This window comes from Equus przewalskii, chromosome 21 (assembly GCF_037783145.1).
Source record: "Equus przewalskii isolate Varuska chromosome 21, EquPr2, whole genome shotgun sequence".
Lineage (NCBI taxonomy): Eukaryota > Metazoa > Chordata > Mammalia > Perissodactyla > Equidae > Equus > Equus przewalskii.
Genome location: NC_091851.1, coordinates 10933732 through 11222089, shown reverse-complemented (window position 1 = coordinate 11222089; position 288358 = coordinate 10933732). Strand labels below are relative to the sequence as shown.

The following is a 288358-nucleotide window of genomic DNA, read 5'->3' as shown; positions in this document are numbered from 1 at the left end:
CCCAAATCCTCCTGACTTTAGTCATTTGATTACTACCCCAGTCAACTGAAGCCCTTCTTTGATCCCATTCACTCTTCCAACGTACAATGATGGCTTACCTGCTATGTGTCAGGAACTCTGCTGAACCCTGGGAATAAAGTTGTGAATGAGAAAAATGTGGCCCCTTCCTTCTTGGAGCTCATGAACAAGTAGACAAGATAGATATTGACAAAGCAGCTTCAGTGTGATAGGAGTTAAGAAACAGAATGGCACAGGAGTCTTCAGAGCCCTGTAAGCTGCTGTAAGGACTCCCACTTTATCCCAATGGCAGTGGGGAGCCCTGTAAGGGGCCGTGCTGTACGGCCCATGCGGTGGCTGCCGTGTTTCTCCCCCGAAAGCTGCCAGGTAACAGGGCAATGCTTCAAATTCTACATCCTTCCGTGAGCTTCATCCTGCTCTGTGGGGTTTCGAATGAAAAGCATTCGAAAGCACTTAAATTTTTACAAATGCAGTAAGTGGGAAAGTTGAAGGTGGGTGCAGTATCTCTGCCCACAGCCCACGGAGAACAGAAATAGCTCTGGGGCTATCAGGGGCTCTCAGGGGCATCGACGGACGCGACCAGTGATCCCAGAGACTACACACCCCTCCTACATTCTCCTTCCTCCATCTGTACTTTCCCAAGACTGAGTGAAAAGAAAAAAAAGTCCTTGCACTGTGATAAAGCACCTTGGCTGCCAGGCCACTCGGTTAGCCAAGCATTGCCATGGCAATTTTGAGAATCACCGGAGGAGACGAAGTGGGGATTCTTGGTTAACACACAGCCTCTGCACCCAGCCCTCTGCATGGACTTAGGAAAGTGACTCAAGTCCCCATCTGCTTTGCAGTTTTCCATTAGTCAAATGAATAGAGCAGACCCAAGAGTCTAAAGTCTAAGCTGGCATTCATACTGTGGGAGCCCTCACCATGAGGAAAATACAAGTCCCACGGAAAATATAACTGGAAAAATATCTTCTAGTTTCAATCATTCATTCCTCAGAAGGCTTTTCCATGTAACAGCTTAGAGCCAGGACCAAAAAAGTTCAGCAGCAATGTTTTTTTAGGGAGAGGGGATTAGGGTTTTCCCCCATCGAGAACATTATATTTAGAAGAAACTATCTTTTGCTAAAATTTGGCATTTGGATGGCACAGCTTTCTGTTTATAAATAAACACACAGCTTAGGCAGGTACCACTTAGCTTCCTAAACATGAATAGAATCCATCCAGATCGGGTTTGGAGGGTGATTCATGGCGGCGTGTGCAGAACCAGAAGGATGGGAGGGGGGCGCGGGAGCCTCAGAGGAGCTTAGGAGCTTGATACCAGAATGCATGGAATTGATTGAGGTAGATTTTCTTTCTTCCGACTGTGTGTGAACTCTAGCAAGAGAGGGCATTTGCAGGAATGATTCTCATAATTTGTTCCCAGACTACCCAGGATCATAGCTTTGCCCTGCAGCTGAAACTCAGCCACTCAGGAAACACCAGCCCTTAGGGGAGCGGCCCATCACACCACCAAGACGGTGTCAGCATTTTCCTCCCAGCAGCCTCTGCTCCGCCTGAGGCTAGGAGGGGGACCTGCACCAAAGTGCAGGACAGGTCAGGGGCTGGGGCCCCCCGCCTCCCCCTTCCTGCCCTTAGTGCTCTGCATGTCAGCAGTGTGGGAGAAGCATAAGAGGAGATTGATTACGTCTGCTAAGGGTTGACCTGAAATGAATGACAGTGCCCCTCATTTCTGCTTCAAGACTCCGGGCCAGCCTCGCCTCTTGGTTTATGTATAGTGTGTACTATGATGTCACAGGAGCTGACTGAGAGTACACCCATACACACACGTGCACATACACACACACACGTGCACAGGGATCCATTATTATCTGCATCCTCCTCCCTTCCTTCTTCCAGCAAATATTTGGGGAACTCCTGCTTGTGTCGGGCACTTGATGTAGGAGACAAGTTGTCGGCTTGCAGCTGGTGGTCAAAATGGGCGCAAACATGCTCCCGGGAGAAAGTGACTTGGACAAGGAAAAGAAGGCATAAGCGGTTCGAACTGCTCTCAGCGATGTGGGAATCAGTGTAGGAGTCCTGTGGGACCTTTAGTGGGTCTCATCACTCCAAAGGTCTGGGATCAAAGACTCAGAGCCTTTTATTTTTCCTCATCTGACTTTGTTTTTAAACTAAGTAGAGAGAGCTAGGACAACTTATTCTGTGAAAAAAAAAAGAAAATATTTTTCTGTAGAAGGTACTTGTCCTTCCTTGGCTAGTCAGTGTCTATGTCCCTTTCCCGACAGTCCGCTTCTGCCCCTGGACAAAGGCTGATCAGCCTGAGGCTCCCCTGTGTGATGGGGTGAATAACCATCCCTCAAAGATGGCTGCATCCTAATCCCTGGACCCTGTGGATATGTGAGCTTACCTAGGTGGATGGGACTTTGCAGATGTGATTAAGTTAACGACCTGGAGATGGGAAGATTCTCTTGACTCATCCTGGTGGGCCCAACATAATCACAAAGGACCTTGTAAGAGGGAGAGTCAGAGACAGAAGAGGAGAAGACCACTGACTAGGGAATTAGAGAGAGGCAGACTCAGAGGGAGACAATGCTACTCTGCTGGCTTTGAAGATGGAGGAAGGGGTTACGAGCCAAGGATATAAGCGGATGAAAAACGTACAAGCCGAGGCCAGCCCCAGTGGCCTAGTGGTTAAATTCACTGTGCTCCACTTCGGCAGCCCGGGCTCAGTTCCCAGGTGTGAACCTACACCACTCGCCTGTCAGTGGCCATGCTGTAGCAGCAGCTCACATATAAAAAGAGGAAGATTGGCAACAAATGTTAGCTCAGGGTGAATCTTCCTCATCAAAAAAAAGAGAGAAAATGTAGAAGCCGGAAAAGGCAAGGAAATGGATTTTCCCCTGAAGCCTCCAAAAAGAATTCAGCCCTTCATCACCTTGATTTTAGACTTCTGACCTCCAGTATATAAATTTGTATCTTTGGTTGCTAAGTTTGTGGTCTTCAAGAAATTACCAGGAAAATAATAGAAATTAGTCAGAAACTAATACACCATGTTAGTGCAAGACTGCTTGGCTTCCAGCTACCAGCCTCTGCTTCCATTTCCAGAGTCCACTTGATCCCTACCTGTGACATTCTAGAAGTGCCTGAGAATGGACCCCCATTACCTCCCCCCAACAGCTATCAAGCAATCACTGAGGATAGCCAGTGGACGTAAATCCCAGCTCCCTTGCCCTGTGGTGTGGGTTCCACATAGGTTCCCTAAGTTCCTCTGAGTTCCTCTGCAGGATTAAGCTCCAGCTACCCAGTGTGGCAGGTGGCTTGGGTAGGCACCTGACTGCCTTCCTTTCTCTGTCTCACTTTCCCGCTGCCCTCCAGGTGCCTCCTGGGATCACTTCCCAAATATACTACTTGCATTTCAATCCTTGTCTCATGGTCTGCTTTTCAGGGAGTTCAAACTAAGACGAGGTATGATAGTCCTGCTTTTCTGCATTAGAATCATGCGCTTGGGTCAAGTGGCTCAAGTCAGATCTGCCAGACAGTCTCAGTCTAGAGTATGAACTTTAAACAGAGAAATGAGAAGCCTTACACCAAGGAGTACTCAGCCCTGGGGCAGCCCCTGACCACATTGCTCCAGCCAGCATCTCACAGTCGCCACCTACCTTAGGTTCTGAGAGCCTGCCAAAGACTCACTTCCTCTTGAACTAGCCAAAGTTGGTTCCTGTAACCAACTTTGCCATCAAAGAAGCTTAATAGGCAGAGAACTGGAGAAGGAGTGAAGGGAGGAGGTACACTGTTTGAAAAACAAGAAGGAAACTATGCCCTGAAAGTAGAGTGGCAAAAAAGCAGGCTTGACTCCTGGGAGTCTTAGTGAAACAGGGACATTCAGTGTTTTTCAAACGGGAAGCACTAGCGTATCCATTTTGCTCGTTCTCTGCCAGTATGGGCCCCTCCCCTAGGACAGGCAATGTCTAAGTGTGACCAAGTGTTTATGCTGTGAGGGTTGACTAAGCTGGAATTTAGCCATTTTGAGCTCGAGAAAATTCTTTTTTTTTTTAATTTTTAATTTTTTTATTGAAGTATAATTGACCTAGAATATTGTATTAGTTTCAGGTGTACAAGATAGTGATTCAACGTTTACATACATTACTAAATGATCATCCTGATAAGACTAGCAACTTCTGTCACCATACAAAGTTATTACAACATTGTTGATTATATTCCTTATGCTGCATACTATATCCCCACAACTTATTTATTTTATGATTGGAAGTTTATACCTCTATTCCTCTTGCCTCTTTTGTCCATCCCCCCTCTTTCCTCCCCTCTGGAAACCACCAATTTGTTCTCTGTATCTATATCTGTTTCTGTTTTGTTTTATTTGTACGTTTGTTTTGTTTTTTAGATTCCACGTATAAATGAAATCGTTTGGTATACTTATTTCTCTCTCTGTCTTATTTCAATTAGCATAGTACCCTCTAGATCTATCCATGTTGTCACAAATGGCAAGATTTCAGTCTTTTTTATGGCTGAGTAATATTCCATTGCATGTATATACCAACCTTCTTTATCCATTCATCTACTGATGGAGCCCTTTAAGAGCGAATTTTCCTTTCCCTGTAGGTCTAGAGTTTTCCTAGTTATATTTCCTGTTGGTTTTCAAAGCCAGTTGTTTTGGCGTCTCATCTCTCCTGTGCTTGATCTCAGGGCTGGGGTGCCTGGCATAGAGCTTGAATCCCTTGCTTCTCTGGGAAAAGCTCTGAACCTTTGCAATTTCTCCTGATAATGAAATGCCGAGGGTAGGGTGGTTTTTTCCTTAGTGGGACCATATCTCTGCCTCTTCCACCCTCTCAGTGTTGTCCCTTGTTGTGGAGGCTCTTTTCATCCAGTTTTTGTATCTCCCTTGGAGGAAATTATTCCACACGTAGTTGTAGATCTGTTTTGTCCATGGGAGAGGTGAGCTCAGGATTCTTCTTGCTTCCATCTTCCAAACTCTCCTCGGGAGAATTCTTCAAGAATCAAAAAAGCAGGTGCTCAGGACACCTGCTCTTTCTACTATGCAATGCTTGGAGGTGATAGAGACCCCTCTTCTGTTGCTCTGGGTAGACCTGTGATGAATTGAGCCCAGGATATGTAGAGCTTGATCCTTGATATCAGAAAAATAGTAGGGGAGAGAAGCACAGTCATTAACTCCAAGAAGTCTGTAGTAAACTCATTCAGTGGTTTATGGACAATAATACAATGTGTTAAAATAGTGAGAATGACACGTAGAGTCTAGAGAACTGATTTCTAGTGTTAACTCTGCCAGTAACTGTGTAAGCATAGGCAAGAAACTTCACTGCCTTGGGTCTCCGTTTCCCTCAATTGTCAAATGAGAGGATTGAACAACGTGATCACTCCCTTGCCTTCTGGCTATAGAATAGCATCATTCTTGCATGATCTAGTGGCAGCCAACTTATCAAGACCAACTGTTATGGCAATGAAGTTGAGTAAACATATTCCCCCCTGGCCCACATGGCTGTCTCCTCATCACGCTCAGCCTCCAGCAATCTGGGACTCTGAACATGAGAAGTGAAAGTCTTTTCTTTCAACAAGAAATAGAGGATAGAAGAATAGGATACAGCTCTAAGCCTAATTCCACTTCCAAATAACTGGTAGACCAGTGTTTTAGGTGAATGCATTGGCTTTAAAAGGGGAAAAAGTCAAAAGAACATCTTATTCCTCGTTACGTATAAAATGAAAATATCTCTGTTCCCTCCAGAATGCAAAAGTGTTTAGTTCTTATAGCTGTTTTAAAAGAAATATGTTCATTATGGGGATACTTAAGCTTACTGCTTTCCATAAAACTGCTACTTCTTAGGACTCTAGCTAAAACCTCTAATCTACTGAACCAGTTCATTTAGCAAACATTTTGAGCACTTGCTGTGCACCAGACACAGTTAAACAATGGGAGTACAAAGCCATATAGCACATAATCCCTTTTGTTTAAAAGCTCATCTTTATTCATTTAGTCTACAACTAAGTTTTGGGCACCTATTATGTGCTAGAAATGGAACTAGTCACTAGAGAAGCAAGAGCGAATAAGACACAGTCTCTACCTTCAGGAAGCTCCTAGACTAGTGGTAGAGAAGGTCAACAAAAATGGGCTATTCTGTTATTGTATAGATATAGACATACGCAGGGAACTGAAAGTAAGGAGTGGTCAATCTTATGTGGAGGAGTCCAGAAAAGCTCTCAGAGGTGTTGACTCTTCAATAAAGGTGTGAAGGAACCAGGCAGATGGAGAGTTGGTAGGAATAAAGTTGGTAAGGAGAATTCTACGTAAGGAGACAGAAATATGAAAAGGCAATCTGTTTCCTTGTCAAGGATTACAAAGACCAAACTTGTCAGAAACATGAGAAAAGGAAGAAATTATCTGCCTAAAATTTCTTTCTTTCCCTCTCCCCATGGATGTAAAAACCATTCAAGCAGCCTCCAAGTGGATGAGAACACTCAATTTATAATCATGAAATGCTGGTGCAGTCAACTGGCTTTTACCACTAGGAAGGAGAAGGCAAGGACTATGCTCAGGCTTTGGCGTCTCTCCGGTCTGGATTTAAACACAGCTCGGCCACTTCCTTGCCCAGGACCTTGGGCAACCTACTTAACCTCATCTAGAAAATGAGATCAGTAAGAGGATTCTCCTAAAATTGTTGAGAGAATTAAGTGAGAAAATAACTATAAAAGGATCTACTACGTGATCAATAAATATTACAATTATTTTAAATTTTCTTTTGATCTCTTACAATGAGTAACTTTTTGGTACCAATGACAAATGTTTGTAGTTGTTAAGTGTGTTGAGTAATAATTTCCGAATTTCACAGGCATGTTGAATATGGAACCAGTCTTATTCATTCAAAGTACACAAACACTCATTTGTAAAACAGATCCTGGTCTAAATTCCTGGGTAGTTTCATTTTTATTTTATTTAAAGTGTCACCAAAATGAGGAACACTGATGTCAATTTCTCTTTTTCCAAGCTCAGCACTCGTAAGCAGACATTCTTGTATACGAATCCCATTTTTATTATAAGGTCCTGGCAGGGTTCAAGAAATGATTCTGTATGACTTTGTGTGATTTTAGACTTGATGGAGTAATGTATGTACTTGATTTTTTAACTCCTCATCTACCTCTTATTAGCTGTGTGACATCAAGCAAATTACTTCACTTCTCTATGCTTCCTTTTACACATGTTTAACATTAAGATTCTGGCGTTGCTGTGACAACTGAGTTAATACATGCAGTGCACTTAGGACAGTGCTTGACGCATGTCAAGTTCACAATAAAAGTTAGAAAAATTATTACAAAAATCTTCGACATTCAACCAAAATAGGTTGTACACTAATTAGTAAAGAGCGTAATAATTATTGACTATGAAACTTTCTGTATTAGTCATCAATTGCTGTATAATAAGTCACCCCAAAACTTTGTGGCTCAAAACAAAAATAATCATTGATTATCTCTTGTGATTTCTGTGGGCCAGGAATTCAGGAACACCTCAGCTGAGCAGTTCTGTCTCAGGGTCTCTCATGAAGCTGTAGTCAGCTGGTGGCTGACTCTGGGGTCATCTTAAACAGATGTGGGCTGGAGCAGTGGGGCTGCCTGGACAACTCTCTCCGTCTCTATGTGGTCTCTCCACAAGGTCTCACGAGCTTAGCGGTTTCAGGTGGCCAGACTTCTTAACACAATGGTTCAGGATTCCCAAGTCTCCTATTGAGAGAGACAGAGACAGACAGCAAGAATGAGCCAGGCAAAAGTCCTATCACCTTTTCTGACCCAGCCTCAGAAGTCATGTAGCATCACTTCCACCACATCCATTATGATGACAAGCCCCTCAAATCAAGGGGAGGGAACATGGTGCCAGCTTTCAGTGGGAAGAGTGGTGATCACATTATAATAAGAGCATGTGGAATAGGAGATAAACAGATAGATGGATGATAGATAGATAGATAGATAGATAGATGAATTGATCAATCAATCTTTGAAATTACCAACCTGCCACCTTTTTCTCATTGACACTCCAGACCCCTGTCCCGGCACCACCACAATTTCATTCAATGACTTGGAAAAGACACAGACGCTTTTGAGTTTGGGAGCTTGCAATTCCTTGAAATGAGAGACAGCATTGTCTAGAGACAGTCTGCCTACAATTAAATCCCAGTTCTGTGACTTATAACTGAGTGACCTTGGACAAGTTACTGAATCTCTTTGTGCCTCAGTTTTCTCCCATGTCAAATGAGGATAATAATGGTAGGTCATCTCAAAGAGTAGCTATGAGGATGAAAGATGCCAATACATGCCATTGCTGAGAACAGTACCTGGCAGGCTGTAAGCCCTCAAATAGGTAATGCCAGCCATGATTATTATTATAGTTGTTATTATTATCAATTATTATCATCACCATCACTCCTTAGGTTGCCTTCAAATGAGTCTCCTTGAGAAGACAGGTGACAGAGGGGTCTTTGTCTGAGTTCTCACAGAAGCAGCGTCTGAGACGGGCTTGGGTGCAGTTTATTTGTTAGGCAATTCCGTGAAGCAGGAGCAAGGGAGCAGAGAGCACAAGACAGGGAGAGAGAAAAGTCAATAAAATGTGCATTATTGAGCTGTTACTGTGATGGCAACTGCAAACCAGGGACATAGAACAAGCCTCTGAAGTTTCCCTCTGCTGGAAGCTGGAGCATTTATCCACCAACTCCTATTGGTGATTGAGGGTTGGCTGAGTGTTGGCTGAGGGTCATTGACTCCAAGTCCACACTGTGCCTAAGGGCAGGCTGAACAATCTTTCCTGACTTCAGAAAAAACGCGGCAGCAGAAAAATAAAGAGGATGAGGTATAACTCTGGCATCAGGCATCAAACTTCTCTCCATAAATGTTCCACAGGGGCGTGAACACATAAAGTGTCTGCCACAAGAGGTGTCCCAGCATGGCCCAACACCTGGGCACAGGCGCTGCCATCCACACAGCCTTGAGGGGCTGTGGGCTGCTGGAGAAGCCAGCAGTGTGCCATGCTCAGCATAAGTGGATCCTGGACTTAGAACAAGGCTGATATGGGCCTGCCTTGTAAAGCCCTAAGGATGTGAAGGTGGCAGTGGTCAGTATTCCCGTCTGAATGTGAATTAATACACCTACGGGCCAAATGTAGGCACCAGGCGGGCAGGATCTTTGCTTTGTTCACTGCTAAATACCACTGTGTGCCTAGAAGAGTTCCTGACACACAGTATGCCCTCAATAAATATTTGTTAAATGAATCAAGGAATGAAGGAATGAACCTTCAAAGGCCCAATATAAATCTCTGGGACTTACATGGGGCGTCCCTATTCCTCGCTCCATACTTGAGGAAATAAGGATCTACCTTCACAGCCTGAATGAAAATAAGAACCATTTCAAGAGTGCCTGGAAAATAACTCATCGAAAAAAACAGTAACTCAAAAAAAAAAAAAAATTTCCAAGGCTCAAATGGCAATCTGTCCTTCTGAGCAGAGCAATCAGGACTGAGGCTGCCTTTGTGGCCACAGAGGGACTGCCTCCACTCCAGAGGCCGTGGGAAAGGCGCAGGGATAATCGAATGCCTGGCCCAGGCTTAATCGTTGGGTTCTTTCTTGAGCCACCGAGGAGAGCTCTGAAGGCCAATTTGCAGGCTGCTGCTTGGGGCCAGATGTGAGACTTTTCTGCCAGGAGCAAAGCTCAGAAAGAATTTGGATCCCAATCGTCTGATCCCATCCTGCATCTCCATCTACCACGATGTCTGCCCTGCGCAGAGGGGCCTGAGGACAAGCCTGCTAATGAGCCCAGTTCCACTTTGGGGGGCACTGTGCTGTCTCCACTAAGCTGTCAGCTGGTGGTTCTCTGAGGCTGAGAGGAGCAGGGCCACAGCACCATTAAAAGGAGGCCAGCATAAAGGTCACTGGTTACTGTGTGCATGTGCAGGAGGAGCAGAAAGAGCCCCGAGTCTCCAAATGTGGGACACGAATGAAATGAATCCTGCCATCAGTGGCACGTGTAGCCGGACCTGATATTGGCAGATTATAGGCAAGTCACGCACAATGTAATGTCAACCAAATGCTTCCAGCACTTGGGAGAGATCAAACGCATAGGGAGACCCAGGTACAGAGTAAAAACACCCACACACAGAGAGGGGAACATTCTACTCTCTGGAAGCTGAAGTCTGTGTCAGCCCTAGAGCAAATGATGTTGAGGGGAGCTAAGGACAAACCACGGGGACACTCCCAGGTGTTTTTGAAACCCCTTCCCCTTTTTTAAAAGAGAGCAGAAGACATTTGCTAAGTGGGAAAAACAAAGGCGGAGTAAGAACTGGAGACCTAATGTGACGATCTTAGCCACAGAAAAACTCGATTTTACAAATTGAATTAGAAATTTTCAGAAAAACAGAAAATCCAGGAAGACCTATACAACATCTCTGACACCTCCCAGAAATGAGAGTGCAAACTGAGTGTACCACAGAACGTTAATCCTCCATAATTTACCGCAAAAATCCCACACCTAAATTATTTGAGGAAAACGACCTTTGTAGGATTTTTTTTTTCTTCTCTCCGAAGCCCCCCAGTACATAATTGTATATTCTAGTTGCAAGTGCTGGTTGTGCTATGTGGGACGCTGCCTCAGCGTGGCCTGACAAGCAGTGCCATGTCCGTGCCCAGGATCTGAACCAGCGAAACCCAGGGCCGCTGAAGCAGAGTGTGAGAACTTAACCACTGCGCCACAGGGCTGGGCCCTAGGGTTTGTTTTTGTGGACAAAGTCACCTGGAGATAATCCAAAATGGGAGATTTATTCAAGCAATGTATATTTTATTGGGGCACAACTTTTGAATTGATAAGTGAATATGATATGTTGGATGCTGAGAATTCATCCCTTGGGGGAAAAATAAAACAAACTGAAGCCCAAGAGTGAAAAGGTCAGAAGGTGCAGCCTAACCTACCCCTTCAAGCCATCCATGACCAGGAACAATTGCCCTCTCCCAAGCCTTCTCTTCCTCAGCGGCTTCCAAACTCATATGAGCAGTGGAATCCTTTTTTCAAGTGAAAGTTGACATAGAGCCCCGAATACCAATCAGGTTCAAGCAGGGTGGCCCTGGGGAAGCAGGAAGGGACCGTGAGCCTGTGGGTACCCCCAGCTCTCCTCCTGCCAGCACCTTCTGGGAGCTGCTCACACATGGCCTGGGTATGCCATGGAACACAGTTTGAGTGTCTCTGCACAAACACACGAAAGCAGGCTCTGTGGTGGGAAAAATAGTAAGAAGCTTGTTTTACACTTCTTTTCTCAAAACTATTTTTATAAAAATAACAATGTGTCTTTCTCAAGATAAAAATCATGAGTGGCTGTTAGGATATAAAAGTCTTTAAATTTTAAAAGTGTGTGTGAATTTTGCAGAGAATTGGACTTAGCTAATATTCTCAAAAACCGACATCTCTGAAGAAAGCATAAGCCATGGTGATATACACGTTTGAGTATCCGTAATGAGCCCTCAAGACAGGGGTAGTAATCATTCTTCCTACTGAGGACACTAACGTGTATTAGGCCTTCAGCCCTGAGTAAGTGGGTTGGTGGGCAAATCTATAGAGTCATTGAAGTGTGAAAGAAGAGACTTAAAGCTGCAACTTGACTGTTTGGCATTAGTAGATAAGAAGATGAAAGTGAGGGAGATTAGGAGATGAGTCAGGGGTGAGGCACTAGTTAGAGTTACCAGAAAAGACTGATCAAACCAGACCCATGGGGTAACTAATTGGGACCCCTTCTGACTCTGCAACCCTGCAAGTGGAGACTGAGCCTCACTCGTTCTTGAATCCCCAAGAATCAGTGCAGGTGATTGCATTTCTTGCATGATCAGCAATCCTGACTTGCTTCACTTAAAACTTACATAAGAATAACCCTGACACACTGCAGGTGGATTTTTCTCTGGAAGGGGTGCCATCACTTTGTGCATATTTTTGAATCTCTTATATGAATTCAGAATGCTTTATTCATTTATTGATAGAGGAAAGAGATGTCAATCTAGTTACCTATAAGTAATTAATCAACCTGAAGGACAATTCGTAGTCTATCAATCAACTATTGTGTGTGAACTTAAGAGAAAGATTTAACAGAATGGGCAAGAAGAGTACTAGGATTGGAGTCCTGGGGGCCTGAGCTCAAATTTCAGCTCTGTCACTCACTCTGTATTGCACCATGGCTCCCAGCAAGACACATTAACTGCTCTGAGCCTCAATTTCCTCGTCTATAAAATTCAAGGCTGGGAGAATATCTTTCTCACAGGTTTATGGAAGTTTTATGAAGAATAAATTTAAAATATATGTAAAGCCCCCTTGCATAGAGCCCAGAACATATGAGGAATTCAACAAATTGTACCTCTCATGACTAATAAGAATGAACATTCTTTTTCCTGTAACCAGCAGCAGGGAAAAATGATTTCTAAGAGTAAAGAAGAGACAAGACCAAGAAAGACCTAGTAAAACAGGGCAGTAAGTTAAGATCCTTTAGAGAAGATGCTGCCCTGTCCAAAATAGGCCTCAGTATGTGCTCCTACATGATTCCATGGCCGTGGTGGATACCAAGTGTGTGGCTACCTAGCATATGTTAAGCAGCCTATCTATGTTTGGAGACTTTCTCACTGTTGGGGAGGAAGAAATTTCCCTCTCTACCCTTCTTGAGTTCTCATGTCTGGACTAATAATAAAATTGACACAAGACTAGATTAACAGGCGAAAAAACTATTTAATATGTGCACACAAAAGAACATAAAAATTGATGCCCAGAGAGTAAACAAAGCAGGCAGTTTATATATCTTTTTACACAAAGCAACAATAAATTTGTGACTAGGACAAGGAAACAGGTTTGTGGTATGTAATTAGTGAGGAATTGAGCAGAATTTAGGTTTGAGGTAGTAAATTAGTAAAAGTAACAAGGTTTGTTTACACAGCCTTCTCAGCCCTGACTTCCCTAGATCTGGAGATGAGGATGTATCTATCTCCTGGTGTGGGGAGGGCAACTTTTACATGAGAGTTTTATTTCCTGATTTCAGAAAGAATACAGAGAGAAGGGTCAAAAATTCAAGTTGAACAAGTAACTTTGATTCAAAATAATCGATATGCCATTGTGAGATATTTGGGCGTGGCCTGCCCTGGGTCCCAACACTACATTACAAGTCTGCCTCCCTCAAGAAGAAGACAGAATTCACTTATTTACTTTTCCACACTTCCTTGTAACTAAGACATGGACATGTGACCTCAACTCCACCAGTCACATATTCCCAACTTGGATTTGGAAGAGAAAGTAGTTGCCGTGTGAAATCTATTCTCTGATGAGGGTGACAAAGTGTAGAAGAGAAAATTTCTATTTCAGATGCAGCAGTAGCTGAGGCCATGGAACTAGCACCCTGCACAGAGCATCTGCAGTGAAATCTGTAGAACTGGTGCCTGATGGCAGCAACACTTGTGTCTCTCCTAGAGTGATCAGTGGTACCATTTAAGCACCATTCCGGCTGTATAGGCTCCATATCTAATTCTCTTGTCCTATCTAATGCTATGAACTCTCTAATGTCTTGGAATGATTTTATTTCATTATTTAACTAGTAGAGTGGATTCTATTATTTACAACTAAGAATGCTGTTAATTGCCTGACCTCAAGACCACCAATGCATCCCAGCCTGGAAATGTGCACTCAGTAAATACTTGCAAGGTAAATGAATGCTCATGAAAATAAATCACCAAAAAAAAAAAAAAAAGAGTTTAATACGTTCATAAAGTTGGGGTTTAAAAGTTATGATGCAAGTTTTTCATTTTAGAAAATAGTTAATGCAAAATTTTTGGAAAGAAAAGAATAAACATTGGTCATGACAGACTTTCTGCTTTGCATTTAATGTGCATTATCTCATTAAATTGACTTCAGTACGTGGAATTTGACAAATCAAGTACCACCTACTCGTTGGTCTTAGTCGTGACACATGCGTTAGGTGCCACCATCACAAACTGGAAGGTGTTGGCGACCATCTATAGCCTATACTATAACTCACAAGAGAAAGACACAAATAGCGTGGGAGTGAGAAAGAGTCTCTGATTGTCTCAACCATGACCCTGACACTTACTAGCTGTCAGGAATAATTAACAGTTAACAATATATCACTTGCCACTGGTTTTATTAAATTTAACTCTTTGGGTGTTCTCTCTGAAACTGCTTAATGGACATGCAACCTGGGTGTCAACTAAAATCTTCCAGCCCCTTAAGATCTCAGTAAGATTGACTCAAACCATCTTTGCATGCTCTGGAAAGTTCCAAATTCCTCCGCCCTCCAAAAAGATACATAAATATCTGAAGTTAAATTTTTATACTTCCTTCTGGCTACTACTTCCTACCTCCCGTGAATGATACACATTCCATTATATACCTGGTGACTTTTTTTAATTTTAACCAAGTATGGAACTCATTTTCTTAACATGACCTCCAACTCTATTAGCTAAGAATCTCATTTACACCAGACTTTTATGTGCATAGAAGATTTGGAGTGAGAGATGTTTATATCATAGCAATGCAAACAACTTCAGATGAATATTTGCCATCTGAGCTTTAAAGTCCTTCTGGTCCCTTTCGGTAGGGCTCAGCCACTCCATCACCTCTATTCCTATTTTCCTTCTTTTTGTCCCTGTGTCTCCTAATTCCTCTGTATTCCTATGTAACAAAATTGTTAAGAAATGGGGCTTTGGACCCAGGCCTCTGAGGAGTGCATCCCATCTCTACCCCTTATAACTCACACAAAGTTGGAAAACTTACTTCATCTTTGTGGACCACAGTTTGCTCATCTATAAAATGGAAATCACCTAGTTCACAGTGTTGTTATAAGCGTTAATAAGTTAATACACATGTGGCCCCTAGTGCATAATGAGTGTGTACACGTGTTAAGACTTCACTGTTGTTAGGGCAGGGCCGCTCAATTACTCTCACCATTTGTTCCGTCTCCTGGACTAACCCATGTCTCATATTCTGGTCTGAGAAATGTTTGAAACTAATTTTTCTTCCTTAAGAGGAATTCTATTTCCATTCACTAAGAAATTGGCCTAATTGTAAGGGCTCATGGGGCAGTGTAGCATAGTGGTTGAGCTCTCTGTTTTGAAGATAGAAGGCCTGGATGGAAGCCTGGTAGCACTCCTCCTGATTTTTTTTATCGCCTCTTGGGCAATTACCACTCCCAATGCCTCAGTTTCTTCATGGATTAAATGGGATAATAATACTACCTACATCATAGGAATGTTGTGAGGATTCGATGAGTTAATACCTTGAGAAAAGTAAAAATTAGTTTGGACTGAGAAAGCAAAACTCTGTCTGGCCTTTCATCAGGCTTGGAAAACAGACCAGATAAAACCAGCTGCAAAGTGAACAGCAAACAGTATTCCTCTAAGGACACGCTACTGTTGAAAAGTCTCATAAAACACTCTCCGTTGGGTGACAACTGCTTTCTTACTCACTGAGAATCTTTTCTCTAGAATCATGGACTATGAGAAAGCTTGCTGTTTGAAATCATATCCATTTGAATGAAACGTCCCATTCTGTTTGTTGGTTTGGTTTGGTTTGGCTTGGTTTGTCTTTCTCTTGTTTAATACACATTTATTACCTCCCAGTTTCTGTAGATAAGTCCAGGAGGGCTCACCTAGTTCCTCTGCTAAGTCTCACAAGGCTGAAATCAAAGCGATGACAGGGCTGTGCTCCCTACTCGAGGCTCTGGGTAGAGTGTTTCCGAGCTCATTCAGGTTGTTGGCTGAATTTGGTTCCCTCTGGTTGTCGCACTGAGGCCCTGGTTCCTTGCTAGCAGTCAGCCAGGCCAGTCTCTGCTCCTGGAGGCCTCCCACAAAAGCATTCTACTTTTACCTAGAGAATCTAAGTCACTTTGGCACAGAAATACAGCCAGGACTTACAACTCATGTGTGGACCTTCAGATAAGGGACTTCTGGCCCCAATATTTCACATCTACCTTATCTTTACTATTTCAAACCACTTTGTGTCCAGACCTAATGGTGACCCCTTGTACACAGCCCTGCTTTGCTGGAGCCCATCAAAATGCTGCCTCAGTTAAATTTCACCTAAACTCCATCCTTCTTCAAAATCCTATACTTACTACATGTTTTCCTTTCTTTGGAAAGATGCACCACCCTTCCTCTAGTGCCTGCTCTCTGTCAGGGGAATGAGTCAATAACCCGACTTAGTAGGACTAAAGGCTTGTCCTGGCTGATCTTCAGCTGATTGAGCAAAAATAAGTTGAAGTGCTTAAAATCGAGACAGACACATGACAATACTTGATTTAATCTTATATGTTATAACAAATATAATGATAATAATTATTATTATTGTCATAAATTCTGTGGGTAAATGCAAATAAAAGGGCAAGATGCTGTGCCAGGGCTAGAAGCTGTGAATAAAGCCAATTGGAAAAACAACAGCATGCATCATGTCTGCAGAAATCCCTGTAATCGCAGAGATCTTCTGAAGGCAAATTTCCACTTCAGCAACCTTGCTTGCTATCGTGTGGCAGCACCCTTGGTCCTGGCAGGGGCTGTTCAGTCATTTGAAATACTTCTCAACCTGCAGCAGGGCCCCAGTTTACTCCTCTGGACTGTGAGTTAGAAGAATTAAGCCACAGCACGTAAGACTTTAAGATTCTTTTCAGTCAGCCCTATCGCTGATGCTAAGTGGAAAAATAAGTTGCTCTCAGAAATGTTTCTCACTTTTTCCTCTTAAAAATGTAAAATTTTTATATTTTTATAATAATTATGGGTAGCCCTAGCATAATTTAAAAGGCTTTAGGGCTTTGGGTGATCTTTTAGAAATATGCCAGGCACCAATGTGGGGTTCAAGGAGGGTCTGGTGAGGATAGAGGACACCAAGCATTAGAAAGAGGTCCCTCAGAGCATCCCGTCTTTCTGGCCCACCTAGGTGACAGCTCTCATTTGGATAACACATGCTCAAAAAAAATAGATTCAAAAGCCATTCATCAAACACTCAAGTTAAAAGAGTTGAGTCAGTATCTAACAATGTCTGGCACATCGTAGACCCTCATCAAATATCTGTTGGCATGCTTCAGACAGAACACCTCACTGTAGAAATGCAAAAGTGAGAAATGCTGACGTGGGCACGATAAAGGGCATCCAGCAGTGTAAAAATAGTTCAGATATAAATGGGCAAAACCTGTCCTCGGGCCACAGAATGAAATGGTTTGTAAAATCCGAGATAGACAAAGCAATTCAGGTCCCTTTGACTGGCAAAACTAATCACTTATTGATCCTCAGGTCAACCGCCCTGCCTTCGGTAACTCTCTGGGTGTTCACTGGTGAATGGTGGATGCACGAGTTTCCACAGTGTATGGTTTTCTTCTAATCCTAGCAGACACTCAAGCTCTAGCCAGACATGTTTGCACAAACTCCTCTGATATTCAATTTGCAGGGTTTACTAAATTAACAAATTATTATTCACTGAAATTACATACGCATCTTGTTTACTAATATGTCATTTGTTCTTTTCTGTTGCTATTTGTTAATTATTTTAAGGACAACGTTTAAGATATAGCAAAAGACATAAAGAAGAATACAGTGGACACCCACCTTAAGAAATAAAACAACCATCCAACCAAAATCTCAGCTCAAATTATAAACTCTTCCCTCCCCACCAGATATCTATGATCCTGAACTCGGGGATTATTCTTTCCATATCTTCTTTATACTTTTAAAACATTTATAAATATCTCTTTTAAAGTATATGCAGTAGTGTTTGCATATTTTAACCTAACTGGTATCACAGTTTATTTTTCTGAAAGTTGCCTTTTTTTTATTGAGGAAGATTAGCCCTGAGCTAACATCCACTGCCAATCCTCCTCTTTTTGCTGAGGGAGACTGGCCCTGAGCTAACATCCACGCCCATCTTCCTCCACTTTATACATGAGATGCCTACCACAGCATGGCATGCCAAGCAATGCCATGTCTGCACCTGGGATCCGAACCAGTGAACCCCAAGCCACTGAAGTGGAACGTGCGCACTTAACCACTGTGCCACTGGGCCGGCCCCAGAAAATTGTCTTTTTAATTTTTTATTTATTTTTGAGATTCACCCCTGTTGACACATGTACTGCCTGTATAGTATTCCATTACACGAACACACCACAATTTATTTATCCACTCTCTTTTCAATGAGTAAGTTGCTTCACATTTTTTGCTGTTATAAACAATGATGTTATGAGCATTCTTGTGCAAATCTCCTTGGGGATATGTGCAAGTCTTCCATGGTGCATAATTAACAAGAAAAATAGATGTAGTCTTATCATTACTACAACTACTACTAATAATAATGAGATAACTTTTAATAGTCTATTTGTTTTATATTTGTTAATTCCTTTAATCCTAAGAATCCTGTGAAGTAGATACGTTATTAACTCCATTTTGCCAATAAGGAAAACATTGGAGGGGAATTATTAAGTTGTAGAACGCAAATTTTCTACCTTGTAAAATATTACCAATTGTTCTTCAGGTTGCTTGTCCGAGTGTCTATTTCCATCAGGGGGATATAAAAGCTCCTGTTGAGTCACCTTCTCACCAAAACTTGATATCTTCAGACTTAAAATCTGTCTTCAGATTCGTAAACAGAGACAAATAATGTAAAGAGATATATTCATTGACTGTTCAGAATGTAGATCAAGAAAGACTGAGAGAGAGCGAAATCAGAGTACAGGCAAGTCTATTTTAGGAACTAGGAACGGTAAGTCAAAGACGTTAGGAGTTGAAAACTCAGTAAAAACGCCCTAACTGGAACTATAAACCTAATTGGTAGTCTTTCACACACTCACCCAAGCAATAGAGCCGTGCGTGCACTTGCTAAATCTTCTACCCAGTGTTCGTTTGGCTGTCAAAGACTACAGGGGGATATCTGAATTAAAGATCAGAGAATGGAAAATTCCTTTATCTCTGACTCCCAATTCTTCCCTACTTTCAACACTGTGACTTTTCAATACATGTTGTATCCCTAAGAACCTCTGCTTTCTCCTTTTTGTTATGAATAATTCAAATAGCACAGAGCAAATCAATAACACTCTTTTAAACTTAAAGTTATCACTTTTCACCAGCATTCATTCATTTTTGTTTCTCTTCTCTAGGAGGAACAAACGTTTATTATGTATGCTTGATCGACAGGAAAACACACATAAACTATGAATGCAGGAAGATGAAAAGTCTTTAGGACAAATAAGACTGCCTCCCTCCCCCCAAAAAAATCCAGAAAAATGTTAATAATTTACCAAGATAAACCAATTTTCACTTCATTAGCATTAACCCTTTAAGCCCATTGGGACTTAAAGTGGCACCAACTAGAAAATCCCCACGATGTGGAAAGTGGGCTTCTGACCACGCCTATTATAGATTGCTTCCTCATAAAAGGGGTTTCTGTGCTGAGCAGATGGCAGAAATGTGGGTGTTTTGTAAGGGAGCTATGAAAACACGCTTGATTAGATAAAAGGATAAACCTTGTTTTACTAAAAGACAAATGCAGGCTATAAAAAGTTGAGATAAGCTCTAACAACGAAATAAATTATATTTTAGTAACACATCCTAAGTTTTTATGGCAAACTCCTTTCTCCACAGAAAATCTTCACGGTATTATCACCTCCATAAAACATTACACCCTAATTCTCAAAAGGAGAATTTCAGAACTCTGAAAATTCTGAGTCCCTATTAAATTTAATTAAAGAATTTTTACTGGCCATGATCTTGCAACTCCAGGAAAAACATCAACAGTAACCAAAATACCGCCCATCTTTTGTCTTTCAAGTCCATCTATTTTGAAACAACCTGAGTTTTTAAAATACCAACCTGGAATATCCAATGGGAAACACTGAAAGAAATTAATATTTCTTCCTGGCATTCCAGTTTCAAAGAGAAGCTCAGGTTCAATGTCACTGTTACAGGCAAAACCACTTAGGCTCAGGGATGGAGAGGATGTGTTGTCCCTCTCTCTTTCCTGAAGCAAAGCAAACATGTTTCCCGCTAGATCACTGGTTATTGAAACAGTTTTCAAGCTATTTAGCTATTATACGCCAGTTTTTATTCTTACATGAAACCACTTGAAGGTAGATGGAATCCGCCATGATTTTCAAACCAAAAAAGAAGAACACTCGTCATTTTAAAAGATCTCTCTCCATCTGTTTCTTGATCAAGTTAGGTTGTATCTATTCTCCATTAGGGAATTTACGTCTGAAAGTTTACATCCTAAGTTACTCAAGACTTAGAACTATGACTCATGATTCCAAGAACACTCAACAACTTCTAAACAATATTGAAAACTAGCAGTTCTTGAACTGTTTCTTTAGAAGTTCAACTGTTTCTTTAGAAGACAATATCTTTTAAAATAATTTAGCAAGAGGTAAAAAGATCAGGAGGTATGTTGTTATGCAGAAATGCCTTATCCCTGGGACAGATACCTGGAGAGCCATCTAAAGCTTGTCTTTTTTAAAAACTGTATGCGAGGGGTGGGAGACGCCCAGAAAAGATCAACTGTGGGAAAGGAATGTGGAGTGACAAAAGGAAGAGAAGGAGCAAAGAGGAGTAGGAACCCTGGGGAGAGCAGGACAAATAATTAAGTAGAATACATTTCATCTCTCACAAATCATAGTTCTGCCTGATAAATGAATATAGTAAGAAATCTGATAATTTTCCTTAGGGAAACATAGTTTTTCTTCCTTTAATAAACTTTAGGTTTATTTCTTTGGGGCTACACTAAACTCCAGATTATCAGTATGGATATATCAATATTCAGAATATCAGTAATGGAAAGCTGTCTCCAAAATGCTGAATAAATATTTAATTTTGGATCATGAACTGGATATGCATACACATACACACAAACACATCTACCAAAATAAACGAAGACTCCTCTTCCTCCTCAGCTTTCTTGTGGGTGACCCATTGGCTGTGGGACATTGTGGATGTGAAGACAAGATGCTAGATCTCAGGGACAAAGAAATGAGATAACACATGCACATTATCGTGAAAGATGACATGAGTGGAGCCATATTAAAACAGAACTGGAGCATTTCAGAGGAATTGCCTCGCACATCTTGTTTTCCTTATCTTCCCAACTGGACCAAACCGCTGAATTCCAAGCATCAGTAAGGAGAAGAATATTCTGTTTGTTAAGGACTGATAAATCCAGACTTTACTGATGACCAGTGCTAGCCAATCAATGAAGTACTAGTCTAGCCTTTTGCCTGACGATCGAATCTCAAGCCAATCTATGAAGTGCAAATCTAGCTTTGTCTCCTCTAGCACCAATGAACTCTTCCTTAATACAACTTACCTCATCTTCCTCCCTCTTTCATGTAAAAATCCTAAACCTCTCTCTTATAATCACAACACGTTTTGGTTTTCTACCTGAATCTGTGTCTCTGAAATTGCAATTCCAATTGCCCAAATAAATAGCTGCTGTTTGAATTGTAGTGAATTTTTCCTCAGTAGACATTATTAAGAGCCAATAACGGGGAACTAACATTATTGGTCATTGTTTCAGTGCAGATTTACCCAGAAACAGACCCTGAGTCAAGAATTATAATCACTTTGGGGGGCAATAAAGGAAATACCAGGAAGAGGAATAGGGAAGGGAGACAGGAAAGAAACACTACCAATAAAGGATGCATTGTCATCAACAAAACAAAAAGACGACCTATCGATTGAGAGAAGATATTTGCAAATCATATGTCTGATAAGCAGTTAATATCCAAAATAAATACAGAACTCATACAACTCAATGCCAAAAAACCAAACAACTCGATTAAAAAATGGGCAGAGGATCTGAACAGACATTTTTCCAAAGAAGATATACAGATGGCCAACAGGCACATGAAAAGATGTTCAACATCACTAACTATTAGAGAAATGCAAATCAAAGTCACAATGAGATATCACCTCACAACCTTCAGAAATGCTATTATTAAAAAGATAAGAAATGAGTGTCGGAGAAGATGTAGAGAAAAAGGAATCCTTGTACACTGTTAATGGGAATGTAAATTGGTACAGCCACTATGGAAAACAGTATGGCGATTTCTCCAAAAATTATAACTAGAACTACCATATGATCCAGCTATTCCACTTCTGGGTATTTATCCAAAGAACTTGAAAACACTAATTGAAAAAGATATATGCACCCTTATGCTCATTGCAGCATTACTCACAATAGCCAAGACATGGAAACAACCTAAGTGTTCATCAAAGGATGAATGGATAAAGAAGGTGTGGTATATATACACAATGGAATACTATTCAGCCATAAAAAGATGAAATCTTGCCATTTGCAACAACATGGATGGATCTTGAGGGTATTATGCTAAACAAAATAAGTCAGCTGGGAAAGTCAAATATTGCATGATTTCACTCAAATGTGGAAGATAAAACAACAACAATGACAAACAAACTCATAGCTGCAGAGAATAGACTGGTAGTTACCAGAGTGGAAGGGAGGTGGGGAAGGGTAAAAGGGGTAAAGGGGTGCATTTCTGTGGTCACAGATGCAACTAGACTTTCGGTGGTGAACACAATGTAATCTATACAGAAGTGAAAATATAATGATGGACACCTGAAGTTTATATAACGTTATAAACCAAACCATTTTTTTACCTCAATAAAGAATAAAGAATGTATTGTCAAGCCGGCTGTCACCAGAGTGACTAGGGGAAACCTGAGACCAGTACTGAACACAGTTCCTCAGAATTAACCTGTCTGACAGGAGAGGGAGCTGGAAAATGTATCCACCAGGCCACGAGGATGAGTGGAGGGGTGTGTTAATTCCTAGGTACTTCCAGGTACAAACAGGCACTGACACTACCTGCTCACAGTCATGCAGGAACTCAACATTACTGAGCATAAAGAAAGGATTATCTTGTGCTCACATTCCACAGGGTACCAGACTGAAACATTGTAGAGATCATCTCCTTTCAAGGCAGGCTATTTAACTCCAGTAGTCAAAGGACAATTCAATTTTATGTGACTAACTCACCTTCTTTTTTCTTTTTCTTTTTTGGTGAGGAAGATGGCCCTGAGCTAACATCGTGGCCAATCCTCCTCTTTTTGCTTGAGGAAAATTGTCCCTGAGCTAACATCTGTATCAATCTTCCTCTGTTTTGTATGTGGAACGCTACCACAGCCTGGCTTAATGAGCAGTGTGTAAGTCCATGCCCAGGATCCGAACCCACAAACCCCAGGCCACTGAAGTGGAGCGTGCATACTTAGCTACCACACCACTGGCCCAGCCCCCCAACTCTGCTTCCTTTTGACATTCTAGCAAGATGCCCAAACAGAACCTGATGAAGCTCGACCCAGGTTACAGAGCTCAGACATGGTGTCTTTTCATTTCTCAAGATGAATCTAGAATCATGAAAAGATGTCCTGTGTTCTGCAATTCCTCATCTCATAGAATCCTCACATCAACACTATGGGGGCAAACAGCTATTACACAATACAGAATTTGGTTAGTCTTTGCCTCTGGTTCCCAGGAAGGAGCCTCTAAACCCCAGGAATTTCCTGAGTAACAGGAATGTCTTTGTTGTTCATGGTGGGCCCATTGGGCCACGCCTGAGTTTATGCTGGCGAGGTGACTCATGGTGGAGGCCCAAATAGTTTCAGGATGGGGGCTGTCCATGCTAGAAGAACCAATCATGTAATTAGAGGGTCACATGATATCAGCTCAACTCTTAGAAGGGGAGGGGGGGCTGGATTGAGTTAAACCCTCTGGCCAATGATTCAATCAATCATTCCTACATAATGAAATCCCAATAAAAAATCTGGACACTCGAATCTCAAGTGAGCTTCACTGGTTAGTGATCATACATCAATGTGCCAGGAGGGTGATGTGTCTTAAGGACATGCAGGTTTCTCATTTGGGACCCTCTCAAATATCACACTGTGCATCTCTTCATTTGGCTGCTCCTCATTTGCTCTTCCCAAAACTGTAATTAATCATAAGTATAGCCCTTTCCTGAGTTCTGTGAGACATTCTAGAAAATTATAGAATCTTACAGGATAGTAGGAACCCCTGAATTTGTAGCCAGTTGATCAGAAGTGCAGGTGGCCTGGGAACCCCCAAGCTATGGCTGGTGTCTGAAGTGAGAGCAGTCTTGTATAGGACTTAGCCTTCAACCTCTAAAATTTGACCTAACTTCAGGTAATTAGAATCAGAATTACACTGCACAGCCCAAGAAGTTAAACAATTCATCTAAGGTCCTCTGAATCCCAAGTGGGGGGCCAACTCAACATAGGTCCTCCTTGCTTTCCACTCCACCCTGCTGAATTTTAGCCCATTAGGAAAGTTTCGGGCTAGGTTCAGGAAAGATTGTAGTTAAAGCTGACTTAAGATCTCCAAAAATATTATAAAGTATCTGATGTTTCCAAAAATATACCAAAATAGCTATAAAAATACACGAAAGTTTTTTCAACAAATAATCCATCCATAAATGCAGACACAATGATGCCTAAATCTGTTCTTAAAGTGCTATCACCTGAAATTTAATCTAGAAAACTTTGTTTGTTACTGCTCTAAAATTAAATAGTAAGCCAGCTTGAGTTTTCCCTTCTGGTAGCCCTGTCATAGTATTTTGGGAGTTTTCCAGGTCCACTGAATTTTGTTCCACTTTCTTTAGCAAAAGTGCATGAAGTAAAGTCACACTTTTGCTCACACTAATCTTAAATGTGCAGACAAAATGGTGCATTTTTAAATTTTTCTATAAGTGACTTTATGTTTCTCACGACTTGTTGATATGGGTATGTGTATGTGTGTGTGTGTGTGTGGTATTTCATTCTGTGGGATAAAGTGTAGATGACATATAGCTTTTTGAGTCATCTGCTTTTGAAGTATAATATACAGACAGAAATGTGTACAAATCACAAGTGTACATCTGGGTGAATTTTCTCAAATTGAACACACCTATATAACCTGCATCCAGATCAAGAAACAGAATATGACCAAAACCCCAGAAGCCCTCCTGGTGCTCCTTCTTGACCAAGATATTAGGGAGGTGATAGAGAATTTCATAACTGCATTCAGTCCTTGGTAATGGTCTCTTGGACAGAGGTTATCCTGCTGTCATCAGCTGCTGACACCTGTGGCCAGCATAACTGAGAGGTACCTGTTAGTTATCCCTGAGGACTGGGCCCTGCGTCAGCTCTGGATGGTGCTGTGGACCCCGCCTTCCCCAGGAATAGTGTCGTGACTCCCATGTGATTCTGGCTGGCGTGCTTGCCTTGCAGCCCTCCAGCACAGAACCTCTTTGCCCCACCACAGTGACCACAGGATCCTCTGGCAGGATCCTCTACCATCCTACCAACTATTTCTCTTTCCACTCTTTGGGGAGGTGAGTAAGGGGGATGGGAGCACTTGGGTCCCATCCATGCTATACTCAACTCAAGCTCTTCCTCTTTCTGTCTAACAAGACTGCACCATGAAAATTTCTTAGATGGGACTACTCCAGGCTAGGGCAAGAGCATTCTGAGAAACAGCTGCTGATCTAAGAACGGAGATCAGCTACACCTATCTCCCCACTCTGCTCTTCTGCCCTTGCAGCAGCACTGTTACCTAATGCCATGTTAGCAATGGCCATACACAGAAGTAGAGGCCTGCAGACCCCATCTAGTGTGTCCTCAGAAGCCTGCCCAGCCCCCATGTTCCTGGGATGCTGCGTACCCAACTGGGTGAGCTTAAGAAAAGTTGGTCCAACCACTAGATCCAACCTCAGTTCAGGAAGAGAACTCAAGCACCTAACCTATTATATCCTCTCCATCTCCTTTCCTTCCTTTTACCACCGTTTTTGGGCCCAGAAGCAGCAGTCTTCAAAATTTCCCTTCTTCCCGTCATATCCTTCTACTCTGCTGCCGAGACCAGCTAGGCAGCCAGCCGAAGGGGCAGACAGAATTAATAGACAGAACACAATCTGTATTATTCAGTGGGACAAGGGACTATCAACCTCAAGGACTGAGGGGAGGTCCCTCAGATCGCCACATATTTATTTGCAGGTAAAGAATCTCAAGCAAGTACAACAGCCGGAACTCATGCCTGCAGGGACACCCAAGCCAAAGTCCAAAGGTTCTATTCTTCATCTGCCCGAAGCACACCAGTCCATCGCAGGTCATTCACTTGGAGAGCATCTTAAGGACAATCAGCAAGGTATGCAGACAGTGTTCCGTCCCTGCAAGGGCTCAGCGTTCCTAAGCCCCTTGCCTTCATGCTCAACAAGATATTCCCTTCCGGCCTTTGATTCCAGGGCATAAACATTGTGGTATCAGATCACATATCTCCCAGTCACCCATTTGGAATTTGTTTTCCCTAGGCTTAAAGCCTAGCAAGAATGCTGCCATGATCTCCTGCAGCACTACTCTACGGCCTTAACTCCCAGCTGAGCTTTTCTTTTCTTCACTGTGGATTATCTACCTCCTATCCTAGTGTCCATAGCAAAAGGCCTATCTTCTCTACTATGGAAAAAAATAGATGATCAGAGTCCTCCAAAGTTAGAAAATACTTTCTGGAGAACGAATCTTGATTTTCAAGATCCTTGCCTGGTGGGAAGGGTGAGGGGACCCTGTATTTCATGTTGAGAGCTGAATATTATTCTTTTCTCTTTAAATATCTGCTATAATAATCCTAATCTTAATCTGTTTTCCCCTACCTCCCCAGCACTCCATTCATCTCTCTGGTCTGAAGGAAAAAAAAACGAAAAAAAACAAGTCTCTCAAGAAGAGAAGGGAGAAGTCATATACCCAAAACAGAATCAAAAAGCATATTCATATATTTTAAAAATTAATCCCAAGAGATAAAATATACAGAGTAATTTAACATATTTATGCCCCAATAACATATTATGCCCCAATATGCCTGCATGTAGCAGAACCACACTTGGTAACTAATTAACTCTTCGTCTCCAGAAGCATGGAATCAAGTAACTGAAAACAAAAGGGAGACAATAGTAGCTTACATTTATATAGTGTTTTATAGTTTGCAAGACGCTTTTGAATGCTTACATTATTTTAACCTCACAAGCTTTACTATCTTCATTTGGAGGCCTGGAGCAGTCCAACTTTTGCCATCGACATAATTTGAGAACCAAAAAACCCCATATTTTAAGTATGCCCCTTTCTTGCAGTTTTAAAGGTAGAAATGAAGTGCATGCTTGGGGGCACCTGCCTTGCTGTTTGGAGGAGACACTTTTAGCAAGCCATTCAGGTGGTAATCAAACACAAACCCACCGCGGGGAGAAACACTCAGCAGGTAAAGTATCTAAATGCAGACTGCGTGCTGGGAAAGAAGTGTCTTGTTGAGAAACATCAAAGGCCTCCATCTTTGCAGAAGAGTGCACCCCTTGCAGGCTATTGTGACGGGAATGAACGTTTTGTTTCCTGGATGGGGATCAGAGGCTGGAGTTGTGGTTCTTGCACTCTGCAGGATCTTGAAAACTTGGACTCTTGAAGTAGAAGGCAGGGAGGGTCCCAGAGAAGAAGCAAGCTGCTAAGTCCTAGAAAAAGGGTATCTGGTGATGAGGATTTTAGGCTGGTTAATTTTAAAACTGCAGATGAGAAGCAGGCTCCGAGGAGTGGCATTTGCTTGCGCTTTGATCAGAGACAGTTGCATTTGTGAAGGAAATCTCCATGCCTCCCTCTCTGCTCCAGAAGGAAGGGGGGATGGCCTTATCTCTGGAAACCCTTAATGGTGAAGGCAAGAACTTAAGTTGTTTACTGTCTGGCAACCTCATGTAACTGACCCCCCAACCCAAAATCCTCCTTTGTCTTTAGCTGAAGATAATATTTGAGCGGGGACTGCTGCCATTTACTCAATCCGGTTTGATTCTTATCTAAAAGTTGTGGGACCGCCCAATGGCCGGACCCTACCGGTACTGGTACCATTTTAACTTTTTTTTTCTTTGTCTCGTGAACAGATAACTCACATACCTATGCCTTAAATTTAGCTCTAACCCTCAACTTGGGGCAGCAGAAGCGGCAGCAGCAACATGCCGGCAGCAGCAACATGCCGGCAGCAGCTCCTCCTGCCCATGGGCCCTGTCCCCACGCAGCAGCCTGACTCCCATGGGTCCTGTCCCCATGCTATTCTATTCTCTAAATAAAAGAGCACTACTGCCAAATCTTAAGAGTCTAAGAAATCTTTCTTTCGACTCCTCGGCTCACCGACCCCGCGTCATCTGGTATTTTATTTTGTTTCCCTTTCCTGCACTGTAATTCCCGTATAGTCCCTTCAAGTGTCACAGTGAGGTCTGTTGAACTCAAAAGCCATGTGTTATTTGTTCACTGGGGAGTCATTGTTGTCCACATTCTTTGGCAAATGGACAAGAGAGAATAACTACGAGGAAAAGGGGGTCACAGACCTGCAGGAGCAGAAAGAGGGCAAAGACAGAGCCTAAGTATGGAATACAAGGTACTGAGGCAGAGGGGACCCTCGAAACATTCCGGCACTCCCCAGATTCTCAGAAATACCTGCTGGCACACAAAGAGGGCTCTGACTTGGGGTCAATGGACAGTAAAGGAAAGAGGGCCTCCCACAATGCAGCAAAGCTAGGTACAACTACAATTAGCAAAAGGGACTAGAGTGCCTGCTCTGGGCCCCTGTCCACCCTTCTTTCCCACATAACACTGAAGACGGAGGATAATTTTTAAAACAAAGAACCTAGAGTCGATTTTTCATTTCACCACCAAAATATCAGGTTAATACTATGGATATGTAAAAGCTCAGATCCCGCTCTGTCTCCACCAGTTGTGCAACCTCAGACAGACCACCAGTCAAATCTCTCATCTGTAAAATGGAGATATCCATATACCTTGTAGGTGTTTTGCGAGGATTAAATGAGGTAATTTAGAAAAAGCACTTAGCATGGGGTCTGGTTGCCTGGCTGTGATATTGTGATTTATAATAAGAAATGCATATTTGGTCTTCAGCCTGTTGTTTCTGGAACAGATCTCCTAAAACCCTTAGTCTTTCCTGAGCAATAGAGTGATAAAGCTGTCTTGATAGCCATAACAAACCTCTTTCAACCACACCTGAGTTTATGTTAATGACGTGACTTTTGGAAAGCACTTAGGCATGGGACTTGTTGCCAAGGGAACCTACAGAGTGACTAGACAGTTGGAACTTTCAGTCTCATCCTCTGATTTCTAGAGTCTGGAGATTGAGTTCAATCACCAATGGCCGATGATTTAATCAACCGTCTCTATGTAATTAACCATCCATAAAAACCCCAAAGAATCGGGTGTGGAGAGCTTTCAGATTGGTGAACACATGGAGATTTGGGAGAGTGGCATGCTCAGAGACAGCGTGGAAGCTCTGTGCCCTTACCCCATAGCTTGCCCCTATGCGTCTCTTCTGTATGGCTGTTGATTTATATCCTTTAATACCCTTTGTAATAAACTGGCAATCTAGTCAGTAACTGGTTTCCTGAGTACTGTGAGCCACTCTAGCAAATTAATAGAATCCAAGGAGGGGGTGATGGGAATCTCTCATTTGTAGCTGGTCTGTCAGAAGCACAGGTAACAAACCAGACTTGTGATTGCCATCTGAAGTGGGGGCAATCTTGTGGGACTAAGCACTTAATCTGTGGAATCTGATTCTCTAAGTACATAGCATCAGAATTCAGTTGAATTGCAGGACATCCAGTTGGTACTGGAGAATTGCTTGCTGTGGAGAAAAAGACCCACCACATTAGAATTGGGTACAGAATCTCACTGGCCCTTATTAAGTGTTCCATGAGTGTCATTCTCTGCCAAGGACAAATATTGTACAGCAGCTCATTAGCCATTGTTCTTCAAATTTATTTTAGAAAAAAAGAAAACTACAAGTTAATTGGAATTAAAATGTTCCGACCCATTGCATTTTGGAATTATAAAGATGTTGTTTTTCAAAGTGATGGGGAAAATAAAAACCCTTTGTTTGCTTTAGGGGGCTCTTCTGAGGTAGCATCTGCATTGGGCTGGTGGTAAAGCTGTCCAGAATGCCAAGTAAACAACTGCTTGCCTCCAGGTGGATTTTCAATTACACCAGATATGTAATCTGACATCTGGGAGCCCCAGGCTGCTGAGGACAGGACTGTCTTTGCAAGTTATTTAAAGGAGATCTTTGTTTATCCGGCCCCCAGATATCCTCGCCTCATGTATTTCTTGTAGTCGGAAATGCTCTCTTTTCATCCCAAAGGCTTTCTGTGTGCAAGAGCTCCTTATCTACTGCAATGCAAATGTCCCTGGGAAGAAATAGTAATTCTTTATCAACTAATATTTCAAGGAGAACCATAGCAACAAAAGCTAACAATTTCTTGGCAGCCCAGTATATAGGAGAGGCATATGTAAAATAGGGAGGAAGGCATGGCGAGAAGGACAATTAGAGGGTGGATTATCTCAAAAAGTGGAGGCAGATGGTAAGGTGGACTTGGGAAGTAAATAGGCCGAGGTTCAGATTCCCACAAGCCAACTTCCATGACTCAATTTCTGCTTCCTCATTGGTAAAGCAAGTATAACAATAGGTACCTTTCAGGGTGGTTTTAAAGGTAAAATGGGACAATGTGGAGACCTTGCTTGTCCTACACATTAGAAGGCAGTGATGACCAGGAGCGCCACCTCTGAATTCTAGTCTGGATCTACCCCTTGGTGACTGTGTGCTCTTAGGCATGACTTGGCCTCCATCTAGGTAAAATGGGGACATGTCTGCTGTCCTACCCATAAAGAAGGTAATGTGTGAGGCACACCTTTTAACTTCTAGTTAGAAAATCACATGAATCACTCAAGTCTACTGTACTAAGTTAAGCACTAAAAAAATGAGTCATCAATTGATATTAGATGAATGGCTTATTCATCTGAAGCAGAATTAGTCAAAATAATAATTTTTTATTAGCCAGAAATGTGTCTGTAGTCATTATAGTTAAAAAATTATTTTTCTCATAGCCGTACTGAAACAGACTATTGAAGAAATTTGACATATAATAAAAGACGGGAATGAAGAAAAAGTGAGGGTGAAATTTAAAAGGTTCAAGTTTCTTGTTCTCAGACCCCATGCCTTCCCCTCCCACAGATGCCCCACTTGCTCAATTTCTCAGTGAAATGCCTTTTTTGGGCTCAGCCACAAGATGTCAGCCTAAGCTTAGCCATGTCTGCATTTTTCCATGACTCCTACCAATTTCTACCTTCCCTGCCCTTCCTCTGTTTTATTGACTCTGAGCGGATAAATAATCTTTTGATTGCCAGCACAACATAAATAACAATCGATTACCTTGAACTCTAAGTAATTTCAAAAGGGCCTCTGCTAACAGTAGGTTGCACAGTCTCCGGAAAAGCCGCCTTTCCTTCCCTCTGCGCCCCTCAAGCCTAGGAGGGCTCTGGCCTCTCTGCCAAGTGTACCAGCTGGTACGTCCTGCACAAGGACAGGAAAGCCAGCATCCTGACCCAGCACAGAGAGGGCACCATGTACCTGCCTCCCATGGGGTGCATGAAGGCAGCCCTGGGGCTGAGGCTGGGGCTGGCTCAGCAGCCCGGTGATGCCTTTGAGGCTGAAAACGGTGTTCTCACTTGCAGCCTGTCCTCCCCAAAGTGTGGGCAGAACTTCCCTCCAGAAATGCCTGTGTTTGCTTCAAGAATCATATTCTTGCCACACAACAGAGAAGGCAAAAACAAACAAAAATGCCGCTTTTATTTCCCCTGGGTCTGGGGAGGGTCTACCTTCCTTGAACACATCGCTTTTGTGGGAGATCAATAATCTTGGGCTGAATTCTAGTGCCTGGTGTGATGAGCCTGAACTTAGGACGCTGCCCTTCTCCCAGAGGCAGGTGAATACAGACCAGTGGTGACTGCCCAGAGAAGCCTGCAGTTAGAGCTTCTGTGAAGCAGAGCAAGGAAACCACCAATAAACTACTGCCCTTTCCTGGAGGAAAAGGAAAAAGAAACAAATGCTGCTGTGACCTGCCTAAGCCCAACATCAAAAGGGTCTGAGGTCAGTGCAGGGAGTACTGGGCTAGGTGTCAGGAGCCAGAAGTTCTGGGACATGTTTTGCTTGGAGCATGTGAGAACTTGAGAGAGTGCCTCTGCTCTCGGGCCTGTTTCCTTCAGCAAAATGCGTCCTGTTACAGCACATGCAGTGTTACACACAATCAGCCTGGGCTGCGGCCCCTCCCAGGAAGCAGGCAGCCTCAGGCCCAGGCTTATCTCTCACTGCGCCCTTGAGCCACCAGAGTCATGGCCATCAGTAATTTCCAACCAAATGAACTCTATGCTTATGTAAATATCGGGGACCACAATCCAAAGGAAGCTTTCTCTACCGTTTCCTGGACCTGATCTGTGGGGATAAAATACCCAGACACAAAAGTAGGACATCCTGAGGAAGTGGACCTGGAGAGGACATAACTGTGAGGCCATTGAGATACAGGCCTATAAAATGGGAGACAAGTTGTTACACTGTTCATTGAACAGAGTTTTTAAACAGGGTTGTTTAAAAAAGTATTCAAATACCGTGCCGTGGTCCTCACCACCTTCGAGATCATAATCAACTCGGGGGGAAGGAAGGAGGAGATGGGAATGGAGATTAGATTTTTGTTATACGTGCTATGCTTTTTCTCTTAAAAAGCACTTTTTGCAGAGAAAAATATGTTGTCAGGATGCTGATGGCACATGAATAGTCACTGCATCCTCAGTGCATCCTCCACTGGGGGCTCAGGGTCTCAGAAACTTGAAAAAACACTGGGGACCAGGCTTCCTGCTGACATACTACAGGAATCAGCCCCATGCAACTTCATGGGAGGAGAAGAAATGAAACAGGTAAGGCTTGAGCCAGGAGCCATCCAGCTTCCCCTGGGGGCAGGTAGATAAGCAGGTGAGAAACTGGGTTACACACAGAGCAACTTCAGGCAACAACAGGGAACAAGTCGGGCCTGTAAGGCACCCTTGGCTTCAGCCTTGCTCTTATCACACAACTTTGTGCCAAAAAGAACTTGGCATCAAGGAGAAATGTCACATTTTCGAGAAGCCTCTACCATGGCTGGACGTGGCAGTTTCCTTTGCCATTTACTGCCCTCGCCTTGCCTTGCTTCTTCCCAAGAGAAGAATTCAAGAAGAGGAGGGGTGTGTAAGCCAGGCTGAAAGCTCTGTACTTGGAAGGAGCGGGAAGAGCCAGGTTCTCACTGACACCCAGACCGTAATGTGAAAGAGCGTGGACCCTGGACCAGAAGGCCTGGTTCGAGGCTCCGTACCCTCTCCTAGCTCAGCGACCTGCGACAGGTTTCCTGGGTGTCTCTGTAGCTCAGTCTTCCCCTTGGTAAACAATGCTAGTGATAGTACCTGCCTCTGGGTTGTCGTGAGGTTAAAATCACAAAGGGTTCAGAATAGTGCTCAGCATAGTGAGTGCTCAGAACAGGTTAGTTCTTATAATTTTTGCTACGATGTACCACCCACTCTGATTTTGAGCAGATGATCTCTCTGAGCCTTAGGGGTCCCACCTAACCCTAAAGCACTACCCTAGGGTCCAAGAAGATAACGGGTGAAGATTTTACAAGGTCCACCTGCTGCCAAGTTGTAATGAAATCCAGATCCTCACCTCAGTCCCACAGGCAGGGCCAAGGGGTTCCCTACCTGATCTCTGCATCAGAATCACATGAGGCTTCTATAAATAAAAACATTTTAGTTGCAGGATGAGTTGTTGCATCATCTGACATGGCAATGGTTGCCCAATACCATTTAAAACTCTGGATGGGATATATCAGTCAACTGCACTGCAGGCAGTTCAGAAACAAAAATGGTTATCAGTCCTTGTAACAGGCTTGCAGACAGGGACCTAAATCACCAAACCGAGGCAAGAAAACACATCTTAGAAGGCAGTAGGGTCAATGGTGGAGAGCTGGGTTCCTCTCTTTTTTGAGTCTAGTAACAGGCTGTTTTACTTGCTTGGTGTATGTAGGCTCAGCAAGAAGTGTTTGCTATTGTACAAACTCCCCCTTGGCTCATTAAGAGAAAATTAACATCTTTCTGATTATCCATGACTCTGCCTAATAAATTTAACTGGTTTGTTGGGCTTACAGAGAAGAAATTGTGCAATTCATGACATCTGATAGGGTCAGAGATAAGTTCTGGATCTATTGCAACTTTTCCACTTGCATTATCTCTACCATAGGAGTTGCCTCTCACATAGTGTGCATGCAAGTGTCAGCTATCCCTCTTGGAATTCTCCCAAGTAGACTCTGCTTGCCTCTCTCTGGAGGTTTCTGCATATTTTTTGTTCAGAAAAATATGATACACTGGAAGGGTAGTGGTTTTAAATATCTGAAAGTCTCTAATAATTATCCTGCATATGCAGGATTAGTATGTGGCCAATGCCACACACTAAGTTATCCTTGTATTCAAGATAAGCCTGATGGCCACGTAAGCAGCAGATCCTAGCGAAGCATGAACTGTATTGGGATTGTAAGTATTATTTTGCAATAATATTGACCTGATATTTTATCCCTCAAGGAATTAAACAGTTCCTGCAAAGCAGCCTGGAGTGTATCTGACTTTTAGAACAAACAGAGTCCAGCATTAGTCCCCACAGGGCTAGGATTCTCTGAGATGGTTGTAATGGTTTCAGCAGAAGCATTTTTTTGACATGGGTTAAGGTTCAATTTTTATAAGACTAAATTTTGGATCTGTTACATGAGAGAAACTTATGTGCCAGAAAGATCTGCAGAAGAAAATTTACCTTGAGTGTTTAAAGGAAGTTATTAAATGTGTGTCCAGAAGCTATGGTCTGAGAAAGATAAGCCAGAAAGCTTTGTTTTTTTCTTACGTGGCAGAAGATCATGGCAGGAGGGAGAAGTGGTCGAAAGGAAAAGGAGAAAGATGAGTAAGATCACATTGAGAGGGTGTCGGTGGACAACACCGGCATGATTTGATTAGTAGTAGAGAAGGAAAAGGAAAAGGGTGCTGAAGAATCAGAAAATTTTATCTTATTCTGACATCTTGGGTGAAACCCATCTGTTTCTGTACTCAACCACATCTGGAGAATTCCTAAGAACCATCAGTTTCAGGTCTCTTGATACAGAGGAAGTCCAGTAGACAGGAGGAAGTGACTTACGTCTTTTAAGTCAAGCAACATAAGCCTAAAGACCAACACCTTGGAGTTTGACTGTGTTAATCATTGACAATACTTGATAGAGTCTTTTCTCCTTGAGAGTCAAGGGCAGTTTTTCTCTGATGCCTTTTTCAGAGGACCATATCTCCAGGTCTTAGACCAGGCAGCAACTGCTTTGGTGGCTGTTTTAGAAATCGCACCTATTGGTGATAAAATCAGAGGTATTGTATGAGTCCCCTGCAATAATTACTCATATCAGCTTATAACAGAGTAGAATTTAGAATTGGAAGTAATTCATAAACTTATGAGGCAGCCTGTTAATAACGCAGAAGGAGATAATTTCTGCACCCTGAAAGTGATTGAGCTTATTGCCATCAAGGCTAATGGGAATAAGGCCTTGGAAGTTTGAGGGTTTTTGACAGCTATGATCATTATTTATTTATTTTCCCTGAGATTTGTGGATGATAAAATGGAGTTTCTGAATAAAAGATAAAGCTTATAAAGTTCTTGATAATAGTACCAGTGAAATATGTGTCCCCATTACTGCAAAGATAAGTTAGGATTCCTCAAGTCAGGAATGCAAAATAAAACAGTATTTTCCCCCTGGCATTACTGCCATAGTGTCCAGAGGGAAAAACCTCAACTGCGTCCATGTCCCACCTCCATGGTCTTGTTGGGGCTGTCATCAGCGGGTGGGACAAGATCAGAAACATCCTTGGTAATACCCTCATGCTCTTGTGGATGATATCATGCAGCATTTTTACAAAACTCCTTTTATGGCTTCTTATAACTTCAGGTAAGAGCAAAGAACCTCGATGTCTTTAATTCACCACCCTGTACTGGTCAGGACATCTGTTTGTTCATAAAGCATTTCAAAGTCATGAACTAACCTAAAATCATACCTACTATCACTATAAATATTTACTTCTTTATCTTTGTCAGCTAATAGGTCTTGGTGAAGGCAATTAATTTAGCCATCTGGAAATATTTAATTTGTGGATGAAGCTTATATTTCAAGGGCAAATTCAAATTTCTTAGAGCATACCCAGCTTCGTAATTTTTAGCTTTTCTTTTTAAGTATGAACCATATAAAACCAGAGTTAGCTCATCTAGAAGATCCATACTAGTCATAGATAGTTCCCAAAATGGTGTAAGTAATTACTGGGTTCTCTTTCTTTAGGTGAAAATGGAGGGTGGTTAGATTTAGAGTGACACGATAATGGATGGAGACCTTTGAAGGGGAAAGCAGGTGGCCACGGCTACTGGACAGGTGTTGTTCCAGTTGTCCTTTTATACCAAGTCCTTTATAAAGCATTCCATAGAGCATGTGTTACTGGCCTGTGTTCCCCTGGACTCCAAAATAGAAGAAGCTAGAAGCAGATACAGGATGACATCAACAGGTTTCGTTGCCTTCGATACCTGAGGGAGAAAAGGGAACTTGTGCCTCTACCATTGGATCAAGATTATGTTAACTTAAAGAACCAAATTATAAAGGTAGAGAGAAAAGTTCTCAAAGAGCTGAGTTTCTGCATCCACATGAAGCACCCTCACGAGATAATATTTATGTATCTTCAGGTGTTAGAGTATGAGCAGTAACCAACACCTGGTCCAGACCTCATGGGTAGCCTTTGAAGGTAAGTAACTAAGATTTCTCCTCTGCTGTCCAAGCACTTTGGGGCAGGGACAGGAGCCATCTTCAACCAATCCAGTGCAGGCTCCCCACTGAAGGCTGGCTCGAGTCTAGGTTGGTGGTACGCAAGTGATAGTATAGTGATGGCCTGCTTCTACTTGTGCTCCTCTAATGATTGTGCTTCTTATTATCTTCTGTGGTGCTTAGGTGATTACATTGATTAGAATTCATCTGTCTTGACTCAAATTTTGTCCCTTTAAAACTGCTGTACCTATACAATAAAGATGCAATGTCTTTCCTTTGAACAAATTTCTACGGAAAGCTGTAAGAACTGGCTGATGGGAATTCAGATGGTCAGTAAGGAATTATTTCACTGTTTCTGGAAGTCCTAATGTTGCTCTTTCCATCAACAAGCATGGACACATTCTAGTAAAAAGCATGAGTCTTGGCTGAGTGGTTAAGTTCGCGCACTCCGCTTGGGCAGCCCAGTGTTTCGCTGGTTTGGATCCTGGGCGCAGACATGGCACCGCTCGTTAGGTCACGTTGAGGCAGCGTCCCACATACCACAACTAGAAGGACCCACAACTAAAATATACAACTATGTACTGGGGGATTTGGGGAGAAAAAGCAGACAAAAAAGAAATTTAAAAAAGTAAAAACAAAAAGATATTTAAAAACAAAAAATGTGTGCCTTTAAATTATTCCATGGACCCATGGATGCTTTTTTATATTGTAGCACCTCAAATACAGCAATAAGTTTAAATATATATTTTGAAGATTTCATTCATTTTGTTTTTCGGACTTAAAAGTTAAGAGATTAACGTTATCATCACCATTTGAGTACTGAACATCTTTTAGAACCAAAAAAGTTACTACTGATGGTTATGTGAACTGTTCGCTTGTAACTGCCCCAAGGATGTACGGCTGTGGCACCACCAGACAGGTTTTTGCTTCATTACCCCTTGATGCCTGAAGCAAGAGCTTCCGGAGACAGGTGCCACTAGTCGGCATCCATAGGCTCTATCATTGAGAGATCTCTGGGTGGGCTGGTATGTTACCTTCTCCAGGGTTTAGTGCAAAGATACAGGGGTGGGTGATGGAGCAGTCAAATAGCAGCATAACTTGGCTCACCTGTGGATGCCTGACTCCAAGGTTTGACATAACCGGGCGTGTTAGGAGCGGTAAATATACAGCCTATCCAACTGTTTTCTCACAGAATTAATCGTTTGTTTTTGCAATATTGATAAATCTGGTATGAGGTCTGATTCCAGTCTATTAAATCTTGGAGAAATATATCTAAAGGAAAATGTTGAAAATGCAACCAGTTTTAAAACTCTCCAACTTTTTTTTAAAATGCAAATGTTTTATATTTTTATGTCTTCTAAAGTGTGATAAAGTTTTTAAAGTGTAATAAAAAACGAGTCTGTATAGGATAAGAAACCATTAAGTGTAGTGGAGACACTAGAACTAAATCAATGCAAGTTTTCATGCATTTTGCTATTGTTGTGCATTTTAAATAAGGTGGATATGTCTTGGTTACTGGATCTAACAAAACACTGAAACAAGCATGAGGCTTCCAAAGATTCTCACACAATTGAGTCGGTAATCCTACCACTTGTTCAGAATTTTCATGTGCAAAAAGTGAGAGGGATTTGTGAATCTAGAATCCTGGAGAAAAAATGTTTGATAGAAGGTTATCTTAAACATGAGCATGCTTAAACATTTGATAGACCGTATGCTTAAACATGAGCATGCTTCTTTTAACTTGAAAATTAAACGATCATTAAAAGATATTTCTACTGAGGCCAGCCCGGTGGCATAGTGGTTGAGTTTGCGTGCTCCACTTCGGTGGCCTGGGGCTCGCAGGTTCAGAGCCTGGGCACAGACCTACACGCCTCACATCAAGCCATGCTATGGCAGCGTCCCACATATAAAATGGACGAGGATTGGCACAGATGTTAGCTCAGGGGCAATCTTCCTCAAGCAAAAAAAATAATAATAAAGATATTTCCACTAATACATTCTACTTATGTACAATTCACCTAGGGAGATCAAAGCTGTTTTGGATTTCTCAGGTTGTGTAGGGTTTCTTTTTTAAAAAATACCAAGGTTGGAGGACAAAGCCTCTCATAGTTTTGAATTAATTAAAACCTGAAGAATTTTAGCAAACATAATTTTTCCTATTTCCCTTTATTTTGTAGGGTAAAAGAAAAAATTATTATTTTGAATTTTAGAAGGGCACAATAAAGACTGATAACTACAGAAGACAAGATATAAATCATAATTACCTAAAGTCAGACATAATTTTAGAGAACATTGTAAAAACACAATAAATAACAACTGTGATCAAGAATTACATCAAGAAAAAAACAAGGAATTAAAAAAACTGATTAGTGTGTAAAAAAAGCACTAAGATTTTAACAGAATAATTAAGTTACAAAAGTAAACTCTACAATCTAAGCATAAAATATCCCAGGCATTTATTTTAATTTTGTTTTACATTATTTATGTAATAATTTGGAGTAGAGGATTTGTTATTGTACTTTTATTTGTATATATTTAAGCATAAACAGATATTAAATAGGTAGTAATTTAACTTTTACCTATAGCTTTAAAATATAATTAACTTATCAGTCTTTTAAACAATGTATATATCACATTAAATTTGTCCTATGAATAAAATGTTAGAAATTTCTTAAGCAGAAAATCATATATATTTTCTTTTATATATATTTGTATTTTTCTATTATATCTTATATAATTAACCACTTATATTAAAATCATCTTTAATCAAAATAACCAACTTCATTTTCCAGACACAAAAAAGAACTAGAGGACAAAAAAAATCAAGAAGTTTTTTGCTATATTTTCTCCATAAACATATCTTTTTAACAAATGAAGTGGAAGGATACACATACATATATATACATACATATTTATTTCTATTTGTATAATTTGAATGAGATAGATATCATCCAAAAACAATTACATATTTTGTTGTTAATCTATTGCAATTTAAAACAGTAAGAGTAGAAATTATGCTTCTTAGTAAGTTTTTTCTGTCCTTGTTTTACTTGGAAATTTTCCAAGCTTTCAAAACTTAGTAACTGAATCATTTCTCTAAGGTCTTTAAGTTAGATAAGGATTGAGAAATTAGAATTTAGTTAATACATTAAATCTTTATAATCGTAGCTTTGTAAGAGTTTAATGAAATGAAAACCTTTAAAAAGACATCCATTACTATCATTTCATTTAGTTATCATATTGTTTCATTATGCATATATATAAACTTAAGTTTATACATACAATTTTTTATTTTAAACCCATTATGTAAACAGAGGTAACTTACATAACTCATAAATCCAATATAGGAAATTCAGGAAGTTTAAATCATGGGAAATTTCATCCTGATCTTAAGCAAACAAAAAGACTGTCCTGACATTTTATTCATATGGTAAACAGATTTTTAAGCACTGAATCATACCAAAATCACTCCTTTTACCTTCAACCGAATGCCATTGCTTCTTAGCTCATAACTGTAATAAAAAAGCCTTATTATGTAAATATGCTTAAGTGTTCCTAAAAGAAATACCACTTAACTTTTTTCTTCTTCTCACGTTAACAGCTCTTTTGAGGCATAATTTGCAGACCACGAAATTCGCTCATTGTAAGTATACAATTCAAGTGGATTTAAGACCTTGATTCTTTCCTGGTGTAGGTGTTTAAAACTATCCCTCCAATCCCTGCATAGCTGCATCCCATAATTTTTTCTTTTTTGATGAAGATTAGCCCTGAGCTAACATCTGCTGCCAATCCTCCTCTTTTTGCTGAGGAAGACTGGCCCTGAGCTAACATCCGTGCCCATCTTCCTCTACTTTATATGTGTGATGCCTACCACCGCATGGCGTGCCAAGCGATGCCATGTCCGCACCCGGGATCTGAACCAGCGAACCCTGAGCTGCTGAAGCAGAATGTGTGCACTTAACCGCTGCGCCACCAGGCTGGCCTCTTCATCCCATAAATTTTGATATTGTTTTCATTTTTGCTGAGTTGAAAATATTTCCTAACTTCCCTTGTGACTTCTCGTTTTCACCTGAGAGTTATTTAGAAATGTGTTGTTAATTTCTAAATATTTGGAGATTTCCTAGATTTCTTTCTGTTCCAATTGTTTTAGTTGGATAATACACTTTGTATGATGTAGATCATTTTAAATTTAGTCTTATTTTATGACTTAACATATGACATATCCTGTAAGCACTTGAAAAGAATTTGTATCCTGCTGTCGTTGAGTGTTCCATATATCTTAGTAAAGTCAGGTTGGTTGATAGTGTTGTTTACGTCGTCTATATCTTTGTTAATTTTCTGTCTAGTTGTCCTACCAATTATTCAGAATGGGGTACTGAGTTCTCCAACTATGGCTACTGAATTTTGTATCACTCCTTTCAATTCTATCAGTGACCCTGTTATTAGGTATGTATACATTTATAATTGTTAAATCTTCCTGATGTGTTAAATTTTTATCACTGAGATGTCCCTCTTTGTCTCCAGTAATATTCTCATCTTAAGATCTATTGTAGGAGGCTGGCCCTGTGGTCAAGTGGTTAAAGTTCTGCGCACTCTAATTCAGCAGCCCAGGGATCTTGGGTTTGGGTCCCAGGTGCAGACCTACTCCACTCATTGGCCATGCTGTCGAGGCATCCCACATACAAAGTAGAGGAAGATTGGCACAGATGTTAGCTCAGGGTGAATCTTCCTCACACATACAGAAAAAAATCTATTGTATCTGATATAGCCATTCCACCTCTCTTATGGTTAGTATTTGTGTATTTTCCTTTCATTTTCAACCTTTTAGTATCTTTAAATTTAAGGTGTGTCTGATCATCCTTACTTATCCAGACTGACAATCTTTGCCTCATGATTGGGGTGTTTAGACCATTTATATTTAATGTGATACGAAATGTGATATGATTGAATTTCTGTCTGTCATTTTTTCATCTGTTTTCTACATGTCCTTTGTAATTTTTATTCTTCATACTTATTGACAGCTTTCTTTTTTGTCAAATATCTTTCATTGAACATTTTAATTCCTGTGTTGATTTTTTTTACCTTTTTGTTTTCTTTTTAAATGGCTGCTCTAGGGTTTAAAATGTGACTCATAATAATCTACTTAAGATTAATACTACCTTAATTCCATTAAAATATAAAACTTTGCTCCAGTGTAGCTTGTTTCTTCCCTTTGTGCTATTATTGTCATTGATATTGCATTGATATATATTATAATCACAATAATGAAATGTATTATTGCTTTTAAAGACATTAAGAAACAAGAAATATACCTGTCTATCCATGCATCTGTCCACATGTTAACCATTTCTGATGCTCTTCATTTCTTCTTTTGACTTTGAGTACTGTCTGATATCATTTGCTTTCAGCCTGAAAGAATTTCTTTTGAATTTCTTATCAGGTAAGTCTGGTAGCAATGATTTCAGTCCTTGTTTATTTGAGAATTTCTTTATTTTGCCTGCATGATTTGAATGATAGTTTTGCTGGGTATAAAGTTATTGGTTGGCAAGACTTTTGTTTCTTTCAGCACTTAAAATATGTCATTCCATTGCCTTTTGGATTCCATGGTTTCTGATGAGAAGTCAGCCACTAAGGCATTGCTGCTCTCTTGTATGTGATGAGTTATTTTTTTCCTGCTGCTTTCAAGAGTTTCCAGTTTTGGCTTTCAACAGTTTGACTACAATGTGTCTAGGTATGTATTCTTTGTATTTATCCTACTTGTAGTTTGTTGAGCTTTTTGAGTGTGTAGGTTAATGTTTTTTTTAATTACATTTTGGAAGTTCTCAGCCATTATGTCTTCAAATAGTTTTTTCCTCTTTCTCTCTCCTTTTCATTCCCACTACACATGTGTAGATTCACTTGATGTTGTCCCACAGGTGTCTGAACCTCAGTTCATTTTCCTTCTCCGGCCTATACAAGTCTATTTCCTAAAGAAACTTCTTCTTATAAACACACAAACACTAGACAAGCAGAGGGACCATAGAAGCTGGTGTTAGGCCAGAAAAATTCAATGAGGAACAATACAAATCTGATCAGATCAAGAAAAAGTACCAGAGCACCTTAAAATTAGGAAAAATAAACCAAACACAAAGAAGCTTCATTGAATATTGGAGCTCATTGTACATTAACTTTCCACTCAGCCATGGGCAAGTTGGCACCTAAACAGATAGACACACAAAAGGTCTCAGATACGCACATTCTCACTGACTCAAGGATCCTGCTCTGAGGCAAAAAGGTTTCACCTGGTTTTAGCTGAATCTTGGCAAACTTCAATTTCTGTCAATGCCTTACAGGCAAAGACCCTAAGGAAAACAACTGTGGCTTAACAAGTTTGGCTTACTGATTAATTAAAAGAACTAAAATACACATTATAGGGAACTATGAGCTATCACAATAATCAGATATTAAAAAAGACTTAGGAGTTGGACTTATGTGAGGTATTTCTGGAGAGGATTCAAGGAAGCAGGGCTTTGCTCGGCATTGGATGCTACAAGAAAGTGGGGACAACCGCACAACTGGTATCTTAATAAATCTTATCCAGAAGGTGATAGGAGAGTGATGCCAAAGCTCTGATGGGTTAAAAAAAAAAAAAAAAAAAAACAGCAGTTATTCATGTTCCAACTAGGAGAGGAAAATGCCATTTATGTGGTTTGAACGATTATCAAGGTTTTTGTCTGCATTCAATATAATAACACACTGCTCACATTTTCTCTTGATCCATCATGATTACAGTGTGGTATCTGATGCCCATATTCTGTTTATGTTCAATAAGAGCATACCACTGCCCAGCTGTGAATACTCCTGGCAATACCACAGGATAAATAATAGTACCAGTCCAGTTCCCAGATATCCAGGGCTGCTTTTCCCTTTCTCAATGTGAAAATCCATTAATGACTTTTTTTTCTTTTTGCCCTGAGCTAACATCCATTGCCAATCTTCCTCTTTTTTTGGTTGAGGAATATTAGCCCTGAGATATCATCTGTGCCAATCTCCCTCTATTTTTTTGTATGTGGGACACTGCCACAGCATGGCTGGTGAGTGGAGTATGTCTGCACCCAGGATCTGAACCTGTGAACCTGGGCCACCAAAGCGAAGTGTGCAGAACTTTAGCCACTCGGCCATGGGGCCAGTCCCCAGGAATGATACTTTTAAGGATATGGCTTAGCAGAACTCTGAGGTGGGCTGGAAGGCCATCAGGTTCCCACGGATGAGGACACGTTCTAAATGTACTACTTAGGGATGGGTGTCCTCCAATTGGTGAGATCATGCTGGCATTTGTAGGAAAAGCTGATGTCAGGGGCACCAGTGTGAAAAACATCACTCCTCATCCTAGAAGAATCCAGTCTGCTTAGGGCTATAGATGTGGCCACAAGAGGGCCCAACTCTGAGCACATTAATTTACTGAGTACTTTTGATGACTCACTAGGACTAGTTGTAGATTCTTTCTCAGATAAAAGCCCAAACCTTCCATCTCCAGCAGAGGAAGACCTCACAAGTTGGGACATCTTTGATGGATGGTAGAAAACTTCCCCAATTTCAATGTGAGAGCCAAAGAGTCCCCTTGGCTTTCATGCCCTTTTTGTGAAAATATTTGGTGAATGTATGTGTCTGGCGTTGGCCATCAAAGCCAAGCTATCTAATGGCTTATTTTCTAAGGACCTTTCGGAGGTGGCCACTTCCATTCTCTCTGTGTGAAGATCTCTTTCTGTAGCCCAGGCTATAATTAAAACTTCATGAACTTTCTTATTAAGAGTACTGATGTGGAATTTGTAGAATTTGTGGAATTTGTAGTTTTGTGTAATTTCTCTTCAAATTCTTGAATTTTGTCATTATACTTTTGATATCTTCTGATACTTTGGTTATTTCACTTTGTTTTCTTTTTTCTCCATAATTATTTTTGAAGCACTATGCAAGATTTTTATAAAAATATAATCTGGTAGTGTTAAAAATTATCTGAATTTCTCTTCAGATATTTGTTTATCTTCTCAGTCTGTTTTTAAGCAACTTCTTATGATCTCTTTATAAAGAGCAGATGTCAGGAATAAAATAGCGGTAATTATGTGTGTCTAGAACTCTTCCACTGTAAGACGTATGTGTGCATGTTCCAGTGGCTGCTGTTTTCCTCCTATGAGCAATGTCCCTTATCTATATTGGGCTCTGCTGTCTTCAGAAATGTTCCTCTTGTGTAGTCAGTTTCTGACTTTTCGAAGTTTCATGGCATTGTTTTCTCTTCGCGGTTGAGGAGTGACCTGCAAGACACCTTCTTCCCTTAAAGGCTCTTCACCATCGTGGGAGCGGGGGGCTTTGCCAGAGTAAACTGCACCAGGACACAGGCCATGTTTTTGAGGCCTTTTTTCATAGCAGCCTCTGCAACCTCTGCAGGAATTTACAAATAGCAGAGTCTTGTGATACCCTCACCTACCGGTCCTGGGTGACCTATGCTTCCTCAGCCCCATCTTCAAAATGATGTTGCTATTAAGCCTCAACAGTTTCCTCTGATAGGACATATTTCTCATTTGTATAGTGATCCAGAAAACTCAAATGGTCATACCATCATAGTCATTTAGACTTCAAAGCTGCTTTGGGGACCCCAGTTGGACAGGACACACAGGAAAGGATCAGCTAGTAAGCCAAAGACACTGGATGGAGGGGCTGGCACCAGACACAGTTTTGGGAAAATTGTAGTATAGAACCATAGCAGCAGAAAACCAAGAGTAGAAGCTGGGGGAAAGGATGCAAGGGAAGCTGTAGACCTCAGATCACAGACTGAGCCTGAGACCTATGAGATGATGCAAGTGTGAGGGGTTCCTTGAGAGAGTACCATGTGAAAGAAGTCATGGTGAAAGAAGCCAGGAGGAGGAGCAGAAGCCCGAGTGCCATCCTTTCATGTCCAGCCTCTCTCTGTTGGGCTCAGACCCCGGCAACTAACCTTTTATCAACCCCCTTTACCTGCCTGGCCAATCCCTGACCCTCCCCTGGGTAGTTCACAATGAGATCCTTGTGACTTCACCCCCCTCACCCAGGATTCCATCCCAGGAAATCCCCTCCAGCTGCCTCTGCTCATGAGAGACTCGCCCAGTCTCCTTGTCTCTTCCAGCTCTAACTTTCCTCTTATTCATCTCAATTAGGTGGAGCTAAATGTTCCAAGTTTTCAGGAACCAGTAGTGAGGACTTGTTCCCAAGGATGCAAGGGTGAGCTGGGTCTGAGAAACCAAGCAGAAGGGTTGCCCAGAAGCACTGGGTATGGATCAGAGACTTGGTCACCCCAGCAGCTCTGACTTGGCCTCCAGTGTTTGACCCCGCCCCTTTGAAGCACCATCCAGCACACTCTGCTGGGGTTTTATGATGACATTAAACAAACCTCAACTGCCTTGGCCACCCTCCAGTGTCCACCCTACTCCCTATCTTGTTAGCTGTCCAAGAGTTGACAGTCCAGATGTGCAGATGTGATGAGCAGGACAGGGAGAAACAGCCTCAAGGTGAGCTGCCTGGCCTTGGGAAGAAAGAGTGGAGGTAGGCTTGGACATGGGGAGGCAAGGCTCTGAGGTCTGGGGCTCTGAACCTGGGGATCAGGGCAGCAACAATGTGGAAACAGGAGATGGTATTCTAAGGAGCTTAAATGGGAGTACACAGACAGAGGCAGGTAGAAGGAGCCTCCATGTTCCTGTGTCCCCAGGGTCCAGCACTAGGACGAGCCGAGGAAAGACACAGAAGAGGAACCAGGAGGGGCTCCATCTATTTAATGAGTTATCCTTGGTGGAGTTGTCTTAGAACGGAGGAGACAGCCTAAGAGGAGGGGTCTTCCAGGCCAGAGGGCCATGTGAGCAGAGGCCCTGGCCTCCCACAATGACCATCTATGCAGCTCACGCGTTATGTAATGGTCAGGAAAGAGGCTACTTAATAGTTTTTTTCCTTTTAGAATAGTTAATATTCATGGAGACTCAGCAATCATCTTTAAGGCCTTCTTTTGGAATACAGCAATTCTCTCTTCCTGTCCCCAGGAACTTATCCTTCAGAAAGCCACTTTCTCATTGGTTTTCTTCTACATTGATCTCCCCACTGCCCCATGCCCCACCCCTGCCAACGCCCATTTAAACTGTTGCTGGTGTCCCGCTCCCCACCTTCTTCTGTGAGTGGTTAGAGCTCCGCATGGCTGCTGCACATATGATGTATGCAGGAGTTCTGTTCACGCTTGTCATTATTTGCTCTGAGGAGATGAGTTCTGGATGAGTGCTCGCAGTGAGTCTTTCTCTGTATTTTCTTTTCTGTGTTTTTGTGGTATCTTTGTACAGCTCTCTAGCTGGTTGTTTTTCTTAACTCATCTTGGAACGAGGTGAGCTTTTCCTGAATCACTTTTGTGTGTGTGTGAGGAAGATTGACCCTGAGCTAACATCTGTTGCCAATCTTCCTCTTTTTGCTTGAGGAAGATGGTCTCTGAGCTAAGATACGTGCCAATCTTCCTTTACTTTGTATATATGATGCCACCACAGCATGGGTTGATGAGCCAGGATCTCTGCACCCAGGATCTGAACCTGCGAACCATGGGCTGCCAAAGTGGAGCATGCAAACTTAACAACTACACCACCAGGCCAGCCTCCTGAATCACTTTTTAGTAGAAAGTTCTTATAGGGGAGGGCCCAGCACTGTGGTCGAGGCTCTCAAAATTCATCAATACAAGTCAAGGTTTTTGCATCTGTTACTTTTCCCATTTTAATAAAATAAGACATCTGACTTCCTTGAGAGAATCTATAAAATGTATGTTGGAGCCAGGAAGAGAATTAGTTAAATAATCCCAGTGTAGCTGTCACTCAGCTTAAGAAAGAGAGTCTTCTGTGTGCCCCCTCCCACCATCCTCTCCGTAGCCACCATTCTGAATTTTATTCTTATTCATCAGTTGCCTTTCTTTGTAGTTTGAAATCAATTCTTTGTCCTCTTAAAGGCTATATGAGATAGTTTTGCATGTCTTTAATGTCATGGTTTTATATTGTATTATTTTTCTGTGCCTTGCTTTTGTTGCTCCATATCTTGCTCCTGCTGGCTCATCTCCTGAAAAGCTTTCAAGTTCACCTGTGTCTCTCCCTTTCCATCTCTTCTAATCTGATGCAAGCTGTTGTCATCACTTACCTCATCTATCTTAGAAGTCAAAAATATAATTAATGGATTCAACAAATATAATCAGCACAAATATATAGAAAAAGAAAAGAATCATAGAAACTAGACATGCTATTTGTTGAATGTGTATATGATGGTTAGTACAGAAAATTATTGTTATGCTTGTTACCTTTTGTCCTTCAACAACTATTTAAATAAAGTTATGAATGAAATAGCAATTTTCCATGTCAAACACATATACCACATTCTGAACAAACACTGTATTTACTGATATTTGAGGGTTTTAATGTGACAAATAGGCTTGATTCTTGTTAGCTTAATTGATCTAGGTTGGGTTAATAATGACAGTACTAGCAGGGATAATTTTACCCAAATTCTTGCTTGGTTCTATTTAACTCCCATGCAGGTATGTTGGCAAGAATAGAATAAGAATTTTTGAACATGATACTAATTTTTTAACTTTTATCCGAAATGAAACAGGTGATGCAGTGTTTCAAAATTTATCTTCAATCCTTCAGTAACAAGCAGTTACTTGACTTCCCTGTAAAATTATAACTAAATGTAAATTATCTTTTACTGAAAGGAATGAGATCTGGATAAATGAATGTCAAGCATGGATATTCTTTTGATAGAAAAAAATCTTAATGTTCTATCAATTGCTAAGGCTTTGGGTGACAACCTTTGGCAGATGTGCGACATTAAGATCACCAACTACTTCATTGATCATTGTTGTTAAGTCATCGAACTATCTGCAGAAACCCTATTCTGCCAAGCTTCTGACTTGGGCTTTTGCCCTTCAACTTTATTTGCTATGGAAAGACATGTTGAATTTTTTCCTTGCAAGGAAGTAGTACTAAGATCATTAAAATGCCCAGAGTATTAGACAGTAAGCACGACTATCCAATTCCATCCTTAAAGTCAGAATCAAGCTGGTTGCTTACCTTGCAGAAACAGAGTTCATTCCACAGTGCAAACATCCTCCACCCAATTTTTGCCCTCAATCACCATGTACCTACACATATATTAACAGTTGTTTATGATCAGCTTCTACATTATTATCTGCAAAAGAAAATAGTCTTGAATTTAACTTAAAAGACTTTATAGAATGCATATATTTTCTTATTTAACTACAGAGTTTAGTTCAACTAGATTTTTCTTTTTTTATAACAAGACTCTTTAAATAAACAGTACTTGATTTAGAATGTCACAAACTTCTTAATCTAGATAATTATTCCAGAACATGGCCCTACTGTGTTCAGCAATTATGCAGCTCCTGCCATTTGTGACTCGTAACATGAGTTTGACAACACTGTCCCTGGTCTATACCTGGTTCAGTAAGACAAGTCCATTTAGATGCTGTGACACAAATCTCTATGAAAGTTCCTAAACGCTTGCTCTCAACTGCCGTACTTGTTTCATCCTAGATCTGTAGTAAAAATTCACTGGTCAGTAGTGGTCCACAGACCACACTTTGAATAACACTTCTTTAGGTATCATTTTCTCCCAACAGAAAGAAGTGACGTTTAGTTCATCTTCATAATTTGTACAAATCAAACTACAGAATACTGCACCGCACTTAGATTGCATTCAATAATTATTAAATAGACCTAAATGGTAAGGCTTTGTCATATTATATTCATGATAAGTCGTGATCTTCTACATCCAAGAAATCTTTTTACGTGGCTGCCTTTCGGTTCAAATCAAGAGGAAAGTTTATGCTGTCGTATTATCTTGAGTGTGCCTGTTCTTGATGAGCCCTCAACTCCTTGGTGGAGTCCATCAGAAGCTCCATTCAAAGCACAGTACAACCATTGATCCCTTGAAATCTATTCTCTTGTTTAATTTATCTATTCCAATTTCCCATTCCCTTGTTCCCTAACCTCCCCCAAAGGAAATAATTACATGTTTAATATGCCTTTTATTTCGTATGAGCTCATACAAAATGTATAGCGTTATAATGTGTGCGTATGTTTTAATTTCCATTAATGCTACTGTGTGCTGTCATTTTGTTACTTGATCTTTTAGTATTAAATCTTGCTCTAGACCACGCCAAGAGCACCAGGCTTGTTGGCACATTAGTGGGTTTTTGTTTTTTTTTTTTTAAAAAAGGAATCTAACTAGATTAGTGGTCAGCAACTACTGCTGGCAGGCCAGATCTGGCCCTGTGCTTTTTTAGGAAAACAAACCTTTGCTGGAACACAGTCATGCCCATTTGTTTGTGTACTATCTAGGAATGTTTTCAGACTACAATGGCCAAGTCCAGTAGTTGCCACAGAAACCATATGACCTAAAACACTAATTATATTTATTATCTGACCCTTTACAAAAAGTTCACAGACCCTTGTACTGGATGATCCATTACAATTCTCATACTCTCATTTTCCAAAATCTTCCTTTTCTATCGCCATTCTTGCTGAGAGGGATTCAAGCTAATGGAGGAAGACAAAGAAGCGAGCATTTGCCAGGTCTTCAGAGATTTTCCGAGGGCCACTTTCCACTTCAGGAACTCCACTTGTGGTTATACGACAAGGCCTAAGCACTGGCAGAGCCAGCCACACGTTTGAAGCGCTCCCTCAACAAGTTCTGTGTTAACTTTTCTGGATTTTATGGGCTTGAACAATGAAGTCGTGATGTCTAAGACTGCTTTTTAAATCAGTCCCTTAACTAACACTGAGTGGAAAAAGAAGCTGATCTCAGTGAGAACTGTTTCTCACTCTTTGTTACTGACAGTGTGCCCTTATATTTTTTAATACTAATTATGGATGGCAATTGTTATCTATATTATAGATTATTGTAAAAGGCTCCAGGCTTTGGGGAAAGCATTTAAAAATGCAGAAGGCAAAAAAATACTTGGGGATTAAAGTAGGACTAGTGAGGACAGAGGACCTAAAGCTTTTAGCATCAAACAAGATCTTCAAGAGCACCATTACCTTCTCAGAGCATTATTACTCTGTCTTTCTATCCTGGTCTAGGTAGCATCTCTTATTGGGGTAGTATATTAAAGACTTGCTTGACAGGGGTGACGTCGTTGTGTAGTAAAGCGCTAGGCACACAGGAGGCACTCACTAAACGTCTGTTGGATGAATGAGTAGGCTGTGATGGGTGCTTTCAACTGAATCCCAGCTCTCTGGAAACTTTAAATGTGAAAGAAAATACTACCACGAGCATTCAATGACGGACATCCAGACCACAGCGTACAAAGAGTCCAGACATAAATGGACAACGAATTACCTCATCTAAAGATCTGCACAGTGGTCTTGGGGGGCCATCTGCACATGACAGTTTTGGGGGGACAAACAAAAACTCAATGACTAGATTAACCGGAGTCTTTTTTACACTCAGTTGGTATAATTAGCTTCAGGTAAATAGTCTTGTTGTCATTAACCCTATGAGGGTCCATTTGTAAGTACCTGCTACACAAATTTTCACAGTGCATCTGGATTCCACTTGTCTTCAATTCCTTAGCAAGGATTCAAATTGAATTAAGACATCATTATATAAAACTTCTCACATTCAAGTCAAGGGGCCATCTTACCAATAAATATGAAAACCTAATTCATGAATATGCTACTGTTTATTCTTACTATTTGTTGCTTTTTTATTTTGTTGTGTAATATTTAATATTTACTGAAAGACATAAAGAATGATACAATGAACACTCCTTTACACACTACTCAACTTGACAAATGAAACATTTTCACTCCAACTGAAGCCCTTAGTGGTCTCATGCCCAATCACAGAATGACTCAAACAGCACAAAGAAAATCAGTACCTTTTTTAAAACTTAAAATGTTTCACTTTCTCCCAGATTTGATTAATTTTCCTTATATCTGCTACAGAAGGAAAGAATGTTTATTATGTGTGTTTGACTGATGGCGAGATATACTCGAATCAAGAACACTAGGAGATTAAGGATCTTTACAACTGTAGTCAAAGCAGATAAAAATGAAACTTTCCAGCACATAGAGGTTGTGGGAAATGCCATCTTCCATGAACACAGTTTTATTAACACTTTAAGTGCACAGAGACCTTAAAAATCCCACCAAGTGGAAAATTCCTACAGTGTAGAAAGTGGCCTTCTCACCACAGGGACCACTAATTCCCTCCTCATCGAAAGACCCCTCTGTATTCAGCAGATTTCAGAAACTCTGGCATTTTTGTAAGGGAGCTGTGAAAACACACTTGACTAAGTAAAAGTATAAGACTTATTTTGCAAAGAAATAAAAATTCAGGCCATAAAAAGTTAAGATATGCTCACAACAATGAAACAAACTATATTTTAGTCACACAGTCTATGTTTTTATGGCAAACAACTTTCCCCACAAAAACTTAGACGTGCTATCACTTCCATAAGGTGGTACCCCCAATCCTCAAAGGGAGCATCTCAGAACTCTGAAAATCCTGATTCTTTATTGAATTTACCAGGAAAAGCTTTTACCACCCCTTCTGATTCTGCAACTTCAGGGAAAACATCAACAGTACCAACGGAAGCTTCCTTCTTTTGTTTCTCAATCCCAACCATTTGAAAAGGTCTCTGAACTCTTCGAACATCAACCTGGGTTACCTAGAAGAAAAAACGAGAGGAATAAATACCTCTTCCTGGCATTCCTGTTAGAAAAAGAAGTCTGGTTTTAGTGTCACTGTTATTGGCCAAATGTCCTCAGTTTGACTCTTGGTTATAGAGGGTTTGGTTTCTGAGTGATTCACTGATTATAAGTCAGTCCTTATTCTCCCATGAAACTACTTGAAGGTAGGTGGAGTCTGCCATGGTATTTAAATTAAGAAAAAAAAGAGGAGTTCATTTTTAAAAGATACTCTTCTTTGTCCATGTATTGATTACGCCATAGTGTGTCTTTTCTCCAATAAGAGATCTGTGTCTGACTCTCCTAAGTTATCTGAGATCTCAGACTATAATACGTGATGCCAGGAGAGCCCATCCCACTAAAGAATAATTGGCAAGACTTCAGCTCATGAAGTACTCAGAAGCCGATGTTTTTTTAAATTAACTTAGTATCAAGAGAAGAGATCTTGCAAGGCATGCTGTTATGCGAGAATTAGTGTGTTCATCCTATGACAGATTTCTGGAGGAGTCATCTAATGTTTTTTCTTTTAAAGTGAGCTGGGAAGTTGAGGTTCATGGGAAGACAAAAGATTAGAGAAGGAACGTGAGGGATAAAAAGAAGAGAAAGAAGGGGGGGATCACTGGGAGAGACAGACAAATTGCACAGTAGAATCACTCTCCTCTATTAAAATATCTGATTCTTCCCTGATAAATCAGCACATTCAGAAATCTGTTTGCCTTAAGGAAACAGACGTTGTTATCTTTAACACATTCTAATATTATTTCTTTGGGGTTTTACTGAACTCCAAAGAATCAGTATTTTGGAGGAGAAGCAACCCAGATGATATTAAACAATAAATGCTTAATTTTAGAAAGTATGCTAGTGAATACATGCAGGTATCTACCAAAATAAACCAATAACCCATTCCCAACTCAGTTTTATAACCTTTGGTCTATGGTCTGCAGCATGCACAGTGGAGGAAAAAAGATAGAATGAGGCAATAAATTTAACCTCAAGAGTCAAAAATTAGAGGTAGTATTGTTGGTCATTGTCTTAGTTTGGGATCCCCCAGAAGTAGACACTAAGACAGGGATTTGAAGTAATTAGTGTGTCTACGAGATGAAGGAAACAAAGGTAGGACAGGGTGCAAGTGAGACAGAGAGGGAAGTCACCCCATAATGATAGCAGACCAGTTACCACTGGAGTAACTGGAGCTCAATCCCATTGGAGAGTTCTGGGAACCAGCATAGAACATGTCTCAGTGTTCTCTCCGTGGGTAAGGGAGCTGGGATATTGATTGAGTGCTGCTTTTAGGGGCATTAATTCTCTGACACTTCCAGTATCTTCCATGAGCAGGCAGCTCCAGCTCTCTCATCAGAGAAAGCCCCCCTGCCACAGTGACATAGGAGCTGGTAGTTGGAATCTATGGGCATGCACTGAAGCAGTGGGAGATGGGGAATTGGCCACCAACAGTGACAGCTACAGTGCAGGGCTGAATATAAAGAAAGATTCTCTTACTCCCACTTTGTATCATACCCACAGAGTAGTAGACATCCACGTAACACAAGCTCTTTTATAGATGCATCACTTTGTGGGGCAGATTATTAAGCATCATTAATCAGGGATCAATTGAATTTTAACATTGCCAATGCTGCTTCCTTCAGACCTTCTAGCAAGGTACCAAAGCACGGGACATATGAAGCTACCATGGGTGTTATAGAGCATGGACATGTTCTATCCTTCATTTCTCAAGACAGAGCTCCAATCACCAAGAAGTATCCTGTGATTGCAGTTTGCAGGAGACTTCAACATGCAGCATCTCCTTTACTCTCACAAGATTGTGGGGTGGTCCATGTGAGGATTTTCTCACTGGCAAGGAAGCAGCCTGAGAAATGACGTAGTTCACCTTATGACTGCTAGGAAGTGTAGACTTGACCCACTTCTTTCCTTTTTTTCCTTTCTGCCATATCTTGCTGTATTATAAGGCTAATGTCAATTTGGGGAAGATTTTAGCTAAAATTTATTTAAATCCTCCAAGGACATTGGGAAGTATGTGATATTTCCAAAAATATATCGAAATAACCATAAAATATAGGAAATGAGTTTTAACTACTAACACAGCGAGTGTGAGAGTATGCAGATATGATGATGACTAAATCTCTTCTTCAATTTCTGTCATTGAAATTGATTCTATTTAACTTACTACCCTAGAGAATAGTAAAGATGGAACTACCCTGATTTTTCCTTACGACCTCACTGCCACTATATTTGGGGAGTCTTCCAGGTTTGTGGATTTTTGACCCACTTTCATTAGGAAAAGCACATGAAGTAAATTCACACATTTATTCACATTGCATTCAAATGCATGGAGAAAGGTGGCATCTTTATTTCTCTAAAATTGACTTTTTGCTTCTCACATGTGCCACCTGCTGGGTTGTTATGTGCCTGTCCTTGTGAAAGTACACAGAAGTTCAGGGGTGTTAGAATTTTCAAGCAAACTTTTTTGTTGAAGAATAACATACATAACAAAATGTGCAAATATTTTAAGTACAGATGCATGGATTTTCACAAAGTAAGCACACCCATGGAGTGAGCACCCAGATCAAGAAACAGAACATTATCAGCACCCCAAGACCACCTCCCATGTCACTTCCCTGTTGCTAAACCTGGAGTGGAGGGTAGTTGATATAATCCAATCTGCCAACCTCAGTCTGATTCAGTATTTTAAACTGTGCATAAAATTGTTCTTTGTGTAAAATGCTTAATCTGTTAGAGTGTACCTCTTTCTCCCTTCTCTGTCCCCAGCAAGAGAGCATCTGAATATAGAGGGTGTTGGGCAGAAGTGTCCTCATGATTTGAAGGCAGGAGGGTCTCAGATCACCATTCAGAGTCCACACTAGTTCTGGGACAAGAGTCAATGCTCATCCTGCTGTCATCAGCTGCTGGTATCTGTGTCATTCAGGTAGTACATAGCTCAGCAGTGCCCAGTTACTGTCCCTGCTGACTGGGCCCCCATCAGCACATCAGCTCTGGATGGTGCTATGAATTCTTCCTAGTATATGGGCATGATCCTGGCCCAGAGAGTTCCAAGATGGCTCTTTTTCCTCCACTACACTGACCTTCAGGCAAGATCCTTGACCATGCTCCCAATTATCTCTATTTATCCTTTTAAGGGGCATGTGGGAGCTTCTGGGTCCCATCCATGTCACATAGGAACTGATGATAGCTTGGGGACACCCAATTTCAAGCCCCTTCCTTGTGCCTGAGTGCATTTCACTGCTTTCATCACTGTGAAGTTTTCTTCTCCCAGGGTCATAATAAGAACAAGGTCTTGAAAGGGATATCAGACACATGTCTCATCACCCGTCTCCCCATGTGTCAGTCTTTGGCCTCTGCAGGAACACCATGACCCATTGCCAGGCTGGAAGTGGCCACATGCAGTGCTTTTCTTAGAGGCCTGCAGATTCTATCCAGTGTCCCAGGCAAGCAGGCTCCAGCCCCAGCATTCCCGGGCTACCCTAGACCTATGGTATGAACTTAAGAAAAGCTGGCCATATCAGTAGAGATAAGAACTTCAGCGACTGATACATTCCTTCCCCCTGCATCTCCTTTCCTCCCTCTCCTTAAAGCAAACTTTGAGTATTTAAAGCAATAGTCTTCAGACTTCACTTTCTTCGATATTATATCCTGCCCAGGACAGTAACCCTTCCACTGGGCTTTTCTTTCCTCCAGTGTACACCATTCAACCCTCTCCTAGTGGTCAGAGATGATGGGGACGTGAACAAACTACAGTCCAAGTCTCCAGGTCCACTCTTGATCTGTTCAATGGGACTTACAGAAGGTTTAGAAGATTCTTTCTCTCATAATAAAACCTGACTCTCAAGACTCTTGTTTAAAAACAACAGCAACAATAATTTTACATATCAGAAGATTATCTTCTGTTCTCTTTGAATTTCTGCTATAACAAATCTCATCTCTCCCTACCCTCCCAACCCCCGCCTTCATCCATCTGCCGGAGGTGATAGGGTGCTTCTGTAAGGAGAAGGCCGTATGCACAGAAACACAAACTAGTAAAGCATATTCATATATTCCAAAATGTTAATCCCAACATACACAAATAAATTCATGTGAAATACATCAGGAGTTATTTTGGCATTTCCCCTAGCAGCCCTGCATTAACACGGAACCTTGCATTGTAACTAAAGAACTCTAATTTATCAGCTTCAGAAGTACTGACTAAAGAAGACCCAAGATAAAATTAACCAGACATTCATATTTATGTAATCCTTTATAGTTTCAAGATGCTTTCACATAAATAATCTCATTTTACCCTCATTCAATTAAGTATGTATTACTGTCCTCATTTGGAGGCATACAGATGTTAGACTCTTTGCCATCAGCAAATAGTGATATAGTGAGATCAAAAAAGAACCTTCTGTTTTAAAACATGTCTTTCATGTAGCTCTGAAGGTAAAAGTTAAAATTAGGGATCAGGATAGACTTACATGGTTTTGAGAAAAATCATCTTTGTTGAGCCACTTTTGTCATGAAATGCACATCAAACAGGAGCCCATTATTCTTCAGAAGACTCTGAACATTGGCAACATAATCTAAATTCAAATACTTAAAAATGGTATGATAAATGTCCTGTTTAGAAATACGACCAGCGTGGCTGTGGGTAAGTGGTCACTGCAGAGCTTAATAAAATGTGGACTCAAGCCTGGCTTCCTCAGACAGGGACCAGAGGCAGGACGGCAATCAGTCACTCTAGAAGATTTTAAAAACGTGGACTCTTCTTGGGGCAAAGCCAGGCCCCAGTAACATGGCATTGTGCTAGGAGCTATGACGAGCAGAAAAATCAGAGAAAGGGGATGAGCCTGAGCCTAGAGCATGAAGGGTCTGCCCAGGGGCACAGGTGGGCCTATGGAACATTCTAGCACTCCTTGGGGTTATCAGAAATACCCACTGGTACCCATAGGGGGCTCAAATTAGAGACCACTGAACAATAAAAGAAAGGGAACCTCCCATATACAGGAAATTAATTGGACACAGAATTAGTCATATTTTTGGATAACTTTTACCTGTGCCTTTTGGATTAGCCAAAAAGAAATTATTATAGTTAAATATTATATTTCTCATAGACATCCTTTAAAATGCAATTAAATAATATCATCATAGAATCTGAAAAAATTAAGTAGTTATTATTATTTTCTTTTCTCAGGGTACCACCCTTCCCACCCCTTGGTCAGTCTTCAAGAGTAATTTCTTAGTGAAGCGCCTATTTCATGCCCAACCACAAGATGTCAGCCCAAGCTTAGTCATCTTGGCATTTTCCTGGACCACAGAATACTATTCTTTTCTCTCTCGGACCAGGACGAGAAACTTTGAGATCCTGAAGACCCTCAGGGTCAGGTATAGAAACCACAAAGTCCTCTTGCCCTGGAAGCTCTTCATGGATGAGACCCATGGCCTTCTTGATCTGAGCAGATGAATAATCTTTGGATTCCAGGCACTGAACAAATAACAGTTGATCACCTTGAGCTCTAAGTAACTTCAAAAGGGCCTCTGCTAACAGCAGGTTGCACAGTCTCCGGAAAAGCCGCCTTTCCTTCCCACTGTGGTCCCCAAGCCTGGGAGGGCACTGGCCTCCCGGCCAAGTGTACCAACTGGTGCGTCCTGCACAAGTACCAGAAACCCTGTGTCCTTACCCCGGCAGAGAGGACACTGAGTACCTGCCTTCCACTGGGTGCATGAAGGTGGCCCCGGGGCTGGGGCTGGCTCAGCAGCTCAGTGATGCCTTCGTGGATGAAAATGGCCTTCTACTTGCAGCCTCCCCTATGTGTGGGCAGAACCTTCTCTCCCGGGTGTGAAAAGCCTATGGTTGCCCAAAAATCACATTCTTGCCACACAACAGAGAAGGCAAAAATGAGTGGCTTTTTCTTTCCTTGTGGATTTTTGTGACGGTGGAAAAAACCTCTTCCAGACACCTTCATAGCAGATGTAGGCTTACAACTCACTGGCCAGCCTGAAGTGGTCACCAGCAAGAGGAGGTGAGATGCCAGGATCTGTTTAGATTGGTTAGACCCATTTCCCAGGGCCTGACACTGCCCCAGACTGAACGAAATGGGGCTCCATGATAAGGCCTGCTGGGGAGGCAGGTAGCAGAATCTGCTTCACAAGATAAAAAACTGATGACAAAGAAAAGACCTTCTAAAAATCCATCTGAAATCTATTCTCAGGAAATCAACAATAAAAATGTATACTGTGCAGATAACTTAGTAGTGGAAGCTTTTAAAAAATATAACTTAAATTTTGTGTCTCTCTATTGACTACTTGCAAGAGTAATTTGAGAAAATTTGATTATTTTGAATGCATTCTTGGCCAATTCATTAAGTCTCAATACAGTGGGGTAAAAACAAGAAAAGTTCTAAAAAAAAAAAAAGCAAGAAAAGTTTTCTATTTCCCACATTATTACCCTCCTTGGCTATTTGCTGCATCCCCCGTCCAGTCCTTTAGGCACGTCTTGGGCAGATTCCACGATGTTCTAGTCACTTTCAATTACCAAGATTCTGCTCATTTTAAAATTTTAATCTCAATAGCTATTTATCTAATTTTTTGAGGAAGATTAGACCTGAGCTAACATCTGCCATCAATCCTCCTCTTTTTGCTGACGAAGACTGGCCCTCAGCTAACATCCATGCCCATCTTCCTCTACTTTATATGTGGGACACCTGCCACAGCATGGCTTGACAAGCCATGCGTAGGTCCCAGGATCTGAGCCAGTGAACCCTGGGCCACCGAATTGGAACGTGCGAACTTAACCGCGGTGCCACTGGACCGGCCACAAAAGTAGCTATTTAAAAATCTCACCTCTCTCCCTCTCCAAGCAAAGGCCCCACCTGTAGAATGGATGAGATTGTGATCTGCACTTTTCTTTCTTTACTCTGGCACCTTGGAGCTGGTGAATGAGAAGACACAGTCCATCTCTGAACTCTCTCTTGGTCCTCTTTCTTCTCACCTCCAGCTACTCTGATGTTAGGTGAGGAAGAAGGGATCAGAGAAAATAGTAAAAGCCTTTTTCCCAGGTAAGTTTGTCATCGTTTTTCTCTGGTGGTCACTGCTTCTGAACTACAATGTTCTGGCCGCCAACACACTCCAAGGGAAAGAGACTTTCAAATGCTGGCTGTCTCGAAGGTTGCATGCACGAAATCTTTCAAAGACCTTATTGGGGTAGCCCTGCTAGATAATTTGCTAACATATTGGCTCACTTCAATCCCTTCCCACTTTCCCTTATCTTCCTTTCCTGGTGGAAAACCCCTCACGCTTGTTCCTGGTAGGCAGCCTTGGCCTTTTAAGCAGCTGTTTTCAGTGGAGAACTGACAAGATGACACAAAACTGGCTCTTTTCTGTAATGCCACCATAGGAAACTCTTTGTATTCCAATTGTGGGTGTGAACACCCACTCACCATCCATCCTTGCTCTCTGTCCTGCCCCCTCGTCTTTTCTCTCCCTCTTCAGTTAGGCTGTGGGGCAGATGGGGAGGCCTGTTTGCCTTGGGAGATGTCCATCTAGGAAAGAGATCCAGCCTTTCCCCTTTGCAGGCATCTCCAGTCTTGATATGTGATTCTCTTAGAAATCCCATCACTTGGCTTTGGAGATGAGCAAGCATCTTTATCTTGAACACTTGCTTCACCAGGCTGACACCTACACTTCTTATGAATCCTCCACTTCTCTCAGTTCTTCTTTAATAGGCTGGGAAGGGGCGCTGGCTGACTTTCATGGACAGTAGGGATGACACATCTCCTCTTGATAAGTCTGGGGCAGGGCCTGAGCCCAGCAGTTTTTTAGAAGGTGGGTATGTAACTCACTTTGTCCTTAGGTTTGGTTCATTGTTGCCAACATAGGCCCACGGTGAATGTCCTCCTTAACATCTTTTAAATTTTACATAGAAAACAATTATTAAAGAGAATTTAAATTTTGATTTGTGGATCAGTATGCTGTATTAAAGAAAAGAAGATAACTCTAACATGTTTTGAGTATTTACTTCATTTCTTCTAATTGTCACAAGACAATGAAGTAATATCATCTGCATTTGATAAATGAGAAAAACTTAAGATCAAAGTACTTAGAGACTTGTTCATGCTCTTAGAGTTAGTAAACGGAGCAGAAATACAGGTCCGTCTGATTCCAAAGCCCATACTTTCACCATGTCTGCTGTTTTTTATACACATATTACCTGGTAAGTGGATCTGATAACCTCTCTGAATAACTAGTTTTAAATAAGCTGACACCAAGATAAAATTCAATTAAAAAGGAGTGGCCACCCCTGGTCATAAACAGCATTCAGTATTTCCATTTACAATTTACTCAGCTTATTCATTCCTTCAGTGATGAGTTATTGAGGGCCCACTGTGAACAGAGAACAAATGCAACGTGTCCTTCCCTTCACACCAGCTTGCAACCTGGAAGAGACCTAAAAGTATAGGGAAAATGAACTATAATAAAAGGTGAAAGTGAAACATCCTAGAACAAAAACAAAAATCAAATTTTAAAGGGATTCTGAAATTCAATTTCATGTTTGGGGGAGTGGATGGCATAACAAGTTACAATCTGAACTCAGTCCTGGGGATTGATCCAACTGTGGAGATGGGGCACATCAGGGAAGAACTTGAGGGTGAAGAAAAGCAGAGAGGCAAGACATCTAGCAGGTTTGGGGAAGAGCCAGCCACAGCTAGTTTGGCTAGAACATAAAGTGTGTGGAACTTATGTATTAGAGACTGGGAGGTAAAATTAGAAATTTAAGTAAAGGTCAGATAACGGAGAACCTTCACTGGTTGTGACTGGGACTCTGAAAGAATTTGAGCTGAGTATTATTTCACTGGAATTGAGCCTGAGGACGGTGAGCCTTGGAGAACCCTGTAGGATCAATTAGAGTGAGAGACTGAAAAAGTAAAAATAAAAGGTAGGACAATCAGGCATCTTTACAATTATCATGGGATGCATAATAAGAGTAAATACTGGCCAAAATGTGGAACAACCAGAGCCTCTGTACACTGCTGGTTTGAGTATAAAGTGGAACAATCACCTTCCGAGTAGTTTGGCAATTTCTTACAAAGTTTAGCTTTACCTTATGACCCAGCGCTTTCACTTCCAGGTACTTATCCAAGAGAAATGAAAACATATGTCCACAAAAACGCATACGTGATAATATTTCCAGCAACCTTCCTCAAAATATTGAAAAGCTAGAAATAACCCAATGTCCATTAACAAAAAATTAGATAAATTGCAGTATATTCATATAATGTAATGCTATTTAGCAGTAAAAAAGAATGAACTACTAATATACACAACGACATGGTTGAATCTCAAAACCATGTTAGGGAAGCCAGAACAGAGTATGCGCCCTGTGATTTCTTTTATTTGAAATGCAAATTCAGGGAAAGTTAATCTACGGCAACAGAAATCAAATAGTGGTGTTGGGGGAAGGAAGCAAAGGGCAGGATGGAGAAGGTGCATGAGGGAACTTCCTGGAGGGGTGTGCATATTCTGCATATTATTATTGGGGGTGGCTGCACATATTACACGATTGCCAAAAACTCATCAATCTGAACATGTGACACTTCTGCATTTTGTGTTAATCATATCTCAGTTAAAAAAAAAATTCTAGGAAGCTGAAAATGTAGCATCCACTTAACCTACCTGAAAAAAAGCCAAACAAATCAAAACACTCAAATACATTACCTGAGAAATCAATCAAAATAAAATGGCAGAGGGGCGGGCCTGGTGGCACAGTCGTTAAGTTCGCACATTCTGCTTTGGCAGCCCAGGGTTCACCAGTTCCCATCCCGGGTGTGAATCTATGCACCACTTGTCAAGCCATGCTTTGGCAGGCATCCCAGATACAAAATAGAGGAAGATGGGCATGGATGATAGCTCAGGGCCAGTCTTCCTCAGCACAAAGAGGATTGGCAGCAGATGTTAGCTCAGGGCTAATCTTCCTCAAAAAATAAAAAATAAATAAAATGGCAGAAACGATTGTTTAAAAAGTCCTAATGGTGAGCAATAAAACCAATAAAAACCAATAGTAGAGATAAACAGTATGCTTAAATTTTAAAAATTAACTTAATGATTTTTGTGAGTGATAATGTTATAAAATTAATACTTTAATAATAGCCTGTATCTCAAATGCTAAATTATGGCCAAAAATTCTGAAAAGTCAGTGGGAAAAGATAAAGCAGTGACGTGTTAACGGAATCTATAATTAAAAGGACTAAAGTCCTGCTGCAGAAAAAGCCAGTATTATGCTCAAGCACCATTTTATATATTTAACAGTATTCATTGTAGACTTTTTAAAGAATATTTTTTCAATTAAGTTCATGGTTCATAAATTTGCTTTGGAAATAAAATTGATTTGACTGCATTTATTTCTCACACTGAGAAATAATATAGTGCTTACTGAAGTGTGTCCTTCTATCTGTTGGGTGGATAGAGGTCATGTAAAAAAACGCAGCAAATAACTTTATGCAATTAGCTTAAGAAGCAAAATCAAGTTGCTGTTCATCATTTCTCACCCAGATACGCTCTAAAAAGTGTATGCTTACGGTTACCTGTTTTGGGAGTTAGAAATTATATTTCCTTTTCAAAAGCAAGATAGAAATCTATAGAATCTGTCATTCTGATGACCTGCCTAGGGAGCAAAAATGACTTAAGTGTAGCTAAAAGTCCTTTTGAGAAGGAAAATACAGCCTTGCACCCTGCAACTCATGTACCCCTCTCTAGAAGGAATCTAAGCTGCTGCCTGGAGATGTATTTCCCAGTGATAAGCAGATGATAGTTTTGTATAGATATCAGATACTGTGTAGAAAGTTGATAGAGTGAAGAGTGACACAGAGAATGCAAATTCTTGAAATACGTTATGACAATTAGGGTCTCCCAGCTCCACACTCTGGACACTTGTTAATTCTCTGGGTTTCTATTACTCAAGAGGCTAGAACCTGGCTATTGTAAATAAATGGAATGACTCTTAATGGGCAAGTGGTTGAATAAATTGTGGTAAATGTGTACAAGGAAATATTAGACAGGTAATAACTACAGTTAATTGATCCATATTCACATTATGTGCTGTTTATATGCTAAATGAGAAAAAACAAGTTTCAGAATAATGTGTATATTAAGTACTCATTTTGGTAAAAACAAATCGCAAGGGAAAAAAATAAGATATGAAAAAAGATCAGCAAATGACATGCTAGAAGGGTTAATATTGTTCAGATTTAAGAGTAAAGACTTGACTGATCTGTTTATAATGCACATGGCAACTGCTATAAGGAAACAGCTTAGGAAATTTATCGAGTATAAAAGAAAATTCAGGAAAGACGAGTTAACTTTAATGGATGGATGGATGCATGAGTGGAGGAGTGGATGGACTGAAAGATGGAGATAAGGAAAGAGAAAAGAAGGAAGGGAAATTATTTTTCTTCAGAAATCTAAAGGCATTTTTCCATTATTTTTCTAGTATTTGATGATTCCAAAGGTAATTCTGTTGCCAGGATGTCTTTTGTTCTCTTTATCCTTTGTGTTCTGACATTTCATAATCAGGATTTAGAGGTGAATCTTTTCTGTTTAAAGAATTCTGTTCCCCTTCAGCTCTGAAAAATATCCTCTTTGTTTCTTAAATCATTTTGCCCCTTCTATTTCCTCTGTTCTATCTTTCTCGCACTACTACTTACTGACTGTTGGACCTCCTGGATAGATCTCTATGTCTCTTACTACTTCTCTAAAATGTTCCATATTGTTTTCTTGTTGCTCCACATTTTGAGAATATTTTTGCATTTTTCCCCTTTTTAAATTAAAAAGATACTTTCATACACTTTGTTCCTTTTCGCAGCATTCTGTTCTTGCTTTATGGTTACAATGTCTTCTCAAATTGGAATGTTATTTTTAAATTCTCTTCTGTGCCCCGAATTATCTCTGTATCCTCTAGGGTCAGTTTGTGTGTATGTGTGTGTGTGATTGTAATATCCTAAAACAAGAAAAAGAATAGGGAGTGAGATTATTGTTACAGGACAAGACATGTCCACAGATTTCTGGAAGATACAGAACATATGAACAATTATTGATGACTGAGGACAAGGTGAGGAGGGAAGGCTGCTTCTTAGAGTACGTGCTGAGGAACGCATGTGCAAGAAGCCGCCAACTGACCTGGTGGAAACTGGTTACAGTTCCAGCACTGTCGATGATTACCTAGATGATCCTAGATATTTTACTTAATTCAGAACTTTCACTATTATTTAATAGATCAAATATGCAAGAGGATATGAGATATCTATGTATACATACTTTAAAGCACACTCGTCTTTCCATCACCCAATTTAAGACATCGAAGACATAGCATTTTAGAAGCTCCCCTGTGTGGCTCTTTCAAATCACATCCCTTTCTCGTTCCTGATCTTCAGTTGTATGTTAATCGTGCTTTTCTTTCAGTTTTTGTTTTCTTAAGAATTATCATCTATGTTAGTATTTGTAATAAATGTATATTAGATGTATATCAATTATATACAAGTTGTATATGTATGTAACTTCATTTTGCTTGGTTACATAAATAATTAAATAAATAGAACTTATATAAATAGAATTATGCTATAAATATTATAAGACTTGCTTCTTTCACTCAACATTATGTTTTTGAGTTCATCCACGTTGAGGCATGTAGCTGTCATTCATTCATTTTCACTGCTCAATCTTATTCCATTGCATTTCTGTATTACAATTTATTGATTGTCTACTATGAAAATTAGGTGATCTTCCGTTTTTGGCTATTATAAATCATGCTGCTATGAACATTCTTATACACATGTTCTGTTATATAAGTGTACAGTCTCTTGAAGTGGATTATTGTATTATTACAGAAACACATAGGTTCAACATCATATCTGATGCTAAACTGGTTTCCAAAGTTGTACCATTACACCCAAACCAACAGTGGATAAAAGTTCTGGTTCCTCTACATCTTGGTGATCACTTGATATATCAAATGTTTTAAAATTTATCAAATTGATAGTGTGCAATGGTGTCTCATTTTGGATTTAATTTGTATTTACATTATTACAAATGAATTTGAGCATCATTTCCTTGTGCATTGTGATTTTTTTGACTGTGGATTGCTCATTTTTGTCCAAAATTTTCCTGAAGAGTTTCTAAATATGAGTTTGAACTAATAGTTTTACAGAAAGGATATGCATTTTCAGCTGCCAGGTGCCTAAGAGCATTATCCAAATGGTGTCACTTAAGTTAAATTATCTAATTGCAATTTTTCAGACCACAAAGGCAGTGTGAATACGGACTGAAATTCATATGAGAGCTGGCTTATGGTGACATATTATTAGAAGAGATGTCCTCTCCTGAGGGTGAGGTTTCTTTCTAGCTCACCTTACCTCAAAGGGCATAGCCCTTAAGAATCCCAGCACTATAAGGAAACGTCCTAACAGACTTCTACCTTCTCAGAGGTGCCAGAACCACATTCCGGAGACTCCGGAATCACCTGCTGGGCATGCCGGAACCACCTCTCAGACGTGCCAGAACCATGTGCCGGACACGCCGGAACCACCTGCCGAGTATGCCGGAACCACCTTCTCCACTCCCCAGAACCACCTGCTGGACACGCCGGGACCACCTACTTGACTCGCCAGAACCACCTGCCGGACACGCCAGAATCGCCAGCCGGCTACGCCACAACCACTTGTCGGACACTCCAGAATCACCTGCCGGGCATGAAGCACAACCTCTCAGAACTTGGGTCCTAAGATTTACCTCCTGTGCCCTCTTCTATCCCATAAAACCAAATTAGAAGCTCAAGTTCACTAAGTTTCTTAGAAACTCTTGGCGAAGTTCCAGCTGTTTCACTTAACTCACAGGATTCCTGTTTTCAATTCAGTTTGGAGATTACACGTAACTTTTTTTTTTTTGCCAGCTCAATGAGGAACTTAAAAAAAAAATTTTAAAATATTCCATACAACATTATCATTGTTTCGATCAGGAGTGGCATTCAGCATACCTAATATAATCTGGCAAGTTATACAGCCCCACTTCTTTAATCTTTAGCAAATAGCCCAGCGCTGCTCAAGAGAACTTTCCCTGAAGGTGGAAATGTTCCATACCTCCACTGGCCAGTATGGACTCCACTAGCGACATGTGGCTGTTGAGCATGTGAAATATGACTCCTTAGATTAAAGAAGTGAATTTTTATTTTCATTTAATTCTAATCATTTTAAATCTAAATAACCAGTTGTGGTTAATGGCTACCGTATCTGATAGCTGAGAGACAGACCTTTATTCACCCAAACATAAGTGCTCTTCTGACGTATAAGTATTAGAATTATATATAAACCATGGGATGGGATTCTTGAGTACATGATTCAGAACGCCATAGCCAAAAAAAAAGATAGTATGAAAGGAAGTTTAAAAGAGAGACAGTCTTCCTCCTGAAAGTAGTAAGCTTCTGGTCTCATTTTCTTTCTCTTTTTTTTCTGAAGAAGAATTCTGGATATGGGTATCTACCTGGCTATGTCATAGCAAAGGATTTAGCATAGTTTGTGGAATTGCACAAGTCAAAGCACAAAGAGCACAGGAAATGGCATGAGGCAGTCCCTGGAAGGTTTCATTATGATAAATTTTATCTCAGCGGCAGTGGCCTTGCCTACCAGCCCTAAAGAGCGAGCTCTGACTCAGGCTGGCTTCTTGAATTCATGCCAAAGCCTGTGAAGGTTCACAGTTGGGCTCTCACCATGCAGGCTCTTGCCTGTGTTATTTGTGGCATGCGACCTCTCCTTCAAACTTCAGGGAATCAGCCATTCAGCACTAGACCATCCATAGAGGGACTTCTCCCAAAGTTATTGCTCTAGACACACAAAATTTATATTCTGTTTTAAGAATATGGATGAATATTTAATCATTCCTCTTTACAGAGTTACATTCTGCACAGGATAGGCATAATCTTGGGAAAAGGGCACTGGAATTAGGGTCAGGAGAAATGTGTTCTTACCCAGCTCTGCTGTTAGCCAGTTGTGCTCTTCCTGTGCAAATCACACAATTGTTCTGGGCTTCAGTTTCCCCAACTGCAAAAAGAGAGGGTTCTGCTACATCAACATTAAGATCCCTCACTGCAGTCTGTTTGGGAAAGTTGAGTTACCCAGAACTGACTCATGTTAACAAATAGGAGATGGGTCAGATTGAGAGTTCTGTTTCCATGTTGCTGGATCCCCATAGTAGGTCATCCCAGTAGATGAAAACCAACCTGGTAACTGATGACTTCATGATGTTAGAGACTTTCAGGACACAGTGCTGTGTCTAGATCACACAATTTGTCACAGTGCCTCCCTAGACTCTTCAGTGACAGGTAGAGATAGGTAGCAGTGACCTGGCAGGCATGACGGGGATTCAGCAGGTAAAGAGCTCCTTCTCCCTTGGCAACATCTGGAGCTTTCCAATCTGGCCATGATGGATGGTAGTTTTGAGCTCTCGGTGTCATTATAGGCATCTTCCTTCCACACCAATAATTCTTAATCCTTTTTATCTTTGGTTATTTGCACTTTATCTTCAATATATTGCTTTCTAGTTTAAGGAAGATTAAATACTCATAATTCTAGAAGCGTTTCTGGGTCACTTTCTGGGGTTTGTGTCCGTTCTTTAAAGACAGTATTTTATTTCCATTAACATGCATTTCAGTTTCATAAATGGAAACCCCTTGCATTTACAGAATCTATGAAAAGGTGTAAACCATGGGATAAACTTATTTTAACACAGCATGTCAGTTTTATTTTCAAATAATAGGCATTAAGTTTAAAACAATGTTAATGTTTAATTGTTAGTTGGAAAAAAGTACAATAAATATACCACAGAGTGTCCAAAAGTCTGGAAACATAAGAGAAAATGTATTTGTTGTACATTATACAGATGGGGAAATTGAGTCTCAGAATGGCTAAGAGCTCAGGTTGGTAAGGAGCAGATCAGATCCAGAATTCAAGCCCATATTCTTCTGCCTCCATAGCTGTGTACTTGTCCCATATTAGATATAAGCATCTCAAATCAGAACCAGCTCCTTAAAGCATGTGTATAATTTTTCTCATTAAAAGCTTATAAACAGCAGTCTAAGATACCAGCCAACCCACCTGAAAGGTGATTGGATGAAATGGTCTAGATGCTTTTAATGTATGATAGAAGAATCTAATTGAGCTTTAGTCACACCAAGACTTAAAAAAATATATTATCTTTTTGTTATTTTTCCTAAGGAATTCTCTGAAAATACCTGTATACTTTTCAAAAGAAAAGTTTTTATCCTGAAGCTCATTCTGTATAATGAACTTGTCTTCATTCTCTGACACTAAATATATACGTATATCAATGTCTTCTGCTTAAAATAGAAAGCTAATTGCAGGGTGTTGTCGTGTCTAAATTGTTTACACAACATATGGCAATGATTCGGACTCAAAGAATCTTCAAATATTTGGACTGGACAAGAGCTTACAATAGGCTACTCCAACCTACTCACTTCACAGATAAATAAACTGAGGCTCATTCATTCATTCGGCACACCTTTGCTGAAAATCTATTGTGTGCCTTCCATAGGATTCAGTGCAATAGGTGAGAAAAAGATGAATCAGCTCAGAGAAGTGAAATGATTGCCCAAGAACACTCGCCTATGCCACATCTAGGGTGCTGAGAGTTGAGGCCATGATGATCAGCACACTTAAGATTCAAACGATGTGCACACGGCTGACGTTATGAAGGTGCTACTGAATGGTAAGAGGCCCAATGAATGCCAACTCAGTGAGTGTCAAGGGAAGGAAGTCCGGGGAATGTTTTCAAATAGTGAGATCTGTGGACTTCAAAGAAATATTTCAAAGCTTCTATAGCAATGCCACTTAGGTAGGAGGGACATGACCTGATGGAACAGTTAAGCATTTAACAGAATCAGAAAAAGACAGGCTTTAGGACGGTATGGTGTCAAAAAGTACAAGGTGGAGCCCATGAGGTTCTCCAGCCTTCAGACATCAGAACGTCAGTTTTGGTCTGTATGGACACAGTTGCTCCAGGCACATCTTTCTATCCTCCACTCTAATCTGCAGGTGAAATCTCAGGGCATTCCTGCCTAAACAGGTGTTGAATTACAAATGAAATCAAGCCTCCTTAGGAAAACCAGAAGGTTAAGGGGAAAAAAATAAAAGCAAACCCTCTTCTATATCACCGTCCTGACAAGGCAGCAAGCCCACAAATAAGAACAGAGAACGTTGAAGGTTGTAATGAAAACCTCCTACACCTGTTCTAGAAAAGACTAGGACAGGCACTCCAGGCCACTGTGGCCCCCAGGACATCCCTGATTTCTCCTTAAGACCCTTGGCCTCTGTGAAGATCCAGTTTACTCTTCAAGAAGAATGAGATAATAAAGAGACTAAATCGCCACTGTTTATGCCTCCAAGGTCTACTTGCTATTAATTCTGGAGGAGACGGACTCTACCTGGGCAATTTTTCCTTTGGATTATATCAGGCCTCAAGAAGGTTGCCTTTGGAACTAGAATGCTTCCAATGACTGGGAATCTAGCCCATGTAAAAGGGGCTCAGTTTGAGTCTAAACTGTATGTGTTCTTAGGACTCCAGCATATCTGGACATGTTTGGAGGGCTTTTCAGTTCACATCACTAAGACGTATTTTCCTGGGGATCTGAGAAGGTCTAAACCACAATTTTGGTTCAAGAATAATGGAACAATATCAAAGGATAGTGACAGTATGGTGGTGGCATTTCATTGTAGCCCCTAAGAATGCTGGAGGCCTGAGGATAGACAGAGACTCTCACAGAAGAGTGAGTGAAAAAGCAAAATCTGTGTCATGTACTGTCCATGAGACGGAAGGAACAACAACCTCAGGGCCCCTAAGACCAGGAACTGGTACACTCAGTGTAATGTCGGCATCCTTGATATCATGGATCAGCTGCCTCCGTGAGGACATTGCCGGGCAGTGGGGCAGTGGCAATGCCCTAGGACAGATGGGGATTGATTGCCACAAGGCCTCAAAGCATTGCAGGAGGAAATGGCAAGTCTGTGTCGTCACACATCTCCCTCAAGACAAGAGGATTTATTTGCAGAATGCATGCAAGAAACCTGCGGGGGCATAGCAAAAACATTCAGGAGGAATTTGAGAGAAGTTGTTATTCTTGCAGAGACATTGGGAGGCGGAGACAGAAAAATACTGTTGAATGATCATTGTCAGGATCGTTATGTAGTCCCCCCTTATCTGCAGGGGATATGTTCAAAGACCCCCAGCAGATGCCTGAAACTGTTTCTAGTACCAAACCCTGTAGATACTGTGATTTTTCCTGTGCATACATACCTGCAATAAACTTTAATTTATAAGGTAGACACAGCAAGAGAATATCCAAATTTCCAGCACCATTGCTCTTGCACTTTGTGGCCATTATTAAGTAAAATAAGTGTTACTTAACACAAGCACTGCGATGATGCTGCAACAGTTGATCTGATAACTGAGTGACCAATGGTGGCTAGCATATAGCAGCGTGGATACTTGGGACAAAGGGATGAGTTATGTCCCCTGAGGGGTGTAGCTGGACCCTGGGAGATTTCATCACCTTTCTCAGAATGGTGCTCAATTTAAAACCTATAAACTGTTTATTTCTGGAATTTTCCACTTAATACTTTCAACTGCAGTTGACTGCAGGTAACTGAAACCACAGAAAGCAAAACCGCGGATAAACAAGGATTACAGTGTTTATTCCTGTGCTGTTGTAGCCTCTAAAACACAGATTAAGTAACAAAAATCTGTGCTTTTTTTTTCCAGTAAAACGTGCTTGTGGAATTCTATAGTTGGACAAATTACAAAAATATCGTTTCCATCCTTCTAATCTTCTTGTGGTTCCTCCTGCATCTTCTCTGTGTATTGCCATGTGAATTCCCTCACAAAAAGAACCAGTCTAGATGAGAACAATAATTTCTTTGAGTAGAGCAATGTTAGTGAATTCCACAAAGAGGGGTACAGCATTTCTGCTGCATTAAAGCCATCACCAAAGAAGCCACATAATTTATTTTGTCTGTTAGTGTCTAAACATATCTGCTGCCCTTTAAGAAAGTGTACTTAAAAACTACCTCTATGAATGTTGCCTTTACGGCATCCATGATTAAAGTTAGCTTCTATGTGACTATAAACGTATATATGTTTCAGGAAATATATGCCACATATATAGTTTTCCCATTTATCTTTTTTCCCTTGGTGAGGGTGTTTATTCAAGCAGTTTCCAACACAAACTTCACTACAAATAACCCATACATATGAACAAGAAACAGGGACATTTAGGTGTGGAATGCCACACCTTCTTGCTCCAATTCAGGACACCAATGGTATTACTAAATTAGGTAGGTTTGGGGTCTTAGGCAGATAGAAAGAATTCACAACTTATCATGTTCAGAAATACCATCCCTTTCCCCACGTGGTATTGAGTAGGGGAGATTGTTTCTCATAGTCCCAGACGAAACTGAGTGTGCACCTTCATTCACAGGGAAAACTTGGGCAAACAGCTTAACTTCTCTGGATGAACTTTTCTGATTCATCAAATATCTACCTTTCTCTCTCTCACAGTATTATTATAAATTATCATCACCCAAAGTAGAAAATTACAATACAAATATATTTCAACTTTCTTGCAATTAGTCTCTTTAAAAAAATGAATTATTACTGAAAAGTTAAATGGACTCTGGAAACATCTTGGGGAGTGACATCAGTAAGATGACAGAATAGGAATTCTCAGTCCTTTATCCCTCACAGAGACAGATTTCACTATGATATATGGCCAAAATACCTTTATAAGAGGTCCAGATAACAGTGAAATATTACAGTACCGAAGATGAGCACATCTGCTAGAATGAGCATCATGAAAACAAAAAAAGTGGTGTTGGTGAGGAGGTGGAGAAACTGGAATCCTTGTACACTGTTGGTGTACTATATGATCCAACAATCTCACTTCTGGGTATTTATCCAAAAGAATTAAAATCAGGATCTTGAAGAAGTTTATGCTTCCCCATATTCATTGTGGCATTATTCACAATAGCCAAGATGTGAAAATAACCTAAACATCCATCAATGGATGAACGGATAAAGAAAATGTGCTATATACATATAACGGAATATTAATCAGCCATAAAAAAGAAGGAAATCCTGCCATATGCAACAACGTGGATGACCCTTGAGAACATTATGCTAAGTGAAATAAGTCAATTGCAGAAGAATAAATACTCCAAGATTCCACTTATATGAGAAGTCTAAGATAGGCAAACTTACAGATGCAGAATGTAGAATGGTGGTTGCAGGAGCTGAGGGGGGAGGTGGGAAATGCGGAGCTGCTGTTCAGTGGGTGGAAAGTTTCAGTTATATGAGATGAACAAGTTCTAGAGATCTGCTGTACAACATAGTGTTTATAGTTAACAATACCGTACTATACACTGAAAAATTCGTCAGAGAGTAGATCTCCTGTTATCTGTTCTTATCACAATAAAAAAAAAAGCTAAGTATGGCCCTTTTAGGATGACTCCCTCTCATAACCTAAAATATCATAACGCTGAATTCCAAAGTAATTTATAAATAAACTCTGGGAACAGAACCTTATGATTAGTTAAGGACAGTCTGTGCAGGATATTTGGTGGGACAGGAGGAGGTTTAGGTCAAATGTTCCGTGAGCTCTGAGACAGTAACTCCTCTTTTCCTATAATTTGGGCACTTTATAATTCAGCGTAGTAAACAGTGTAAGTTCGTGCCCTATGGTTTCGAGGATAAAGAGGTGGAAATCTCCTGTCAGAGATTTCTTAACTGAACAGTAAACACTGAAAAAGAAATATAGATTAAGAAAAAATTAACAAAGTTTGTGACCAGAGGTAATAATTTCTCTGATGCATCAACAATGCTCCGTCAGCCCCCTTGGCTGACTGCACAAGGTCGTTGGTCAGATGATCTCTTGGCAAGAGGACCATTGCCTGTGATAGACCCTGGGGGCCAGATATCCAATTTCTATGCATCCAAGAAGTGTTTCCTCTGCTCTCTTTATCACTCCAATACAATGTTTGCTGGAGAACTAAGAGCTCCTGTCCCACCCGTCACCACAAAATATGTGGTTGCTGGAGACAAGGCTGATGAGAGTCCTGCCCCTCCAATAAAGCCAGTTTGGTGGATGTAAACAGGGTTGAGAATTGGGGAATGTCAACGGCCAGGTCTGGATGCTGATCCAAGTTTCTCCCCCACCCCATTCTAAGTAAACAAAGGAAGGAGTGGCAGCATTTTACCAACTGAAAGTGAGGCTAAGATATTTGTAGATGTCAGACATCAAGAGAGGCTTATCTTTCACTCTGCCCCATGAAGTTGTTCTTGGACAATATTTAGGAAAACTTATATTTAGTGGAAATGTTAAGGATGCCATAAATTCTACTTTTAAAAAAAATCGAACATTACAAATTAGTCCCCCATAAGCACCAAACATGAGCATTCTACAAAATGAATATTCATAATTGGTTTTACATTTATTTTATACATGTTCGGATTCTTCAGGAAACTGCACAGGAGGAATCATTTGTAGATTCTTTCACCATTTGGTATTTGATGAAACAGCCTCATTGGTAATAGTTCTATACTTAGTTTGTTAAGTCAGAAAAACTATTGATTGGTATTTAAGTGTTGTATAAGTGCTTTGGGCAAATCATTAACTTTAAAAAAATCTTTTTATTAAATTCCTTTTCATAAATTACACAATAAACACCTACTCAAACTCACTTATGTAAAGATACATTAAGAAAAAGCTAATATTCATCCCCTCAATTTCTCAGATAACCAGAGAATAATTTCACATATTTCTTTATGCCCCACAAGTGTATATGATATTTTGTAACATTATTACAAAATGAGTTGTATTATCCAGATTAGTCTTCAGTCTGTTTTTCTCACTTAGTAATTATTCACGAGTGTTCCTCCAAGTCAAGCTTAGAGGCTTAACTCATTCCTTATCATAGCTGCAAAATGCTTCATTCTATGCATCTACCAAAATTTGCCCAGTCATTGTACAACAAAAGGACATTCGGGTTGTGTCCAGGTTTGTTTATTTGCTTGTGGCTGTTTTTCTACTACAAATAATGCTGTGAACAATTTGACACACATATCTTTGAGTCCTAGTACTTTTATTTACATAGGATAGATTCATACAGGCAAGATTTCTGGGTCAAAGGACACATGCATTTTTATTTTACCAGTTAATGCTTGTTTGCTTTCCAAAGCTTGTAGCAATTTTATACCCACCATCAATGTGCGGAAGGACCCATTTCCTTGAATCATTGCCAATATTGGAGATGGCTGTACTTCAGCATTTTGACATTCTCATAGCTGTCGGTTGACTTTTAGATTAAAAAAAAATAGGTTTGTAATTTCTTGTTCCTTTGTACTCTAAAAGTCCTGGCTGTACTGTTATAAAATTTTCATTTTAAATAGAAAAGGTTGTATGTTTTTATTTTGCCTATCAGGTTTTTATTACAGTAACAATTTTACAACATAACACAGAAAGCAACCAACATCCTTCCATAAATATTTTCTGGTTCTTGTCCATGTGCATTTGAGTTTTATAAAGATATGGTTCTAGAATAGTGCACTTTTGCACTTTCAATTTTTATTAGACAATAAAAGTACATTCCCTGTTGTTATGGAGTCTTCCCTTTAAACAGCTACTTAATGTTTTATGGTTTCTAACTATAAACTAACTAATGATTCACCTATTATTGAGTGCCTGAGTTACTTTCTGGTTTAATAATTACAGATAACTGTGAAGTGAAAATATTCATGACTATAAATTCGTCATTTTTAAAGCAGATTTTTCTTGGATAAATTTCCAAGAACAGAATAGAATAAACGTGTTCCCAGATCTTGAGACATAGTTCCAAATGATTTCCCAAAAGTGTGCTATCTATTCATCCAGGCAGAAGAAAATTTAGATCTCTGAATGACATTTAAATATCTCTAAATAAAGATTCAACAATCTTTATTTGCAATGAGCTTTTTTTTTTTTTTAACATTTTTAAACTACTCTATGGTATTAGAGACAATGGTTATCCCTTGGGGAAGGAATGACTGAGGAGGGAGCAAGTGGGGTTCTGTGGCCCTGGTTATGTTCTGATTCTTGAATTGGGAACTGACTGGTTAAATATGCTACGTTTGTGAAAACTAGGAGAGTAGGACACTTAGCATTTGAGCACTTTTCTCTGTGTATGTTATATATCAGTAAATGTTCAAGAAATGCATTGTGGGAATGTCATGGGAATGCCTGTCACATTGCAGAAAGACACGTGAACAATCTGAAACATTTCACCCAGCACCACTTTGGACTGGAATTGGTTATCTATGTATGCTCGCATGTTTTGCTACAACCCATTAAAGATGTTCTAAAACACCAAGACTGTGGGTGTTAGAAAATTGCCCTGAGTCCCAGATGATCAAAGTCTTTGTTTTCTGATCTTCGGCAGCAGTCTGACAGGGGCACCACTAGGAAGACCAGATCTATCATCTTGAAGCTTACTGTTTCTCAAAATAAACTTGGAGGAACTTACCTGGTGGTAAGCCCCAGGGAGGTTAAATGACTGGTCTGAAACACCCAACTAACTAGTGGCAGAGCTAAAACTAACCATAACAGGGTTTTTTCCAATGTGGCAGGTTGCCTTTTCTCAAGCCTGAAATAAGCATCAGACAAAATAATTGTTGATTAAAGTCCTTCAGTGACCTCCCATTGGGCCCAGGTGAAGTTACCTGATTCGGTTTTTAGCCCTTCCCCATTGTATTCTCAGTCCTATGTTTTCGTTACTTCCCAACACATACTCTCATCCTGGGAGAACCATGTACTTTTATGCTTTGCACCTGTTGCCTCCTTCACCTAAAAGATCCTCCTGTGTTCAGTCCTTTGTATATATTTACTCACTTAAAATAGTCCACCCAACAGTCTCATGAAGTAGGTTTTACAGATAAGGACTCATCCAAAAGCAGACAGATGCTAAATTTTCAGTCTGTTCTGTGTAACTCCAAACTCCATGTCTGCACCAGTCCTCCCTGCTGCCTCTGTTCCTGCATTCAGAGAAGTTGTGAGTCCTGATAGTTACATGCACACTTGCACAGCCAGCGTCTCATTTGCTGTTCCTTACAACTCTTTGAGGTGCCATTATTATTGTCCCCACTTAGAGATGAATAAACGGAAGCTCAGAAAGGTGAAATGTCTTGCCCAAGATCACACCATGATTATAGTCTATGCTGCAGAATTTAGTCCCTGATTCTATATTATCTTTTAGTTAATTACATAACTATTTAATGAGGACTGACTTGAAGAGCCTTAAGCTGGATAGCCAGGGAATTAGAAAGATTGTTCATAAATTGCTTCCTGTGTATTAGCTATATCTCTTCCATCTAGTTTATAAGATCCTAATCAGAAAAGGGCTCATCCTGCTTGTTAGCCTCCCACAATGCTTAGCTCAGCCTGGGGCCCAGAATCAGTAAGTACCCATTACTAGACTGCTTACCTTCAGCTATTCACATCTCGGCTGCCAAGATAACCAGATGCCAGTCAGCCATCAAATACGCTTATCCTGTGATTGATTCCAAGATTATTCATCTCCTAGTCACTCTTTTTTCCCTTGTTAGAAAAAAAATTCCATTTTATTTTAAGATTTTTTACTCAAACCAGCAGCAGCAAGTGGGAATTTCAGCCTCCTAAAAACGTGTAAAACATCATTGACTGGTTTCCCATTAGAAGTCTCCCCTAAAATGACAGTAAACATATCAAGTTTCAGGAAAAAATAACAATGAATTTTTAAGTATTAACTATTCAAAAATGCTTTGAAATCGTATTTAAGAATAAAGTTCCATGGAACCAACAGCTCAAGTGAAAAGGAAAACAGATAAACTAGACTTTATCGAAATTAAAAACGTTTGTACTTCAAAGGATACCATCAAGAAAGTAAAAAGACAACCTAAAAATGGGAGAAAATATTTGCAAATCATATATATGATAAGAGACTTCCATCTATAATATATAAAGATTTCCTAGAACTTAATAATAAAAAGACAACCCAATTTAAAAATGGGCAGAGGATTTGAATATACCTTTCTCCAAAGAAGACATACACATAATCAATAAGCACATGAAAAGATACTCAATATAATTAGCCATAAGGAAAATGAAAATCAAAACCATAAGGAGATACCACCTCATACCTGCCAAAACGGCTATAATAAAAAAGATAGACTATTACCCGTGTTAACGAAAATGTGAGTAAATTGGAATCCTCATACACTGCTGGTTGTGATGTAAAATGGTGCAGCCACTTTGGAAAACAGTCTGGCAGTTCCTCAAATGTTAAACAATTTCTATGTATGTACCTAAGAGAAACAGAAAAGTCTTTCCACTTAAAAACCTGTACACAAATGTTCAGAGCAGCATGATTCATAATAACCAAAAAATTGCAAACAATCCAGATATCTATCAACTGATGATTGGATAAACAAAATATCATGTATCTATACAATGGAATATTATTTAGCCATAAAAAGGAATGAAGTAGTGAAAGAAGCCATTCACAAAAGAACACATATTGTATGATTCCATTTATACAAAATGTCCAGAAATGGTAAAACCATAGAGACAAAAGGCAGATTAGTAGTTGTCTAGCTAGGGCAAATGGTGGGTAGGCATGGTGGGGAGAAATTGAGGGAAAATGAGGAGTGACTGTTAATGGATATGAAGTTTCCCTTTAGAGTAATGAAAGTGTACTAAAATTGATTGTGGTGATGACTTCACAATTCTGTGAGTAAAGTGAACACCATTGAACTGCATCTTTTATATGAGTAAATTGTATGGTATGTGAATTACACATTAATAACACTGTTAAATAAAAATAATAAAGTGCAGTCTTGGAAATTTCAAAAACATTAGGAAAAAACATTTGATGACATATTCCTGCACTCAAAACAAGCTGAGGTTCAATTGATGCACACGCTATTTGTGTTCTGTTTCTGTGAATTTTTTCCATATGTCATTATGTACATGTGATTTCTTCATGACCATCATTATGGCAAGAATTTGCCATGCCCACATGGCAAGAATAAGAAATCAACTACTTGGAAATAGAATGAGGGAAAGTTGTTAGGTTCCCATACTGGAAAAAAAGGTTGAATGTGGATTTATTGTGTCACCAGCTAAAGTTTCCTGCCCTAGTTCACTCAGAGGAAGAAAAAAAGTAGCCATCACGTGTGGGTATACCAGTGCACGTCAGAGGAAAGATCTGGGAGATGAGGGCAAGGAAAACTTACTCCGATACTAGTCGTAATAATTTTAAAAGTCTACAAAGGAATGTTATCCAGCAACAAGAATAAACAAGTTGCAATTACATGTCACAATATGGGAAAATCTCACAATAATAATGTTGAGCAAAAGAATTCAGACACAGAAAAGTATGTTCTGCACGGTTTCATTCGTATAACGTCAAAAATAGGCCAACTTAATGTGTGCTGTTAGAAGTCGGGATAATGGGTACCCTTGGGAAAGTTAATGAGAGGAGGAGGAGTGAGGGAGATTCTAGCGTGCTAACATTCTGTTTCTTCTTTGAACAAAAGGTCCATATGTTCCTTTTGTACTGGGCCTGCAAATTAGGTAGTTAGTACTGCCCTTAGGTCTACTCATTCAACATACTTCCTCTCTCTGGAAATTCAAGAAGAATGTTTACAGCAGCTAGGCAAAATGTCACGAACCATGAGTTCAGATCAGGAAAAAAAGCAGTGAAGACAAGCCAGTCTGAAAAAAGCAAGAATTCTTGTATACATTATGAGAAGTACCGCACTACTGATACCATTCAACTTTGAATCACACTTTCCTTGTGACTTGAAGAGAAAGGAAAAGGAAAATAATTAAGATGGACTGACCAATTTTGAACCTGAATAACGCAAGCTGATATAAAACATTACCTATTATGATTTTCTCTTTCCAACAAGAATAATTCACTTGATCACCAATTACTAATTAATTGTGATGTCTCACCTATTTCTTTTCTGAAAAATGTTGTTTAGATCTTTTAATCTTAGGGATAGATTTTATTTTACATGTCCATGCCATGCCTTCAAAACTAGACTGTTGATTGTTAGCTTCTTCAATATTATATATTCCTTGATGCGACTGACATACATTATCCAACGTCCTACAGGTCACCCTCTATGAAGTAGAGACGCAAAAGTGACTGGCTCACCAGTTTTGATTTCTTACGAAATGTTCATTTGACTTTAAACCTCCAAAGTCAACAGTTTGGTTTTTCTTGAAAAGGCTTAAAATGACGACCATAAGGTCTTCCAACACTTTTAATTTTACAGGAGGACTGTGCATACCTAAGCAATTTTGACTTTAAAATAGTTCAGGGTAACACTGGGTATAGGGGTTTGAGGCAAGCTAGATAATTATTGAAAACTCGGCTGTATTACATACTTTTTAACTATCTGGGACCTACAATTAACCAAACCATTCTCTGAGACTCAGTTGTTAATGCGTAAAATGGAAATTTTATTGCCTATTTATTGTGAAGATTATTTTGAAGACTAAATGAAATGTGGAAAACCCCTGAGCTATTCTTTGGAATATTGTTGGTGGAGCAAGGAGAGGAGAAGTGTGGCAGTTAGATACCAAAAACAGCTTATGCTACAAATGGCTCAAACATAATTTTCAAAAAGTAAAAAATTTAACTTTCAAATAAAGTGTACACATCAAAGATTTTATTCCACTTATTAAGTAATTAATCAATGGTAACACGTTAAGACTGGGTCAGAGGAGAATACGAAAAACTGACGAATATAGATAGGTATAGATAGATATATAGAGAGGGAAAGGAATGCAGAAATGAATTTTCTAATAAATAAAAACTAATAATGTCCTCTAAGGTAATGCAATGTAATGTTTGGGCTTACCTTTTCAAATTGGCAGAAATCAGTTGTATCTCTACCAGTCAAAATTCATTTGCATTGCCATCCACAAGAATCATCACTAGCATTGCTATCAGTTTTCTACACATTACCTTCTATCCCTGCAGAATTGTAAAACAGTCAACAGAAAATCAATCAAAAGCCTCACATGCTTGTAGAATCAGATGATCTCCTGAGAGGTCACTACACTATGTGCTGCACTCCACTGAAAAGACACTTTGTAATTTCCCTTGCCCATTTCCAAGTCTTGGACAATCTTTTCTTACAAAATTATCTACAGTATAACTCAGTGTATGTGCATATGTAGCTGAATGGAAACAATTTGACGTGCCTAAGCTCACAGACATCCATTTCAAATGCCCTACTGGGGCATGTTTTTGCTTGCTTTTTTTGTATGTATGTGTTTATATGTTGTAAGGTGGATAGGTAGGTAGTGAATTGTTGTTGGGGAATATTATTCTAATATATTAACTGAGAGGCTTTATCACTCTCCTCTTCAGCCCTCATCCTAGCTGTTATGATGCTCTATTATCATTGAACCAGGAAGGGGAAGTTATAGAATAGAATATAGAGGAATAAAAAAATTGCCTGTTCTGGACTTCAGTGTTCCAAAAGAAAAGGCCTTGGGGGAACACAAAAGACTTGCATAAGTGACAGCAGCAGGTTTGAGGAGAGAGGAATGTTCTGGGAAACTAGATGAGAGATACTTTTAGGTTGGGAAAAGGGCAATTAGAAGCGAAGGAATGAGAGCAGAGGCAGAGGTGGGTGGCAGTGGAGGGGCTTGTCCTGTTCCCCAGGCAGTGTACCTTAGAGGAGGGAAGTCCCTGGAGAGAGAACAGCCGCAGAGAGAGTCCTGATTCCTAGCCTGGCAGGGAGGAAGCAGAATGACTCATTTGCTTTCTCATGTGGCACAGAGGAAGCAGAGAGAAATCCGCTAGAGCTGAAAGGGGCAGGAGGGCAGCACGAGAAGATGCTCAATAGTATATGTCAATGACAAAAGACATTGTCATTCTCAAGCCTGTTGTCCCCCTTGCAACCTGATGTCATGAAAATTCCCCATAACGACCAATAGATTGAGATTATCTCAATCACCTGATGGAATGGAGGGACGTGCTCAAAATTAAAATTAAGCTCTAAGAAAAAGTTTTCTCGTTTGCACAGCTGAGTTGTGGGCTATAATTTATGTCTGCTATGTTTATGATTGCTGGGCTTAGAGAGATTCAGCCCTCTAGCAGGCCCAATGCTTGTCATCTCCTAGGACCCGCAACTCTGAATCTCTTGTTGTCAATCTCAGACAAGCTCAGCCACAAGCTCCTTGGAAATTTAGAAAATTTCTCCATCTGAAGGTACCAGAGTCACATCAGGATTTACCGCCAGGGTCAGGCCACCCCAGGATAGGTTTGCCCTTCAAGTTTCTGGAACGAGGAGGGCTTCTTAAACCAGACCATGCCCAGCAGGGGTTAAAAAATGACTCAGTTACACTTAGGAATCCAAATGAACTGCCCAGCAAAGTGAAAGAAAGGCTGCATAGATGCCTCCCACTGAGTCTTTGCATTCCAGAAGTCTAAAAATAGGTTTGAAGGAACAGAACTAAAAGTACTGTATGAACAATTCTCGAGAGCCTCTAATTATTACCCAAATGCCAGCACAGTGATGTGGCTATGACTCTATTTCCGTGAACATGGAAAATGTTACCCTGGGTCAGGCTATTCGCCATTTGTGGCTAAGATGGCTAATGGTCGTTAAAATCTACAGTCTTCTCAGACACACAGCCAGATGGCATTTCCCAGTCTCCCTTGCCGTTAAGTGTGGCCAGGTGATCGAGTTGCAGCCGATGGGGTGAGGATGAAGTGATATGTGCCACTTCGAGGCTTGGCCATAAAACCCTCCCACAGGCATTGCTATATGCCCTTTCTCCTTTGGCCAAGGAAAGGGGATGACCATAATGGCCCTGGAAGCCATAGTTAGAGATGGCAGAGCCTGGGTCATTTCAGTGTGGACAGCACGCTTGAAGTGGGTAATGTAGTCCCTGCCAATGCCTAAGCTCCTTCTCAGTTTCTTGGGTAGGAGTTCTGAGAGGATCAGGATGATTTGGAGTCAGTCCCTCCTGTTAAGCCTTCTTGATGGATGACACTGCATCAGTCAGACTTAGCTTGTGGTCTTTGAACATTTGTTCTTAGCTCCAGGAATGTCATTACATCATTACTAACAGTATTCATGGATAAAGGAAGAAGAGAGACTCAAAACTTTTATACTGTAGGCTTTCCAATGTTCTCTCATATAATCCTTATAAAAGCTCTAGGAGGCTTTTGTCATCTTTTACAGAAGGAAATAAAGAAGATTCAGAGAAATTAACTTGCCTAATCCCAACACAGCCAGTTTTCCTCACCACCCAGCTTCCATCAGACACATGTAACTGAAATAAAAGTTGAGGCTGTTTCAATTGACAGAGAACATCCAGGCCACCATCTTTTCACAAGCCAGCTGTTTATTCCACCTTCTTTACTTGCAGGCAAATTAAAACTACATGGTACATTTCCTGTAGCAAAGCTAAATGTAAAGAATCAGGACCTATGTGTCAGGGGCACAGAGGAGAACATATTTTAACCAAGACATAAATGCCTAGCTATACATGAATCATACAGGAATATGACAAGAGCCAAAAAAATTTAAAAAGAAAGAGACTATTTTGAAGTCTGAATGCTCTTGGGTTAATTTTTATCATGTACTTATGGTTTGGCACCATCAGCAAAAGCTTGGAGCCAAACATGCTAACTCTCATGCTGCCAGGCTACTATATAATGCTTCTGAGACCCACAGGCTCTGTCTTTCCCTTTCCTGGACAAGTGTCCCACAGGTCAGTAGGTAAATGGCCTCTGAGGTGGGTAACACATGCTAACTCAGTCAATCCAATGGTTCACAGACTTGATTGCCTGCCTGTGCCTGTTTATTACCCCTGGCCTTGGAAGGAGTGAGTTAACAGCATGACATAAATACAGTTTTCCCTCTTCAATCACAAGAGATTTAATTCCCCCAAAACCCTCTTGATAGTAAAACTCACAATTAAACAACTTGGAAACTTAAAGTTCAAATAAGCTTAGAGTTTGACAAAATTCATTGAATTGTACTCTTAGGACTTGCACATTTCATTAAATGTAAATTCTACCTTTTTCAAAAAAGGAAACAGCAATAAATAAATAAGCCACAGTGAGATATCACTATACACTCACTAGAATGTTTAAAATGTTTAAAAGACTGACCACATGGACTATTGGTAAGGATATAGAACAACTGAAACGCTTGTGGTACAAACACTTGGAAAACTTGTCGGTATCTTCTGAAGTTGAATATATGCACAATTTATGTCCCAGTGATTCCACGCCTGGTTACATACCCAACATTAGTATATATATATGGTTACCAAAAGGTATACTAGAAAATTCACTGTAGCAATAATTTTAATAGTTAAAAACTAGAAACAACCCAAATGTCCACAATAGAATGGAAAAATAAATTGTGGTATGTTCATAAAATGAAATACTACGTACCAGTGAGAATGCACAAGTTATTGCCACATAGAACAACGTGTAAAACTCTCTCAAACCCAACAATTGAGTGAAAGAAGCCAGACACAAAAGTACATATGGTGTTTAACTCTGTTGATATAAGATTAAGAAGTAGAACTAACGTACGGTGATAGAAATTAACATAGTGGTTTCTTTTGGGGAGAAAAGAGTAATGAGTGGGGTAGGGCCTGAGAAGGGTTCTATACACTAGACACGTAGACAGTGTTCTTTTGTCTATGTAAATTAAAGTGCAATACAAATTGCTAAAAAGAAAAGGTTTGGGATGCTCAACTGGAGAGTGAACCTATGAAAGCCTTTAAAAATACACATTTACAGGGCCAGCCCCATGGCATAATGGTTAAGCTCAGTGCATTCCACTTCAGTGGCCTAGGTCTGCAGGCCCAGATCCCCGGCACAGACCTACACCACTCATCAGTCATGCTGTGGTGGCCACCTGCATATAAAGTAGAGGAAGATGGGCACAGATGTTAGTTCAAGGCTAATCTAACTCAGAAAAAAAAGAAATTTACTATATTCCTTAAAAGAAATAAGAACAATAAACCAAATAAGATACCCTCTGTGATTCTCTATATATTTTGAGTTAGCACCTATTACTATAGACACTGTGGTAGGCAGAATAATACCTAACCCCCCAAAGATGTCCACACCCTAATCCCTGGGACCTGTGAAGAGATTACCTTACACAGCAAAAGGGACTTTGCAGATGTGATTGAGGTTCTTCTGAGATTATCTTGGATTGTTCTGATGCTCACAATCTAATCACATGATTTCTTGAAAGCAGAGAACTTTCCCAGTTGTAGTCAGTCAAAAATGTACAACTGCAGAAAGGTTGGAGAGATGTGACACTGCTGCCTTTGAAGACGGAGGAAGGGGCCACAAACCATGGAATGTGGGTGGTCCCTAGAAGCTGGAAAAGCCCAGGAAACAGATTTCCCTAAGGCCTCTAGAAAGGAATGCAACCCCGCTAATACCTTGATTTTAGCCCAGTGAGACTCATGTCAGACCCCTGACTTACAGAAGTATAAGATGACGAATATGTCTTGTGTCAGCCAAGTCTATCATAATTTGTTACAACAATAATAGGAAACTAATAAAGATATTGAACATATAATTTCCATTTATCATCTCTTACTAGCTGGAAACAAAAGCTTTGAAGAAAGGATAAGTTGGTTTCACTTTTTCTGCAGATAAAACATATTCGGAAAGAATTTTTGAAGCCTGCTTCTCATTCTAATCCTTAGTGCTTTTTGATATTATAACTCAAAGTTCATGACTTTCCTTCCCCCAAGCTAGTGTTATAGAGACCGTCTCCTCACATATATCCCACAAACCTTTCCACAAGAGGACAGCTTCTTGTCTCCCAAATTTATTGAGGTTTTACCTAAGAACGTATTGAGTGTTTTCATTTGCTCTCTCTCTTAATCTTCAGAGCAATCTGATATCAATCATTCAAAAGACCCAGTTGGATCTCTGACCCAACAGATCTGATGGACTAACTGGGACTTGTTTGTCTTTGTCTAAGTTCCCCCAAAACAGACGCTGAGACAGGAATTTGGGTGCAAGCAGTTAATTTGGAGGATGTTTTCAGGAAGAATGGATGAGTAAAATAGGAAGAAAGGGAAGACAATAATAGGTTTTTTCAAAGGAGGGTTACTGCTGAGGGTGACAGGGGCACAATCCCACTGGGGATTCTTGAGAGACTGTGAACACACCTTAGAATTGTCCCATAGAGAAGAGAAAAACGTGGGCATTTATGCATCAACTCCTGTCCCTCATTGGCTGGAGGTTGCTCCCAGGGATGTGACTCCTCTGTGTATCTGGCCATACTGCACAAGCAGACCACACCCCATGGTCAGAGAGCCTGCACAGGTACAGAGAGAGACAGGAAGCAGCTAGCAAGTGAAAGAACTGTCTGTCGGGGACCTCTGGGGAAGTCAAAGGATCGGAATGAGGCGCCGACTACACCTGCTCCAGTGGGTACGATCTACTTCAGATCAAAGGCGAGTGGTGATAAACATGTATTATCATGACTTTCCCAGTCACATTAGTGCACAAAACCCAGAGGTGTGAAAACTAAACTGAACTTGATTTTGGTTAAAAGTAACAATTTCCACCTGATAGTAGATAAATTGATGTGGTCACTTTCTGGGATTTCTTAGAGAATTTCATGACTTCTTGGTCGATTCAGATTTACCGTTTGGTCACATAAGTACGTTTTCCACTTGCCCCTCTCTTTCTCCTTTCTGAGTTTGGAGCAGAAAGTAAGCAGCCTTATCTCTGCTCTACCAAGTTTCAGTATGCCGCCCACAGTGTAAATACATCCAGTCTGGCTCTCGGCGACAGCAAAGCACAGTGTTTCCCCAATGGTGTTCTGGATGTTCTATGGCACCAACTCACTACCCTACTAGGGTGTCTGATACTGACTAGTCTCTCTAAGACACAGCAGTGGTCCCTCCCTGCCCCATCCATGTACCCTCAACAGCCTCCATGATTTCCTGCACTGTCACAGCCACTTCTCAGGCCTACTTGGGACCCACTGAAATGTCTGGATTTCCTCCCATCCACTTGGGGGCCAGGGTATATCAAGAGGGCTGTGAAGTTCCCTCCAACCACCTGCCTCCATCCATTTCACATGCTCTTCCGGCTCCACATATCCCATCTGCCATTCAAAGAGGACTCCAATTTACCTCCTTACTCGGAGAAAGATGATCTGTCTCTTCACTCTAACATGATTTTTTTTGGTATATTTTCTCACAAATGCCTCACATTTATGTTTTCATGCCACTCCCTCTGCTTGAAACATTCTTTCCCCATCACCTATTTCCATTTTAAGGCGCGGTTCAAATCCTGCCTCCAATGTGTGGTTTTCCATGACTTGGCAAAATTAGTTGCTCCCTCAGCTATGCTCCCTAGTTTTCTTTTTCCTGCTTTTTTCCCCAAAATCCCCCCAGTTCATAGTTGTACACTTTAGCTGTGAGCCCCTCTAGTTGTGGCATATTGGACACCGATTCAGGGTGGCCTGTCAAGCAGGGCCATGTCGGCGCCTAGGACCCGAACCAACGAAACCATGGGCCACCGAAGCAGAGCACTTGAACTTAACCACTCAGCCACGAGGCCGGCCACACTCCCTAGCTCTTGATTGCCTCCTCACATTAAATGAAAGTACTTTGCATGTCTCTCTTGCCCACAGTTCTTTGAGGGCAAGACTGTATCAGATTCATTTTATTTCTTAGGAGCTAAGAACAATGCCTGGCAATCATGATTAATTTGAAACAAATGATTGAACTGAAGCTCGTAGACACATTTCAAAAAGTTTCGTCCTTACTAAAAATCTGTTTCAGTATAGGATGAATAGGTTTTCGCATATAAATTATCCGTCTTATTTCAACCATTAAAGAGATAACAAAGTAAAATTTTATCAAGAATCCAAGTCAACAGAACTCTCCAGTAATTTGTTACAGAGTTCTCTTTTAAAATAAAAAAGCAAATATAATTAAAATAATCTTATCTCAGGGATTTAATTTTTAAAACTCCAGATTGTGACCTAAATTAAGTATTATTCAGTCCAGTTCCTTATGCCCACAGAAACTTGCCAACAAGAATTGTAAATTCATCTTGTGGACCTATAGACGATTTGATGATCTCAGTTCTGCTTTATTCATTCGTTGAACTTACACTATGTGAGCTAAAGGAACTTGATTTCTGCAGCACAGCAATGTGTGAAACCAGAAGGATTCAAATTGTCATTGGAATAACCAAAGAACTGGGCCTGAATGCCCAAAGGGACAACTGTACGAAAAGAAGCGGGATCCATTGAGATGTTGTAAAATGATTTTAGACTTTTTAAACAAGGAGAATGTGAAAAAAAAAAAAATTGCATGAAGCAAAGTGATAGAAAACAGATTAGTGGTGGGGATTACAGAATTTGTCCTTCCCAAATAAGCAGCTAGAAGCAGATTGCTGAGCAGTGTGAAATCAGAGCTTCCGCTGACATGATGGCAAAATATGGAGCCAGCCAGTCACGGGAGCTCTGGTTCAGGCCCCTGGATTCCATGGCCCTTGGGGCCCTCACACCTGTGTCAATTCTCTTTTCCCTTAGGAAGGGTATCAAGACCCTCAACCTTGCCAAGAGGGTACACCTGTTCCTTAAAAGTCGGGTAATTGTATTTTAAATCCTGGGAATATTGAAGTTAATAGAGAGGTGATAAAATCAAACTCATAATATTTATACTTGGCTATTAAATTTAGGAATAATCTATGTGTGTGAATGAGCTAAAGAATCTGTAAATATTTAAAACACTTCCACATAGCAGTCTTGTAGTTTTAAGTTAAAATATGTAACAGAATTCTAACTAGTTTCTAGACAGTGTTGAGATACTGAGGAGAACTTGATTTGTCATATAAACTTATCAAACTTCTATGAGTCAATTTTGTGCTCAGCAAGGTTTTGCTTGTTAAGGCTAGAAGTTTCCCCAGTAGCCATTTGAAGTGCTTAAAGGAAAATAAAATATATTCACGTGTTCTTATGTTCTAAATTTTAAAGGCACTTAAACGTTTTAAGACAAAGCATTAAGTAAGTTTAGAAATGGCACTGTTTAAGGAGAATTTAGCTTACTCAACTTACGTCAGTCAAATATGAATCAGTTAACAATTGCAAAAGTAATTGTTCCTATTTCATAAGAAGTTATAACAAGATTTGTAGATTGAACTTAACTAGGTTTTCAATTTGTAATTTAATATGCCAAATATTAATTTAAAACCAACTTAAGTAAATCATCATTGCTTTGTACAAAAAAACCCCAAATGAAACAAAGAAACTTATTACTGACAGAAATAAAAATGATTTTTGCATTAGCAAAATCAGGTAACTTCCCCCTAAATACAGTGGCTTCGAGAAGCTAGAACCAAGCACCTAGAATAATAGCAGGGTGATAGTAGTGGCTCTGGGGCACTTCTTTAGGAGTACTTAGCTCTGTATTCTGAGAGTCTGAATCCTGAAAGTTTTGGATTTGTTTTGTAATAGATGTTCAGTTTCACAAGCAAAGAGTTATTACATCCACAGAGAGGGGGAAACTGCCTGTTCTTTGCTTGGGGACATTCTGAAGGTAATTGCTCCTACATGGACTTGGGCAAACACTACCCTCTGAAGGATTATATCATAAAGAAAAGGAGAAATACTCCACTGTTTCTGTCTTTGGGGTAATAGTCATTGGTAACAGATTTTTGCTAACTTAAATTAGCATTGCATTCTATTAGCCAATGTTTTGAAAGAAAAACCCAAATCTGACATCTGTAATGTTGGTATCTGGCCTTATTATGTCATGGTGCTTACAACCTATTGATGGGAAAATCTTTGGAACAGAATTGTTTCTACACTGAGAATTTTTCCAGACTGAATTCTTTAGGAAATTTAAATACTTTCCTGTAGAGAAATTCCAGTCTATCAAATCCCAGTGGATATTGAGATGTCATTAGATCTTTGTATCTATTTGACAGATTACTGGATTTTAATGGATCATGAAGGCAAAATAAAGTATTTTTATTTATTATTTGGCTAATTCAATGAAATTTCCTAAATCATAACAGTTTCTGTTATTTGTCTTCTTGGTGGCTGATGGTTCTCAAGACAACAGCTGAAGGAGAGACATCGTGCTGTAAGGGAGAGGGGACTTGCTCCAGACTGAGAAATTCTAGAGTTCATGACCTACTTCTGCCATATATTCTTACGGCTTTGGAAAAGTGACAACTTGTGATGCATCAGCATCACCCTCCATTCCATCAGTAAAGACTGAATCACTGAGAATCAAGACACTTCTAGACACTGTACAGCCCCAATCACTTATTTTGCTTCTTTCCTCCCTTTTCTACCAATTTTTCATCTCCAAGATGTTCCCAGTGCCTTTTCGGGAACACATGACCAAGACTTTGAACATCTCTTTCTTGCCCATCCCTAGAGGCTGGCACCTGGGCAAAAAAGTCCCTTTGGGGAATACCACAAGGCCATCGTTCACTAATTTGACCTTGGCATCTAATACACTAATGGACAGGTTTATTTTTATCTTCAGTAAAGAGATATCTTGATTAAAAGATATGCAGGTGCTGCTAACTCTTACTTTTGTGAGAGTGGAGACTGCATATGTCTTGTTCATTGTTGTATTGAAGGGCTTAGCAAATAACCTACTACATAATAGTTATTCAAACATTTGTTACATTTACTGTCTGATCTGAAATAGCGTGTAGTTATTCAGAGACACCAAACCATACTCAATATTTAGTTTGTATCTTAATGTTGATTGATGTCTTAGTCCATTCAAGCTTCTATAACAAAATACCATAAACCAGGCAGCTCCTAAACAGGAGAAGTTTGTTCTTCACAGTTCTGAAGGCTGAGAAGTCCAAGATCAAGGCACTGGAAGATTTGGTGTCTGGCGAGGACCTGCTTCCTAGATAAGTACTTTTTCCCTGTAATCTCACACTCCTGAAGGAGTAAGGAAGCTTCTTGGGCCTCTTTTTTTTTTTTTTTTTTTTTTTTTTTAAAGATTTTATTTTATTTTTTTCCTTTTTCTCCCCAAAGCCCCCCGGTACATAGTTGTATATTCTTCGTTGTGGGTCCTTCCAGTTGTGGCACGTGGGACGCTGCCTCAGCGTGGTCTGATGAGCAGTGCCATGTCCGCGCCCAGGATTCGAACCACCGAAACACTGGGCCGCCTGCAGCGGAGCGCGCGAACTTAACCACTCGGCCACGGGGCCAGCCCCTTGGGCCTCTTTTATAAGAGCACTAATCCTATCATAAGGCCTCTACCTTCATGACCTAATCACGTCGCAGCAGCCTCACTTCCTAATACCATCACCTTCGGCATTAGGAGTTCAACATATGAATTTTGGACTACACAAATATTCTGACTATAGCAATTGGCATCTTTACACTCAAAGCTACCTCTCACTCAAACAGAACATCACATCTATTTTGACTAGAGATGATATAAAGAATGAGCCACCACTGATAATACATATCCACAGTAGCTGATGCCAGATTTTTAGTATGTTCAGATGACTTGTACACAACAATTCCCATATTCCAATATGGCAAGTAAAGTAGAAAAGTTTCAAGAGTGAAACCATGTAGTAGACATTTCCTGAAGGTCTATGTGTGCTGATGTAACCTGGGCAATTGGGATGAGGAAAAAAAACATGAAGCAGATTTCAGCTGTGCTTTGAGATGATTGCTTTATATATGGTTTTTGTCCCCTTGTGAAAACAAAGTAAAGAAAAACAAGAAGAAAAAGAAGACGAGGAGGGAGGGTAGGAGAAAAGGGAAAATGGGAAATTCAAGAGAAGAAAGGGAAGTAGGAGGAAGAAAGGAAGAGGGATAGAAACGTCTAATGTTCAGGATTTAGTTAGTTTTATCTCAAAATCTTCATTCAAAAAATAACTTTGTTGGGGGCTGGCCCAGTGGCCCAGCAGGTAAGTTTGCACGTTCCGCTTGGGCAGCTCGGGGTTCACCAGTTCGGATCCCCGATACGGATATGCCACCACTTGGCAAGCCATGCTGTGGCAGGCATCCCATATATAAAGTAGAGGAAGATGGGCATGTATGGTAGCTCAGGGCCAGTCTTCCTCAGCAAAAAGAGGAGGATTGGCAGCAGATGTTGGCTCAGGGCTAATCTTCCTCAAAAAATAAAAAAATTTAAAAAAATAACTTTGTGGGGCCAGCCCAGTGGCGTAGTGATTGTGTTTGCATGTTCCACTTCAGCAGTCCATGGTTCACGGGTTCATATCCCTGCGTGGACCTACACACTGCTCATCAAGCCATGTGGTGGCAGCACCCCACATGCAAAATAGAGGAAGATTGGCACAGATGTTAGCTCAGGGAAAATCTTCTTCACCACAAAAGTAATAATAATAACTTTGTACAGATCAGTAGAGCTCAGTCAAAATAGCACCATGTCTTCAACTTGTCTTTCTACGTAAGCTGAGGCTATCAGGTCAACAGTCATTAGCATGACCTCCCACCTTTTCTTCTCCCTTTTGCTTAAGTCTAGAAGGAAATAAGCCACAACAAATTTAGCTCCCAACTCCCAGTGTAATAACCATGGAAGAGAGAGACCCGTGAAAAACTTATTCTGCTCTGATGACAAAGATTGGGAGACACATAACAGAAATTCTGAGTTTGAGACACAAAGGGGTGGGCACACTTGGTATTAACTCCATCTCATCATTCGGCCCAAGACCTTATGTTATTCCTTTGGCTCTCTGTAGGATGGGAAAAATGGCAACCCTTACGTGCAAAAGATGGTTAGGAGAAGTATTATCATCACCTCCTCTGTAAGCCACATGTTTCTGGAGGGGAAACAAACCCTCCCCAAAGCTGAGAACCAGGACATGAGGCTCTGACAACAGGAGCCATTTATGTCTTTTTGTTTTTGTGTTTTCTTTGTTTGTTTGTTTTTGTCCATTGACCCGATAAATGGATTTCATTTCTAAGCGCCTGATGTTAAAGAACTCTCTATTCAGAAGAACCATGAGCGTGGGCTTGGGAGGACTCAACAGGCTGTAAATGATTGACACTGTCGGACAAACCGTGTTGCCACAATGCCAATTGATGGTACTAGGATAAAGCAGAACTCTGGTGCATTGAGAGAATTAGAGTTAATGATTAAACAAGAGGAGTTCAGGACTGGGATACTGAAGTCACCATCTGCCTCACAACACCTGTGTCAGTAAGACAGTGACACACCTAAGCCACAATTTTATTTTCCTACTACTCCATCAGAGCTTGGCCCACCAAAAGTTTTCTCTCATTTTATAGGTGGAGAAACTGAGGCATAAAGAGAGAAAATGGCTCTTGCGTGGTCACTTGATAAAGGTAATTCAGCCATGATGAGACACGAAATATTGTGTCTCCCTTATTTCTGTCTTACTGGAATTCTAGATGAGTTAGTACCTCTCATTTTATCACTGGTTTTAACATCAGATGAGTTCTGAATATTATTTTTTTTTGCCATCTTTGTATTATGGTAAAATACACATTACATAAAATTTACCATTTTAACCATTTTTAAGTGTACAGTACAGTGGCATTAAGCACATTCACATTGTTATTCAGTTCACATTGTTGTGCAACCATCACCACCGTCCACCGTCAGAACATTTTTTATCTTCTCTAACTGAAACTCTGTGCCATTAAACAGTAACTTTCCATTCTCTCCACCCTCTGGTTCCTGGCAACCACTTATGAATGTTATTTTACAGCAAAAAGAAATGTTGACTTTGAGCTTGGTTTACGACCCAAAAAGTGTAATTAGATGCAAGAGGGAGGGGCTGGGGGATAGACGTAAATTCGAAACTGGCTGTACGTAGAAGACTCCATGTGAGTGTGCTGTGCATGTGTGTATATCTTTAAAAGACTCTCCACCCCCTAGTCCGCCTCCTCGCTGTTCGGCCACTGGGTTTTACAGTCTCTTGGTGTCCTCAGTCCACACAAGAAGCCAGCATGGGCAATGTCCTTTGTGGTTTCGGGAGCAGGTTTGTTGCCATGGAGGCCACATTCTGAGTCGAAGAGTATAAAGGTAACTGTTTGTTTTTATTTTCAAAGATCTGCCCAAAAGATAGGCTGTTGTACTTCTTCTGGAAAAGCCTGATTGGTAGGATTCCTCCAAGAGCTCAGCCCAAAGTGCTTTATCCCATCCCCTCACCAACTTCAAAACAGAAGCTTGCCAAGAACCACTGGAGGAAAACCTGTCGGTTCCATCATTTCACACAAATGGCTAATTCTGGAGGTGGTGCTGTTTGCAACGGGAATCTTCACAATCACAGGAAACAGAGTGACGGCTCGCAAAGTGGAAACTACACAGAGAACGGGACAGTGAAAGAAGCCCAGGTAAGAGGCAGTCCCTCCCCCTTACTCTGAAGGACCTAGCATTTCAATATTTCTTTGTAAAGCTGTTTGAAGCTGTCCTAACTAAAAGTTCTTTTTATGAAGTGTTTTATGTGTTTTGACTCTTCACTTCAGCTAACTCAAATGCTTGGCTACCAAAAAGTTTGGGTGTGGGTTAAGCAGAGAATTTCTTCTCTCTACAAGAGAGGACACACCTAAACCCAAGAGCTTTAAACCCCTAAAATAGAAACATAACTACTAGACTTTCATTTTCTCTCAAACATTTTGGGGAGCAGAATTGTGAAGTCTCAGACTCTTCAGCCAAATTTCAGTCCACCAGAAATGACAACAGGCTGCATTCATCATGCTTCATACGAAAAAAAGGAAGTGAAAGTAAACGTTGCTAAGATTATGTGGTGGAGATGGCATTTTTCCCAGGCACATGAGAAATGCCTCTCAGGCTGAAAGGCAAATTCTTTTCGGTGTTTAGTGGAGCATTGTCAGAGCTCACAGGTTGATTTGGGGCCAGAGTCTTCCTTTGAAACCTGACATCACACGCATTCCTTTCCAAGACACTTCAGAAAGGGTGGCTTATTGTTACCCGCTGCACACAGAAACCAAACAGACTTTAATTGTTTTCTCATTTAATACTTTTTTTTTTTTTTTTGGCCCCTGCTATGACAGAATGTTTGATGGGGATGTACTGAGCAGGAGGAGGAACTCAAAAAATGTTGTGAGAGGCTGGCCCCGTGGCTGAGTGGTTAAGTTCACACACTCCACTTAGGCAGCCCAGGGTTCACTGGTTTGAATCCTGGGTACCGACCAACATACCACTCATCAAGCCATGCTGTGGTGGCATCCCACATAGAAGAACTAGAATGACCTACAACTAGGATATACAACTATGTACTGGCGCTTTGGGGAGGAAAGATAGAAAATGAGGAAGATTGGCAACAGATGTTAGCTCAGGGCCAATCTTCCTCACACACACAGACACACACAAGCTACAGATATATTGATCTAGTAAGCAGTTATTAGAAAAAAAAAAATATTGTCAGTTTTTTCAAAGAGAGAGCCAAGGTCTGCGAGATTCTTATAAAAAGGCAGTTCCCAATTTCCCATATGATGCCCTGGCCCTCTGCTCTGAGGAGCAGGGGTGAGCTCATCTGCTTCTGGGGCAAATTAACATTGCCAACAGGTAGTTTCACTGTTGGGAAATTAGAAGTTGAGCAATGAACCCCTGCAGTCCTGCGTCACTCATCCATCCCCAGAGAACCAGCATCCGCCCAGGGGAAGGTGAGATTGTTCTAAGATCACAGAACAGGAGGGGCTGGCTGGGGCCAGGCCACTACTCAGTGAATTAAATTCATGCAGCCAGTGGGAAAAGGTGGGGGTGGCACTCCAGAGCCTGGGTTGTGTGTGAATAGGCTGTAGTCCTCAAAATGTGTTCCCCTTTTAACAAAAGGCATTACCCTAGCTTTGGAAGTTTCTACCAAAAACCTCAGATCTGGCCTCTTCCATCTGATTATCTAAAACCTAGTGCAATGTAAAGGGAATGCACTTAACTCCCATCATATGCTTGAGGGCAATCATAATAATATCCACCATCTATATGTCACTGTGTTGATTCAGACCACTACCACCCAAGACACTCCTTGCCCCTGGAATACCTGTAACACTGGCCACTTGCCTACTCGCCCTGTGGACCATTCTGACTCTGAGGGCTCTCATTTGGGCAGAGATGCCCCCAAAGCTATTCTTCCTCTTTACCTTGGTTTTGTAGGCACCGTCTAGTGAAGGGGGTAGAAACTTAGCTAGATGGTTGCAACCAGTCCAAAGTAAAGATGAAAGCCAGGATCCTAAAGGTTCGTTACTAAGTACTCCTACAAGACTGTAAACATCTTGGGACATTGTGGCTTCCCTAAGAGCATCAGGGAATATCAGGGCAGCCGTTGCCTTTTCTGACAGCTGTTTCTGAAGGGTCATCCAGAATCTGTTGGCTTAGGTACATTTAGGTGTTATTAAGTTGAAATTGGCTTCCACTGAGAGCCTCAATTATGGCTTAAAAAATATTTTCCAGAAAGAGAAACCCTGCTGAGGTCTTAGTGCAGTAGGGCAGACAAGGGCCTGTTTTCCCCTGTATAATGTGGATGAAGTCTTTACTATCACGCTCCTCAGTCACTGGCTTTAGTCCCTTTTGCCTTGGGGACTTTTAACAAATTGAGTCCTGACCAAAACCCTTGTAGCTTGAATCCAGTCCTCTTAGAAACTCACTCTTGGAACCCAGCCACCAACCTAGAAGAGGACCCTGAGGAGAAGCCCAAGTAGAGAGAAACCAAGTCTCCTTGCTGTGCTCCCAGCTGAGGTGCAGCACCAACTTGCAAACTGTGTGAGAGAACTGTCTTGGCTGGATCCTCCAGCCCCAGTGTCGATCTGCTCCAACTCATAACATCATGGAGCATAGATGAGTTATCTCTACTGAGCCCTGCCCAAATGACAGATTCTTGAGCAAGCAAATGATTGTTCTTCTAAGCGTTGTGGTGCTTTGTTAAGCAGCAATAAATAAGTGAAACTGTGTATATTCTATTTCTTTAAAATGCCTAGAAGAGTCACCCTGCAACCCCATCATAACCATTTTCAGTGCTGGTATTTGCATTTTGAGGAAGAGTTTGTTTCGGCTGCCCATTTGCTATTGATCTTTGGCAAAGATGTGTTTTCCTAAGCTGTACACTTTTACTTTGTTTTGTTTTGTGCTTTGACATAAGGACTGCATGCTTAAGATGAGTATCTGGCTGGTATAGCCAAATACAATGAACTCACCAACGCAAAAACACAATCATTTGAATGCTTCCAAATCTGACGCATAATTACTTGTTGCATCATCTGTGAAGAAATAGTTGGCTCAGGAGGGTTTGTGTGTTCAGGTGAAGATGTTTTGTTAATTAAAAGAATACATGCTTTTAAGGGTATTTAATATCTGCTAATTATAAATTAATTTGATCTATTTGTTAAAGTTTCCTAGAAAATCTTTCTCTACTGTTAGAGGTAGATTGATGTTAACCTAATTACTTTCATGGACCCCCACTACATTTATTTTGAAGAACAATCTTTTTACTAAGTATTGTCACCTTTGTCTCAGTTGGCCTGAATTAATGTAGCTTTTTGGAATTTTAAAGTACACCATCCTGTAAATTCATGTGAGAAGGAGCCATTGCCACCATATTAGAAACAAAGACACTAACCAGGTAATTTGCAATTTAGAGTAAATATTTGGGGAAAGAACACTATCAGCATAGCTCAGAGAAGTATTCAAAATTGTTCTCCACAATCTACTTTATCCATCACAATGCCATCTGAATCCTGCTCCACTCAAGAGTTTTGCCACATTGAAGATGGTTTGATTATAGCAGAGGTTGAGATTACAAACGTCTAGAAGGCTGGCAAGGCCTGGTATGGGACAATAGGAAGTGGTAAGAATGGGTTTACCTGAACAAAACTCTTTGTCACCATGAGGGAAAATAGGTCCTGTGTTGACAGATCTTATGATTTTCAAAAGAAGCTGGAAATCCAAATGGGGTGGGAGGAGGAGACAATCTCCTGATTTTTTTTTTTTTTTTTTTTTTGAGTAAGATTAGCCCTGAGCTAACATCTGCTGTCAATCTTCTTCTTGCTGAGGAAGACTGGCCCTGAGCTAACATCCGTGCCCATCTTCCTCCACTTTCTATGTGGGTTGCCTACCACAGCATGGCTTGGCCAAGCGGTGCAATGTCCTCACCCGGGATCCGAACTGGCGAACCCCTAGGCCACCGAAGCAGAACGTGCGAACTTAACTGCTGCACCACTGGGCCAGCCCGAACAATCTCCTGATTTTTAAGTATTGGCATCTAGTCTTTAAAAATTCAAATAGTGTAGATTTCAAAGAAACGTTGCCACAAGCCACGATCTAAAGTGTCTAAACTCTAGGCAAATAGGATGACAAAAATAAGAGGTAATAAATAGAGTGCTTTTTTCTCAAATACATTAAGGAAAATTGGTTCAGGGAATTTGGTTCCTCTTAATTTAGACTGACTTTATATATTTAAAAAGCAATAGATGAATCTTGCATCTTCATTTTCCTGAGTTGTTATGTTAACACTTGATCCCGGAATGTGCAAGTCTGAAGAACAATTATGACCAACCACATATGCTAGATTTCCCTAACTATCCTGATTTCAAGTAGTAGAGCCAAACTGCTTGTCAAAATGTCCTAGAACCAACAACAGTTTACTGGTCAAACTTGATCTCTTAGACTTTGTAGGAAGTGACACGCAAAGCTTTTGTTAGACAATGCATTGATAAAGCTTGGTCACCATTATTGTTCTCTAGATATCGTGTAACTAGACCTTCAAAAGTTGCCCAAAAGAAAATCTTTGTGAAAATCATGATAATCCTATTAACTACAAGTTATACCTGACTCTTCTTTCTCTGCCATGTGGGTCAAGGATCCTTTGAGAATCTGGGAGATATTATCTATAGAAAAATGAATATGTCCATAATCACAATATTTTCCATATAGAGTTCATGTGTTCCCTGACTTTATCAGATCCCCAACTTAAGAACCTCAGCTCTAGAACGCCTTTGTTAATTAGGCTACGTCTGCTCTCACAACCCAACCAGGAAAACTAGCAAATCAACCTCTCCAGAGAAGATAGGGTGAGGAACTCACAAATTGATCCAAGAGGAGAGAAAACCACACATAACCCAAAGCAACTCAGGCAATAAGCCCACACGTATTATTCATTTATTAAAAAAATTATATTAGAATTTTGCATCCTACTCTGTAATACATTCAAATTTTTTTTTTGCTATAAAACTACTTTTAAAACCTTGAGTAAAAATGAGCTCCCTGGAAAGACAGTTCTTTTCTGGGGCTTTTTATGCCCTAGTACCCCTCAGGATTTCCATGATAGCAGGAAGACCACTAGCTTCAATAACAGATAGAAGTGGGTTTGAGTCCAGCTCTGCCTCTTACTAGCTGTGCCCACTGGGCAGGTGCTTCATGTCTCTGATCCCTACCTCACAGGGCAATGATGCAGAATAAATGAGATAGCATATGTAAGGCTCCCAATAACTATAAGATATATAATAGATACTCAATAAATGGTAGCTGTTATCTATGAAAGTTAGCCTGCAACCATCTCTTTCTTTTGTACTGCTATTATAAGAGTGTTCAGTACAATGCCTGGCATATAATAGATGCCCAATAAATGACAGTCTTAAACCTTCAAATTCCTTCATCCACTGGTGGCCTCTCAGTCCTCATTTTACTTGGCCTGTCAGGAGCATTTGACACAGGTAATCACTCCCTCCTCCTTAAAGCACTTTCTTCTTTTGACTTCCAGGATATGACACTCAAATATTGCTAGCTGTTCCTTTGCTGTTTCTATTCCTGATTCCTTGTCATCAACTTGACCTTTAAACAATGGAGTGACCCAAGGCTCATCCTTGCACCTTTTCTCTTTTCTAACTGCATATCTCTCATGAGGATCTGATCTTGTCTCATCACTATATGTATATGTACACATGTGTATGCATGTATATATAGTGTATGTGTGTGTATATATATGTATATATACACATATATATATATGTGTGTAATTTCCAACTGTCTAGTTGATCTTTCCACTTGGGTAATCAAAAGGCATCTCCAACTTCATATGTCCAAACTGAGCTCCTGATACTCCCTCCCTCTGTCCCCACACCTGCTCCCCTTATAGTCTTTCCCATCTCAGTTAATTACAACTCTGTCCTTCCATTGGTTCAAAACAAAAATCTGGCACCATCCATGACTTTTCTCTTTTATTCTACATTCAATCAGTCAGCAAATTCATGATCCTACCTTCATAGTATAGCCAGAATCTGACCGCTCCTCACCTCTCCCACAGCAACCACTCTGGTCTCAGCCACCAGTATCTCTCACCTGAATTGTTACAGGAGTCCCATCTTTTCTCCCTACATCCCAGTTATCTATTGCTGCATAACAAACCATTCCAACACATAGTGGAACTGAACAACAACCATTTTATCATGCTCATGGATTCTGCTGGTCACGAATTCAGAAGACACAGTGGGGGCAGTTCTTCCCTGTTCCATGATAACTGAGGCCTTGGCTGAGATGACTCAATTGACTGGGCCTGGAACACCTGGACTGGGAGGATCTGCCTCCAAGATGGCTTCCTTACTCCCATGTCTGGCATCCAGGCTGGTTGGCTAAAAAACCAGTCTTGACAAGTCAGGACTGTGGACTGCATTGCCACTGGGTTACTGACTTCTCTAGCAGCGAGAGTTCCAAGAGAAGTTTCTAGTAAATGAAGTAGAAATCACACAGCCTTTTATAACCTAGCCTCAGAGGTCAACTTCACTTCCACCCTACTCTGTAGGTTGAAGGAGTCACAGAGAAGCCTACCAGGTTCAAGAGGAAGGGACCATCCCACCTGTCAATGGGAAGAGTATCAAAGAACTCATGGACTTATTTCACCATATCCTGCTTCCACCCCTGCCCTGCCCTCCAACGCTAGCAAGATTGTTCTCAACACAGCAGCCAGAATGATCCTGTAGAAATGAAATCAGCACATCATGCTTCTGCCCAAATCCTTCCCATGGCTCCCATTTCACTCAGAGTAAAAGCCAAAATCCTTACAATGGCCATACGGCCCCATGGCTTGTCCTCTGTGACTCATCTCCAGCTGCTTTTCCCAGTGCTATTCCAACCACACTAGAGCAAGCAGCCACATGTCCTCCCACTTGAAGACATTCACACTTCCTCTCCCATTTGCTCTTCCCGGATACCCATGTGCCTCTGTCCTCCCTCCTTTCAAGTCGTTACTCAAATATTACCTTCTTTGTGAGACATAAGCTCACAATGCCATCTAAAATTGCAAACCTCCTCACTTCCTGCCTCCCTTTCCTGCTTGTTTTCTTTAGTACTTAACACCATCTACACAAACACACATATAAACACACACATTAATTTATTTCCTATCTCTCATCTGCCTCTGCCTCGGGAATATGAGCTCCACGTGGGCAGGATTTCTATCTTATTCCCTGCTGAATCACCCACCAGCACCTAGACCAGAGCCTGTACATAGTAGGTACTCAATAATATTTGTGAAATGATCAAAGACCACCTGTTTTCACTAATCTATTTTTTGTAAGAACTCTCATTCCAGCTTGTTTTGTTTGTTCTTTAAACTGCCACTTTCTGTCCACATGTTTGGTTCTTTCAAAGATGAGAAAGGCCCCATTCATATGATACACAGTCTTCTTTGTAGACTCTAAACTGTATAAAATCTTATTAACTAATTTACAATTAAATCTTAATAGCTAATTTAATAAGATAATAACTATCTTATTACTAATTTACCTTTGGAACATGACTACTATTCCCTGCCTCTTCTTAAAAAATCACTAAATCACTGGATTATTTTGTGTGGCTAGGTAGCTGCAGGCTTTTATACTGATATCCAGATATTACATATACTCCAAGTCTGAGGTCGGGGACATGCTTTAAGCAAGAGGAACTTTTTGAAGGAAATGAAAATAGAAATTAAACATTATTGAATCCTCCTGACAATTCTGCTACCCATTAGCAGGAGATGACATATACCTGAATTAGATGGAAAATGACTAATACCTCAGGGTGTATATGTCTGTCATCTGGTTTTAATAATATTCTGCATTCTCAGGGTTGAATGACCAAGAAAAATTAGTATAATCTGTTTTCCTACCGATGACCCTGTAAACGAGATGACTTTTAAGATTTCATTTAATCAACTGTTACTCCACATTACATGCTAAGAACTTTACTAATACTGACTCATTTGGTCCTCAAACAACCTGATGAGTTTGATGCTGTTACTTTCTCTGTTTTTTAGATGAGTCAACAGATCCAACAAAAATTAAGTAAATTTGCCTAAGATTAAACCTCTAGTTAACAGGGCAGGATGGCCACAGGGTCTGTGCTTTTATTGCTAGAAAAAAATACCTTTTCCTTAAACATTTTATTGTGAATCTTTACAAATTTACAGAAAAATTAAGAGTTCTACAATGAATACTCATATACCTACCACCTAGATTCTACAATTAACATTTTACTATATTTGTTTTATCACACATTTAACCATCTATATATCCATCAATCCATGTGTTTTATATATTTCAAAGAAAGTTGCAGAATCAATACTTCTCAACTCTAAACTCTTCCTCATGCATATCAGTTACCAGATTTCAATATTTTTCTATAGTTCTTTTCTTCTTCATGTGAGGCAAAATTTGCATGTAATGAAATGTGCAAACCTAACACATACCGTTCAGTGAATTTTGACCTACACTACCTTTTGATTGTTCTTATCAGAAAATATTTCATAATATAGTTTTGACTGTGGAAAGATATTTTAAAGCTGTTCACTTAACATTGGAGAGTTTAATCTCTGGACAAAAGAACTGAATAATATGCAAATTGGCTTCTAATAAAGTAAAGGAAGGGCTCAACAGAGGCTCTCTCACTAGAGAAACTTCCCTGTTGTACACATTTAACTCCAAAGGGATCAAGAGCCGTTTTCCTTTTTTGTCTTTAAGATAATCCAGCTAGCAGGAAGGAAACTTGGTTTAGAAATTCTTACAAGTCCACTCCATCGCCTGTCTTCTTGCACATGGAACAAAGCCAAGTGACGACCTCCAAGGTCATGCTAACGTAAGACCCCCCCCTCCCCCAAGTCTCTTGATGCCTAGACCAAGGCCCTTTCTGGGGAGTTGCAATTTTTTGGAAACCTCCAACCTGTTAAAGCAAACAGCCAGGGATCACAATATTTAATGACTCAAAGTGATATCTGCTATTGCAAACTCTTTAGCCTCGATTTCAAAATTGATATTGCAAAATTGCGTTTGTCTCATGTAAGAAGTAAAAGCACATCCTTTTCTAGTTCTAAAAATAAGAGCCACATGTGGAGAGCTTCCTTTTTTGCATGTCTTACAACACCATGTCAGAGAAACTAATATTAATTAGAGCTAATGATTGCTACCACACACAAGGACCTACCATGGTTAGCACTTTCTGCAATTGTTAGTCCTCACAATAGGCTTTCAAGTTTCACATATAAGGATCTGAATTTTAAAGCGTTCATTCACTCACATGGCTGGAAAGTAGTGGAACCAGGATTTTCCCACTCCTAATATCACATAACCTGTTGCCACATCCCACAGCCCTGTTGCTCTAATAAACTGAATCATCATGTAGAAATTGGGAGTAGGGCCTCCTCTTGGCACTACCTGCACTTGAATTCTGGTTTCACACTGGTAGCTCTGTGACCCTGAGCAAGTGGAATAATCTCTCTGTGCCTTGGTTTCTCCATCTGGAAGACGGGGTTAACAGTAGCTCCCGCCCAATAGGATTGTTGTAAGAAGTAAATGTGGTAGTACATACAAAGACTTAGCACAGTGCCAACAACCAGAGGAAACCCCCCATAAATGTGAGCTACTATTAATGTTGACCCTTGCAGGAATCTGCCTTATTTCTATCCCTAGCCTTTCTTTGGTGAAACAGTGCCAGAATATGATGAAATGGTGCGTATTGGATTGCATATTGTCACTCCCTTTAACACACAGTGACAAAAATACTTGAGTAAAAGACCAACAAGTCTTCAAATGAAAACAAACTGAATATTAGAGAACAATAATATGGAGAGATGAAGATTAGGTGGGAAAGTGGTGCTGTTATGAAATCAGGATGACAACAACAGATCCTATTGGTGCTGTGTTTACTCCCTGTCTCGGTTCTTACCATTTCCGTGTACACAGCCTTACTTCAAAGGCCGGCTTCCATGTCCTTTGCCTGAGGACTTTCCTTAGTTCCCTGAATACTGTTCTGCCTTAGTGTGCACCAGGTCACAAGTGCCAGAGAATCAATACCCCCAGGAGCAGCCCTCAACCATTGACTACGGGGAGTGGGAAGATAAACACACCCACTCCCTCGCCCCTCAGGTGGAGAACTCTGAGGCACGGTCTCCACTGTCTCCCAGAGTGTAGTCTCACTTCCCATTGGAAGTGAGCTCCAGTTGCCCACAGTAGTAAATGGCTTGATAGCACACCCTCCACTGGTTTCCTTCTCTTGCCTGTCTCATCCCCCCCTTCTCCACCAGTGCTTCCTGAAATCGCCTTCTAAATAAACAACTTGTATTTAAATCCTTTACTCAGTGTCTGCTTGTTGGGAATACAAAATTAAGACAATGATTTCTTAAAAAGGTAACCAATTCTTTGCCCCTTTAAACTTCAGCATCAACTACAAAGATCCCTATATCCGTACAATGATCCTTATACCCAGGATCTCATTGGATCCTCACAGCAATGCTGTGAAGTAGACAGAACAACTGCTACTGACTCATTTTAGGGATGAAAAAACCAGGGCTTGGTAAAGTAAGGAGACCAAAGCCACATGGATGATGGAGTCAGAGCTGAACAACAGTCTCAGACATTCGGACTCTAAGTTCAGAGACATCTCAAAGAACTGGCTGCAACAGGGCTATTTATCAAGCCCTTTTTCAGTGCGTACAACTCCATCAACTGTTCCTTACAAGAACAGGTAGGAAGGGAAAAAAATTAAGGCCTCTGTCCTTCAGTAGTTTAATTCACAGCAAGAAAAAAAAGTGCTATGTTGGTTGTTACACTTACTCAGAGGAGCAGCTTTGAGAGTCAGTCTTAGTAAATTTAAAAAAATCCATGAAGGGCCAACCTGGTGGCATAGTGGTTAAGTTCGCATGCTCTGCTTCAGCAGCCCTAGGTCTGCCAATTCAGATCCCGGACACAGACCTACACACTGCTTATCAAGCCATGCTGTGTCAGGTGTCCCACACATAGAGTAGAGGAAGATGGGCACAGAGGTTAGCTCAGGACCAATCTTCCTCAAGAAAAAAAGGAGGAATTGTGGCAGATGTTAGCTCAGGGCTAATCTTCCTCAAAAAAAAAAACCCCAAAAAACACAAGATTCTAAAAGCCTTGATAAATGTTCATTCTCCCTTAGATTTCCATAGCCAGGCGGCAAAGTGATTTTACATGGCACATCAGATAGCACAACTTCCAATAAGTCTTTCTTTAATAAGCATTTACCTTTGTCTTCACATCCTTATGTTATATAGCCTGGGTATGCCACAGAACTACCTTCTTCTGAGCCCTTGATCAACTTTAATTCCATTTTCAAACAATTACATCATGAATGCTTGCTTCCAGACCCAGCAGGGGAACGTGAGTGGAATCACTTCTTGATTCCTTTGCTATGCATGTCCCAGGCAATGACACTGATGACAGGATAGGAACTCATGGGTTCTTGCAACATGGCATGTTTCTCAGTCACCTACTCTGATAGTTAGTCCTAAAGAAACAAGGCTCCAGATCTTCCCAAAGACTTGAATAACAATGGCAGAACTAATCTCAAACCTCAGAGAAGCATGTTATCTAATTTTTCAGATCTTAGTGACACATTTCTCAACAGGCAACTGAGACTCAAATACGTGCTATCACTTGCCCAAGATCTCAAAATGACCAATCCAGGGCAAGACACACCTCTGTCTGCAGCCAGTTTCTAGCACCTCTACATGATACTGTCTTTCACATCATAGAACCAAAAACAAACCCCATAGGAACCCTTGGCACTAACACTTTTTGCCAACCCACGCGAATAACTTGGGCACCTGGGAAAATCTCACAACTGATGTACCTCAGGATTTGGTTTGTTACTTTCTGCAAGAGGAGCTGGCATTTTCTCTAAGAGGCCATGCTTCCCATTGGTCAATTCTTAGCAAGACTGTTGAATCAGGTACCTAGAGTGAGAAACAGAAGTACTCCACATGGTGGCCTGAGAAAATTACTCAAAGGCTGAAATAAATAAGTCACGAATATCAGTTACCTTTTCTTAAGTGCAATATCAATCTTTATACCAATCAGATGACTCATGTGTTGTACCCATCCATGACTATGGATGGCTATGATGGCTAAAAAACAAAAAGCCTGGATCTACTAAGTTTGTTAATTTAGGAGTACAGGTAAAAACTGGTGAAGACTCCCCTTGCTCCGAGAGAAGATGCATTTTGTTTTGTATCTATGTTGCATGCCACATGATAAGAAAAATTAATCAGATAATTATAGCTGTGACCATGGACATTATCCAATTTTTTTGGAAGCAAAGAAATAAGTTATTGTGGCATCATATTCTTAGTGAAATTGTTGTTTGGAGATAGTGTGCTTATTTTTCCAAAGGGCAAAAGGTTTTCATAGAAAATAAAATGACATGTGCTGCTTCCATGAAAACAAAAGATTTCAGCCAGGGAATCTGTATACATTCAACTAAGCATTATCTCCTTAAGGACACATTTTGTCTTCAAAGGCAAGCAAAAGATGAACCAGGTTATAGGTCCATCTAGGCTGCTCTTGAAATGGACAAAATGTGTGTGATTGTATAAGTGATAGGCAGAGAAAGGTGGGAAGAAGCAAGGAGAATAGGTATGTTCAACCATGAGGCAAATTCTAGTAAAGATACAGAAGAAACAGCTGAATCCTGGGCAAGTTTCTCTCTTTCTGCTTCCTCAAGTTACTGAATGGCAGGCACTGGTCTAGCTTCAGGGGACAGAAGTTTTGGGTGGGGCCCAGGTATAGTAGCTCAGCATCATCAAGGTGCAAAAAGAAATTGTTTCAAAGAGAAAAACCATTGTTTGTAATCCAGGTTCAGTCCACTGAGCTCAGCCAAATGACTCTCAGAACCTTCCAGGAGCCCCACCCTTGTTATAACTCACCTATGAGTCATTGGCTGCCTGGCATGGTAAAGAAATGCCACTGTGCACACTTCCCCATAATGTCAAGCACACCTCTGTTGTTGGTTCATTCTCATGCAGTTTAGGAGACTGTTTCCTTTTGATTTTTGATCATAAGTTCAAAACTTCAGAATCAACTGAACAAGTTTGCTTCATCAAATCTTCCTCCACAGTGGATATGGGAGAGACTTTAAAATTACCAACCACACAACCACCAACAGCTGTGAATCATTGAATGTGGGGGCTCCTCGAAGATCTGTTCTCCACGTGGCCTTGCAAGGGCCCTTTTGAAAACGTATATCTTAATCAGGGTTTTAAGCCACCATTTGCTTAAAACTTGTCAATGGCGTTCCTTGTTAGGATTAAGACTGCAGTCCTAAAATTTGGTTTATGAGCTCTGCATAACCTCCCCAGCCTGTTCATTACTCAGATATTTATTGGATACCTACTACATATCATTCTAGGCCCTGGAGCAATAGCCATGGACAAAGTGGCTGAGAATTCCCCTCCTCGAACTGACATTTGGCCATGCCTGCCCCTTCACCATCCCCACCAGGCAAACACTCTCACCTCTTCCCACAGTCCCTCAGACTCTTCCTTCTGCTGGGAACACTGTGCCTGGTAAACCCCTACATCTCATTTTAAACATCATCTTCTTTAAGGAGGCCTTTCTCTTTTTCTGAACAAGGTCAGATCCCTTTGCTATCTAGTCCGCAGAACCCTTACTTATTTATCATTTCCCTTTTTGTAAGTATTCGTTCTGCACTGTATTTCCATTTACCCAAGCATTAGCAAACTTTTTCTGTAAAAGGCCATATAGTAAATACTTTCAATTCTGTGGGCCATGCAGTCTCCGTCAAAACCACTCAGCTCAGCTATTATAGCATGAAAGCAGCCATAGACAATACATAAACAAATGGATGTAGCCACGTTCCAATAAAACTTTATTTACAAAAGCCGGTGGTGGGCTAGATCTGGCCTATGGGGCACAATTTGTGACTCTCAGAACAACGGAAGCTCCTGTGATGATAGAGATGTTGTATATCTGTCCCGTCCAGTAAGGTAGCCACCAGCCACATGTGATTATTGAGCACTTGAAATGTGGCTAGTGAAATTGAGGATCTAAATCTCTAAGTTTATTTAATTATTTAAGTTTAAATGTAAATAGCTACATGTGGCTAGTGTTTACTGTATTGGACAGCACACATAGAGATCATGAGCTTAGGGGCTGTGTGCCTCTTGGTCACCAATGTGTCACCTAGACCTAGCATAGCAGCCAGCACAGAGTAGGTGTTCAATATGTGTTGAATGAATGAGTGAATGAGCAAATGTATAAATATTGAATGACTTATCAGATTTGTTTGCTTTTTAACACTGCCATATACTTGATTAGGTGTTACCCCTGGATGCTTCTTGCTCTCTAGTCCTGAGATGTTATATTTTGTATGCACATTTTATCTCCCCATTAGCCCATGAGCTCCATGAGGATGGGAGCTATAAAAGACACTTCCTGAATGATCCTCCCAGGGCCCAGGACAGGTGCATGCACAGGGTAGTCAGCCTTCCCATGGAGTGTTTGCAGCTACCAGTACCCACCTGGAAAGGAAAAACATTCAGCCCCATGGCTATTTTATTTCTGAAATATATTCTAATCTGTCTTGTCTCGAAGCTCTAACTTCAAGCTTTTCTCCTTCAACCCTGGTGTGGTGGAGTTGAGAAATTCAAATTAGCCCTGCCTTTTCCTGCTTTATAATCTTGAGTAAGTTGCTTAACATCCTGTGTGTCTCTTATTAAGTGAAGATAATTCTAGTTCTATTACAGCTATCCACCACCCACCTCTTAGGAATATCATGTAAATAAATAAGATCATGGCCACAAAAGCTTTGAGCACCTCAGAGATAAGCACTATTCTCACGTGGCACATTGTATGTGATCAAGAAGATAGTAGATGGTAGTTATTCTCAGTGATGTTAAACCACTTGGTGCATTGTTTTCTCGAGTTTATCAGGATAACTTAATAAAAGGTCTGTGTTTCTCAAGTGAGCCAGCTGGCTGTAAATAAGATCAGAGGAATGCAATGATTGCAGAGTGGTGAAAGAAAGCCACTTTGTTCCAAAGTTGAATTGTGTCCAATTGACTTTAGAGCCTTCCCCCTAGCTATGATCCCAGGTAGAATCCTGAGATCCTACAAAACTTTCTTCCTTGCATTCCTGCTGCAGTTCTGATAAGGGGGCATCCCAAAGAAGGCACACCTTTCTTTCACCACTACCTTAAAGAGGAAATCTGGCTTACCCTGACGTGGAAGGCCTATTCAATTCCAGTGGGCTCTGTACATCTCTTCTCCAAGTAGGTAACACATTAGGTCCAGCCAGAGGTCCATGAAAGGTCCTGCTCCTCTACTTTCCACTCACCAAGAAATATTCATGATGGTCCTCCCATCCTGGAAGGCCCTCGCCTCCTCTCGCAACCATTCCCAATCTTGGCACTGTCTCTCATTCACTCATTCCTACAGCAGATGTTCATTGGACACTCTGCTAGGGATTCTATTTAGACCCTGCCAAGCAATCCTGCCTTTTCTGTGAATGCCTCACTTCCCAATCTGGGTGCATTCTGTGGAAGCCTGTATCTCTCTTCACGGGCTGCCCTGACCTGTTAGCTGACTTCTCAGGTAGTGAAGAGAAAAGCCAAGACAATGGGAAACCAACTTAACCTCTCGAGAACAGAACTTGTTCACCTAGAAACAAAGAGTTAGAAGAGCTAACATATAAAGAACTTGTCCTCTCAAAAAGTTCCATGTTTATAATCTGTCTCTATCTCTCTGACTTCTGCAGTCACTGAAGCGTAAATCTTGTAATGAACTTTTTCCATCATGCACTGCCTAACACACAGAGATGGTCAATAAATCAAGAATTGAGTCTTTGACTCACTTAATTTTCTGGCATAAACTTCCCCAGATTTGTTTGAATTTTGGTCAGCCCAGACAGGTCCTAATACAAGTTTCCTTGGAGAGGTAACTCAGTTCTCAGACTTTTTCCAAATGCTTCTAAGCAATGGTTAGAAATGAAAGAATTTGGGGGGCCACCCCCATTGCCAAGCGGTTAAGTTCATGTGCTATGCTTCGGCAGCCCAGGGTTTCAGTGGTTCAGCTCCTGGGTGCAGACCTAGCACCGTTCAACAAGCCATGCTGAGGTGGCATCCCACATAGTAGAACGAGAAGGACCTACAACTAGAATATGCAACTATGTACTGGGGGGCTTTAGAGAGAAGGAAAAAAAGAGAAGATTGGCAACTGATGTTAGCTCAGGGCCAGTCTTTAAAAAACAAAATGAAAGAATTTTAATAAAATTCATACAGTATGTATTCATTAAGGTAACAGTAGATGTCATAATAAATGAGCCACCAAATCTCAACAGCATAATCCAATAGAAGTTTATTTCTCACTCATATTTCTTAAGTCTAATTGGCAGTGATAGGAAGTTGGAAGGAGAAGTGGTGAGGACTCTGCTCCACAGAGTTATTCGGCGAACCAGGCCAGCAAAAGCTCTGCAATCTTTACTGTGTGGCTTCCAAGGTCACCTTGGCCATCAGCATTCAGATGCCAACAGGGGAAACAGAGAAAGAGATCGATCATGAGAGAGGCTTTTATGGGTCAGGCACGGAAGTGGCACCTGGGCACTTCTGCCCATTTCATATTGGTCATAACTCTGTCACATGGCCACATTTGTCTTCAAATGGTGTGGGACATGTAGGCCAGCTGTGAGAAAGAGGAAAGGGAAATGGTTTGGTGAACAGCCAGTCTTTGCCACGCTGGACAATACAGTTAAAATATTTCAAATACTTGAAAGACCTGAGTGAGAGATAATGAAAGCTATTTTATTTGTAAGTTATACTTTATTTTCTGTCCTTTTATTAAACAACTTGTCTTTTAAAAATATTATTGTAATGCAATGTGGTGAGTATAATGATGGTGTTATGCAGTGAGAACGTCAAGCCTGGATCTTTTTAGGAAGTGAAGCAGAGCTGGGTTTTAAACAGCAGATATTAGGCATGCAAAGGGTGTATGTATGTGCAGCAGAGATGAAGAAGAGGTGGCAGCAGAGGACAGTTAGGAAGAGTAGCAACTGAAGAAATTACAGGCAAATGGCAGCATAAGAAAATGTTTGGAGAAGATAAAAACGAGGGTGTGAGATGAAAGCAGTTTGATGTTGCTTAAGCAACAAATGGAAGGCAGGAGATAGAGGACTTTGACAGGTCATTGTCTTCTTTGCTAAGAAATTTAGCTTTATGTTGAAAACCAACACTTCCCAAAGAGAGTTTTCTCATGGCATAGATAGATTTATGTTTAATACATGTCCTGGGTTCCAAAGTTAAATGGTTTTTCACTTCAGTATTTTAATAGCGTTCAATAAGCTAATTCAATTGGCAAGTATTTATTCAGCACTACCATGTGAAGCTGTGTGCTCACAACAGGGATACAGTGATGAACAAGAAACCTGTCTCTCCTGGTTCTTACACCCTAGCTTTTGCACACTGTGAGCTTTTGCACACCAAGAGGCACAGAGGTATGTAGGCTTTCCAAAACCATTTTTGTTGATGCCTATCTCTAGTGAGCACTTTAGAAATTCTGTTATAAATGATGCTTGGACGTTAAAGATAAAGTTATCTAGCAACAGCAGATTTGAGGAGTCAGTATGGAGTAAAGAGACCATCTGGGAGGTGATTGCAGTGATCCAGGGGAAAGGTTGATGAGAAACTCCCTTGATGCTCTCAATTCTACCTTGGGAATCTTTCTTTCTAGTCCTACTGCCTTTATCCTTCTAGCTCTCATCCTTCAAGCCTTTGGTCAACTCTTTTCTCCTTCATGAAGTTTCCCCTATCTCTTCCAGTGAGTGTTAGATGCGTCTTCTTCCCACAGCACCCTGAACATCTCTCTATGGTACCTGTAGTGTTTGTCAGGTAGTCAGCTTGTAGTCTGTCTGTGGGCACATCATGTCTCCTGGCAGAGCATTTGTTAACACAGGCACTCAATAAGTCTTGGTTTAGTGTTGAAACAGGAGGAAAACAACAACAACAACAAAATCTTTTTAGATAGACTTGATGCTGGGGTTTTAAGGCAGTATGAAAAAAATAAATTTTAACCTAAATTGTCATATATTTACATATCTCAGTGGTCTGAACAACTTGAGTTGACTGAGCAACTCAGTTTCTTCTACTCCAGCTACACGACTGGGGTCCCCTAAGTAGGAGGTTTCCATTTGGATTTTATCACGTAGAACACCCCATTCCAGGGTCTGCCAATATGTTAATGATTAATTATACCAGGCGTCTTAAAAATCAGAAATAAAATTATCAGGAAGGTGCTTGTGTCCAAGTTGAATATGACTGTGTACATATAGAATCAAACGACAAATTCTAAGCAGAAGGAACTCACCTATTTGTGATGAGATGATATGAGTTAGAGTAGACTGAAACATAGTTTCATAAAGCATTTCTAAACATTCATATCCATAAAACACATGACAAAGGCTATGGTTAAAATACTCATTTCTTAAAATTCCCTGACAACTTTAAGACATTAAGTACCCTTCCAAATAAAGTAGAACTGTGGACTATCAGAATTCTTGTATCATTCCACTTTCATAAGCTTTGGTGCAGCATTATTTGTATAACTTGGGCCATATCTAATTGACATTTGAAAGTATTTTAGAAGAGAAATAAATGGCAACTTTGGAATTAATAAAACACTCAAATGTTTTAAAGTTTATTGAGCAAAGAGCTGCTTTGAATTTTACCTACCACTAGAGATGATAATTTAAAATACACACACACACACACACATTCACTAGCAGTAAGGCATGAACACTTACCAATCATAACAGGGCACTCATTAACCAATCAGAAGGGATGCTGGGTGTAAACTGAGATGCTAATATCAGTGTGTACCAGATAAGCATCAGTCCTGCCTCCCTCCACTAGCATCACATCTAGTCTACAATTCTGTAACTCCCCTGACTGGAGATGAAAACTGATCTGATAGGAGTCAGAGTCTAGAGTTGGGAGGAGTCTAGAGTTGTTTGGTCCCTGGATTGGTGACAATAATGTCATCAAGGACCACAGTGTTTTACATCTCCTTTCTACCATCTTCTGTGCATAACCAAATATCTTTCTCTGGTGGCCACAATATGGTTGCTGAAATTCCAGGCATCCCATGCAGACACAACAATGTCTAGAAAAGAATAGGGAATTTTTTTGGCATCTATTTCTATTCTTGAGTAAAGCCTTTCTCAGTCACCCAGTGGACTTTTTCTTGGTTCCCATTGGCCAGTACTGGTCCACATGTCTATGTCTAAACCAGTCACTGGCAAGACACACTATGGCTAGCTTGAACTGATCATGCTTTCCCTCCTGAGGCTAGGGAAGGGTCACCTTCAGCTGAACACCAAGGCTCTTCTGGTGATAAATAAAGAGTTCAGGGTATGGCTGTAGGGTAGGCAACCAACAGTGTCTGCATCACATAACAAACCCCACGAGATGATCTATTTGAAAAGAGAATTTATAGTCCTTGCACACACTTGCACTCAAGTTTCAGTGTTTAAGCTCATGAAGCCCAAAGTTACACCCCACCCCCATGTTCCATTTCTTCTGCAATAATGGCAACTGGACGACAGGACTTGTTCAGGATTCTGAGGAAGAAGTGCTCCTCATAACCATGAATGAAGTATGGACCTCTTACTATCTCTAAAAGCCCATCCTCTACAACAGTACTCACGTGGGGTCATGAGGAAAGAAATTAGTCTTAGAGATGCAGATGGTCTTTAGCTTTGAAGGCATCTTTATATTTTATCTGTATAGACAGGTGCATTAATTAGGGTAAACACTACTAACTGCTGCAATAGACAAACCATAAATCTCTCTATCTCAACACAGTGAGTTTTATTGGCCACATATGTAAAGTCTATTGCAGATCAGGTACCCCTCTTCCATCTGTAGCTTCACCATCTGGATCCAGTGATTTGCAAGTTTCCCACGGTAGAGGACGAGAGAGATGGATAAGGCACACCAGCCCTTGACTACCTCAACCCAGAAGTGACACATGCCATTTCCATTCACAGGCCATTAACCAGAACAAGTCATGTGGCCCACCATAACTGCAAAGGAGGCTGGGAAACATGGAGAACATGATGAACATACATTAAATACTAACAATGTTCTGCCATATGGTGTTTGGAAATCATTTTTACCAAACCATTGAGCAATGCTACTCGTTTATGTGTTGGCTTTGTACTATGTTAACTTAGCCAAGCTGGAACCTCATTTCTAGGATTTCCAGGTTGGGACTGGACCAAGAGAAATTTACATAATATTGGGAAGGTGGAAGTGAAGCAACAGTCATTATAATCTAAATGCCATTTGTTGGCAAGGGTAGCAACTGGGCTTGTGGCTCCTCCAGCTCCTGCTCCTTCAACTTCTCTGAGTTCTGGGACTGGTGTGTGTGCATATTCATGGCAACCGTTCCAACACTTTGTATAGGACATGCTCATTATCAAGGTTGAAAATGTTGCCAGGCAGATATGGATGCTAGTTTGTCCTACTCAATTCCAATTTGTCCTAGTGGGTCCCAATTTGTCCTCACTTTTCTGTGTTTTAGGTCCAGCTCCTCACAATTACTAGCCCTGCTACTGATCTACAGCAACTTCAGTTCAACAATCGAATGTAGAAGTACCAGCCTTCCCTAGACTATATGTATATGGATATGGTCGACTGAGATACAATTCACACACCATATTTATCCATTTAAAATGTACAATTCAGTGTTTTTTAGTTTATTCACAGAATTGTGCAACAATCACTGCAATCAATTTTAGAATATTTTCATCACCCTCACCAAAAAACTCTTCTTCATTGGGAGTCAGTGCCCATTTCCTCCCAACATCCACACCTCACCCTAAGTCAACCACTAATCTACTTTCTGTCTCTATGGATTTACCTATTCTGGATATTTCATATAAATGGAATCATACAATATGTGATTTTTTGTGAATGGGTTTTTTCACTTAGTATAATGTTTTCAAGGTTCATCCATGTTAGAGTATTTGTCAGTATATACTCCATTTTTATTCTCAAAAAATAAACCATTGTGTGGCTATACCACATTTTATTTATCCATTTATCAGTTAATGGATGTCTAGGTTGTTTCCACTTTTTATCTACTATGAATATTTGAGTGCAAGTTTTTGTTTGCACTCATGTGTTTGCATTTCCTTTGGATATATGCCTAGGAGAATTTCTGGGTCATATGACAACTCTATGCTTAACCTTTAAAAGAACTGCAGTGTGTGAGGATCGCAATTTCTTCACGTCTCTGATAACACTTGGTATTATCCATCTTTTTATTATAGCCATCCTAGTGGATGTGAAGTGGCATCTCATTATGATTTTAATTTGCACTTCTCTGACAGCTAAGGATGTTGCACATCTTTCCATGTGCTTATTGGCCATTTGTATATCTGTGGACAAATCTTTATTCAGTTCCTTCGCCCATTTTTTGACTGGGTTGTGTTTTTATTACTGACTTGTAAGAGTTCTTTATATATTCTAGATACTAAATCCTTATCAGATATATGATTTGCCAATATTTTCTCCAATTCTGTGAGTTGTCTTGTTAACTTTCTTAATGATATCCTTTGGAGCACAAAAGCTTTTAAGTTCAATGAAGTACAACTTATCTGTATTTTCTTTTATCACAGTGCTTTTAGTGTCATATCTAAGAAGGCTTTGCCTAACCCAAGGTCACGGACATTTTTCTCCCTTATTTTCTACTGAGAATTTATAGTTTTAGCTCTTACACTTAGGTTTATAATCTATTTGGAGTTAGTTTTTGTGCATGTTATGAAGAAGGGGTCCAACATCATTCTTTTTTATGTGGATATCCAGTTGTTCCAGCAACATTTGTTGAAAAGACTGTTATTTCCTCACTAAACAGTCTGGGCACCTTTGTCAAAAATCAGTAGATTGTAAATATGAGAGCTTATTTCCAGACTTTTAATTCTATTTCATGGATGTATATGTTCTGATTATTATAGATTTATAGTAAATTTTAAAATTGGGAAGTATGACTCTTCCAATTTTATTCTTTCTCTTCAAGATTGTTTTTCTTCAAGATTGTTCTAGGTCAATTGCATTTCCATATGAATTTTAATATCAGCTTGTCAATTTGTCCAAAAGCTTAGCTGGGATTTTGATAAGGATCATGTTGAACCCATAGTTCAATTTGAGGAATATTGCCATTTTAACAACCTTCAGTCTTCTAATTCATAAACATGGTTATATTTCCACTTATTTATGTTTTTCATTTCTTTCAACGATGGTTTGTAGTTTTCAATGTACGTCTTGCACTTTTTTCGTTAAATTTATTCCTAAGTATTTTGTTCTTTTGATGCTATTGTAAATAGAATTTTCTTACTTTCATTTTTTGATTGTTCATTGCTAGTGTATAGAAATAAATTGATTTGTATATTGATCTTATATCCTGAAACTTTACTGAACTCATTTGTTAGCTCTCATAATTTTTTAGCACATTCTTTAGTGTTTTCTATATACAAGATCATGTCTTCTACAAATAGAGTTTTATTTCTTTCTTTCCAGTATGATGCCATTTATTTTATTTTCTTGCCTAATTTCCTTGGTTAGAATTTTTGGTATGCTGTTAAATACAAGTGGTTATAGCAGACATGCTTGTCTTGGTTCTGATCTTAGGAAGAAAGCATTCAATTTTTCTCTATTAAGTAAAATGTTAGCTGTAGATTTTTCATAGATTCCCTTTATCAGATTGAGGATTTTCCCTTCTATTCTTAGTTTGTTGGATATTTTTATTATGAAGCGGTGTTGGATTTTGTCAAGTGCTTTTTCTGCTTCTATGGAAATGATTATGTAATTTTGGACATTTATTCTGTTGATATGATGTATTACATTAATTAATTTTTGAATGTTAAACTAAGCTTGCAGTCATAGGATAAAATCCACTAGGTCATAGTGTTTAAACATTTTTATATTTTTGATGGATTTATTTTTGTTAGCATTTTCTAGGGGATTTTTGTGTCTATCTTCATAAGAAATATTAGTCTGTAGTTTTCTTTTTCTGTGATGTCTTTGTCTGCTTTTCGTACCAGGATAACACTGGCCTCATATAATGAATTGGGGAGTGTTTCCTCCTCTTTGATATTTTAAAAGAATTTGTGAAGAATTGGTATTAATTCTTCTTTAAATTCTTGATAAAATTCACCAGTGAAGTCATCTAAGCTTGGGTTTTCTATGCATGAAGTTTTTGATTACTAACTCAATATCTTCATTTGTTACAGGTCTATTCAGATTTTTTGCTTCTTAATGAGTCAGGTTTTGTAATTTATGTCGTCCTTGAATTTGCCCATGTCACCTAAGTTCTAACATGTTGACACATAATGCTTCATAGTACTACCTTACAATCAATGTTATTTCTGTCATGTCAGTTGTACCGTCCCTCTTTCCTTCCTCATTTAAGTAATCTGAGTGTTCTCTTTTTTTGCTTGGTTCATCCAGCTGAAGGTCTGTCAATTTTGTTGATCTATTTGAAAAATCAACTTTTTCCTAGTCTCTATTTCATAAATTTCCACTCTAATCTTTATCATTTCCCTGGATCTGCTTCCTTTAGATTTGGTTTACTCTTCTTTTTCCAGTGTCTCAAGGTAAAGTGGTAGGTTATTGATTGGAGATCTTTCTTCTTTTTTAACATAGGCATTAGACCTATAAATTTTCCTTTCAGTACTGCTTAAGCTATGTCCAGTAAGTTTGGGTATATGTGTAATCATTTTTATTTATCTCAAAGTGTTTCCTAATTTCTCTTTATATGTTTTTTGACCGATTTGGTATTTAGGAGAATGTTGTTTAATTTCTACCTATTTTTAAATTTCTCAATTTTTTTTTTGTTATTGACTTCTAATTCTATTGTGACTGTGGAACAAACTTTGCATGCTTTCAATCCTTTTACACTTATTGAGACTCGTTTTATGGCTAGCTGTAGAATGTTCTATATGCACTCTAGAAAAAAGTGTGTACTATGGTGTTTGGGGGGCAGTCTTCTATAGAAGTCTGTTAAGTCTACTTGGTTTATAATGTTCTTCAAGTCTTCTATTTCTTGTCGGTCTTCTGCCTAATTGTTATATCCACTTTTGAAAGTAGGAGATTGAAGTTTCTACTATGATTGTGGAATTATCTATTTCTCCTTTCATTTCTGTCAGTTTTTGCTTCATGGATATTGGGATTTGCTGTCAGGTACTTATATGTTTATCATTGTTACCTTTTTCTAATGGATTGAACATTTTCTCACATAAAGTGTCCCTTTTTGTCTTTAGTAACAGTTTTGTTTTGAAGTCTATCTTATCTGATATTATCTGTATAGCCATTCCAGCTTACTTATGATTGCTATTTTTAAATATTTTTTCCATTCTTTTACTTTTAACTTATTTGCATCTCTGAATCTAAAGTGTGGCTCCTGTAGATAGCTTAGAGTTGAACTTGATTTTGTTTTTTTCTAGTTTGACAATCTGCCACCTGATTGGATTGTTTCATCCATTCGTATTTACTATTATTATTGATATAGTTGGATTTATGTCTGCCGCTTTACTTTTTGTTTGTTGCCTCACTCACATCATTTTTATTTCTCTATTCTCACTTTACTGTTTTCTTTCGCATTAAATATTTTCCGGTGTAATATTTTAATGATCTTTTGCTGTATTTTTTGAGTTATTTTCTTAGTGATTGTTCTAGGGCTTACCATATATATCTTAACTTACCAGAATCTACTTCAGATTTATACAAACTTAACTCTAGTGAGATACAGAAATGTGACTCCTATCTAGTCTTCCCCTTTTTTGAGCTATTACTGTTATAATGTTACATCTATATATTTGACAAAATAATACATGGTTATAACTATTACATTATGTAATTTTATGTCTTTTTAAAAGGTTGGATACCTGGAAAGAAGGATACCAAGAATAGATATAGATATAGAGGATACAGATATAGAAAGATAGCAAGAATAGATATAGGTATAGATATAGTTGTACATATGAGTTTGTTATATTAATCTTCTCATCCACATTCTTATTTACGCTTTCTAGTTCTCTTCATTCGTTGTTGTGGATTCTCATTACTGTCTTGTATCATTTCCTTACTCCAATATAGCTTTGTTCACACCCACGTCCTTTGCTCTGTCATTGTCAAATATATGTCTATATATAGGCCTAACAATAAAATTATACATATATTGTTTTATACTGTTTCTTTTTAGATCAGTTAATAGAAGAAAAGAGAATAAATATGTATTTATATTGTCTTTTATAGTTTCGTAATGAACTTTGCCTATGCTTTTTGTGTGGGTTTTTTTTTTGGAAGTTATGGATTTGAATTACCATCTGGAGTCACTTTCTGTCAGTCTGAAGAATATCCCTCAGTATTTCTTGTAAGGTAGATCTGCTACAACAAATTCTCTCAATTTTTGTTTATCTTAGTATGTCTTTATTTTTCCTGCATTTTTGAAGGATAGTTTTGCATAATATAACTTTCTTGGTTGACATTTTTTCCCAGCACATTGACTATGTCATCCCACTGCCTTATGGCCTCCATTGTTTTGCTTGGAAATCAGCTGTTACCCTTTCTAGGAATTGTTACATAAGGATTGCTTTTTTCTTGCTTCTTTTTGGATTTTCTCTTTGTCTGTGTCAAGATTTTTACTATAATGTGTCTAGGAGTGGATCTCTTTGCCTTTATCCTACATAAATATCATTAAGCTTCTGGTTGTATAAATTAAACTTTTTCATCAAATTTGAGGAGTTTTCAGCCAATATTTCTTGAAATATTTTTTCTGTTCCTTTCCTCTCCTTCTTGTGCTATCATTATGTGTATGTTGGTGTAATCCAATAATATTCCACATTTTTCTGAGGCTCTGTTTACTTTTCTTCATTTTTTCTCAGATTTTTTTTTAACTATACAAACACTATTGAATATCTTCAAATTCAGTCATTCTTTCATCTTCCAGTTTAAATCCACTGTTGAGCCCCTCTAATAAGTTTTGTTTCTGTTACTACACTTTTGAATTCCAGATTCTCATTTGATTCTTTTTTATAATTTCTTCTCTTTATTGATATTTTCTATTTGATGAGACTGTTATTGTATCTTCTTTTACTTATTTCAGCATGGTTTCCTTTAGTTCTTTAATTTATAATAGCTGTTTTGGAGTTTTTACTAAGCCTAAAATCTGCATCCCTCTCAGTTTCCGTTGCCTGCTGTTTTTCCTTTTCATAGGTCACATTTTCCTGTTTGTTTGTATGTCTCATGTTTTTGGTTAAAACTAGACATTTTTAGATAATATACTGTTTCAACTCTGGATACTAACAAACTACCCCCCTGCCCCCTAGGGATTTTTGTTGTTGTGTTTGCTTGTTTATTTGTTTAGTGACTTGGCTGGTCTATTTTTATAGAGTCTATTTTATTCACATAGTGAAACCTCTGATGTTGCTTCTCAGAGGGTACAGCCTTGGGCACATGCGCTGGGACTACAGTGGTTTTAGCAAGGTTCTCCTTGCCTGTCTCTTTCCCTGATCTCTCTGGGAAGCTGTTGGCCTCTGTTGGTATTATACCCAGTTGTTTACCTCCACTAAGTGTTAGCTGATTTCTCCATTGGTTTTGATAATATCTTGGGGCATAACTTGCTCCATAGTCTATTACAATTAAAGTGAGGACCCTTGGCAAGGTTAGTTTTTGAGACCAGTCTTTAGGTATGTTTTAATCCCAAGAGTTCTCTTCTTAGCTGTCTATCTCCCTTGCTCTCTCTGATAAACTAACTGCCTACAGATTAGCTTTTTGCTCTCGCAGAATTACTGGCCTCCTCTTAATTTCTTACCACCAAAATCTCCATTGTTTTCAAGAGCTCCATTAGTCTTGAACTTCTCCATTCTCTGTTCTAAATAAAATCAGTTCCTTTTGGTAATGCTTTGTACCTCTCTGTTCTTATGGTCTGCCTCTCTCCCTCATCAAAACCGATGACCCACTCCTTTAGAGCTGGGGGAAGGACAGTGCACTTCTTCTCTAGGGGTGATATACCTGCTCTGGGTGGGGCATTAGCCTCTGCTCTTCTTGGCTTTCCTCTTCCAGTATGGAATCTCCACCCTACTAGTGATCTGGGACAAGGGCAAGTGAGGCCCCAGTATTCTCAGCATGCCATGCCTGGAGTAGAACTTCCACCCTAATAATGAGTGTTTAGTGAAAGAAGGGAACCCTCAATATCCCTCAGTCGTACTTGCATGGAATTTATCTCTGAAAACCAGCTGAGAGTGATGAAAAATGTTGGCATCTTGCCCCTCTCAGGGAAATAGCATAGCCCTGGACTGAAGCTGTGGGTAAGAGAGTCCCATTTTCTTGACCATAACTGCTCAGAGTAAAACTTTTGCCACTCTGAGTGAGGGGGCAGAGGGAGGGAGTGGGTCATGGTTCAAGTGCCACAGACGCTTGCTGTTCTTTTCGATACTTAGTAGGTTTTCTTGAACAAACGTTTCTTCATTTGCTGTATGCCCTTAAGACAATTTCCAAACACTTTAAATTGTTGTATTTTCATAATTTGTACCAGTTATGGTTTTTTAACGTAAAGAGGGTCTATGGGAGCTCTTCATGACGCCACTATGGAAATGGTCTCCCCTACCACAGATTTTTAACCAGCTCACACTTTTGAGTATAGCATAATCTCTAGAATAAGTCTTTTATCCCACATCACTCCCAGTGGTTCTGTTTCCTTGCTCAAAACCTAACTACTACAATGTAGGCAGAAACTTAGTCCCTAAATGCCAGTCAGCGTCCTTGAAAGTTTGTGTTCTCCCCAGGAGACCTCAGAGGAGTATCTACTCAACTCTTACAATGTGGAAAATTCTGGATACATTCCACTTCAGAAAGAAGATGGTTATCTCCTTCTCTCCAGTGCTCTGGGTTTCCTCCAGCATTTTATTATCCCAGAGACTATCTTATTCCCAAACTTTCTACCCTTTTAGTGACCAAAATCTAAAACCTTCTTCATTCTCATCTTTGCTTCTTTTTCCATGGACTGACCCAGCCATATAATGGAATGTGCTGTGTTACCTGGGCTGCCTCAGTCAGAAAATAAAAGTTTGCTTGTGAATGTGTGGTTGATCTGTGAAATTAACTTGGTTTCTTATTTTTCTCATCTCTTTTTATCCTATCCCAAGGACATAGAACAGAACAAGGGCCTCCAGCACAAGTTCTTTAAAGTTCTAAGGGGAAAAAATGCTATGAGATAGTCTGTGTTGTTATAGTCAGATAGTCACATGTGCACTTCAGCCCATCCCCTCCGGAGTCTCGTTCCGGGAATTATACCATCTCTTACCTTTATCCCCAGTTAACCTTAATCTACTGAGTACTTTCTTCAACTGCTAAACATGCTCAATATTTCTTTATTCCAAAATAGGTATCTCCTCCACTATTAGTATCTAAAGCCACCACCTTCTCTCTGTTCCACTCTTCACCATCAAACTTATTTAATAAGTAGTCACAACTCCCTCCCTCATTGCCTCTCTACCCCCTTTCTCCTTAAATCCCTGCTGTCTGATAAAAACACTGGGAAAGAGGCTGACAAAGTCATTTGCTGAAGTTTTCTTGAGAGCCCTCATGCACAATGGTCTTTCTCAACTTCAGTCTCTCAACCCCCGACCTCGTTAACTCCCACCTCTTCCTTCCCTCTCACACTTGCTTACGTCCTAATGGACCCTCATTCTCCTGCTTCTCCCTATATAGAGATATTTCCCAAGGCTTTATACATAGTCTTTCTTTTCTTTCCCAAATATTTCTCTAAAAGCAGCATCATCCATTCTAACAGTTTCATGTGTCATCTCCATATTCAGAAGATTTAATGAAAATCATAGCATTTAATAAGTGCTTACTCTGTGGCAGGTACTTTGCATTTATTATCTCATTTAACTTTCAAGACAAACCTTATTAGGTCCATTTTACACTTGAGGCATTTGAGGGCAAGAGAAATTAAGTGACTTGCACATTGTCATATAGTCAGTAGATGAAAGTACCAGGATTTGAACCCAGGAAGTCTCACTCTTGCATAAACACTCTCCACCATTATGTTCTACTTCCCATCAAGACTGGGCTCAAATTCCTTCTCCTCCAGAAAGCCACTCCTGATCACCCAATGTGATATGTTCCCTTCATTTGCATCACCATTATGACGTTTACTTTTTGCTCTAAGTTACGGTCATTTATGCTTGCTCCCCTCCAACACACATTACACCATTGCACTATCAATTCTGCAAGAAAGGCACTGTATTTATTGATTTCATATCCCCTGTAATATTAGCCTTGGACAGTACAAAATAGGCAGCCAATAAAAGACCTGCTAATTTGAATGAAAGAGCAATCATCTGTAAAGTTGGGTCCTCTCAGCATGCCCCAACACCCTGTTTATTTCCTGATGTGACAGGAATGCAGGAAGTAAACAATCCCCAGGGTGTCCGTGTCCCGAATGACCTGGCACTCTGGGCAAGGGGACTCAGGATCTGTTTATTTTCAAGGCTATCAAAGAAAAGCTAGACCATAGAGAAGTGTATTGCTGAGAGGTAGAACAAAGAAAGTGCATTACAGATTATCATGTTGTGTCAACCTTCGCTAGCAAATTTATTAAGCAAAATTTTGTACTTCTTTTACTTTGATAGGACAAATCTCATATTTCAAAATAACTGTCCAACCCCAGATTAAGAATTCTTTCCCACAAGGTGTCACTGACTTCAATTTTCCATAAAGGAATATAGTAAATGAATCACTTTCCATCTATTAAGAAAGGCCTGTATATATCCAGATAACTTTGTTCTCTATGAAGGTATCTTATTTTCTCTCTTTCAAATAAAATTACGTTAAATTAAATTAAAAATAAATAAAGTTATATGAGAGAGACTAAAGTTGATATTGGTTTGGAGCCATGGACATTGTTAAAAATTTCTCCTTTGCATTATAACTATTTTCCAGAACAAGTCACATGGGCAAAAAAAAAAAGTTACACAGGCCCAGCCTGTGCACACAACTGAAGGTTTTATTTGCATCTAGGTAAACAGTCTTTTATGTACAGTGCATGTTTGCCTCAGAGCCAATTCAGCCGGCAAGTTCCCATGGGTTTCAAGGGAAACGCTCTGCTTGATTTGGCCACATATGGAGTTCAGAAATGTTTATGGGTCCAGGGAAAGAAGAAGGGAAAACCTGCTGATCCTCGCAGGATAGCTTTGAATGTCCTGGAAGTTTATCTCTTTACATGCACCCACAGAACTCAGCCATCCTCTAAGTCAGCCAAAGGAGTTAATTTGTGAGCAGGCTAAATCAGGTTTCTGAAATTACCCACACTGGGTCCCCTTCACTCATGCTTCTTCCTCTGGAGTGCCCTTAAAGCAGTGGGGCCTAAAATTATTTCCCAAGCCCACTGCTTTTTTCTCTTTAAAATTTGTCATTTCTCACATTCACTTTCAACCATGGCTTAAGTTTTGCCTTGTAGTGGTTGACTTCCAGATCTTCTACTTCAGCCAGGGCCTTATCTTTTCCTGAATCCCTAATTGCCCAAGCAATTCACCATCTCCAACCTAGCATGCCCCATACATATTCTTTGTCATCCCCCCATAGGCAGCCCTCCTAATTCCTTCTTTCTTCTTATCAACAGTGCTATAATGCTCCTGGCAGATACTTTTCATTTTCCTCTGTCTTGGCCTCATACCTAACCAGTCACAAAATTTCATGAAATCTTCCTTCATGAAGAGCTCAGTCTCTTTTGCTAGAGTCTGGACAAATCCAGGAAGGAAGGAAGCCAATCATGTGTCCACGTGATGTGGAAGGAATAAGGAGGTGGGTCTTAACTGCGTCAGGAGGTTGCCTGGCATGCTGGAGACAGATGCAGTCCAAAGGTCAAGCACAGAGCAGAGCTGAGGAGGAGAGCCAAAGGTTGGCACCAGATAGTAGGATCAGCCACCCATCAGACCTACAGGACTGGTGTGAGGACACAGTGAGAGGGAAGTCAAGAAGTCAGGAGTACGGACTGGGTCTGTCTTGGTCATCTTTGAATCCCCAGGACCTAGCTCATTGCTGATTCATGGTAGGCACCCAATAAATGCCCAACAAATGTCCCAAATACAGGGCATTTTGTTATATAATCTTTCATTCAAGACCTCATATTAAGCAACGCTTTCTCACTTTCATTTTTTTAAACCACTAGGAAGTGTTTTGGAAAGACATGTTAGAAAGAGCCGCATCCATACTTTGGGATATCTACAGAAGTAACCTCATATAATGGACAAATAAGGAAGCAAGGAATTTTAATGAGTTAATAATATTTTGTGGGGTTTTGACTTAACAACTTAAGTGTTAGATGTATTATAAAAAGGGATTTTAAAAATTGTTTTAAAAACAAGTAGAAATCAAAATATTCATCTACCAGTTAAATTTTTTTGGTCGTCATATATTTTCAATTGTCATACATTTTGTGGCTTGGAATAAAACTTCCAGTGACTAAGTCACGTAGAGATTCCAAAACTACTGCTCCTTAAACAATGTAGAGGAAATGAAGTGATATGCTCCAGAAAACTGTGTTGATGGAATCAAACAGTGCTAGTAGTGGTGATAAAGATTATGAGAGTAGCAAAAACAGTGTTTCTAATTAACATGATTTTATATAATATCTCATTCTAAATGTGCGTAAGCTAAATTACTACATTAAATATTAGTAGACTTTTGACAATTTCCTGTAAGTCACTGAAAGTTATATGTTTCAAATGGTCAGAGCACTTCTTATGGATCACCTCATTGGGAATCAGGGAATCTATGCATTGCATTACATTTGTTGAATAAAATAGTGAATGAATGCATAAATATTTATTAAAGATTAAAATTTAATTAAATATTAGCATTAGGAATGATTTATTTGCTAATCCATTGAGCCAACATTGATTGAGCTACTCTCTGCAAATCACCTAAACAGAAATCAGAATGGTTTGGTACTAAAAGTCTACTTTCCACTGGAATGTTGACACCTAAAATAAAAATACTTTTTTAAACTTTTTATTATGAAAAATTTCAGACATACAGAAAAGTGATGAAATAATATAACAAACATCAATAGAACTTCCATCTAGGTTCAACAGTTATTAACATTTTCCAAAAACTGCCTCATGTATATATTTAATTTTGGATGGACCATTTGAAGCAAAATTACAGCTGTCATAGTACTTCAGCCACCTAACTTTAGTATGCATCTACAAAGATTAAAAAATTCTCCCACATACCTGTAATATTACCATTATGCCTAACAAAATTAACAATAATTCCTTAATAAGATGTATTTCTAGTCGACATTTGGATTTCCACAGTTGTTCAAAATATTTATTTATTTATTTACTTGCTTACTTACTTATTTATTTTTGCTGAGGAAGATTCACCCTGAGCTAACATCTGTGCCAATCTTCCTCTATTTTGTATGTGGGATGCCACCACAGCATGGCCATTGACGAGTAGTGTAGGTCCACAATTGGGAATTAAACCTGGGCTGCTGAAGCAGAGCGTGCCAAACTTAACCACTAGGCCATGAGACCAGTCCCTAAAATATTTATTTTTTTACCATTTTTTTTAATAAAAACAGAAAAATAGGATCCAATGAAAGAACACAGACTACATTTGGTTGTGTCTCTTAAGTCCCCTCCCTAACCTTTTTTTCTTTTTCTTTTCTCTTTTCCAGCTTGATTGAGGTGTAATTTACAAATAAAAATTGTATATATCTGAGGTGCACAAGGTGATTTGATACAGCTATACATTGTGTAACTATTACCACAATCAAGCTAATTAACACATCCATCACTGCACTTAGGTACATTTTGTGTGTGTGTGTGTATGGTGAGAACACCTTCATTCTACTGTCTTAGCAAATTTCAAGTATAATATACAGTATTATTAACTGTAGTAACCATGCTGTACATTAGATCTCAGAACTTATTCATCTTATAACTGAAGGTTTCTATGCTTTGACCAACATCTCCCCATTTCCCCCGCCCCCCAGCCCACCATTCTACTCTCTGCTTCTGTGAGTTCAGCTCTTTTAGACTCCACATATAAGTGAGATTATGCAGAATTTGTCTTTCTGTGTCTGGCTTATTTCACTTAGTATAATGTACTCCAGGTATCTCCATTTGTCACATATGGCAAGATTTCCTTCCTTTTTATGGCTGAATAATATTCTGGGGTGTGTGTGTATGTGTTCATCCATTTATGAATACTTAGATTATTTCCATATTTTGGCTATTGTTAATAATGATGTAATGAACATGGAAGAGCACATATCTCTTCAAGATACTGATTTCATTTCCTATGGATATATACCCAGATGTGGGATTGCTGGATCATATGGTAGTTCTATTTTTTAATTTTTTGAGGAAACTCCATATTGTTTTCCATAATGGTTATACCAATTTACATTCCCACCAACAGGGTACAAGGGTTCCCTTTTCCCTACATCCTCACCAACACTTATTATCTCTTATCTGTTTAATAACGGTCATCTTAACAGATATGAGGTTATATTGCATTGTGGTTTTGATTTGCATTTCCCTGATGATTAGTGATGTCGAGCACTTTTTCATATACTTGTCAGCATTTGTGTGTCTTCTTTGGGAAAATGTCTGTTGAAGTCCTTTGCCCTTTTGTGTGTGTGTGTGAGGAAGATTGGCCCTGCACTAACATCTGTTGCCAATCTTCCTCTTTTTGCTTGAGGAAGATTGTCCCTGGCTAGCATCTGTGCCAATCTTCCTCCATTTTATGTGGGATGCCACCACAGCATGGCTTGATGAGCAGTGTTAGGTCCACACCCAGGATCCAAACCTGCAAACACTGGGCCACCGAAGTGTAGCATATGAACTTAACCACTATGCCACTGGGCCAATCCTCTTTTGCCCATTTTTTAATCAAATTCTTTGTTTTTTGTTATTGAGTTTTATGAGTTCCTTATATATTTTGAATATTAACCCCTTATCAGATGTGTGGTTTGCAAACATTTTCTCCCATTCCATAGGTTGCTTTTTCATTTTGTTGATCATTTCCTTTGCTACACAGGAGCTTTTTAGTTTAATGTAGTCCCACTTATTTATTTTTGCTTTTAAAGACCAGGCCAGTTGTCTTATTGAAATTTGCACAATGTGGATTATCTGATTGTTTCCTCATGAGGTTATTTACCTGTTCCTTTATCTCAATATTTCTTGTGAAATAGAAGTTAGATATAAGAGCTTGACTGAATTAAGGCTAAATGTTTCATCAGTGTATTGAATATTATGTCATGATAAGAGCACAGAGTGGCTAGTTGTTCCAACATCCATGATATAATTTGATCACCTAGTTAAGGTAGTAACCGTAGGTCTGTGATTAGGGAGTAATCTATGGGGTCCTACTTTGGCATCTTGAAAAAACCTTATTCCTCATTAACTTTTCACTTAATGGATTTAGCATCTGTTGAGAATTTTTGCCTGAATCAATTATTTCATTAAAGTCTTGTAAAATAAAATGCACATTTCTGATTACCCTCTTCAATTATCAATTTCCAATTCTATCCAACTATCTTTTACAATCTTAAATATGTTCTTTGAAATTGAAAAGATTGAAAGTCCAAAATTTTAAGTATCATACTTTATTGTAATGGGAGAGATCTAACCTTCAATTTTCTTTTTTGTTTTCAGCAAAATGGGAAGCCACATATTTATAAGCCATTTGTTGAGTTCTTCGAAGAAGCACCTCTTCACGTTATGGTTTTCACGTACTTGGGATATGGAATTGGAACCCTATTTGGCTATCTCAGAGACTTTATGAGAAACTGGGGAATAGAAAAATGCAATGCAGCTGTAGAGCGAGAAGAACAAAAAGTATGTATGTGCACCTCCCTGGATCTTTGTCAATGCCTATTCTTCCCTAAAGTCTTCTCAGAACGGTGATGCATGTTCAGAGCCTAAAAAGAGTGAGGTGCTCAGGAACTACTCAGGGTAAATTCTGTTCATCTCTACCTGCTAAACCCCATCCCCTATGTGTTCATGGACTTGTTTTTACAAATATTTATTTAGTAACTACTATTTGCCATATACTGAACTAAGGGTTTTCTCATACCTTAACATATTTAATTTTTATAACAACCTCATGTGATCAATATTAAAATACCATTTTAAAGACAAAAAAATTGAAATATAAGAGCAAGGGCACATGGGTGGGACTGTACTCTGGTCTTCTAGTTGGAAGATGAGTATTATTTATGTTCTATCTTGAAATAGAAAAGTGTGTCTGAGTGAAATGTGAGATTTTTATTTCATCTAGGTCAGGGTTTCTCAACTTTGCTACTATTGACATTTTGGACTAGATAATTCTTTGGTGGGAGAGGCTGCCCTGTACATTGTAGGATTTATTTTTTTTTAAAGACACTATTTTTTTTTTAAGATTTTATTTTTTTCCTTTTTCTCCCCAAAGCCCCCCAGTACATAGTTGTATATTCTTCGTTGTGGGTCCTTCTAGTTGTGGTATGTGGGACGCCACCTCAGCGTGGTTTGATGAGCAGTGCCATGTCCGCGCCCAGGATTTGAACTAATGAAACACTGGGCCGCCTGCAGCGGAGCGCGCGAACTTAACCACTTGGCCACGGGGCCAGCCCCCTACATTGTAGGATTTTTAACAGCATCCCTGGCCTCTACCCACTATATGCTATTAGGTTCTCCCACACACTTGTGATGATCAAAAATGCCTCCAGACAGTGCCAAATGTCTCATGAAGTGCAAAATCACCCCTGATTTAGAACCCCTGATCTAGATATTTTCAATAGTTAACCTATAAAAGTCTATACAGGGGCTGGCCCCATGGCCGAGTGGTTAAGTTCGCGCACTCTGCTGCAGGCGGCCCAGTGTTTCGTTAGTTCAAATCCTGGGCGCGGACATGGCACTGCTCATCAAACCCTGCTGAGGCAGCGTCCCACATGCCACAACTAGAAGGACCCACAACGAAGAATATACAACTATGTACCGGGGTGCTTTGGGAAGAAAAAGAAAAAAAATAAAATCTTAAAAAGAAAAAAGTCTATACAATGCTCTTTTCACATAGAGCTAACAACACAACCTGAAAATGTTCAGAGATCTGAAAAGAGCTTACATTATGTTAACATTTTCCAAATTAGTTCAAATAATTGATCATGCCATGAATCTCTTTTTCCTAAAAAATTGCTTTAGAATACTATGATTGTGGGCAAAGAACATAAGTGAAGCATGAATTTCAATGTAATGAGAGAACATCAAATCCTGTAACCTAGCAACTAGTATCCATGGTAAGATAAACATGTTACAGTAACACATCCAGGAACAAATCGTGCGGAACACTTCTTTGGAAATTGGCTTAAATCAAGTATATTACGTTCAGAAGAAAATCAGGCCCGGTTTTATTATTACAATCCCTCCTACCTTCAGCAAATATTTGAGCACATGTCTATGCCAGGTAATGGGTGCTAATATACACAGAAAAAAAGATAGATCCTACCATCAGAGAATTTGAAGTCTGGTATGCAAAAACAGACTCATGAGCAAAACATATGACAAAAAGTGATGATGGGAAGGAGGGTGATATGGAAAACAGGGATCTGTGCCCTGTGACTCCCTTAGGAGGTCAGAAAGGCATGATTTTGGGGCTTGAATGGTGAGCAGGAGTTTGCCTAGTGAGCAAGGGTGCAAAGGAGGACATTCAGAAGAAGGCACTGCTTGTGCCAAGGCATTCATTACCTCCTTAATCAAGTCAGATTCTTATTGAGCATGTATTTTGTGCCAGGCACTGTGCTACAATCTGGGGATACAAGAATAACCAAGGCAGATATGGTTCTTGCCTTCAGGGAGCTAACCATAAAAAAAGCAATTTCAATAGAATTTGATAAAAGGTACCATAGAGGTAAATAGAGGATGTCAAGGGATCAAAGGAGAGAAACATTGAACCTGGACTTGTGTTCAGTGAAGGTTTCTGGGAGGAAGAGGAAGTTAAACCGAGATATGAAGGCTGAAGAGTAAGTAGTAAGGCAAAGAGTGAGGCAAGATGGGACAGAAAGAGTCTTTAGGGAGAGGAAACATGGTGCAAAATGGCCCAGAGGTAGAAAATGCATTGTACATTCAAGGAACGGAGGAATTCCAGTGACCTGAGTGTTGTGAGCGAGAGTGGGAGTTTGTGGGGAGAAAGATTGTTCAAAAGGCAAACAGGGACAAGACTACAATGGGTTTTTATAAGCTGTAGATATTTATTATAAGAACAATGAGAAGGCATTAAAGGATTTCAGGCAGAGGAATGCAGATTTGCAGATTAGAAAGATCACGTTCACTGCCCAGTGAAAAAGAGATTGCAGGAGGACAACAGATGGACCAAAAAAATCAGTTAAAAGGATGATGCTGAAATCCAGGCTACAAAAAATCTAGGTGAGACCTTGGGCTGGGACCCGGGTAGTGATAATAGGTGTGGTGATAAGAGATAAGACCAAGAGATATTTAAGAAGATGGAGTTAGGATGATTGGTCTTACTTGGGGAATTAAGGAGATGGTCAGATCAAAGACCACACCCAGGTTTATATCTTGGGCAGTTGGGAAAAAGAAGGTAGTCTCATTCATCGAAATGGGGAATAGAGGAGGAAGATCCAGTTGGAGGATGAAATTGGTCAATTCCTTTTTTTTTTTTTTTTTTGATTCATTTGCCCTGAGCTAGCATCTGCTGCCAATCTTCCTCTTTTTGTATGTGACCCTCCACCACAGCATGGCCACTGACAGACGGGTGGTATAGGTGCAAGCCCAGGAAATGAACCCAGACCACCGAAGTGGGGTGTTCTGAACTTAACCACTAGGCCACCAGTGCTGGCCCTTGGTCAATTCATTTTTTGAGAAGTTGAGTTTGAAGAATGGCCAGTGGATACAGAGGCCTAGTCCTCCACAGAAAAGTCTCAGATGGATATTGTGGCATCTTTAATATATCTTGAACATATCAACATTAGTCAAAGCCACGGAAGTAGATGAGATCTCTCAAGAAAGGACTATAGAGAAAAAAGAGAAAGTGTGAGAAGAGAAAGGAGAACTTTAAAGAATTTAATAGATGTTAGAGATGGTACCCCAATTCAAGACTAGAAGCAAAGTGACGATAAAAAAGCCTTATAATAGTTTAGAAAAGAGATAATTTGTGCTTCAACTGGGGAAGTGGTAGATGGAATGAAGAAAAGGAAACTAATTACAGCGATATTTAGAAGGTAGCATCAGCAAGTCTTGGTGGTTGAGTGTATAGAAAATAAGAGAGGAAAACATGGTAATCCCAAATTTCTACTTTGATCAGACATGAGGATGGTATTGGCACAGCCATCGCAATGGAATCATCTTGTATTGGCAAAAGATGGCCACAGATACAATTTTGAGGATATAAAGGTTCTTGAATGGAGAAGGGTATAGAAACAGCTAAATCAAGCAGGAAACAACCCAGCAGGCTCCCAAGCAAAGATGCAGGTTTCCCAGGTGCTAGCAGAGCTAATAATGAAACTGAGAAACTAGGATGAGAAAGCACGTTTCTCTTGGCCATTCTCACAAGGATCTCCACAGCCCCTCCCTGACACCAGTGGGTCTGTTCTAGAAGCTCTTATCACCAATCTGCCTGCTCCCCAGGTATGAGTAACTGGTGCACAATAAATTAGCACATTCTAGAATATTTACTGGAACAAAGGGTGAATCAAACGTAAATTTCTCGGGTGTGGCATTCCTTGGCAGGCTCAATCTGCCATCTATTTTCCTACTCGTTTCAATATTTTTGTTCTATCAACCCAGCAGGTCTAGTTGTTTTGGTTTTTCTAAAACATTTCTTAGATTTCAAGCAGAACATATGTATGTACATACAAGTTGCTTCTCAGGGAAGCAGACTCTGAGATAGAGGGTCGAGGGCAGGAAGGTTATTGTGGCTTGCTCCCGGGATCAACACCTGTACACCTGTGAGAGAGTGAAAGAGGCAAGATGGGGCAGGTTGAACTGGGATGCGGTCCCAGCAAAGGCCTCAGTGGATCTCACAGGGAGCTCTGGAGATGGGAGGGCCCTTCAAAAGCATTTCTCATTGAGGAAGGGGGGTTGAGCCTTCAATGATGATGGATGGGGGCTGCTACCAGAGAGGGATGCGATCCTCAGCCAGGCAGCTCCCCTCAGCAAGCTGTCAGCCTCCAACACTCCCAGCACTGGAGACGAGGGTGCTTTAGTCCTGAGAAATAGGATAGGTGCAGCGCACAGCAGCCTGTGCTACACCACCTGTCACTATAGCAGCAAGAACTGCTTGAAGCCCCTCCCAGGAGGAAAACATTGCAGTAAATAAATTGGTGTTTTGTATTTCTTTACAAAATAAATGATTTCCCTCCTGCTTGATCTCCATGAGGTAGAGAGCATCAGTCAATCGACTCGCCTTGGTAGATACGCCTTTTACATGGCACACTTTTTATTATGTGTTCCTTCCTTTTGAGTCCCTTTAGAGGTTAAGAGCCTTTCAAAGCAACAGCTTCTAATAAACTGCAATGGCGGCAATCACTATGGTTTTTTTGTGGGAGTGGCCACCAGACATGCTATCTTCAGGCTAACCTTTATCTTTTGATACCACCCTCAGCCTCGTACTTCTGACAGTGTCCTTGCTTTGTGTTAATAAGCTATCTGAGGTACATCTTGAAGTCTCTTGCTGGAAATGTGGAATGTGCTGCTTTCCAATGACCCCTGGTTATTTTTAGCAGAAATGTGCATTATTCTATTCCAGAAGCTAGTCACTGAGAGTGGGGAATAGATTGTCCCATAAGATGAACGAGCCATGAGCAAATGACACCAGGAAAGAGGATGCATCTGTGAAGGGGTGGTGGAGAAAAGCAATTATACTTTTTAAAAAGATTATAAATGGGTGTTCTTATTTCCGATTATGCTCTTTTACTCTCTGTTCCTTCTTTTTCTTTCTGTTTTTTAATAAAAATTGCATATACATAAAGTGTATATTTTGAGAGAGAGATATATATATAGTGAAATGATTGCTGCAGTCAGGCTAATTAACATGTCCTTCACATCTTTCTTTTTCTTTATCAAATATAAGAATTTTTTAATCCAATTTCCTTATTTTCTCTCCTGGGATGGCTTCTCTCATACCAAACCATCCATTCAAACTACAGTGTTGCCCCAAATTTAGAATCTCTTTTTGCTTTTTCTTCCTTTTGATTTCTAGCCCAAAGACCCTGAAATTGACTCCAAAACATGAAGGCTCTGATAATCCTCTTTATCTGAATCACTTGATTACTGAGTCACTTAGTATTACTGATTCACTTAGTATACACTAAGTGAAAAGAATAGAAAAATCAAAATCTCCCTCCAAGAGAGCACTTAAAAAAATGACAGGCCCAGGGCATGTGGTACCTCTGACAGACTCCACTAACAACCAGAAGACACTGGCAAAGAAAAGGACAATACAGGGGCCGGCCCCATGGCCCAATGGTTAAGTTCGGGCACTCCACTTCGTTGACCCAGAGTTTCGCTGGTTCGGATCCTGGGTGCAGACATGGTACCGCTCATCAAGCCATGCTGAGGCAGCATCCCACATGCCACAACTGGAAGGAACCACAACTAAAAATACACAACTATGTACTGGGGGGCTTTGGGGAGAAAAAGGAAAAAAAATAAAATCTTTAAAAAAAAAAAGAAGAGGGCAATACAGACAGATACAAGTTTAAACATTTTTGCTTAAATTCTCCTTTTAACTCTTAATTTTTGGGACATGTGTATCATTTTTTTTAAATCAAAGGCAACTTCAGAGTTGAATCACAATTGATTGAAGACTTCTAAATAAATTACTTTCTCAATGATGTAATGGCTCAACTTAGCAAAATCCAGAAGAGGATGTCAGCAAATATAGTCAAATGAATGTGAAGCATCATCAAAGACAGAAAATTTCAAGCACAGCCTCATTTCTCAGTCCCTGCGGTTTGACAATCGGTTCAACAAGACCCACTCCACATGGCACCAGCCTGTTATAAAACATTTTGGTTGTAATTCTGTGTTCTCATTAGAACCAGAGAGTCCCCAGCGCCCCCGCAAGGAAATCCTAGACATTTCTGGCCCATCCTTGGAGATTTTTACTCCCACTTGAAACAAAAAATGTTCAGCAAGTTGTAATGTAGAAATTTTAAGACAAAGCTCCAGATATTTGCATGAATTAAAACTTGCCCTTTTGCATCCACATTTTGCATCTTGATACAACAGCAGGATTTTCCCAGAGAAACTTTCTTCTGAGTAATTTGAAGGATGGGGTCCATTAAGGTCACTGGGTGTGAGATATGGTTTTGTCCAAAGGAAACAGGCAGCCTAAGCATTGGTCTTCCTGTTTGGACCTGGGTGGGTCCAAACTCAGAGAGCAGCATATTAGCCAACAGCTTGTAGGACGGTAATATTAGACCAGTGCTTCTCAGCCTTGGCTGCATATTGGAATCACCTGAGAAGCTTTAAAAGCCACTGGCTTTACTCACAGATATTCTGATTTAATTGGTTTGTAATGCACCCTAGTTGAGGGGGAGTGGTCATAAAACCTTCGCAGGTGATTCTCATGTGCAGCCCAAGTTGGAAACCAATGTTTTAGAGGAATGCTTCTCAAACTTTCCTGTGTAGACAAACAGTCTGGAGATCTTGCAGATTCTCCTTTAATAGCTATGGGGTGGGGCCAAAGTTCTGCATCTCTAACAAGCTCCCAGGTGGTGCCAGTGCTGCTGGTCCAGGGACCACCTGTTGATCCTTCTCACCGGTATCACATGAGACTTAGAAATTCAGAGTCTCAAGCCCAGCCCAAAACTTTCGCAGCAGAATCTTTATCATGATCCGCAGGCAATATGCACACATGTTAAAGTGTGAGAAGCATTGCTACTCCAGAGGCTGTCAATTTGAAGTTCAGTTATCACCTTTGTTCAGGTGGCAGCAGCACCGTCCCTTGAGCTTCCAGGAGCTCATCTCTTTCACATGCACAGCTGTCCTATCAGTTCCAGGAAAGGCAGTCCAAGCCCACCTGTGACTTATTGTGGGGGCCTCAGAAGTTGCCTATTGCAGATTAGCTACTTGAGGCCCAGACTAGCTCAGTGTTTCTCAACTTTGGCTGCACACTGGAATCAGCGGGTCTGCCTCAGGCATTCTCATTACCAGCTCTCTCCCTCCAGTACTTCCTCCAACATCTCTTACCCCACCCTGTTCTGGGAACTTATGCTCCCTTGATTTTAAGATTTTTCATTCTCCTGTACTCTCCTACTCCACTTTTTCTTCCTCCTATCCAGCTTAGATTCCATGGACCTTAATATACCCACAACTGGATTCACCCACCATGCTGATGGGTCTCCCTTTAAACTCAGGATAACAAGCCTAAAGGTGGCCCGCACTGCTGCCTGCCAATCACACTACATAACCTTAATACATTTAGTCACCGGCTCTTCTAGATGACTATTTCATACTTTCTCATTTTCTCCCAAACTTACGTCACTTCTTGGCCCTCCTGACTTCCAGTTAATAATCTTACTTCCTATTTCATTGAGGAAATGGGAAAAAGTCAGAACTTTTATATGCTTACTCTGCCACCACTTACCTGCACCTGTGCTCACATACCTGGCCTCCCCTTCACCTCTCATTACTACAGAGTGGCTATCTGGGCTCCTATCTAGGCCAAGCCTTCTACCAGGACACTAGATCCCATTCATCAGCAATCACTGTCTTGACACGTCCAAAACTGTGTACTTAAGCTTCCCCTCCAAACTTGCCCGTCTTACAATCTTTCCCAGATCAGTAAATGGCAACACCATCTGTTCAGGTATTCTGGCCAAAACCTTCAAGACATTGGTTGATGACTCCTCTCTTTCCCTTGAACCCCAGGTGAAATCTGTCAGCAAATATTGTTGGTTCTATGCTCAAAATATATTTGTTTTTGGACCGCTTCTTACCACCCCTGCTGCCACCAACTTTGTCCAAACCACCATCTTCTCTTGCGTAGATGTACCCTGCTCCCACCCCCACCCCTACAGTCCCTTCTCAACCAACAACCAAGAGGTTTCCTTCAAAACCTAAGTCAGGTCACATGGCATCTCTGGCCATAACTCTTTAATGCTTTCCCTTCGCATTCACAGCAAGAGCCAGACGTAGTCAAGGCTCTACAGATGGCAGGCCCCTCTTATGTCATCTCCTTCTACTCCTTGGCTCTCTCACTCTGCCTCAAACACAGGACCTTCTCGCTCTTCTCCAAGTACAACTCACACGTACCTACCTCAGGGATTTTTCACTTGCTTTTCCCTCTTATAGAATGGGCCTCCCTCAGGTATGAGCACAACTCACTCCCTCACTTTCTTGATCTAAATGGCACCAAGAAATCAATAGTTTTAAACACAGCAGGAATCGCTGGCCAGTGAAATCCCCAATCTCCCCAACCAGGCTTGGTTCCAAAACCTTCTGGCTGCTTCTAAAAAGCAAATGCACCCTCACAAGGGACATTATTTTCCGCAACTGCATCTAGCGGAGGAGCTTATGCCATAGGTTAAGAAAACAACTCCAAAAACAATGTTCTAGAACTATTTTTTAAAATAAGACCCTCACTATAATGTGATCACAGTCTCCTCACAGTAAGTATTCAGATAGGCCAACATTTATTTGGATATATATCTCTCCAAATACTGAAATTCACATATATGTGTATATATGTATATACACAGACACATGTAATTTCTGATGTGTCATTAACGTGTTAATCAAGTCATTTTTTAGTTCTTTTACAATACAGACCTCCACTTCCCTTAGCAAGAAGGAATCTTGATAGTAGGCAGGGTTGATTGATTCAATAAAGTAGAGCTTTGCCAACATATACCAACTAGTACTAAGCCAGTGCATGAACCGGGTGGGCTATGACAAGCCCTAATAAAGAGCCCCCTCTCCAACTGACGTCTTTTTTCCTTTTCCTTTTTATTATGGAAATAATGAGCAAAAGCAATCTCTTTGTGCATCTTTTGTGTCTTTTTCTTGCCCTTAATGACACATATGCTTATTTGCACCTCCTCGGTCCTCTCCTTAACATAAATGGTATCATATCATACATATTGTTGTGTGACCTGCTTTTTTTTCATCTAGCTACATGTCTGGAGATCTTTACATGCCAGTCCAGGATGACCTCCTTCCTTTTAATAGTTGCATTATGGTATTCCATAATATAGACATATAATTATTTATTTATATTCCCATTTTTTAATTACTGCAAATAATTCTTCAATGAACAGCATATGGGTTTGTTAGAGGATAATTCCTGGAGATGGCTTTCTGGGTCTAAGGAATGTACATGTTAGCTTCTGAGAGATTGGCAAATTGCCCTTCAAAAACCTTGCCTAGCCAGACTGCAGTCAACAGGACCTAAGAGAACTTGCCTCCTCACCAGTACTTGATATGTTCATATTATCAACATATTTTTATTTTTGCCAATTCAATAGGTGAACTTTTTTTGTTCTTAATTTCCAGTTTCCTGATTAATAGTGAGACTGAGCTGCTTTTCCTATGATTATTAGTCATTTATACTTATTCCTCTTGAATTGTCTATTCATATTCTTTGCTCATGATTTCATTAAATTGTTTTTTCCTACTGATTTACAGGAGCTCTTTTTATATCCTTATATCAGTAATTCATCCATAAAATGTATCTTAAATATTTTTCCAATTCTGTTTCTTGGCTTTTAACTTTTTCTACGTTATATTGTTTTTAAGGATTTTTTTTTTAAAGATTTTATTTTTTTCCTTTTTCTCCCCAAAGCCCCCCGGTACATAGTTGTATATTCTTAGTTGTGGGTCCTTCTAGTTGTGGCATGTGGGACACTGCCTCAGCATGGTTTGATGAGCAGTGCCGTGTCCATGCCCAGGATTTGAACCGACGAAACCCTGGGCTGCCTGCAGCAGAGCATGCGAACTTAACCATTCGGCCATGGGGCCAGCCCCCTCTATGTTATATTGAGCCACACATACAGTTTTAATTTTTAAGTCACATGCATTAAAATATTTCTTTTATGTTTTCTTTGTTGTTATTTTTGCTGTTAGGTTTTTTTTCTCTTTGTGGAAGAAGAGTTCATCATGGTTAGGAGGGCATTTTTTTCATCTTAAAGTTATAACAAATTTTCCTATAATTTCATTCAGTACTTTTATGATTTGGGGTGTTTATTTACACATTTAATCCACAAATCTATCTAGAATTTATTTCTATGTGTGAAGTAGGAGGACTATTTTTTTAAGCAGATTTTTAAACTGTGTCAATATCACTAATTAAATAGTTCATTTTTTTTTTACCCACTGCTTTGAAATGTTGATCTGTTTTTTAGGTAAATCTACAAATTTTTAGGTAACTCAAAGATTTTCTCTCTGTGTGTACTTTAGAATTAGCTTGTCAGGTATTGAATTTTTAAAAATAAACTATTGCCGTTGTAATTAGTAATATATTAAATCTATAGGGATAGGTTAACTTTGGAAAATTTGACATCTTTTTTCTTTTTATTATTTTACTGAGGTCATATTGGTTTATAGCATTGTGTAAAATTTCAAGTGTACATCATTATATTTCGGCATCTGTATAGACTGTACTATGTTCACCACCAAAAATCTCTTCTCCATTTGTCACCATACATAGGTGTCCCTTTACTCCTTTCACCCCCCCTTCCCCTCTGGTAAACACCAATCTGTTCTGGTTGCCTATGTGTTTGTTTGTTTATCTTCCACATATGAATGAGATCATACAGTATTTGTCTATCTCTGTCTGACTTATTTTGCTTAGCATAATACCCTCAAGGTCCATCCACACTGTTGTCACAAATGGCACAATTTTGTCTTTTTTATGGCTGAGTAGTATTCCATTGTGTATATATACCACATCTTCTTTATCCATTCATCCATCGATGGGCACTTGTGTTGCTTCCAAGTCTTGACTATTGTGAATAATGCTTCAGTGAACATAGGGGTGCATATATCTTTTCCAGTTGGTATTTTCATGTTCTTTGGATAAATACTCAGAAGTGGAATAGCTGAGTCATATGGCATTTCTATTTTTAATTTTTTTGGAAATCTCCATACTGTTTTCCATAGTGGATGCACGAGTTTACATTCCCTCCAACAGTGTATGAGGGTTCCACATCCTCTCCAACATTTGTTATTTACTATCTTTTTAATAATAGCCATTCTGACGGGTATGAGGTGCTATTTCATTGTAGCTTTGATTTGCATTTCCAAAATAATTAGTCATGTTGAACATCTTTTCATATGCCTGTTGGCCATCTGTATATCTTATTTGGAAAAATTTCTGTTCATATCCTCTGGCCAATTTTTTATTTAGCTGTTCATTTTTTGGTTGTTGAGTTGCATGAGTTTTTTATATATTTTGGAAATTAACCCCTATTGGAAATACGATTTCCAAATATTTTCTCCCAGTTAATAGGGAGTCCTTTCATTTTGCTGATGATTTCCTTTGCCTTGCAGAAGATTTTTAGTTTGATATAGTCCAATTTGTTTATTTTTTCTTTTGTTTCCCCTCTTTGAGGAGATATCATAGTCAAAAAGATACTGCTAAGACAATGTCAAAGAGCATACTGCCTATGTTTTCTTCTAGGAGTTTTATGATTTTAGGTCTTACATTTAAGTCTTTAATCCATTTTGAGTGAACTTTTGTATATGGTGTAAGATAATGGTCTAGTTTTTCCAACACTGTTTACTGAAGAGACTTTTCTTTCTCTCTTGTATGTTCTTGGCCTGCTTGTCAAATATTAGCTATGCACAGATATACGGTTTTACTTCTGGGCTCTCAATTCTGTCCCATTGATCTATGTGTCTATTTTTCTGCCAGTAACATGCTGTTTTGATTAACATAGCTTTGTATTATGTTTTGAATTCAGGGAATATGTTACCTCCAGCTTTGTTCTTTCTTCTAGGATTACTTTGGCTTTTCAAGGGCTTTTGCTGTTTCATATAAATTTTAGCATTCTTTGTTCTATTTCTGTGAAAAATGTCCTCGGCATCTGGGATAGCATCATATCTGTAGATTACTTTACATAATAAGAACATTTTAACTATGTTTATTTTTCCAATCCATGTGCACAGAATATCTTCCCATTTCTTTATATCTTTTTCAATTTCTTTCAATAATGTCTTATAGTTTTGAGTGTATAAGTCTTTCACCTACTTGGTTAAATTTATTCCTAGGTATTTTATTCTTTTTTCTTGAAATTGTAAATGAGATTGTATTCTTGATTTCTCTTTCTGCTAGTTTGTTGTTAGTGTCTAGAAATGCAACTGATTTTTGTATGTTGATTTTGTATGCTGCAACTCTACTGTATTCAATTATTTCTAATAGTTTTTTTGTGAATTCCTTAGGGTTTTCTTTATACAGAATCATGTCATCTGCAAATAGTGACAGTTTTACTTCTTCCTTTCCAATTTGGATAAGTTTTATTTCTTTTTCTTCTCTAACTGCTCTGGCTAGGACTTCCAATACTATATTGAATAACAGTGGTGAGAGTGAGCATCCTTGCCTTGTTCCTGTTCTTAGAGGAATAATTTTCAGTTTTTGACCATTGAGTATGATATTGGCTGTGGGTTTGTAATATGTGGGCTTTATTATGTTGAGATACTTTCCTTCTATACCCATTTTATTAAGAGTTCTTATCATGAATGGATGTTGAATCTTGTCAAATGCTTTTTCTTTGTCTACTGAGATGATCATGTGGTATTTATTCTTCATTTTGTTAATGTGGTGTATCACATTGATTGATTTGCAGATGTTGAACCATCCCTGCATCCCTGGAATAAATCCCACTTGATTATGGTGCATGATCCTTTTAATGTACTGTTGTATTTGATACACTAATATTTTCATGAGGATTTTTGCATCTATGTTCATCAGCTATATTGGCCTATAATTTTCCTTTTTTGTGTTCTTCTTGTCTGGTTCTAGTAGTTAGGAAGAGTCTTGTCCTTTTCAACTTTTTGGAAGAGTTTGAGAAGAATAGGTATTAAATCATCTTTGAATGTTTGGTAGAATTCATCAGAGAGGGTGTCTGGTCCTGGACTTCTGGTTTGGGGGAGATTTTTGATTACTATTTAAATCTCTTTACTTGTGATTGGTCTATTCAGATTCTCTATTTCTTCTTGATTTAGTTTTGGGAGGTTGTATCATTCTAAGAATTTATCCATTTCTTCTAGGTTATCCAAACTGTTGGCATATAGCTTTTGATCATATTCTCTTATAATCCTTTGTATTTCTGTGATATCAGTTGTAATTTCTCTTTCATTTCTGACTTTATTTATTTGAGTCTTCTCTCTTTTTTCCTAAGTGAGTCTGGCTGAGGGTTTGTCAATTTTGTTTATCTCTTCAAAGAACCACCTCTTAGCTTCATTGATCCTTTCTATTGCTTTTTTAGTCTCTATTTCATTTATTTCTGCTCTAATTTTTATCATTTCCTTCCTTCTACTGACTTTGGACTTTGTTCTTTTTTCTAATTTTTTTAGTTATGGGTTTAGATTGTTTTTTGAGATTTTTCTTGTTCCTTAAGGTAGGCCTGTATTGCTATAAACTTCCCTCTTATTACCACTTTTGCTATATCCCACAAGTTTTGGTATATTGTATATATACAATATTTGGTATATTTATTTTCATTTGTCTGCAGGTATTTTTTTGTTTATTCTTTGATTTCTTCATTGATCCAATAGTTGTTCAGTAGCATGTTGTTAAATCTCCACATATTTGTGACTTTTCTAGCTTTGTTCTTGTAGTTGATTTTTAGTTTCATACCATTGTGGTTAGAAAAGATGCTTGATATGATTTCGACCTTCTTAAATTTATTGAGGCTTGTTTTATTTCCCAACATAGGGTCTATCTTTGAGAATCTTCCATGTGCACTTGAGAAAAATGTGTATTCTGCTACTTTTGGATGGAATGTTCTGTCTTTCTATCTGTTAAGTCCATCTGGCCTAGTGTTTCATTTAAGGCTACTGTTTCCTTTGTTGACTTTCTGTCTGGATGATCTATCCACTGATGTAAGTGAGGTGTTAGCGCTGTTGTCAATTTCTCCAGTTAGGTTTGTTAACAGTTGCTTTATATACTTTGGTGCTCCTATGTTAGGTGCTTATATTTACTTATGTAAATAAGTGTTCTGTCTTCTTGGTGGAATGTTCCTTTTATCATTATATAATGTCCATCTTTGTCTTTTGCTATCTTTTTTGTCTTGAAGTCTATTTTGTCTGACATAAGTATGGCTACAACCACTTTCTTTTGATTGACATTTGCTTGGAGTATCATCTTCCATCCTTTCATTCTGAGCCTATGTTTGTCTGTAAAGTTGAGGTGAGTCTCCTGGAGGCAGCATTTTTTTAATCCATGCAGTCACTCTGTGTCTTTTGAATGGTGAATTCAATCCATTTACATTTAGAGTGTTTGTTGACATATAAGGGCTTAATACTGCCATTTTATCTTTTGTTTTCTGGTTGTTCTATATTTCCAATATTTCTTTTTCCTTGTATTTATTTCTGCCGTTTCATTTTGGTGGTTTTATGTGATTTTTTTCTCAGTTTCTTCTTCATGATTTGCGACTCTGCTCTGATTTTTGTTTTGTGGTTACTATGAGGTTTGTATAAAAGATCTCATAGATGAGATAGTTCTTTTTCCACTGATAGCGTCTTATCTCTATTTGCTTATGCAGGTTCTGTCCTTTTCCTCTTCCCCTTCTGTTTTTGTTGTCACAAATTAGCCTCTTTTGTATCATGAGTTTGTTACCAAATTGAAGTGGTTGTGGTATTTTTAATGCTTTATTTCCCTTTAGCCTTTGTGTTAAAATTGTGTATTAACCTATTGTGATATAAAGTTGAAATTTTCTGATTCTGCTTGTCTATTTATCACCGTGCTCAAAGCTTCTTAAAACCTTGTCTTTTTTTAGGTAGGAGGACTCCTTTCAACATTTCTTATAAGGCAGGTCTACTGGCAATGAACTCCCTCAGCTTTTGTTTGTCTGGGAAAACTTTCATTTCTCCCTCATATCTGAAGGATCACTTTGCTGGGTAGAGTATTTATGGCAAATAGTTTTTGTCTTTCAGTATTTGAATATGTCACTCCACTCTCTCCTAGCCTTGAAAGCTTCTGCTGAGAAATCTGCTGATAGCCTGGTGGGGATTCCTTAGTAACTTATTTTCTTGTCTCTGGCCCCCTTAATAGTCTTTCTTTGTTATTGACTTTTGACAGTTTTATTATGATACGCCTTGGAGAAGTTATTTTTGCATTGAGATATTTAGGAGTTCTATTATCATCATGTACTTGTATATCCAGCTCCTTCCTCAGTTTTGGGAAGTTCTCAGCTATTATTTCTTTGCATAAGCTCTCTGCTCCTTTCTCCTTCTCTTCTCCTTCTGGGGCCCTATTATCCTTATGTTGCTTTTCCTAATTGAGTCAGATATTTCTCATAGAATTTCTCCACTTTTAAAAAATCTTAGTTCTCTCTCTTCCACCTGAATAATTTCTAGATTTCTATCTTCAAGCTCACTAATTCTCTCTTCCATGTGGTCTGCTTTATTTTCAATGCTTTCTACTTTAGTTTTTTGTCTCCTTAATTGTGTTCTTCATCTCCAGCATTTCTGTTTGGTTTTTGTATGTGTGTGTGTGAGGAAGATTGGCCCTGCACTAACATCTGTTGCCAATCTTCCTCTTTTTGCTTAAGGAAGATTGTGGCTGAGCTAATATCTGTGCCAATCTTCCTCTATTTTATGTAAGATGCCGCTACAGCATGGCTTGATGAGCGTAAGGTCTGTGCTTGAGATCCAAAACAGCAAACCTCGGGGTGCCAAAGTGGAGTGTGCAGACTTAAACACTACACCACCAGGCGAGCCCCTGTTTGTGTTTTTCTTAGAGTTTTAATCTCTTTGGTGAAGTGCTTCTTCTGCTCATTAATTTTATTCCTGTGCTCACTGACTGTCTTTCTGAGTTTTCTTATAACTCATTGAGTTTCCTCATGACGGCTATTTTAAATTCTTTGTCAATTAGATTGTAATCTTCTGTGACTTCAAGTTTGGTTTCTAGAGAGTTATCATTTTCTTTCCTGCTCTGCAATGTTACTGTAGTTCTTCATGGTACTTGATGAGTTGATCCTCTGCTTGCACATTTGTGGTAGTAAACAACTTTCTTATTTGGGTAAGGCTTTGGTTACTTTGGTTCTGAGCTACTTCTGGTAGTGTTTGAGAGCCTGCACTTTCTACCTTCCACTGTCTCTGCTAAAGGCATCATCAGTGCCCTCCTTGTGCTGCTTGTACCTCTGAGGTTGCTGGTGCCTTGCTGCTTACAGTGTTGCTTCAGTCTCAGGTGTTGCCCCCAGGGTCATCAAGCTGTGAGCACTTCTGCTGCTTGCAGGGTCACCTGGGTCTCATGTTACCTTGCTGGCTCTCCACAGGCTCTCCACGGGCTTGGGTGCTACTCCCCCATGCACCACCTGTGCTGCTGCTCCCAAGTTATCTATGGGTGCTGGCAGCACCACTTCCAGTGGCACTGGGTTCGCAGGTGTTGCTGTCACTGTCAGGTACCCTGGGTCTTGTCTGCAGCCGCCACTGCTGGTAGAGCTGGTCAGAAGTACCACCACTAGGGCTGGGTCATGGTTTCTCCTGTGGTTCCAGAGGCTTCAAGTGTCACAGGTGCCACCTGCCACTTCTTGGGGAGGGGCAGGGGCTAAGCTATGAGTGTTGTTGCTTGTCCTGCAGCCTCTGGTGGCTTGTGTGCACTGGTGTGCTTTGAAACCTCAGGTCAGGGCACACCACCCCGCTGGGGAAATCCATGTTTTAGATGATATCCCCACTGATGGAAAGACTGGCACCACTGCCAGGGGAGTGGGAAAGACTGGGTCACTGGCTCTGCTGTGTTCTGAAGCCTCAGGACATGTGTGGCACCTGCCAACACTAGGCCGGGCAGAGGCTAAGCCACAATTGCCCTGTCTGACCCTGCAGCCTCTGGTCCCCAGCTCACTTGCCTATGTGATGATCCACATTTTGGAACACAGCTTCAAGGCGGGTGAGAGGGGCCTGTTCCCATAGCTCCACTGCCTCCTGGAGGTCCAGACTACCCACCTTCAGATGTTTAGGTGCATGGATTTCTCAAGTGTTCTAGTGTGCTGTGCAGGGAGTCCTTTGCTGGTCAATGGATGTCTGACTGGTTGTAACTTAGAGGGGAGAGACAAAGGGATACTCTGCCATCATGCTGATATCACTCTTGAAGTCGACATCTTAATAATATTTATTCTTCCTGTTCAGAAACGTGATATGTCTCTACATTTATGTAGATATTTCTTATGTCCTTTAATAAAATTTTATATTCTGTTTTGTTCTACAGTCTGACCATTTCCTCTTATGATTATTTGGATATGACTTTTTGATGGTGGTGCTATTTGAATACTATCTTTTTTCCCATCCCATATTCTCATTGGTTATTGATGGCATATAGGAAAACTATTGATATTTTTGGATTTTAATTTCAAATGCTATCACCTTAATGAATTTTCTACTTATTAGCTGTCAGAGCTTCTCAGAGAGTTGTATTGGAATTTCTTGTAATTTTCCATGAGTGCCATGAAAAACTGAATATTGTCTTTTAGGTCTATTACAACAAACTTGTTAATTATGTTATTTGAATCCTCTAGACTTACTAATTTTTTGTCTACCCAAACATAATTTTTGAGAAATGTGTGCTAATGCCTTCCACTATGATTGTGAATTTGTTAGTTTTTTTCTTATGTATTTCAATGTAACTATCAGATAATAAGTGTCCATGGCTCTTAAAGTTCTTGGTGGATTTTTTTCCCTTTATCATGCTTTTCTCTTGTACTATATTTGCCTGATATTAATATTTATACATCTGCTTTTTTTCAATAGCCATTTCTTTATTTTCAGTCTTCATCATTTTCATAAAATGTATGTCTCTACAAGGCAGCATATAGATTTATCTTTAAAACAAATGTGAAAGCTTCTGTATTTTAATAAGATAATATAATCAATGAACAATTACTTACTTCAACCACATGAAATTGCTGTTTTTATGGGTCAAAAACAGTCAAACATTGGCAATTCCACATGGTTAAACCAAATATTTTAATTATTCATGTGTTTAAACTTATTCCTGCCATCTTTATATTTCACATTCACATTTTCTGCTGTTTTCCTTTTTTTTATTTTTATTTCATTTCTCCTTTCATACCCTTGGTATCTTTGACTGATTTTCTTTGTTCTGCATTTTTTCTCCTTCTCACTGTTAGGAAGTTGTATATAGTAGTCCCTTGCCATTTTTCAGTGCTTCTCTTTGAGTATTTAATGCATATTTTCAGAATTTAGATATTATTATTCAATAATTACAGTCTTCTCCTGACCAGAAGAATTTGATAAAATTTCACTTTATTTCTCCCAAATTCCCATTCTCCAAGTTGTCATTTATTTATTAATTTTTAGTTTCTGTTTCTTTTTACTGCATACATAAAACTACTTGGGCTAAACCATATTCCATCAGTTTCTTCACTCACTATTTTTCTAGCATCTCTCATCTTCCTCCTCAGTTATTTTATTTTCTGTTTTGTTGAGGTGCACTTTCAATTATTACAGAAAAGGCCTGTGGGAGTTAAATTCATGATTCCTTATATATATTGGAATGTGTTTATTTGGCTTTCTCATTTGATTGCTCGCTTGGCTGAACACAGGATTTTAAGTTCAAAATAATTTTCCCTCATAATCTTTTCCACCACTATCACCTAAGAAAAGTCTGAAGAAATCTAATTCTTATTCCCTTGTTTGTAAACTATCTTTTCCCCTTCTCTGAATACTTTGGAGATTTTTCTCTTTATCCTTGGAGATCTAAAATTTAACCAGGATGTATCTTGATGTGGAGTTTTACTTATTTGCTCCATTTGGTACGTGATAGATCATTTACATCTTAAGATTCAGCCTTTCTTCCTCTCTGGAATTTTCCCTTCCTCCTCCTCCTTCTTCTTCTTCTTTACCTCCCTTCCCTCCTCTTCCTCTTCTTCTCCTCCTTACCCTCCTTTTTTCAATCTTGCAACTCCTATTAGAGAGATATAGGATCTTCTGATTCTGTCTTACATATCTCTTGACTTTTCCTTGATATTTTCTTTTCTCTGTCCTTTTGCATTATGTCCTGGGGAAATTAGTCAACTCATTATTTTAGCTTATTAATTTGCTTTTCAGCTATGTTCATTACCCTTTCAAACTATCTTTTTAAAGGCATTGTTCTATTGTGTCTCTCTAAAGATATTACTTATGTATATTTTAAATTCTTTTCCCATTTGTTTCATTAAGTCTTTTCACCAGATGATGATTCTTCTCCTTGTTGAATTTGGTGCCTCTTATGGTGCTAGTCTTTCTTAAATAGAGATGATGCTTTGTCTTACGCTTATTTTTGTATTTAAGAATCCTTGCTTGCCTAGGTATTCATCTACCTTGAGTGATTGTAGAAGGGATGTGGAATGAGTTGCCAGGACCAGTAGTTTGTGTTCTTACTGTGTGCTCTCCCCACCTCTCTACATTGGGTCATTGTTCTTCCATTCAGTTCCTATTTCCCACCATCTTGCTTTGTCCTATAGACAATATGACTGCTTTTTACTTATTAACCCAATAAAAGGAGGACAAAGAGATCTGGTTTCCCAGTTAATCACCTTGACTATCAGCTTCCTCTAGTTTTTGACTCTCTGCTTGAAGCTCCCCTACAGTTAGCTTATATCCACATCAGTCATCTCTACAAATGATTTAGAGCTATGGCTTTCTATGGTCTTATTTCTCCATTTACCAGATCTTATTTATGTTCTATCTTTTGTGATCCATCAATATTTATGATTAATTGATGATACTCATCTTTCTAGTCATTTATAAATTTATTTTGTTTTTTAAATATCTTTTATTTTCATTTTACAAGACTTAGAGGAGTGGTAGAGTACATACAAGCACTGTGCCTGTCAACTTTTGTTGACCTTCCTCTAATTTCTTAATAAAAAAATTAAATTTAGCCATCTTCAGTTTGTGTTTCTCTTACTTCAAAGAACTGTTTATAGCACAGTTACCCTTTCCAACAAAAAGAAAACACAAACATAGTTTATTATTCTGAGCTCAACCCAGGTAAGAAAAATAGCTGCTTCCCAAAAGGAAATAAGGGTATAAAATGAAATATTAGGTGAGAACAGAAGTGTCAATATAGGCACAAACGAATAACTGGTGTTTGATAACGATTTTTTCTTTCTCTACAAATCCATGATTCTATTTGCTACTGAGTCGGCATGTAGCTAAATCAAATAAGAAGAGACATGCTTCCAAATCTGGTAGCATTTTTTACAATAGGCCATGGATATGTTCTCTTTGCTTGCTTACAAACACCAAGGCCTGTAGCATGGTTTAAGAAGAAAAAGCATTGGTTTTAGGACTGGGTACAATTCCCAATTTATCTGCTCAAATTTTCTGACTTTCCATTGATTTGTCTATAAAAGTTGGATAAAAATATCTATAACATTTAGAAAACTAAAAAATACCCTACAAGTTTAAAGATGGAAAAAGAAAGATTGTCAAATTGCAGGAGAAACAAAGCCATTCTTATGACTACATTTTAAGATTTTGCTCAAACCTCCTATACCCCACCCCCAAAAATGATTGTGTACTCACAGCCTGAGATTCACTTTCACATGCAGCCATTTGTGTTAGAAAGAAAGATAAAGATAGTAAGTAGGCTAAGTGATAAGTTAAATGTACAAATGGATAAAGATATGTTCTATTGCAATGCCTGTTTTTGCAATATCTAGTCCAGTTTGATTTTCTGGTATAATTAAAATGCTATGGGAGGCTTACCTGAGACTAGAGGACACTGACCTTTGGAAGGTATTGACTGCTTCTGAAGAAACTTCACTCGTGCTCAAAGGAATGGGGTGGGGTGAAAGTACACCTATGCAGAGCCAAGAAGACTCAATGATGCAAAGGAAAAAGAGGATAATGCTCCAAAGCCAGGTAGTTCTTCCCTGGACCAGATCTTGAATTCTAAGTAAGTTTCCAAGCTCAATTGTCCCCCTCAGGAACAAGTAGACCGCCGAGAATGTGTTTCAGATCTGGGTTAGCACTCACACGACCCAAAAGAAGTGGCTCTGGAAGGTTAAAAAATTAGCCCATCCCTTTGGCAGAGAAGTTTCAAGTGCCTAATTTTTTTAAAATTCTATTGAATTTGAAGATCATTCCCTGGCAGAAAGTCTTCACTGATCCTGAAAACTAGGTTAGAATCCTGTATCTTGCCCTCAGAGCATTTATCTCAAGGAAGAGCTAGCTGCCCATTTCCTCATAGGTAGAAATTCTGGATCTCTGAGCAAGGAACCAAAAAGTCTGGGCAGGATGGAATAGTTTCCCACCTTCCCTCAGGACCCACGATGACACATCTTTATGAGGCATCAATGATGGGAAACCCCAGGTTGTTTTCTCAAGTCAGTGTCAAGTTCCTTATGATGAGTGGACACTCCTCCATGGTCTGGCAATCTGTTGCTCTCAGTTTTCCATATTGTGGGTCACTGTTCGTCTTCACCGGCATTTTAGAGGAAAGCTAGGAGAAGCTGGGGCAAATGCCAGCCCGAGGTCACTCTAAAGTGACTACTGGGATAGTGGATAAGCTGGAGGCTGACCAGAGAGTTCAAGTCGCTCACCTTGCTGGGTGTGATTTTCCTTGCTTGTCAAATGGGTATTTGAACTTTATGATTTCTATGTCCCCTCTGACCTGATATCTTGTGTATCTTGTGGTTCCATGTCTGAAATTAATTTTGTTTTAATTTTGTTGACATAATGTTTTAGTTCTTCTACCTAAAACCAACTATTTTACTAAGCCAAATGTTAACTTTTCTCCTAAACCAACTGTTGACTTTATTTTGAGTAATATTTCTCATAAAATCTAAAATATAATTCCATTCAGAGTCCAGAAGTATTACTTCCAGACCTACTTCTCTCTTCTCTCTTGATAGGATGAATTTATATGATGTCATTTCAAATAAGAAATAACAATTAGAAATATAAGGACACAGATGGATTGTAATTTGTCTTTGGGTGGTGAAACTGAAATTGAAATATAATGATGTACCCTTGAGATTTGTATAATGTTATAAACCAATGATACCACAATAAAAAAAAATTTAAAGAAATATAAAGATATAAACAACGTTTGGGGAGACAGAGTAATCCAAAAATTGGTAAACAGTCTGAAAAAACATCTTATTAAATCAAAGAGGAAATAGTTTGGAAAAGATTTTCCTGGAATTATACAATCACCTTTTCTCTCAAAAATATGTCCATTTGCCTATTAGAACATAAAAGGGTATAATTGATTATCACAATCTTGTAGATGTAATCATAATAAAACCTATTTAAATCACCTAATAAAATCAAGATATTTAGCTATTTGAGAGCCAATGCATTTGATATGAGATTTTCAACTTACAAATGTAAACAGTGGAGTTCCTCAACCATCTTTCAAATTCGCATGCAATGGATAGTCCCCAGTAGGTGGTTATGAACATTCTTTCTTACGGATAATCACAATTCTCCCACAGGAATGATACCATTGTCACTGAAAACCAAAGGGTGAAGTGACAGAAAAGACTGTGGCTTGGATGCAGCCAGCAGCCATCAAAACCTACAGATTTTGTATAATTTCCTCTGGAACGGACCAGGTCAGGAGATGAGTGAGCCAAGCCAGTAGCACAAGAAGGTCTTCCACACAGCCTTTCCCCATGGTCCTCCTTATTCCTGCAGGAAATCAACTCCATTTCATAAGGGGAAGGAGAGCAAAGAACTCAAAGAGGGTGTGAGAGAGAATGAGAAAGTCCGCTTGTAATTATTCAATGACTCCCCGTTGCCTCCAGGTAATGTGTGAGATCCTCATGTGGACACTTAAGGCTCCTACTCTGTGCCCAGCTGACATTGTAGCCTCCTCCACACCACGGGGAATAGTAGGTAGGGGTAGAATCTGAGAGGGAGCCAGACCAATAAGGACCTTGGCTTTGACTCTGAGTGAGATGGGAGCCATTATAGGTTCTGAGCAGAGTGATATTCTTACTCGTTCTTCTCAAATACACACTATATTTCCACATGTAGACCCATTCACCCTGAGTGCCTTCTCCAAGCATCCCTGCCCATGGCAATCTCATTCCACCTCATGGCCCATCTCCAAGGCCCCTCCTCCATGCAGCCACCTTGATTCCTCCAGAAGGTGTGACTCTCCTTCTAGCTCTGATCTTACAAACACCCAAAATACTTGATTTAGGCCAAGGTTTTGCACTTTCTGCCTGATACTAACTATCAGGAGTTAGAGGACACAGTCATACATGTCTTGCTTTGAGCCTCAGCTTAATTGCAAATTCCTCAGGCTTGGATTACATGTTATGCAGCAGAATAGTACTGTTACTTCAACTGCAAGAGAAGCCAGTTACCTCCACAAACTCATCAACTTGGTTTCTGGGCCCTCTGCTATATGACAGCCAGCCACCTGCCAACAGGCCCAACAGTTCAAGTTCATCCACATTTCTAAAAACACAATGAGTGAGGGTAGTCAAGTTCAGAAAAGTTAAGGCTAAATTATCATTCAACCAATTTTTTCTGACTAAACTGCTTTGGACATAAACATCTATTGTTACCCTTCAGATGGATTTCCTCAGGAATTCACCGTCTCTGCTACTCATTTTGGGACTTGTGTTATAGTGTCATCTTTGTTACCTTTATTTTCACAGTTTTTGCTTCCCCCACTAAACTGTACCTTCTTTAAGGATGGAGGCCTCGCAGAGTTATTTGTGGACTCCACCTGTCCCCTTACCCACAGACCCTTGCTCAAAAACTATTTACAGATGGAATAGTTGATGGCTTTTCCAGGTCTTCTCCTAGACTTTGATTGCAAGTGAAATACTAAAAGGGAGAGACCAAAGGTAACCTTCTGCCTCTGTTATTACAGGATTTTGTGCCACTGTATCAAAACTTTGAGAATTTTTACACACGGAATCTTTACATGAGAATCAGAGACAACTGGAACCGGCCCGTCTGCAGTGCACCAGGGTCTCTGTTCGACATGCTGGAGAGGGTGTCAGATGACTACAACTGGACGTTTAGGTGAGGCAGCCACCTGGAGGGGCTTGGTTGAAAGAAAATCATTTCAAGGAAGTCTTAGCGTGGGCACCAGGTTACAGATCTGAAAAAACCAAAGCATTCAAATAGCTGGGCTTCCACCATTCAGGCCTTTGCAAGCTCTCATGATGCCAGTGGGGGAAGTCACAGTAATTAAGTTGCCAAGGGTGGCTTGTTTATATTGCAATTAAAGCAAGACCTGTGTCAGAAGGTGCAGGATACACAGAGCCAGCCAAGAAGAGCCTTTTTCAGGTTTATTGACAAATTATACCCTCCTACCTTTTGCAGAAGCAGATAGTGATGACCACAGCTCTTTCTCATTTAGAAAGGTCTTGTTCAAATTTAAACCAGGGCACAGGTATCATGAAAGCAAGCACCCAAGGAAAATTAGGGCTAAGTAACACTCCATGGCTCAGGATTTGTTTTCCAAATGCCCTTCTCAGCTTCATCACGGGGTTACATTCCTCTAAGGGCAAACTGTTTTGGAGTAACAACGGTGCAAGTCAAAAGAAAATATACTATTTGGGCTAGACCTGAGATCTCTTTGTGAAAGTCTTTTATGGGGCACCAGGACAATATTAAATGTGAAAGCCCTCTGTGCTCACCTGCCCTTCTCGCTGCAGGTATACTGGAAGAATCATCAAAGATGTCATCAACATGGGCTCCTATAACTTCCTTGGCATGGCAGCCAGGTATGATGAATCTATGAGGACAGTAAAGGAAGTTTTAGAGGCATATGGCGTAGGTGTGGCCAGCACCAGACATGAAATGGGTATGTATGTTCATTATTTGGAAATTTTGTCCAGTTGGGTCTTAGATGCCTTGTGTCTACCTCTCAAATCCAGAGCATATCTAGACTGTGTGCCTCAAAAAGCTGTCACAAAAATGCAAAAAGAAAAAGGTATATGGAATTCTTTTTGGAAATTGTAAGCATTATGCTGCTGCCAGGCTGTTTATTAATTGCATGTTTTAATTCTTAAGAATAAATAAAAATGGATCTTTCCTGACCATATTACCTAAAATCACAATTAATGTGCCTCCACCATCAGGTCCTTTCCTGGGTCCTTTCTCCCACTTTTCCTTTTTTTCTTAACAGCTTCATTGAGGTATAATTGATATCCAAAAATACTATACTTATTTAACGTATACAATTTGCTGAGTTCAGACATATGCAGAAACCCATGAAACCATCACCGTAATCAAGGTGATAAATGTATCCATCACCTCAGAAAGTTTTTTATGTACCCCCTTTTGCATGGTAAGAACACTTAGCATGAGATCTACTCTTTTAACAAATATTTTAAGCACACAATACAGTATTGTTAACTATAGGACTATGTTGTACGGCAGATCTCTAGAACTTGTACATCTTGCATAACTGAAACTTTATACACAGTGACCAACAACTTCTCATTAGCATTTGGCTCTCTCTCCCACTTTTCTTAATGATGTCCATCACTGATCTTGCTTCTGTATGTGTATATTGGCCATCTTTCTTACTAAAATGCAAGCTTCATGAAGGGTGGAATTGGCCTTGTGGACTGTTGTGTTGAAGGAATGATGAATGAGTGAATGAATGGATAAGATGGAACAGACTGCCTGTTTCTCTCTCTTGTAGCTGAAATATTTTTCTCCTATACAGAGGAGTGAAATCTGTGAGAAGGAAACTTCTGCTCCCCTCTACTTCGGGGAGGAGGTGTGATGCAAGCTTCTCCACTAGGGAGCTTTGCTGATCCTGACACATTGTTTTTTACATGTCATCTCATTTATTACTCACAAAAGTTCTGCACTGTAGTGGGCAGTGCAGGTGGTGTTAGTCCCATCTTATAGAGGAGAACACTAAGGATCATGATAATTGACGTGCCCCCAGTGGCTTGTTAACCGTCTTACCTCCCAGTCCAGCACAGCTTTCTCTACTACAGCAGTTTCCTATCCAGGATATTATATGCAGGGTTCACCAAGTTCGTTTCAGGCCTGTCTAAGAATCAGAAGTAAATCTGCTGAAAAGGGATTTACTATTAATGAAAAATGAGTCACTTGCCCCTCTTAGATAACCAGTTGGCAAAAGGTTATTACAGTCATGCATGGCATAACAATGTTTTGGTCAACAACAAACTGCATATAGGACAGTGGTCCCGTAAGATTAGTACCATATAGTGTAGGTGTGGAGTAGGCTGTACCATCTTGGTTTATGTAAGTACACTCCATAATGTTCACACAACGATAAAATCACCTAATGACGCATTTCTCAGAATGTACCCCCGTCACTAAATGACACATGACTGTATTCAGACCTGTATTCAGACCAATTCAAATTGAACACAGTAACTTTTTTATCCACATATTCATTAAATACTTAGCGAAAGCTCTGGAGTTTATAACTGGTTGCCCAGATTTCTTAAGAAAGTCATCTTATTATCTTCACCTTGAGGCATGAGGCCTGGAAATATAAACAGAATATGAAAAGAAGATTCTATTCCAACTAGAAGAACTGGGTTGCCTACGATGCCCCATTTTGAGGGGAAGCAGAGACTGGAAGAATATTCCTAGTCATAAGAGATATGGAGTCAATAACCTTTGAGGATGTTTCCTCTAGTGCTGGTGACCCCCAACACCATGATTATTAATGAACCAGACAGAAAATACCTTCCTGACTCCCCAGCTTGCTGAGACAGAACACTCCCCAATCACAGACAGCAGAAGCTGGAGGGAAGCAGCTTGGCATAGGCAATGGTTTGCCTCCAATGGAAGCTAGAAATGGAATATGGGGCTCTGACTCTGCAGGCTCAGAAAACCCAGAGAAATTAGACAGAGATGAAAATCCCAGTTCGGACTGCCTGAAGCCTAAATTCCTCTTCCACCTACTCATCCTTTGGAATCGCTCGACCTTTAATATTTATCTGTTTCATTAGCTCTTCAGCTCAAGCCCTAGGAAGAAGATTTTAAGAGGTTTCAAGTAAACAGTGAGAGAGCAAAATAGAAGCCACCCACTTCTATTGTAGGCAAATAGAAGGACTGAAAACAAGGATATAAGCAGTTGATAAATAAATAGACAGAGTTCACTTGAAAGTATTCTGCAGCATAAATAGTAACCTTAGCATAGCATGCAAGAATTAGTATCATAATTTTGAATGCCTTTTATTTCAAGAAATACAAGTAACTTTTGGAAAACAAACGCTACATAGTCTTAAGAAAGTGTTTACCAATGTCAGTGGATTAACAGCGAAAATTTGGGAATATAGAAGCTTAACAATTTTTAGTAACCAAAATAGCTTCTTGAGGAACCAAAAGTAAAATGTTTAAGAATGTTTAATCACTTAAAAGTACTTCCCACAGCTTTTTAAAGATAGTTTCTGGGGCCGGCCCCGTGGCCAGGTGGTTAAGTTCCTGCTCTCTGCTTTGGCAGCCCGGGGTTTCACCAGTTCGGATCCTGGGCGTGGACATGGTACCGCTCATCAGGCCATGCTGAGGCGGTGTCCCACACAGCACAACCAGAAGCACTCACAACTAGAATATACAACTATATACTGGGGGCGCTATGGGGAGAAGAAGAAGAAAAAAAAAAAGAAGAAGATTGACAACAGTTGTTAGCTCAGGTGCCAATCTTTAAAAAAAAAAAAAAGATAATTTCCAATTTTCTGGGGGCAAAAGAACACAGAAATCATATTACAAAATGGGAAAATTAAACAAAAAGAATCAAGTGGAAGTATTGAAAACATAGTAAAAGGATAGATGACACATATTATTTTGAACAAAAATATTTAACTAGGACTTATTTGCCTACTGAAAGAAAAGGGTTATTTGGCCAAAAACCTAAACTCAAGTATGTACTGTGATAAAAAAATGGAGACAACTAAGTTAAAATTGTTTCAAAGAGTGCACAGTAGAAAGATAGGTGCCAGCCAGGCACCTGGTTCCTGCCTGCCTGCTGTAAACCACCACCAAATACCCTCCATGGGCGGCTGAGTCAGCGAAGGAACAGCAAAGAGCAAGCCCAAGAGTAGAGCGGTTTGCCAAGTCTGCACCTGCAAATGTTCAAATAAGCCCCAAATACAGCTGGAAGTGACCCATTTCCAGACAGATATGTACAGAATTGCAAATGCTGTCTTTAAGATGTGAAATGACGTGCTGCCGTTTATTTTCACGTACAACTAAAACATAGTGGAATACAGAATTAAGGAAGGCTTTGAGTCTCCTATGGGTCCACTTAACACTCCGCAGGCTGAGGCGGTGGGAGTATTTTTTAGACCCTAAATATGAAGCAGAGTGAAATGGCAATTTGAAGACATAATCAAGCATTTAAAATGCCTGATATCTTAAATTCCTATCTTCTATACTTGTTTTTTGTTAGAATGCTCCCTGATCTAGGCTGTCTCCTTCAAATTGTGTGCCATATGTGACATCTTTGGTAATTACAGCCTACTTTTTCCTAGTGACTTTGTTAATGTGCTGTGAAAGATTAGAAATTTTTGATTTTGCTGTGTGTGAATTACGTTGTGAATTAGTGAACTCTAGACTGAAGAACTTATCAAAAGTTGAAGAGACTGGAACTCAATATTTTAAGGTGGCTTGCCTCCAAATTTTTAGCTAGAAAGTTTCTAGGATAACTGTTTGCAAACAGATTTCAAAACTACATGGATTTTTGTATTTTCAGCACTGGGATTGAAAATTGTGTAAAAATTGTTCATAATGTCTTAGTATTAACATCAAACAATAATCAGTAATATCTTCATCATGCAAGATATTTTCACATTTGATCTTTGAATTTCTTTATCTGAAAGAACTATTCAATTTTTCTGAACGTGGAAGATGTTTATTTGAATCTCTTGCTTTAATCATGGAAGACGTAGTGCAGCGAACCCTGAGGCAAAGTCAACGCGTACTTGCTTGTTCTTCTTTCATGTGAATTAAGCTTCAAGGAAAGAATAAGCTGAAACTTTAAAAATGAATGAACAAACTACATAAATATGTGGCACAAATGTGAACCAAAAGGGAAGCAGCAGTTAAATTTAAGTTATTAAGCATTAAATGTAATAAAAGATTCACCTTATGAAAATTATGTGGGAGCCCAGAATGAAGAAGACCTAAGTCCTGTACCCCTATGCATCAAGTCACACAGCAGAGACATATATGGCTGTTTATTTTTCTGTACAACTGGAAATTAGTAGGATAATGAATTATGGGAGCATTTAAAATCATGTGGGTCAATTTAATATTCCACAGGCTGATTAGAAACAAAATCAAGAAAAACAAAAAGTGGAGTAGTCATAGGAGACCATAGGAAACAGTGATAGGAATCCTTGAAAAACAAAGAAGGCAAAATAATAAACAAAGACATAGAGGACATGAATAATGTCATTGTTGAGTTTAACTTAATGTTTATATATTGCATGCTGAACCTCAAAACATATTGCTTGTATACTTCATCTTTTTAAATAGTTACTAAATTTTCACAAAAATTACCCATGTATTATGCCACCAAAAAAAGCACTCATTAAATTTCAAAAAGTGGAATCTACAGAGGTCACATTCTTGAATCACAGGGAAACAAAACTAAGAATTAATAACAAAATTAGAAATAAATCCTTTTTTAAAAAATCACTTGGTTTTAAAGCCCTCTCCTAAGTGACTCTTGAATCAAAAAGAAAATGAAATTATAGTTATATCAGACATAGAAATTAACAATTATAGGAACACCATAGGATCCAGCTTGTTGTGCACGTGGAGGAAAAATATAGTCTTACTTTACGAAAGAAGAGATATTGAAGCTGGTACACTAAACAGCCAATGCAGTAAGAAATAAAAGGAAAGCAAAGATATTGAATTATTAAACATAAAAACAGAAACTTATGAGGTAGAGAAGAGTAATTTCTATTGGGCTGAGGCGTCTGTATTTTAATAAGTCACTAGAGGTGATTCTAATGAGCAGCCAGAGTTGACAACCGCTGAGCTAGCATAACCCTGATCCTGAAATTTTACAAACGAGCTTAATAAAAGGAAAATTATAAGGCAATGATACTTAGAAAAAAATTATATAAAAAATTGGCTTGCAAATCCAACAGTGTATTCAAATAACAGGATACCATGATCCAGTACTTCTATTCAGGGACTGTAAGGATAGTTAGTTCAACAATAAGACGATTTATAGAGCTGAAAGATTCAAGAAGAAAGCATATGATTATCTTGATAGATGTTGCTAAAGCATTTATAAAATTCAGTATTCATTCCTATAAAACTTGTAATAGAATAAAAATAAGAGATTCCTGAATGGAATAAAAAATATCTACTTCAAAGAGACTATACTACACTTTGTGATGAAACGCTAGAAGCTTTCACTTTAAAGTCAGGAAAAAGATCAAGATGTGTTTTTACCAGCATTTTTAATAACCTTTGGAAGTTCTACACAACATAGTTAATCATTCATTGTTCATTCTTTAAGTCAATAAATATTTATTGAATGACGACCTCATGACATAATAAGAAGTAAAAGTACAATAAGAGACACACTAACCATTATTTGCAGATAATCCGATTGTTCACTTCTCTGGTTTTCAAGCTATGATTTGTGAGGAGAAAAGGGGACCTCTGAAGGGGTTGTTTTTGGGGCCACGATAAAGATGAGGGGCAACTGAGTGGGAGGGGCAGAGTTTAGCCCACTTTTTTCCATTTCACATATTTAAATAATCAAACAGTATTAGGAAAAATAAACACTTAATAAAGAATTCAATAAACACCAATTTTTAAAATTCATATAGTAAAGTCAATAATCAACAAACAGATAAGAGGATATACTGGGGAAAATATTAATAAATATGAGCAAAAATAGCAAACACAGGGAATACACATTTTAAAAATGTGTAGAACCTATTTGAAGAAAACTATAAAACTTTTATAAAAGACTTAAAAGAAGACGAAAAAAACAGAGAGAAATACCATATTCTAGAAGGGAATGACTCAGTATCGTAATTCTATCAACACTTCCCCAAATGAATGTATAAATTGAACACAATCCTAATGACATTAATGGACAGGGTGAGGGATGGGTGGGTCTAAATCAAAAGTCTAGAGACAGACACAACTTGTCACACTCATTTGTATATAATAACAATATTTCAAATCACATCATCACTAGTGCTGTGATGGGTAGCTCTCATATAAGGTAATGTCAGATTCCTATCTCATACATTACATCTAGGTAAGTTACACTTAGGTGTATCAAGGCATTTGAGATTGAAATGTAAAAAATAAGAATAGCTACCACCAGAAATAACTACATAAATAAAATTGAAACCGAATGAATGACTGAATCGATGAATGAATGAGCAAAAGAACAGAATAAAACTACTGGGACAATTCAAATAGAAAATGCACTTGTGTGAGTTCCTTGGTAAGGGCCCTCCCAGGAATGTCAGACTGTAGCTCCTCTGACGTGAGCAATGCCTCCGTCTTAGTCTGTTTGGACTGCTAGAACAAAATACCACAGACTGAGTGGCTTATAAACCATAGAAGTTTATTTCTCACAGCTTTAGAGGCTGAAAGACTGAGATCAGGGTGCCAACATGGTTGGATGAGGGCCCCCATCCATGTTGCAACCTTCTCTGCTGTATCTTCATATGGTAGAAGGGACAGGCCAGCTCTCTGGGGCCTCTTTCATAAGGGCACTAATCCTATTCACGAGGGCTCTGTCCTCATGACCTAATCACCTCCCAAAGCCCCACCTCCTAATACCATCCCATGGGGAATTGGGTTTTCAGCATATGAATTTTGAGGCGACACAAACATTCAGACCTTAGTGGTCTCTTCTCTAGCTTGTCACTTATGATGACCTCTCAGTTCTATAATCCATAATCATCTCCAATCTTTTCCAGTGGAACTCACCTCCCCGGACAGAAGGGCCTCTTATGGGGGAGGGATCCATTTTAAATGACCTCCAGGCTGACTCCATGCAACACAAGCCACTCTGGTCCATGGAAAACAGGCGCTCCTCCTGTTAGAGGAGAGGCAGCTTGCTCCCAACCCAACCCCTAGCCACAACTGTTTGCCCTTCAGCTTTCTCAAGCCTGAGTCAGACAGCAGTCTACTGTGTCCTCATGCTCCGGGGAACCAGAGAAAGCACTCCCAGAAAGCTTAAGGGAAAAGATCCAACAAACTAAAACGTTTAAACTTCTGTGCACACAAACAATGTCAACACAGTTAAAAATAAAAGTATAAAATTAGAAAATGTTATTCTCAACATGCAAGACAAAATATTAATATTCTTAACATGTAAAGACTCTCACAAATCAAAAGGAAAAAGAACACCCGAATTTGAGAAGTGGGCCAAGATTTTGACAAAGTTCAAAACGTGCAAAACTGCACAGTCAGGATAGTGTGATGTTTCTCGACCTTTTTTTCATTATCACCCTCTCCCGTGATATCCACAGATATACTGTTCATCTGCTTATAGAGTACATGGACATCTGTACTTTGTACATAAATACAATAAGACATCCCCCTTCCAAGAATCAATTTTCAACCCTTTGGGGGCAGTTGAGAACTGTTGAGAATGCACTCGATAGCCGTTACCTTTGTGGGGAAGTGGATGGTGACCAGGATGTGGCACAAAGGGACTTCCTGGGTGCTGTTTATATTCTGTTTTTTTATCTACTGCAATTATATGTATGCGTTTTATGAAACTTTATATACATCTTTTGGAACTTCATAGAGCTCTATACTTACAATCTGTTTCCTTTCCTATATGTAAGTTTATATTTTAATGAAAATTTTACATTAAAAGGTAGATCCATTACACAAATGGGCAATTAAGTAAAAAGAAATATAAGTGGCCAATGAGCCTGTAGAAAATAGTCTTCCCCATTGATAACCAAAGAATGATTAAGACACAGATACACCATTTTTCACTTGATTGGCAAAAGTTAAAGAAAGTAATATCCTGTAGTTTCAAAGGGGTGAAGAAAAGGGCACCCTTATATATTGTTGATAGGGTAAATTGGAGGGAAATTTGAAAATGTATCAACAGCAAGCCATTGAACTCAGCAATCCCTTTTTGAGAAATTTTATCTTAAAAAATTTGAATAAGTGTTCAAAGATGTATGTTCAAGGATAATCATTGCAATGTCATTCATAATAGTAGAAATTGGAGAAATAAGTGAGTTTCCAGCAATAAGAAATTGATTAAATATACTTGGTAGATCTGTTTAACATAATATTATTGAGCCATTTGAAATTATAATGTAGTTACTCAGCACCACCTTTGAGAGCAAAGGCTCTGGGATTACGTTATGTGAGCTCAAATCCTAGTTCTTCCTTTCAACTAGCTAGAGGCTGAGATAAGCTATGTGCCTTCCTAGTCCTCAATTTTCTCCTCTGTAAAATGGAAAAGGCATTGTCGAGAATAAAACCAGTTATAGAACAGTTTGTATATCATGAATCCATTTTTAAAAATATTTTTTACATGAATATCTGCATCGATAAAGGTTGTTATATTTTATTTTATAGTATTTTCTAAATTTTTCACAATGATCTCATATTTCTTGGGTTAATTATTTTCTTAAAAGTCAACAGGAGCTTAAAATGAAGGCACAGTCTTATGAAAATAGTTCTGGTGCTTCCAGACAGTGCCACGGAATTAGACTGACCAGATTTTCCATTCTATTGGAGGGACCCTGCTGCAGGCCGTGTGGATTCTTTGGCTTAAACCAGTGGTTCTCAAACTTGAGCTCACATCAGAATCATCTGCAGGACTTGGAAAAACACAGGTTGTTGGCCCCACCTACAGAGTTTCTGATTCAGTAGGTGTGGAATAGGACCCTGGATTTTGCATTTCTAATGAGTTCCCAGGTGATGTTGATGCTGCTGCTCTGGGGATCACACTTTGGGAACCGTTGGACATGATCTAGCCTGGCTGACTTAGTCAAAAATTTTCTAAAACGCAATGGTCTTTTACTTGGTATGAAGTGAACATCACATACACCTGGGAGATGGAGTCTATTAATAAAAACGGGAAAGTAGGTGATATACACCCCAGAAAACCAGTGAAACAAGTTGATTTTGATCTGTGAGTGTATCCTGATGCAATTCCTAGTCCAGATTTCCAAATTCGGGGAGGTTTATACTCAGGCATGCTAGATAGAAGCTTTTGTTTCCTTTCTTCCTCCTCCCCTGCTTTTATTCTGTAATGGTGTGTAGCTTCTTTGTCTTTCTTTCCCTGAGTACTGAATGGTTAAGAGCGGACATGTAGTAACAGCATATTATTTGAATACATAGACTCTAGAAGCCCTTTGTGCTTCCATAGTTTCATCTAGCACTTGTAGTCAGAAGATCACTTCTAAGAAAACAAACTCATGGAACAACACAAGACTAATTCTGTGCCAATGAAAGCTCATCTCTACTTGGAGACTTTCCTTCCTTTGAGAAGGAAAACCTTGTGCTTGGTTCATCTCATCAGGGAAAGCTAAATAGCATGCATACTGAATAAACAGTCTAGGTGAGAACATTCATTCAAAGAATAATTGCAATTTCCAGATGTATCCTTCAAATATCTTCATCTTAAAGACATCAGAAAGGACAGGTTGACTTAGGAATCAATGCAACTGGATATAATAGGAAATCCTTTTCCATTCTCAAGTTTCAGATGTGATTTTCATGTTTGTTGTAATGTACAAATTTGCTGAAATTTCTATTTCTCAGTTTGAGAACATTGTCCTTAATCCTTAGTTTGTCTCTCTCTTTATCTTCCTGACAAGTTCTCTGCTATCATAATTCAAATTATCAAGGATCTTCTTGTGTATCTCTCTCATATTTGTAGCTAGATCCAAGAAATGTGCAGTCTTGTTAACCTGAGCTATTGGAAAAGGGGCTAGCCTGAATTTGCAAAACATCTAAATTAAAGCATATTTCAAATAAACATCAGCTTATGACCTTCAGCTTCCTATAGGTATGAGCAGTTTCTAGGAAATTGCTACCAAGTAGAGATCTTGCTTTCTTAAATAAAAAAAGCAAGTTTAATTAACACATTTTTATGCAAATATATGCTATAAACATGCTTTAAAGCAGTAGATTCCATTAGGCTGTAAACATCCCCATCCCAATTAGTTTTACCTTGTTAATTTACACAGAAAAACCTTTCTTCATAAACAGTGCCAGTTCCTCTCAGACCAAATTATTGTAAATTCTGATTTAATGAGATATCATTACATTTCTCTCAAACCTCTTTATTTTCCTTTAAGAGTATTTGTAAGGGAAGAGGGCCTCTCAGAGGAATTGTTTGGGAGTAGGAAAACAAAAGTGTATCTTGGTTTCTGAAAGTCTTGGCAATTTCTTGATACCTGTTAGAGTTCTGACAAGGTAATTGCCCTTCTCTTGGCTGTGATAGAAATTACAGCGTAGCAGATTTTGACTAGCAGGGATGTTTCTGCAAGTGTAGAATTTGTCCCTGTAGGCTCAACAAAGGCAGCAAGCATATCAATTCAAGAAGATATTCCCATCATTTTACCTAAGTATAATACTTGCTAGCAAGGTAACACCTGGGATGATTGAACAAAGTTGAAACTCATAGAATTTCAGAATATGTCGATCATCTACCACCTTCCCTTCATCTACACAAATACCATAAGATGAGACACATGAAGCCTAGGGATTTTTTAATGACCTGCCAATGTTCACGTAGTCAGTAGTTTGAGAAGTTAAGGCTAGACAGCAGTTCTGTGGAGTCCCACTGAAGAGCTCTTTGCACTACCTCATACTGTTCACAGCTAAAACCAGAGACTGTCTACATCAGGGGTCATCAAACTAACCCAGCTGACCCTGTTTTCATACTGTCCTCAAATTACAAATAGTTTTTACAGCTGAAAAAGTAAAAATAAGAATAATATTTTGTGACGTGAAATTATATGAAATTCAAATTTCAGTGTCCCTAAATAAAGTTTTGTTGGAACACAACCACACTCATTCTTTTGTGTATTGTCTGTGACTGTGTCTATTTTATAATGGCAGAGATGAATAGTTGCAACAGAGAGTATATAGTCTCTCTGGCCCTCTATAAAAAGTTTGTTGACATAGACAAGTACTTGTGGTCATAGCAACTTGGGAAGAAGAATCCTCTGGATTTAATAGGAATTGCCAGATTTCCAAATCCAGTGCCCATCAGCATACATCAAACTTTAGTCTCTTTTACTTCATTTAGACTAAAGCTCCTGTTACATCCAAATATACTAAGCATACAGATTAACTTTCAATGACATGGGCACCTGTATATATCCCTTAAAGCCACTGATATCAACTTGAGGAAGATCAAGGACATCATAAATGTCTACCCCTAACTTTCCACATTCAGGTGATTGTCTGTGGGAACAGGAGCATTTCAGATGGCAAAAGTACTACTTAACAGAAATGTAATACTTACCCATCTATTCTATACCCTCCTTACAATGCAAAAGAGTTAGATGGAGGTTTAATTGAAGTCACTTATCATCTTGGCACTTGTGTTTCTTCTAATACACAGGACATAACCTAAACGTGTGGCCTGACTTTTCACCAAGTGTTGGCTTGCAGCACTGAGAAGACTTGAGTTGCAGAGTCAAGGAATTTATCCAGGCTTCTCCTATTTTTCTTCTATCTATTTCATGTATCTTTCCTATTCCTTTAGGGCAAACGTGTGTTTATATTCTTTTGTACTCTACCCCAACCTGGACACCCTATGTGCTGTGTCATTTAGTTAGTCAAGAAGGAGTAGAATAAACTCTACAAATGAAGAGCTGGAACTGAAAGACTACACAGGAACCTATATGTTAATCTCCATGCATGCTACGTAGCAGAACCTACCCATTTTGTCATGCACCATTTCCAGGCTTAATTCTCTGTCATTTAATGGAAGTGAAATACAGAAAGAATAATGAAGTCAGAGAACTCAGTGTTGACAAGGTCCCTAGCGTTTAGTCTAACTTCCTTTTAAGAAATAGCATACCAAACCCAGAAAGTCTCAATAACTTTCCCAAGGTCACATAGCTATTAAATGAAAAGGCCATGTGAATCACAAACTCAGGTGTGCAGAGTGTTCAAGTTTTTGTTTCTTAACAAGTTAAAGTTAAATCAAATCCCTGATCTAGCTGTTCTACTTTTAGTCTGTGTTGGGGCTCCCATTCATCAAAACAGAGCAAAGGTTCTAGGGTATTATGCAGCTCCCAAACATCAGGGGTGTCTCCCCAGTCTTTGGTCCCCTGTTGAGAGACCCACTATTTCAGTGAACACAATCCCTATGGTCCAGCAGCCCAGGTGTCTCTGTCTCATGCTGGGGGCTGAGGAGAGCCTGGTGAGGATAGAAAGCCCAGTGTCTAGCATTCAAGCTACCCTCATGCACCTTGCAGCTGTCCCTAGGCAGCTACCACCAAGAGATGTACATGGATTGATTGACCCCAGTCTTGATCAAATCCCCCTCACCCTCTCTGCTTCCCAGATACTCTGATTTCTCTCTTTTGGGTACATCTAGTATAATCCCTTCAACTTGTGTAAGGTTTTTCCAAAGACAGAAAGGAAGCAATTTCCACTTTGGGCCCTATATCATGAATCTCTCTAGAAACAAAAGGCTAAATAGTGCCTGGCTACCCACCAGACTGGACACACATGGAATAAGGAAGAAAAGAGGGTATTCTAAGAGCTTTTGGGTGATGAGCTGAAAGGTAGAATCCTCTAGGTAGAAGAATTGATGCTGGTTTTAAGGCAAGATTCACCAGTTCAAGCAAAATGGCTCACATGTAGACTGATAGCCATGGGAACAACTGAATAGCCAGTTGAGCCAACTGGCAGCTTGCCATGATCCATGACAGCCTGCTTCTAGATCAGGTCTAAGGAACAACCCACAAACAGGATATTCTGGATGAGAAGTGACTACATCACAGTTTGGAAAATAATCTTCACATGTTCCACACAGAGAAATGGTGGTTGTGAAACAGGCTTGTTAATAACACCCATACTCTTTACAACTAATCAGCGTCAATATTAAGGCCAGCAATCTTTACGTTTTGCCTAAAGAGTATGAGCCAGTAGATATCAATAAAAATCCAGCAGAAGTATGTCGTCCATAAACATATTATTGGTACTATTTCCTGAATCAGGTTTTTATTGATAAAAAGACTAAGGAAAAGACTAAAGTCATAGAGAGAAACGGAAATAAAAATTATTGTGGATTTATTTGTACCTTTAGTTAGGACTATAACCATGCTCTCTTGGGATTAAAAAATACCCGTTTTTATACACCAAAGACAAAATGTTGAATCTAATTTCTAGAACTACTCAAGTACTCAGACCACCAACTGCAACTTGACATGACTCAGTCACCTCAATTCAATCAGGGTAGGGCCTGAATGTTTATAGAAAGCAAGCTGGTTAAGCTTCTAGTGACTGCTTTGTTTCCCTAAGGTCTTCCTAATTTTTATTTCTTGAATGTGAAGACGAGGAGGAAGAAAGCAGCACTCGATTAATACAAAGGAGTCATACTTTTATTATTCCTTAATGAACCCCACTCCACTCCAGACCAGCCAAGTCTAACTTTTAAAGTCATGGCTTCTTGAAGTAGAAAATGCCCAGCCATCCTGGGAATTTCTCAAATCTGTTTATGAAATTTGAACTATGAATGCTAAACAGTGAAATTCCATGATAATGTGGGTTGGGAGTAGAAACTGTTGTTTTCTACAAATGAAGGTAACTCCTAAATGCAAAACCACTCATAAACTCAACTGTGAGACATCTGGTCATAGAAATTGGTATATCTGAAAATTACTTTACTAACCACCTGACCACTGGAAATCCAGAAGAAGGCTGGTATCTGGAGACCTCATATGGATACCTGCACTTCCTCTCTTCTCCCTCTGTTTAAGCCAGGGCTAATAATAGAGACATCGTAGTGGGCAATTTTTCAGGATGTTCTTAGAGATACTCACTTCTCATTAGTTGATTGACTGTTTCATTGCTTATAACACATCCCATATTATCCTAAGGAGTTTTAGTGATGCAACTGTTATAGGTAAACCCATGTGATGACAGATTTAGGGAAGACGAAGGTGGAGGAAGACATAATAAAGATTCATCGTGAACTTCTACTCATGTACTTCTAGGTGACTAGGCCAGGAAACAGTCGTCCCCTGACCCTCTGGGCAGGAAAGGCTCATGGGGAAAGTTACCAAGTCAACAAAGTTTGGGCATCCTCCATCCTTGTTGGAGGCTTTCTTCAGGTATGAGTGTTTTCAAGCTGGTGGTCACTGCCTAGTCACCCTGTTGCCCTGGCATCACGTGGCTTCTTGACCTTCTTCCCTGTGCCCTGCCCTACTCTAGGCTCAGTCTTGGCTTCATTCTCTACCAAAAGACACCCTGCAACTCAACAACCTACTATGTGCCAGTACTGTGTTAGGCACTGTAGTTGTCAAGACGAACATCTCACATACAGTATCTGCACAGTGAGGTCTCATTCTGTGATAAAGAAGATTGTCCCATGAACATCCTCAGTTCAATTTAATAATGCTATAATCATTATGTGATGAAGCTTACGCGATCTCAGAAGAGGAAATGACCAGTTTTTCCTTGGGAAACTGAGAACAGCATCCAAGAAAAGATGTCATGTTAGGTGGATCTCAAAGAGTGAGTGGGAGCTGCAAGAAGACCATTCTTTGGAGGAAAGAGAGCTCCCAACATCAGAGAAGCCTAAAACAAGACCTCTCCCAAACTCTCCAGAAACTTCAAGGAGAGGTAGCCAGAGGCTTCTCAGGTGGTTAGCGGAAGAGCTGGAGCCAGAACCCAAGTTTCCTCATGCCCAGGCCAGTGGTCTTTTCATTACCTATTCTTGGGGCCATTGCCTCCGGGATGCGGTTCCTGTTGGGTAAAAACAAATCTGATAAATGATTGTGTGCCCATGTTTTATCTTTAAATTTCAGTTTCTCTTCTTACTCTACAATATATCTTTGATAATAAAAAGTCTCAAGTTATAATTTAAATTTTTAACTTTTTCCCCCAAATCTTGAATAAAATTGACTCTGCTAGAATACTTGTTTTACTATGGTTTCTGATCATTTGAGAGAGAAATAAATTCTGGTTTGAGAAGAAAGGCAACCAGGAATCTTCTGTTAAGCGTATCATCTAGAGCAGCAGTGTCCAATAAAAACATAATGGAAGATACACAAGTAATTTAAATTTTCCTGGTAGCCACATTTAAAAAAGTTAAAAAAATAAACTTAATCTCATAATACATTTTATTTGACCCAATATATCCAAAATATTATCATTTAAACATGTAATCAATATAAAAATATTAATGAGCTATTTTACATTATTTTTATTGCTGTACTAAGCCTTCAAAAAATGGCGTATATTTTCCCTTCCAGCACATCTCAGTTCAGACACTAAATTTTCATTGGTTAAAGTGAAATAAGTGGAATATAATCCTACCAAAATAATAAAGTTTAGAGGAAATACTTTACAGTGCTTCAGGTTTAAAATTTAAACTAACTAAAATTAAATAAAATTTAAAACTCAGTTCCTCTACTGCACTAAACACATGTAGCTAGTGGCTACCATATTGGACAGTGCACATCTAGAAGTTGGAGTGATAGCAAACAGGAAAATATGGGGTGCATTAATACCTGCTCTCAGTTAGGCACAAGGGCTTATGTACAAGAAGGAGTCAGAGAGGGAGCATATAAAACGTGGCAGAGTGGTAAAAGCTTGCAGATCTTTGGAGTTAGAGTAGATTATCTCTCTTGCTTTTTATCTGTGACCTCTGCAGTTCAGTTTTCTTATCTGTAAAGTAATAATACCTGCATTATTGGGATCATGAGATTAAGTGAGATAACCTAAATAGTAGGTTTTGAAATCTAGCACATTCCAAAGATTCCATAAATTATAACTAGATTTATTAGTATCTATGGAAGTCATGGAATCTGTTTGCATTTAGGTGTGGGGAACCTTTGAGGGGCTTATAATTTAACTAATTATCTGTGGGATGCAGGGTGAGAGGAAAGAGGAACTGTGGTATTTTTTGTCAATTTATTGCATTGTAAAATATTTATATAGAAAAGTGTACCCATCGTAGGTATACAGCTCGATGGATTTTCGCAAAGCAAACATACCCATGTAACCAGCAGCCAGACCTAGAAACAAAACATTTAGAGACTCTCAAAGCTCTCCTTATGCTCCCAGCAAAAGTAACCACTATCCTGACTTCTAACGCTATAGGTCAGTTTTGTTCGTTTGTAAATTTACAAACAGCCTGCATGAGTGTATAAGTGCCTTATTTCTTTCACTCAAACACATATTTGCGGATTTTTTTCATGTTGCTGTGTGGGGCAGTAGTTTGTCCTTGCTCATTACTGTGTTGAATTCTACTATATAAATACCCCCACAATGTATTTATCCATTCTACAGTAGATGGCCAATTGGGTTGTTTCTAGATTGGGGCCATAGCAAATATATCTGTTTTGCTCACTCTTCTACATGTCTTTTGGTGATGGGTATGGACTGGAATTTGAGTTTTCAGTCTTAGACTTTTGGAAAAGAGAAGACTCACTCATCCTATCATTTCATGTGCAGGGACCTTGGATAAGCATGCAGAGTTGGAGGACCTTGTGGCTAAGTTCCTGAATGTAGAAGCAGCTATGGTCTTTGGGATGGGATTTGCAACTAACTCCATGAATATCCCTGCACTAGTTGGAAAGGTAAGAATTTGCTGCCATAATTGTCTTCTTCCGTATTATTCCTGAGAATTATAACTCTGAGCAGGTCCTTGGTTAAACCAGTTTTTTGAATAAATATACCAGCTTAGTGCAGTAAATCTCTACATCATGATATTCTGTTTATAGAATCGCAGCCCTAGATGCGGGTCAAATTTCATCTTTGAAGACAGTTTAGCAAGATCAATTTTTAGGCTCCCAAGTCCTCACTTGCAGTCTAAAAAACACTTATTGAGCATTTATTTGGACAAAAAATTTTGCCTGTGTCATTCATTCAATTATTCATTCAATAAATCATTTATTGAGAATCTACTATATCTTCGTATGAGGCAAGATACCAGGCATTCAAAGATGAGAAAGGCCTGTGCCTTGTAAATTTATGTAGTTTATAGTCTAGTGGGGGAAACAACACACCGAATAAAATAGGATGACTACCACAGGAATATGTCATGGATGTCAATATAGTGGAGAATGAGAATCAGAAAACAAGAGCTTGAAATGTCCTGCAGACAAGACCCCTGCCTTCCAGAAGGAGTGCACCAAAACCATCTCAAATAATCCAGCCTGAGGTCAAAGATCCCCACTCAAAAATATATCAATTTTCCTGTCAAGCATCAATCCTTTAGAAAATGCTAGTTGGTGCTTAACCAAGATCTTAAATGACCTTCTCTGCTGAAAACGATGTGCAAATGATTAAAGATGTAATCCCTTAAAACAATCCCCATCTCCATTAGCTAATTGCTCTACTGGATTGTATCCGTATAGGCACCAGGTTAAACACTTGGCCTTTTAAAATTAAAGAGGATTTTAGGAATCTATGTTATATGACTTGAAGTGTCTTCCTGTTCCCACGTTTTTCCTTAATTTTATTTATCGGCTTGTGTTTTCTGTGCTTGTTTTCTGAGCAGGGATGCCTCATTTTAAGTGATGAGTTAAACCATGCATCTCTTGTGCTTGGGGCCCGACTCTCAGGTGCAACCATAAGGATCTTCAAACACAACAGTGAGTATCAGTGTATTTATTCAACCTGGACCTCTTGCCTCTAGAAGAAAGAAAAGATTATTGATGGGGCTTTGTCCTTGCTCTTCAAACTGGGAACTTAGCCTAAAAAAATACAATTATGTTTATGTTCACTACTGGCTTGTTAACCTCTGGTGACCCAGGACAAATGGTTGAAGTGAATTAAACACCCAGATTGCTAAGTGTAACCCAAACACATTAGTGTCACTGTTATTAGTGATCTTGCAATGCAGCCTCTGAAGACATGACTGATCTCTTAGGGCTGCCATTTAATTATCAGAAGTGTTATATCTCTTCCTTTTCTATAACTCTGCCTTGGGAAAGTTTGAAGACTTGGCTAAATTTTATATTATAGTCAGGTAAAAACTGATCTTCTCCTTAGCACAATGCCTCCTTTCACTGTCCCCACCCACCACATGCTTAGACACCCCCTACACAAACAAACTGTCTATTCAACTTTGTTGAAATGCCCTTTCAGGCTCCAAGTTGTATGGCTGGGTGATGAGGAGGAGGCAGAAGGCTATTTCTTCTTAGAGACTTGATGAAGTTTGAGGAAATACTTAGGAGGAGGTGGAAGTGGACACTTGAGTTCTCTCTTACGGCTCTCCGCCTGACTTGTTGCATCACCTTGTATAAATCCTTTAAGCTTTCTTGTACTCAGTTTTCTCATCTGTAAAATGAGGGTGTTGAACTATACGATGTGTAAGGATCCTCCTACTTCCGTTTCTGATTCTAATTCTTCATTACAGTCAACCAAACTCTCTCTTCTATGTGTGCCTATGTATACATGCACACACAACTGTTTTCTCTCTCTTCCTTCTCAGCACCTTTCTTTCCTTCTTTCTCTTCCCCTCTACTTTTCCCTGTTCCTCTTCCTTGGCACTCCCCTCTGTCCTCCAAGAAAATAACAAAGATTGAAGTGAGGAGAAGAAACCTGAGGGAGAACTGAGGAAGCATTGTTCCAGCTCTGGTATGTCCACCTCACAGAAATCTCAAATCAAAGAACAATTCTCCCATGGAAGAGGAAAGCAAATACATGGGAGCGTTCTAAAGGGAGCCTCCTTTTCCTACTTGTAGAGTTGTTCTAATGAACAACTCTCATTGAGTGGGGTGAGGTCTGGTTATGCCTTTACTGAACCACATTCAGCAACTGTGTGAAGATGAATACTCTGGAGCCAAGTTCAGGGCCAGGCCCTCTGGAAAAACCAGACTAGAGGTCTCTTAGACCTACAGCTCAAACACAACATCTAGTTAAATGTTAATTAAAAATATGTCGACTCCATTTCTTAATTTTGCATCAAACACTCAATATTGGCTAGTGTTTGATAAACCAAGTTAAATTCCTCCAGTTCTGTTTCATTTTTCATTGATTGTCACATCTAGGCTCAAATTATTTTGACAATGTTGGGAATTCATGTTTGGAGTAGCCATCTTTTAGGGGTTCAAGAAGTGAATTTATTAAGAGACCATGGAAAATGCCTTTGATATTAGCACAATTTTGCTATGCCCTCTTGATTCTTTGGCATGACAGGTTATTGGTGATCAAAGCATAAAGAAGATATTCAACAATTATTCAACTGTAATTTCATTTATAGATATGGTTAAACATGATAATCTCCCTCCCGGAAGGAGACATACTCAGGTTGTTATCTGTATGGAACAAATGGACTAGATCATTGTAAAGGTTAACCTCTCATTTCTCCACTTCCTTCTACTGAGGGCAGTGGTTCATGACTTTAGGTGTACAGTAGAAGGATCTAGGGAACATTTATGAAAGATCAATGACTAGACCCACATCCAGACCAACAGAATCCCAAATATCTGCCTTAGGGCCAAGGCAGCTGAACTTTTTCAGAACTCTCCATATGATTCTGATGCACAATGAGGGATCTAAGCCCTAGAATCTTATTTTTTAACCTCCTTTCGTCTAGGCTGACCCTGGATCTTGCCAGTGCGTCCTGGGATATATCACCAGACACACGTTGCCGTATTAACTATTTCACTCTTCCTCTCACCATGGCTAGCACTTTTTTACACTTTTGGCCTAAAAAATGCAGAGAAAGTATTCCAAGGCAAAATTTATTGAACATTGATTCAACACCTCTTCTAATTCAGGCATTACATTAGGCCTTTGAAGGACAATAAAAATGATAAGGTAATATTTTAGTTATATGAGAGCTAATAATCTAGCAAGAGATACAAATATGTACCAAAGTAACTTTATCGTGGTTTAAATTTAAAAAGGGCCATGGCAATATCAGGCAGTGGTTAAGGCTTTGGTCAATGTACCTTTTCACACCCATTAGAATAGCTAAAATCAAAAAGAGGACGACACCAAGTGTTGGCAAAGATATAAAGCAAATAGAACTCTTGACTATTTCTGGAGTGTAAAATCATGCAACTTCTCTGGCAAAGAAAAAACCACCTTGACAAAGTCTTAGAAAGCTAAACATACCCCTATACTATAATCTAGAAATTCCATACCTCGGAATTTCCAAGAGAAATGGAAGCATATGTCCACAAAAAGCTGCTCATAAGAATGTTCATAGCAACTTTATTCATAATAGCCAAAAACTGGAAACCACCCAAATATCTATCAACAGGAAAATGGAAAAACATTGTGTCTTTTTCATATAATAGAATATGACTCTATAATTTAAAAAAAGAATAAACTACTGATACACAAAACACAGATCACTCTCAAGAAAAATTATTTTTAATGAAATAAATCAGACACAAAACAGTACATAATGTAGGAGTTTGTTTATAGCAAATTAAAAAACAGACAAAACTAATCTATGGCAATAGAAATCATAACAATGCTTACCCCTTTTTTGTTGGGGAGGGAATTGGCAAAAAGAGGCATAAAGGAACTTTCTGGAGTAATAGAAATGTTTGATATTTTGATTGGGTTGATGCTTAAATTCCTATTAAAGTTCACTGATTGTACACTTAAAATCTGTACATTTCCTTTAAATAAGTTCCCCTAAAAATATAATTGTTACAACATGTATAAATTTAAAACAATTGATTTGGCATTTAAAAAAAAGTATAGGCTTTGACTCAAGCATTTGTAACCTTGTTTTATAGCTTATTAGCATGTCGTCCTGGGCAAATTACTTCACCTTCTAGGATCTCAATTTTCTTATTCCCAAATTGAGGATAATTATGATGCCTGATTCATAATATGTTGGAGGCAAATAAACTGCTTAGCACAATGCCTGGCAATGGAAATTACTGAATTGTTTGTGCATCCTGTGTTAATATGACTATTATTATCCTCATCATTGTCATCACCAGTGCTATTAAAGGGCAGTAGAAAACATCGTGGTGACCCAGAAGAATGCAGAGGTTACTTCACTTTGGGGATTGCATGAAATGGGTAGTATTTGCCATAGACTTTGAAAGATTAAGAGAATTTTAATCAGAGATGAAGGAAAGGATATTTCAAACAGAAGAATAATCTGGGGTGTGTAGAGGACAGCAAGACCTCCAGTGTGGACTGAATTTCGAGAAAAGCTTGAAAATGAAGGCCTTGGTCAGTTAATGTAGAGTTACTAAGATGTATATGCAAGCTAAGATGTATATACTCCAAGAAGCAACAAGAGGTACCTGGGCAGTTCTACTTCTTTCCACACTGTTCCCTGGATGAACTGGCTTTGCTCAAAGCATTTAGTAGCCCTCCCCTATGTCTACTGATGATGAAAATAGAGATACAAACTGTGAGTTAAATTAAAGCTTTGAACAGCATCGGATGAAAAAGACCATCTACGTATGGATTGTAAAGATTGGTTGTCCCCAAAGTGGTTCTCTTACACCTCCTCTAACCTGCATTTGTTACTGTTTGGAATTCAGCCCACATTCTACCATTCACTAGTCTTTCCTTGGAAGTTCTATAGAGATAGATAGATAGATAGACAGACAGACAGACAGACAGACAGATGTGCATACATGCCCAACTGGGAGACTAAGTAAAAGCTTTATTAACCACAATTCAAGATTCTCTACTCTCCACCTTAAGATGTTTAGGGTAGTGATTCTCCAAGATGGCCACCAATGATTCTCCCTCCCCTGGTATTTATGCTCTTGTATAGTTCCCTCCTGCATTGTCTCAGGATTGGTTTGTGATCAAAAGAATCCAGTAGAAGTGATGGTATGTCATTTTCAAGGTTATGTTTTAGAGACATGGCTTCTGCCTGTCCTTCTCTCTTGGATCATTTGTGAGGACACTTGGGCAGCCTGTGAAGAACTGGGGCCTCTTGCCAACAACCATATGAGTGGGCCTCACTCAAGCCTTCAGACGACTGTAGCTCCAGCCAACATCTTGACTGCACCCTTACAAGTTTCTTAAGCCAGAACGTCCGTCTAAGGCTCCCAAATTCTGACCTGCAGAATCTGCAGTTAATAAGTGTTTGTTGTTTTGGGGTAATTTGTTACATAGCAATAAATAATACAGCTTCTCTGGCCACCATTGCTGGGACAGAAGTTGTACACTCAAGCATAATTTTCTACTTCCTCCTCCCTTGAATCTAAAATGAATGACTAAGCAAACCCTGAGTCCTTTTACCCAACCACTTTACCCACCCAGTCGCTGGCAAAAAAAGCCAAAATGGGACAAGTTGGAGGACAAGATGTTCTTGAACTGCATGGAACAAGAAATGTGAGTGCACAAGTCAGGAAGTGAAATATGGTTTGGCTAGTGATTCTTGAGACACAGTTTCTCTTGGCCGACATGGCTAAGGAATAGCAGGCCCTGACCCACCCTGTTAGCAACACTTCTTTTGAGGGGAGTGGGGCAGGGGGTGGCTTGAAGTGATTCTTCTCCTACTGGTGAGGCTGAAATATGAAGAGAAGGCATAATCATTGCCTATGTTCCAGTCCCTCAGTTATCAAATCTACTGCTCTTATCCAGCAACATATGAAGTAGATCCCGACAACACGGACACATCAATGCTGATTATTTTCACATTTTTATTCAAATACAAATGTAAAATACAAATGACTTAGCAGAAACCATACAATGGGAAAACTTCTAAGCAGAGCCCTGTGAAACAATTTTATTTTAAATATTCTAATAAACTAATGCAGTTCAGTCACAGATTGAATCATTCCATTAGTTTCAACTGCTCAGTAATTGCTCCAGGGACACAGAGCAGTTCAACCTGTTTTGCCTGGTCCAGCCCATGCCACCCTATGCAGCTATTTTGTATCTTCCTCTTCAGATTCCAATCTCAGGATCACAATTCCAGTGAAATTACACCCAAAGGAAAGCATAGTAACTATAGCAAGGAGAAATCAGACAACATCTGGACAGCTGGTAAAAGTTCACATCATCAGTGAAGGGCAGATGGACATTATGTGTCTCTGGATGTGATAACCTGAAAAGGACTCAACATCATTCCTTCTGATCTGATTTAGATCAGAACGCTGAATTTTATCATTAGACAGCCCCCAACTAGGAATGTCTATTAAAAAAATGAAAAAAAAGGGAAAATATTCTCCAAATATGTCAGCATCATGAAAGACAAAGAAAGGCTAAGGAGATGGTCCACATTAAAGAACACTGAAGAGCTATGACAACTAAATGTAACACCTGATCTAGGCTGGATTCTGAAAGAGACAGAGAAATGCTACAAAGGACATCACTGGGCCAATTCACAAAAGTGGAATATGGCCAGTGGGTCACATAATATTAGACAAGAGTAGGGTATCAATGTTTAATATACTGAAGTAGGTAACTATACTATTGTCCAGGGTAGACAAACTATGGCCTGTGAGCTTAGGATGCTTTTTTACATCTTTAATGGATTGTATAAAGAACAAAGAAAAATGTGTGACAGAGACCATATATGGTCTACAAAGCCTAAAATATTACTATCTGGCCATTTACAGGAAAAGTTTGCTGACTCTTGCTGTAGTCTTATAAAAAAATATCCTTGTTCTTAGGGAAGACCCACTGCAGTGTTTAAGGGTAAAGGCCATGATGTAGGCAGCTTAGTCTCAATTCAGCAAAAAGAAATTGTGTGTATATGTACACACACACATACACACTCAGACAGAAAGACTAGATAGATGATAAATAGATAAATGATAGAGGGATGGATGGATAGATAGATAGATAGATAGATAGACAGATAGATAGATAAAGATGACAAAGCAAATGGGATAAAGTGTTAGATGAATCTGGGTAAAGGGTTTGCAGTGTTCTTTGTATTATTCTTGTTCTTACAATTTTTCTAAGTTTGAAATTATTTTCGAATACAATTTCCTTTTAATTCCTTAATCCTTTGCTGAAATTATAATTCAAGAATTTCATTTTATCTTCCAATTTTACAAAGCTCTTAAAACATTCAGTAATTTATTCCTCATGCCCTTTCTTTGTACTCCTGGAAAATACATAATAGTTCTTTTACCTGTATCTTTATAATGAATGTTACCCGTGGTTATTTATACCAGTAACTAGCACTTATGGAGAATTTGCTTTGTGCTAGATACTGAGCTAATGGCCTTCTCTTATGTACTTACTTAACCCTGTGGATAATCCCGTGAAGTAGGGGTTGTCTCTAGTTTATAAAAGAGGACATTCGGGCTTGGAGGTATTAAACAACTTGTCCAAGATCATACACCTGCTCAGTGGTGAAGCCTGGAACTGTCTAAATGCTGCCCTTCCCAACTACCTGAGAACTGTGTGCAGCGTGGGGCAGAAGTCCATCATCTAATTCAGGAAATTCTATGATGTATGAGCCGCTGTTGCTCTTTAGCTTTCTGTGGTAGGTAGAATAATAGCCCCCAAAAATGCCTGTGTCCTAATCCCCAGAACCTGTGAATATATTATATTATGTGATAAAGGAGAATTAAGATTGCAGATGGAGTTCAGGTTGCTAAACAGCTATCCTCAAGATGAAGAGATTGTCTATATGGATTCAGTGTAATCTCAAGGGTCCTTAAACGTGGAAAAGGGAAACGGAAGAGTGAGTGTCACAGTGCTGCCATGTGAGAAAGACTTTAACAGCCATTGCTGGCTTTGAAGATGGAAGATGGCCACAAGCCAAGGAATGCCAGAAGCCTCTAGAGGCTGGAAAGAGCAAAGAGATGGTTTCTCCCCAAGAGCTTCCAGAAAGGAAAGCAACCCTGCCAATACATAGATTTTAGCCCAATAAAACCCATTTCAGACTTCCAGCTCCAGAAGCGTAAGATAATATGTAACAAATTTGTGGGGGTTTTTAAGCCACGTGTTTAGGCTAATTTCTTACAGCAGCAATAGGAGACTGATACACTTTCATTCTCAGATACACAAAGGCCCTGTTCTCTCTCACCAACATGCTTAATATAACTTTTACAAATGAGCATCCTCTCCCTACTGTTGTATTTACATCATGAAAACAGCCACCTTTCAGAGCAAGGCTACCTCCAGCATCCTTTGAATGACTTCTTACTTGAAAGGTCAGGGAAGTGAGATGGTATATGGAGGGAGAAAAGATTAAACGGAGTCATAATATATAAGGCATCAGTTGTTGCTGGCTCTCTTTCTCACTTTGTTATTCCCAGGGTAATACTAAATACCTCAGCACACAATGATGCTTTAATCCTTAATATGCATCCATGCAGAATGGAATGATAATGTGGACATTTTTTAAGGATCTGCAGAAGATGTAAAGTTGCCTTCCTGTGTGCATATGATGCAACCAGTCCAGATAGAAGCTAATCACTTGTGAGATGAGTTCTTAAGAATGGCCACCTAACCCAGAATGTTCTTAAACATAGGAATTATGGGATTTCATAAAACTCTACACTTGTTCTGATCTCCTGGACTTTCCTCCACCTGTGTCCTCTGCTTACACGTTAAGGATACTCCCCTGACTTTTGGAGGAGAAGAGGTCCTATTTTTATGTAGATCAGTACCAGTGGATACCTTTTATTATTTAGAGCAACTATAAATGAATCAGAATTCTGGGCCCTTGAATTTTTAAATTCTGTATGGGGTACCATGTAGTTAAACCTATTCAGACCATTGTCATAAACTATGAACCTATGTGAATAGGCTTGACCACTCACTTCAAGTTATTCATCATTTCTCTATTTCACCCCAAGATCAGAATGAGGGACTGAGAAGAGCAAAGGAAGGAGAGTTCTGAAAGGGAACAAAATCAGAACACCCAAAGGCTACTCTCTAAAGAAAAGTAGAGGACTTAGAAGTGCATTCTTAGCAGAATCCCTTTTCACCAGGGATTAGCTCTTCCTGGTTAGTGAATGTGGACAATTACTGAGATCATAACTGTCATTTATTCAGCATTCACAGGTGTCAGGCACTACATTAAGCCCTTTACATAATCAGTTCATTTAAGTTTAACAAAAATCCAGATTCATAGTTATCTTCATGGTTCCCACTTATTAAGAGAAAGCCCCTCCTCAAAGTGATTAAATGACCTGCCCGAGGACACACAGATGATAGATGGTGAGAGTCAAAATTCAAACGCAAGTCTGTTGCTCTTGTCTTGGTTCGTTTCTCCCAGGAGCAGACCTGTGACACAGATTTGAGGGCAAGTCATCAATTAGGAAGTGATCCTAGGACACACCAGGAGATGAGCAGAGAAAGGAGGCAGCCAATAGAGGGTGTGTCCTCAAGCAAGTTACCGCAGTAGACAACTGGAGAGCAATCCTTTTAGGAAGCTCTGGGAGCCAGTACAGACAGACCTCAGTGTTATCCCACTTGAGGGGCACGGGAGCTCTATTTATTCATCCAGGAATTCCCACTCGTGCGTGGTTGACAGCTGTCCCTGACCAGGCTGAGTATGCTCCCCAGACAAAAGAAAAAAGCTCTTGCACAAAGAATGGCGTGTGTTTGCAGGAAGGAGCTGGGCTGAGAGGATATTGGTAAGACACGAACAGCACTTACTAACAGAGACTCTCACCCACTAGCTAAGTCTACCTACTGCCAGGCCACGTGGAGGACCCGGAAAGCTGTATGTCTTTGTGTAAATCAATCTAGTGTGATGGCTTATCCTGTTAGTAGACTGAATTTCAACCCAGAATGCTGAAGTTTGGCCTCTGAATTCCTCTGGCTATGTGCTAAGAATATCTTCTTGCATTTTCTACTGTGGGCAGCTTCAGCGAAACAGGCAATCCTTAGTTGGCCTTTGTGACTCAATGGCTGCCACAAAACAGATATTCCAGCCATTTTGTGGTCTAAGCTAAAGAGTCAGCTCCAGAGTCAGCTAGTGACCCACAAATTTGTTCTCCTCCATGATTCTGGTGCCTTTGAGGAAATGGGCCCGAGCCCCTGGGGGCACGTGGATGTTTTTGGTAAACATATCCTCTGGGCGATTAACACCCTGAGGATTCCAGGACCTCAAACCCTGAGTAAGTTTTAATTCTCTGGAAAGGTCGACATCTTCTTTCATTGATTTGGGGAAATCAGAACTGAGCTATTTTTTTTTTAATCTGCTCACTTTACTGGTAAATACACATCACCTAGATCCTAGAACAATGTTTCTCAGACTTTATTATACCTAGGAGTCACCAGGGGCAGTCTTGTTAAAATGCAGACTCTGATTTAGTAGACCAGGGGTGGGGCCTGAGCTTCTGCTTTTCTGACAAGCTCCCAGGTGATGCCAATGCTGCTGGTGCAGGACCACACTTGGAGGAGCGAGCCTGTAGGCAAACTCTGCACTCAAGTGAGTCACAAAGGGCTTCTTGAGCTAGTCTTGGAAAGGAGAAGCAGTCTTTTCAGCTAAGAGAGTTGCAATGAGGTCAAAGGGCTAGGCAGGCCAGGAATTTGGAGTGGTTTGAAAAAAGAAGAAAGCGAAAAGGAAGAACCAAGACTCTATCTAGAGGCATTTGAAGGTCAAGAGGAGGAAGAACAAAGAGTACAGTGTTTGTGGGGAAACTCTGAGCCCCACCTCCTCTGCAGAACGAGGGCTCCTGAGTGCTATTGGAGTGGAAGGTCAAACCTATAAACATCATTTAGACGACTTTACAAGCCATGACCTTTCAGATCTCAAGGTACAACTTGGGCTCCTGAACTAGGTTGTTTACTTTAATAAATATAAAGCAATTGCCTCTAGATATTTTAACAAGAGCTAACTGTATTGAACCCTGACTGTAATGAGCCTTTTACACGCACTAAGTCATTTTAGCCTCAACTACAACGAGGCACCTGCTAGGAGGATAGCTCTTTTTACAGATGAAGAAACAGGCACAAAGTGGTGAGTTGACTTGCTTAGAGACACAGCTAGTAAGAGGCGGAGCAGGAATTTAAAGCAAGGAGGTCTGATGCCAGAGTTACCACTTTTACCTCCTTTCCTGGCCTTTTCCACCTCCTTCTTTCCCCTGGATGGTAAAGTGATGCATGTAATACTTCATAGCCTCCATTTGCAATGCAATTCTCCTCAAGTCAGGGCGCTCCCTCTGGTTGCCCTTGCTGCCACCCTGACCTGAGATGCAGGGTCCCAGCACTGACCTCTGAGCTCCCACATTGTTCACCTTCCTGCATTGACCCCACTGACTTAGGGATCCCACATCAGTACTTCACCTAGTTCCACTTTGTCTAGTGCCCCTCCCTGAAGATCAGAGCCCTACCTGCCGCAACAAGCCCAGAGCCTGAATGCATGGGACCCTGTGTCCCCATGCTTGAGGCTCTTCCTGTCCTTCATCTCATGTCCCTGGGGTCAGAAGTTGCTGGTATGACTCTCTCCCCAGGGTAAGTAGGCTCTGCTCCTAGAACCTGTTTCTCCCTTAAACCCAGCCCAGCTCCTCTGCTTCCAGATGCCTTTTGCACTCTTCCAAGAGCACCTTGATTCTTTGACCGACCAAAGGCTATGCAACACCTGCCTACATATTTACAGAGCCATCAAGAAAATCTGAACTGAAGTGTTTGCCCAAACTGCTTTGTAAAACTTAAAGCATCAAACTTTCAATGCATCAAAAGTGCTCTCATTGATTTTGTAGAAATGAGACTGATAATGTGTCTTTAAGAAAAACATTCACTTCTCTTACCAAAGCTGGCCATTATGATTATATTTCTCCCCAACGCTAAACAAGGAGGCATTCCTCCACCACCATCTTAAAAGTAAGAATAATTTGTTCATCATTATTCACAGTGATTTAAATACCTATTGCTCAATATTTCACCTTTGGGCTGAATATTGAAGGATGAAACTGAGTATCTCAGAAGGAATAAGAGGAATGGAGAAAAAGATGGGGAGCAAAGAATTCGAAAGAGTAACTAGTAGCATTCCTTCATCTTCCAACCATCTTGTCCTTTAAGAAATATCTACTGAGTGCCTATCATGTGCAGGCATGAAAGTATTTTTGGCGAGCAGCCCGTGGAGTAGGGAACCATAGGGTGCCTCTAAATGCACTGGAGGGAGGTTTCACAGAGCTTTGAATGACGAAGGATAAACCGCCAACCACACTGGGCAGCATATGGAAAGTGGAGGCTGACTTCAGGCCCGATCACAGGCCCTGGATCCAGGGGAGAGGAAGGGTGTTGAGGGATGGGCAAAGAGGGAGGCTCTCAGGTCTCAACAAAAGCTCAGTTGCACAAGAGAAGAGGAAGGAAGAAGCTGCAGCAGAAGAAACAGTGTTGTCGCTAAACAAGAAAGTGAGAATGAAGCCAAATATCTAGTTATCTTCAGGAAGACACTCTGAACTACACCCAGCCTCGCTTCTGAGAAGATGACGGCTCCCTCGTTTCCTTGTGCCCTCTTTTCACAGGACGTATCTGCAGCTCTCTCAGATCCCGGAGGCTTGCTCATACTACCAGGGCTCTGAATGTAAGGACAGGCACAGGAACAGGCCTGCAAAGTGTATTTGTCACCTCAGCCAGATTGTAGTTTTTGGCACATAGTTGGGTTATTCCAGGTAGTGTTTAGTAACTCAGTAATCCAGTTAGTCACTCCTATGACAGACCAGGACTTCTTTGCACCACCCACCAGAACATGGCCTCCAAGCCACCTAACATCAAACAACACGCAAGCTGGCTCCTCTCAGCCCTTCACAAACCAAAGGAAACCACCTTGGTGAGCCAGACGTGGTGGTGAATAATGTCTAAGACCTTGTTGATGCACAAATTTGTAGCGATTGCAAGTCCATAGTGTGTCATTACAACCTTATAACAACATTGTACAATGGTGCTGTGTCTGTCCACCTTGAAGACATCAAATTTGTTCTTTTAATTTCCAGATCTCAAAATTTCCTTTATAAGCCGACAAGAAACTGGTTTGTTTGGGTTTGGAATTTGGGGCGGGGGCAGGGGTTATGGTTGTTGTTCATTGTATAGCCCTTCTGGCATTAGTTTGCTCATCTGAAAAAACAAAAACCTAATCAGCCCTCCCTATTTCTCCAAGATGTCATGAGGATTAACATAATGCAAGTTTAAGTGCTTTAATAAGCATCATTATTTAAAATTCCCGTGCAGATGTTAGCATGTGGCCTGTTGAAACAGTAGAATCCCACATGGCCGTCAGAACATAAACTACAACTCTTGAATCCCACGGGTCTGCGACCCACACGCTGTAGCATTATAGAGGGGGACACCAAGAACGAGCGAGAAACTTCCGGACCCTAACATGAGTCCAGAATCGCACTCGGAGTGGAGTCATCCTTTACTCTCTCTGGCTTCTGTGATTCTAAGTGATCAGCGAGTTCATCCCCTGCAGGGGAAAAAATGGCGGACTGATTTTCTCTCTGCTCAAGGATCCCAGTGTGTGGGACTTTCACGAAGTTCCACCAAAAACTTCTCCCCTTGGAACTCTCCATTCACATCAAACACCCTGAGTTCCCCACCACAGAAAGGGCTGGGACTCCTCTCGCTTCTGTCTACAATATGCAACACATCACGGCCATTTAAAGGCTTGTTTTCATGTCCTGCTTGTTCCTAAAAGAATGGAGAGAAACTTCTTTTTTTTCTTTAGTGGTGTTCACTTTAAACTTAATCCTGGCCTAAGCCTATATAATATGTGCGTGACCGTTTTGATTTGTATAAACAATACAATAATCTCTGTGTGTACAGATTTTTCCAAAACTTAGAGTATTCATTTTTTAAACGACTGCTAATTTAGTTCACTTGGCTTTGTCTTTACTACTGTGGCATTGGAACTGCACTCATCATGTGTCATTTCTGTACAAAAACGTATAAATTTCTAGTCCTAGAAGGAAAAACTCTTTAAAAGGAAATACTTATATTTATCACCTCTTTATTCCATTCAGAGACTAACAGGCCTGTGGTAGATTATAGATGAGGGAGCTGGTTCCCCCAAGTCACATGGATTCCTGCAATACCTTAGGAGCTCAGCCTAAAGCAGTATGTCAATACAGGCGAAGGTTTATTATCCCAGAAATGCTCAAAATAAGAAAGCTGCTTTTTGTTTCCTTGGCTGCCATCTAGTGGTTACTGACGTAGTGTCAATAAAAGACGCTACATCTGTGAAGACTCAGATATCTTGCCTGTCTTTAAAACAAAAGCAAAAAACACAGTTAATTAAGGAAATATGATTGCAGACATGAAGCAATTATTCTTTCCAATAATTCCCATTTAGATCCAAAGGTGTCATTCTCTTTCCTGTTTCCTGGTCTACATTCTTTTCCATGAAAAGACAACTGATTCAATCATCAAACATTGATCTGACACTAATGCTGTTCACTAGGACTAGGGTCACAGGGATGAATAAAATAAGGTCCCTGCCTTCTGGGAAGGAGAGACATGAAATCAAATAATGAGAAACATGATGAGTGCTTAAAAAAGAAGAGATGAGCCATCAAGGACTCCAAGAAAAAAGAAAAATCTGTGTTATTGGCCAGAAGAGTTGAGCAGAGGCTTGAGTGATGAGTGGCAGTTCTCCAGACAGACAGGAGGAGATAGCATATAGGAGAGTTGGGAGGCTGTGTGTTGGGGACACTGAGGACTATGTTGGGAATATAGGCGGGGGCTAGATCAGGAAGGGCCTTTTGAGATTGCATAAGGGAACTATCACTGCAACAAACGACCTCATGGAATCCAACAATCAGGGCTGATTTCTCACTCATGACTGCAGGTGGGCTGAGCGAGCTGTCCGCTACTTGTCTCTCAGCCTCTCCTGGGACCCTCCTGGGACCAGTGGGCTAGCTTGGGCGTGTTCTTTTCACGCCACTGGCAGAAGCAAAGAGGAATAGTAGAAACATGTAAGACCTCTTCAGGCTGAGGCTTGGAACTAGCCTGCTCTCTCTTCCCTGCATCCTGTTAGCAAAGGCGAGTCACTTGGCTGAACCCAAGCCAGGGGCAGGGAAATATCCTCCACCCCTATAGCAGGGAAGGCCTGCGAAGGCACATGGCAAAGGCCTCAAATGAGGCAGAGTGTAGGAATGGGGGCCAAGAATGCAATCTGGCACAAGTTCTATCTTGGAAATGTTGGGTTTGATGTCCCTGTGGATTTGTCTAAAACGTGGTTGGAAAACCTTTGTATAGTTCAAAATAGAGGGCTAGCTTTGAGTGATGGGCCCAGGAGTCCAAAAATCCCAAACACGCACACTTGTGAGCCCAGTCCCACACTGACTGGTTCAGAATCTCTAGGATGGACACTAGGAATCTGCATTTTAACTAGTGCCCCAGATGAAGGTTCATATTCACTGAGGTTTGAGATTCCCTGTGAGATAAATAACAAAACAGAGAAAAAGACAAGGAAGGATCACCAAAAAGAAAAGGGGGTGAAAAGAAGAGATGACTCCTATGAAGGATACTAGAAAGAGCAGGAAGAGGCATGGGGGAAAATGAGCTAAGAGTTTTCCAGACACCAGAAGGGAGAAGCTTTAAACACGTGTGTGTGTGTAATTGTGTCGAATGCTGCACACACGTCGAGTAGGACAAGGATTGAAAAAAGTCCTGAACATTTTACAATTAGGAAATATTTTATGAACAGGATACCATACTGACTCCAGAGATATTATGCCTATTTTGCAGATGAAAAACACATGGCATGGAAAAAAATGAAAATCCACCACCTCTTCCACTACTTTTTTCAAGGATTCTGTATTATCCTGGTGAAACTGGTTAACTCCACATCTAAGCTGACATATCAACGAAAAAATCTAAATTAAAAATCTAAAAATAAAATTAGTCTCTGGTTAATTATTAAAGAAGTAAAAATGGCATTTTTTGTTCCATTGGTTTTTATATCATGCCCGATATTATTAATAGCTTACTAAAAAGGGGCTCTTTCTAATAACTATTCCCTTTCTTCATTATTTATACTGTTGGTTTTCTTAAGCAGGTCAAAAGATGTTGAAGAGTGTATTATCACCAATGCTTGGATTTTCAAGAGAGATTTCTAGAACATAACACCCCTATTCACAAATCACACACTTTTTCTGAATGCCAGGACCCAAGATCCAGTCACTAGTGGGTGGATGCTGGGGACAGCTTAAGAGATACTATACTAACTAGGGACCTCTCAGGTGAAGAAGTTCTGATATTAGACTATCAAACTGATTGATCCTATCCCACTCCAATTCATCTGAAGTCACTTTTATTTGAATGCGGCTTGCTCAAATGTAGTTGAGCAATTCAAAAATACCACTAGTACTTCCACAATTCTATTTCAAAGAAATATCTTGTGGCCTTATTGGCGATGGCAGGGTTGCAGTGTGGAAAAGTAAATGCATCCACCAATGCATTCACTCAGCTTTGCAGGGAGCCCTAAAACACATCCAACCACAGACTGGGGACTAAAAGGCAAAGTTGAGGAGCTCTCCACTGAGACCAAGAATCTCAGCTAACTTGAGCCTGGACCAGTGATAAACCAATGAATACCTGCCTCTTGAGAGCTTTACGTGCAGTGGCCAAAAACCAATATGGACTGTGCTGTTTTAGATGTATCTTTGCTAGATTTCTCCTTGTGAGCATTTTAAGTGGGCTCTCTAATGCCTTGCCTGGTGAACATTATGTAACAGTCATGTCAGCGGTTCAGCAACATCTCCATCTTTTCAAATCAAAAGAGCTAAAATACTTCAGTTTCAGATTCTCAAAAAGGGAAAGCTTAGAGGAGACACAGAAATATACTAGAAATATCATGAGTATGCACAGAAACCTCTGCCTTTTTTTTCTCTGTCTAGCCATTGCAGGTTAAAAACAAACACACACACAAGTAAAACCAGCTGGGTTGGTAGACAAATCCTTCTCAAGGGTCTTTCAACCGAAGCCCAGTCATCTACATCTGATTGCAGATAAATGAAAAGTCACTATTAATTATATTTGACATCAAAAATTAAGAAAAATTTACTAGGCATTCATCCTTCCTTATTCTTCATCACCATGAGGTTTGAGAAGAAAGGACAATGGCTCTCACACAAGGCACTAAAAGGCAATGCCTGCTATACAAACATGACTAGTTACCTTGTCAGAGTTAAATTTTAGTAAAAAATAGACCTCTCCCTTCCCCAAGGCATTCTCTGATCCCAACTTTTCTCTCTGAAAGTTCAAGTCTCAGCCTGAGCCTAAAAACACTGGTGCCTCCTCAAAACAGAAAATGGGGAGAGGGAAAGAAAAACCTTCTTATGACTCAGTTTCTTTTTTGGTCTTATTTAAAGACATGCAAAGCCTGGAGAAGCTCCTGAGAGATGCAGTAATCTACGGCCAGCCTCGAACCCGCAGAGCTTGGAAAAAGATTCTTATCCTGGTGGAAGGCATCTACAGGTATGTACATAATCGGAGACGTGTTAACACACTGTGGCCCACAGCAGGCTGACAAATGGAGGAAGGCTGACCTCTCCTAACTAAATGGAAAAATGAGTTAGATGTAGGTATTATGGAGGGTCCTGAGCCAGAGCTATCAATGTAAGCTGTCAGGTCTCAGGTCGCCTGTCTTTTTAATGACTGTACCTACGGTGGAGCACCTTGGAGGCTGGCGTGCTTGTGAAGACTTCCTCAGAAACATCCTCAGAGGACGTTGCTAACTTGCTTTGATGCTTTCCACCACCCTTGGCTGCCCCACAGTTTCAAAGGCCTTTGGGGACTGGGTTATTCAACATGAGATTGCTCCAGGCCTTTAGGACTCTAGTACATGTTGGTGATGGGGACCCAGGTGCCCCTAACTGGACAGTACCCCCGACCGCCAGTTGTTCGCTGAACTTGGCCATTAGTTGGTATCAGAAAACCAAAGGCCCGCTCATTTTCCTCGCGGTAAGACTAACCTAGAATGCAATTCAATTCGTTGGGAGCCGAATGGGGGCAGCGCTGGTCTAGGTATCTGAGGTTATGCTCAAGTCTGAGTTTTCCCCTTCGCTTTTAAGCTGAGCAGACAAAACACTCACTAAGCCATTCAGAGTTGCACTTTTATATTGCAAGTTGTGATTGAATTTGCTTCATTCTCTGTCTGAATTGATTATTGTTACTGAAATGGAAATTGCCTCCAAGCTTTTCTCCAGTTGGACGCCGTAGGCCATGAGTCAAGGAAACATTATCTCAGAGTTGCTTACTCCTACAGCAATTCTCAAACGATCCTAACGTTAGAGGAATCGAAGGAGATGTTTCCCATGAGATAACCACAGAAAAGTGAAAAATATTAAAAGGCAGGGAAGGAGGGCTTAACTTGCCCAGCACGGAGGAGTGTGGCTGCAAAGGGGACTTGAGGACACAAGGAGCATTTCTTTCAGCCAGCTAATCTAATCAGTCCAGAGCGCACATTGTTTCTGTTATGCGAATAAATAACAAGCAGCAGAAGGAATGTGACTCCCTCCCTTCTGGAAAAAAGAAACGTTTTCTCACAAATTTAAAATAATATAATAATAATAATCCAAGTATTTTATTTTCTACTCTGGTACTTATTGCCACAATTGTTGGCGTTCTGGGTGTTCCCAGGGCTACTGTGAGGTTGCAAAGTTGGCAGTTCAGGTTGCTAGTGGCCCATTTTCTGCATCGCCTACCAGGACATCCTCAGGTCAGCCCCGAGAATACGTCCTGTTTATGAACACTTTGGGATCACCCTAGAGCCAGGTACTCAACCAGGAAGGTATCTCCCCTGCAACCCACCCCCACCCCAGGCACACCTGGCAACTTTCAGTTGTCACAACTGCAGTAGAGCACTACTGGCATCTAGTGGGCAGAGGCCAGGGATGCTGCTAAACATCTGTGGAGGACAGTCCCCTGCAACAAAGAATTATCCAGCTCAAAATGGCAATAGTGCTGAGGCTGAGACGCCCTGCTGCAGAATAATTTACTCACTGGCCCTGAACTTGCTACTTTTAGGAAATCATCTCATATTGACTCTGGGCTGTCCTAACCTCAAGCGTGGGTCTTTCTCCAGCTGCCAGCCTGGGAAGGGAGGCCTTATCCAAACAGCTGTCACTCAGGGCTGGACTAGCTGGAGAATGTATCAGCTGAGGGGGAGCAGAGGGGCATCTCCTTTAACCAGAGTAAACAGAACCCAACTGCAGATAAATAGAACTTGGCTCCACTCAAGGCAAGTTGCATTTTAAGCACTTTGATCATGGCTGAAATCTAGTGGACCACCAGCATGTTACTGTCAAATACCCCATCAGTTACACAGAGAGAGCACTCCAGCTGCAGGGCTGCTTAATGGCTACAGTGGCCCTGTGTCCTACCGTGATCTCAGGAGGACAGGGGAGCCAGCTGTGGACTTCTGGCTCCAAGCCAGCAGCACCAAACCACAACTTAGGCTTCACTAGCAATGGTGACTCTTTCATTATCTATTGCTACATAACAAACCACCCAAAATATAATGGCTTACATAACAATGAGCTATTTCCCATGCCCCTGAGGGCTGTCTGGACAAACTGGGCAGCTCTTCTTCTGCTCCACCTGGTGTTGGTTAGGGGTCATCCATGGCGCTGCATTCAGCTGGAAGTTCAGCTAGGGCTGGAACATCAAAATGACCTGACTCCCACATTTGGGCTCCTGCTACTGGCTGTTGACCGAGGTGCCTTATTCTCTTCTCTTCTCTTCTCTTCTCTGGGGTACTTTCTCTATGTCAGCTCCTCCTATTCAGCAGTCTAGCCAGAGCTTCCTTACAACACGGCAGCTGGCTTCCAAGAAAAGGAAAGCAGAAGCTGCTTGCCTCTTAAGGGCAAGGCCCAGAATGGTACAGCATCACTTCTGCCATCACTTCTTCTATTGGTCAAAGCACATCACACGGCCAGCCCAGATTCAAAGTGAGGGGAACTAGAGCCCACCTCTTGATGGGAGCTTGGCTTGTGTATAAGGGATAGGAAGACTTAACAGGCAGCCATATTTGGAGGAAATCTACCACAGCGGCTCAATTAACCCGGCATGTGTACAGAGCGAAGTGTCCACTTCCCATGGACTTGCCTTCACGGAGAGGTTCCTTTCACCTCATCCACACAGAAATCTTGTCTCCAAACGAGGCTGTGACCTAAAAGCCCTCATTCATAGATAGAAAGCAGGGCACCCCTTAGACAGGCCTTAGTACCTCGTAGAACTTCAGTTTCCTCATCTGTAAAATAAGTCTAGTCTAGGGTAGCGTTCTGGAGCATATGAGTGCTCTCATTTGCTGCTGTCACCAGAAAATGAAATGATTTCCCACAAGGTTTTCCAAAGGGCCAGGGTGAGAAATGTGAAATCGGGGCTGGCCTGGTGGCACAGTGGTTAAGTTCATGTTCATGTTCTGCTTTGGCAGCCCGGGGCTCACCAGTTCAGATCCTGGGTGCGGACATGGTGCCACTTGGCAAGCCATGCTGTAGCAGGCCTCCCACATGTAAAGTAGAGGAAGATGGGCACGGATGTTAGCTCAGGGCCAGTCTTCCTCAGCAAAAAGAGGAGGATTGGCAGCAGATGTTAGCTTAGGGCTAATCTTCCACCAAAGAAAACCAGAAATGTGAAATCAATAGTTTACAAATGTCCTTCTACTTTTTAGAGATGTGGTATGGACACATACCCTGTGGATATCTACATAAAACCTCTTTTGAATTTTCACTCCAAGATTTTTTTATCTCTTGCTTGTGATTTGCCACCACAAACAAAGCCCTCCCACCACAGAAAGGTCACATAAATCAATTTTTTCATAACTCTAAAAGAGAGGAGACAGCCAAAACAGAAAGTTTCAGGCAGGTGTCAAGGCAGAGAAGTCTAAATACCAAGTCTAAGTCAGTGAACTCCACAAAAAAAGTTATAATAATAATAATAGTTAAATAATAATGTCACCATCCATAGATCATCTAGGTATTATTATTTACATGTAGAATATAGAGGAGTCAGGATTTGGAAGGAGGTCTGGGACGTGGGTTTAAATCCTGGTGTTGCTGCCTACAGCTGAGTGTCCTTCCTAGGGTTCCTTTGTAAGTACTAAATGAGATCGTATAAGCTACTGCTTCACAGAAGCCCAGCCCTTAGTAAGCCCACAACCAAGGGTAGCTCCCTTCATCATTAAATTTATTTTCAGTTGAGGAAGTTGCAAGCCAGAAAACAACAAGCCATCTAGATAGCGAAGCTGTTTGCTTTTCACCCACCTAGAGGATGGCTGTCAGAGGAAGAAATTCACATTTATCACGCATCTGCTTCTTGCTAAACATGTCACATGTGTGATCTTGAGTCAGACTCCCTAGGACCCGGGAGGTTACTGGGAGGATGGAGACACTGAGGCTCCGTGGCCGAGATAGCTTGCTCCAGGGCAGATAACTGAGATTAAACAGAGCTGGGCTTCAAACAGGGTGGCCCTGCTGGGACAGAGGCCCAGTGTAAACAGAAGAGTCAGTCCATGTGTCCACAAGCAACGGAGTAAACATGAGAAATGCAAGTTCATCCCTCTGACTTTCATCATACATCCAGCTAAGGCTCAGTTTCTTCATCTATAAAATAGAGTGATTGAAACTTGAAGTCTGAAGTTTGATGATTCCAGAATTTTTTATTTAAAGGTACAATAGCATTATTTTAGGATTCTCATTTGAATTTTCCGGTAAGTTTTGTTTTAAAGTCACACTCCTAGTTTTGTGTCTCTGAGAAGTCTAGATTTCTTGTCAACTCATTGTGATTGAGAAACCTCAAAATTATTCAAAACTAAACTGGAAAGGGAGAGAGGGGTCCCCAATAACCTGGGATATAAACTAGCACAGCTGGAACCCAAACTTTCAAAATAAAAAGAATCAAGAAATAATACCAAAATGCCAAAAAATAAATATGGAAACAAATGTTGGAGTCAGAACGCCACTTTCTCTAAGAATGTAAGCCATTCTCCTCCCCAAAATAACGTCTGTTTAAGGACTGAGAGCTTCAGCGGTAATGTCTAACCTATATCTCTGTGGTTTAAACAAATAAAGACGAAGAAAAAGAAAACAGGAGTTAGTTTATTTTTAATTAGTCTTAGCTCCTTTTTTCTCTCTTTCTACCTTCCTTTCTTCTCTTGTATTATACTTTGAGCCCACCAAGGAGATTTTTCCACCGTGTAAACTGGCAAACCAGTGGTCTAATTCCCAATCCAGCCAGTGGATAACATGCTTTATATGTAGAGAAGGTGGTGAGAGAGAGGTTTCCAAAAGGAGTCTTGTCACTTAGCTAGCACATTATGTAATAGAAAAGATACAAAGAAATGATTCACTGGTTTGCTGGGTTAAGAATTATTCAAGTCCCTGCCCAGAGCTTCAAATTAACTGATGGAATTACCTTTACCTACAGTTGTATTTTAACTGTTTTTCTTCCATGGAAGCCAAAAGAAAACACAACCTTCCACTTAGGAAGAAAGAATAAAACACTGTTCTTGTTTTCTTTATCATTTTTGGCACTGTTTTTCGACAGCAATTTACGGGAATAGCACAGATAGCCTTTTTTTTGTACGCACCAAACTCAATTTCCCAATATTGGAAAAGGTTCAATTCAAATTTGGTCACGTTGAGAAAAGGAAAACTTAGTTTGGGTGAATACACTCCTTCTGAAAGCCGAATTCTCCTTAGGACCCACGTGTGCCCTGCGTTAACTCCAGAAATCAACAGTACTGTAGAGTCATTAATCTTAGAGGACGAAATATAAACCAGGTGGGCTGACTCCTCACATCAGCTAGACCAGCCCCAGCAAAGGATGGCTAATTAGCTGCCCTGAGTGTCTGCAAACTGTTCAACATTAGCCCTGGCTCCTGCCAAATTCAGTTCCAGAACAAGGAATGGCTATTTGTGACATGTCAGGTTTTTAGCATATTTGTGTTACTAACAACATTTTAAAGGTAAGAAAATTCTAGAATTTTGAAGGCATACGGCCATTTATTATGTGTGATACCCATAGGCCTTGTTCTTAGAAGATTCAACACAGAGCCTCATCAAGGGCTTCCAATTTTGTAAGTTAGGCCTCACTGCAACCTCCTCCTAAGAATAAGCGCCATCCACTGAGTGCTCATTACGTGTCAGACACCTCACAAGCATTATTTCTAGTCATCCTTATAAAGACATGAGGAGGGGCCCGTCAGCGTACTTATTTTACATGTGAGAAAACCACGGCAGAGAACATCATGTAAGCTGCCCACGTTCTCAGTTAGTGAGCCGTGTGGCTACAGCCTAAGCTGGGGCAGTCAGATGGCTGCACCTCCTCCCCTTTGATGGAAACAACTTTAACAAGCAATTAATCTAAGAAAATATTGGAATTAACTCACAACGTTATATAAAGGAAGGTGACTCTATTTGGTTTTCATTTCATTAAAATCTGAAAATAGACATTCAGAATGACCTTGTGAGAAGCACAGATGCAATAAACTGGAGTTCCTTAAAATTAGGAACTTCTCTGCAAAAGACAATGTCAAGAGAATTAGAAGACAAGCATGGACTGGGAGAAAATATTTACAAAAGATGCAGCTGATAAAGAAATGTTATCTAAAATATACAAAGAACTCCTAAAACTCAACAATAAGGAAACAAACACCCGATTAAAACATGGGCCAAAGGTTAACAGACACTACACTGAAGAAGATATACAGACGGCAAATATACATATGAAAAGATGCCCCACATCATATGTCATCAGGGAAGTGCAAATTAATACAGTAAGATAGGGGCCAGCCCAGTGGCACAGCAGTTAAGTTCACACGTTCCACTTCGGCGGCCCGGGGTTCACCGGTTCAGATCCCGGGTACGGACATGGCACCACTTGTCAAGCCATGCTGTGGTAGGCGTCCCACATATAAAGTAGAAGAAGATGGGCATGGATGTTAGCTCTGTGCCAGTCTTCCTCAGCAAAAAGAGGAGGATTGGCAGCAGATGTTAGCTCAAGGCTAATGTTCCTCAAAAAAAGAAAAACAAAAACAAAACCAGGAAGATGGCACCACACACCTATTAGAAAGCCAAAGTCTGGAACACTGACAACAGTAAATGCTGGTGAGGACGTGCAGCAACAGGAACTCTCATTCATCGCTGATGGGAATGCAAAATGGCCCAGCCACTTGGAAGACAGTTTGGTGGTTTCTTACAAAACTAAAGATACTCTTACCATATGATCCACCAATCGTGCTTCTTGGTATTTACTCAAAGGAGATGAAAACTTGTATCTGCTCAAAAACCTGCCCTCGGATGTTTATAACAGCTTTATTCATAATTGCCAAAACTTGGAAGCAACCAAGATGCCCTTCAGCAGATGAATGAATAAATAAACTGTGGTGCATCTAGATAGACAACGGGATACTATTCACCACTAAAAAGAAATGAGCTATCAAGCCATGAAAAGACATGGAAGAACTCTAAATGCATATTACTAAATGAAAGAAGCCAATTTGAAAAGACTATATACTCTTGATTCCAACTATATGACATTCTAGAAAAGGCAAAACTAGGGAGACAATAAAAAGGTCAGTAGTTGCCAGGGATTGGGCAAGGGGAAGGCTGAATAGGTAGAGCACAGTGAATTTTTAGGGCAGTGAAAATACGCTGTATGATATTATGATGATGGAAACATGTCATCATACATTTGTCCAAACCCATGAAACGTACAACATCAAGAGTGAACCCTAATGTAAACTATGGCCTTTGGCTGATAATGATGTGTCAGTGTAGGCTCACGGATTGTAACAAATGGCCCACTCTGGTGGTGGACGTTGTTACTGGGGGAGGCTGTGCTCATGTGGAGCAGGAGGTATGTAGGCAATCTCTGTACCTTCTGCTCAGTTTTGCTGTGAACCTAAAACTGCTCTCAAAAATAAAGTCCTTTAAGAAAGAAAGCACAGCTGCTGTACTCGACGGTTTACTCCCACCAAACCCACACCGGTTGGTCTGGGTAACTGCACAACCAGCTGGACTGTTTTGACTGAATCGACCTAACACTTAAGTTTATTTTTTTAAGACATTAAATTTAATAAATAAACTAATTAGGAAGACGGGAGAAGTTCAGCTCTCTGTTTGTGTCAATTGATTAGTTCTTGAACTAAATTGACAGGCTGCTTGAATTGTTTGACAAGCTCCTTTGTGCGGCGAGGGTGCAAGTCTGTGTGTTTTCATAGAACACGCCTGTCAGTGCAGTCAAAACTGTGTGTGGTGTAGACACAGCTTGCAAAGTGTTCAGAGAACTGATTCGAGTCAAAAGTTCTTTCAAATCCATTGAGTTTGAGAGGTGCTATGAAAATATGAATTTTAATTTTACTTATTTATCTACTTCATATTTATCCCTATGCTGGAGGACTTGAAGAGTTTTTGCAATTTACAATACCATGAAAAATTGAGCGCTTAGGGCTAAACAAAAGGGTTCCTCTAGAGCAGTAGTTCTCAAAGTGTTGTCCCCAAGAGCAGTTCGGGCATCTCCTGCGAGCTTGGTAGAAATGCAAATTCTCAGCCTACCTCAGACCTACAAAATCAGATAGTCTGGAGGCGGGGTCCAGCAATCTGTGTTTTACAAACCCTCAGGGCATTCTGATGCTTACTCAAGATAGAGAACCACTGCCACAAAGGAACGGAAGAAGGGAACGCTGCCAGATGCCTCAAACAAGGCCTTGACTTCCAATGAGTACCGGACAAGAGATCCTGAGAACTTTCTATTGTGCTTTAATTGATGCTGTGTATCTTAAATAGCGTTCTTTTCTATGTTTTTGATTCCTTCTTTTAATCTTTGACAATTCAAGTGGCGAGTTTAGGTCAGACAGAACTGACCAAAGAGACAGTGGCAAGTTGATAGAGATGGATCATCGTAGAGCAATTAATTAAAACTAGAAAATACCTAGAATCCAAAATGGTCAGTCTAGTTACAATAGTCAGCTTTACAAATAAATTGACCAACAATGCAGTGAACTAATCGTTTACTTGGGAATTAGCTATAACAACTCAAAGCACTTACATTTGCTGAATGTAAATTGTTTTTTTCAAGTAAAATAATGCCTAAGTAGCCTTACAAGACTGAGAGGGTTGTCTCTGCCAAATAAAATATGCCTGAAGAAGAAAGGAATAGCATGCCCCTGTCATCTGTCTGGTGTCAGGACCGGCTGTCTGAGAAGTATTGAAAGGGAGAATGACACAGAGCCTCCTGGAGGGTACACACTAATGACAAGCATTTCTCCTTATGCCCTAGCATGGAAGGTTCCATCGTGCGGCTGCCCCAGATCGTGGCTCTAAAGAAGAAGTACAAGGCTTACCTCTACATAGATGAAGCTCACAGTATTGGATCCGTGGGCCCAACGGGCCGGGGTGTTGTGGAATTTTTTGGAATGGACCCTCGAGATGTTGATGTGTACATGGGCACGTTCACCAAAAGCTTTGGCTCCTCAGGAGGTTACATAGCTGGAAGGAAGGTAAGAGAGGGATCCCTTGTATCTAGTTAAGGCCTGAATGCTGTGGGGACGCAGTCTGCAGGGCTCCTCTGGATTCCATGAGAGCCGCAGTTCAGTTCACCACACCTCAATTGATCACTGTGGCCTCACGACAGTGGGTCCACAGCCAAGTAAGGCCCCGAATGTCAAGGAGTTCACCCTCTCATAGAGAGGAGGAGCATGTGATAAGCAATCACATTATAATAAAATGACAGCACTAGCCGTGCACACAGGCAAGGACTTAGTGCAAAAGATAATTAACTCTGCAGAGTGGTATCTCAGACATCTTGGAACAAATGTCAGTCTTATAGGCAAATGATGGGGGATTATATTTCAGAAAGAGTAAATAATGTATACCAAGCCACAGAAGCGATAAGGGGATGTTACAGAACTGTAAATAGTTTGGTTTTTGGTAAACGAAAGACACAAAGTAGGTGAAAGCAACAGTGGGCAAAGGTCAAACATTAAGGGGGGTGACCCTGTACTACATGTTGTGGGTTTTAAGAATTTTAATCAAAACAGTAGCAAGATCAGAAATGTACTTTTAAGAGATTTTCTCTGCAAAATAATTCTCTCCCACAAGTTTGGATAAGCCATAGGTCGATTTTTGTCATCCTCTGAGATCTTATATACATGGCTTAAAAATTCTGATCTGACAGAATTAAACTGTTAAGGGGGTGTTCTTCCTGTCATTCTAGTGCCAATATCACCAAGGGGGTTGCCAATATAAAACAGTAAATGTTTAAAATAATAAAAAAAAGAAGTGAGGAAAAGAAACGAAGAAAATGAAATATTTAAACCGGGGTTTGAGGGATAACGGAACCAGTTGTCTGCCCCATATGACAGTTTGATCAAAATCCTGAGAGCTAGCTCTTACAAGCCAACACCTGTCCCAAAGAGACCAAGTGGCAGCGGTGTTGGCTCCTTAATCTAGGAGGGCACCTCAGGCTCAAAACCAGTGCAACAGCTCATCTAAAATTCAACATTCCCTGCTCATTGCAGCCAGCAGGAACAAGAGTTCAGACTCCTGGAAAACCAGTTAGACAAACCAGAGAGTGCATGAAAACAGCCCATGATTTAAAACAACAGATTAACTGTGGCCGCTCACCCTGCATGAGATGCACAAATGCTTAAAACGTTCAGAGTTTTCAGTGGCCTTTACCCGTCAAGAAGCACTACTTTCTCCCCAGCTCAAAGCCTTGGCCTGTGGGAATAAACTGGGTAATGCTAAAAACACAGGGAAAGCCCAGGATCTTACAAAATTCAGCCAAATCTAGTGAAAGGTTAAATGTCCCCTTCCTCAACGGCCGAGGCAGTGGGATCAGAGGGTCTCATATTTAGGAGGTCCCTCATCCAGCCTACATCGTTTTGTGAGCCTGTGGTTTTGTGATTACTTTACCAGCAGTTCTGAGCTCCAAAATCTTTAACCGAGCGTAACTCTGTTTCCTGAACCAAAGGCACCTGAATAAACGGAAGCAAGCGGATCCTCGAAATCGTGTTAAATTTGGTAGATGTCACATTTTCCCCCTTAGAGTTCGTGCATTTGATACTCACTTTACACAAAGGCTCGTGACTAGCCAGAAGTCAGGACCAGCTAGCTAGGGTTCTCTCCTAAGTCAGCTGGATTATTTTAAAAGTGTATTTGCTCTTGTCTATGTAACTTCTGGTCATTTGGGGTAGATGCTGAGCAATTGTGAAAATTATTATTACTTACTTTAATCAGGGTGAGGGGTAAGTATGTAGATCTGTTCATTTCCTTCCTCTTTAAAGTACTCATTCTGTGCATTCTTGGATCCCCAGGGCCCCATCACTGCTCTCCTCCTTCCTTTCCCCCCAACTCCTCCTGCTCCATATTGCCCTGTAGTCTCTGAATTTACCACTAGATGGCAGCAAGAATTAGAGAGTTTGGCAGAGGCCCATTAGCTTATATGGAGACCTCCCGCCCTGAAAGGATAGGATGCAAAACCTAGAAAAATAGGGCAGTTTCAGGACGTGGAGGGTGAGCAGGAGATAGGAGCCCACTAGAGAAAATGTCTGTTATGTGTCTCTCCCCGATTTAACAATCGGTCAGATACACACTTGTCTGGAGTGGTTTTGGTGAGACCGTTAACCCAGATAAAGTGTGGTTTCCTTCCAGCCTGGCGAGCCCCCATAAGTTAATGGAACTTATGTATCTGCTCCTCTGTACCTCTAATTTTTTAAATTATGTGTAGCTTCAATTCAAATCATAGTTTTTATTCCCCTGGACTTTGAATAATTTTGTGAAGAATTTTGACTGTTTTAAACGGTACTTTTTAACTGATAGGACATAGGACTGGACAAATGCTAAAGATTTTGTTTGAAAAGAAATCTTTCTACCTATCTATTTAAATAATTAGAGTATAGTTTTCATCATATAGTTTTATCATATATTTTTTCCTGGATATTTTGCAGTATATATCTCAATTTGAGGGGTGCCACAAAATATCCAGGATTCTAAGCCAATGGGTACAAAAGCAACAAAATTAATCATGAAAAAAATGTTACAGTGCACACACTGGTATTTTACATTTTTCTGAAACCCTAATAATTTCAATTTCACTATGCTCATGCGATTCTTAGTAAATCTTGAGATTTGAAAATAATCAGTTGGGCCCAAAAATTTAGAAAAAGATAAAAGTGTCTGGCTCTTAACTTACTGCTTAAATGTCAGTGTTAGGGTTGGTGGTAGACGGGCTGTATTCTCAGTGACCGTGCCTAGGAGGTTCCAGGAATCTTCGTGGCATTGGGCAAGGTTGGAACACTATACAGAAGCAACTAGATGTGTCATGTAAGAGAAATATCTGGAAACACACAAGGGGAAAATAACTGGTTTGGTGCTAAGATACTACCACGCAGAGTAGAGATTTTGTCTTGGCCTCAGCCTTCCTGTCACAAAATGTCCTATGAATTTGTCTCTGCAATTGAGGTTTGCTGCCCTGGCTCAACCTATTCTCCCCACCTCAGGGAAATGGCTCAAATAGTCTCTCAAGAGCCAGTGAGATGTTACTCTTTTGCTCACTTTCAGTTTGGAGCTGCTGGAGGTGAGCTGTGAATAACCCCACTTGGAGGGTTCTGTCCTTTCAAGACTTTTGAGGTGATATGTCAGGTAATCACTTCTCTCCACCCGTCAGAGCTCATGCCATGAATGGCTTCTTAGAAGAAAGCCTGAGCTGATGGTGCTAATTTTTAATTTTTTAATTTTTAATATTTTAATTTTCTAATTTTTACTGATCCAGTCACTGAGGAGATGTGGTCAACACTGCAGACCCTGGTTTCTGAGGTCCAAATTTTTCTCAGGCATGGACCCTGAGTCCTCTTGCATGCCTGGTGCTAACCACTGGCTCTCACAGCCTCCACGGGCTGACCAGAGACTTGCAAAGGAATGAAGCAAAGCTAGCCCTCATGATTGATAGGTTGCAGGGCTGGAGTTCTGCAGGAGGAGAGTGGGGTGGGGCAGCCAAGTCTGGGGTAAGTGTTAGTCCCAGAAGCGTGTGTGCCAGACAAAAGCAGGCCCCTCACAGAAGCCAGCTCTGCCCTGTGTGCTCAGCCCTGGCTGTATTTGACAGCCCTTTGAAGTAGATGGGGGTCATGGAATGAATGCCAAGATGTTTATTCTAAGGGCCTCCTGTCTGATTTCCTCAGAAAAGCCACCCTTGTCCTTGAACTCCAGGCCTATGGGTAGGGAAAATAATCAGGGTTTTAAACTTGCAAGTGGACTTGGAAACCTCACTCTGAGGAGACCTCTAACCCACCCTAACAGAAGACACGGTCCAGAGTCGCCTCGCAAAAGACCAAAACTAACTCTTAATTCATTGATCCTGGTGCCCAATGCGGGGATGATAGGAGGGAATGAGAAACCAGGAATCAAGGCTTCCCAGATGCTCTGCAGAAGTTACTCAAGGAGCCCCACTTTCTGAACCACACAAGCAAATTAGCCCCCATCCACAAACTCAGACCCTGAGAGAGATTGGACTCAATCTAAAGGAAGTAAGATTGTGGGCAAGATAGTCTTACTGTTATAAGGGAGTGATATGCACTGATGAGGCATTTATTCCAACTAAGAATACTTGTGACCGTGGCTTTATGACATTTCTCAGAGAAGGAAAATTGGAGGTTGAGGATATTGAGAAGAGCCCGTTAGGGATCAAAGGAAGCTTTGTTTTGTTTCTTTGTCTGATCTTTGTCAGCAGTGCCCCAAGGCCGGGAGAATATTGCTACGCTAGTCCCTACGAATGCCGCTTGGTATCCACTATATTCTTGGGGACCCTCACCGCCCTTCCTCACTCCCTAAGACCCCTCTGCTTTCCATTAGACCATCAGGATTGACCGAGCCCCTGCTGAGTACCCACCGCTCTGGATTTTAAGAGACGTGTATAACTCCGTTCCCTGCTCTCAGGGAGGTTTCAGTCTCTGGAGAAGTAAGAATAACAGACAAGAAAGATTTAGAGACTGACGTGACTCAGTCTGTGGTTTAGGATTATAAACACGTGAGCATATTAGGAATTCTCCCTCCTCCCCCCAAAAAGAAGAGCAGTCTCTGTGGACTAGGAAAAGCACCACAGGGGAAAGTAGGAGAGCAGGTGTCTTCTCTGCGCTGCCTTGGTCCCCCTCACCCTGTGCCCAGCCAGCTCTGCTGATCTGGAGAAGTAATAGAGTGTGGTGCTAAGGGCCGGGACTCTAGAACCAGACTCTCTGGGTCCAAATCCTTGTTCTACCACTTCTTACTTGGATAATTTTCTGATCCACTCAGTGAGTTGTTGATCTCATCTATAAAAATAATACCTACCAGGTATTATTAAAGATAAAAATAGTACCTACCTCATACAGTTGTTGTGAAGCTTAAATGAGTTAATACACATAAAGTTCTTAAAATAGAACCTCGAGTAGCCACTGAACATCAGTATGGTGTTAGCTCCTGGCTCCATCATCTGTTCAGAGGCCTTTAAGCTGTCATCAAGTCTGGGCACTCCTTTCTTTAAAAGGCCCCCCTTTTTCTTTCTGTTCACTCCTACGGTTATCACCCTAATAAGGATGGAGGAAGAGCTGGGCTGAAAATCTTTGATTCAATGTCTGGGTCCACCAATGTGTCGTTACATAACCTTAGAACATTACCCTCTGCAAACTGAGGGAGCTGGAATAAAGATGCTCCAAGGAGTTTTTATATTTTGGTCCCCTCCTCTCACTCCATGCTCTCAGTTCTAAAAATCTCTGAGTTTGCAGTCCATTAACAATAATTGACAACAGCATCAGGTATTCCTATGCACCAGACACTTATCTCAGCACCATATATGTGTTAATTCCTTTCATCCTCATAATGACTCTGAGGTAAGTATTACATTATCTCATTTTTCAGAGAAGAAAACTAAGGCACAGAGAGGTTTAGTTACTTGCCTATTGTCACATACCAGTCAGTGGCAGAGCCAGGATTTGAACCCAAGCAATCAGGTTCCAGAGCCTGGCCTGTAACTCCAAGCAGGCTTCCCTTCAAGGGGACAACCCCTCATCACTTTGTCTTGGAAACACTAGCTTCTCCCGCTACTCCCAATCGACTCCTCCATTCTTTGCCCATCAGATGCCATCTTCCTTCCTGATTTTAGTGCATGTCCATGCCTCTCCACTCCTCTGCACCTATCCAAATGCTTCAAGGCCAGATCACCTCCCTGAAACAGCCCTTTCCTGACTTGGGTCCACATGACCCCCATCGTCCTATTTACTCCACCCCACCCACTTTCTCCTAGTTGGCTTCCCCAGCATCCTGCCTGGAGGCACCAGCTCTCACCTGAGGAAGAAAACCCCTGCTGCTGCTCAGGGAGCCACGCTGAGCGTAGAGCTGAAAAGGACAGCATGGCTGCAGCTACTCTGCAAAGTGACTGTCCGTCTCTTTGAGGCACCCCCAGATCCTCCAAAGCGAGCTTCCTGAACACGTGTGGCCAATGTCTTGAGTCAGGCCATCATCATGCACATACTCTTAAATATGGTGAAGACCCACCCAACGGTTTTTATGAGATTCGCTACACAAAAGAATAGGCAGAAACTTAATTTTAATTTTAATATAAGTGGATAATGGCTCCCAGGGACTAGGCTTTCTATCCGTATTCTCCCCTTGGACCCCCTCATCCGGAACATAGCCCAGAGCAAGTCCTTGTACAAACTTGCTGGAAGGAAAGATGGAAGGAGGGAAGAAGGCAGTGGGGGCACAGGAGAGAAAGAAAGGAAAACAAGGAAGGAAACTGTTAGAAATGGAGAGAAAAAAGATTTAAATGGAGAAAGTGAAATGAAGAGAAGGAGAGAGGGAATCTGAGCAGAAGGAAGGGGGAAGGAAAGGAGGAAACAAAAAAAGGGAATGAAGAGTGTGAAATGATGGAGAAGGGGGGGAAGGAAGTCGGAGAGGAAGGATGTGTGTAAGAGGGAATTTAGAATGAAGGACATATTGAAGGAGGAAGGAAGGACAGAATGGAGCTACCCCTGCCCGCCATGGGCCAAAGAGAGGCATCATGCAACCAACTACCTGTGAGACAGGCCACTCCCTTTACTGAGGAAGATGAACTACGAAGGTTTAAAATGCTTGTGAACAACCATTCTACTCACACCCCAAGAGAGATGGAAAAGTGAAGCGCAGGGCGCAGTCGCAGGCTTGGAAGTGGGAATGGATATGGCCAAAGAAGACAGGTTAAGGAGAGATAGGCCTGCCCAAAGCAGAGCTCCTCCCAGTTCACCTTCGTGAGCAAATGATCAGAGAAGATACCTACTTTGGATTCCAAGCTGTTTCCATGTGCTAGAAGAGAAAGTAGCTGATCCTTTACCGACCCGGCTGCTAATGCAGAGAGCTGAGCCCTCATCAGCCCATTAGCTTTTCTGCAGGACACTCTGAGGACCCCAGGCCATGAGCCAGTCTGACAGATGGTCACCCAGTCTGGCTGGGCACCTCCAGATACCAGTTCTGAGGCCCTCCCCACTGTGGTACTATGTTATTGGAGCTTCTTAGGGCTCTCAGCAGGCTTACCTGCGACCTTACATTTGGCCTCAAGAGTCAAGAAGGGAGTTGGAGAATCATTCCTACCAGTGAAGACCCACATTCTGTAGTGGGTCGGCACTCCAAATAGTGTTGTACGAAAATTCTAGTAGTTCCCTACTGCCCAAGGTATAAGCAGAGTTTATCTGGTCCGAACCTACACTCTGGTTTAATTTCTCACCTCTCCCTCCTATCACTCCCCTAATTTCTCTTTTCCTCTTTGTTCTTCATTCTTCAAGACTTAATTGCCCTTCCTCACCAGAGCCTTCCCTCTCTACTCCAGCCAGCAATAGCTCTCTTTCCTCTGCAGTCTGATAGCCCCGACGCATACATTAGTTTGCATGTCTTGTTACTTTTCCTACCATTACTGTTCCCTGGGCACAATCTGGTGTAATATGCTCAAGGGCAAGAATCGTATCCCACATTCTTTGAACACTGCTGAGTGCTAAACCAATGTTTGTACATACTAGGTACTCAACAAATATTTGGAAATCATTTTCCCTTTACACATCTAGTTTTGCCTTACAGATTTCAACTGCAAATTTACAGCATCCCACTTTTGTATGCCTTCTAGGTTTTTGAAGGAGAGGCTAAGAAAGGATAGAAAAAATAAACAATTTGGTGATGCCCATTGAAAATTGGACTGGATTTGAAAATCCAATGTCTTGTGCTATGATGAATGAGCTGGGACTAGATGTGATTCTCATCACCAACACTGAGATTTATTTACCTTCTTTTTGAATTTCTCTCCTTTATTAAAGGACCTTGTGGATTACTTACGGATTCACTCACATAGTGCTGCTTATGCTGTGTCCATGAGCCCCCCAATAGCAGAGCAAATCATCAGATCAATGAAACTCATCATGGGACTGGATGGGACCACACAAGGTAAGAGGGTCTGCAGTGATCAAAGCTCCCATGAGCACCTGTCCTAGACCTCTCTCTGTCTCCTTTCTGCCCCATCCATCCCCTCCCTTCCCAAACATACACCTTTGTCTTAATCTAACCCAATTTGTAAATCAAGCTGTGTGCTAATGTAGTAGAACTGCTGTGAGCACACACACACACACACACATACAAATCCTTTGCTAAAGAAAAGAAAACTTTCTAATTCACCTCTTAATATGATCAGCAAATTTGGATAATTGTGTGCAATTAGTTGTGTTAAAATGAAGTAAATCGTGGTGTATTTGCCTGTGCTTGCTTGGGGCTGTGACTTGTGTTTCCCCGAGCACAAATTAGTCAATCTAATATTCATATTTTTGATCCTTTTATTTATTTTTTGCCATCCAAGGGTTGGGGAGGGCAAATCCACCACGGCCATTTGAGGACACATGGACAAACACACAATGATAACTTTCCAGCCATTTCTTTGACATAGGGTCACCGCAGCCAAAGTGTGCTACTTTGCTCAACCCAAATGAGCTTAATCTTCTTTTTAAAAAATTGTTTCATCAAAGCCTCTTGGAACTCTCCTTCCATCTTTCAGATATAGTTTACAGAGTTTCGACTATGTATCACTATGTTCACTATGTATCACTATATATCACTATTCCACTATGTATGTGGGGATACGGTGATGAATAAGGCAGTTCTTGCTGCCAGGCAATGTAGTGAGTGCCCTAATGGAAGGAGAAAATTATCCTGGCCCCAGAACTGGCCACTGGGCTATACAATCCGTGTGCCCCCACCCCCCCCCCCAGCTGATGTGAAACCATTGCACACTGTTGAGTGAAACTTTCCAAGCCTACTATTTCTGTAGAAGTATGGAGAGATCCATCATTTTTCTGTTTTATTAAGGCAACAGAATACTTTATTCACACACAAATTTTACCCAGAAGCCTACAACATGAAACAGATTAGAACAGGGCTGGTCTGATTGAACTACCTCCATACCGATGGCCTCTGAGGTCCTTCTCCTGAGCCCTAGTGCTCCCCAGAACACTGGTTTGAAAATCCCCAGGATAAATCTGTCTTTTTCACTATCAGGAAAATGGCTTGTAGGTGATCTTGTTCCTCTATGTAAAATGCAGTGATTGATTGGTCTGTAAATCCCTTCCAACCTTGTCTTTTGGCTTTCACGATTCTGTCTCTTGTTGCATAGTCTGTGTGAAAAGGAAATGAAAATCCAATCTAGGGAAGCTGCATGGTGCAGTGGTTAAGGACATAAACTGAAAGTGGCTGCCTGGATTTGACTCATGGGATACTACTTACTCGCTGTGTGGCCTTAGGCAGGTGACTTAACTTATCTGTTCAACCCTGAGCAAGTGACTTCTCTGAACTTCAGTTCCTCCAGCTGTAAAACGAGGTAAATAATATTGTTAACACATACAAAATATTTAAAATTATGTCTGAAAACAATTTGTGTAGCAAGCATTTTATAATTGCTTGCTGCATTATTTGCTATTATTCCTGAGGTTCAAGAAGCATTGGGACCACTTCTCAGGGATGCTGTAGGAAGGATTCTTATTATGGAAGTGAGGGAAGACTAGATGTCCTCCAAGGTCCTGGATTAGTCAGGATAAGCTAAATTATGCCACCATAACAAATAAACCCTCAAATCTCAGCAGCTTAACAGAAACAAGGGTTATTTCTTGCTGGCACCAAGTCTAATACAAATCAGGCTACTCTCTGCACTGTTCCCCTCCCTGGGGGCAGTGGCTCAGGCTGCTCCTAGCTTGAGGCTTGGCCAACTCATTGTATGGCCTCCATGGTCACCATGGTAGAGAAACACTAGTCTGAAACATCTGACTTCTCAGGAAGCCAAATTAATGATCTTGAATTTCATGCATTTCTTAAGGGAAACCATTATTTGAGATTTAAGCTAAGATGCAAGTTAAATGAATTGTCATATAATAAACAGAATTATCCTTTGGTCTTCTTTTAAAGATGAATAACTAGGAAAAAGTTATTCTGAAAATTAGCATGTGTCTCAATAATGATCACAAATTTCTTCAATCCATTAGCGTATATGTTATCAGAATCAGTAGATTTCCATGTACCTGACTTTACAATCATTTCCTTCCTTCCTCTGGATTGGTTCACCACTTCATCCCAGACAGAACTTACACTGTTTGATCACAGTTGAAGATCTGCAGAAAAATTACGTTTCAAGATATTATCATTTATCCTTCGATAGTCGTCTAACATCAATTTTTCTTCCTCTGATGTGGGAGCTATTTCCCTTGGTTCTCTCCCTTAGCCTTATAATTGAAGAATTATTTGGTTATTATTTTTAACCTCCCAGTTAAAGTTTCTCTCTTCTCTTGCCATCTTAAGAGAAGACAAAATTTAAAAATACAGAGAAGGCTATGTGTACAGTCTGTTTTCTTAAAGCCAAGATAGGAGAACCAGGAAGAAGATAGGACCATTTCTTTTCAAAGAGATGAACAAAGGAAAGTAGTAGAAAAGAAAACTGACAGAATCATCAGCCAGGTTTCAGATGGTTCTGCCTGACATGTCTTTTGAAGAATTCAAAGGCACACGGTGAATAATCATGCTGTCCTCATTTACAACAATGCCTGCTTTAAATAAAATGAACAGGACAGGTTGGGAATATGGCGTTAACTCACCCCTTTCTGCCGAGATAGACTGATTCTCAGGGTACGTTTGTCCAGAGCTCAGAGGGATGCACTGCGTCATGCCAGAGCTGCCTTATAGGATCTAAGAAGGAGCACCCTGCTTTGAGCCTTCATCTTCAGCCCACTCTGCTGCAACTGTGATTGGAGCCTTTCAAGGCTTTGTTTCAGGTTGAGTTTGGGGCGTGGTGGGCCAGATCTGTTCCTTGATGAATGTCTTCACTTTAATCTGCAATGCAAAGCCATACGCTTCAAAGAAAGGCAAGCTACAGGAATAAGGTCAGTGTTCCTTTGAAGCCAAGGTTCAAAGATGAAATAGCAGTCCCACTGAAATGACAATGTTTATGCACAAACAACTACCTTCACTCTGCAGCCAGGCTTCTCGGGGAGTTAATGCACACAGGCTGAGGGGCTGCAGGCCACGCGTGCGTTCCACATGCACAGAGGCCCTTTTCATCTCCTGGCCTGTCACTTGTGCAATACAATGAGCCCAAAGTGGAGATTTGGTTTCTCCATCCTAACGGATGTTGGGTGGTCCACTAGCCAAACCAATGCTGTAAGCCCTTAAGGGCAAGAAATGTGTCTTGAATTAATTTGATGCTCCTCTGAGTGTCATAGCCAGTGCTAGGCTTAATAAATATGTCATGACTCAACTTCCATTGGCCTACTCAATTTCAGGTCAGTGTTTATGCTAAACAAGATCGAGAGGATGTTTATCTCATAGGCCTGGGAGCCAGGAATCAGTTCCACACCAGTTCTTGCGGCTGAAGGGATCCTTCAGTGATTGGGATCCCTCAGTGATTGACATCACTTTTGGAGAGGTTTGGAAAGATTACAGTTCAGTCATTTTCCTCATCTAGATGTGGCACAAACAGCCACAAGACGGTGAGCCCCAAACCATGCCAACAACTCCCCTAAAGAAAGTATTGTCAATGTTTGTCTTATTATTATTTATTTAAAGCTTTGATGTGCATTTTTTGGTTAATCAGCCAATATTCTTTTTGAACTCCCAATCTTGGCCCTGCCTTCCCACGCTCCTCTCCCCAACTCTGGGGAGTCATTCGCTTCTCAGAGACATCAGAGGTTGTATCGCGTGAGGATTAAGGATGTGTGCTCTGCAGCCAGACGGCATGGGGCCCAGTCCCTGGCCGGCCATTCGCTCCATGACTGGCAAGGTGCCTACCCTCTCTTAACCTCAGTGCCTTCATTGTAAATTGGGGCTGTTGGGAGGATTAAGTGATAGAATATCGTTAATAACCTTACCATGATGCTTGATATGTAGTAAACACTCAATAAAAGTTAATGGTTACTGCTATTTTTAGCTCATTTGATTTCTTCACTCCCTTCTCCAAAATTTCCAATAGTTTTCACCCATCCTGGAATTCTTCCTTTCTCTCAGAACTTATGTCTACTCCATGAGCAAATGCTGCAGCACTTCCTTTGACATAGATCCAGAATCTGTTCACTTCTCATCAGTTCCACCGTTACCTCTATGGTTCTCACCTGGGCTACTACAGTAGCCTCCTGAATGGTCTCCTCACTTGTACCCCTGCCCTTCTATGACTTGTTCGCCATACAGAAGCCAAAATCATCTTTAAAACAAAAGGTAACTTACTCAGGGTAAAGTCCAGACTGTGGCCTTCAAGGCTTTCATGGTATGGTCTTCCATTTTTCCACCACTCATTCCCTTGCTCGCTCTACGCCAAGCAGCTGGCATCCTTGCTTTTCCCGGAACGCGGGGAATAGCTCCTGCAGAGGGTCTTTGCACTCGCTGGCCTCTCTAGAACAGCATTTCTGACTAGTATCTGCATGGCCCACTCCCTCACTTTCTTTGAATCTTTGCTCAAAATCAGCCTCGTTAGGAGATTGGCCCTATCTTAAATCGCCCTGTCCCTCTAATTCTCCTCACCTTGCCATAGTCTGCATAGGGTTTACGAGCACCTGACAAATTATGTATTTGTCTCCTCATTTTCTGTTTTCCCTCACTAGGATGTTAACTCCAGAAAAACAAGCATTTTGTCTATTTTATTCATTATTGAGAACAGTGCCTGGCAATTACAGGTCCTCCACAAATATTTGTTGAAAGATAGAATCCTTCCCTCTTTTTCTCTTAACTCAGCACATAAATGACCCTTATCACCTTCACATCTCTGTGCTTGATTCTCTCCCTTTGTCTTCTAAAGGCACTGGCCCCTTTTCTCAACCTTGAACTTATTCATTTCCTTCATCCTAAAAGCTTCCCTTACCCTTCTTTCTCTTCAGACAGCCACCAATCTCATCCCTTCCGTTGCTGCAAATTTTACCGAAAGAATAGCTTGTTCTTCCCACTTCCCCCTTCTCCTCCCCACCCAGCATTCAGCACCTTCAGCCTGTCCTCTGCCCGTTTCCATGGACTCTGCCTCCTCAAAGGCCACGCCTCCCCACCTACTCTATAGTCCCTTCTTAGCTGGGTTTGATTGACCTCTCCACCTCATTTTCTCCTTGAAAATGATCTCCCCTTAGTTCTAGAGATGCTCTTTTTTTTTTTTTTTTTTTTTTTTAATTTTCTGTCTGTTATTCCTCCCTTTTCTGTTAGGCCTTTTCCCTGTCTGCATTTGCCAGAATTCCATCTTCTGTTCTCTTTACATTTCCCTCTGCCCCAATATGCCCCTTCCTCTTTCCTTTCCTTTGTGTAGAAACATGGTCCTCAAACTTAAGTATGCATCAGCCTCACCTGGAGGGATAGTGAAAACAGATTGCTGACCCGCCCCCAGGGCATCTGCTTCAGAAATGCTTGTTGCTGTTCTCCATGTGATGCTGATGCTGCTGCTCCAGGGACCACACTTTGAGAACCACTGCTGTAAAATGACCTCATAGTCATCCTCTCCTTCTCATCAAGCACTAACCGATTACGGATTTCTTATGAATAGAAAGCATCATCATATCAGCAGCAATCAGCTGGGTGCCTGACACATAGTAGGCCTCCAATACATATTTTCAAGTTGAATTAAAAATAAATGTGCTAAGCCTCAATTATGCTCTTGCCATGATACAGATGCTGATAAAATATCTGTTTAGGGTCATCTTTTCATCAAAAGGACTCAAGCAAAATCTCTGAGTGCTTAATATCAGCCATCTCAGTGACTGAAATTGCTAATCAAGATCAACTTCTTCCTTGGAATTCTTGCCAGTGCTTATGTTTGGTTTTGCACCTTATATTTATATACTAATTATAATACCACTGATGTCTGAAAAAGTTTCCCTCTTGTCCCCAATTGTGAAGTAATGGGAATGCCTGATGGGAGAGAGCAAATGACTACAAAGCATCTTATAGCAGTGATTCTCAAACTGTGGGCCTTGAAGCAGCAGCAGCAGCATCACCTGGGGGCATATGAGAACCGCAACAAGCACTTCTGAATCAGAAACTCTGGGGGCAGGGTCAGCAATGTGGTTTAACCATTCTTCCAGGTGATTCTGATATAGGCTCAAGTTTGAGAAGCACATTTTTACACAAAGGAAAGGAATAGGGGGGTATGCTTGTGCAGAGGGACAGTAAAGAGAACAGAGGATGGAATTCTGGCATGCGGACAGGGGTACGGGACCTAGAAGAAAAGGAGGAGGAAAAACAGACAAAAATAAGAGAATACTCAGAAAAGAAAAGCATGAAACACATCTTGACCCACTTCTTTAAACCCCTGTAATTCATCAGCACTGTTCACTCAGTTCCTGTGAGCAGCTCGCCTGTTCCTCCCCAATCCGCCGACCACTTACTTAGCTATCAAGAATAGCAGAGCTTTATGCCCTCATGAAGAACACGTGCCTCACAACAGGCTCTTCCTTAATCCTGGGCTGTCAAATAACTTTTTGAAGTACGTAAAGTCATTAAGAGTTCGTGATCGCAACACTGATTATCCCATTTGATTTGATAGTAGGCTTCTGGCAGAGATAAGGCTGTTTCTCTAATAACTCGTCTCTCAGGCTGGGCAGGGTACTATCCACAACAGTTAAATTCTTTATCTCTTCAGTGCATCTTCAATAGGTGGAATCCATTTGGTGAGAAAGGAGATCCCCAGTGGGCAAACCACTAAGTTTAAATGATAACAAATTAAGTTTAAGTTAAAATAAATTATGATAAAATATTTCATGTTCACAGCTTGGAAAGAATGGCTTTTCCTATCATTATGTGGAATCTGCTTGACTTTGCACTATAATTACCACCCTCCTGTTGGCTACTCATTTTCCTGCTATAGTGGTTAAAATTTTGATGACACAGTGTCACAATGATGTTAGCACTTTTCTAAGCAAAGATGGTCTGCGCAACCTGATGTACCTATTGCATATCAGATACTAAGGTTCTTGTACTTTCAATTTCATGTTTCTCAATCATCTTAGCTATTATTGATCAAACTTAAATATAATTACCTCAATTCTCCACTTTCAATATGAAGAAAAAGTTTCACAAGCCTATCAGAATATGGAAACCCAGGTTTTGATGAACCTTAGCAGGAAGGCCAATATGAAAAGGATGGGGAAACTGAGTCTGCAAACCAGAACTAAGTACCCCTAGCCACTGCACCACTACAAGAAACTCTAGCTTCCTTTGCCCTTTAGAAAATCAAAAATGTGATCAGCCCAGGATCTGAGGAGGAAGTATTAAACAGACACATTCCCCGACAGAGGGCCTCCTCACGCTAAATTTTTCTGAGGTTTTATTTCTTACATGACTTGGGAAGTATTCAAAACATCACATCTGTGAAGAAGTTGTTACCTTGGCCCCAGAATTCTGTTCACACATCACATATTGCCTTTGGCAGAGTTGGGGAGTGAAGGCTCTCAGTTAATGGGATTGCTCTTCTTGTTTCCTCTGAGAATCGGCCTCTGGGAGGAAGGCTCTCCATTTCCTGAAATGAGGAGGTGATATCTTTTAACTCTACATTTGCTTATATTATGGTATCACTCTTATATGGTGATTTCGCCTGTTTTAAAATTAAAACTGAGTACTCTCTCTCGTCATTGCAAAAATCCAGGGTTCTATTCACTGAAAACATCTGAGGAGCTAAAGATGCCTCGGTTTTTATGCAAAAAGAAACAAGCAATGAAAAAATGGTATATATTCTGTTAGTTGAACAAGTTCAAATGATGTTCAAAAACAAAGATAAGTCAAAAATCATCACTGATAAAATTTTTCTTAGCTCCAGAAACAGAGAGAGAATCTCTCTACAAAAGCAAAGAAAACAGTTGGGGCCTTCTCTGGTTTTCCAGCCCCTTTTCCTCATTTTTGACCCCTGGCCCACCACACAGGCCTTCCTTGCTCCTGACCCCGTGGTTCTGCTACTAGAGCTCATCTCTCAGACAGGTTCAGAACCAAACTTTCAGCCCAGATAAAATCTGGACTTGGAACAGCTTGGAGTGGGGGTCCATGCTGGAGTGACCCTTCTAGCTCCTGCCACCAACCAAGAGGGACCTTCCCTAACCCCACTTTCTAAACTATCACCCCCTTCCTTGGGGGTGACTCTGTCTACTCCCTTATTCTACACCATTTTTCTTCATAGCCCTTATCACCACCTGGAATTATGTACTCGCTTCCTTGGTTTTTGTCTCTCTCTCCCAGGAGAATACAAGTGCCATGAGGGCAGGGACGCTGTCCCCAACCTCAAGCAGTATATGTTGGTGAATGAATGACCCCCTTCAGTGTAATTTTGGCCATATCCCATCAACTATTCACCAGGCATCGGAACCTCCTTTATGCGTGCTCATGGTAGTTCTTGCATCTGGAAGTTCCCTCATCTCTCCCAACAAGCCACTATACCCATTCTTCATCCTATCATGATGGCCGCAGTCAGACAATAATCGTTCCCTCCTCCATCTCATGAAATTTTTTGCTCCTACTAGGTTGGGTAACACCCTCCAACCCAGCCCTCCAAGTAGGTAATGATTAGTTAACTAATTGTGCCTTAATCATCCAATATGTGAATGAATGCATACTGAATGACTGGATTCAGGACTCAGCAGATTTTCTAGACAAGCCTTGAAATCTAATCATGATCCATAAACAATTACAATATCATTTCTGTACTGGTTACCTATAGAATTATTTTGGTTTAAATGCTGGAATTACAATCACTTCTTTGATGAGTACATGCATGGACCAAAATCTAGAGTTCTTTTTCTATTCTTTTGACAAATGAATAGTGTTACATTATTGCATATACTAAAGCTTTGTCTAGACACAATCCAATATAGAAGTGAGTAAGCTGGATAATTCAAGCCAATGCTACCCAAATAGCAGAAGCAAAAATGGAGTTTTTCCTTTAATTATCTAAGCAGTTAGCTGAATCCCTCACTTAAGGTTTCCTATGGAGACACTATCCAAAGCTCAAAAGTGCATTTGACTTTTTTATACACAGTAATCAGCAAGGACTGGGCACCATCTAATCCTCTCTGTCCAAGTCAAAATACATTTCTAAAATAGAGGAGAGTAGGTTGATTCTTAAGCATCCAAAATGGCATTTTCCACTGAGCGTGCTGGAGAGAACTCCTTCCCTCCCCTCCCTTATCTTAATGATGATTTGCAGTTAGAGTCTTTTCAGTCAAGAAGCTTCATGTTTTCATGGCATTTCTTGGCAACTAGTAATGAGAGGTTGAGAAACTAAAACCACCACAGAAAAATTAACTTCCCTTTACATCATACAGGCAATGAAAAGTAAAAGGGCATTAGGATTTTGAATCCTTGAAAATTTTTCATAGTATCTTTCTTTATAAGGCTAGGATTAGTTAAGATAAATTAGTTGTTGTAACAGACAAACTCCAACAAATCAGTGGCTTAACAGAGTAGAAATCTATTTTCTGCTCATAGAAAGTCCAAAATGGGCGTTCCTGTTGGGCAGGTACTTGTCTTCCAGGAACCCAGCCTCCTTCCATCTTGTGGCTCCTCCAGCTACAACACATGGCTTCCAAGGTTGCCACCAAAGGGGTAAGGAGCATAGAGGATCATGTGTGTGATGGTTTCAGAGGCCGTAACTGGAAAGGCACATTTTATTTCTGTACATGCTCTATTGGTCATAACTTAGTCACATGACCTTCCTAACCACAAAGGAGCCTGGAAAATGGCATTTACTGTCTGCCTAGGAGAAGGAAATGGGTTTGGTGAAGAGCTAGGCAGTCTTTGCCACAGTACTTAACCCCAGTCCAGGACATTCTTTCCCCAGACTTTCTCATGGGCATATACTGTAAGAAGACATTGTGTATTTTAGACAGCTTCCCAGTCTTTCCTTATTTACTCAGTAAATAAACTCTTGAACTGGAATGGAATAAAAGTGGCTAAGGAAAAAAGAAAAACAAAGGACTGAAGATAGATCTCTTTTCTTTTTGTAGGGACTTTCAGGGCTTCTAGTCTGGTTTTTACTACAACTACTTCTGCTTCTTTTTCATAGAACCGAGACCCAGGCCATGGCAGGTACTGAGATCTTTATCATCACTATGTTGCTAAATCCCCCAATGCTGTGTATTTTTTTGGAGGCAGAAAATGGACCCTGGGCCTAATGCTTCCCCAGAAGAAATTAAAATGGCATGAAATTGGAACAGCTTTGAAAGTCAGGCCAGAACAGGAGGAACGGATATTTGGGAAAGAGTAACACACTCTCAGACTTTCAGGACTTCTTTTTTTGGAAGGCGGAGGTGTGATGAGGCAGAAAATTATAATTTGAGTCATTATCAAAAAATTCAAAATTGCAATTTAAAACAAGCAATTTAACAACAAGGACATTTAAGCTAGCTATCTGAATTGGATGGGTTTATTTTGAGTCACCCCAACTCTCTCATTCAGCCACACTTTCGTTCTTTTGGGACCACGGATTAAAAGGTGGCTAAGAGCCTTGAACAAGGATGGCACCGCTGTTGCTCATCATTTCAGCACTTGACTAGCCAAGGTAACGAGTCACGAGAGAATTCTGAGCCCAGGCAGAGAAATGAAACTAGTGACTTCAAATCAAGATTGAATTCATATGAAAATACAATCCTGCTCAACAATTCTTTAAGCACGTCTACTTTGGGAAGCACTAAAAGCTGTGTGCTTCTGTCGTTACATCTCGTTGTTATGTTACGGGCAAGTTCACTCCAGAAAATTCATTATGTACCATATGTGGGATTTTTAAGAAATTTTTCCAAAGGCTTCAATTTCTGTTCTTTATTCAATTATTAGCAGAAGGAGTTGACTAAAATGGCAAGGTCTTTCAAGTACCTTCATTCATTTATGAACCTCACCATTTTTCTTTTCTGTACTCTCTGGAGAAGAAATGTAAGATAAAGGAAAAGAGAGAGAGACTTAAAATAGAATGCATTCACTCTGGAAAATACAGCCACGCTTCATTTTTAAATCATTTTGTCTGGATTATTTCATTCATCCTGATCTTTTGTGAAATTGTATCTTGAGATTGGCAGGTGAGGCATTGACCCTGCTTCTAACCCGACATGGACTTGGAGAAGTGGCACCAGCACCTTCCAGCTGTGACCTTAGACCTTTGCTCTGGTCCCTGGAACAGGGCACACATATTTTTACACTTGAGTTTGATAGGTTTGAAAAACAAGAGTGACTAACTGGGAAGATTTAGGGCTTTGAGGCGGGGAAAGAAAGAAGTACACTAGGTGACAGCAATTCGCTCTCAAGAGTGGGATTTTCTCACTTTTCTACTGTTTATATTTGATGTGAGATACATTCACAAACTTCTCTCTTAAGATGTTGCTTTTCTTCAGCACAAGCTGGGTGGGGCTGCAAACTACACTTATCCATCGCACCATCAAGCTTATCTTGTGGCCATTCTTGCTAGTTTACCTTCACCCGGAATTCTGTCTCTTCCTCAGAGAGAGAAAGACAGTAAAAAGCTAAACAACTGTGATTAGGGCGATAAAACTATGATAATTAGACACAGAGTTTTAAAAGGTCTTCTCACGTTTCTCAGCATCTGCCTTAGCAGAGAGTTCAGCTAATACAAAATTGGCTTCCTACAATTTCTTTTCTCCCCTCAAACCCAGCAACATGTTAGCTCTGTCCCTCTAAAGTCCCTCAATGAACACAAGAAGGGTCCACAGAGCATTGCACCCAAAAGGCCCCGTCTGAGGACCCCGGCATTGAAGGCCCACGGCATTGTTGAGGGAGGAACCAGCTGCTGCTTCCTAAATATATTTGCCACTTGGTTACCAGCTGGAGACGCAGAAAGAGGCAGAGAAAGAGACAGAAGGCACGGAGAGCTCCATTTTCTAAATGGTTTCAGGCCACTGGCATTTCAGCAACAGCTAATACAGAACAGATGGCGGGCGCTCCGCTCTGCTGGCTTTCAACTGAGGGGCTGCCTCCCTCAGTGATTAATCACCTGTGCTGGGGGGTAAAACAGTTCTACCTGGTCTTTTTGTGTGTGTAGACCTGAGGTTGGGGTTAGCAAGCAAGGTGACAGGCATTGCCTGTCAGCCCTATTGCTGATTACGTGCATGTAGGACAACTTATCTTCATCCAATAAACACAGAATTAGTCAACAAACCAAACTCTAGCTAGCAAGGGAAGTTTGTCTGGTTGGGCAGAAATGGCTTGCAAAATGTTCCACAACCTCTGTGTCTTCATTTACCTCACTTAAGAGTTAGCCAAGGGTAGAATTTTATGGCAGCTCAGTGAATTCTGCACTCACTTTGAGGCCTTAAAAAATTTCCCTAGCAAGAGTGTAAAGAGAATCTGTTTGTCTTGTGGAGGGTATGGGGGAAAAGGATTATGTGGCCACTTCCTTCCACCCGTCCTACAAACAAGAGATCCTTTTACACCACAAGTCCTGCAGAAGCTTCCTCCCCACTTTTGTTTCCTCTGCGTGGATGGCCTCTGAGATGGGGGCGTTTCGATGTAACACACATGGAACTCCATGTTAGTTCAGTACAACTGGGGAAGGGAAGAACATGATTCCAGCTGTAGCATCTTTGACGGTGAAGGGAGCTGCTGTTCCACATTGATCTTTGTTTTTCCCATCATGAGTTCATTTTCAGCTAAGTAGCAAAACCCCCAAATGCAGTGGGGCCCTACCCCCGTCCTCTGGAGAAGTTTGTGGAGAAAACCAGCTAGCCTACAGCCACAGCTGGGGAAAATTAAGCAGGTGGATTTGTGCCTGGAGAAGCCCAGCATGTGGCCTGGTCTAGAGAGAATGTATTAGTTTTCTATTTCTGCATAACAATTACCACAAACTTAGTGGCTTAAAACAACACCCATTTAATATCTCACAGTCTCCTGGGGTCAGGAGTCTGGGCACAGTTTGTTCCCTGCTCAGGTTCTCACAAGGCTGAAATCAAGGTGTCAGCAGCCTCCCTCTTTTCTGGAACTCAAGCTCCTCTCCCAAGCTCACGTGGTTGTGGCAGAATCAGTTCTTTGGGGTTGCAGGAGTGAGGTCCCTGTTTCCTTGCTGGCTGTCAGTGGGGCCCCTTGGGCTCCTAGAGACTCCCTGAATTCCAGCCCACGTGGCCCCTCCATCTTCAAAGCCAGCAATGGAGAATCTCCTTCTTGGCGGATCCCTGTCTCTCTCCTTGAATCTCTTTCTTCAGGAAGAGCCCAGTCCCTTCTAAGGGCTCACTTGATTAGGTCTTAAGTGCTGGCTAATGTCCCTCAAATTGAGTTCACTTTTATAAAATGGGAGGACTTTACATAGTTACATCACAAGTGGTCATATGCTTCAACTTGAATGCTGAGAATGAAAATTCTTCTAGCGAACACTTAATTCTGGTAGATAAGAAGATATTGGAGACATGTCCTGAGCACCAAAAAGACTGAGGAGTGCACAGGAATAGCCAGATTGGCTGTAGGCGCCAGAGGTCAGTTCTGTTGATCTCAGGGGTCCAGCCTTAGAGGGCAAATCCAAGTAAGTTCAGTGGTTGGTTCAAATGAATGGTTTTCAATATTTTTGAGCCACAGAATTTTTTTCAGGTGAAATGCACATAGAAGTCCATTTTATTAAATATATATATTTTTAAATTTTACAGCATTTGTATAGGGCTTATTGTGTGCCAGACACTCTTCTAAGAGCTTAATATTTAATCCTCATAACACTATGAAATGGGCATTGTTGTTTTTATTATTATCATCATTGTCACTATCCACACTTTGCAGGTGAAGAATCTGGATTACAGAGAGATGAAGTGCCTTACCCGAGGTGGTAGAGCTGATTTTGAACCCAGGAAACTGGGCTCACAGTCCTTGAGCACTTGGCCATGATGCTGTAGTTGTAGTGGAGGCAGGTTGGGGGGATGGTCTGACCTCCCACCTGCTGAGCCTCTCCCTCCATTTTTCCCTGCATCGCCCCTCCCTGAGGCTTCCTCAGTGCACTCTCCCCAGCAAACACTTCGAAAATCAGAGGTTTGAGTCATGTAGGCAGCTGCCTTGGATAGGGCTTCCTGGTAGCCACTTTCATGTGCACTGTTTCTCAGAGCCCTTTCAGGGGACCCCATTAACCCAGTTACCCAGCCCAGGACCTGTCCTTTGCCACCTTCTTTGCATTGTTGCTGCAAATCAGAATAGTTGCTAACACACATCTCCTCATCCACCTCAGATATTTGCTGCCACTTGGGCCTCATAACTTGTTTTGCCACCTCCTTTTCCCCTCATCCTAATCCATGCAGTATACACTATGAGCTTCCTCTTTGTAAACTCCCTCGGAACATGGCATTTCCCACTCATCATGCTGCCATGGCTCCCTATTACCCACCAAGAACTTCCAGCGCTTAGAGTGGCATTCGCAGCTCTCAGTGGTCTGATTCTACTCATCTTTCTCGTGACTAATCCAAGGGTTGTAGGCAAGGGAGCCATTCGTTCGCCCAGGGCCCTCACCTCCAAACTTGCACGTACAAGGTGTTAACTTACCGCCTCTAGATCTTTGCTCCAAACTCCCAGAGCATTTCTTCCATAGGGCATTCAATTTCCTACCTTCCATTCTGATTGCATTAATTTTCTAGTCTATAAGCTCCTTGAAACTAGTATATTTATTGATCTTTTAATCCTCTACTGAACACAGCAGCCGCCTACACATATAGGTACTAAATAGCATTCTCCCCAAAGTCCTGAGAAGTAGGTGGAGCAGCTATTATTATCATTCTCATTTAACAGATCAGTAAATTGAGGCTCAGAGGTGATGAGTGACTTGCCATTCTTTATAGAAAAAAGAAAAGGGCAGATGGAACCTGACACACAGATCTGTTGACTAAGCACAAAAAGGCTTTGAAACAAAATTGCTCTTTGGTGTCTTCAGTTAAGATCAGCCTTACTATCTTTGTAGAATCAATACCCACCGGGCCGGCCTGGTGGCGCAGTGGTTAAGTGTGCACGTTCTGCTTCCACGGCCCGGGGTTCGCCGGTTTGGATCCCAGGTGCGGACTTGGCATCGCTTGGCAGAAGCCATGCTGTGGTAGGCATCCCACGTATAAAGTAGAGGAAGATGGGTGTGGATATGAGCTCAGGGCTAGTCTTCCTCAACAAAAAGAGAAGTATTGGCAACAGATGTTAACTCAGGGCTAATCTTCCTCAAGAAAAAAAAAAAAAAAGAAGAGTCAATACCCACAATATAATTTATGACTTCGAGCTATGGTTCTTAACTGGGAGTGCACACTACAGTTACCCAGGGAGCTTTTCTAAAAGGTCTGCGCCAGTCCTTCTGGAGCATAATCTCTATAGAAGGGGCTTTACTGTGCTATTCTAGAACAAAAAATATTCCCGGAAGACTCTGGTGTGTTCTATTTAAGAATCACTGATTTACAAAGCCCCTAGCCTCTCAAATTACCCCCATTTAATGTGTAAAATTTCATAATTAGTGACTTGCAAAGATACTGCTCTCTATTTAAATGAAATTAACATTAAATCTTATAATTCATTCTGTAGTAATTCATGAAGACTACTATGTGAAAAGCCTACTACCTTTGTCCATATTTGTCTCATGACTCTTCTCAGTTGTATATGATTTGATGCCTGCCCTGTCTATTTTTAGATCATGTCTTTCCAAACAGCCTCAGAATTTTTTCATCTTCTACTCCACCTTAGCAGCTGGCCTGGCTCCTGTATACATAGTGAGTGCTTTTCATTTGAGAAATGTATGAATCTATGAATCATGGGACTCACACCTCATCAGGAATGAGTTTACCAGCTTCTTTCCAAAGAGCAGACTTTGATAAACTTGTAGGCACAGCCAATTTCCGGGTCAGTTGAATAACGCATTAATGATCTCCCAGCCTCACTTTCCTTATCTGTGAAGAGGGCCCAAAAACACAGTTCCTGGGTCATGGTAGACGCACAAGAGATGTCCATTCTCAACTCTCCTTGTGGATTAAACCACTGAGGTGTATTTGAGCAGTGACAGGGGAGGTGGAGGCAATGGCGTCTTCTCGGAGCCCTTGAAATCAGGCCATCCAGACAGCGGTCCACCTTTGATGTCCAGCCTGCCTGCTCCTGCATGCATTCCACAGGGGCATGACTGAGTGGCCTGGAGAGTCCTTGGAACATGTGTATGTGACTATAAAACATGCTGTAACCTTGGAATCCGGACATCAAAAGAGAGAGCTTCAGTGCATGATAAAAATGTGCGTTCCTCTAGCAAACCACTCCAAAAACTGTTTTCTCCATCCCACTGGGGAGCTTGTCACTGCTAATGTGATTCTTATGATTCTTGCCCCTCCATAGCCTCTTGATCTTTACTGAGATCTCTCTGCCCCTGAGTGTGTTGGAAACAAAATGTCCTGTCTGGTGTCCAGAGCTTAAAATAACAGACACTGGGTTCCTGCTGCCACGTTGAAATTTTATTCAAACGTTTCTCCCCAACACCCCCTACCCCCCACCCCCTCCCCATGCCAGGGGAGAAGCCGAGAGTGAACAGGGAGACGAGGAAGCGGAAGAGACGGAGATTAGGCCTTCTTAGACCACTGTAGGCGTCGTTGAATATCAATTTGATTTTTCAGAAAGATTGACTGCTTAAATTGTGAGATATGATTTATGGAAAGATTCTTCCCACCTCTAAAGAAAAGGACCACATTTTCCAAGCAGTGCTGCCTAGGAGTCTGTTTGAGCTCATCCAGTCTATATTCTGACTGTGGTGTTTGCTAAACAATTTAAGTAGGGAGAGCAGTGTATATTTCTGTACGTGCATTTTTAAGCCCTGGAAATAATCAAATAAGTCACCCCGTAGCATCTGGGCATATTCACATTTCCTCTGTTACAAAATGAGCTTGCAAAGTCTGCAGAAAATAGAAAGTGGCATCGGTATTGGCTCGCAGCTTCATCCAATCCGCCTCTTTCACTTAGTCTTCCAGGGGGAAATGCCTTTCTCTTTTTTTGCATACCAATGGTTTAACAGAAAAGAAATTTTCTTTCTTTAGCTTTCGACAGGTCATTCTGGGAGTCTCCACTGTCCGCAATTCCTTCTGGCCCTCTGGAGATTGTGTTGTCCCAAACATATTTTTGGAAACACCACAGACGATTGTTTTTATTAGGGGACTACAAAGCTTTGTAGTGGGATGCTTTGTGTTTTATTTGTTTTCCTTCCCCTGCCCCAGCTGTTTTTGTTTTAACAGCAGTGGAGAGAAGGTTAAAGTATTTGTGGCCTCCGTTAACCTAGCCCATCTCTCAAGTCAGCAGAGCTGGAAATCTGAATAGATGGAATGGCAACATACCGATCATCTGCCCAGATGGGTTCACCCATGGTTTTATCCACCCTCATGAGAGGGGTGAGGTTGATAGTAGAGTTAATCTCAAGTTGAGTAAACACTTTGGAGCAGATAGCTCTCAGGGGAGCAGATAACCCCCACAAAACATACTATCGAGCACCTGAGAACTCAGTATCTGCTGGCATGTAATCATGCCAAACAAGAGGCTTCAACATACGCCCATCTATTATTTCCCATGTCCGACCAAGGAGCATGACTCAACCGGGACACAATCAGGCACCTAACACAGCCATGCGTGGACTTGGGGGTGGACTGGTAATGGCAGCTCTTTCTGAGAGATCTGAGTCTCCTTGGCTGTACCTTGTGAGAACCAAATCTCAAGCCTGGTCCCATCCGCAGACATCTTGATTTAATTGGTATGGGGTGCAGCCTGGGCATGGGAGTTTGCCAAGCTCTCCAGATGATTCTGAGGTGCCACCGAGGCTGCTGAGAGCTACTGCCAGATGATAAAATGTAATTAGCCCTTCAAGCACCCCGTGCATGCCAGGCACAGTACTAAGCACTTTCCTGCATCAGCCCCTTTATTTCTCTCGATCTTCCTGTGAAATAAGCTTATTTATCCCCATTTTACAGGTAAAACAAGGTTTTAAGGCCTTGAGTTGTCCAGGTGGAGTTTGGTTCCTAATCCATTTAGCTCCAAAGCCTATTCCTTTTCCAGAGAACCCCGAATATAGCAAAATAAACTTGTATGACTCTCCAGGACCCTACATAAAAGATCATCTCGTTCACCCATTTGTCTGAGCAGGAACCTTCCCTGGCTTCTATGTAATATGTAGAAGAAGGATCAGAAATATTTAATTAGGGACTTTGGCTGTTACAAAGGGAATGTCTGCAATGCCTGGTCTCCATGCCATCCTGCCATGACCATCCCTGTATGAAAGCACAAGTGCTAAAACTTCCTTCTACTTTGACAAAGCACTCTTCAAACAAGGATCTCAAAGCACAACATAATTCATAAAATCACCACATCCTGTTTAGATGAGTAGCATTTTATACGTACAAATTCCTCTCTGCCCCCAGGCCCTCCAAGAATAAAAGAATGTTTCCAATTTTAAAGAGTGAGCAACAGAGTAATTGAAAGGAGCTGTATCTTGGCCAAATCAAAAGACCTCAAAGGCATTTATAGTGACCTATATGAGAAAACATGGTCACCATGAAATGTGTCATAATGGCATGTCAGCCATGCTGTGCTTAATGGTTCAAAGACAGGAAAGACAGGGCAAGAATAAAACATTCGGTTCTTAAGAGTCAGCTAGCCCTGGGATCGATATTCTGATCTGTTTGGTCAACTCTCCAAAGGATCTAGAAGCAGTAAAATGATGATATTAGCTGATGATCCAGTTACTTGGGTTAATCAAGGCAGAGGGAACAGACGGGGCCAATTAAATAGCTGGGCAGCCCAATGATAGATGAGTCATTATGGGCAAGTGCAAAGATAATGCCACTGGGAAAAGCAATTTAAGTCATTCATGCATTTCCAGGCCAGGAAATCCTTCTAGTCTTTGAGGGGAATCATTTAGGAATCATCAGACCCCGCCTGATGAAGTCATCTATTCATTGTGCAACTAATGATCAGCAAAAGAGCTGAATACACAAGGCGACAGGCCATATGGAATACATTTTGGTGGCTGGGATGTATATCTGTGGCTTCATTTGAATCACCTTCTTTACAAGTCTTACTCTGGCCCTTCTTTTCTTTTCCTTCTCCTGTCCTCAATATTCCCCTACTCCCTATTTTCTCAGCTCCCTAAACACACAGTTTCAACGTATGGATGAAATTTTTTTTGAAAGTAAAGACAAATATTCTCCTTCCTAATTTCTAGTTCTGTCCTTCAAATAGGTTGCTCTCTGCACACATACAAGTTTCCAGGGGATACTTTGATATGTTATAAAACAGTTCTTTTTTTAAGCGCCAAGAAAGCTGTGTCTGTGCAACAAAATTTATATAAGTGGTTCTACACCTCTCCGAATCCCTTACTTGTTGTATTCATGTTGCAAATCTGGAATTTTGAGGGGTGAGGGCTTAACTTTTCTTTTGAAGGAAGTAGGTAGGAAAATAAAAGCATCTATGAATTAGAGTAAACTATACATGTAACTTCCTGTTTCTTTAAAACCAAAGTCCCAACCAAGGACCCCAAAGTAAAGGTTATCAATGACTGCCATGTTGTTAAATCCAATGAACAGTCTTTCATCTCCTGATTTATCTTCTCCCTCCCTGATTGCTCCTATTTGTCTCCCTCTTAAGTTCATTCTCCTCTTCCCAGCTATTAAGTGTTGAATTCTTCAATCCCTGTCCTCCCTTTTTTTTAGACAACCTACCCATCCTTCTACTCTCATCTTGCCCCACACTCAACCATGTCTTACTTGTTTCTCAACCACAGTGTCCTACAAACCACAGGACCATTGTACCTGTTTCCTGTGCCTGGAATGCTCTCTTCTGGTTCTTTTCCTGGTTAACATTTTTCCATCCTTCAGATCTCAACTCACTCATCATTTCTCTACTTTCTCATACTTGATCCAATCTCTCTAATACAGGCTCTCATAACACCACATAGCATTCTTTACAGCGCCCATCAGAGTTGCAGTTTTACATCCATTTCTGTGGTTATTTAATTAATGTCTGTCTCCCTCACTAGACTATAAGCTCATTCCTGTTTCTTCTCTTCCTGTTGCTACTGACTAACCTTGCATTGCCCACATCTCTTCTTCGTGGATTACCATAGCTTCTACTGACCAATGGTTTCCTCTGCCTCATAGATTCTGATAATAAGCTTTTCTCTCAATATCCCTCAATTTCTAGTCTTACTACCAATTATTGGTTCTATCTAAATTTTTCACATTCACACTGTACCAGCAAGGGGATCTTATTGGTTTAACTCGTATTTATTATCTCTTTGACAAAGTTACTATAATAGACCAATTCAAGGCTCCCTGGCCAACACCCAGATGGACCGCCCTTGGGTGAAGGCTGTCCTGCATCCATTAACTGTGGCCAGCATGGTAGAGTTGAGAGGTCAGCTTTCCTGAGGGAGTACAATAAGCCAGATGTTTTCTCCATCACAACTTGCTTGCTGAGAACTGGCAGAGTTGGAGAGGAATCTTCCTTGAGAACTAGGATTGAGCGAAGGGTAGTAACAGAAAACAAGTAGGGAAAATTGAAGCATTCAACATCCTCCTCCTTGGTCGGTATTCCACTTAACTAAGTCTCCATTCCTTGGCATATATTATTAACACATTTAAGATGTCACAGAAGTCAAGCAGATTTTGGCCTGATGAGCAAAGAAAAACTTTCAAAGGAAGATGTGAAGTATTTTGGGAGTGAAAAAATGTCATGTGATTGGATAAAGAAAGTACCCTTTGGGGACCTGTCTGCTTCTGGTTTGCCCTTACTTCTCAATGGTAGCCCTTCGGGCTCTCCATCCAGATTGAAGGGGGTTTACCAGTCCTCCCCTGTGGCAGGCCCCAGACTCTACACCTTGATGCCCTACCCCATCCCTCATAACATCGGGCTGTTGGCAGCTTGCTCAGCTCTCAACCTCCCAAGTGCCTCTGCTAGAAAAATTTGGTATAACAATGATCCTAACAGCTGGCAGAGATCAATTTTATTGAGCTTACAAAGAAGAGATGGTCACCATCCATTATCTGGGCAGACATCATTCATTGCTGCTATTGGGCAAAGCACCATAATGTAGGAGATAACAGCACAGATTCTAGAACCCAAATACCTTTGGTTCAAATTCTGGTTCTGCCACCTAACAACTATGTGAACTTGGATAAGTTACTCGGCTCTTCCTCATGTATAACACAAGATAATAGCATCCACCTCAATACAGTTTTTGTGAGGATTAAATAAATTATTAAATATCAAGTGCTTATAACAATGTTGATTTTATGTGTTTGTGAACTACAGTAATTATTGTTGTTGATACTATTATTGTCTTTTAGAGGTAAACCCATCCAATTAGTGGCCACCTGTGTTACTCAGAACACATTTGGTTATAGGTTGTAGAAATTCAGCTCAAAATAGCTTAAGTAAGAAAAAGAAATGTATCGGTTCACACAACAGGGACAGTTCAAAGGATGGACTCACTTAAGCATGGCTAGACCCAAGAGTTCCAATGATGCCCTCAGGAATCTTTCTGTCTTGTGCTTTGATTTTCTTCTGAGTCAACGTCATTCTCAAGGAGATTTTCTCCACACAGTGACAAAAACATAGCTTGAGGATGACCTCATTCTTACACTTCTTCCTCAGGAGATCTGAAAGACTCTACTAGACCCAGGTTGTGTTCCAACACTGAACCAATAATTAGGGGATGGAGTAGTCCAATTGGCCAGGCCTTGGTCACATGATACCCGTAACAAAGAGGAAAGGTGGGACCAACTCTCCCTGAACATCGTGGTTCCGTGAAGGAAGGATGCTAAGCAGGAAATTTGTCTAGGCACAATCTTGGGTTATTTCTCCAAGAAGGAACTAGAGGACCATGATTGACATGTTTACTGAAATTTTCACCCATTTTCCATGTGGAGAGTTGCAGACACCCAGGAGTGATTTTCAAAATATTGAATAACTGATAATGCAACAGCTCTGATCAGTTTAATGGACACCTAACCAATCAGAATGCAGTCAGCTGTATCAGCACATTCCTGCTGAATTGCAACCTTGCATCAAATTGCAAACATTGCACTGATTTCAAGGAGACTTAAATATGCAGTCCTATTCAACCTTCCTTATTGAGCAAACACTCCCTAGTTTGGGCTGGTTTATACACTTACCTGAGTAGAGGCAGGACTGGAGTAGACAGTGTCTTCAGAACTCTTTCCACTCTTTCATTCCCTGTGTCATCTCATGTATGTGACCTCCCCACTGGGACACACACTGAGGACAGAGGATAAGTTTTTGAGCTGAAGCACCAATAACCTGGAAATAGATACATGTACTTTGTTCAACCTTCTGTTTGAGGCCAGGACTGTCATCTTTTCTGCTTGAGGAAAGCAGAGGCCCTCCTCTTCCCTTCCCTCTATCACTCTACCATGGCCAAATGCCTCACAAAATAGTTCTTGTCTCAGCTGAACTTATCTTTCTCCAGGGATGTGCTACTCCTTCACATTCAGGTCGGGTGAAGCATTCTTTGTTTAGAGACTTAGATGCAAGGCAACTTAACGGGCCAGCTCAGCTTGGCTAAAAAGCCTCGACCAATAGCTGGAGGGGTATGGGGGGGTATGATCCTTGTCACACTCCTTCCTCCTGAGTTATCCTTTTTAAAGCACTTATCACAGAGTTTGTACATAATAGGTACCTAGTAAAGGATAGTTCATCTCCTTCCTTCTTGCTAGATACCCTCCCCACTGCCCTACAGCCTAGCCTGCTTTTTATTGCTGGCAGCACCCAGCAGCACCACCTGCCTGGATCCTACCTTCCAGGCCCAGGGCAGTCCTGGGCATCAGTTCAGTTGCCACACCTGCTCATCAGGAGGTATTTCCCTGCCCTCCTTCAAACCCCTCCCAGCTAATGGTGCAGGCCTGCATAAGGACTTAGGAATGCTTGCCAAGTCAACCTGACCTTTGCTTCCCTCTTCCTGGTGGGAATTGATGGATTTCATGCCTGTCTCCTTCCAGGGTTGCAGAGAGTACAGCAGCTTGCAAAAAACACAAGATACTTCAGACAGAGACTGAATGAAATGGGATTCATTATCTATGGCAATGAGGAATCTCCTGTTATTCCCCTGCTCCTTTACATGCCTGGTAAAGTAGCGTGAGTATCCAACAGACTCTCAGAATAACACCTAAGCCCCGAGGTGATGTAAGATGGTCATTTGACGTTATGAGCCTCTTTCAGCATAGGAGTCGATAATGCACTTTGAATGGGGTGCCGAGTTCAGAAGTCACTTGTACAGCTTCTCAGAAGCCACCTGCCAGCCCATGGGCAAGGTCTTGTCACAGGTCTTAGAGGAAGGGAACCAGGTGCTAGGCCTACCATTTTTAAGCTCTATGAATTTGAGGGAGTCACCTCCCTTAGGCCTCAACTGTAATTTCAGGATGGTCCTGTGCCTCCTCCTGCCCCAAGGGAGAACTTCTGCAGACGAACATTTAAGAACAACATTACCAGGCTCTGCGCTTCCTCTCACTGGACTCTCATGGCCACCCTTGGAAGAAGGCAGCTTCATTTTAAGTGTGGGGAAACTGAGGCTGAGAGCAGTTAAACAGCTTGCCCAAAGTCACACAAGTCAAGCAGCAGTAAAACCAAGAGGCAAACCCATACCTAGGCTTGCTCCAAAGCTCGTGCTCTTAACAGAAAATTTTAATGCCTCTCCTGTAAGCCTATTTGGAGTTGTTTTCCACTGATTGCAACTGTGAAACTGAGCAGTAATAACAACTGAATAAAGAGAAAAAAATGACTTTTTCTCAGCATGGCATAGACAATTTTATACATGAGCCATTCTCCAGCCTTCTAGAGACCAATTACCTCTGTGATTAAAAAGAAGTTAATTAAAATCCTTTCTAAATGTAAACTGTTTATTCATGTGTCGGGCCATGCTCATAGTGGAAAGTAATGGCATGTATTTATGAGATTCTAGAGGTCCTGACTCTCCTTTAACATAACCCCGTTGTTGGAACTTTCTGTTTGACTCTCTAATAAATTGGCAGAGTATCAGAAGTATAGAAAAGAGGTTCTAGGGCTATTAGTTGAGAACTCATGTTGGGCAGAACTGAGTTATGAGTTCCCCAAAGACTGATTCTCCAGAGTACACTCTTGCGTCATTTCACCACAGCAAAATAACAAGCAGTTAACACACACAAGTTGTTTAATGTGCCACAGCATTACCACCACTCAGCACTTTGCTCATGGATCTGAGTCAGGATATCAATGCCTACAGTGGCCAAGGGGACAGTGTGCTACAGAGGCATCACATAGGATCCTGCTCTGTGCTAATGGCAAAGAGGGATGACAAAAGCAATTCAAAGTAGCAGAACCAAACCAAAACCCTTTACCATGTGATTTTGGAAGGCACAAAAGAAAACCACATTTATTCAGAGTGGTTGGGAAAATATTGTGTTCTGGAAGAAAGATTTCACACTTAGCTCATATCTATCTAATATTTTATCATTAGCTCAGATAAAGACACCAAAATAAATTTGTTTTCTTTTTGAGAATATGAAGTGCCCAATGCTGGAGGGTGGCAATAGGGAGTGTGCTGGATAGTTCTGACTTTGATGATGGAAGCTGGAGTTAGAATCTCAACATGTTGGGACAATGAATCAACCCAAGGAGAAGAGTCCATGAAGAAAAAAACAAATGCCTTTAAATGCAAGAATTCAACTGTACAACAACAGAATGAGAGAGGGAGTTCCCCTGCTCCTTTACATGCAAGAGTCCTGACTGGACAACAGCCCACGTGAAAATGAAAATGGAACTGAGAGAGCTTCATGTAAAAGTTAGGTCTATGGGGTAGTGAAGTGTTTGGAATGAAAAAGAATTTTCACTCTGCCTCTTCCTAACTGGGGGATCTTGGACAAGTTACCCAACCTTCTGAAGGCCTAGTTTACTCATTTTTAAAATGAATATAATAGTATTTATTTCATAAGGTCATTGTGAAGATTAAACAAGATGAAGTCTATCAGCATTTGGCATGTTGCCTCTAGCACAGGAGCTCCTCAGCGTTAGCTGTTCTTATTAACAGCGTTAATAATGTATACAAAGCACTTAACACAGTGCTTGGTGTACTGGAAGCACTCCATCAATGGTAGCCATTATCACCTCTACTGTTACAACGATTATTATAATTAGTTTCCACTGAGTGCAAGATTGAGTCACTGTAGTTGACTGGCTCTCCAAATTATTACTGCAATCTTTGGTTACATTAATAAAAATTGAACTTCCAGGAAAATAGTAGGTAAAGATCCTGCTATACTCAGCATCAATTACGCTATGTTAAACACTGAATGATACATCAAACTGTCTAGTGCCTTCCAATTTAAGATTGCTTTTAAGGAGGAGCTACCATTGCTGAATACTGATTATATGCTAAGTAAGGCTCCTAGACCCAGTGATCATCCACTGAGGTGGGGTGCTTAGCCCTAGTTTACAAATGTGGTCACTGAGACCCACAAAAGTCAAACTACTTTCTAAGAGTCAGTCAGGTTGTAGAATTCAAAACCAGTTCCATTTGTTTCCTAACCCAGAGCCCTTTTCAATGCACAGCACAGCCTCTCAAGCTTTAGTCCACAGGGAAAAAATGCACATCTTATTAAACCAATGCAGAGTATAAGTTTAATTCTCTTTAATGTCATCAAAAAGCATCAATCACTACAATGGGAAGAAACCTCTAATTATTTGTTTTGTTTAAGGACACTTAGAACAGGTTAGTTACAAAAGGTAATATCGTCAATTGTTGGCAGGAGTTGCTGGCAAGAGCTTGCCTGCTGTCTGGCCTTGTTTCCTTCTCTGATATTTCTTCAATGGAAAGTTTGTATAGAGAAGCTTTGGAAACAGAGAGTTAATTGTATAAGCCAGTGTATAAGCATTTCTTTCATTTGCTCATTTAAAAACCTTTGATTTTATTAAAGAACTGTAATTTCTCCACATTTCCACCTACCGCAGAATGAAAAGTTAATCTCCAGCAAGTTATCCTTTTGAACAAAGTTCTGCTGCAACTCTACCACGGGAATCTTGCATGGAGTTCAGAATAATATGCTTTTGCCCACAAAACATGCACTTAAATAATCAAGAATGTGTAGTATTTACTATTTGGTACAGAGTTTACGTTTTCCTTCCACGGTCCTCATCACACGCTCGGAAGATGGCGGGACACAAGATGCAGTGACGCTGCGTGCAATGCAACAGCTAACGGTTTTTGTTATTGTTGTTATTCACATAGTTTAGTTTCTTTCAGCCTATGCGGGCTCTAATTTGCTTTGGGGAGTACAAACCCAGAGGCTTATTATCTAAAGTGTTCAGGGCAATCATACACCTTAACTTAAGGAGGCTAGGTTTAGGAGTGTAAGTTTTAAACTCAGAAGTCCTCCAGTGAGTCCTCAGATTAGCCTAATGAATCAATAGTCATATATTTTCCTCTACCTTCTTTGACAAAATTCGCTTCCTCTGGTACAAAGAGAAACATGCAGACAGTGAAAATGGTCTTTTGGGAGTCCTGAAAACTGGCCTGAGATCATGGGTCAGGTGGTTTGTACTCTTGCAATAAAAGCACTTGACTTGTTTCTCAGACAATTATGAGCTCTCATCCTGTGTAGTTCTGTGGGCAGCCTTCCAGAGGGTGATCAAGAAAGAGAAAGAACAGCCTCTGTTTTCAAGCTTTCTCAGTTAGAAAGCTTCATCTCCTTGTAACCTCCGCAGTTCAAATCAAAGGATGAATCTTGCCTTGCCTGAGCCGGGGGCCAGAGAGGCTGTGTGTTCAGAATGTCTTGCAATGTCCACAGCTTCATTTGATAACCTGCATTCTTTGTGAGGCAACCAAAAGACAGACCGCTGAATAGTGAGAGGAATGAACGAACGAGCAGGCTTGCTCTCCATGTCTGGTTCAAGAACTCTTCCTGAGTTATGACTGGAAGGTTTCTGTGGTGCTGTCAGCTTCCAGCCTAAAATAATATACCAGCAACCTCTTAATGCTAAGAACAGATCTGAGGCATTTACCTCACTTGTGGGCAGAGCCACTCAGTAATTAAGGTTTCCTGTAGAGAACAACTGAGCTCCAAGGGGGAAAAGATTCACTTGGGGGCACATGCCTTTTTATCTGACATGGGCTCTTGGCACAAGAAATTTACAGACTTTGAGAGCTTGATATTCTCGAATCATTACTGAGATTAGCTCTGGGAAAAGAAAGAGGCTAGAAGTGGTTAAGGAGAAGGACTCATAGCTTTAAAAGGTTTTACGCCGCATCAAAGAGCTTTGTCGTTGTATGACTTATATCCTACAGGCAGCATCTATCAGCCAGCCTCTCTGCATGAGCCCAGTTCTTTCCTTGTCTTCCTCCTGCCCCATTCCCCCTTTAGCCCAACCAGTGGGTTTACTATCCCTGAACATATCCGATGTGTTCATTCACACACAAGAAATGAGGAGACCCTTGCTATTCCTATCCTGGTTTGATGGAAAGTAAAATCCTTGGCCCTGGAGTGAGAATATGGCTTGGAGTTGGATCCCTCTGATCCTGGTCCTCAAATTATAGTCACTAAGTACAGGCTCCTTGAAATTTCCACAATATATTATTGTTATTAAGTTTTTAAAACATGTAGGTTTGCCTTTAATATATATTCTTTTTTTACGTAATTGTGTCATGTTAGCTGTTTGGATTTATTCCTAGGAAGCCTGCAGATAAAGGAGTTTACATCAATGCAGACTTGATAAACCAAGATCACGTACATCAACATTTTCCACTCAGTGTCAAAGACTCAGGACTTGCAATTGTCTAATGAGTGTGCCAGGCCTCATAATATTCATACTCAGTTATGGGTGCCATCAAGTGACCGACTGCCCTATTTCCTTGTCAATTGTATTTAACAGAAGTTTAATAACTTCACTCATCTTCTATTTATTCTTATAAAAAAGAAAAAGTCAATTAGCCATATTCCTTTTTTTGAAGCATAATTTTGTCATCTCTCAGTTACCCTCCTTATTTACATTTCCCTTAGGGCTTTTGCAAGGCATCTATTAAAGAGAAAAATTGGGGTCGTGGTCGTTGGATTTCCAGCTACTCCCCTTGCAGAGGCTCGGGCTCGGTTTTGTATTTCAGCAGCACATACCCGGGAGCAGTTAGACACGGTGAGTACACCACTGGCCAACAGAATCTCCAGTACTGGTACCTTGTATTCTGAGCGTGTTCTTTAATTGAGCTAGCTTGGGTTTCTCTGGGTTTCTCTTGGATGGTTTACGAAAACAACACCAATAAAACCCACTGCTAGGGCCTGGTAGCATAGTGGTTAGGTTCCCTTACTCCACTTTGGCAGCCCAGTGTTTGCAGGTTTGGATCCCGGGTGCAGACCTACACACCACTCATCAAGCCATGCTGGGGCTGCATCCCACATACAAAAATAGAGGAAGATTGGCAAAGATGTTAGCTAAGTAACAATCATCCTCAAGCAAAAAGAGGAAGATTGGCAACAGGTGTTAGCTCAGGGCCAATCTTCCCCACACAAAAAAAAAATCTCACTGCTCAAAAAAAAGGATATGCCAAGAAAGTGATCAACTGAGTAGATAGAAAAGAAAATCAGTTTAGTGAAGACTTGAGTCAAGTGTGTTCTGGTGTTAGAGAAAAGTCTGACTGAGTAGCCACTTGTTGTACTATTTAATTGCTCTTAAATGCAAAAGCTAATCTAAAATGCTATTTCAGCATTAAGTGCCTGCCTCCTGACATTTTTCATAGCCATCAAATCCATACAAATAAAATATGACCCAACTAAACAACATGTTGGAAAACGAATAACAAAGACAAATCTATCACATTGGCCAGACTTAAACGCGGTGTAAATGACCTAAAAACCACATTTTATTGTCCTTTGATTTCAATCTATATGTGGATGAGTAAAATCAGAGAACTAAGCCATCTCAATAAGTTTGGGGTTGATAGAACTATCTCACAATGTCAGTGAGGTTTGGCAAACACTATTGATTGTCTACTATGTGCAAAACCCTGGGGCAAAAAGTCCAAGAGGAGATACTAATAAATAAGCAACTAATGATAATATATGAATATATAAGGAATGAATATATAATTATATGAATATATAATGCATGAACTCATATATAATAACTTCATACATAATAACTCATTCCCACCATTATGCTCCCACAGTTGTCTACTCAGGAATCACAGGTGAGGAACCAGACTTAGATGGAGCCAGAGCAGTTGGAAAAGACATAGGTAACACAGTGTTAATCAGAGTAAACAGGAAAAAGTTTCAAGGAGGGGGAGGATCGAAATGTCCCCAAGAAACTGCAGAAAGTGCAAGTGAGGCGAGAGATGAGAAGAAACTATTGGATTAGCAATTAGTAGGAGCACAACGTTCCACAGAGAGGATAGTATCAGGAGAATGCAGGGAACAGAAACAAGAATACAAAGAATAAAAAAGTGAAGAGAGGGGCCAGCCTTGTGACTGAGTGGTTGAGGTCGTGCACTCTGCTTCAGTGACCCAGGATTTCGCTGGTTCGGATCCTGGGTGCGGACCTAGCACTGCTCCTCAAGCCATGCTGGGGCAGCATCCTACATAGCACAACTAGAAGGACCTAAAACTAGAATATACAACTATGTACTGGAGGGCTTTGGTAAGAAGGAAAAAAAAAAGTGAAGAGGGTACTTTGAGCTCAAATTATACACACACATACACATGCACACACACACACACACACACTGACCATGTTTTTCACCATTATATTCTTTTTTTTTAAAGATTGGCACCTGGGCTAACAACTGTTGCCAATCTTTTTTTTTTTTCTGCTTTATCTCCCCAAATCCCCCGGTACACAGTTGTATATCTTAGTTGTAGGTCCTTCTGGTTGCGGGATGTGGGACACCACCTCAACGTGGCCTGACGAGCGGTGCCATGTCCGCGCCCAGGATCCGAACCCTGGGCCGCCGCAGTGGAGCGCGTGAATTTAACCACTCAGCCACGGAGCCGGCCCCTCACCATTATATTCTTAGCACTTCAGCCAGTGTATAGTACATAGTAGGTACACAATAAAAATTTATTGAATGACATATTAACAACTGAGCTAACTCTAGGTATTGCGATGATGGGTGAACTTTCTGTTATTGTTTTTCATACCCTTCTATAGTGTCCAGATTCTCTAAAATAAATGTATCTTTTCAGCACATTAATTTTAGCAAATTATTTCTTTTAAATGGAATGATTTGGTGATAAGAAAGAGTAGGCAAGTCTTTCAAGAAGTTTGACTATAAAGGCAAGAAAAATAGGTTTAGAAAAAGCCCTTGAAAATGGGGGAAGACTTGGGCATGTTTACACATCAAGGGAAGAAGAGAGTGAAGAGAGGGGGCTGCGGGCATAGGAGAGAAGAGGTCCTGGCCAGGAGCAAGCTCCCCGAGATGACAGGACAGGATGGACAGCAGAGGCGGATTTGTATTTTTTGTGATCCAACAGTATTGAGGTACTCATGATGACCCAGTTCTCCAGATCCCAGACCTTGTGATTCTCTTCACAAGTTCTTAGTTCGTCTAGAATACCTGGTTTGGAAGAAGCATTGAGACATCACCTACACAGATGCCTCTAAACTTTTGAGATCATGAACCCATATCAATAAAAACTTTGACAGGTTCCTTAATATACATATAAGAGAGTGTGAAAAATGACCCCTTCAACAGCTGGGGCATTAAGGTAGCAACTGAACATAACTAATGCTCACAGAAATAAAAAATATTAGACAAGTCATTCATGTTTGGAACAAGACAGAGACGAGGCCACTCTACAAACACAAAGTGATGGCTGCTCCTTTACCCATGAGAGCTCTAGCCTCGCCTTAATCCTCTAGCCTTCCAAATAAGAATTCTACACATAGCCAAACACTGAACTTCTCCCACTTCTTGACAGCATCCAACCTAGAACTGGTCCCTGCTTCCTTAGAATCATCTCAGGCACAAGTCCAAATGCCTTAAGTTGCCCTTCCCAACTTCCCGTTACTAGGATGCTCTATGGTTCTTCTGGAGCGCTGTCTTCCATGTTGCAGCAAGCTAACTTTGAGTACAAGTGTATTCTTGGTAGTCTTTAATCAGCGGGCTTCAACATAAATCCATTTATAAATTATATATGCATTATCAGTATGTTATGTACATAATATAACAAACACAAAAATAGAAGTTAAAAAAGTTGAGATTAAAATGAATAGAAATTCTGTTTTCCTCCCACGTCCTCCGTGAATTGTCTCGCATATCCCACAAATGAGCAGTTCCGCCACTTGGAAAACCACTGAGCTACTCCATCCCCCACCTTCAGCAAAGAGCAATAGAAACTATCCCAAATTGGCATCATTTAAAAGATAACTTTGTTACTTTTTATTAGTACTTAGATTTGTTGTAAAAAATTAGAAATACAGAGAAGTAAAAAGAACATTTTAATCACTCATGAACCACAGAGGAGTAAACTACTCTTGCCATGTTGATGGATATCTTAATTGATGTCAATTTGAAAGACGTTGCAAAGAGGAAAGTCCATAAGCTCTGCTAGTCATTCATTCTAATGTGACCAACTCTCACTTTACCTTTTCAAAGCATTAGACTCTAATATTGTCTTCCTCCTCAATTGACAGGTTAAGAAAAACAGGCCCCAAAGAGTTAAAAAGGCATGGCCAAAACCATAGGATTAGTGATAGACTAGAAGTAAGAATTGCATTTTATATATTCTGGATCTCAGTTGTTTCATTTGTAAAATTGGGGAAATATTTACCTGCCTGAATTAAGAGAATTGAAACAAATGAGTTCTTGGTCCCTTGTCATTTTACTTTCTCTTGTTCTATGGAACACAGAGATGAGTGTTTAAAAGCTGGGTGGGAGAGAGTGAAGCATGGTAGGAGAGAGGAGGATGCTAATCCGTTCCCATAATGCTCCATTTTGGTTTTGGCCAGGTTGATTTGCTGTATCATGAAGATATAACCCACGTGTAATCTGCAACCTTATCTTTTTCTTCCACAAGGTTATATACAAGGCATTAAACTTTAAAATAAAGCCTGAAAGGGTCAGCATGGATTGGATGCTTTTATTTCTCTCCTCCACCCCAAATATAAATTTAAACATTCATAATATGGCGTTAGACTATTAGAGAATATGAAATAAAATGAATTAGCATCTAATATTCCTCGAGGACTGGCTTATAAACCACACCTTAATGATTTAGATCTTTCTCCTCTTCTTTAAAATCAAAGAAGCTGGCAAAAGAAGACTGTAGCTCTCTGAGGCTCTAGAGAACAGAGCCACTAGGAGTTTAAAGATAACTGATGACAGACAATCTCTTTGCAGGTTTTAGAAGCCCTGGATGAGATGGGTGATCTCCTATATCTGAAATATTCCCGGCACAGGAAGTCAGCACGCCCTGAACTCTATGATGAGACCAGCTTTGAACTTGAAGATTAAGTTTCCTGGTGAATGGAACCTAAAGACTTTGCCAGAAAGACTTCCCTCTCTGCCTCAAAAGGAATATAAATGGATTTCTCTCCCTTTCTAAGGACAATTTTGGTTTCTGCACCAGCTTAATTGAAGCAAGGAAGATGTTGTGTTTTCAATGTCTTCAGCTCAGAACTGTGGAGACAAAAATATGGATCCAGATTTTAAGTTTCTCCTCTCCCAGGTATCCTACTAGAAATACACACACACACTTCTCAGAATATTTTAAACGGCAATGAGCCTGTGTTTGGGTGCTACTGTGCAGCCTCTTTGGTCCGGATCCTTTCAGGAGTTCCAACCAAATGAGGGAGTTTTGATTTTTTGTTCAGTAGATCTCATGATGTGTTTACATATTTCATCTGCAGATGTGGGCAAGAGTGGTGGGCAGTAGCTGACCTCCATGTTCCACCCATGAAAGCACCAGCTAGAACTCATCCATATCAATGGAAGTTCTAGGCAGGAGGGTAAAGAAATTTTGCTTCTACCATTTGCCACATTTGGACTTTTTCCAGGGATGTGTCGAAAGCCATAGTTAGTATTTTGAGGGAGAGAGCAGAACTGGCCAGCAGTGATTAGAGATGGCTTGGAAGGAAACTTTCCTTTTTCTCTTGTTGGCCTCCTACAGTTTTACAGCTGAACTTTTGAGGACTTGAAAATTCAAGATTTTTGTTTCATAAGCAAGGGGGCAGAAGACCAATAGAAGCCAATTTTAGGCCTAGACTAAAACTGTAAAGTTATAACAATTTCAACGTTGTTGGTGCCATAAAGAGTGAATTAACTTGCATAGCCTTTATTACTTCAAGGAATAAATTCTCATTTTCCTATTGAATTTTGAGTAAATGGTAAGAGTCACTTTCCTTTAGAGTTGACTCCCAAGACTAACTTGAAGAATGTACTGACTCAAAAACATTTAAAAGCAAATTCTATTTAACTTTTTCAAGACTGACACCTCCATTCAGGTGTATTAAATGGTACTGTCATCTGGCACATGCACTCCAATTTGGTGCAAAGTGAGTCTGCACACTGTTAGACAACTAACCGTAATTTACTTGAGTTCTCTCTGTCTCTCTGTCTATCTCTGTCTCTCTAAACATGAACACAGACTTCTCTGAATAGCACCCTTTTGCTAATTGGATCTAGTTGGTATGGAAAAAGCCAGTGGAAAACCTTATCTTTAACAAGTTCCCAGATGGTGCCCAGATTTGGAAACTCTAAAGAGCAGTGGTGACCTTTTAGCAAAGCTTCTGTAATAGTTCGAATGAGTTACAGAACATTCCACTCCATCAAATGAGACTATAAATAAATCACTTCAAGAGAGGTTTGACTTGGTGTGACACAGATGGACCCAAGCTTTCATGCTGTGCACTGAGATAGAAACTCAACCCGAAGCACCAGTGTTGGATGGAGCAATATGTCCCGATGTTCAAACTTATTAAAAGATAAAAGTGATAAGCATGGAAAGCTTTTTATGGGAACATTATAACCCCTAGTAGGTGTATCAGTTTAAAAGTGGATCACAGTGATAAAGTTCTTCATGAACGTTTGCAAGCAGAAGAGGAGAGGAAACACAGTTGCCCCATCCATTGACTGATTTTGATAACTAAATTCCAACCCTTCTCAATGAACTGGTGCAGCATTACTTGTGCAAAGAAAATACATATTGTACAAACATGTAAAGAAAAGGAAGACACATAGGTCTTTTCTCTTGAAAGTGTGCATTTAAATGAAATTGGTCCTGGTTAATTGTCCGAAATGCATGGATGTCTTCAGTCCTATAAAAGAAACAGGAGACAAAGAGGACAAGGGAGCATCTGAACAAGCAATAAACATCCTCTTCCATTCTGGATGTCTGTGATCTTCACACACACCTTCACACCCATCCTTTGAGTTTTAAACCTCTAAAGGGGTGTCCTTGTGAGCTGGAATGTCTACCATTATTACTTTTATGGAAGAGCTTGAGTTTAATTCATGTTAGGAAACTATTTACTTACCTACTCAGTATGGGAGGCAAGGAGGAAGTTAATCTCTTTTCATCACGATCCAAGAGTCCTGGGGCAATTTATTACATTCTCGAGTACAAGATAAAAGGCCTATCTCTGTTGGAGAGTCCATGTTGAATATACACTTATGAGAACAACTGTAATCCAGGTGGAATGCTTCTTGAGCACAGTAGGTGGGATCCGGGTCCTCTGGGACTGTAATATAAGAGTATATGTCATATAGAATGAGGTTGGTTAAAAGGATAATTGGGAATACTGAGAATTTCTTATTTTTATAAGAAAAGGTCTTCTACTGCTGGGTTAGTAAGACCATGATTTCAATTCAATAGGGATTACTGTCTCAATCACTATACCAGAGCCAAAAATGTCTCTTTGGCTGGTTCTGTTCGAAAAGAGAATTTTCTAGCAAAACTATAACGTTGTGCACCCCCAACCCTCCCATTTGCACATACATAGATACATACACACACACTTTTCTCTTCCTTTACGGAGCATGCAAGAGTATAAAGGTATGGAGATGAGACTCTGATTGGTTGATAGATGGATGAAGGTGCTGTTATAACAATGACCTTCAGGGAAGCAGAAGATAAAGGATCCAGACATATTTCTAAGGAGGATGCATTTGCATAATAGGGAAACGGCATAGACACGTTCCTAATCTTATCATGGAACTGTGGCTTCACAGATGTTTGGCTATATTACTTTTCAGCATGTTTTGGTTTAACAGAAACCATGGGCTTCAGAATTTACTGGGAAGCTTGTTAAAATGCAGATCCCTGAGTGCCACACCAGACCTCCACTCAATCAGAATAGCTGTAGTACCCAGAAATCTATATTTTAGCCAGTCTTCCTAGGGGATTCTGATCCATGTCATAATTTGAGAACCATTAATGGAGCTTGGTTTGATAGTTCTATTGGCTCTAATAACATAACAGAAACCTTGTTCTGATTCTCTGTTGATGGTTAAGGGTGTTTATACTGCTAAAGTAAAGTGAGTTTTCCAACTTTTTCTCCTCAATGGGGCATTGTGTTCCCATTTTCTAGGCATCTTGTCTTTCTACAAAGATGGATCCAGTATTGATGAATAATCTGTCATTAATTTGGACAAAGTTATTCCTTGTTTAATTTTCCTCTGTATCATTTCCTACAAGATGTTTCTTTTCCTTTTCATCACCTTCTTCCACTGAATGTACTGTCTTGTTTCTTTTTTTCTTCCTAGCTCTTAAAAAATCTTCAACATCTGATTATTTATTTATTCCAACAACAGCTCTTGAAAATGCTGCAAGTTTCAACAGTTTTTCAAACATGCAGTGCTCCACTGTGTGTTTCTTTAGAGATAGCAAATATTATAAATGGCTTACTCTGATTTAAAAGTTCTGACGAGGAAACCTTAACTCTCTTAAATATATACTTTGATTTACAGCAAGAATAACAATTTCATTTTGAATTGGTCTGATGACTTCTTGGCAATTTTTCCTTGTCTCAGTAAAAACAATATATTTGAAGTCCATTTTCTCAAAATGCCCTATGCAGCTGTGTAATGTTCAGAAAATTAAAAGAAGTCTGTATTTTAAATGTTTCTAGGCAATTATTGCAGGACATTGTCTTATAGTGGTGTGGTGTGTGGTATGTGTGTCTGTGTGTGTGTGTTTCACTGAAACATTTGAGGTGACCAATTTCATTTCATACTGCCAGTGAAATGTTAGTTTCTTTAATAAACAAATTATCAAGATTGACAATAAAAAAATAATTGATGATTTTGTGTTGATTTAGTTTGGATGACCCTAAAAACTGATTGATTTGCATTTAAAAATTTCATTGAGGAAAATTGGCAAGGGTGGCTGGCACTGGCTTGCACTGTGTCACAAGAACCAGTTGTGTTCATCTCTTCCCAACTCCGTGTTCAGTGACATCACATTGGTAGCTTGAAACTGACCACACTGGGAGTATTTATACCATGGAAATTGGCAAAGACCACAAATCTTGAGAGACAGCCGTTAAGCATTTATCAGCACATCACTGAGACCACGCATAATGGTGCGATATCTAGGCGGGAGAAAGGGAATAAGATTGGAACAGTTGAACCATGATGTCATGATAACAAAGGCCTCAGTCAATCCCATGGGGAGCTATGCAACTGAGATGCTCCTTTAGAGTTATTTCAAAATGAGACAAGGGAGCCAGGCTTTTATGTCCTCCGCCATCAACTAGCCATGGGATACAAGCTACCAAGGGAGAGGTGTGGGGGAGGGTGTTACCTTGGGCAAGAGGATTCTATTCAGCTGAAAGCAGTTCTTGAGGAGGGACTCAGGTTTGAGCTGACAGCAGTCCATCTACTTAAAAAATTTACTTCTAACCCATCCATTTAAAAAAAGTTTTATAATGGAAAATTTTAAGCATGCAGTAAAATAGAGAGACTAGTATAATGAACACACAAGCACCTGTCATCTAGCTTCAAACATTATTAATTCTATCTCCCTGACAAAACTTCACTCCCCCCCCCACCAGATTACTTTGAAGCAAGCCCCAGAAATCACATGATTGCATCAGTAAACATTTCACGGAGTCTCTCTAAAAGGCAGAGATGTCATAATTTGTCCCTTAATTTGTTTCAACCTCATTAAAAGATAAGTCTTCAGGATAAAAAAGGCATCAAAATGGGTCAAATGTTAACCTTTCTTTCTCTATCTCACCCTGTATGCAAATTTCCTGAATCGAGACCAGAGATTATTCCCAAGTAGGTATATGGTGTCTTGAAAGATAACAAATCAATTATTTTTGGACACTTATTTGGTGGCAGACACTGTACTTAGAACTGTGACATACATTATCTTCTGGGGACTCTCGTAGAGCTTAACGGTGGACTCGTCCTGGGAGGCAACAGTGTTGAAGTTACCAGGGGATTTGCCGTGCATAAAGAGGACTTCTAAGACTCTGACAGATCATTGCTTTTTTTCTGAGAATGCGCTCTTCCTTATTGAATCAAATTTCTTAAAAAATTATTTCAGCAATACTTTGCATATTAGCAGACATAATTCAAGCAGGGCTAAGAGAATGAGTGAGACCAGCTTACCTGTTTGGAAAACGTTGCTGCCTGTGAGAGTCGGGGTTTAAGGTAGGGCTTGTCACTCTCATTGCATCCTTTGGTCCAAATGAAGGGCTTAAATCTGACGGTTGCAAGTCAACTCCTCTGAAAATTTATCAAAGATACAAAATCAATAGAATATCCAACATCAGGAGGTCAGAGTAGAAGCAAGCAGGAATCTTTTGCTGTGGCATGAAACAGTGCTCCCTTTTATTCAGCCCAGATGCTAATTTTTATATCAAAAATATTGATTGAAGGGGCTAGTGATTTTGGCGCTCACCCAAGTTTATTCAGGATCTTTCTTAATTAGGTTTGGTAGGGCTGCAATGCCCATGGCCAGGGTTAGGTCTGGCTCCAATCACCACATCATGCTCTCTCCTTCATCACTGGCCAAGGAATAAGGCAAGGAAATTCCTGCTTCTTTGTTTCTCCAGCCCATAAGTATGTTTTTTCCAAATTTGAAGCATGCATGGAGCAAACGTGTAAGGAAAACTGAAGAACTGTAATGGCTTCACTGTGATGAGATCAATCCAGCCTATAACCTGACTGTGATTCCCCAGCATGAATAAGGCCCTGTGTGTGAAAAATGAATGGGTAGCAATGTGAGATCATGGAAAAAGATCTTGGCAACTTTTGAATGAAAATTTTTCACGAGGCTGATGCAGCCAATCAGTCTATGAGTTTTTTAAAAGGGAAAAATAATCTCTTTTGCCAACAACACATGATTTCTCCATAATGTGTCTGTTTCGTAAATACTGGTAGTTAAGTCATGCAACTGTTTTAATAGTGTCCATATCAATTTCACATACTTTATACCAGTCTTTTCAAAACATCTATGCACACATAAAGCATCCATAAATCATGGTCACAAACTATTGACACCTACGACAAAATGTGTTTTCCTTTATGTACAAAATAGTGTGTTGATATTTAAAAATATAATTCAGTTTCCCTAGAACGTTTTCCATTAAACACCTATAAAGAGTTTTTAACTCAAAGAATTCTTAGATAAAACTTAAAAGTATACACTCATAACATATCTTAGTAATGAGACACCTCTAAGTGGGATCAACCAAATGTTAAGGATTTCCTATGTAGAGAAGTCTACAAGTACTAGAGATAGTCAATGTTACAGGCACATTATACAGAAAAATTAAAGTATTTTATTAAAGTGCATACATTTCTAATAAGATAAACACCTAACTCTTTTGGAATTACATTGGTTTTTTTTGACTGTGTATTTATTATTTATAATAGACAAGTAGAGAAGAAATATCCTAGTTATTCAAATTAATCAACATGGATCTCGATTGTGAATAAGGATGGAAGATCAGGGATTACCGGATATTTGTGGAAAACCAGCAACACCAAAATGAGTGGCCAAGATGAAAAAAGGAAAAAACTTTCACCAAAGAATCAGACAATAATGGAAAAATGAACTTTTGAAATATTCTAATTATTATCCTTGTTGATCAACCTGATTATATGAAGATATTAAAATCCACAAAATAAAAATAGGTTGATATGAAAAAGAACGAGATTTCACAAAAATTAAAAATATTTAATATTTAAATGTTTGGTGAAAATAAACCAATAGAAAGCAAGGAAGAAAATTTCATAAACTCTCTCTCAGAATATAAAGCAAAGGACTAAAAGATAGAAAACAGGAGAGAAAATTTAGAAGATATAGCAGATCCATAAAGGAGGACCAATATCCATATAATAAAATGTTGAGAAAGAAAGAAAGGGGAAAACCGAAGGCAGGGGGAAAAATCAAAGGGGCCAGCCCCACGGCATAGTGGTTAAGTTCAGCCTGTTCCACTTTGGTGGCCCAGGTTCACTGGTTCAGACCCCGGGCACAGACCTACACCACTCATCAGCAATGCTGTGGTGGCAACCCATGTATAAAGTGGAGGAAGATCAGCACAGTTGTTAGCTCAGGGCTAATCTTCCTCAAGCAAACAAAGAGGATTGGCAACAGATATTAGCTCAGGGCTAATCTACCTCAGAGAAGAAAAGAAAATCAAAAAAATAATAGAACTATTTCCCTGAGGCTGAAACAAAACAGAAGGTGGAAATGACCAAGTAAGTGCTGAGCTGATGAATAAAAAGAGATTTTCTTTCTTTCTTTTTTTTTTTTAAAGATTGGCACCTGAGCTAACAACTGTTGCCAATCTTCGTTGTTTTTTTTTTCTGCTTTATCTCCCCAAACCCCCCTCCCCCCGTACATAGTTGTATATCTTAGTTTGCAGGTCCTTCTAGTTGTGGCATGTGGGATGCTGCCTCAAGGTGGCCTGACGAGCGGTGCCATGTGCGCACCCAGGATCCAAACTGGCAAAACCCTGGGCCACCACAGTGGAGTGCACAAACTTAACCACTCAGCCATGGGGCCGGCCCCTAAACATAGATTTTCACCTAAATGCGTCTTCATGAAACTTTGCTATACCAAGGATAACAAGAACTAAAAAGTTCCCAGCTAGAAAAAATAAAACAATCTCACCCACAAAGGTAAAAGTAACAAATTTTATTTTTGAATATTACAAATATGTCCTCCAAAAAGTTCATTGCAATTTTTATACCCATCAACAGTATATAAAAATACTCATTTCCCCAGTCTGTACCAAAGCTGAGTATTACCATTTTTATGTTTATATTTATTCTATTACCATTTCAATCCGATAGAGAAAAAAATGGGTTCTCAGTGAGGTCTGATTCCCATTTACCAGCGATATAATTTTCTCATATGTGTATTGGCCATTGATATTAGTCTTTTGCACATTTTTTGTTTGTGTCCTCTGCCACTTTTTCTCTCATAAATGTCTCTGGCAATACTGGATGCTAGAAGACAATGAAGCAATGCCTTCAGAAACCAGAGGGAAAATAGTCTCGAATCTAAAATCCTATATCCAGAAAAAATCTATAACCAATCAAGGGAGGGTGAAATAGGGAATTTTTTACATGAAAGATTCAGAAAGTTTATTTCCTCAATGCCCTTTCTTTAAAGAATTACTTGACCAATACTCCAATAAGCACATCCAAGCAAAAGGAAGACATAGTATTCAGAAAAGAGCAGAATCAATCCAGAAGTACAATATAAAGAAATCCCAGAAGGATCATTTATTAGTTAAAGTAGATTAAACTGTCATAACAGAAGGTGATGGGCTGTTTCTTGCTCAGGTAGAAGTCCAAATTTGTGTCTGTGGTTGGCAAGCACTCTCTTCCACACGGTGTTTCAAGGACCCAGGCTATTTTCCCCTGGTGGCCCCACCAAGCCCCAGGACTTTCTTGTTTCACGTGCAGTTGAGGCTCCAGATTTCAACCTGTGAGAAAGGGAAAGTGAGCATGGAGGAGGCCCAGATCCTATCCCAGTCTGATGATTGACTTAACTCTGACTGTTTGGACACATTCTGAGGATGATGACCGGCCCTGATTCCACCATGCAAAGAGAGTAACCAGAGACCTATAAGAAGAAGAACTCCTGCAGATAACACCCTGATATCTCAGTTCCTAGAGATCCAGCCCTCCTCCCCCAACACTGCTGCAACACCAACCCATTTTCCCCTGTCAGATAGATGAGACCTATGAGCTCTGGCCATACTCCAGTTATCGAGCCCAGAGTCACGACCCACAGCCGGCTGGTGGGCAGGTCCGACCAGGCACTTACCCCATCTCTCATTCTCACCACCTCATCTCATGTGGATGCATTTGCCTCGTTCCTCAGAAATGGTACCTGCAAGGTGGCTGTCAGATCTGAATGCCCTCAGCTAAGACACCCTTGAAAAGGCTGAGCCGGGCAAGGCTGGAGGAGGGGGCATCACCATGGCTGGTGTCCATCTACGTGCAGCTCTCAGGCAGTGGGAACTCTGTTCTGGCCACAGGAACTTTGAGCCTGCCAAGTCTGGCCCATCTGCTGCTCAGGATATGAAAAGAGAGGTGACACGTTTCTCACCTCTGTGATCTTCACTCTGCCTCTCAAATTGTCACACCTCACTTCAGGCCCCTCCTGGGTTTCATTAGTGATGGGGAAAGCCAGCCAAGTGGGGATTAGTATAGGTTTGTTTGGGGTTGGCTCTTTTAAAATTCCACTTTCACAGGGTAATAGCCTGGGGTCAACTCTTCAATGAAATGATGGAAAAGAGAAAATGTGGGGCACTTTATGGCTTGTTTATGCATCTGCATCTTCCCTGGTGCACGTTCCTGGAGTCTCTCCCCTCCTGGGTTACGACCTTTTGGGGTTTTGCAGCTTGTTCAAAGCTGCTCGTCAGTGACAGTTTAAGGACTAGGGGAGGTAGCCACTAAAAACAACAGCATACACAGCAATTCATTTCTGCCCCACCCCCACATTGTGTCTTACTCTGTTTTCACCATTCAGCCTTAAATGTGAATATATGTGAGTGAAATGAAAATAGAATTTATACATAGCAGGCCTTCACCTTGCAGAGGTAAGAATTTGGGGACGTGCTTTTAGAAAGCTCTTGTTCATCAGAATTCCATGAGTATTCATGTTCAGGTCTTTTGGATTTATACTTCCAAAGTGAGACAGATGTTCTACGAAAAAGGAAAAGTACCAGAAGCAAAAATCCAACAGTGAGCTTTATACTTTGAAACTTGCTTTTTTTGCTTCTGGAAAAAATAAAAGGTTTTCATTAAAAAGACACTTAAAATGAGAGATAGGCAAGTTGAACACAGATTTAGTTAACCAAAGAGCTAAGAAATTATTTAAAAGCTGTCCTATGTTCATTATTGTGCTCTTGAATTGTACTCATGAGGTATTCCAATGAGGACAACTTCTTTCAACATTATTATTTAGCAAGTTTTAATATATGAGATATGTTAAAATGTACTTGTCTCTTAAACTTGAAATTCTCCCTTTGAGAATTTTTGCTAAAGAAATACTTCTTATGAACTTCAGTTGCTGGCAACATTGTAATCTAAATAACCAGAAACTCTCTCACCGCAAAGTAGAAATACTACAGAAAACGTAAGATCCTTCTGAATGCAGAGCTGAATCTGCAAGAAAGTTTGGGAAATCCCCAGGGATGAAAAATAAAAGGAACTTGAAATCTAAAGCTGTAAGAGTTCAGCTGAAACTCTGGCAGCCCTATGGGTGTTTTCTTGTCTCAGTAACATAGAGGCTTGGGTTTTAATAACTATTTTGGAACACAGGCGAGGACTTGGGCCAGTGAGAGGTGAGATGTTGCACTAGAACAATCCACCCAAAAGCAGGAGAGATGACAAAATCTAGGCTCTAGATGGAGGAAAAAACTTGGTCTACTCTGAGAACTCATAACCATAGGACTGGCCTCATGGGTTTAGCATTCACGTTTACAGCAGAATTCCCATGTCAAGAAACAAACATAAAACCTGTTCTGGGCTAATAATACCCATTGTGTGCCAGGCAGAAACCATCAGCAAATCTCTCTGAAGGGGCATATTCTTATACCAGGAGGTCAACCCAGTGAGGCCCCACAGAAGATTAGTTGACAGTCCAAAACTACAAAACTCATGGGAAAATAATCCCCTATGAGCAAGCACAGTAGAAGTCAATATCAGAAACAATGACAATGACACCCTTGGAAAGACACCACAAAAAATCATGTTTAAGTGATTGAAGACATAAAAAATGAATAGAACATATGAGAAAGACAGGACAGATTTGGAAAAATAGAACTTTCAGAAATGTCAAAATATGATCATTGAAAACAAAATCTCAACAGGTGAATTAAACAACAGCTTAGACACAGTTTAAGAGAGAATTAGTGAACAGTAGGAAAGAAAATTATTCAGAATGCAGCCCAGAGAGAAAAAGAGATTAAAAAAAATATGAAAGAGAGCTTAAGAACAAGTTAAGGATATCACAAAGATTTAGCAATAAGGATCAGAGTATTGCTTATAAAATCTAAATGTTGGAAGTAATATAACTGTCCACACACAGTTTTGTTTAATTTTAATATGTCTTATTTTTTAAGATTTTCATTTAAGATTTACTTAAGTTCAATTAACTCAAGGCTAAATGATACTATAAAAATATATCTATCGATATTGAAAGTATAAATATTTTTATAAAACTAATTAAATATTTAACATACGTATGCATGTAAATCTATAAGAAAATATCTACAAGACTATACCCCATTTTCTTTGGGTAAGGATTATGGGGGCGGTGGTATGTGTATATAATCTCCCACAAGCAAAAAATAAAATAAACTTAATCTGGAGAAAAAAAGATACCAACATACTAGACTAACTCAGAACATCACTCTAGGATTAACAATTCTTTCTTGTTTCCTGCCTTGACTTGAAGTCCCCATTGGCTGGGTGCTGAGCCCCACAGATAGTGGTCAAAGCTGCTTACAGGGTGTGATTTGACCTGCAGAGACAAAAGAGTGGAGAGGCCTCTTGAGAAGGCTTGTGATCCATGCAGAATGAAACTTGGCTCTCAGATTTGGAGTGTCCAACACTCAGGGTCAACATCCGGATTTTTCGGGGACCCCGGCCACCATGTCCCTTATCCCCTACAGCTGTCCACTCTGAGAAACCTGCTGCAAGTTTTTTAGGACAACCAGGCAACTGCTTGGCAGTAAGCCTGGTGAGGATACTAACAGAACTGGATTCCGTCCTGTCTTATAGGATGAATTTGTTGATTTCTGCAATACCACCATCCGCCAAGTCCCCCTTATGCTATAGAGCTTGTGCTCCATGGGGACATAATTGGCCATTCTCGGGGTTGAGGGTAGGCAGCCTGACTTTCTCCGTAGTCATCACTCATCCAGGCTTTGGGTTGGCTTCCTCATCCCATTCTGAATTCTGATTCCAGGGGTTGACAGTCACTCATGAGACCCAGATACTTACAAGAGAGAAATCAAGGGACAGAGTAATGATTTCGAGAGTACATTCTGTCTTGGACTGTAAGTTTCCTGCTTCAGGAGGTCACATCACTGTATTGCAATAACAATTACATATCACAAGATATAAACACTATCAATATGCTATCAGCACAACAACATTTCCAATAATGGCAATCTCACGTATGACAGCCTGGTAATAGCATCTACATTTGATTAAATACCTGTAAGCTGCCAAGTACTAGTCTAGGTACCTAACAGATACAACAGCAGCACCAAGTAGGTGATTGGAGGGGTTTCTTTAGCTCCTCCATTATGTCCACCAACCCTTCCTTAGTTGGTGATGTGTTCCCAATTTTCTGCAAGGTATCCAGCCCCTGCTTTCCCTTCTGTCTAGACTGCTCTAAGTTCCCCTAGTACAGAAATTCTAGAGCAGCCACTGAACATTTGTTAACTTGTTTGTTCCTTAAAAATATTTGAGTCCAGCATCACTGTTTCAATGTTAAAGATGAGGAAATAGACTAAGAAGAGCAAGTAACTTGCCCACTGAAATAAAATGGCATACATCACCAACCCACAAGATTCTACATAGTCTGTCCAGCCCCAAGAGCCAAATTCTCTCTACTCTCCTAAATTGCAATAGTAACATTTATTGAGTAATGAATGTGTGAGGATCTCTACTCTCCTATTGCAACAGGACCAATTATTGAGTAACGAATGTGTGAGGCTCTGAACTAGATATTGGAAAAGGACGATAAAACCACTTCTGTCCCTACCTGCAAGATGCTCACATCTGGTAAATGAACCCAATGGTTTGGTTAAATATAACAAACATTATTGAAGGCCAGCTGAGTTCACAGCAGTGTTTAATAAAAGGAGTCATAATATCCTCGGGCTCATTTTAGTCTCTGCATTCTAGCAACTTCTTATAGCAGATGCTCTGCCTGTGTCCTCTCAACCCTCCGTAAAGGTTACCTGCAGCTTGGTGGACATTTTCTTGCACACTGACAGTTTTCTACTGCAAACACCTGCATCCCTCTACCTAAGAGTTTTCTCTGGATTCAGTAGCCCAAGTCCACACAAGGCAAGAATTGATACCCCAAGGGTAACCCTTCCCAGCGAGCAATGGGAATGGCAGATGAGCACTTAGACCTCTTTGCCATCTGGGGATGTAATTTGATGGTATGTTCTCCACAGTCTCTCAGAGTGTCCTCAATAGGATAGAGCTCCAGTTGCCCTCATTGATTGCTCATCAATGAACCCTTTTTGGCTGTCTTCTCTTCCCTGTCTGTCTTCCTTCCCCACTCTCTCACCATGATTCTGGAATTATCTCCCAAATAAACTACTGGCACCCAAATCTTTGTCCTTGGGTCTGCTGCTAGGTGAACCAAAGCACAAAGACACCTCTTTCCCTTTCACCCACAAACATATAATCTTGAAGTCTATGGTCTAATTGGAGTCACAAGAAGTTGCCCAGTCAACTATGACATTGTTATAACCTTCTCAAAGAAACCAAATGTTGACCTTTCCACAGGACCATCTTGCCAAAGAAACCACCAGCTATATAGAAAGTGCTCAGTCAAATCAGCTGAATCTCAGCTAACCCACAAACATGTGAGTGAGAAATAAATATTTATCATTACAAGCTACTGAGTTGTCACACCAACAGATGGAAACGTCTATACCTTTTATGTAACTCAATGGTAAGAACTCAAAATAAAATAAAAACCAAAGATTCAGGAAGATTTTTTTTCCTCAAATATCAAAGATAAAAAATAATATCTAATATATAATGAATCGATTTAAAAAGCAATAATATCACGAAGAACCAATAAATAACAGACATGAGACAATAATTTCACCTAAATAAATACATAAAGAAAAATGTTGATTTTTGGATAGCAACAAAAAGAAATACAAAATAAATCCATAGTAAAGCACCGTTTTCAATTTTCTACCTATTAAATATGTGAATGATAGAAATTGAATTTTGGAGAAACTAGTCCCCTGGTCTTAAAACAGAATCCAAGCACTCACAATGATCACCAGGCCTCCCCTCTGGCATAATCTCCCACCTCTCTCTTCCTCCAGCTCGACTGCCATATTTCTTAGAAGGTTTTCGTTTCTTCCTGCCTCAGGTACCTCCCAAACATTGTTGCTTCTGCCTGGAATTTTTCCTTCCTCCTCCTCTTCACCCCTACTCCCTAGTTCTTCACTTCTTCTTTCTCCTAGTTGACACAAGTGTACTATGGATTGACAGGCAGAATTGTCCACGTTATTTAAATTGTTTTCTCTCTAGCTATCAATTCTTTTTTGAGTGCATCTAGGTGATTTCATGTAATGTACTTGTATGCATGGTTAAACTCCACTTGGCTTCTTTCTGACAATGGAATTCCCTCTAAAATTTAAGTACAGAATGCCATTTTACTGACTACCTGCTATGTCTTACATTCTTACTTTCTCATAGATTATTATCTCATAAAATCATAGCAATAATATTTCAAGGTAGCTAAAGGGTACTTATTTTTACCGATAAAAACAGTGAGACTCAAAAGGAAGGAAAGGGGACTTTGGTTTCAGCTCTGGAATGTAAAGAGCCTGAAAGTTGTCACTCTCATCCTTACAAAAAGAAATGGCTGAACAAACTGAAAATCAATGACTTTTCTTGGACCCATGAGAGAACTGAGACGGCAGGGAAAAGTCACTCTGAAATCTGGAGAGACAGGGACATCCAGAAAGTCACAGTCAAGATCTGATTATCTGGAGCAGAAGCTGCTGGAGCCATAAAGTAGCAGGAACACTCAGATAGTAATTCTGATGAATTGCTGCAGGCTGAGTGTGGAAACTTATGAGTGTGAAACTTATGAGGGATGAAGTCTTGGGGTGGGGACAAACTTTTATGGGGTTTACCCCCATGAATCCCACCAGGCTTTCACAGTGAAGGTCTAAAAAAGATCCCCTTCTGGCTCTGGCTGGAGAGGGAAAGAGTAATCCTTGTAAAAATATGTCCAGAACATTTTCCAGCATGAAGACTAACTCTCCAGGGGAAAAAACATTGCCAGAGCCTTATTCCATCTGAGGAAGGGTCATGTCTCCCATTCCAGACCACTCCAGCCTTCTTATTTCATCTAACTGGGGAGTGGGGATCATAGTCGACATAGTTGATAGGGAACAGGGTTCTGGGGAAATAGATTGGGAATGCTGGAGCCAGGGAAGGAAGTAGGAGGGAGAGGGGGAAATAGCTATACTACTAGTAAAACACTTGTGAAGGTCACAGCCCAAAGACATAGGCTGACTAAAACACTGAGATTTAATCAAAAGACTATCAACATCTTATCACCACACTAATAGGGCTCCATAATGTAACAGTGAATTACAGCTGAAGGAGCTGATACAGGATCTTCAGGGAAACCTAAGAAAAAAAACAAGGACACTAGAGGAATTTGAAACCTCTTGGACCTATAGCTATAGCAAGCCTTAAACAAAGTCACACTCCAAACCAGGCAAACATAAATCCTTACACTAAAGGCTTATTTATCTCAATTCCAATAATCCAATAAAATACACAAAGCAAAAACCACAGTCTGAAGAAACAAAGCAATCATCAGCATCAGACTCAGATATGACATGCATATTTGAATTATGACAGGGAATTTAAAATAACTATAATTAATATATTAAACGCTCTAATGGAAAAAGTAGACAACACGCAAGAACAGATGGTTAATATAAGCAGAGAGATTAAAACATTAAGAAAAATAAAAAGGAAATGTTAGAAATAAAAAGAAAAAAACACTGTAACACAAATGAAGAATGTCTTTGATGGGCTCATCAGCAGACTTGACATGACTGAGGAAAGAATCAGTGGGCTTGAAGATAGGTCAATAGAAACTTTCCAGAACAGAACATCAAAGAACTGTAGGGCAATTTTGAAAGGTGTAACATACAAGTAACTGGAATACCAGAAGACGAAAGAAACAATGAAACAGAAGAAATATTTGAAGTAATAATGGCTGAGAACTTTCCAAAACTAGTGACGGACAATAAAACAGATCCAGGAAGCTTAAAGAGGACTAAAAGGATAAATACACACACCAAAAAAAGCCCTAGGCATATCATATTCAAACCGCAGAAAAAGACAAAGAGAAAATCTTGAAAAAATGAAGAGGAAAAAAACACCTTACCTACAGAAGCACAAGGATAAGGATTACAGTGGACTTCTCATCAGAAACTATGCAAGCAAAAGGAAAATGAAGTGAAATATATGAAATATTGAAAAAAAAATACCACCAACCTAGAATTCTATGTTCAGTGAAATTATGTTTCAAAAACAAAAGAGAAATAAAGACTTTCTCCAGCAAACAAAAACTGAGGGAATTCATAATCAGGAGACCTGCTCTGCAAGAAATGTTAAAAGAAGTTCTTCAGGCAGAAGGAAAATAATGTAGGTCAGAAACTTGGATCTACATAAAGAACCTAAAGTGCTGGAGAAGGAATAAGCTGAGGTAAAATAAAATAGTTTATTCCTATTATTCTTAAATTAGTTGAAATGATAATTTTTTACAGGTAATAATAGTAACGATGCATTGCAGTAAGTGGAGCATATGGATAAGTGAAACAAATTACAGCAATGCCACAAGGGATGGGAGAGATGAATTGGGAATATTCTGCTAAAAGGTACCTGGACTTCATGTGAAGTGTTACAGTGTTATTTGAAGGGAGACTTAGATTAACTTTTTTTTAAAAAAAAAGTGTAGTTTACACTCTAGGGAAACTACTAGAAAATTTTTTTAAGTATAATTAATATGCTAAGAGAGGAGATAAAATGGAATCAATCATATAAATTGTTCAACTAAAACCAGAAAAAGAAGAAAAACAGAAAAGAGGAAAGAGGCAAAGAACAAAACAATGAAAACAAAATGATTACAAACATGGCAGATATTAATCCAATTAAATCAATAATCACTTTAAACATGAATGCTCTGAATACATTAACTAGAAGACAGAAATTGTCATAGTGTTTGAAAAATCAAAGAGGTGGTTAGTGGAAGAGCCCAGATATGCTCCCAAGACTGTCTGAATCCACAACAGAGGCTCTTTCTTCTTTACTAGAGCAGCTGGGTGTTTCTTTCATTAAAAGAAAAGGGGGGAGAGGAGACTTAGCACTTACATGTTTGATATACGAATACCTCCTGAGTTACGTTACATCCATCAAAACATAAAAAAAAACAGAGAATAATCTGAAATAACCCTGGATATTCAAAAAATTATTAAGATGGTGCATATACCAGTTAGGAATGCAAGTAAGAAAATACCCAGTAAACACTGGCTCAAACAAATAGGATTTAGATCTCTCACCTAAGAGAAAGACAAGCAACAGGCAGTTTCTGGCATGAGTTCTGCTGCTCAACAGCGCCATCAGGGAGCCAGACTATTTTTGTCTTTTCACTTAACTTGCCTTCATTTTTGTGCTTATAGCTGCTGCCTCATTATCACAAAACAGCCACCATAGTTCTGGACTTCACATCATCATTCATGGCAGGGAAAAGAGGAAAGAGACATGCCAGTAGTGTACATCCCATTTTATCAAGAAAGCAAATACTTTCCCTGAAACTCCCTCGGAAGACACCCGCTTACATCTCATTGACTGGAACTGTGTCACATAACCACTGTAGCTACAAGATAAGCTAAAAAAATGAATATTTTGCTTTTCCAATCTATATAAGTGAGGGAGAAGAAGGCAGACAAACTCCTTTATAGTGGCTACCATTGCATATCCAAACAAAAAAAGAAAATGTGATTTTCTAGCTATCATTGGTTTTTGCTTTTTCTTCCTTTGCTTTCTGAACTCATGATTTCTTTAAAAAAGTTTTCATTCAATTTTCTCCATGTGTCACAAATTCGCTTAAAACTGAAACGAGTCTTTATTCATCATCTACTTAACACTTTTGCTTTTAGATACCTAATAAATATACAGGTGGTCGCCAAGCTATAATCTGCGCTGTACACTTCCATGGATTATGACAAACACTTCAAATGAAAATATATAATTTAGGTGAACACGTTGTGCTAATCCCTACAGGTTTTGCACACAGGAGATTTAAGTTATTTCATTTTAGGATGACTTAGGGCATTTGGGATAAATCACCAAGCCAGAGGAGTCAGATAGAATGTTCTCAACTGCAAGTGTTTGAAAATCCAACCCCAAATGGTTTTCTTAAACAATAAAAGGAGTTTCTCAGCTTCAGCAGAGTTCCATCCAGTGAGTTAACAATGTCACCAAGGATATTTTTTTTTGTTTTTTGCTTTTTGTGGTTTTTTATGTGTCATTTCTGCTGTTGATGACATTGGCTTCACCCTAAGGCTAGGTTGCCTCATGCTCACGTGATGGCTGCAAACACCTACAACACGACATATTTCCTCATACACATGTAAAATAAAAAAGAGACAAAGAGATAACTTTCTCTTATCCTGGCCATTTAATTTGCTATGGCCCCTGACTTTGCTCTGAATGAAATGAACCAATCACTGCATCAATATGAACACACAGATCTGATTGACTGGCCAATGAAGGCCCAACCCTATGGCTGGGGATGGGGTCAAACCCAGGCAAAGTGCAAAGGGCACAGTTGCATGGTAGGGGAGAGTCAATGGGAGGGAGCTGGGGAGGCAACCCCGATTTCCACAAAAGCCAGGTCCCTGCATTGCTCCTCTACAGTCTGTGGGCATGGGTCCTCACGCCCCTCAGATGCCTCCTCCTCCTCAATATATGAATAACCCACCCCTCAGGGTCCCTGTAAGGATTAAGTAAGACAACACAAATGAAGGTCCTTTGTAAACTGCAAATGCTCAAGGATGTAAGGTGCACTTAAATTATTAAGTGCCGAAGGTAAGCCTCTGGATGAATTTCCATTGTACACATGGAGCAGCTCCTGTCAGTGAGCTGCCCAGATTCACTTGGCCTTTCCCAACTTCCAATGGCCGACTCCCCCATCCCTTTGCCTGAGGTCTTTCTCTGGGCACTGGAGCCCTCTGTGCCTGTGTGGGAGTCAGGCCACAAGTCCTAGGGAATTAACATCCTACTCTGCAGCCCAGGAGCAGTCTAGCCTGTGGCTGACAGAGTTGGGGGATAAGTTCCTTGCTCCTGAGACGGGCTAATGCTGCAGCATGTTCTATACAAAGCCCAGTGGCATAGCTTGAGCAGGCTCCAGTTGTCCACTATGGGAACGGGCTTGCTAACGCACCTTGTACTGGCTTCCTTCTCTCTCTGTCTATTCCCCCGCCCACTCCTGCTTCCTCAGATTGCCTCCCAAATAAACTTCTTGTACTCACATTCTTCTCTCAGGGTTGGCTTCTGGAGGAATCCAAATGAGGACATACATCAAACTAGTATCATGTGAATATGAGAATGCTTATTTGACATGAAAAGTATATTCCAGACGTTTTATTTTAAAATACATTCAATGATTCTTTTTAAGTGATTTCTGTGTGAGTTTTCATTTTCTATGTATAGCATACCTTTGTTTCTAATTAATTCATTATGTTGCTAGGCTAACTGAGGGGTCAAACATGGCCTGCCTCCAGAGAAAGATAAAACACAAGCAATGGTACCCAGATGTATTTTTCACAAAGTCCTGTCCTGAAGATAGATAATGCTATTAGAACCTAGAATCTACAATTAGTATATTTATCAGTAAAATACACACTAGACTGTGATGAATTTGCATGTTTGAAGGCAAAAGAAAAAAAATATGTTCAAGATGCATTCACTTAGCTGCTATTTAAAAAAAAAAAGTTTTGTTTTACACTGAGTTCATTTCTAATTTAACCAACCTATTAAACTGAGTGGAACAGATCATTTTATTTAGACTCATAAGAATTGATGGTCTGTTGTGTTATGTGAGCCTTTTGAAAGGATAATTTGATTTTAACCATTTAGCAGGGCTGCATACAAGAAGTGAATGTCAAGCTATATTTGTTTTCTAATTTTACAAATGAATTCAAATTTTGTTAAAAACTTAACCCTGCCTCAGGGCCTTTGCACTTACTGATCCCTCTATCTGGAATGCATATCTCTGTATGCCTGCTCTTTCTCTTTATTTGAGTGGTAGAAAGTCCTTCTTCACCCACTACCTAAAACCGTGCCATCCAATATAGTAGCCAGATGTGGTTGTTGAGCACTTCCGAGGTGCTATATACATAAAATATACACTGGATTTTTAAGACATAGTATGAAAAAAATGTAAAACAGCTCAATAATAATTTTTATATTGATTGCATGTTGAAATTTTACTTTGGATACATTGAGGTAAAATGTGTATTATTAAAATTAATTTTTCCTGTTTATTTTTATTTTTCTTAATGTGACTGCTAGAACATTTAAAACGACATATGTGGCTCATATTTTGGCGCACATAATATTTCTTTTGTTCAGTGATGACCTAAGGCGATGTCCAACCAACCTCAGCACCCTGCTTTATTGTCATCATAGCACTCTATCAGTCTTACAGAAGTAAATTCTAAACTATTTACTTGTACACTGGAATTACACACATAAATTCTAAACTGTTTACTTTAAATACTAAATTGTTTACTGTAAGTTCCAGCGATCTTGTCGGCCAGGCTTACTCCACAGCAGCGTCCGGCACGTAGTAGAGTTGAAAACATACTTTATGAAATGAATAGACAAAAGAATACAGGGATGGGTGGACCGTGAGCTCTGCCTCCCTAGATCTCCCCTGTCAACTGCCACTCATCCTCATGAAGCATTCGCCAGGTTAATGAGCTGCGCTAGGTCCCCCTGGAGGGAGAGGAGGAGCAGTCACAGAAAAGAAATACTGGCCATTTCTTAATTACCTTTTGTGGGCTTTTTATGGAATCACAACCAGAAATGCAAGACTATTTGGTTCATCTGGTAAGAATGACCAACACACCTAACTAAGACAGATCTAGCTGACCAGAGGATTTGCCACTTATTAGGAAGCTAATGACTCAGTAACTAAGGCGGTGGACTGGGATCAAAAAGACTTGAACTGACCTTCTGCTTAGTGAACAATCATTACAACAATCAAGAAACTGGAGGTACTTCGTTGGCCTAGAAGTCACCACTAATTGCTGGCCTCTGAGTCTCATAACTGCCATCAAATGACTAACAGTGATATAATTAAACTTCACAGTTGACAGCCCCATTAAGATGAATGGGAAAGTTCACACTCCGCTCACTACTATTATTTTTCGATTTGCCTGTCTGAGCACTCAAAGACTTTGTCCAGACCAAGTCAAAACATACTTACCCTTCGCTTACTGAATTGGGTCTGTCCTCTACAGAAAGTCGAGCCTGGGGTTAGGCAACTATAGTGCTCTTCAAGTTATGTGATCAATTGTACTTTGCCCCCTTATTATCCTAAAACAGAGATTTCTGTATTCAAAGAACAGAGAAGGGGTGTAGCTCTCAGCTCACATCCAGAAAGCTGAGAGTTCAAGTTCTATCTTGGCCAGTGATTTACAGGAAAGTTTTATACAAAATTTTAACCCCTTTCTGCTCCTGTTTCCTCATTTTGGATGTGCCCAGAGTGGAAATATTTTAGTCTCTGTGAAAAAAAACAAAAAGAAGAGTTTGATTTTCATGTACTTACTACTATAATTATGCCTTTCCTGAGACAAAAATTAATTCAAAAAATTAATTAAAAACTTACCATCTAGCAAGAATGTATAAATAGCAAAGCATCTCTGGGATTTTCCACCAGTCTTTGCCAAAAGTTTGGAAAATGTTAGCCTAATATTTTGATATTATTCTCCATATATAACAAATAGTTATTTGGGAATGTCAGGATTATTAATTAAATTTTTCAGTTTTAATTAGATTCTTATTATTATGTGGACATGAGCTGATAAAGGCAACTCTATTTTTCTACCTCATACCTAAATGTATGTATGTTGGCCCCACAACCTCTGTTCATCTTTTTTTTTCTTTTTTTTTGCCATTAATTCCTACCTCGTCCCCCAAACCTGCATATTCATTTTCCTTCTCATCCTTGCTATTTCCCTCCATTGGTATGTTCTTCCTTTTCACATCTGTTTCTCCAAGCCCATCCTGCATTGGATGCCTGTTCAATGCCTTCCTTCTCCCTGAAACATGCCCACAGTAACTGGCTCCTGTCGCATAACAACAGCATGGATAATTTGTTTCATTTCCTCCCTTCCTTCCTGTCTTCTTTCCTTCTTCTTTCCTTCCTGTCCTCCATGCATTCAAAAAATATGTATTACACTTCTACCATTCACTAAGACCCAAACAGTGAGTACAACAGATCTGGCTCATGCCCTCATAAAGCTCTTCCAGTGGAAGAGACAAATAGGAACCTGTTTATCTTGTCTCTATAGCTAACTCACAAGCCCCCTGTGGGCAAGGACCACCTTCCGACCACAAAGGAGATTCTCAGGAAAGTCTCTTAAACTAACCAATGCCCTATATGTAAATTTGATGTTTACAGTTCAGAAGTGATTTGGTGTATTTGCCTCTAGGACTCTGATTCAGGTTTCCAGTGAATGGTTGCTCACCATCCCTGAGGCAGGGCCCTAAACCCTTATGGAGGATACAGAGGTAGTGAAGGGGTTGGAGCCTATCTTCAACAAGCTGCCAAGATGGTCCCCAAATCTAGAGATTTACAAGTCAAGAAATTGCTTACACTTCCGTTACAGAGTTCTTCTTCTTCCAAGGGTAGTCTTTGCTATAGATTAACTCCTTCAACCAATGGTGTTGACTTCACACTTTCTGTGGCCACAGTCCCCAGGCCCAATTCAGGAATTCTTACACTTAGGTAGCTTTACCTAGTAGTGTTAAATCCAGTTAACACAACCATATGATCCAGCAATTCCACTTCTGGATATTTATCTAAAGAAAATGAAAACACTAACTCAAAAAGATATATGCACCTCCATGTTCATTGCAGTATTATTTACAAAAGCCAAGATACGGAAACAACCTAAGGGTCCATCGATGGATGGATGGATAAAGAAAATGTGGCATATATATGGAAATTATTGGAATATACCAGAATATTATTCAGCCATAAAAAAGAATGAAATCTTGCCATTTGTGACAACATGGATGGAACTTGAGGCCATTATGAAAACAAGCTCATAGATACAGATAAAAGATTGGTGGTTGCCAGAGGAGGGGGGTGGGAGGTGTGGCAAAGTGAATGAAGGGGGTCAAAAGGTACAAACTTCCAGTTATAAAATAAATGTCATGGGGACGTAATGCACAGCTTGGCGACAAGAGTTAATAATACTGTATTGCATATTGGAAGTTGCTAAGAGAGTAAATTTTAAAAGTTCTCATCACAAGAAAAAAAATTTGTAATTATATATGGTGACAGATGCCAACTAGACTTATTTTGGTGATCATTTCACAATATATACAAACATCAAATCATTATGTTGTACACCTGAAACTAATATAATGTATGTCAATTATACATCAATTAAAAAACAATAAAACTTTTTTCAAAAATCCAGTTAACAAACATGTGAATTTATCCTTAAAAGATCATTTCAAACTAAACTATCTCTCTTCAAAATGATTCCAAATAGATAAATTGGAAGATAAATTTCTCCTAGTACATATAAATATGAGTTGATTTTCCAAAACTAAAATAATTGATCATTTTAAAATAAATTCCCAAAAGGCACTGTGGCTACTCCATCAACTTTCTGCATCTGCTTCCTTCATGATCTCCAAAATCAAGCTAACGGCAACAATCTGAGACATAAACCATAGAAATGCATAAAGAGTAATTTAAAATTGCCAATGAGAACGTCATTTGCACCACCATCCGTGTTAAGTGAACGGGTCTGCCTTTGAACACTGTGGTTGCCGAGCATTTGCCATTTGGAGATGCATCTGTTCCTTTAAACTGTAATTTTCCCAGAGCAGAGACCTATTGAGGGTGTCTCATCTACCACAATTAGCGCTAAGTATGTCCCTGGAAGTTGGTCAACCCCAAGACTAAAGAACAAACCTCAATATCATGAGAACCATCACTATAAACTCTAGGTCACCTTCTAGTAAAAGTTTCTCTCTCTCTATCTGATGTTCTTGGGATCTCACTTCCCAACTAAGGAAACAGCAGGAACGCAGCGTCTGAGACTGGAAAAAAAAGCACAGCATTTAGAAGTATTTTCTTATTTTACCATAAACTCACTTGACTTAATTCATCTACATCCAGTTTGTAGTTAAAAACAACAAAACCCCTGAAAACATCAATAGAGTGACCAAAGAAGGAAAATTATATTTGAGTTAAATTTCTACCTTCTCTGGATCATGTTAAGGAGAGCAGCTCCCCATCCCCCAGCGAGGAGGCGGAGTTAAGAGCGAGCTTCATTAGCCATAATGATAGTTACACGCACTTTCAAAGAGACTTTTATCCCCCAGGCTTGCAGTGCTCTATAAACATTAATTAATTTAAGCTCTGGGTAGCCCAGCGCCATTATGTCTTTTGTAAAGAAGTGTAAACAGCAGTGCACGGAAGTTAAGTGGTTTCACTAGGTTCATTCAACCAGCCCGCAGCATAGCTGGGAACAGAATCCAGTCTGAGTGACAGCCTCCAAAGCCAGTCCCAGGCATGGGAGGCTGCGAGGGAGGGACGGAAGAGGAGATGCGCAAAGTGGGGGAAAGAGAGGAAGTGGCTAAATTCTAACCAAAATAACAGGTAAACTATGCAGCACAGCTGATAAGATGTACCTCAGCGTGTAGAAGATCATCGTGGCCCCCAATATTTTTTAAGGCAGTGTGTCTCAAACTTTAGTGTGTAGACAAGTCGCCCAGGTCACTTTGTTAAACTCTGGATCCTGATTCAGCAGGTCCCTAATGAGACCTGAGGATCTTCACATCTAAATAAGCTCCAAGGTGATGCCGATGGATGCTGCTGGCCACGGCCCGCATTGTCTGATAATTGCCTGAGTAATTTTTTTATTGTAAATTTTTTTCTTTATCCAATTCTGTAGGACTTGACTTTTTTCAGTACCCATGTGTTATTTTTTTTTCTTCTTTTTAAAATTGTTGTATGAGATTAATAGGAGGAAGCACACAGGTCTTAAGTGCTTGGTTCTATGAGTGCCAACAAATATATGCGCCTGGGTAATCCACAATCCTATCAAGATAGAGCTCATTGCCATGACCCCAGAAAGTCCACAGCCCCCAGGTTACAGGATATATCTGTGCAAGGTCAAAATAAAACAGGATACTGGTTAAAATGAGAGGCATATTATTTGACTAAGCCTTTTAAGTCAAGAAGATGGAGTCGTCACCAACCCCACTCATTTCACTGTGACCTTCTTTGGAATTTGGAGGCAGAGTTGCAAACACATTATGCCGCAAACATCAGGCTGGAATCTAGGTCATCTGCCCTTTGATCCCGGCATAGGGAGACTGCCAGGCCTCAGAGCAGGTCTGCCTTGGCTCTCCCTGCAAAATGCACAAAAGGAATTTCACTTCACAATATTTATTATTCATTATTAGTATTTTTAGTGTTTCTCCGCCTTTCCTTAAAGAGGAAACACTAAATTTTTCGAAGGTTTTTTTTAAAGAGGAAGCACTAGATGGAAGCACATTTGCGCTGTTTGAGCAAGGGAGAGAACATGGTTAAGCTGATAAGAGACAAACCATGGGATTGTGTTTAAACAATTCTAAACCACAAAGATGAAAAGGAAGACATTCAATCAGTCATTCAGAGTTTCCTTTTTCCTACGCGAAGATAAACATCTGGACATTTGAAAGTATTTGTGTAATTAATTCATTTTTTTCAGTTTTTCATCGTAAACAATTAATTTAGTGACTTTTACAGAGGGCAGGGTTATCCATAAAGCATGCTGCTAGGTTCCTCAAGGATGTCGAGTTGTATGGGCTCTGGAAAAGTTTATAATCCACTTTACAATCACGTTCAGCAAGGCAAGAGCCTTTAGGAAGGCACAAGAGAGGAGGAGGTTCAACAAAGGGTATATCCACCTGGGAAGACCAGAGGCAAGCTCACGGGAGCGGTTGCCTTTGAGTTAGGACCCCATTCACAACAGGTGGGAGTAGGGCAGCGGGTCTGCCAGGCAAAGGAAAAAGGCAAGTAAATGTATAAACGTGGGAAGAAATACATGAGAGTGTTGGGAAACAAATTCTTGTTATCCTATCAAAAGAGAAAAAGCAAAATAAGTGTTACTTGCATTTGCATTTCACAGCAAAACATAACTGGGCAAGGCCACACTTGCCTCTTTCATTCACTAAATGTTCCTGGGTGCCCCCAGGTATCCGGCGCTGTGCTAGGCTTTGGACCTACTCTGATGAAAGAAGACAGACATAGCTCCTGGGCTCATGGAGCTTATAGTCTAGTCGGGGAACCAGACAAAAGACAAGTAAATAAACAAATAATATATGTTTACAAATGACAAAAAATGCAATAAATGAAAGAGATACAGACCTGTGGTGAAGACAAATGTAAGAGAAGGAACTTTTTTGTATAGTAAGATCAAGGAAGACGTCTCTGAGGAGGTGACATTTCACCTAAAATCTGAAGGACAAAAAGCAGCTAGGCTTTGGGGAATGGGGATGCATGGGGATGATCCAGACAGCAGAACTCTTGTGCAAAGTCCCCAAGACAGAAAAGAATGGAATGTGTTCCAGGAACTGTCAGAAGAACAAAGAGCCTGGAGTTTAGGAAGCAAGGGGAAGAATGGCCCAAGATTAAGTGGGGCAAACAGTGCAAGACAAGATCTTGTAGAGTCTTATGGGACATGTCAAGGAATTTGCATTTTATTCTAGGTGCAATCTGCAAACCTGGATAGGTTTTAAGATGAGAGTGACATGACCTGAGTTGCATGTTTAAAAGATCATTTCTATGACTAAGTCCCAGAGATCTACTATAGCATAGGGCCTATTGTTAATACTGTATTATAGTCCTTAAAATTTGAGGAGATGGGGCCAGCCCCATGGCTGAGTGGTTAAAGTTCTGTGTACTCTGCTTTGGTGGCCTGGATTCGAGAGTTCAGATCCCAGGTGCGGACATACACCACTCATCAAGCCATGCTGTGGCAGCATCCCACATACAAAATAGAGGAAGATTAGCACAGATGTTAGTTCAGGGCTAATCTTCCACAAAAAAAAAAAAAAAGAAATTTGAGGAGAGGATAGATCACAAGAGTGTTCTTATCACAATGATAGTAATAACAATAAATAAAGAGAGTGAGGGGAAACTTTTGGAGGTGATGAATCTGTTTACAGCATAGATTGTGGCGATGGTTTCATGAATGTATAGTTACCTCTAAATTCATCAAGTTGTACATATGACATATGTACAGTTTTTTGTATGTCAGTCATACTTCAATAAAGTGGTTTTAAAATAAGAATGGAAAAAATAAAGTTAATGTATTCTGAAAAATAAAAGATCATTCTTATGACTATGGGAGGAAGAGATTGGAGCAGGGTAAGAGTTAAAATAAGAAGGTCAAGACTGTTGGAGGAGCCTTGAGGAGAGCAGATAGAGGTCTGAGGAGGGGCTGGGCCTGGGGATGAGGAGCTGGTGAGTTTCAGACATATTTTGGAGAGAGAGAACTAGCACAGATTGCTGGTGGATAGACTGGAGAGAGTGAGGGAAAGAACTTTGAGTAACTAGGTGGATAGTGGCACTTAATTCGATGCCATTTTGAATTTCCCATGCCATAGCTACCCATATCAGTACACATCTTTAAACATTGTCTACCAATTATTTAAACATTGTCAATCAATTAAATAAGACAGAAATGTAACACCCAATCCTCCTAAGAATTCCTAAAATGGTGTCTGTGTGCTACCAAAAGTTAACTATCTAAACATTTATGTGCAAAGAAAGAAAACGAAAGGAGGAAATACATGCAGATTTTCACTGTGACTGATCAGAAATATCACAAATATGGTTCAGTTTTCCCAGATATAATGACCTATGAAAATTTAAAAATGAAGAAAAATTTGTGATGAAGTGGTAAAAAGTTGAAGCTTTCTTAGATGATAAACTTTTTGAAGATATCCACCCCTCCCACTCCCCACTCTCCCAACCTCAGGCCTAGCAGTCAGCGTTTTGCTGATAAATACCTACCGTTGTATAGTATTTCACCATACAGATACAACAAATGTGAATAAATTCAAGAGTGTAGGTAATCATAAAATGGAAAATAATGAGGAAATGATAAGTTTTGAGTATTACATTTGCTTTTAATATAACTTACTTAATTGTACATTTGTGTAATTTAATTCTTAACAATGGCTGTGTTTAAAAGCAGCTCACAAAATTCCTGGAAATTTGACATCGGCTCTCCCAAGTCAGAACTGTCTTTCTTCAGTACACCACTGATGGCTCACTATATCGCATGATAGGTACGAATGAATGTGGTTGAATGAGCTTCATTGGCCTCCCTGGGCTAATGAAAATATCTGTCTTATCGTTCAAATTCTAGAAAAGGTCTATCTTACCAGAATATTCATTAGTAAGCAATTGCTAAGCATTAGCTGCATGCTCAATAACTGAGTGTTGGGGGTTGGGGAATATAAGTAACATGTTCTGAATGTTACTGGGTGTCCATCATTGTTCTAGATTCTTTATTAACTGAATTAATACCTGCAAAAAACCCTGCAAATAGCTACTATTATTATCTCCATTTTGTGAGGAAAATTGGAACACAAAGAGTGTATGTTGATGTGACGATTTGAACTCTCTCTCTAAAGTTAAGATAAAGAAATAGAAATGAAGCAAAATCTGTCCTTGCGCAATCTCGTGAAGATCCGTGCGCATCTGTATCTATTTCATATGCACACACTCATCTTACTACCCATGGATCAAACTTGCATGTCTTGTTCTGATACTGGAACAGTTTTTGCATTTTCAACCACCTCCGTGCACTTGAAATAATGGTCTATTTTAATAAAATGTGCCTTTATGGATAAAAAAGAGAATTAAGTTGAATGATAATGTGAAAAAGCAATTATTTGACTCAGTTAACACAGTCAATACTTGCATTTTTAATTAACAGTGATTTATCATAATTTTTTTTACAACCTCGACTATTTGTCTTCATGCCACAACTTGTCCAGATTTAAGTTATAAAAATAGTTTATATGCCTATAACAACCACTAGCTCTGTTAAATGGAAAACAAAGAAGGTAATTTGTACTGTCAAACCGTCTTTTTAAACTTCAGAGTAGGGATGGGGGTTGGGTGCTTCAGACTAAGAAATGCAAAACTGCCAGGATAAGCTCACCTCTTAAAACAATTTCTGACCCAACTCTTTAAATTCATTTTGAAACTACAATAAATGTGCCCCTCGGAGGAAAAAAAAATGTTTATCCAAGTGCTTGTCACATTGGCTCACACTGAAAACAGCTTTGCAAAAGCATTTCACATAAAACTTAATAATGCCATAAGACTTCTCAGAATCCTCATGAATATAATAACTCCAATAATATTACTCAAGCATCTATACATTTAAAGACAGACTTAATCAGTCTTTTGAGTACTGATTGGTTTTGGATTTCCACAGTTTTATTTAAATTTTGAGACGTCTTATTTCCAAGCCTCAAACCACCTAATTGCTTTCACAACAGAATTGCCCACCTTTGAAGGGAAAGGGGTGGCAGATACTCCCCGCCACCCACCCCCCCTGCCCAGGGCGGAGTTGTTCCCCTTGTCTGGGCCACTCTCAGTCAATTATTTTACATCTACTGCTCACAATTTTCACCCCCGCCTCTTCCAGGATCCCTTGTTGGAGTTTTCAAGGGCCTATTTTGTCCACCTTTGTAATAGAATTCTTCCCCTGGGCATGGAAATATTGCTGGAGCCTCCTTTAGTAATTTTAACAGGGTGTGGTGCAAAAAGATATTTATTTCCGTGTGGGGTGAAGTGTGGGGGAAATGCCTTTTTATTCACGGCTCATATTTTCTTCCCAGCTGAATTAAACTCACTTTGGATTTGGTCTGAATTAGTTGGCAGTTTAAGGGTTTTAAGACAGCATAGGGCCCAAGGTGTGTCAGTCTAGAAGCAGTGAGGATGACTTCACCAGGGCCACTTCCACCAGCCCTTTCCAACTGGAAGGAGGAACAGAGAGACCATGGCGAAAATGGAAGGCAGAGGGCAGGGGAGCGGTCACTGTGCATGAAGTCACTGGATCCCACCAGGCCTGGCATCTGCTCTAAGGGGGAGATCACAGGTGGACCTTGTTGAATACCTATGTTGCCACCTGTGCAAAAGGGCCAATGCCTTGGTTCCCACGTTTTCTGGAAAGGTCTATCACTGGACTCAGGAAAAAAATCAGATTAAATTGCTCCTCTGCTTAAGACCATTTGCTGGCTTTCCATCTCTCTCAGGATAAATTTAGACCTCTCCATAGGTAACTGGGCCATGCCCACCTTTGAGGTCCCCTCAAAGACAGTCAAGGGAAAAATGAGAGATTTACAGGAGAAAAAAAAACCAGAAGAAATGAGAATAAAACTCACACCGTCTTTACATAATTTTATTCATTACCAAAACTTATTGTAGTAACAGTTTGTCTGATCATGCAGTTTCCTACTTCAGTTAATTGAATGATGAACACTGAAAATATGGAGAGACAAATTAGACAAAGTATTGTGTATCACCTTTCTCAGCTGTCATAAGGAGCTAGTGAACAACTTCCTCAAGGTCTCAGTATGAGCCTGGCTAAGGACTTGAGCGGGCAAAATCTATCATCTGGTGATGACTTTCTGTGTGCTGTCCAAAGCCATTAGGACCCTAAGATAGACAAGCCAGTATAGGTTTTTTTCCTTATGTGGCATCTCTGTTATAGGAAAGCTGAGCTGAAACCAAACAAAGTTTGTCTACGCCCTCTGTGATGTGCCTTTACAAGTCTTCCCATTAGGCGGTGGAGTGTATTTGCTCACACTTTGAATCTGGACCATGGACAGATCTTGTAACACTTCAGACAGCAGAATGCAGCAGAAGTAACACTGTATACATTCTGAGCGAAGGCTCAAGAGCCTTGCAAGCTTCCATTCTCTCTTAGACCCTGCCACCAATTTGAGAACAAGTTCAAGCTAGCCTGCTGGGAAGGGAGACGCCACATGAAACAGAGCTGTATTGTCCCAGCTGAGGTGACCCTGGATGAACCAGACAACAGATGCATGAGACCAGCCCAGATAAGCCAAGACACCCCAAGCAACTCATAGACTTGTGAGAAATAATAAATTATTATTGTTTTAAGACACTGAGTTTTGGGGTTGTTTGTTATGCAGCAGTACTTACTGATACAGATGGAGTATACTCACCCCAGTCTTCCCCTTCTCCAGTGCTCTAATGTTGGGCCTGGCCATGGTGCTTCAGCCAATGGAATGTAAGTGAATGTGACATGAGCTGAAGCTTGAAGTGTGCTTGTGTGACTGGGCCATAACTCTTAGAGCTTCCACCTTCCATCATGAAGCCCCATGTTGTTCCTTTAACTTGGGTCCTGGAATGTAGATGAGAGGAGCAGACCTGAAACTGACCTGAAACCCACAGCCCATCCTGGACCAGCCAAGATCAGTCAAACTACAGCTGACTTGCAGATTTGTGAGTGTGAATTACAATGTCTGTTATTGTAATTCACTGAAATTTGGGTGTTTTTGTTAAGCAGCATTATCAAAGCATAAACTTGACTATATACAGAGTATTCAGGATAAAGTTAATGTACTCTGGAATGCATATTATTTTACTCCATAAACCAACAAACTTGAAAACATGAAACAATTATTTATTGATTATATCATAATTGAATTGTACTAAGAAATTTTGCAAGATAAAGAATCCTATTATGAATCCTTTTTGCGAACTGAAGTTCTTGAAACAACATCTTTAATTATGTTGCCTTTTGAATTCAGATTTTGTATATTCAATGCTAGATTAAATTGAAACTGATATGAAGACCAAAGAAGAATATACGAGTTCTAGTCCTGATTCCCCAATTGATTTACTATCCTTTGACAAACCTAAACACTACTAGCATTATCTGAAAAATTCTGCCCCTTATCTACCTTATAAGAGTACTATAACAGAAGAAGAGATAATAGGCTTTTAGAAAAAAATATGTATTTAATTCAAAATAGCATTTTTAGAACATATGAGATTACACTAAGGAATTTATAAGAAATATAGTCAAAACCTATCTTCAAAGATGTATCACAGAGTATTTTCATTCTTATTTCTGTTTATTGAAGTACAACTTACATAAAGTACACAGATCTAAAGGGTACAGCTCAATTAATTTTTACATATATAGCCACTAGATCGCAGATCCATACGTAGAATGCCTCTAGTTCTCTGAAGTCTTCCTCCTACCCACTTCCAGTCTACACCCCTCCCAAGGCACTAGTCTGATCTCTCATCACCTTAGACTAGTTGTGCCTGTTCATGAATTTCAGATAAATGGAATGATACAGAATGTATTCTCTTGTATCTATTTTTTCCATTAAACATTATGTCCATGAGAATCATTCATGTTGTTACGTGCAGCAGCCAGCCATTAGTTCTTTTCCATTGGTTAGTACTCCATTGTATAGCCAGCCATGGTGGTCTAGTAGTTAAGGTTAGCGCTTTCACCATCCCAGCCTGGGTTCCTTTCTGGTCAGGGAACCACACCACCTGTCTCCCGGTTGTCATGCTGTGACGGCTGCGTGTTGCTGTGATGCTGAAAGCTATGCCACTGGGATTTCAAATAACCAGCAGTGTGGGTGGACAGGTTTCAGCGAAGCTTCCAGACTAAGAGAGACTAGGAAGAAGGACCTGGCCATCCACTTCCAAAAAAACTGGCCATGAAAACCCTATGAATAACAGCGGAGCATTGTCTGATATAGTGCTGGAAGGCGAGAGGATGGCACAAAAAGACTGAGCAGGGTTCTGCTCTGCTGTGCACAGGGGCACTAGCACTAACAAAAAATTCCATCGTATGGATATATCGAAAATTGTTTATCCATTCTAAAATTGATACACATTTGGATTGTTTCTAGCTGTGGACTATTAGGAATAAAGCTGCTATGAATATTCACACATATGTCTTTTGGTTGATTGACATAAGCACTTATTTTGTTGGGTATCTCTCTTAACGATATCTTAAGGAAATTTTGTACAACGTAACTGTCCAAAAAATAGAGGCTAAGCTAAGTAAATTATGATATATTCATACAAGATAATATGTGGCAGCCATTAAAAGTTTTCTTTTAGAAGAGTTTTAATGACCATATGCAATATGGTTTCAATTATGCCCTCAAACTACCTAAATTGTCTAAATAGGTATGTGGGCTGTGTATATTTGTGTGTGCATATATACGTATGTGTTTGGTGTGCGTATGTGCATGTATAAACAGGAAAGAACTATACCAGAAGGCCAACAGTGATTATCTTTAGGTAACAGAAATATGTATAATTTTAATTTTCCTTTTTTATAATTTTCCATATTTTAATGGTGAAAATATATTACTTTTATAATTATAAAAATGTGCAAAAAAAGATGAAAAATTACAACAAACATCTTCTATTTATTAGTAAAATCTTATATTACAAACCACATTTTTGCAATGCCTCCTTTTATTTATTATATTCACTTAATCTAAATGATACATAAAATCTTACCCTTACCATACCGGCTAATGAGTCAGGATCGATATGGTCAGGCCAAGGAGACATCCTCCTGCATGGCTCTGCCTGACTATTCATGAGTCCTATTTCTCAAATTAATACTATTATTCAGTTGTACAGTAACCAGGAAGTGTAATCAACCTAACCTTTCAGAGAAGGAAGAGCAAGAAGAAAGACATCTGAGTACTTAACTGAGATAAGAGAAGTACTAGATGAATCTCAGTGAGTAGTCATTACAAAGTACCTGGAAAACATTAGCATGATATAACTGTGCTTTATGTGGCAGAAATGAATCCTCTTATAATGATATATAGGTTTACTATATTTTGAAATATAATCTAGTATTTCCTATTTATTATTCAGGTTTTAGTGAATATTTTTATTTTAAATGCTATCTCCTAAAAATGTAACTTGTTTTATTCTGCATAATCTTTATAACCTCAATTAAGTCTATGTTCTCACATAATTTGCCACAAACAGTCATCTGAAAAATCTCAACCAAAGTCAAAATCAGCTTAGGAAGGAATCTGAGAAACAGAAAATTCTGCAGCACCAAATATTTCCTTTTAGAATTTCTCTAGTCCAGGGGTCACCAAACTGTGGCCCACAGGCCACATCCAGCCCACTGTCTCTTTGGTATGGTCCCTGAGCCAAGAATGGTTTTCACATTTTGAAACAGTTATACTTTAAATGGTTATAAAAGTACATTCGTAACATCCTTAATTTTTCTTTTTGTCCCACAAAGCTGAAAATGTTTACTATCCAGCCCTTTATAGAAAAAGTGGTTGACGCCTGTTCTATCTAATCCATCCATGACACTACAAGCTTTTGTTCACATACTGGCGAAAATGTGTGGTATTTTGGCAGAGATAATTCTATACATTTCCCAGCTAGCAGCTATGCATTTTCTAGAACCTTCATCCAGCAGACAAGGGAAGAGAGAAAGAATATATGGAGGATTGCTCAGGAAGCTTTAAGGGCCAGGCTGCATGCCGTTGGCCAGAACTCAGTCACATGGCCCCACTCAATGTCAAGAATAGCTGAGAGATATACAATTCCTGCATGCTTAGGAGGAAAATAAAATGAGTATGTTGAATGCATGGTGTCATTTCTGCATAGCATTATAACAACCCCCAAAGCTCAATGACTTAACACTAATACCAAAGTAATCAAAGTCTTGTGGCACAAACAAGAAATCAACATTTATTATGCTAAGTCACTGAGCTTTGGAGGGGGTGTTTGTTATAGCAGCCAATGTTACTTTCCCTGACTAATACATGTATAAAAATTTTTTCAATATTGCTGTGCCTGACATCACCATTGAATGTTGTTTACTCACACACACACACACAAACGTACGAGAACAGTTTATCCTTCAATCTTTGTGAGTAACCAAAACATCCCTTTGAAGTATTATTTGGCATTCATATCCCCAACAAACAAAATCTTTATTCCAAAACACTACTTTTTGTTTGTCGTTTATGGATAAAACTGAACTACAATTTCAGAACTGAGTTAGACACCAGGTAAATAAAGGAAAATCCCGACCTTTGTAAAATAACCACCCCAAATTTGAGCTCCAAAATTGTGTAAACAACTCTTTCATGCTTATTCCTCCACGAGGCTATTTCTCATCTAACTTTCATCATCCTGTTTAGAGTTTCCCAAGTGAGCATCTTCAGATTTCAGTTTAGACACATCTGGCTCACAAATGAGGCACTACGCCCCCAATCATTGTGAAACCCTTGCCACAAGCATCGGTGATGAGATCTTGAGTTTATTAGCAAAGATGTGAGAACCAGTCAGTCACAAAGCTATTTTGAGCAGAGACATCTCTGATGTGGCATCTTAGAGGTGTCAGTTTGATCTTTCTCTGCTGTCATTAAGTTCATTTCTAAATGCAAATTTGCCAGTTTTAGCTTTCTTTCAGATATAACCTCACCTGGAGCTGTTGAAAAGCTTATTTCAACTACTCTTTAGTTGTTAAAAAAGGGTTAAGATTTCCAACTTGTTTTTTTCTTCATTTGATTGAGCTCTTTTTAACTTCCCTAGGTATATTTAGATTCCTTGCATATTTTTAAAAAATGAATCATAAAGCTATACTATTTATTATTTTTAAGTCACTGAAGTCAATCATGATTATAAATTTATTTCTCCTTTGTCTTACACCAAGTCTGGCTTGCTACCAAAAAAGAAAAAGTGTGAGGCTAAACTATTAAGAATGAATTGATAAGGACTTTTGATTAGAGCAAACAAAAAATACCTGATTCATAGAGGAAAGTCACGTCCTAATATAGTTGCAGCCCACTGCCCTGAGGGGACTGGACAAGGCTGACAAACAACTTCAAATAAGGGGGAGTAGGTTCCCAGGAACTTAGATGAACTCCTGTTTTCTCTCTTTCCATATACAAAAAATATAACACGCGAACATATTCTAAATCAAAAACTCTTCTCATTTAACCTCGCAAAAATGATCCGAGATCTCTGCATCTTGAAAGAGAGTCTCAAACAACTGGGCAAATCGGCATCATGGAGCCTGTGATGTGACGCTCTGAGGAGAACACAACATCACCTGGGCAGTATTCCTGCCCGAAGCGTGTCATCTGAAATTAATCCTGAAGAAACAATCACACAAGTATAAACTGAAAGTCGTTCTGCAAAATCAACTGGACTAGACTTTTTAAAAATGTTAATGACACGAAAGACCAAAAGAAAAAGGGACTTGGGAGGAGATGGGGACTGTTCAAGACAGACATTAAAGAGACATGATGATGACAATTAAACGCAATAAGTGATTCTGACCTGAATCCTGGATAGGAAAAAAATAGTTACAAAGGATATTGTAGGGACAATTAGAAAATTTTGAATACAGATTGTAAATTAGATATTATTGCATCAATGGTAAATGCCCTGAGCATAATTATATTGTGATGATGTAAGAGAATCTCTTGTATATGCTGAAATATGAACGACCCCACACACAATAGCAACCACTTATTTAGCTCATTATTCCGTTAGGCTGGGCTCACCTGGCTGGTTGCTGTGATCTCCGCTGAGTTCCCTTATGGATCTGTGATCAACAGCTGGTCAGTTAGGTGGCTCTGCTTCTGAGGATTGGCTGGTCGTTGGCTGCAGTGACTAAGACCCTGTCTCTTTTCCTCCAGCAGGCTAGTCCTCACTTATTCACATGGCAGTGGCAAAGTCTCAAGTCAGACACAAAAGAAGAGAGGAAGCATGCGAGGTTTTTTGAGGCCTAACCGCAGAACTAGCACAACCTCACCTGCGCTGCATTGCATTAGTCAAAGCCAATCACAAGGCCAGCACAGAGTCAAAGGGTGGGTGCCTCCACAGTGTGAAGGGAGAAGTTGCAATGTCGTATTGTAAAGGGCGTGGATACAAAGGAGGAAGAACTGTGGTCATTTGTGCAATCTACCACAAGCACATATGTATGTTCATTCAATTACACTTGCAACTTTTCTATAGGTTTGAAATTTTTCAAAATAAAACCTTTGGGAGAGGAATAGAAGATAGCACAAGAAGCCAGATATCAAAGAGAATATATTGTAAAATTCAATTTATATTAATTTTTTTAAAGGAAATTCAAATATATGGTGACAGAAGTCAGAATATTGGTAACATTTGGGTAATTGGTTTCTGGGGTGCTGGGAATATACTGTTTCTTGATCTGAGTAGTAAAAATTCCATTGAGCTAAACACTTAGGATACACTCTTTTCCATATGTATATCATACTTAAGTTTTTAAAAGTTTTGCCTTGAAAAATAGAAAAAGCATTGGTTTTGGAACTGGTAACCTGATGCTGCCACCAAGTCCCTCTGCCATATGGAAAAGGTCTATTTAATTCTCTGGGCCTCATTTTCCTCATCTGCAAAAAGAAGCTGGATGAACTCTAAGGGCCCCTTCCAACATCTAGACTCTGAGATTCAATTCTGACCGAATCATTTGCTCTCTTCCTGCCTAGAAATTATTTGTCGGAAGTTCAAGAAGAACTTATCCAATGGATAATATATACCCTTGTAATTATGAAGCGCTTTTTTCCTCCAGCTATAACATGGCCCCGAGATTTTATTTTGCTTTCCAGAATTTGAACAGAAATAATTATGGCAAAGCAAAAGCAATAAAGGGGTCTCTTTTAAATACAGATGAGAGTCACAAGGGCTAACTCATTGCGGAAGAGGTCAGCGGACAGGCAGAACATCATATTTTAATAAAGCGCTGGAAATGCAGTAAAGGAGCCTGCCACATAAGGAAGAACCATCATGAACCCTTTTAAAAAGACACTTCTGTTTCCCCACCACTCCAGCCTGTGCCTGGGAAGGACAGCCCTCGCTCTGGAATGCAGTTTGTCGACCTCCTCAGAAGGTCACGCACTCAGTGGTCTCCTGGGTTCTTTGTATATTTAGGGGCTCTTCGGGTGGAGTGGAAAGAGCCACAGCAACCCCTCAGTCTTCACACGTTTTGTGTGTGTGTGTTGGAGCATCAGGAAGCGAAACGTTGCTGGAAGTCCAGGTGTCCCACAAGCCTAGCTGTTGCTTTATGGGGTGGAGCCCCCAGGAGCGCCTCTGAACCTCTGAGGGTGGTGATTCTCTCACTTCTGAGCACTGTGACCCCTTCACAGTTCAAAGGACTCTAATGGAACAACACTTGGGCTTTTTGTTTGTTTGTTTCCTCAAGGGCTTAGAGTTTACCTCTAAGGCTCCTTTCAGCTACAGTTTTCAGCAGTTTTCTAAAAGTTGCATCCATCGAACAAATATTTATGGAGCATCTACATGTGAATTCAGAAGTGAAGGAGACAGACAAGCTCCCTGAGCTCAGGGACACAACGTGGAGCCCTTCATCTGTTAGACAGAGAGACCTGGAACGGCTCACCTTGTCCTACTGTGGGAGTGATAGTTGAACTTCACAATAGCCCAGGAAGAGGCACTTTTAGCTCCAATTTACAGGTGAGGAATCTGAGACTCAGAGAGGTAAAAAAACTTGTCCAACAGGTTACATGGCTAGTAAGTGGAACCTGTCCGATCCCACTCTGCCATAATTCCTTCCTATACGGCACCTAAGACGAGGTGGTGAGGTGTGCCACCCTCTTAGAAAAGCCACTCCCAACTTAAGTCACATGGTCCAGCTCCCTGTTTGTGTGCACAAAGTTTTATTAAAACACAGCCATATCCATTTATTCACATATTTTCTTTCACTGCTTTCCCACTGCAAGGCAGAGTTGAATAATTGCAACAGAGACCTTATATCCCACAAAGACAAAAAGATTTACTATCTGGCCCTCGAAAGAAAAGATTTACTGCTCCTCCCTCTCAGAACATTACCCACTATATTAGTGAGGGTAACAAAAGCTCTTGTAACAAACCCCAACATTTTAGAGGCTTAAAACATTTTTTAAAAGTTTATTTTTCGCTAATCATCAGGGAAATGCCAATCAAAACTACACTAAGATATCACCTTACACCCGTTAGATTGGCAAAAACATCCAAAACCAAGAGCGACAAATGTTGGAGAGGTTGTGGAGAAAAAGGAACCCTCATACACTGTTGGTGGGAATGCAAACTGGTACAGCCACTATGGAAAACAGTATGGAGATTTCTCAAAAAGTTAAAAATAGAAATACCCTATGACCCAGCCATCCCATTACTGGGTATCTATCCTAAGAACCTGAAATCAGAAATCCCGAGTCCCTTGCACCCCTATGTTCATCGCAGCATTATTTACAATAGCCAAGACGTGGAACCAACCTACATGCCCAGAAACTGATGATTGGATAAAGAAGATACGGTATATATACACAATGGAATACTACTCAGCCATAAAAAAGACAGAATTGGCCCATTCGCAGCAATGTGGATGGACCTCGAGGGTATTATGTTAAGCGAAATAAGCCAGTCAGAGAAAGACGAACTCTATATGACTCCACTCATAGGTGGAAGTTAATATATTGACAAGGAGATCTGATCGGTGGTTACCAGGGAAAAGGGGGGGGTGGGGTGGGGGGAGGGCACAAAGGGGGAAGTGGTGTACCCACAACATGACTAACAATAATGTACAACTGAAATCTCACAAGGTTGTAATCTATCATAACATTAATTAAAAAAAAATGAAAAAAAAAAAAGGTTTATTTCTCCATCACACAATAGCCCAGTCAGGGTGTTCTGGCAGAGTTGGGAGTTGGTAAGAGCTCTGCTCCAGGGATCCAGGCTGATCATTGCTCTAGGGCCACCCAGGGCAGAAAAATCCAGTCAGCAGACAAGGAAAAAGAAAGACCATCATGCACAGGACACTTTCATGGGCTAAATACAGAAGTGGCACACATCACTTCTATCCCCATTCTATTGGCCAGAACTCAGTCACATGGCTGTAGATAAATGCAGAGGATATTGGGAATGTAGTCTCCTAGTACACCCAGAAAGATGAGAAAACACATTTTGGTGAACATGCAACAGCATCCGCCACAACCCCTAAATGCTAATCATTCTTATACCGAGGAAAAGTCTCTGGTTTTGACTTCTCTAATCTGTTTTATACCTCACATATAGTATGCATGTATTTAAATTTTTTTTAACTGAGCCCTCACCTTTTTGAGATACATATTAAAATATGTACTAGTGAAATAATATGATATCATGGATTTGGTTCAAAATAATCCAAGGAGGAAGTACATGAGAATATAGATGAGACAAGATTGGCCATGAGTCTTGTTGAAGCTGGGTTATGGGTATGTGAGGATTCATTGCATTATTCTCTTTCCTTTTGTATATATTTAAAATTTTCCTTAATAAAAAGTCCTTTTAAAGATTACTAAAACAACTTTTTGCTGTCTTGCAACAGTTTTTAATAAAAAAATATTAAAACAATAAAATCCTGACCATAATAGACTATAAGGTTCTCTTCAATGATATTTGCTACAAGTGTTCAGGCTTGTTATTAATTTCTCCTACTTTCTCCAAATATTCCAATCAAATAAGCTTATCTGCAATAGAAATGGACCAATAATAAAAGACAAAGTCCATAAGAGAATAGTACAATTAAGAGACAAAAGAGTTAATATTCATAAGTCAGTCACTTACAGAAGGAACACTCTAAGGAGAGTTAATTTATTAAGTTGGGTCTATATAATGACCACGTTTGTCACTTTCATTAAACAAACACTGACTGAGCAACTTCTACATGCAAGACACTGTGCTCAGCTCTCGAAACACAATGATGATGAGGCAGGTGTCCTTGTCTTGAAGAGTGTACTTGTCAGGAGGGGTAACACTAGTCGTTGTAGCAAACATCTCCAAATCACCATGGCTTTGAACAATAAAGTTTTATTTCTCACTGTGCAAGGTTAAATGCAGATACTCGTGGTCCAATAGCTCTCTTTTGAGCAGTAACTCAGAGTTTTGGGTTCCTTCCACTCAGAATCCTTTGTCATGTAGAAAGGAAAGAGAGAGGGTGTGTAGATGATCACTCGGGATGTTTTATGGCCAGGTCTTGAAGTAACAGAGCTCTTCACAGTCCCACCTAGACTGTGTTGCTGGAAAATGTTCTCTAGCTGTGAACCCAAAAAGAAGAAAACTAGATACCGGAGGGGGTGGGGAAGTGTGCTCTGGAATGTTCTACCAGAAAGGTGATCCAGGTTTGGTGGGAAGGCAGACATGCAAACAGACACATTCTACTAGGGTATAGTAGGATCAATAATAAAGATATGAATAAGGTGCTGTGGGAACTCTAAAGAAGGAAGTAGGGTTTTTAAAACTTTTATCAACTATTGGTACAATTTCATAAATGTGCTTGAAACTTAATTTGTTTGGGCTATTAAATTTGTAATTCTTTTTCCACAAAAATTGCAATCCAGTTTTCCCTAACTCCTCGAAAGTAGAGCACTGCTGGCAGCCTTGTTTGGCAACTTTAGTCACAGAGCACAGGCGTTTATCAATACTAGTTATGTGTGCTTACTAGAACACAAATTCACCCGGAATTTGGATCTCACAGTGTGAAAGGATTTTAATAGGATTCATTCATACATTTGTTCAACATTTTATAAAGACTTCTGTCCCCAAAATTCAATTTACAATTTTTACAACATTTTAAAAGACTTTGATCTCCAACTCTCCCTTTACAAATTTACAAGAATTTACACTCACTGCAAGGATTTCTTTCCAGAGTTTTTTAAAAGCTATTTTTCCTTAGGAACCAAAAATGTTAATTTTAGAGAAGAGGAGAGGCAGTTGAGGCTCACATGTGGGGACGGTGTGTGATGAAAATGCAGGACACAGCCACGCCTGGATTCTAATTTAGATCAGCCTGCCTCAGGCAACAGGAAAGTCATTTGTCCCTGTGTGCCCATACCGTAGTCTGGCACAAGTCGTGGTGAGAGCCACCCTTAAACTCAGTCTCTGACTATCGGATTCTTGTTTGCCATCTTAATTTATATATTCCATCCATGTGCCAATTCTCCCGACCTCCCCTCCTTTCTAAGTGATTCTAATTACAAAACACACAGGAGGATCCTTGAGGGACCTGAAAGCTGCTGGGGACACCCTCTTTGATCTCCCATCTGAACCACAACGGTCTATTGTTTCAATTCTCCCTCAGCTCTCCAGTTGACAATTATTGGCATTTTAGAGCCTGGAGATAGCAATAAGATGCCCGACAGGACCGGCCACCTAAAAATCCAAAGGAGGCACTCCCACCAAACATCTCCCCTTTCTTCCTCCTCCCTCCCTCCACAAAAATTACTGAAAAGGAAAAGATATCGAGTGCTTTATAGAAAGCTGCCAATATATTAATAAGATGCTAGGGCTGGTTAGAATTTTAAAGATGCTCAAGTCATCTCTAAAGCGGCAACTAGCCCTTCCTTCCCCTGACAAAATAAACCACAGGCGCACTATTCCTTAACCACCGCTATTTAAATTCTACAGAATGCCACGATGACCCGAGGAACTTTCGGAATGTTCAGTGTTTCTTGTCTTAATTTGGGTAAGACTTGGCCGAGGTGCCTGGTGTAAAGATGTGAACTCCGAAGGTTAGTTGACTTAAGAATCTTACTTGTTCGTAGGACCGCGAGGAGGAGGGCAGAGACCGGGCGGGGGGAGGGGCGTGTCGGCGAGAAAGGTTTGTTTATTTAATTTCAGTCGCCAAGAGACAATGGGGAGGATCCATCCCGGGGGCACTGGAGTCCAGGATGCGGGATGGGCTTGGAAATTTGCGAAATAGATATGTGCGAACGCCTGGGCTGGCAGCGCCGCTAGCGGGGAGGGAAGAGCAGGGCGGGCACAGGGGAGGAGGGAAGGAGGAAACCGGCTGGGAGGCAGGGGAAGCGCAGTATAAAAGGCCCTAGCCTTACCGTGCGCCCGCCACTCCGAGCCACTTTGGGAAGGCGGGAGCCAGGGCAAGATCGAGAGGGAGGGAAACGCGCGGGGCCACTGCTGTGACCTGAGCCCACCTCCGGACCCAATTCTTTCTTGCCTCCCCGGCGAGGACCCCGCACCCTCGGCTCGACCCCGGAGCCCTTCTACTCGCCAGCTGCCCCCTGCAAGGCATGAGCGGCGCGCGGGAGCCCGAGGCTGCAGCGCGGTCATGAGGCGGCGGCCCAGGAGTGGAGGCTGTGCGACGGCAGACCCCAGATCCCCACCGGGCGGGGCGCCTCCAGGATGAGCCCTCCGACCCGCGACTGCCTGAGCTGAGATTCACCTGGGTGCCCAACCTACGTTCCGTGCGCCTGAGCCGCGGGCACCCGGCCGCGGCAGCTTCCCGCCGCGACACCTGCGCGCTGGACCAGACGCACGCCCAGCGAATCGGACTCGCTTCCCTTCCCAGGCTCTACAGGGCTCCGCGGGCGCGTAAGCTGCAGTACTCCGGGAGAGGCGGCCAGCCGTCCAGGAGCAAGTGTCAAGACCTTTCTGGAACGACACTTTATCGCCCCCCTCATACACACGCACGCCAGCGTCAGGCAGGGGCGCACAGTCGCAGACAGACACCTGGCTTGTCCGGCGCCCCCTCCGTTCTCCATCACCACAACTCCCAGCTCCACTCTATCAATAAAGGTTTCTAAACTCGCCTGGGCACCCCCACCCACCCACAGCCCAGAGCCTCAGTGCGCACAAGGGCTCTGCCCTCGCCGGCCACAGCGACCTCGGCAGCGGTGGCGCGCACTTGGCACAGCCCGGCAGGAGGACGCGGACCCCAGAGGGGTGCCCAGGTCACCTCCAAACAGTGACAACACCCGTGTACCCCAGGCCCCCATCTGGAGCCGGCTCACCCTAAGACTCGGCGGCGGGGCGGCGCGGCCCGCGGCCCGAAAGAGCGCAGGGAGGAGGGGAGGTGGCTCGTCGGGTGAGTGGCTCCGGGCGGCAAGGGCGGGGGAGCCAAGCGTGGAGGTAACTCCGGGCCGCCACTGAAGCCCTCCTCCTCCTTCTCCTCCTCCTCCTCCTTCTCCTCCTCCTCCTGCTCCCCGCGCTCCTCTGGCGGCCGCTCCCGCTCCAGCTGCGGCGCCGCGGCCACATCTGGGGCGCCCATGTGCACTCGGGGGCTCGGCTGCGCCCGCCCTGCCGCCGCCCCCGCTGCCCCCTGCCCGCAGGGTGGTCCCTGGCCCGGCCCGGGTCCCGGGCAGCCCCCAGTCCCTGCCGCCGCCGACGCCGGGGCGCGCCGGGGTTTGCTCCGCAGCCGGCTTGGACGCCCCCGGCCCCGCCGTGGCTCCGCCGTGGTGCGGAGGCGGCGGCGGCGGCGGCGGCGGCGGTGGTGGCTCCTGCTCCCCCGGCCCGGCGCGCCCCGCCGCGCCCAGCGCCAGCCCTGCGGGCCCGGGGAGCGGGGCCCCGGCGGGGGCCGAGGCGGGAGCCGCGCTGCCGGGCTCCCGGGCTCCGACTCCTCCTCCCCCGGCGCCACCGCCACCGCCGCCGCCGCCCGCCGCGCCAGGTCCTAAAGCCGCGCGTCTCAAGAGGATGGTGCGCCTGGCGGCCGAGCTGCTGCTGCTGCTGGGGCTGCTGCTGCTCACGCTGCACATCACGGTGCTACGCGGTTCGGGAGCCGCAGACAGGCCAGACGCGGCCGCGGGCAACGCCAGCCGGACCGAGCTGCAGGTGAGTGCGCTGCCGGAGAGGGGCGCGCGTGGCAGCGGGGACGCGGGTGGCGGGGTGCTGAGCTAACGACTGACGGATGCGAGGAGGCGGGTCCCGCGTCCCACCAAAGAGCAACTGTTTTGGCAGCGGTTTTGCCTGGGCAACCTGTCTCAGGCAGAGGCCGAGCAAGGGGATGCGCCTGGGGACTGGCTTCAAGGTCTGGCAGATCCCCTTCTCCAGGTCTGTCACGGGTCAGGTGCCTGGGGGTGCGAGGCTTGGGATGGGCGGAGGAAGTGTGGAGCGTGTAAGTGTTTGCTCTGGGGTGCTGCCAGTCTTTGGTTGCCCTTTAGAAGCTGAGTAATGTTGTTCTGGGCGGGGGGAGCAGAAGGAGACTGACTATGGGATGAGATCCCCAAACTAGGTTTGAGAAAAGAACCCGAGTGAGCCTGCCCCTTCAGAGAGCAATGCCAAAGGTCAGGAAATAATTTGTCGAGGAGGATGGCCAGACGTCCTCTCTCCTCCCACGCGGTCCCTGTGCCTTCCGTGTCCTTCCCCAGCCATGCAGAGGGCGCGGAGTCAAGCCACTTGTCATACTTTGGGCTGGAGTTGCCCGGGGCTTTTAAACGTGTAGCAAAGACTTCTTCCTAGCGTTCTGCCCCTGTTGAAGGTCGCCTTAGGAATGGGATTCTGATGATCTGTTCAGCTATGAGACAGGGGAGTAGGTCGCAGCTGGGGAGGGGGTAGCGGGCGTCAGACACAAGGTGAATTCTGGTTTCCGAATAAAGGATTGCCCCGGTAGGGATTTCCTGTCGCTGCCTTGGAAAGCGCGTTTCTTTGGGTTTGAAGGTGTGACAGCTGTCAGCTCGGGGCATGGGTAGAAGTCAGCAGGGATTTTCCCAGGAACCATCGGGAAATTTCTGGCTTCTGAAATCTTCTCTTCAAACCAGCCCCCCTAAAACTCTTCACTCTGCAATGTCGAGATAAGCGTTATTCATTGTTCCCAAAGGGCTTTACAGTCATTGCCCTTGCTAATTCATTTTTTACATCTTTATGTCATTTGTAGAGGAAAAACTCTACTGTTAAGGAGAGAAGAATTCACTTAAATACTTCCATAGTGCTCACCATGTGCCACTGTTTTAAATGCTTTACAGACTTTAATTGATTTAATGAGGTACTATACTGTTAATATCCCCCCTTTACAGACACAAAAACTGAGGCAGAGAGGTTAAGAAACTTAGTTCACACATCCCAGATTCTTGATTAATTACACAACATTTTCTCTCTGCCAGGGTGTTTAGACTAAAGCATGGTGATCCTTGCACACAAATACAAACCAGCAATGGAAAAGTATACACCCCAGAATCTCAAGTTCTTTTAAATGTGGGACATTTCTGAAAATGTCCTATCTTTGTGGGGCCCCCTCGTCTCCTTCTGTGGGAAAACAGGTACAGTGACAGACTGACGGGATTCCTTTGGGGAATTGAGTCACCACCATTCTATAGACTGTGGTACACCCACCTGTCTAACACTGTAGGACTAATTCTTAATATCTTCAAGATTTCTGGAAGTCATATTTTAAATATGATGCTTTCTTTCCTCGTGGACTCATGAAAAGCTGTAAAAATGATGTTCTATGGAAAAGTAAATTTGGCAGATTTCTTTATGAGGTGTCTGCTATCATTAGAATAACCTGGGGTTGGCCTTTTCCGCCTGAACAGCAAGGTAATGAGAGAAGCAGCTGGTGGAAGTGGCAATGGCAGAGGGGAAGTGGATTAAATTCTCAGAAGGGCTTTTGGCCGAAGAACTGCCCCCAAGAGGGCAGAAGAAAAGGGGGATTTAGAAAAAGTAATGCTCCCAGGAAGATCTTGAGTCCCTAGCAGCTGCTAATCCACCAGCTTCGGCTTATCTGTTAGTAGTGTTTAGTTATTCTATTCACTCAAGGCACTTTATCCAAATGGAATGATGAGTTTCATAGTTTAGTTCATAATTTTACCCTCTTTTGTAATTTGTTATTATAAAAGTTTTATATTCTTCCTGACTAAAGTTATTTCTTTGGCCCTTTGACTCTCCAAAGGCATTACGATTCAAATGGAGAGAGTATGTTCTGCCAAGTGGGGAGGTGTGCAAGAGATATTTATTAGTGTGCCATTTTCAGGTCCCTACAGTGAACCCTAGTAGCAGGTGTATTTGAAAACAAAACTATGGACACTATATTCTTTCTGTTTACTGGATATTTTTAACTTCTCTTAAACTCCATTTAAATTTGAAGACGCTGTGATATCTTAAGCTGCTAAAATCATTCTTTGCAACCAGAAAGTTAATCAATCCTTATACTACATTATTTTTGTTGTCATATCTGCTTAAAACATTCTAAAATATGAGGTTGAAGTCAGAAATACACGACGGTAGGTTTATTGACCCAAACTGTAGTATATTTGGGATCATTTAAAAAGAGATACACCTTTATTTAAGCTCAAGTGGTTTTGACATTTCAAGGACACCCAATAAAATGGTAGTAAGAATAACAACCATAATAGCTAAGATTTGTCAAGTGCTTTTTATGTGTCAGGCACTGTTCTTAGCACTTTACGTATATTAACTGTTTAAATCCTCAGAAAAATCCCATGAATTTGGTGTGATCGTTATCCCTGTCTCACATGAAAAAACTGGGGTTAGGGAACTTGCCCAAGGTTGCCCTCATCGAAGATGCTTAATTTGTTTTTGTTATTTCATAGTGTAAAAATCTTTGAGGAATGTTTGTATTCCAAGTTCTTCGTAAAGTCATCATGCTGACTACAAGAGGGAGAAAGCCTTTTAACAATTTACATTTTCCAACGTACCTTGACAGTCTTATTGTGCCAAATATGAACACATATACGCATATATACCCACACATTGATACATTACACACACACACACACACACACACACACATATATAAACATGATCTAACAAGATTTTTTGGTAGTTTCAGCATACTAGGGGAGATGTTTTTGCCTCTGTAAGTGACTGTCCTGTCCTGTAGATGTGCTGTTATGAGGTGGCAGTAAAATGCTTTGGCACACTATCTCTATTGGTTATGTGGCTCATGAACATAATGATCTTAGTCTTTGTACTGTTTTCAATGCTTTATTTTAAAATATCTAATAAGAAATTGTACAATTTTCTGCAACACCTCCCTAGAAATGCACAGAGACATCAACCTTGTTCACTTTTGAATGAAATCTTATCTCCTCTCTGAAATAAGTTTGTCTCCTGTTGATCAGCTACTCAGATTAGTTCTTTCATAGTCTTTAATTGATAATAGTAAGAGAACAACTATATAAAATAAAAGCAGTCTGGAAGACAGAATATCCCAAAATATAGACTCCACAGGCAATAATGATAATGGTGGTATCTCTTTTACTTAAAATTCAAATGAGCACCTCTCTACTAAATCTCAGCCAGATTTAGAACCATAAATTTCCACAGATTTTAAGTTATAAAGCAAGAACTCATTTAGACAGTGAGACTTAAGCAAGTATTGTAAAACATCAGATTGATTAGTTTTACAATAACATTAAAGCAAACCACACTCTGATGTGTAATTAAATGTTTTTGTTCTCTATCTCCTAACTAGCATCTTTATGAGTACTTTCCCCATTTTATCCCTCTACTTGCCTTCAATAAAAGAGCTTAGCTTCTTGTACTCACTGCTTCAGATTCAAGAGTTCATCTGAACTATTTGTACCAGTAGAAGCAAAAGCAACATTTATTTGTACTTCGTACAAGTAAGGTTCCTTACAATGACCCCCATGGGATAGGTAGCATTTATATACCTGTTTCACAAATGAGGAAATTGAGGCCTGAAGAGTTCTGAGTAGCTTTCCCAAGGCCGCACAGCTGTGATGGGGCAGGGCTAGGATTCAGACCCAGGCAGGCTGACTGTAGAGCCCAATTTCTTGTTCCAGTCCATCAACAAGTCTCCTCTAGCTCTGACTGAAGTCAACAGCCATTATGTTTCTTGTTTTGTGACTTGCTTGCCCATTTTCCAGACAGGCCATTTGCTCTTATCCCTGGAATTCTTTATAAATTATGCATAACTGTTCCACTTAGCTATTGCTGCATAACAAACCACTCCAAAACTTAGTGGCTTAAAACAACCATTTTATTTGCTCATGAGTTTGTGTGTCAGCAACTTGCTCTGGGCTCAGCTGGGTGGTTCTTCTGCTGATCTCACCTAGGATTACTCATGTGACTACAGCCTTCTGTTGACTCGATGTGGGCTAGAGGGTCCAAGATGACCTCACTCATATGGCTGATAGTTGGTGCTGGCTGTCACCTAGGCTTTCTTTCCGTATAGTCTTTCATCCTCAAGGAGGCTAGCCTGCACGTCTTTACATGGTGGACTCAGAGCAGCAGAATTTGCAAGACCTCTTGACCAGCTTGCACAACATCACTTCAGCTGCATTCTATTGGCCAAACAAATCACTGAGTCTGTTCAGAGTCTAGGGGACAGGAAATAGACTCCTCTTGATGGGAGAACAACAAAGCACCATCAAAAAGGAGCATGTGTACCATGATGGAAGGAATTATTGTGGCAATCTTTGCAAAATATCTACCATGTTGACTTTTTGTTTCATATACTTTGTAAATGCTTGGACCAACCTTGCACTCATCTTTTAACATCGTTTATGCTGCTTTTGGCCATGCAGAAACTTTCCATTTTAAATGTAATCCACTCTCAATCCTTTCCCTTATGACTTTTGGTTTGCTTGCCTTACTTAAGAAAGTTTTCCTTAAATAAAGATCATCAACATCTTTGTTCTAAAAGTTTTGTAGGTTATTTGTTGTTTTTTGGAACTGCAATCTACTTTGAAGTTATTTGTGGGTTTAAGGTTTAAGATAAAGATAAAACTTTGGTTTTTGTCCAAGTGAATAGTCACATGTCCTATTATATTTCTTAAATATTCCACTCTATAGTCATTGATACAAAATACCACTTTTATCACATATTAAAGTTTTCCCATATACGTAAGTCTGTTTCTTGACCTTCATTTGTCTATTCATGCACAAACACCACAGTTTCATTTAATGTAGCTTTTAGTGTGTTTTAATAGTATGTTTATGTTTATTTAAACATATTTATAAGTATATTTAAACATATGTAGTATGTTTAAATTTGTCTTTCCTTTCATTTTAAAAGAATTTTCTTAGAAATTCTTATAAAGTGTCTTCTTTCAAATAGACTTTATAATTATTTTGTTTAAAAATTCATTGAGATTTTTAATGGGAATTGCTTTATATATGTTTTGGTTAAGTTGGGAAGAATTCAAAATTTTATGATTTTTAATCCTCCTATTCAGGACATGGTAGAGGTATCTATTTCTTGAGTTTTATAGTTTTATAGTTTATAGTTTTATAGTTTTCTTCATCTTTTTTTTCACATTTCTTTTTACAAGCTAATTTCTAGGTTTGATTGCTATTGTGGACAGGATTTTATTTTCTGTTATATTCTTCAGTTCGTTAGTTCGTTGGGAAAGCTATGCTTAGCAATACATGCTTACAGCTTTCTTGGTGTGTGCATGAGAGCTAGCAATATCCATTTCAGTAGTGCTATCATTATAGTTTCATGGCATGGGTTGTAAAACTTTTCAGTTTTCATTTTAGTACTTTAATAAGAATTATCT

The 288358-nt window shown here is 40.4% G+C and overlaps 2 protein-coding genes and 2 long non-coding RNA genes across 5 annotated transcripts in view; 2 read left to right on the top strand and 2 right to left on the bottom strand.

Moving 5' to 3' along the window:
* The first annotated feature begins 93493 nt into the window (after positions 1–93493).
* On the top strand, positions 93494–241799 carry SPTLC3 (serine palmitoyltransferase long chain base subunit 3). 2 transcript variants are annotated; one of them, XM_008518804.2, is made up of 12 exons: positions 93494–94017; positions 128651–128833; positions 152991–153145; positions 153784–153932; positions 170735–170859; positions 171783–171876; positions 188455–188560; positions 197366–197585; positions 205398–205524; positions 228540–228675; positions 233568–233697; positions 237899–241799. In XM_008518804.2, exons 1-12 carry the CDS (start codon positions 93901–93903, stop codon positions 238010–238012), a joined length of 1656 nt encoding a protein of 551 aa, XP_008517026.1. In that variant the 5' UTR covers positions 93494–93900; the 3' UTR covers positions 238013–241799. The 2 variants fall into 2 exon arrangements, with proteins under 2 accessions (XP_008517026.1, XP_008517027.1); XM_008518805.2 differs by having other exon boundaries at positions 93563–93706.
* Positions 206416–208360, bottom strand: LOC103550064 (uncharacterized). Its single transcript, XR_544675.2, has 4 exons — positions 208209–208360; positions 207639–207728; positions 206851–206932; positions 206416–206741 (listed from the first exon to the last, which is right to left on the bottom strand). It is a non-coding gene; the product is annotated as an uncharacterized lncRNA (long non-coding RNA).
* A 4415-nt stretch (positions 241800–246214) lies between the features above and the next one.
* LOC139078150 (uncharacterized) lies at positions 246215–254894 on the bottom strand. The gene is made up of 2 exons (XR_011530959.1): positions 249367–254894; positions 246215–247675 (listed from the first exon to the last, which is right to left on the bottom strand). It is a non-coding gene; the product is annotated as an uncharacterized lncRNA (long non-coding RNA).
* Positions 254895–282572: 27678 nt separating this feature from the next.
* ISM1 (isthmin 1) overlaps positions 282573–288358 on the top strand; it is a 71740-nt gene continuing 65954 nt past the window's right edge. Inside the window, exon 1 of the mRNA XM_070588810.1 lies at positions 282573–282710. Within this exon, the coding sequence (XP_070444911.1) occupies positions 282573–282710 (138 nt within the window). The remainder of the gene's footprint in view (positions 282711–288358) is intronic.

Coding starts and splice junctions, on each gene's coding strand:
- SPTLC3 (XM_008518804.2), top strand. CDS start 93,901: ATGGCTAATTCTGGAGGTGGTGCTGTTTGCAACGGGAATCTTCACAAT. Junction 94,018..128,650: donor GGACAGTGAAAGAAGCCCAG/GTAAGAGGCAGT, acceptor TTTTGTTTTCAG/CAAAATGGGAAGCCACATAT. Junction 205,525..228,539: donor ACTGGATGGGACCACACAAG/GTAAGAGGGTCT, acceptor GTCTCCTTCCAG/GGTTGCAGAGAGTACAGCAG.